The sequence below is a fragment of the Monodelphis domestica genome, chromosome 7, assembly GCF_027887165.1.
Source record: "Monodelphis domestica isolate mMonDom1 chromosome 7, mMonDom1.pri, whole genome shotgun sequence".
In the NCBI taxonomy this organism is placed as follows: domain Eukaryota; kingdom Metazoa; phylum Chordata; class Mammalia; order Didelphimorphia; family Didelphidae; genus Monodelphis; species Monodelphis domestica.
This window is the reverse complement of record NC_077233.1, coordinates 146,991,921-147,262,741: the sequence shown is the minus strand read 5'-3', so window position 1 is coordinate 147,262,741 and position 270,821 is coordinate 146,991,921. Positions and strand designations below refer to the sequence as shown.

Here is a 270,821-nt window from a genome sequence, read left to right as displayed (position 1 = left end):
TCATTCTTAGTATTACAGTTCTGAAAATTAGGAAAACAAAGGGAGAGGGAGGAGGCTAGGTGAGAGACAATAACAATAGTCTTGGGCAGTGGGAATGCTAAATAAGAAGGAAAATGTAGATGACAGGGTTGTGGACCATGAGGACTGAGCCATAGTGAAAAGTGTCACCACAAGCCTTTTCACTACATATGGGTCTTCTTGTGGATATACAGCTCATATATGTGGAACCAAGGAGGTAGCAAAAATGACTGTGTAAAGGTAACTACATAATATATAGCAGCTCCCTACAAAAAAGGGGGATTGCTGTGCCAATGTTCAAGTGGTAATTGTCACCTATGTCACACTATGTCAAATGAGAAATTTTATAAAAAGAGTAGGCAGGAAAGAAATGTAAAGAATAGTGAACATGACAGTGAAATGCCAAACTATCTTAGAGATAGAAGAACCTTCAAAGGTTTTCATTTATTCATACTGCCACTCCACTTCTCAAGCAAAAGGTCCGTGTTTTTCAGGCACATAAAAATGTTCAGGATTTTTTTTAGGATTCAGGAATTTTTAGGATTCTGGGATGTTTGTTACCTCCTATTATTTAGATGATATGTAAATTAGAAAGTAATGGTCTCTTAATTCAGTTCCTGTCCATCTTTCAGGAGGTGCTACAGCTTCCCTTAATCCCTTTAAGAATCTGGTCCTAAGTCTCTAAAAACACTTAAACAAGAGAAGACTGGAAAGAGTAAGCAGGGCTATGCGTAGATTGGTGACTATAGGTAGGAAAGATAATTCCTATAGATGGATCCTGTCTAGGGTTTGAAGAGAATAAGATAAATGCTACTGAAAATTTCCCTCCTTTAATTGAGCCTGAAGGCTTTTTCTGGTGTGCATATAACCATCCTTGTTGAAATTAGAACCCTACCCACACTCCTTCCATATGTTAGATTTAAAATGATTGAAGGCCTTAAACTGTAACAGTTAAAAGAGTGATATTGTAAACTGTAGTGAGTTAAAATGGTGGAAGATATAAATTGTGATAGATATAAGAGAGGGTGAGTAAATTTGACCGCAGAAAATATGTTTCACTACAGTATCTTGGTTTTTAAATCAAATATAAGGTGGTCGCCAGGGAAATATTCCCAATTATTCAAATACCCAAGTCAACTGGGTTTTATAGAGATTTAATTAATACAAATGTGGAATTAAAGAAAAGAGAGAAAAAGGAAATAAGTATGAAGGGCCTTAAGCCAACATGGCCTAGACCTGAGTCTTAGGAGAGAGAGAGATCAGTCAGTCAGTCTTTTAACACTCACCACAAGGTCTGTGTAAGCAAGGATTCTAGTGATACCAGGCCAGCTCCATCTCAGCTGACTTCACCAGAGAGAGTTCCAGCCAGAGTCCTCCTTAAAGAGCCTTCCAGCCAGAGACTGTTCCAAAGGGCCTCTCTCCAGAGCCTCCAGAGGGACAGAGTCCCCTCAGAGGAGCTCCAGCAAGACCTCCTTAAAGATTGTCCTCCAAGAGCTTCCCTTCTCCAGAGATTCTTCCCAAGCAATCCTCATTAGAGATCCTCCAAAAGGATTTTTTTCTCAAGAGATTCTGCTTTTTCTTATATAGGGGTTTTTCTCCTATGTCACCTCCCCTAAGTCCTTACATCTACCAATCACTGTAGATGCTTTCCAAAGGACTGCCCATCTGAATTCCTGCTAAGTCGACTAATCTCCTCAGTATGTCTGAACCAGAAAAAATGCTGCTGTGTCGACTAATCTCCTCAGTATATCTGAACCAGTGAAAACACAGCTGAGTCAACTAATCTCATTTAGAGAAAACTTGCCCAACCCTTTTAGGTACCTAGCATCTCATTGTATCAATTCTAAAAAACAGGCATGCCTCAAAGAACTCCTTGCCTTATTATAAGCATGGGTCCAAGTACTTTCATTGTTTAGCAAGGAGTTTTCTCCCCTAAAGCAGTCTTAAGTACGGGTGGAGTAGAGGTCCTCCCATTTCTGATCCTGGTGAGTTCTCCCATCAAAATGGGGAATGTTTCCCAGTAGGGAATTTGTTCCAATGGAGGATTCCTCAGTGTGGAAATTTTTAACATTCACAAGTCTGAGAAATTTCAAGATTTACACATACAAAAAGTTTTCCAGGGTAAACCTGATAGGGAATGACCAAATTGGAATTTTGGCCAAAGCTTTTCCCATACAAGAAATAGGTTAAAAAACAAAACCTGAGTGTGAATGCAGAGCAATACTCTCAAAGCTATGTTCCCAGAAGCTATTTAAGCAAAAATAGCCATTTTAGCCCACCACTGTGACTCCTTAAATGTTGAGACAAATGAGAGCTAGAACAGAAAATATTTCCACAATTCTCACAGTGATAGACTCTCTCTCCAGGCTAGAGAATCTCCAAAGGACAATGTGGTAAACATCACCACAATCAGGACTTAAGAACTTCCACTTCTGAGGCCTCTTGGGTATACTCAGCCCAGTTCCAAAGTTTTTTCCCCACACCCATTATGGTCATATGGCCTTTCCCCTATGTGTGTTATATGGAGTAATGGAGGAGAGACGAGTCCTTCAACAAATATTTTTTCTCCACACCCAAGAATCAGAGCGCTCTTCCTCCAATTTAAGTCTTGTGGTGGCTGATAAACTAGGCTCTCTAAAGACACATGGCCCAGGAGTCATTGTTGATAAGGTTTCTCACCTATATAGATAATAAGGCTAGAGTTCTGGCTGAAGCTTTTCCCAGACTTCGGATACACAGTTAAATCATATTAAACTTTTGTTAAGTAATGTGCCAGGCATGGTGCTAAGTGCTCAAGATGGAAAAAAAAAGAAAAAAAACAAACCCTAGTCCTTATTCTCAATGAGTTCCCAATCTATTGGGGGAGACAAAATGCAAATCACTACATAAAATATATGATAAATTGGAAATAATCAACAGAGGGGAAGGTATTAGCATTAATAAGAAGTGACATGGCCAGACATGGGGAATGAAATTCAGAGAGGAAATAGCAAGAAAGCTAGCCTCACTATAGCTGACTGCTCCTTCCCAGGCTCTGTTGCTGGATCTTTCACTTAGTAACCTCATTAGCTCCCATGGATTCAATTATAATCCCTGTTGATAATTCTCCAATCAAAAAAACGCAGCCCTAACTGTTCTACTGGCCTCCAGGCTCATATCTCCAATTACTAAACATCTTGAACCAGACATCTTAAACTCAACATTTCCAAAACTGAACTTATCTTCTTCCCCAAACATTCCACCTTTCCAGACTTTCCTATTACTCTCATGAGCACCATCTCATCCTCCCAGATATGCAGGGTCATGACCTACATGTCATCTTCAACTGCTTACTTCTCTCATCCCCCACAGTCGAACTGTTGTCAAGCCCAGTTGATTTTATTTTTGTAACATCTCTTCACATATGCCTCTTCCTCTCCTATGATTTTGCCATGATCCTAGAACAGCCCCTCATCACCTCATGCCTGGCCTATTGAAATAGCCAGCTGGTTGGTCTGCTTGTCAGGAGACCAACCTTTCACTCAGCTGTCAAAAGAATCTTCCAAAGGCATTTGTCTGGTCATGTCATTTCCATACTCAAAAAATTTCAATGGTTCTTTGTCATCAGCAGGATCAAGTATTAAACCTTCTTTTGACATTCAAAGCCCTCCATAACTTGCTCCCTCTACTTTTCAAGTCTAATTATACTCAACCATTCATTTCAGTGACACTGACCTCCTTGCTGTTCCTTGAATCAGACACTTCATCTCTCAACTCCAGTCATTTTCACTGACTAACCCCCAGGCATGAAATGTTCTCCTTTAATTCTGCCTACTGGTTTCCCTGGCTTCTTTCAAGAGCCAACTGGAATCCCATATTCTACAAGCCCTTCTCTTTAATTCCAGTGCTTCTGTTAATTATTTCCAATTTAACTTAGCTATAGCTTCATTGTACATACTTATTTCTATATTGTGTACCTTATTATATTGTGAAAATCCTGAGGGCAGGGGCTGTCTTTTGCCTTCTTTATGTCCCCAGCACTTAGTACAGTGCTTGGCACATAGAAGGTACTTAATAAATGTTTATTGATTGACTGGATCACAGAGTACAAGGAAGGATACAAGTAGGGTGGAAGAAAACTGGAAGTGTGGGAATAATTCAGGTTAGAAAGAGCCAAAGTCAAACAGAGAATCTTACATTTGATCTTAGAAAGAATAGGTACATATCACTGGAAGATAATGAAGAGAGGGAATCATATAGTGAGACCTATATTTTAGGAAGCATCAGTTTTATAGCTGATTAGAGGATGAACTTGAAGCAAAAAGACCAACCAGAAGGCTATTGCAGTCATCCAGATGTGAAGTGATAAAGCGGTATACCATAACTGTGGCAGTTTCAAAGGAGAGAAGAGGGTATAACAAAGAGATGTGACATAGGTAGAATTAGTAGGATTTGGATTTGGCAAAAGATTATGTAGGGATGTTGAGATAGAGGAGTCAAGGATAACACTTAGGTTGGGAGCCTGGTGTGACTTTTGACAATAACAGGGAAGTTAGGAAGTAGAAAGACTTTTGGGAAAAAAGATAATGAGTTCAGTTTGGAACATTTTGAGTTTTTGATATCTATAGGGCATTCAATCTAATCCAATCCATATTTATTGAGTTCCTAGAACTTGTCAGGCACCATGCCAAATGCTAGAGATACAATAAAAAGGAGAGTCCTTGCTTTCAATGAGCTTACAATCTAAAAGGAGACAGCATATAAAAGGAGGCAGGAAAGTGGAAGGGAGGGATGGGGGTACTCAGAATCTTATTTTGCCAAGTTGAAAACTGTTGGAACAGCAGATGCAAAGTGGAGTGGACATTCAATTCAGTAGGCAATTAGAGATGTGAGGATTGAGGTCAGGAGATAAATTAAAGCTAAATAAATATATTTGAGATCATCTGCATTGAAATGATCATTGAAACCATAGATGCTGACCAGATCACCAAGCAAAATAGATGGAGAAGAGGGATCTAGGATAGAACCTTGGGGGCCGTCCAGTTAGCAGATACAATCTGGATGAACATCCTGCAAAGGAAACTAAAGAGTGGTCAGATAAGAGAAGAATAAGGAGAAAGCAGTGCCATAAAAACCTAGAGAAAAGGATACTAAGAAGAGGTTTTCAACACTGTGAAAGGCTCCAGAGAAGTCAAAAAGGATGAGGATTGAGAAAGGTCATTTTATTTGGCAATTGAGAAGTCATTGGTAACGAGGGAGTAGTTTTAGTTGGATAATGATGTTAGAAGGCAGATTTGAGAGAGTATTTCTGGTGTGAATCTTAAAAATTCTCAGACCCTACTTCATAAGATTTGGTTAAGTCCATTCCCCATTTTAAACAATGAAGGAACTTAGATCAGGAATGTGAGACCTCTACTCCACCCCTACTTAAGCATGCTTTCGGGGAAGAAACTCCTTGCTGAACAATGAAAAATACTTAAAGCCATACTTATAGTAAGGCAAAAGTTCTTAAGCTGTGCCTATTTTTAGATCTAATACAAAAGGGTGCTAAATACCTATAAAGGTCAGGCAACTTGTGAATTTACAAGGAACAAAGAGGTTTTACTCAGAGGTTTTTTCAGGTGTGAACTTAATCAAAAGTTTAAGTCTACTCAGGTGTGAATTAAGAATGGTCTGTCCTTTGGAAAAAACTTCTACTGTGATTGGTAGATATGAGAACTTAGGGGAGGTGACATAGGAGAAAATTCCCTTTAAAAGGAGGTCAAAAAGGAGGTCTCGAGAGATTCAGCTGGGAAAAGCTAAATTGGAGGAGGCAGCTGGTGTCTCTCTGAACACTAGAATCTTGCTTGGACAAATCTTGTGGTGAGTGGATAAAAGACGGACTGATCTCTCTCTTAGGGTTTTCAGCCTAGCTCATGCTGGCCTAGGCTGGTCTAGCCCTTTTTCTCATTATTTCCTTTTTCTCTCTCTCTTTTATTAATTCCTCATTTGTATTAATTAAAATCTCTATAAAACCCAGCTGACTTGGGTATATTTAATATTTGGGAATTTTTCCCTGGCGAACACCTTATATTTTATTTAAAACAAGACACTGTCTTGAAACCATATTTTCTGCGGTCACAATTTAAGCCAACCACTCTTTTATCTGTAACAGTTTTATGACTCCCACTATTCGCCCTCGTCACCTCCCTGAATTATTACAATAGTCTGCAGGTGATTCAGTCTCTTCCCACTTCAATGCATCCTTCATTGAGTCACTAAAGTGATCTCTCTAAAGTTCAGGTCAACCCCCTACTCAATAAACTCCAGTGGCTTCCTATGGCTTCAAAAGGACAGTTGGTGAGTATTAGAATAATAATCAAAGTCTGGGGACAAAAGATAAAGAACAAGGTGCTGGAGTTAATCAAATAAGTTTTACACAGAACCAGTTATGCATTAAATCTTTTTTTTTTCAAACCCTTACCTTCCATCTTGGAGTCAATACTGTGTATTGGCTCCAAGGCAGAAGAGTGGTAAGGGCTAGGCAATGGGGGTCAAGTGACTTGCCCAGGGTCACACAGCTGGGAAGTGTCTGAGGCCAGATTTGAACCTAGGACCTCCCGTCCCTAGGGCTAGCTCTCAATCCACTGAGCTACCCAGCTGCCCCCATGCATTAAATCTTAAAATCTTGACACGGTATCTGAGTAATAGAAATCTTTTGTCAAAATATTCAGATAAAGACATCAAAACTATCAATAATCACATGAAAAAATATTCTAAATCACTCTTGATTAGAGAAATGAAAATTAAAATGCTGAGCTACTGCCTCACACCAATCTGATTGGCCAATATGGCAGTAAGGGAGAATAGTAAATGTTGAAAGGGATGTGTCAAAATTGGGACACTGATGCAATCTGAAACTATCCAAAGGGCAATAAAACGGTGCATACCTTTTGATCCTGTAATACCATTGCTAGATCTGTATCCCAGAGATCAGAAAAAAGGAAAAGGACCTATTTGCTATACTGTGCTATAGGAAATGATAAGCAAGATGATTTCAGGAAAAGTTGGAAAGAACTACATAAACTGATGCAGAGTAAAATAAGCAAAACCAGGAGAACATTGTACATAGGAACTGCAATACTGTATGATGAGCAACTGTGAAAGGACTTAGCTACTCTCAGCAATACAATGATCCAAGACAATTCTGAAGGACTTATGACAAAGAATGCTAGCCATATCCAGAGAAAGAACTGTTGGAGCAAGATACAGATCAAAGCATAGTATTTTTCACATTAGTTTATTTATAGTTTTATTTTGGGGGTTTTGATTTTATGAGTATGCTCTTACAGCAATGACCAATATAGAAGTATGTTGATAATACATGTATAATCCAGATCAAATTACTTACTATCTCTAAGAGAGGGGAAGAAATGGAGGAAGGGAGACAATTTGGATCTTATAATTTTGGAAAACATGTGGAAAATTGTTATTGCGTGTAATTAGGAAAATAAAATATCTTTGAATAAAAAAATAGTCTTTTGTCCTAAGTTACCTAACATTACATACTGCCTGGAAGACACTATTAAAATCCTAAAATAACATAAATGGAAGAAGTCTCTCAGTCTAGAACTTGTTCCTGAATATACCCATGAGATGATACATGAAATAGTTACTTAAACAAAGATAATTAATTGCATATCCCAGAATGCAGAGACATTGAGGCAGGGGAAGTTTGAGGCTTTCCTCCCCCAATCATTTGTTAATATCTTTTACTTGCAAACTATTTTCCCATACATTATCCTTTAAAGTAAACTTACTTTCTCTATGAACTAAGTATTCTCATTCTACAATCTCTTTTTTTAATACAGCTGCTTTTAATTTTGACTAAATCTAGATGTGTCCCAATTCTCTTGCCCAATCTTGAGCCCAGCCAGAATATTCTTTCTGTAATTATTATGATAATTCTTTAATTAAGTCCAAGGAATTCTCCTGCTAAATGAATGATTTTTGTAAGAGAATCAGGACATAGTCTTCAAGCATTTTTAGAGAAAAAGGGATTGTAAAGGGATTGTAAAATAAGTGACTTTAATTAAAAGCAAAAATACAGTATTTTGCTGAAGGGGATAGGGTGTAAGGAAGAAATTCACATACATATCACCACAACTCTGAGACCTTTGAGGTCGAGGTCGAGTCCATCCAATCCCCCAGTTTTACAGATAAAGACCAAAGAAGTTCAATGATTTGTCAAGAAGGTACATGACAGATTCTTGTTTTTTTAACTCAAGATCATCTGACTGTTAGATCTAGCAATCTTGAGCCTGTGGGAATGGTAAGAGGCTGAGGGGATTGAGTAATCCATCCCTACCATAAGAGAACAGTGAAGAGGTGGAAATTTCTATAATCTCTACAGAAGGAGCAACTGGGAGAATGGGAAAGCTGGCAGAAGGGAAGGTTGCAGACCAAGAAAATGGAAGAACATCCTACATCTCTGTCTATTAAGAGCATCCCTAGGGTGGGATGGTAGTCACTGCCTAAAGTATGTGAATCTTAAAATTTCTCAGACTCTACTTCAGAAGATTTGGTTAAGCTATTCCCCATTTTAAACAATATGGGTACTTGGTCAGGAATGTATTGAGAACTTTAACATTACTCCACCCATACTTAGGCATACCTTAGGGGAAGATAAAGTTGTAAAACTCCTTACTGAACAATGAAAAGTCCCTAACTCATAGTAAAGGTAAAACCTTAAGCTAGGTCTATTTTTAGATCTAATACAAAAAAGTGATAAGTACCTATAAAGGTTAAATTACTCACTAAAAGGTCAAGTAACTTACAAAAGGCAAACTTAACAAAAGGGTGTGAAGTTTTAGTCTACCCAGAGAAGGTGAGAACAAAAGAAGATGTGAACTAAGAATGGGCAGTCCTGGGAAAAGCGTCTACTGTGATTGGTAGATGTGAAAATTTACGGGAGGTGACACAAGAGAACATTTCTTTAAAAGGAAGGGACTTACTGAGTTTGGGGGAGTTGGAGTTTTGGAGTTAGTGTGGAAGAGCTGGCTCTCTGAACTTAGTTGGAGTTTTGCTTGGGACAAAATCTTGTGGTGAGTGGATAAAAGACTGACTAGTCTCAAGGCTTAGGCCTAGGCCATTTCCTACTATTTCTTCTTACTCTGTCTCTCTCCCTTCCCTTAATTCCTTCATCTGTATTAATTAAAATCTCCATAAAACCCAGCTGACTTGGGTATTTCATATTGGGGAATTTTTCCCATGGCAACCACTTATTTTTTTATAAAAATCAAGACACTAAAATTATCTTTACAGTTTTGGCAATTCACAGTCTTGAAAACCATATTTTTCGCGGTCATATGAAGAAGACAGGAACCTCCCAATATGTTCATTCCAACCTTTTCTAAAGAAGTGTTATACCACAATGGAGGGGACTTGCCTTAGGAAAAGGGGTATTAGAGCTTCTAGGAATAGCTGACAGAAGAGAGAAAGATAGAGGGGAAAGAAAAATAACAATTTAGCAAGTGATGAGGTAACACAGCATTATGGGGAAAAGAATATCTTAATGAGGCTAAGCTACACAATTTGGGTTACAGGACTACCATACAGTGCTCCTCCCATCCAATATTGCTACTCTCACTAATATTCCTACGAGTAAGGAACAATAGGAGAGAGAAATGAGAATGGAATAAAATATAAAGGCAATAAAAGAAATCTGAAGAAGGAGCAACTACATGGTACAGTCGATAGAGAACCAGGCTTAGAGTTGGGAGGATGTGGGTTCAAATCTAGCCTCAAACACATCCTAGCTATGTGACCCTGGACAAGTCATTCAACTCCAATTGCTTAACTCTGGCTCTTCTGTCTTAAAAGTTGTTACTAAGAAAGAAAAGAAAGGTTTAAAAAAAGAGAGAGAAGAAATTAGAAGAGTACTTCAGAAATTTTAACCCCATGAAGGGTATAGAGAAAGACTAAAGCAAATAAGAGTATATAAGTGCATGAATGAGAAAATAAAATTCAGAATATACTGGAAGGGAAGAAAAATGGAGGGAACAAAACATAGGAAAACTTTTCAGAAAAAAAAGCTCTGTAAAAAAAATAATAAAAACAAGAACTTGAATGGGAAAAATTATCTTTAATTGGATTAAAGATTTTATATACAACATTGCATTAACAATTTGTAATGTAAGGATTGGATGGGGTCAGGGAGAATGGAAGGAGAGAGGGAAATGGGAGAAAGGGTGAAGAGGTTCTTCTTCACCTCTTTCTCTAGGAAGGAGGTAGCCAAATCTTGTCCTCTTTATAGATGGAGGATATCTCCACAGAGGATAGTTCTGTGTGGTAGAGGACAAGAAGTGGAAGGGAAAGCCCTAGTAGGATGTCCCACTTTCCCCCACTGGTAACCTGATTTCTTCTTGAGAGGCTAGATGAAATCTTTTGCCTCTGGTCTCCTTAGGAACACTAACTGCCAGTTCTTTTCAAAACTCCTGGGTTTATACCCCCACCAAGGAGAGATGTTATTCCTTGGAATAGGCAGTTTGGATCACTGGGATCCAGAGGTTAACCCTCTATTTGGGAAGAGGTATGATCTCCCCCTAAACCTTCAGTCCTCTTTACTACTACTAGTAACTGACCCAGACCTAGCTCTAGAATAGCTGATAAATTTATTAGGGTCAACAAGGAAGGAGTGTGAAGGGTATCAATTAGGTAAGAGGGTAAGCAGGATGCCCTAACACTTGTCCCCTCTGGCAAATCTGCCACCAAGGTCTTGCGGTCCTCCAAGGCTGGAGAAAGCCTTGACCCCTCTTCCTGCTAGCCATCTGTGGCCCCTGCTCCTAGCTAGCTAGCTTGAATACAGGAGTCCAGGGACAGATTAGGGAGAATGAGATCTTGACAGGGGGTTTCTTTGGAGATGGCATCCTTTCAAAGTCTAGTCCATAATATCCCCTGATAACTCTGTGTTGTTGTTGAGAGCTGAGTAAGAGATATTCAGGGGTTCACAAGAAAACTGTTGATCTCCAGAGAGATCTAAGCTTCTTCCCAGCTTAAGAAATCTGTCTCTTTGCTCTGGCTCCCAGCTGAAGGAGTGATCTGTTGGGCCCTCCCAGCTTCTGTTCTCTGACTGGAATCTTGAGGTTTTTTTCCTTCTTGCACCAACCCTCCATTTTCTCTGTGCAGCTAATTTCTGTCAAAGATTTCTCTCTTACAAATTGTAAAGACATTTTTAGATCATGTTTTTCCCTATTTTTAAAATCTCTCTCTCTGATAATATTAAGAGAAAGGCTCATTTTAGAAGTCAAGCCATGATGGATCCTTTTTTTTCTGGGACTCTTCCTTCAGACTGTTGATGGCACTGTTCATCTCAGATACAGGGTTTGGGTAAAGATAGAAAGAAAGGGCAAGTAACATGTGAAAATTGAAATTCTTTGAAATTTCAAGTGAAGGATGGGTTGCCATTAATAGGATTAGATCCATAAGATCTGAACTGGTTTTTATCATATGAACTAATTACTGAAAGGCCAATCTGATAAGATTTTGTTGGTTTTACTAAATGGCACCAAGTCTTATTTAGCAGCATTACTAAAGAATCTCTATAGGTGGGCAAGAACTGGGAGATAGTCAAGGAAATACCTCCATAAACATGCCCAGATCCATTCACAGATGCTTCAGAAATATATGAGATGCTGAAGATAAGGAATGCTGCCAATAGACTTGCTGCCCTAAAACTACAGTTATATCAGATTTCATTATTTACCCTATGGTTATTTTGCTTTTTTTTTTTAGTTCTATGTATAAGGTATAATGTATGTTATAAGGTATATAATCCATAAGCAGCTATAAATTCTATGTGTGTTATCTATAAACTGCTTGGAATTTCTGCTTGGAGTGATACTGTCTTGGTAATTGTTAAAAACAAATTGTGAATCTCGGAGTAGGTAGCAACATAACTATTACTCCATTTTCTAACTGTGACTCCATTTTGTAAAGTCCTTCCATCTTGTCCCAGGTCCTCATCTATTTTAGCATCCTACCCTGTTTTATGGTCCCATGAATGTTCCAATAGCCAAAGCTATTACTAACAGATATGACAATTTCTCTCCTAAACCATGGAATGTTTTAATTATATGCCTTTCTGATAACCATGAGATAACATGGAGTCACTTGGAAAGTTACTCCCTTCTTCACCCTTATGATTGAAAATATATCTCCCCCAGTCCTGAACCCCAGGCAGACTGCCTATGTGCATGCATATTCTGGATGATTGCTATTTAATGGACCTCATAATAAAGCTGTTTTAATTTCCCTCCAACCCTGGAGTCTAATGAAATAGGGGGAATAGAGATTGATGAATTGAATATGAAGTTTTTTAATGAAATAATCAATAAACATAAAAGAGGACCTTTGGACATTTTAAAAAGTAATACAGAACTAATAAAAAGCTATTTCTTTCAAAAGGATTAGCAAAAGTCAACCAAACTTTAAGCTAACCTGATTAAAAGGATGGAAGAACATCATGTGGAAAAAATTTAAAAGAACAATGAAATTGGAATAAAAAAGGATTAAAAACTACCAGAAGTTATTGTAAATGGTAAAAAATTAAGAATATAAATAGGACTTTTTAAAAAGCGAATAACAAAAACAAACAGATCTTAAGTTACTCAATTTTGGAAAAGGAAATTGAACCAGTTATGAAAGAATTACTCATGAAAAATCTTGGTCCAATGGATTTATAGAAGAATTATGTCAAACTTTTAAAGAACAATGAATATCTATAACACACAAATTATTCTCCTCTTAAAAATTTGAAATGTATTTTGAAGACTATCATAGACCAATATCACTAGTGAATATTGATTCAGAAAATTAAATAGAATCCTGGCAACAGAAAAGACGATGATAACAATGTCTATCCAATTATTCACTAAGATCAAACTGGATTTGTACCAAGGATGCAAGGTTAGTTCAACATCAGGAAAATGTTAATTATATTGAAAACAAAAGCATTCCCAAACCACATGATTATAGCAATAGATATAGAAACATAGTAAAACATTCATTTATGCTAAAAACTCTTGAAAAAATAAACATAGAAAAAATTTTAAAAACAGGACAAAGAGCACACTATAAATAAAAATTTGTGTGAAATGGATCAAGTCTAGTCAATAAACATTTGTTTATTATGTGCTTATTATGTACTAGGAGTTGTGCTAAGCACAAGAAATACAAATATAAGCAGAAAGAAATACATTTCCTACCCTTATAGAGCTTCAAGATTCAATTCAATTCAATTCAAGATTCAAATGGAAAAAGACCCTTAAAAGGAAGCAGAAAGGAAAGGAAAAGGAGATCAGCCAGAAGACAAGCTCTAGAGAAAGAATGAAGATAAGGTGAGTTTGGACAGCCTCTTTAAAACAGAGGCTCTAGGGAGAACCAGTCAGTCAGAGGAAGGGGCCTCAGGGGTGCAGTGGAATTCCAGTGTGAGAAGTCCTGGGGTGGAGTGAATTTCCAAGGTGAGAAGGCTTCTATGGTATGGTAGAAAAACTCTAGAAGATTAACTGAATTTAGAAGTAAGGCAAGGATATCCCTTTTCCCCCATTTTTATCACTTTTTAAAAACCCTTACCTTCTTAAAATCAATACTAAGTATTGGCTCCAAAGGCAGATCAGTAATAAAATACCCAAGTCAGTCTGGAAATTTATGGTAATTTTAATTTATATAGAGGGAAGGATTTTAAGGAGAAAGAGGGAAGAGGGTATAGGACTTCTCCTGCCTGGCCTGTGCCAGGGGGTGTTCAAGATCTCCGCAGCTAAGTCTCTGAAGGAGATTAGAGGCTTCTAAGAGGATAAAGTTTGGAAAGTAAAGGAGGGAAAACTCAGCCAGAAACTCACCACTGAACTGGACAATAGCTGTAGCCACGCCAAGATGCAAGATGCCGAAAGGCCCAGCACGCTGCCACTAGCCACCTCTCCACTGCCAAAGGTGCCAGAGAGAGGAAGTGACACGAAATATACAGACGGTTTACTCTTGTGTCCCCTCCTCTAAATTTTCACGTCTACCAATCACATCAGAGGCTTTTCTCCAGGATTGCCCATTTTTTAGCTCTCATCTTCTTTGATTAGATTATATCTTTTGAGTTACTTAACACTTCTTTGTTAAGTTTACCTTTTGTTAGTTACTTAACATTTTTGTGATTAATTTACCCTTTATAGTTACTTAACACTTTTTTGTATTAAGATCTTAAAAAAGACTTAGCTTAAAGTTCTAGCTTCACTATAAAGTAAGAACTAAGTACCTTCATTGTTTAATCAGGAGATTACAATTTCATCTTCTCCATAAAGTAAGATCTAAGTAGGGTGGAGTAATCTAAATTTCACACCATATGGGTATTTGAATACTATCTACCTCAGAACACTATTAGGAAGTCACTTTGTAAATCTTAAAATGATACTGAAAAATAGGAAATGTTCCTAACTGACATATGGTCAAAGGATATGAACAAGTGTAGGATTTAAAAGAGTGGGAGCCATAAACTGTAAGAGTTAAAAATGGTTGAAGGTTATAAACTGTAGTGATTAAATAGTGGAAGATATAAATTGTGATAGATATAAAGAGTGGACCGCAGGAAATATGTTTTCACTACAGTGTTTTGTTTTTAAATCAAATATAAGGTGGTCACCAGGGAAACATTCCCAATTATTCAAATATACCCAAGTCAGCTGGGTTTTATAGAGATTTTAATTAATACAAATGAGAAATTAAAGAAAGAGAGAAAAAGAGGGAATAATGAGAAAGGGATAAGCCGGCCCTGGCCAGTCCTGGCCAACCCAGGCCTAAGCCCTAAGAGAAAAGATCAGTCAGTCCTTAATCACTCACCACAAGATTTGTCCAAGCAAGGATTCTAATGACACCAGGCCAGCTCCATCTCAGCTGCCTTCACCAGCTCAATCCTCAATCTGAAATGTCCCCGAGAGAGTCTCGCGAGAGACCCTTCAAGGCAGCCATTCCCAATTGACTGTCTAGAGAGAGCTTTTCATCTCCTTTTAAAGGGCATTTTCTCCTTTGTCACCTCCCCTAAATTCTTACATCTACCAATCACAGTAGACGTTTTTTAAAGGACAGACCATTCTTAGTTCACACCTAAGAAGGTGTGAACTTTTGAGTAATTCACACCAAGAAAGCTCTGAGTAAGTTTTCTCAGCTCTTTGTTCTTGTAAATTCACAAGTTGCTTGACCTTTATAGGTACTTAGCACCCCTTTGTATTAGTTCTAAAAATAGGCATGGCTTAAGTATGGGTTTAAGTACTTTTCATTGTTCAGCAAGGAGTTTTCTCCCCTAAAGCACGCTTAAGTACGGGTGGAGTAGAGGTCTCACATTTCTGATCTAAGTAGAGTTCACTGCCCAAATGGGGAATGGTCTTAATCCAATCTTATGAAGTAGGGTCTGGGAATTTTTAAGGTTCACACAAGCAATTTTCAGATAAAGAAATAAAAGCTATCTATAGTTATATAAAAAAGCTCTAAATCACTATTGATTCAAGAAATGAAAAACCAAACAACTCACACCTATCAGATTAGTTAATCTGACAGTAAAGGAAAATGATAGCTATTAGAGAGATTGGGACAAAATTGGGACACTAATACATTGTTAGTGGAGTTGTTCATTGATCCAATCATTCCAGAGGACAATTCTGAATATGCCCAAAGTGCTATAAAACTGGCCATACCCTTTGATTGAGTAATAATACCATTACTCTGTCTATATACCAAAACAAACAAACAAAAAAAAAAAACAGGGAAAAGGATTTACTTGTACAAAAATATTTATAAGCAGCCCTTTTTGTGGTGGCAAAGAATTGGAAACTGAGGGAATGTCCATCAATTGGGGAATGGTTGAACAAATTGTGGTATATGATTGTGATAGAATACTATTGCACTGTAAGAAATGATGGGCAAAACAATCTCAGAAAAAACCATTAAGACCTACATGAATTGATGCAGAATGAAGTAAGCAGACCCAGGAGAAAATCATATACAGTAACAACAATATTGAATGATAATCAACTGCGAAAGATTTAGCTATTCTGAGGAATATGATAATCCAAGACAATTCTGAGGGATTTATGACAAAGACTACTATTTACCTCCAGAGAAAGTACTCATGCAGTCTGAATGAAGAGTGAAGCATCTTATTTTGGTTTTATGTAAGTATCCTCTCGCAATATGACCAAGATGGAAATATGTTTTATGAAATCTTACCATCTCAAAGAGGCAAGAGGGAAGAGAAAGAAAAAGACAATTTGGATATTATAATTTTGGGAAACATATATAAAAGATTGTTATTACATGTAACTGGTGTGACCACAAAAATATGGTTTTCAAGACTTTGAATTGCCAAAACTGTAAACATAATTTTTGGTGACTTGATTTAAATCAAAAATAAGTGGTCGCCATGGGAAAAATTCCCAAATATGAAATACCCAAGTCAGCTGGGTTTTATGGAGATTTTAATTAATATAAATTAAGGAATTAAGGAAAGAGAAAGAGACAGAGTAAGAGGAAACAATAGGAAAAGGCTTTTTCTTTAATAAGAGAGAAACTGTCAGTCTTTAATCACTTACCACAAGATCTTTCCAAGCAAAACTCTAGTGTTCAGAGACCCAGCTACTCCAACTAGTCTGAGCTCCAACTCCTTCAGAGCCTCCTCTGACTCCTGACCTCCAATTCAGCTTCCAAGCTGAACTAACTCCAGAGGCTCCTGACCTCCTTTTAAAGAGAATTTTCTCCTATGTCACCTCCCCTAAAATTTCACATCTACCAATCACAGTAGACTATTCCCATAGGACTGACCATTCTTAATTCACATATGAGTAGAATAAAACTTCACACCTCTTTGCTAACCTTGCCCTTTGCTAAGTTGTTTGACCTTTTAGTGATTAATTTGACCTTCATAGGTACTTAGCATCCTTTTGTATTAGATCTAAAAACAGAGCTAGCTTAAGGGCTTTTGCTTCACTATAAGTATGGGTTAGGGACTTTTTCATGGTTCAGTAAGGAGTTTTACAACTTTATCTTCCCCTAAGGTATGCCTAAGTATGGGTGGAGTAATTTTAAAGTTCCCAATACATTTCTGATCAAGTACTTCCATTGTTTAAATGGGGAATAACCTTAACCATAACCTTAAGATAATGTTCCAAGGTAGAGTCTGAGAAATTTTAAGATTCACACCAGGAAAATAAAAAATATTTTTTTAATGTAGGAAATGACACTGTCACATTTGGTCTTTCTCTTGGTTTTATTTAAATTTTTTTTTTTCATCATAAGAGAGGGCTCAACATGGTATGGTACACTGGGAAATAAGTATGGTATTTTTAAAAAAGCATAAGCAAAACTAAGATTAAGTGTCATCAACAAGTAGAGACTCAATTTCCCAATGACGGCTCTACTACTTTTCTCTGGCATCTAGTTAGTTACCTGTGTGATCAAAAAAATCACAAATTCGAATTATAAAAATTTGATTCCCAGGAGTGCAGGCCCAGCGGCCAGCAGCCTGGGACAGGGTCAGTGGCAGGGTCAGCTGGTTTGCTGCAGCCCCACCAGGGGTCCTCCTTGCTCCTGGAGCTGAAGGCAGGCACAGAGATGAGAGAGGGGGCAGGGCAGCACTGAGCCGCCAAGGAGGTCTCTGACTGAGAACCAGCTGCTGTGAGCTGTTTTCCTATTAGATGCCAAAGAGCGGTTTATTATGCAATGGTGTTATGCACAATGTTTATTATGCAATTACTATGCACTCCGGCACAGTCAAAAGAAGTCCCTATACACAGACCCACACTAAGCAGTCATCAATATTCCCAGCTTGCAGTAAAGCAAGGTTCTGAAAAAATTCGAAAATGTAAGTTTTATCAAAATTTTCTTAAAAAGAAAAAAAGTAAAAATGTGGCATCACAAAGTAATTTTCCAAGTGGCTCATTTCTTAGATAAGCATGTTTACTAGAAGCAAGTTAATTAAATTGTGTTTTCCAGCACTGAAGAAATATGTCCAGACTAAATAAACTTCTTAAAGAATAGTAGTCTAGGTTCAATTAAAATCATAAGCTTAGATGGCTGAGTGGATTGAAAGCCAAGACCCAGAAACAGAAGATCCTGGGTTCAATTCTGCCCTCGGTCAATTTCTACCTATGTGACCCTGGGCAAGTCACTTCACCCCCATTGCCTAGCCCTTACCTCTCTTCTGCCTTAGAACCAATACATAGTATTTTTTCCAAAGAGGAAGGTTAAAAAGGTTAAAAAAAGCTTAAAAAAAATAAAATATAAGCTTGTGGATTTGATATCAGTATTTGGCAGTACCAATCTGTATGAAAAGATATTTTCAAAGATGAACATATAGAGGTATATAAAATATATTCAACATATAAATATCTAAAATACAGCATTAACAAATGAACACTTGTCATTGATTTTGATATTAGGAAAAACTAACTTTAAACCTCAATTAAATGAAATGTTCCTTTCCTAAAAGAATAGCATTCTTCTAATTAGTAGGCCAACATTATAAAAAAGTAGTACATTATCATTATATTTTGAATTTAGTAAAAAATGTGTAGAAATTTGTTTTCTCTCTTTTATTAAATTGCCAACATAACTGCCCAGATTTTCTCCTCTTTACCCACAAAGCCTAAAATATTTGCTATGTGGGTGGCCCTTTACAAAAGTTTGCCAGTGCCTGACCTAGAATCAAAACTCATTTGCAAAGAGAAGATTCTGAGCAGGAAGACCATATGAAATCTCTAGTAGACAAAAATAAACCGATAGAAAGCTTGGCAAGGGACCCATTTATATCTGATGATCTTTTTTTTTTTAACTCTTATCTTCCCTCTTAGAATACATATTAAGTATTCATTCCAAGGCAAAAGAATGGTAAAGGCTAGGCAATTGGGGTTACATGACTTGCCCAAGGTTACCCTGCTAGGAAATGTGACTATATTCTTACAGTCATATAGTCGGCAGAAAGGGACAGAAGATACAAGACCCCACTATATTCACTGTTTATTGACTATTAAAAAGCATTTAATTAGAGAGGATTAAAACAATTATTTACAGTTTTCTGGGCCACTAGATGTCACAGTGGATAGATTCAGGAAGATTCATCTTCCCAAGTTCAAATCTGGCTTCAAACATTTACCAGCTGATCCTGAATAAATTATTTAAGTCTGTTAGCCTCAGTTTCTTCATCTGTAAAATGAGCTGGAGAAGGAAATGTCAAATCACTTATAGATATATATACTTATACTACCTCCCACTTTGAATGTAAGCTCCTTGAGGGTAGAGGTTTTTTCTTTTCATACACAAGACCTAGGCTCTGGGCCTTACACATAATAAATGCAGATTGATCAACTAATTGATAAATAACAATATGATTACAATAGCCCTCAAAGGTCTCACTTCCCGTTTATTGACCCCTTTCCTGCCACTTTGAGGAATGTTGGCTCTTCTAGTTAATAAACTTGCTTCCATCTTAAATCTCCTTTCCAATTTCCTCAATCTTTTTTGCTCTGAGACCTGGCTCCTCCTCAATGGCAAGGCATCCCTGGTCACCCTTTCTAGTACTAATCCTTTAACTGAAACCCTCTGATTCACTGGTCATACTGGGAAAAATAAGAATATCCCTTGCACCTTATTGCCCTTTACCACCTCTTAAAAACCTCTTTGGAAGTTCATTTAATCTAAATTCACCCCCAAGATTCTGGTCAATTTTGCCTACCAATCCCCAACACATTCTCCTTCCTTCTTTAATGAGTTGAGTGGTTTACATACTCTCTAATCACCTCAATTCCTACCTTCATACTGGTGACTTTCAATATTAATACTTCCTCAAATGCTCTAACTTCTCAGTTTCCTGATATATTCAATTCTCATAACTTACTCCTTCACACATGCAGAGATGGTCATATCCTTCTCTTATCATTATTCACAAGCATTTCACTTTCATGTTCAAGAACTCTGAAATTCCTTTAAGTGATCGTAATTATTTTTATTATTCTAGCCTTCCCTTGCCTTTGGGCCCCTAGCTGTGTTCTTCATCCTTACCAGGACCTCTAATTCCTCTGCCCCTCAGTTCTTAACCAAGCTATCCCTACTGTACACTTACCTTCCTTCCCTATCTCAGGTCTTTGATCAACTAATTTATATCGAATGCTATTCTCTACATTTAAGTCCCTTCCCTCCATATCCTATCATTGAACAGTCTTTGTCCAGCCCAACCTTAGATTACGCCCATCATTCAATGCCTTCACTCCTATTCACATACTGCTGAAATTAAGCAAGAGAAAATCATGCAAATATGCTGAGTCCACTACAAATATATGCTATGTAATTCAACTGTGCCCTCAAATGTAGCATGGCAATCCTTTTATACTTCCCAAATCAAATTAATATCCCACCCCTTACCACAGTGGCTTTTCTAAGCTTTTTCATCTCTCTTGAAAGCTTCTATGGATCATTTCAGTGAAAAAAAAAAAATCAAAACCATTCATTAAGAACTCCACATGTCTTTAAACTCTCCTCATTCACTCCATCCTCCTTCTAGCCAACATGTCTACATGAACCCAAGATTCCATTCCATTCTGTCTCCTCTTCTATATCATCCCTTCTATCATCTCCATCCTCCCACTCATCCTCAAATTCTACCCAGTGGCTGCTTCACTGCTGCCTATAAACATGTATGTTTCCTGCATCCTTAAAAAATCCTCACTTCCAGCTCTCCCTGCATCTCTCCTCCTTGAAAAAGCTCTCTATATGGTGTCTCCCTTCCCTCACTCCTTTTACTCTCTTCTAAATGCTTTGCAGTCTGACTTCCAATCTAATCATTCAACTGAAATTACTCTTTCCAAAGTTACCGAAGAATTCTTAATTGCCAGATTTAATAGCCTTTTAAAAATTCTCTCATCTTTCATGACCTCTCTGTATTTACCCTTTTATTCTGGATACTCTCACCTCTCAAGGTTTTCGTGACACTCCTCTCTCCTGGTTCTTCTCCTCCCTATCTGACCTCTCCTCAGTCTACTTTGTGGAATCTTCATTCAAGTCATGATCAAAGATTTGCCCAGGATGCCTTTCTCTTCCCCTTCTATGTTCTCTCAATTAAGTAATCTCTTCAACTCTCATGGTTCAATGATCATCTCTATGCACATGATTCTCAGATCTATTTATTTGTTTTGAGAACCTTTAAAATCTGACCCCTTTCTACCTTTCCAAGCTTCTTATATCTTACTTCCTTTCACATACTCTTTGATCCAGTGAAGTCGTCATCCTCTTTTTTTATTCTTTAAGTATGGCTATCTCCCTATCCTGTATCTATTCACTGTGTGTGTCCTGTTCGTTTCGGAATGCTCTTCTTCCTCCTCTCTCTCTCCTGGATTCCTTTAAGATGAAGCTCAAATCCAGTTAAAGGGTTTCTTAGGATTACATCCTATTTTTAAACATCTATCTCCTTAAAACCGCACCAAACTTTGGTATTTAGGATGTTAACCCACATAAACTAACCATACAGAAGTATTATTATAGTTCTGAGCAATGTTAAAATATATGGAAAGCCATTTGAGAAACTGTCAATGGATATTTCAGTAGAATTTTTAATTTAATTTGAGCACAGGCCTTTTTTATTAAAAAATAAAATCAGATTTTTCAGAAAAAAAAAAAGATGAAGCTCAAATCTCACCTTTTATAAGTGGCCTTTCTGAGTCCTCTCTACCACTTGTGCCTTCCCTCTGCAATTAACTCTGTATGTATCTTCTATAGCGTGAGGCATTGTACTCTCAAATTATAGAAGTATTTTAGGCCAAACTGTAAGCAGGAAAATTCCTTTGCTTCCTTATATCCTTGTGACTACTAATGACATGGGCATTGTACCCCTAGAAACTCAGGCAAACTATACTATTATCAGGGAAACTCCCTTGCTCCCTTACATCCTCATGCCTCTGAGCCTAAAAACATCCAATGACCCCTCTAGGGTCCTGAGATGATTATCCTCCTTTGATCATCCTCTAGATTTAAGATGGATGGAAAGATGCACCTCCAGGCTACACCTCAATCCCATCAGCACATCTCAGACATCTATTTGTTCCCTAAGACTAAGAAATCTTTATGTCTCCAGGCAGATGATCACCCCACCTCGACAAATGCCTGGGTGACTAACACTCTCACTGATGTTGTCAGGGGGAACAGGCGTTCCATTCATGCTGTCCACCCAAGGGACTGCTCCCCATCTTGCCATTCCACCTTGCTATCCTCCTGGCCATTCTCAACATTACTCCCTAAATTAATAAATTTATCTTTTTGTTTTTAAGCTAAGTTTTAGAGTCTTGCATTCTTTTTTTTCTTTCACTTTAAACATTATTTTATTTGGTCATTTCCAAACATTATTCATTGGAAACAAAGATCATTTTCTTTTCCTCCCCCACTTCCCCCCACCTCTCCCATAGCCGACGCACCATTCCACTGGGTATCACATGTGTTCTTGGTTCAAACCCATTTCCATGTTGTTGGTATTTGCATTACAGTGTTCATTTAGAGTCTCTCCTCAGTCATATCCCCTTCCCCCCTGTAGTCAAGCAGTTGCTTTTCCTCACTGTTTTTACTCCCATAGTTTATCCTCTGCTTGTGGATAGTGGTTTTTACATCCCTGCAGATTGTTCAGGGACACTGCATTGACACTAATGGAGAAGTCCATTACCTTCTATTGTACCACAGTGTATCAGTCTCTGTGTACAATGTTCTCCTGGTTCTGTTCCTCTCGCTCTGCATCACTTCCTGGAGGTTGTTCCAGTTCCCATGGAATTCCTCCACTTTATTATTCCTTTTAGCACAATAGTATTCCATCACCAACAGATACCACAATTTGTTCAGCCATTCCCCAATTGAAGGGCATCCCCTCGTTTTCCAGTTTTTTGCCACCACAAAGAGTGCAGCTATGAATATTCTTGTACAAGTCTTTTTCCTTATTATTTCTTTGGGGTACAAACCCAGCAGTGCTATGGCTGGATCAAAGGGCAGACAGTCTTTTATCACACTTTGGGCATAGTTCCAAATTGCCCTCCAGAATGGTTGGATCAGTTCACAACTCCACCAGCAATGAATTAGTGTCCCGACTTTGCCACATCCCCCCCAGCATTCATTACTTTCCTTTGCTGTCATGTTAGCCAATCTGCTAGGTGTGAGGTGATACCTCAGAGTTGTTTTGATTTGCATCTCTCTGATTATAAGAGATGTAGAACACTTTTTCATGTGCTTATTAATAGTTTTGATTTCTTTGGCTGACAACTGCCTATTCATGTCCCTAGCCCATTTATCAATTGAAGAGTGGCTTGATTTTTTGTACAATTGATTTAGCTCTTTGTAAATTTGAGTAATTAAACCTTTGTCAGAGGTTTTTATGAAGATTGTTTCCCAATTTGTTGCTTCTCTTCTGATTTTAGTTACATTGGTTTTGTTTGTACAAAAACTTTTTAATTTGATGTATTCCAGATTATTTATTTTGCATTTTGTGACTCTTTCTAAGTCTTGCTTGGTTTTAAAGCCTCTCCCTTCCCAAAGGTCTGACATGTATACTATTCTGTGTTCGCCTAATTTTCTTAGTTTCTTTCTTTATGTTCAAGTCATTCACCCATTTTGAATTTATCTTGGTGTAGAGTGTGAGGTGTTGATCCAAACTTAATCTTTCCCACACTGTCCTCCAATTTTCCCAGCAGTTTTTTTGAAATAGTGGATTTTTGTCCCAAAAGCTGGGATCTTTGGGTTTGTCATATACTATCTTGCTGAGGTCACTTACCCTGAGTCTATTCCACTGATCCTCCTTTCTGTCTCTTAGCCAGTTCCAAATTGTTTTGATGACCGCTGCTTTATAATATAGTCTGAGATCTGGGACTGCAAGGCCCCCTTCCTTTGTATTTTTTTTTTCAGTATTTTCCTGGATATCCTTGATCCTTTGTTCTTCCAAATGAACTTTGTTATGTTTTTTTCTAGATCAGCAAAGAAATTTTTTGGAAGTTTCATGAGTATGGCACTAAATAGGTAGATGAGTTTGGGTAGGATGGTCATTTTTATTATATTGGCTAGTACTACCCATGAGCAGTTAATGTTTTTCCAATTGTTCAAGTCTAGTTTTAGTTGAGTCTTGCATTCTTGCAAAAGGTATCCTTCCCGAACCCTAGGGGTACACATCTGCACCCTATAACACTAACACCAAACATCTGATAAGACCCAGAGAGGATTAGTCCTTTAGGTTTTGAGAATGACAAAGAGATATACCTACAGGCTATGCCTTGATACCATTGGGTAGTATCTCAGACATCCATCCATGTGTCCCCTAAACTATAAGGGTCACCCCTATGTCTTTAGGCAGATGACCAACCAACACCCACCTCCACCCCCATGCCTGAGTGCATTTCCCCCTGAAGCCGGGTAAAGAGTTTAAAGACCCCAAATGGATGACCTCTGGGAGACAGCTTTCCATCTGTACTGTCTTCCCAGGAGGCAGCTTTCCATTTATGTTGTCCTCCCAGCCAAATTCAAGATGAATAACAAATGAATGAACTTCTTTTTTATTTCTAAGCTAAGTTATGGAGTCTTGCATTCTTGCAAAGGGTAACCTTCCTGAACCCAGGGGGCTCACCTCAAGTCCCCCACAACATTCTATGTACATGCTTTGATATACTCCATTAGAATGTGAGCTAGCACAGTAGTTAGCACAGTATCAGGTAATATAATCCTTTAATAATGCTTGTTGACCAACTTTATATATTAGGATCCTTCAGATGTTATTAGAAGTATTATCATTTGTAAAGTGAGAAGAGTTGCATTACCTCACAGAAATATTGTAAGGAAAGTGGTAAAACAATTAAAGTATGATATACATGTGTTAGTAGTATTATTCTACATTGAAATAACATCATGCCATGATGAATAGTGTACCAGCCTTGGAGTCAGAAGATCTGGGTTCAACTCTCACCTGATACGCTTTGGCCATGAGCAAGATAGAATATCTCTGAACCCGGATTGTCTCATCTGTAAAATAGGGATAATAATATCCATTTCACTCACTAGGTTATTGTGAGGCTCAAATGAGTTGAAATAAGAGCTTTAAAGTATTAAATAAATACCAGCTATTATTATTATTGTCAGAATCCAGCTTCCACATAGTTGTCTTCTCCAATAGTCTCAAACTTAAGCCCTTTAAATACAAAAGATCTCTATGGGAACTGGGTCTGGTTTCTTATATCACAATTTCATAAACTTTTAAGGTTTCATAACTAGCATCTCTTTCCTCTACTATTTAAATTAGTTTCTCTCATTTCCATAGTATTTTACCCATATTTTTGAGCCAATCACAATGGTCTTTTCAAGTTTCTTTCTAACTACTCTAATCTTTTGACTCAAATTCTCATCTTTCTTCCAAATACTTTAAGTTCAGTCACCCAAATGAGATTTGGTCTCCTCCAGACTTTAGATTTCTGCCCACAAAGGACTTCTTAATTGTCTGCATTTTCTCCATTGGTTTCTCTTGTTATGTTCAGTCCCAGTTAAACAAAGCTATTTCCTCAGGGGTTCAACTGCCAGATTTTCTCCTTCCAGTATTCCACAAGCTCCTTTTTCTTCCTTCCATTCCCATAGCAAGTCCCTCCCCCAGGCCCAAGCATTAGCTAAATAGATTCTCTCCCTTTAAAATAAACAAACAAACAAACCAAAAAAACAAAAACAAAAAAAAAACACCTTTTTTCTTATAGGCACATCACAAGTTTCAAAGACTCAAAACTGGAAGTGACTCCAGCACAAAGGATAAACAGGTCTCAGCAAATTACTCAGACGCAATATGAAAGCCATCACTTGGGAAATGTCAGAAACTTAGGATAGAGGATTGAAGAATTGAAGGAACTTCTGAGGTTCATCAAGCAAGGTAGTGAAAGGGATAACGGGAGATAATCTGAGTGCTGTACTGGTACCCATGAAATGTCAGATCTCTGGTAGCCTGGGAAGGCATGGAAAGGTTGTCATGCATAAGGAGGGAATACCTACCAACTAAATGTTGAGCTCACAGGTCCACTGCTGAAGTCTGTAAAGCTCTTTCATAATTAATTAATAAAACAACAAACACTCATTAAGTGTCCAGTGGATACAAAGAAAAGGCAAAAATGCTCTCAAGATGCTTCTATTCCAGAGCTGGTGACAACATGCACTTGTATGGTTACTTACAAGATAGTTCCTGGGTAGGAGAAGGTAATCTTAGAGGGGAAGTCTTGGATAGTTTAGGAGTTTGGGGTTGGAAGGAGTCAGAGAAAGGCCTCCTACAGAAAGTGATGTTGGAGATGAATCTTGCAGAATGTCAGGGACACTAAAAAGGCCCCGGGGAAATAAAGAACATGCGGTGCAGGGGATACCACCAGTTCCACAAACAAGGAGGAAAGGAAAGTATACAGGAAAACCGGAAAGAAAGGAAGGGGCTAGGTTGGGAAGACTTTTAAATGCTAAGAAGAGGAACTGATATTTGAACCTAGAGGTAACAGTTTGCTGAGGGAAGGAATGACAAATTGGGAATGTGCTATAGGAAAATCATTTTGTCACTGTGTGGTAGATAAGATTATTTTGAAAAGAGACTTAAAGGAAGGAGACCAATTAGGAATCCATTGAAATACTCTAGGTGAGAAATGATGATGGACCACACTGGAGTGGTAGTTAGGTGAGTGGAGAAAAAAAGATATGTGTGTGTGTGTGTGTGTGTGTGTGTGTGTGTGTGTGTGTATGAAAGATGTTATTAAAAAAAACCATAAGATTGAACAATTAAATGGATAAGTGGGGTGAGAGTTGAACAATCAATCACCTAAAGTTCAAATCCTGAAACTGAAGCTTAAATATTATGGCTACAAAACAAGAAGGCAACATTCACTGGAAAAGACTGAAGGCAAAAGAGAAAGGGGAAGACAGAAGACAAGATGGATAGATAGTATCATGGAAACAACAAACAACTCAGACAGACTTAGAGAGTGGAAGATAGAAGGGCCTGGCTAGCTCTGGTTGGTGGGGTCACAGAGTCAGACACAAATGAACTTACAATAACAATCAATCAACAAGTATTCATTATGTCCTAGGCACAATAACTACAAAGACAAAAGTGAATTATCTCTTACCTCAGAGTTTTCAGGCTAATTTAGGAAATAGTTTTATGACCTAGATAAAAAAGACCAAATGATAAACAAACTGGAGAAGAAAGAAATTACCTTTCAAATCTATGGATAGGGAAAGAGTTCAATAAAAAGTGAAAGGATTAAACAACATAAAATGTTCTATTTTGATTACATGAAATTTAAGAGTTTTTACATAAACAAATCTAATATAGTGAAAATCAGAAGGGAACCAAGGTACCACGGGGAAAAAACTAGACACCAAGTTTATTGGATAAAGGCCTCCAATCCAAAATATAAAATAATCAATTCATATTCCTAAGACTAAGAATCTTGTTGAATTGAGGGGAAAGAATAAAAGATTTTTCCCTCTAGATACTCAAGGCCTAGGACTGTTCAGATGCTTAATAAATGTGTGTTAATTGACTGAATTCCAAAAAGAAATTGCATACAGATTTCAAGAGACAGACCAGAACAGCAGTTAGCAAAGGAGGGAAGAGGGCCCAGAAAATTTAGAAAAACAAAAGAAACTGAACAATATGTTCCAGGAAATCTTTAAGAAAACATCCCAGAATTAGCAATACAAATAGAAAGAATGTGCAGAATCCAGACAAGGAAGGGCTCAAGATTGACACCTTCTAGTTCAACTATCACATTTCTAATAAAGATTTCATATGTAAAAATTATATTTTTAAATCAAGATTACAACCTTCTTTTCAAGAAAAAAGGGGAAATAAGAAAACCTGGAACAACATATGAAATTAATATACCTGACAAGAACCCAATATTATTTACCCATAAAAAAATAAGTATTCATTCTGAAGAAACAGACCTCAAAAGGGCATTTACTTTGCACTTCAAAGAAATCTTTGAACTTCAAGCACAACTTCCAAACAAAAAGTTTAAATTTTTTTTAAAAATTCACAGATCAATTCAATGCGAACTTTTATCATGCACCTATTATGTAAAAAGTGGGCAGGCATCTCTGCTCTGAAGGAACTTACATTTTTCTTTGGAAAGATTTGTGTAAATAAGTATAGAGTACATACAAAGCAAAACATTTTTTTAAACTCTTATCTTCATGTATTGGAATCAACACTATGTATTGGTTCCAAGGCCAAAGAGTAGTAAGGGCTAGACAATGGGGATTAAGTGACTTGCCTAGGGTCACACAAACAGGAAGTGCCTGAGACCATATTTGAACTCAGGACCAGGACCTCCCATCTCTAGGGTTGGCTCTAAATCCACAGAACCATCCAGCTGCCCCTACAAAGTAATTTCAAGAGAGAGTGCTAAGAGGGGAAATCAAGACACTTATTGGAAGTGGTACCTAAGCTCTATTTACCTGAAGGAAGCTATGAGACAGGTGAGATGACATTAAAATATTATATAAATATATAATAATATATAAAAATATTAAATTATAATACAGACCTATTTCAGCAAAATTCTCAACTGAATGGGATTTATAACTAATGCAAGAATGGCTTCATAATAATATATTACCATGAAAAACAAAGGCTACATAAATGAGCACATAACAATAGACACAGAGAAAGGCTTTGTTAAAATACATGTATTCATGTTAAGACTGTTTGGCATTTCAAGCTCCTCATAATCTGGCTCCTGCCCACATTTCTAGGCTTAATACACATTCCTCTCCTCCACATAGTCATATGTTCTGGCCAAAGTGGCCTCTCAGCTGTTTTCTGTTTTCCTGCTGTGACATCTCATCACCCAGCCTTAGGGGGTGCCTCGTACCCTTCTTTCCTCACCTCTCAGAAAGATATACTACAAAAAAAAAAAAGTTGTCCATTAAAAATGAATGGAAATAATAAATTACTTTTAAACATTATTAACATATGAGGGAATTCCCGTACACTTAATCAGAAATCAGTGAAAAATGACAAGAGAACAATCTTACAATAATGAAAAAATGCACAAAAACTGGGATTAGAACCCACCAATTTCAAGGTATAGCACAAAAGTCATTTTTAAAACTCTGATAATGTGTGTGTGTTGTGGGAAGAGGAAAGTGAAAGAAAGAGTCCAGGAATTTAATCCAGGACAAAAAATTAGGATTGGATAAATCTATACCTAAAAAGCAATGAGCAACAAAATCAGTCTTCAACAAAACCTATTGCTACTCCCCTGGTAGCCCAGCTCAAGCTCCGGACACCAGGCTCAAACTTCCAGACTGGAACTACTACAATAGATCCCTTTACCAGGGGCAAGTCACTTCAGTTGTAAAGTTGCTGGACTAGGCTCAGTAACCTCCAAAACCCCTCCAATACAAAAGCATCCTTCAATCATTTCTTTGTGATGTAAACTAACCTAATTAATCAACAAAGTCAAGAAATGTTTATAGATGTTGGAAAAATACAAACAAGTAGACAGAAGAAATAATTTACCCTTTTAAGAGCTTTTCCTGAAATTTTATAAAATTTTGAAAACTGAAAGAAAATAAAAACTAACCTTTCTTTTCCAATTCATGAATAAATAGGAAAGCTAAAATGAAATTAGCATTAAGTATCTAGCTTTTAAAGTTTCCTCATGCAGATCTGGACAAAGCATTTGTTTATTCACATTGGTAACTAGTGTGATTTCTTTCTTTAAATAACTGAGTTCATTACTGAATTTTTTTAGAGGAAAGGAGATATAATGGGAAAAAGTTAGCAGATTCGGGAGTCATAAGAACTGAATTCAATTTCTGGTTCTGTTGTTTACAAACCTTGTTACTGGGGAAGTCATTTCACTTCTGAATTTATTTCCTCATCCCATGAAGAAGAAAATGACTTTTAAACAGTAGAATGCTATAGAAATATGGCTAATTTCCCAAATGAAAATGGTGAGAAACCCCCATATCCAATCTGTTGCAGATTTTTGCAACCCTTGCAACATCTCCTAAATATATCCTTCTCTCCTCTGACACTATCACCATTTGGGTCCAAGCCCTTGTCACCTCACATCTGGATGGTTTCAAAAGCCTGCTGGTGGGTTTGCCTGCCTCCATCAGTCCCCACTCCAGCCCATTCTCCATTCAGTCACTAAAGTCATTTTCGATTTTCATAAAGTGCAGGTCTGATCAGTTCACCCACTGGAGCATCACTCCCCTCCCCACTACCTCAACTCAATAAACTCAGTGATTTCCATTGATCAAATACTAAACAGGATTCCATCCTATCTCTCCTTTCACTTATTTTCAGTCACTCCCTCTCTATAATTTAGTCCCATCTATCTTTCCAGTCTTCTTACACCTTATTTCCCCACACATATTCTTCAATCCAGTGATACTAGCCTCTTGGATATTCCATAAACTGCTGGGAGTCATCAGGCCACAAGCCTTGAAAAGGTCACTCATAACAGCTAAAGAATTCACAGAATGCCTGGCCCCTTGGCAAGATGTGATTGCCCACTCAGTCCCCTTTGTATGACCTCTCTCATCAACATCCTTTACCTATGGAATTGACATGATTGCTATTCTCCTCTAACCTCAGAAGGAATAATACAAGAGCAAAATACCTACACTCTATTTCCCAAAAAAATCACCAAAAGATCAGACCCTCAAACCCAATCACAAAAGACTATCATGGGTTAACTCTTACTTAGGTACATAATTCCCAGTAAAACCATAGCTACAAGCCAAGTCCAGAACTTTCCCACTTAGAAATTTATTCTCATGAAGCCAGCATACAAATCAATCATAAAGACCCATAAAAAACATACACCAAACTTCAACATGCCTCAGTGACTCCATTTCACAAACCAGTAACTCACCATTCAGAAACTCCCAAGAATCCTGAAAAATGATATGCCCAACAATTAATCTGAATTATATGCTACTCAGATCCTTCAAGCTCAGTACTGTGATTGTTGAATTGTCTTTAAGAATTTCTGATTATTTCCTTTTATTAAAAGCAATAAGTAAATTTCTTTGATTGTTTGTAAGCTTAGACTCCTCACAGGTTAATGAGAAAATTAAGCCATCTGTGATGAAATCATTTATCTTCTGTAGAACTGACATGGGCATTGTACCCCCAGAAACTCAGGCAAACTATTATCAGGGAAACTCCCTTGCTTCCTTACATCCTCCTGACTCTGAGCCTAAAAACATCCAATGATCCCTCTAGAGTCCTGAGATGATTGTCTTCCTTTGATGGATCCTATCAGGCTACATCCCAGATATCTGTTTGTTTCCTAAAACTAAGGAATTTTTATACCTCTAGGTAGATTCCAGTCAGATGACCAACTCATCCCACCAAATGCCTGAATGACTAGCACTCTAAGTCAAGACCACACCAAGACATAGCATCTGTTGTAAAGAGTATGAAATCACCAGAACTGATGTTGTCTGGAGGACAGCCTTTCCATCCATGTTGTCCTCCCAAGGGACTGCTCCCCATCTTGCTATTCCACCTTGCTATCCTCCTGGCTATTCTCAACATTACTTTCTAAATTAATAAATTTCTCTTTTTGTTTTTAAGCTAAGTTTTGGAGTCTTTCATTCTTGCAAAAGGTATCCTTCCCAAACCCCAGGGGTGTACCTCTGTACCCCCATAACAGAACCTTTGTACACTTTGTCAGATCAATAATTACAATATAGGAATATGGAATAATCTTAGAATGTTAATCAAGTGATTTGTTAAAAGTTACTGTATGACTTTTCCAATGATCTCTATTTAGACATGTGTTAGGTAATGGATCTCTGTGCCCCAAAAATGGGTACAAAAATAAACACCAGGCCTGGGGATGGCAGAGCAGCTAACAGATGCAGAGTACGCCCACAGCCAAATGATATACAGCTGTCTTCTGTTTGTTATTTTCTTGACTGACCCTTAGCCACCTGCTGCAGAACCCCTGGACTCTCTAGTGAGGCTGGACCTTGCCCGTGGCAATAAACAAAACGTATGTCTCTGCTCTGGGCATTTTTTTCTGGACTATCCCCCTTGGCCTGTAACAACATTCTCCTTCTTCCACTCTGACAACTGACCTCTGACTTCCTTTAAATCTTTCTTAATTCCAGTTCTTTCCTTCTCAATTTTATTTCCCATTTATCCAGTGTATGGCTTGTTTTGTATTTAATAGCTTGCTGGTTGCCTCCCCATTAGATTATAAACTCCATGAGGGCAGGGACTATTTTTCCCCTCAGGTACACTCAAAAGGCCATAGTAGAGTCATACCTGGCAGAATTTCAATAGCTGTGTTCCAGAGAATAGGTTTGGGGTACCTGAAAACAATTAAAATAATAACATCAAAGATCAATGATCAAAGATCACCATAGCAGACATAATAATACTGAAAAAAGTTTGAAATATTTCAAGAATTACTCAAATGTGACACAGAGACATGATGCGAGAACATGCTTTCAGAAAAATGGCCTCAATAGACTGGCTCAGTGTAGGGTTGCCACAAACCTTTGATTTGGTTTAAAAAAAAAATCCACAATATCTGAGAAGCACAATAAAATGAGGTATACTTGTATTGTTCTCCCTAACTTCCTTTAAGTCCCAACTAAAATCTTACCTTCTATAATATAGGATTAATGATAAGAATAATGGCCATGTAGGATCCTGATTTATTAACTCCTTGCTCTAATACCCACGAGCTATATGACTCTAAAAAAAGGATTCTATAGAAATGAATTATTACTATTTGGGGAAGAAAATTCTCAAAAAATAAATCAGTGCTTTAAAATGTATGGACTGACAGGATGGAAATTCTCATTTGCCTATGAGCTGTGAAGACTTATCAGGGTTATCACATAAAAAATACAGTAGGCAAAGAAGAAAAACATATTCCTATATGGTAGATTAAAAAGATTTGGACAAGACTATTTGTGACTACTTATTTGTCAACCAAGATTATAAAGGCTATGTCAGAAATGCTGAGCCTAGGAGATTCAGTATCTGCTTCTGAAAAAAAATGGCCAAATGTTAGTAATGGCTTCTAATGGGAAGGTTCTATTCCCCAACCCACAACCATCATAGTTCCACTCTACAAGTTCTTGTACACTTTTGCCTTCATGGATACTTCTTTCCTCAGGTAGTTCCTCTCCAGGGAAAGCAACTCACATACCTAACATAATTTTGATATCTGAACTCAACCCTTCCCGCTGCAAGTCTATTCTATTTTCTTCTACACACCTAATGTCCTAGCCATGGGGCCCTTAATTGCCAACGCTATCAACTGTGTCTTTAAAAAAAAAAAAGGCATTTTTTAAAACTTGTACTTGGCAAGATTTTTTTTTCCCACTGACATCAATCCTAAGATTTGGGTCTCACAAAGGGCTTATCCCTACAGCCCTTATCTAGTGAGAGTTAGTTTTTGTAGTTCTCCTGTATAACATCCCTGTAGAAGACCCCCATTCCTTTTAGGTGAGTATACAGCCACATCATCAAAAGCCACTGGCATAGACCTTGTTCCTGGCTTGGAAAAAGGTAGCAGGAAAGGAAGAGGAATAGGAAAGGGCGTGTATATTTGGGCAGTCTGGGCATTAAGTTTATACTTTTGGACAGGGGTCCTTTGCTTTCTTTGTATCTCCGGCCTCTTAGGCAGTCTGAAGAAATCTATGGATGAATTCTCAAAATAATGTTTTTCAATGCATAAAATACACGTGGTGGGGGCAGCTGGGTGGCTCAGTGTATTGAGAACCAGGCCTAAATCTGGTCTCAGACATTTCCTAGCTGTGTGACCCTGGGCAAGTCACTTAACCCCCATTGCCTAGCCCTTACCACATTTCTCCCTTAAAACCAATATACAGTATTGATTCTAAGATGGAAGGTAAGGATTTAAAATAATAACAAATAAACAAAAAATAAACTACATGTGGTTGGAAAGGAAACCAATTACATAAAAACTGATTATAAAATATACTGCTTTAAAAGGTTAAAGCCTGCATGGTAGAGGAAGTTTTGGTTTTGCTTTTTTTCACCAATGTTAGGTTTTGTCAAAGGGATTTTCTAAATGTATTGATATTCAAAAGGTGATTTTTTTTGCTTATATATTTTGTGATTTTTACCTAATTTTGATTCTGCCATAATATACTTAGCCATGATGACCTTTAAAAATACATTTCCTTATGTTTTGCTATTTAAAAAATAAAAATTATTGATTTAGTGGGTAGATCTTAAAAGTCCAATAGGCCAGAACACACCTAGAGCTGGTTACATGGACCCATTCTTCCCCTCCCTCATGTTTTCCACCTGTGCCTACCCCTCCACTATCCTATCCCCTCCTCCCCAACACATAAATCTCCAAAATCCCTACTCCCAACCCTTTTCCTCTCTTCCCCCTTTCCTTTTATCCCTATTCTCCCCTTATTCAGCCCTTTTCCTCTCCACCTAGGTCCCTTTCCATCCTTTCTCCCTCCCACATCACTTCCTACTTTTTTCCTGTCTTCTCCTCCCCACCCTTCCCATTCCTATCTCCTCTCTTCCATCTCTTTCTTCCCCCTCCTTCCCTTCCTATCCTTTCTCTTCCCTTACTCCTTTTCTCCATTCCCCCTCTTCTCTCCTCCCCCATCCTTATCTTCTCTGCTCTTCCCCTCCCCTATTTCCCTCTAAACATCCGGGCCCATCACATTCTATCCCCGCCCCCTTCTCCGTCGCGCGGCCGCTTCCTGGCTCCCGAGCTCAACTCAGGTGAGGCCCGAAGTCACAGGATCCCCGGGATGAAGGTGTCGCTATACTCCGGGCCCGCCCTCACCGCGCGGGGTTCAGATGCGGGGCAGCGGCCTGTGGCGCAGCTAGCCATAAGCAGGACCTTCCTGCAGTGGCCCCTCTCCATAAAAGGGGCTCCAATGTCCCACCTCCTAGGCCCTGGACCTCGCCAGGGGCGGCCCTGGAGCTCTCGTCTCCGCCCCCTTCCCCAGCCTTTTCCCGAGATGCTCCTCTGTGCACGTGAGGGGGCTAGAACCAGACCAGAGAAAAACCCTAAGGGGGAATGATTTCCAGGTGTGCCCTGCCCAACTCCAGCCCCACCCCGGGACCCCCAACTGGGTAGAGAGCTCACCTTTGATCCTTTGAAAGTTGCGTGCTGGGCCCCTTATAGATGGAGAAACCAAGGTTCCGAGTCACTGACCAAGGTTCCGAGTCACTTAATAGTGATTTTCCTAGAGCACTTAGCTAAAGTCTCATGTAAATTCATAGAGTCATAAATTTGGGGCCGGAAGAGACCCTAGAAGGTCATCCGGTAGGGGGAAAAAAAAACAACCTTAGATTTCTACAGATGAAGAAATGGAAGACTTGGAGAAGTTTGAGTGACTTCCCTAAAATCACATTGATCAGGAATGAGGAAACCACACTGGAAATATGAGATCTGGTCCTACCATCACACATCCAGTGTTTAGTATTGTACCTTCTAAGGTGGGGGGCAGGGAATTGGACTGGGACTTTTGATAAAGAGATATTTGAAAAGTCAGTGCCCTTAAATACTCCTGTGATTAACTGGGAGACCCTGGGAAAGTCAGAAAGGTCAGGGGTGCAGAGGCTTGGGAATTAGTTTAATGGTTGAGTGACACAGCTACACACCAAAGTATGGAAATCAACAAAAGGGTGTCATAGCTACCATTCCTCTTTCTTTTAATAAAAATCAAATCATTTCTCTTCCTAGCAAAATGAAGAGTTTTCCTTCTTCACTTCCCTAACCCCCATTTTGGTTTTTTTTCCTTTTCTTACCTGCTTTGTGATTGAGAACATCATTATTATAGATAAATAGCCTTAGCACTAGCTCTCTTATTTACTTTGTAGTAACCAGAAAGGAGACAACATCTTGCCTTCAATTAACTTACTATTTAGTTGGAGATGCTGGAACTAAGATAAATAGTAGAGAAGGAGGTGCAATGACAATAGATAATTAATCAAGGAGATAGTTGGATGAAGTAATAGATGTCAGAGGCAACATCACTTAGTAATTAATTCGTGATTAATTAGTAAATGAATGGTACAAACCAATGCGGACAACAGAGGGTAACAGGTGGAAGGGTTCAGAGGGACATCCATAAAAAACTCATGCATATCCAACCCTTGGGAATTAGTCTGCTCAGTGTGATACTATAGAAATCCCTTTTCTTCACTCTAGGCTCTTAGCCTAATAACTGGAACATTAAGGGTTAAAGCTCTGAAGACCCTCTAAGTACCTGGATGGGACTAGAGAAGGGAACTTCCTGTTCCAGTTCCCATGTGTTCTCCAGAACAGCCCCTGAGTGGAATTGGCAGGATCTTGGTCCTTGGAACCCCAAGGAAGAAAAATCCTACAGGGGAACACCCCATCTCTACCTCTCCTCCAACCCCCACCAAGTGCTGCCCCATAAAAAGGTGAGTCTGAGGGACTAAAGGTGTGGGTTTAACCTGAGATGTACCAAAGGTGTTTGGAAAGAAGGAAGGGAGAAGGGAATGAAATGGGGGTGGGAAGGAGAGGAGTTTGCCTCAAACTAGATTGGAAATGACTTTAAAAGAAAAGGAATGTGGATGTGAGGGAGTCACCATACTATAGTAACCCAGTTGCCTAGTGCCCTCCCTTTTGTAAGCTTGCTCTAGGACAACCTTGAGAAAGTGAGCATCTGAGCCCCTGAAACTTCTGTGAAATGGACTTAACAGCTTCTTGGATTCTTGATTGATTATCTTCTAATCCCCTGCCTAGCTCTATAACATTTATCCCCTAGAATGTTAGAAGAGAAGACTGTATATACCAAGTGAATTTCTCCTTTTTCATTACATTGCTTTCTACCTTCCTTTTTTCTCCCCCTCCCCGTTCAATACATGCATACCTCATCCCTGCTCTGAGGGACCATTTGGAACTCTTATTTTTCCTTGAGAAAGAAAGCTTATCACATTATTCTCTTTTTAGAGATCTGACCCAATTGCTGTCTTTGAGACCTATAATAAACAATATAAGATAAGTCCTGTGATTAACAATTAATGCTGAAGTGGCAAATATTCTGGATTTAAGAATCAGGAGACTTGGGTTCTAGTCCAGACTCTTTGCTTTCTCCCTGAATGACCTTGGCTAAATGTTTCCCTCTAGGTCTCACTATCTTCACCTATAAAATGAGAGAATTGGACTAAGATGGTCTTTAAGGGCCCTTCTTGTTCCAATTAGTCTGAACAGGGTAGGTTTTAGACAAAGTTGTGAAGCATGGAAAGTATTTTAGGATCCCTTCCTCCTGGATGCCTCTAATACAAAGCCCATATTCCCTGATCCAGAGATACTTCCCATGCTTCCCTCCTCTCCTCAAATAGTATTTTACTTTATGATTAACGACTCCCAAAGTTTCAGAGATGACTAGTTAATGAAATAAAGTAATCCTTGCTCATGTAAGAATACTGGAGAAGGGAGACTTCTCCCTGACCTTGCCACTAACTAATCTTGTAACCTTGAACTATTTGTCTTATTATTGGTATCAGTTTCCTTCTTTATAAAATGAGGGACCAGATGATACTCAAAAGCTCTTTTAGCTTTATGTTTCAGTGTGGAACAATATGAATTTTGTGCCTCTCATTACATTTTCATATCCTATCAGCATTGCCATCATTGTATTATTGATTCTCACATATACAGATATTCATAAAAGAATGCTATCAACATGAGGGCAAGGACCTCATGGTCCATAAAAAATGCTTTTTATTTTGTACATTTCTCTTGTAGCATTTAGCACATAGTAAGTAAGTACTTAATATGCTTCAAATTTGTCAACTTGGACAGAATTCCTCCTAATCATATGCTCTGCATGTTTTATTCCCTTGGTAGACAGAGAGCTCCTTGAAAGCAGGGACTAGGGCTTATCCAAATTTTAAACCACCCCTAGCTGAGACAGGCCTCTGCACACAATAAGCATTTAAAGTTTCGATTCAAGTGTAGTGTAAAGTAAACTCCTTGGATCACAAACTATTGTTTTCCTTTTTGTCTTTGTACCCCCAGAATCTAGCACAAAACTGGAACACTGTGTTTTACAAATACTTTTAAAAAATTAATTTTTTTGTGTAGTTTTTATGTTTTTTTTTTAGTTTTTTAAATGAACAAAACAAAACTGAGTCAAGTTAATAGATTTCAAAAATGCCTTTAAAAGTATAGATCTAGGAATGAATTATTTCAGGCAAAGACATAATTAGGGAAGAGTGATGAGCTTTTCCCAAGGTATACAACTTCAGAAGGGCATCTTTTCATGCTTTTATGATAAATGTATATTCAGAAAATATTCGGACAGACTTTGTGGAGAGAAAAGAATTAGTCATGTTAATGGCTGAGAACTGTAAATTATAATTCACACTTAATATGAGTGTTGGTTTTTTTCCCACACCACAGGAGAATGAGCATACAAATATCATCATTTTATACTGGGGTCAACTAGATGGCACAGTGGATAGAATGCTGGGTCTGGAGTCAGAAATTCATCTTCCTGAGTTCAAATGTGACCTCAAACACTAAATATAGCTGTGTGACCCTGGGCAATCATTTAACCTGTTTGCCTCAGTTTCCTTATTTATAAAATGAGCTAAAGAAGGAAATGACAAACCACTCCAGTGCCTTTGCCAAGAAAACTGGAGTCACTGAAAAACAACTGAACAACATTTTATACTTGAGGAAACTGAGGCCCAGAAAGGGAATTAGCCCATAGCCAGTTAGGAAGTATCAGAGTAGAGATATAAACCTGAATTTCCCTGCTGCTCCTATAAAGAAAATTAAACCAAAATGTAATTTGAACTGATCTAACCCATCCTCCTTCCCTCATGTTATAGAAAAGAAAAGCAGCTAACTATGGTCATATCATAGCTAGCTAGTAGCAGAACCAGGATGAGAATCTGATTCTCTCATTCCAGTGCCCATTCTACTACACTACTAATAATAGCCCATGTTTCTATAACATTTCACAGATTCCAAAACATTTTCCTCACAAAAACCCTGGGAGGTAGAACACACAAGTAATATTATCCTCATTTTGCATATGGGAAGAAATCAGAATCATGAAATAGATCTGGATTTGAATCTAGTTCTTCTGATCACATTGTTCAATGTTATTTCCACTACTACATTGGGACAGAATTAGGAGATACAGAGGATCTATCTGATACAAAGCCCTAAATGCATGGATGAGTGTTTCTGCCAAGGTAAACTGTCAACTATCTCTTTTAACTAAATAATGCACCTCTCTTCCCATCCCCTTGCTCTTTGTCTTCTAGGAGGCAAATGATGCTTACTAACATTTGTCAGGAATTTTGGAAGAGGCTGGGAAAAGGAGGCTTTGGAATTAGGCTGGCAGTAGAGGTGGGGAAAGTGGAAGGAAGAGAATTGGCAGGTAAAAGGCCTGCCCCATTCTGTGATCTATATAAGGAGGATCAAATGACTGTGGTAGGAACTTGAAGCATGGCAAAGACAGCAGTGCAGAGAACCTCCTCTCAATTAACTTCAAGAGGTGACCAGAACATCACTACTATTTCAGTGGCCTCCTTCCCCCACACACTATTTTGTGCCTTGCTGCAGCAAAGCTCAGGATGGTAGATGAGGCTTTAGAATTGTAAGGGAACTTAAAGATCATCTAACTCAAGCCCTTTACTGAGTCTTTGAGAGATTAGATGACTTGTTCAAAGTAACACAGTTGGTAATTAGCCCTTAGTATTTTGAACCCAGGTCTCTGACTCCAAATCCAGAACTCTTTAGAGTTAATTCAGTTAGTCACCTAACATTTATTAAATACCTACTGTGTGCTAGGCACTTGCTAAGAGCTGAGGATAAGACAAAGAAAGCAAAAATAGGAGTTCACAGTCTAATAAGAGATGCAACATCCAAACAATTGTACAAATGAGATACATACAGGAAAAATTAGAGATAATCTTAGATGGAAGGCACTGAGATTAGGGAGGACTGGGGAAGGTTTTCTTGAAGATAGAGATGAGCCCTTCCAAGGGGACAGCCTATTAAAACCTCATTATTCCATTCAGTTCAACTCAATTTAGAAAGACTGGGAGAATTCTCATATGTAGTAACTAGGTAATGACCTAGGGCTCTGGACTTTCATTCTAGCTAGGCTACAAAGGAAAAGAGAGTTGGTGTTGGAGTTGGGTAGGTAGAGATGAAGATGGTTTTGATACCATTTGGCCACCAGAGGGTGCTCTGTAATCAGCGAGTAGAAGGTCTCCCGATAATCTTAAAATGGCTCTTGAGCTGGAGATGACCAATATTATTCAAGTACCAGTGTGATGAAATGCTCAGGTCCTGAAAACACCCCAAAACTTAGGCTCTCTTTTACATCCTGACTGTCTCCTTATCTCCAATGCTTTTTTTAAGTTGCACTGATGACTTTGGTTTTAACATCACTGTTATTTTCAAATATGCTTATCTCCCACCATCTCTTCTCCCCCAGTGAGCCCTCCTATGTAACAAAGGGGAAAAAAATAAGCAAAACCAACACATAAACAGTTCTGGACAAGGATGCAACATTCCACACTGATAATCTCCCCCTTCTACAAAGATAGCACGTCTTTCTTTTAGAAGCAGCATACTAGATAGAAAACTGGACTTGAAATTAGGTCAGCCTGAAGTTCAGATACTGTCTCTGACACCAGAAGTCATTTATTTAATCTTTCTGAGCCTTGTTTGGGAGATTCTGGGATGGGGGAATGAAAGTAAGGGGGATGTTGGCCTTAAAGAAAACTGCCACTTATCTAAAACTCAATAGATAAACTTCCAGGAGGCCTTCAGATAGTAGGTGCTTTGCAAATGTTGGTTGAACTGAATTTAAAAAAAAACAATCACAGGGAATACAGTGATAAAAAATGTCAACAGTCCCTACCCTTATAAACTAAGATATTCTTCTCAAATATTAAGTAATTTAGGGGAGGGGAGCATTAAAGAATCAAGAAAGTCTTCATATAAAAGCTTTGAAAGAAACTAAGGATTTTTAAAAGTGGGTAGTTTTGCCTACCCTACCCAGATTGTACTCACCCAAAGCCTTTTTAATTCAGTTCCCTTGGAATTATATATTCCCCTCCTAATTTCACTTTTATTTAGGGTTAGAAATTGGCTTTTCCTGAGCTCCTCTCATTAAATTGATGGTAAGTAAGGCAGAATGGTATAATGGAAAGTCATTGACCTGGAAGCCTGCAAACTTGGGTTCTATTCCCAATCTTTCTACAAACCTGCTGTGTGACCTTGGATGATTTAATCACAATACTAATTTAGCATTTGCATAGCTGTTTTAAAATATCTCATTTGATTCTCACAACCCCCATAGATTATAAGTGATATTATTATCCCCGTTTTACAGCTGAGGAAACTGAAGCAGACAGCAGTTAAGTGACTTACCCAGGATCACACAGCTATAAGTACGTGAGGCTGGATTTGAACTTGGGTCTTCCAGGCTCCCCAGTCTACTCATTTCATCACCTAAGGCCTGGGAAGGGTGTTTCTTCCTGATTTCTGAAGTCTTATGCCCTACTCACATGCTGCCTCTAGCAGTTCGACTAGAACCATCTCTAAGATCTCTCTCCAGAGCCTTATTTATAGTAGTTGCTTTGTAAATGTTTTTAAATTGAACTGAATTCCAGTTTTGCCATTCTGATTTGGTATAGCTTTAATCACAAGGATCTGATAGCCGGACTTGACTGGGTTTGGATGGGCAGCCAATCTATCTGAGACTCCAGAGCTTTTATCTTCGTTTCCAGCTAACTTATCAATTGACAAACTCTTCTGGGTTGCAACCTGAATCCAGTTTTTTATAAAAAGCCCCAATCCCTCCAGGCTAACCATTGTGATAACCTCTACCCATTAACTCTTAACAATTACTCTGTTAGCATATTTAAACAGTCATTTAAAATAGATTACCCAGAAGCCTTGTGGCTGGGGGAGATTTTTCTCCTAATCTTCCTTCTGCATTTTTTCCTGACTGAAGTAGGCAGTCTACTTAGCCACCAGGCCAGGTAGAAACTTTTTTTTCCTCCCAGATATCCAGTAAAGGTGTGGAGAAGAGACTGTAGATTTCGAACTGCCCATTGAGTTCCCAAAGAATGATGTCCACAAGACCGAGTCTGGCTGCTACCCAAGTCCAAACTCCCCTGAAGCAAGAACTGCCCACAGTAAAACTTGAAGAGTTTTCCTGGGAACAGGAATCCATCCATGAAGGAGGTCTGCCCAGACATGAGGCCTGCAGGCAGCGGTTCAGGCACTTCTGCTACCAGGAGGCCGCTGGCCCAAAGGAAGCTCTTAGCAGGCTCCGTGAACTCTGCTGCCAGTGGCTTAGACCAGAGACTCACACCAAAAAACAGATCCTGGAGCTTCTAGTGCTGGAGCAGTTCCTCATTGTCCTCCCTGGAGACATTCAGGCCTGGGTACGGGGGAAGCATCCCAAGAATGGTGATGAAGTGGTGACCCTTATGGAGGATTTGCAGAGAGAGCCCAGCAAAGCAAGGCCAACGGTAAGAAGGAAAGTCGAGTTTGGTGCCATAAAGACTTTGTGGGAGAAGGTTAAGATTAGGTAGCGTTTGACTCTCCGGGAATCCATATGGAGTTTTCTTGGGAAAGCTTCCCAGTGGTTTGCCATTTCTTTCTCGTGCTAGTTTACCAAATTTGAGGAAACTGAGGCAAACAAGGTCTAGTGACTTGCTCAGGGTCACAAGGATAGTGTTTGGGGCCAGATGTGAACTCTGCTAGCCGAGTCCTCCTGACTCCAGGTTCAGCATTCTATTCACTGCGCCACCTAGCTGCCCAAGTAGTGAACCAACCAGAACCTTCCCCTCAGGCTAGAAAAAACCATTAAGATGGTATTTAATGGTGGGGAGGGGAAGAGTGAAAAAAAAGTCCTTTTGTTTGGATTGAGAAACAGCTATTGTACAGAACTGGACATCCCTTTAAGGACCCAAGAGATTTACTAGGCTGAATGGGTATGAAGTGGGGAACATAGTGGTGCCTCTAACCTCTGCCCTGGCCAGACTTCCTCTAAGGCATTGGGGAGCCTTTTTGTAGGCATGTCATTGACATTTAATAGGCTGTAAGTTGCTTGAGGCAGGAAACTTGCTCTCTCGCCGGTGCCTGAATATCAGGCTTAATCAATGTGGAAGGAAAGATTGGCTGAAAGTAGAACATCTGTCCAAGGTTCAATCAGGATGTGGAGGAAATCTGTCAGCACGGCTTGAGGACTTTTGAGGTTAGCCTGAAAGGAGAAAGATGAGGGGACTTAGAGAGAGAAAGCTGTGTCCCAGTATTTGAAAGAGTGATACCTGGAAAAGGGAATAGGCTCCTTTTACTTGGAACAATTAGTGAAAGATGGTGGCTCCTCTGCTGCCGGTGTGTGACTCAGACACAGCTGCCATCCTGCCAGAGTAGAGGGAATTTCCTCACATGGAAATATCCCCCGTACCATTGGAATCACCCTTGGGAAAGTAGGGAAAGAAACCTCTTAGGAAAGGTGTTTCCTTAGGAAAGGAAAGATTCAGCACTGAGTTCTATCCTCAAGAAGACACACAAAGCTAAAAAAAGTCAGGATCCTTCTAGGAATTTACAATCCAGGAGGGTTATATAAAATGGTTACCCAGATAAATAAATCACAGATTAGAATGTGGAGCAGTGGAAGAGACAGCTTGGGGGTCTGGAAAATCTGGGGTATCTCACCTGACACCTACTGGCTGTCAGTTAACCTCTTGGTGAGTGCCCCAGGAAACTAAAGCTTCACAGAAGGTGCCTCTGCATTAGCAGAGGAAATTCCTTCTTTGGAGCTTCCCACACTAACAAAATCACAGGTCTTATGAAGTGTTAGGTCATCAGATGATGCAGTGAAAGAGAAATCATTTTCAATTAGAAAAATTAAAAAAAAATTCATGGTGGGGGTAGCTTAAGAGCTGGGTCCTGGGGGATGAGTATTAAAAGGGCATTCCTGGCATCAGGTAGGAAAGTGGAAACTGACAGGGTTCAGGTCATGAAGAAATAGTGTGAGAGAAGGCAAGAAAGAGAAGTTAAGAGTCAGATTATGGAGATCTTTGAATATTATCCTAAGAAGTTTGATCTTGATTCATTGGGCAAAATCACTGAAATACTTGTATGATTTTTATTCTTGCAGTAATGGTGGCAGCCAGCTTCTTCTGGTTTTGTCTTCCATGATTGATGATACAATGTTAATCTCTTCCAACTTTTCTCCTCCCTCTAACCCTTGCTCTGTTCCTTGCTGACCTTAGGAATTCAATGAAATATTTGTTCCTTCTAATTCCTATCTTTCAAGAAGTGGCTTTATTTTAAGGGGATTAGAGTTCTGACTATCTGAGGAATGAATTCCCTCCCCCAGGGGCCCATCCTTATGGGCTGTTCCCAGGTCTTTGGCCATACACCCAGATGGATAATGCCCTCAGAGAAGTCATCATCCCTGATCCCTGCACAGGAGCCCCAGAAACTCCAGCCAGAACCAGCCAAGCCTTCAAAGGAGGGGAAGTGGAGTCTTCTGGCTAGGTCCAAGCAACAGCTAACTCCTGGCCCACAAGGTGAATTCCATCTCTATCAAGGAAGAGGTATGAGGTTAGACTTCTCTGGGGAAGGCCCAGAGTGGTCCAAGGTAAGAATAGGGGCCCAAACATGGCAGGGAAAGGGAGTAGAAAATGGAAGTGGTTAGTTTTTGCTGGATATAAGGAACAACTTTTGGAATGGACAGTCCCAGGATCACAAGAAAAAGTGAGTGTAATTTCATTGAAGGAGAACTGGCTACAACCTTAACAGCCAAGTTCCCAGGTAGAATCAACACCCTTAGACTCAGCTCTGGTTTGTAGAAAAGCTCTGTATATATTCTTATCCCTGCCTTCCTCTACTTCACTAATGGCCTGGGGACTATTTAGTCTGGAGGAGAGAGCAGGAAAGTTGCAGGGTAAAATTCTAAATCCTTTTACAGTACCTTTCTCCTCCCACAGGCTCAACTGTTCCTCAAGGCCCTTCCTCTTCCCAAGAGGAAAGATCCAGAGACCTGGAATTAGCAACTGTGCTGGTGAGCTGGGGACTTTGGTTGTCCTTAAGATTACAGAGTGGCTATCTTGTTGTATTCCCATGTCCAGGGAAGGGAGACGGTGGGACAAGGGACAACAGACCAGTTTCCCTAAAAATTAACATTTGGGAATTCAGAGAGAACCATAAACCTCTAAACTATTGGTGTAACTCAAACAAAGTGATGCCTGCCTGTACTTTTGACCTAGAAAGAAACATGTTACTATTATCATATGTTTTATTTTCTTTTGTTAAATAGTTCCCAAATGTATTTCAATCTGATACAGGCAGAGTGTTTTGACACCCTGCTCCCAACGATTACTGCCAGTGAATATTTTTAATGAGTCTCTCCAACTCTATGGCATACACTTTGTTCCTAATATTTCCAGTCCCCCTTTTGTTCTATCCATCCATACTGTAATTATTTCTGGAACAGCAGGTGGAGAGGGAGCAATTATCTCTTTATCTTTGTCTCTTTCTCTTCCTTGGGACTTAAAGGAATCTCTGACATTTGAGGATGTTGTAGTGGAGAAGGTTTGGCCTGCACCCCCTCTAGGTAAGATTCTTTCATCCTTGGGACTAGGACCTTTCAGCTGGGCCCCATGTTGGTGGGATGAAGGGGAGGTAAGCCCCTTGACATTCAAGAACCTTTGTACGGCCTCCCTCTACTAGAGAGGGCTCAGAGCCTAAGATATCCTCACTTGCACAAGACTTGAACATAGCTAGACTTCTGCGATTCCCTCTAATTTGGCTTTTCTAACAATTTATGCCCGCTTTATTGTTGTTGTTTTAAATTAAATCCTTACCTTCCATCTTGGAATCAATACTGTGTATTGGTTCCAAGGCAGAAGAAAAGTAAGGGCTAGGCCATGGGGGTTAAGTGACTTGCCCAGGGTCACACAGCTAGGAAGTGGCTGAAGTCAAATTTGAACCCAGGACCTCCCATCTCTAGGCCTGGCTCTCAATCCACTGAGCCACCCAGCTGCCCCCATGCTCTCTTTAAATGAGCATTCCAAGAGGAAACAGACAACTTATAATTCCATTTACCATTTTTTACTTAATTTTTTGGGTATTCTTATGTACATCATTTAGGGTGGAGAGATCCAAAGGAAAACACTTTCTTTAGACTGTTGGGTTTTCCTTGCTCTCTAACAGCCTAGACACTATCTTTTATTTTTCTTCTATTTTTTTAAACCCTTATTTTTTACATCTTAGCAACAACTTTTAAGACAGAAGAGCAAGAGCTAAGCTAGTGGGTTAAGTGACTTGCCTAGCAACACAAAACTAGGAAGTGCCTGAGTCACAGTTGAACCCAGGTCCTCCCAACTCCTGGCTAGGAGCTTTGTCCATTGCATCACTTACCTTCCCATATACACCAGACCTTTAAGGCAGTGGGCACCACCCTCCACTTGCTCACTCATAGCTCTTCTGTTGCCCCTGTACCACACCCATCCCAGAGAGCCTAAACCTGGAATGAGGAGTCAGCAACAGGAAGAGAATGCCTTTTATAAACTGTGGTGATCTAACCCAATTATCCAGTTCCAACTACACATACTGCTAAAATTTTATATATTTTGTGTGTGTGTGTGTGTGTACTGCTACTATAAATTATCTCTCTGGGCTTCAGCCTAACTGGGTTGGGGACAAATGAGAATCAATATTTTAAGTATGTAGGTTTTAAAAAGTAAAGACCTAATAAGTTTTGCAGACATGAAAAAAAGTGCAAAAGATCAGTAGTCGTGGCTTTATATTTCTTTTTGCATAATGTTCCTTTTCCTTTAACTCAGGGAGTTTTCTCTTTTTTTTCTTTATGCTCCCATTGCTCAGAAAAAAAATAAGAAGACCTCAAGTGCACTAGCACTAGCACATCCAAAGCAACTCTAGCTAAGGCACCACTATCCCAAAGGACTAGAAATTTATTTATACTCAATCAGTCTAATCAATGCAAATAGCCATAAACAGAACATTCTAACACAGGAGGTTTCAGGTTGCTGGAACCTTGAAAGTTTATTACAGAAAAAAATTTTTTTTGCAAAAGATGGGTGGGGAACCCAGCTTCTTTCTACTCTTGTGATGCTGTGGGCTTATTGGGAGACCATGACCTGGGCCTTATTTTCCTCCTGAAAAATGAGGAGTTTATGATAATTAGATATTATCTCTGGTAGCTTAAAAACTTTGATAACTCAAAAAGTGTGGAGTCTCTAGCAAGTGGAGGTTGTACTGTTTGTTTTTCCAGGTGAGAGCACTATTGGGAGCTAGAAGGATAGGAGCTTAAGTAGTAACTCTGCCACTGACCTCTTTGTCATGTCACATTGGAGCAGGTCACTCTACTTCTCACCGTCATAGACACTCTCTTAAGTTGCTGAATTTGGTGGAAGGAGTTTCTGTACACTTTGGTGAAGTTAAATGTGCTGATCCAAGCTTTCAAATGGTGTTTGGCCCTTAGTATCATTTGCTCCCTCATTCCTTTCCCTCCCTGAGGGATTACTGGAGCACAATCCCACCTCTGAAGTACAATGTTTGGTTGTCCTGCTGCTTTGTTTCCTGCCTTTTGCATTGTGGTTTTCTCCCTTCCCCCAGGTCATTGTCATCAAATATTCCTTTCTGCCAGATCTATTGCTTATATGTGTTTCTGTTCTTCCCCCCAGGGTTTGGAATTGGGGCACAGAATAGGGAAAAAATAAAGCAAGGAAATTCGGGGAAACCTGCAACAGTTCTAGGAAAGGTGGGCAAGGATATTTCCCTGGTGCCCAAAAAAGAGGATATACAAGAAACTAGGTATGGGACTGAAGGTCATTGGGGCCTGACTGCTTCAGGCAGTAGAGGAATATCCCCGTCTAGTAAAAGTGAAGTTTGGGAAATAAAAGTCTGTGATGTCCAAGAGAAGCCTGAGCCGGAATCCCAGGAGACACAGAAGACATTCCCCAAGTGTGGAATAAGCCTCCCCCAGGTGCCATGCCTCCAGGCACATAGAAGAACCCACGATTCCCTCAAGCCCTACCAGTGTCCGTGTTGTGAGAAGAACTTCGGCCGGGGCTCCATCCTCAAACTGCACCTGAGGACACACACAGATGAACGTCCCTACGCGTGTTCTGAGTGTGGGGAATGCTTCCGACAGAGTGGTCACCTGAGAAAACACCAGCAGACCCATTCTGCAGAGATGGCCTTTGTATGTGCTGACTGTGGGCAGGGTTTCCAGCGACGCTCCAGCCTCCTGCGACATTTACACGCCCATGCCAAAGAAACAGAGGAAGACACCAAACCAGCCTTCCTGTGTTCCATCTGTGGGCAGGGTTTTCAGCGGCACGCCAACTTCCAGCGCCACCTGAGTCTCCATGCCGAGGAAAAGCCCCTCCAAGGGGTTGAGTTTGGTACAAGCTTTCTTCAGGGGGCCAGCAACTCCCAGGAGCAGCAGGGCCCCAGTGAGCAGAAGCCTCATGTGTGCAATGAGTGTGGCAAAGCCTTCCAGAGGAGTGAGCATCTGGCCGCCCACCAGCGGGTTCACACAGGGGAAAAGCCCTTCTCTTGCCAGGACTGTGGACGGGCCTTTAGCCAGAGCTCCCAGTTAACCAGCCATCGCCGAGTGCACACTGGTGAGAAGCCCCATGCCTGTTCTGAGTGCGGGAAACACTTTGTGCGCCGGGCTGGTCTCGCACGCCACATGCTCATCCATGGAGGAGAGAGGCCCCATCACTGCAGCCAGTGCAACAAACGCTTTAGCCAGAGCCAGGACCTGAGCCGCCACCAGCGCAGCCACACTGGGGAACGGCCGTGCCGCTGTAATGAGTGTGGGGAGTGCTTCAGCCAGAGTGCCCACTTGGCACGTCACCAGCGCATCCACACAGGGGAGAAGCCTCACCCCTGTGACACATGTGGCCGGTGCTTCCGCAACAGCTCCAACCTGGTGCGGCACCGTCGAACTCATACCGGGGAGAGGCCCTATCACTGCCACACCTGTGGAAGGAGCTTCCGCCGCAATGCCCACCTGCAGCGCCATCTGGGGACCCACTCAGGGACTGATATTCCAGAAGCAAGCAAAGAGGCCAGGGAACTGGGGGGCGCCATCAAGGAGGCTCCCCAGCAGTGCCTGCAATGTGGGAAGAGCTTCAGCAGAGGCTGTAACCTGCTCAGACATCAAGCCATCCACACAGGTGCTAGGCCCTATACCTGTAGCCAATGTGGGCGGAGCTTCAGCCGCAATTCTCACCTGATGAGACACCTGAGGACCCATGCCAAGGAGACCCTGTATTAAGCATCCCTTAACACCTTTACTTGGCCAAGACCCCAATCCAACCCAACACTGAGCTACCCAGAGGGATGTCTGCTGGGTTTACATACTTTTGGGGTTACCAGGTACCTGAAAACAAACAGGACATGGAAAGGGACCTTATCAGACATCCATCTAGTTCCCCATTCTCATATACCTAACTTTTTCTTCAGCCTATCTTCGCCAAAATGAGTAAAGCAAATTAATTGTCTTTTGAAAGTTGTCTTGGACTTAGGCTCTCTTGGTTATCTCTCAGATACTTTTTGCTCCTTCAACCCAGGGGAATAAGTAAATATCTAATTCCTTTCTGGGAAAGGATGATCCTGAGTGTTTCTTGCCTTTGCAGAGCCAAAGATCTTAGCAGAAGAGTCTCATATATCTAAGAAACTCCTCTGCTTGGGACCTGGTTATTAATGGATCCCAGATCTGGACTCCACTACTGGAAAAGGGCTTAAAAACAGTCAAAATTAAATCCTGCACATTACACAAAACTTGATGAAAGGAGTCCCTTGTACTTTGCTTTGACTAATTATCCTGGATAATGCAAATTAAATGCAAATTTAAAAAAAAACAACTCCTACCTTAAACTACTCTAGGGAAAAGATGTCCTACAAACCCCCAGATATCTTATAGGAGAGATCTATATCTGTTCATTGAACATTTGTGCATGTGGGCAAGATTTGATTTTTTTCCTTTAGTTAAAGATTTTTAAATTCTGTTTTTTTATGTTGAGTTTACCCCCCCAAAAAAAGTTCTATATACACAATAGAACCAAAAAAGGAATACTTACATGACCTTTAAAATATATGTATAATAAATTTTTTTAACCCATACTTTCCATCTTGGAATCAATACTAAGTGTTAAAATCAAATAGATCTCTCCATGTTGTCTAAGACCCTCAAATACCTCTTTGGCAATGGAGAAAAACAGCAAGATAGATTGTTTCTGGGGCAGCTAGCTAGCTCAGTAGATAAGAGAGCCAGGCCTAGAGATGGGAAAAGGAAAGATGACTTGGAACAATGCCTAAAGGGGCTAGAAAACTGCATACCCTTTCATAATATCACTACTAGGTCTGACTCCTAGAGACCCCAAAAAAAAGGGCTAGTATCTATTTGTACAAAAATAATTACAGCAACTCTTGTTTTGATGGCAAATTGCAATTAGAAACTATGAAGGTGACCATCAATTGGAGAATGGTTGAACAAATTGTGGTATATGATTGCAAAGGAATATTATACCATAAGAAATGACAAATGGGATGAGTTTAGAAGAAAACCAGAAAGATTTACGTGAATTGGAACAAAGTGAACCAGGAGAGCATTGAACACAAACAGCAGTATTGTTATAATGGTCAACCATGAAATGAATGATCTAAGATGATTCCAAAGGACTCATGATGAAAAATGCTTTCCACCTCTAGAGAAAGAACTGCTGGAGTCTGAAGATAGACCCTAAGCATACCATTTTTCACTTATTTCCTTCAATGATTTTTTTTCTTGTATGTTTAATGTGTAATATTTGCAATATGTTGAATGTAGAAATATATATTGCATGATAGCACATTTTATAACATCAGATTGCTTATCTTCTCTGGGAGAGGGACAGTGTTTTGGTTGAAAAATGTCAGAAAATATGTTAAAAGTTGTTTCTACATATTACTAGAAGAAATACAATAAAACATTACTGAAGGGGGAAAAAAAAGATGGAGTAAAATTACAGGCCTTCCAAATGAAAGGAATGAAGGGCTTGGAATATGAATATGACTAAACATAAGGGCTCTTTTTTGTCCTGGAACTCTAAAGACCTGCATATGGGCAGTAGAATTGCCAGTCAATGCCAGCACAGGATCCCTTGTAATCTCTGACAACTTGTCTAGTCCCCTTACTGTCTCTGGGCTTAGTGCTCCCAAAGTTGCCACCATCACAGCCCCCTCCAAGGCTCATGGCTGGTGATTCTACCTCATGTCACAGCCCTCTCCTGCTGACTTCCTAAGTTGTGTGACAAGGAAATCACTTTAAAAGACTGATATATATTAATTTAAGGTCGCCAAGGAATTCAGCTATGTAATTCCTTAATGAAAACTCAAGTCAGCAGTCAACCTTTTATGGAGTTTAGTTACAAACAGGAGGAAGAAAGGTATTAGAAAGGGGAGAGAAGGGAATAGGGCTTAAATACCCCCTCTGTTTAGGCTGGGCCAAAAGGCCCAAGCCCTTAGATAGCTGAGGCAAAGAAGAAAGACCAGTCCCTATCACTCACGTGACCAAAATGGAGAAACAGTCTCAGGGGCCTCCTTCAGAACAAGCTTCTCAGAGCAAAAACCCTCCAACCCCCCCAGTCCTCAGACTCCTCTATCTTTAAGGAAACCATCCAAGTTCCCCCCCCCCCTCAGTTCTCACATCTACCAATCACTGTCCATGTCTTCCCTGTGCCAATGGTGGCTCTAGCTTAACCCAGGACCGCCCAGAGGTCTGTGGCTTTGCACATGTCTGTTGAAGGTCATATTCTCAATAATTAAATCTTGATCCTTTGCTGCAGCCCTTCCTAAATCCTGTTAGGACTGAGTGGGGTGGAAATTGTATTTTCCAAGACCTGGTTCTGTCATTCCAAGTATCTCTATTGTATCAATTCTAAAATCAATCATGACTCAAAGAAATTCCTGTTCTATGCTTAAGTACAGGTCAAAGCCCTTTCCATTGTTCAGCAAAAGGTTTCTGTCCTAAAGTAATCTTAAGGGAGGAGGAGGAACCTCCCATGCCAATGGGGTTCACATTCCAATAGAGTTCCCACTATCAGGAAATTTTTCAAGTATGAAATTTCCCAGTGGTGACATTTCCAACATTTATAAGTCTAAGAAATTTTAAGGTTTACAACATCACATGATTTCTTTTCAATAGGAAGAAAATGAAAAGTCTTAGTCCAACCCCCACTGTAGTCTCTCAGTCTGCTCTCTCCCCCAGCCTGACCATAACCTTATATAGCTTTTTTTTTTTTTAACATTTTATTTGGTCATTTACAAACATTATTCATTGGAAACAAAAATCATTTTCTCCCCCCCTCCCATAGTCGACGCACGATTCCACTGGGTATCACATGTGTTCTTGACTCAAACCCATTTCCGTGTTGTTGGTATTTGCATTAGAGTGTTCATTTAGAGTCTTTCTTCAGTCATATCCCCTCAACCCCTGTAGTCAAGCAGTTGCTTTTCGGTGTTTTTACTCTCACAGTTTATCCTCTGCTTGTGGATAGTGTTTTTTATATCCCTGCAGATTGTTCAGGGACATTGCATTGACACTAATGGAGAAGTCCATCACCTTCAATTGTACCACAGTGTTTCAGTCTGTGTATATAACGTTTTCCTGGTTCTGCTCCTTTCGCTCTGCATCACTTCCTAGAGGCTGTTCCAGACTCCATGGAACTCCTCCAGTTTATTATTCCTTTGATCACAATAGTATTCCATCACCAACATATACCACAATTTGTTCAGCCATTTCCCAATCGAAGGGCATCCCCTCATTTTCCAATTTTTGGCCACCACAAAGAGCACAGCTATGAATATTCTTGTACATGTCTTTTTCCTTACTATCTCTTTGGGGTACAAACCCAGCAGTGCTATGGCTGGATCAAAGGGCAGGCAGTCTTTTATCACCCTTTGGGCATAGTTCCAAATTGCCGTCCAGAATGGTTGGATCAATTCACAACTCCACCACCAGCAATGAATTAATGTCCCTACTTTGCTGCATCCCCTCCAGCATTCATTACTTTCCATAGCTGTCATGTTAGCCAATCTGCTACGTGTGAGGACCTTATACAGCTCTTAGAAGACACACACATCAACAAACAGAACATCCAGAGAATTGACTGACAAGGAATAAAGATCTAGGATGAGTCAGGATGTCTGAGTTCTCATCCAGGATACCCCATTACTGTGTGGCCTTGAACAAGTCATTTCCCTTCCTTAGCCTTGGTTTTCTCCTCTATAAATAGACATCTGATATGCATAGGTTGATGGACAAGGATAATACCTATTTAGCACAGCCATGCTTGACCCTCCAGGGGCATGGAATGAATCTGGGGGAATATGGCACCCAGATAATAGAATGGATCTTCAGTTTACCAAATGTATTTCTGCGAGATGAAGTTGTATCATCTCTCCTTGCATGTAATTGCATACTGAGTGTTGCTCTCCACAGGAGGGCACAGGTCACACTTCATAATTCTACAGTCGGTAAAGAGGACACTTACCCTTTCTTGTCCCCTGGCTAATTATTTGGTTATTCAAATTACCTCTGAACTAGACCATGCAATGACTATAAATCACATGATTTCCTCACAACAGGAAAATGAAAGGATAAAGTAAGTTTAGCCTTTCTGGCTCCTTTCTCCATCTGCCAGAGCAGTGGATAAGGAAGTGTGGGAAGCTACATCTATGTTTTTTCCTAGACCAAAAGTTGAGTAACTGTCAGAAGAAGAAAGGAGTTTAGTTTGATTTGACCCCTTCTTGATTAAGCAATATTGGCCTTTTGTGATTACCACATCATTTCCCACATATTCCCCAATTACTATCCTATTTTAAAAGATATCCTTTTATTTTTCAATGTACCAAAGTCAATCTTACTGTTGATAGTTTCTACACCAGTCTTTTAACAGAAACAGAATGAGAGAGTAAAAGAGAGAGATTGAGAAAGTAAGAGAGAGAGAGAGAGAGAGATGTCTAAGTCCCCATGGCTCCTCTTCCTTTCTTTGAGATCTTTCAAGGATCACTGACAAGTTCTTGATGTATTCCAACAGGTACAGACCTCCAAAGACTCCAGAATCAGTCCCCAAATGAAAGGCTAAGGAAAGCAGAACTCAAGTTCAGAAAAAAAGTAAATCACACAATCTCAGAATGTCAGAGCTGGAAGGGATCTTTAAAGAGGTCTTTCAAGCACTTCCATTGAAAAGCCTAGAGAATAATAATTTTTTAAAAAATGAGCTTGGAAACACAAGCAAAAGAAACTAGAGAAACCTAGGTGGCACAGTGGTACACCACCAGTCCTGGTCCAGGTAAAGGGAACCTGGGTTCAAATTTGTCCTCAGATAGTTCCTAGCTCTGTGACTTTGGGCAAGTCACTTAATCCCATTTACCTAGCTCTTGCTCTTTTTCTTACAATTGTTATTACCAAGACAGAAAGTAAGTGTTTAAAAAATAAAAACTAAATATATTTGAAGAACATGAAAGGGCTATTTGATGATGTAGAAAACATTTTTAACAGAGAAGAAAAAATAAGTGTCCCTTTAAATGTGTTCAAAGACTATTGAGAGACTTAAATAAGAAAAATAGGTCCTGGGGATGGAGTAGTTCTGTTGTGAGGCATTAAAGAAGGGAAAAAATCAGGAGGGTCAAAGGAAGATCCTAGTGCAGAATCAAGAAAAAAGAATCGCAATTATTTCTAATCATTAGAGGGGATGGGGGAAGTTGATACACTTTTTAGTGTAGAAATGGATCATACTTATTGTGGGATGATCAGCTGTGAGAGACTTCACTCTTATCCACCATACAAAGATCCAGGACAATTCTGAGGCACTTATGACAAAGAATGCTATCCATCTCCCAAGAAAGAACTGGGAGTCAGAATGCAGGTGGAAGCATACTGTTTTTCATTCGTTTACTTGGATATATGTTTGGGGGTTTTGGTTTTATAAGATCACTCACTTACAAAACTGAACAATTTGGAAATGTGTTTTGCATGATAATGCATTTCTTACCCAGATCCAACTGCCTGCCAGCCCAGGGAGGGAGTGGAAGGGAAAGAGATAAGTTTGATCATATAACTTAGGAAAAATTGTGTGGGAATTTGTTATTATGTATAATCGGTAAAAAATAATAACAACTTAATTTTTTAAAAAGAAAGCATATGATTTTTCAATTATCTATTTGGGTTTATGTTTTGGGGTTTATAAAATTATTCACTTACAAAAATTGAACAATAAAAAAATCAAATTCCCCTCCCCCCCAAAAAGAAATGGATCATATTTAATAGGGAAACAAGCAAGGATGGAGAATGGGGAGAGATGTAAAGAGAATGAATAATTCTAATCACCTGCACAATTCACATCCTGATTCTGGGGGTGTGAGGAAGGCCTCAGAAAGGATAAGAGGGAAAAAAGAACTAGAATCTAGTTGGACAATTGGCATATGCTTTGGATGACTGTGGGTATATAAATGCAAAGGAGGGGCAACTAGGTAACACAATGGACAAAGGGGGGAGGTGAATCAGGAAAATCTGACTTAAAATCTGGCCCCAGACAGTTTCTGGCTGTGTGACCCTGGGCAAGTCACTTAACCCCAATTGCTTTGCCTTTGCCAGATTCTGTCTCAGAATTGACACTAAGACAGAAGGTAAGGGTTATAAAGAAAGAAAGAGATAAAGAAATGCAATGGAATGGTATTATGACCAAAGACATTCCAGAGCATCCTACTTTCCTTAATCCAGAGCAAAAAGAAGACAGAACATCGGAAAGCACAAGATTTTTTAAGGACTCCAGATATCTGGATAAGTGACCAGTTGTGGATGAGGAAATTGGAGAAAACCTTCAACAGAGCCAAAGGAGTAAAGTTTGCAGAAGCTGTCAATCAAGGAACATTCCTGAGAATGTCACCCAAGGGAGACTGCTGAAGGGAAACATCCAAACAGTTGGAGTTGTCTCTTTCTCCTGAGACAGGAAGGAGTAAGGACTGAGAAGATCCTCTTCTTACTGAAGTTGTCTCTTCTGTATAAAAGTAATTCAAAGATCCTCTATCCTGTTAGCCATATTCCCTCATTCAAGACTCTACTATACTATTCTTTAATTTAGGATTATTTTAAGATCAGGGAAACCCTAAACCCTCTCTCCCATCCAATTCCCTTTCCCTTCCCCTTTCCTTAAATAAACCCCTTGTTAAATATATCAGGAAACTCATTCAGATCTGATTTCCAGTTGTCATCAACTGAAGAGACCAACTGACAGGGGTCAGAGAAGGGAGGAGGGAGTAAGGAGAAGGGAGAGAAGGGAAGAGGGTGGCAGATCTGATTCCACATCACCATAATCTGTAAAGATCAACCACCTAAAACACAGTGTAGGGAAAAATGATTTCTTACATTGTTCAGAAAAAATCTCACAATGGTATTTTGTTAACGTTATCCCCTTTTATTTCTTTGGATCAGGTGTAGAAACCATTTTTGACCATTTGTTCTCTGACATTTGACCATTCAGACTCTCTCCCTCTCCTTCCCTGAGACAGGACATAGTTTGATATAGGTTCTGCCAGGGCTTCCATGCAATACACATTTCCAGATTGCTCATTCCATGACAGAAGACATCTCACACACACAATTAAAAGCAACAACAACAAAAACTCACATCACACTGCTTCAGTCCAATGGTAGGTGATTAAAGATTGTCTACACCCAGAATGTCACCTGACCCCAGTTGGCTCCAAAGTCTTTTGGAATTCCCCAGATGTTAGATCCACCCAAAACATTCTTGTTTCAGCTTACCCTACCCAGGACTCCTGATGGCTCTGCCCAAGTGTGTGTAGTTCCTTCCCTATAACTGCTTCAATCTGCCTTGCTTTTAAGTTGCCCTCTCAGCAACTGTGCTACTGTGGGTGGCCACCCTTCTCTAGTCTCATTTTGAGCCCACTCTCCAGGAGGTTGCTCTGCTCTGCTCTGCTCTCACCTCTTCTAGACCTCTCCCAAAGTCTCCCTGGGAGCAGAGCATGGAGGGAGGAAAAACTCTGTCTCAGTTGATGACAAGGAAAGGAAGCTGGGGGAGCTCTAGTCAAACTGGCCAAGCTATTCTTCTGAGAAGGGCAGCTTGGCCTGTTGGGAGAGTCCTGGGCCTGCAGGCAGGAAGATCTGAGTTCACAATTGGCCTCCAACACTGGTCAGGCATGTAACTGAGCAAGTCATTTCACCTCTGTCTGCCTCAGTTTCTTCAACTGCCAAGTGGGAAAAATAATAGCAGCTGGTTCCCAGAGTTTGTGAGAAGACAAAATCTGAGAGTATTAGTAAAATGTTTGGCACAGGGTCTGGCACATCCCTCACCTCAATGAATGCTTGTTCCCTCCCTCCCCCATACACACACACACACACACACACACACACACACACACACACACACACAATTATTCCCTTGATAAGATGAGACAAAATCTGGATCTTCTAAGGCACAGAAGGAGGATTCTGTAGGTGATTCAGGTCAGGCTAGTTCCATAAATATAGATGAACTGAAAGTATCCTGGCAGCTGGGCAGCTTGCTCTCTCAGAGACTTAGCTGTGTGCCACTCTAGCAGCCCAAGGCCCTTAGCAGCCACATGTGTTCATGAAGAGCAGGTGCCCTTGGGGAAAGGAGGAATCCTGTCCTGTGTCCCCCTACACTGTGGTGCCCATAAAAGAACAGGCTGGGGCCTGGACAAGCAGCCCTAGTCTGACAGAAGGTCATCTGCTTTGTTTCTTTCTTCACAGAACAAGAGTTTAAATCAATGCACCTTCCCATGAGTCCAACTGGGGTTCTGCTAGGCTTTCCCTTCCTGCCTTCAAGGACCCTAGCAGCTAGTGCAGGCACCTCAAACACTGAGGGGGAGGCAAAGGCAACCCCAAAGCCAGCTCAAAAGAGGGAGAACACAGTGCAGAAGTGAGAGCTGGAGAAACTCAAAGGGACCTTGAATGTGGGTTCTGGCAAGCCAAGGAAGGCCTCCTGGAGAAGGTGACCACTGAAGGCCATGGAGCTCTTGGGCAGACAGAGGGAGAGGCCATCACAAATGTGGACCAGTTCAGGTCTTCAGACTACATGTGGCAGAGCCTGTTGCCCTGCAGCCTCTTCTGGAAAGCCTCTCAACACTGTTCCCAAGCCAGAGAGCCCCACTCACCTCACCTCTATGGCCATGATATTAAAATATTTGTAAAATTGATGTGGGTTGCCATGAAGACTGGTTGCTACAAGGATGTAGTCGAGGAAGTTCTACCACAAAGACCAATCCGCAGAGATAGTAAACTAGGGACTTTCCAAGTTGGGAGGGAGAGAGCAAACAAGTACAATTCTCTGAATTTGGGGAAGGAGGTCTGCCCCAAGGATTTGTTTTGTTTTGTTTTAAAAACCCTTGCCTTCCTTCTTAAAACTGATACTGTGTATTGGCTCCAAGGCAGAAAAGCGGTAAAGGCTAGGCAATAGGGGTCAAGTGACTTGCCCAGGGTCACATAGCTGGGAAGTGTCTGAGGTCAAATTTTAACCCAGGACCTCCTGTCTTTAGACCTGGCTCTCAATCCACTGAGCTACCCAGCTGCCCCCCATCCCCTCTCAAATAAGATGATGACACAGATAAAGCAGAGGACTTTACCAGAATTGGGCACCACAGGAATGGAGAATGATGGGTGATTAGGAAGTTTTGCAAAACCTAATCTTCCTGGGAGACCCTCTGGTAAAAATCCCTTGCTGGAGGAAGACCAATGGCAACTGAATCAGGTCTTTGCTTTATGCCTGATTCTCTTAGAGATCTTCCTATCAGACCAACCTCCACCCACAACCTTCTTTTCCTTGTTTAAGGATCTGACTGCTTCTGAATAAAGAAGCACTATTTATTTGGGATGGGATAATTATGATGGGGTTAGGGAGGAGGTCAAACTGGAGTTCCCGAAGCTAAAACACAGACTGATGATGGGTCCTTTTGCCTAGGCCTTCAGCCAAAAGGACCAGCCTGGAAACTTTCTCTGCCTTTTTTGAGTCCCCTGTGCTGGCTCTCCTAATCTAATGTTAAAGTAACAACAAATGTCTTTAAGAACAGCTGACACAGAGGGAGATGTTTCTGTCTTCAGGACTGACTCAGCCCACCTTCCACGGTAAACCCTCTTTGGTAACGGAATGTCCTGTCAGTCCACAGAGATCTTGAGATGTCAGAGATCAGGATCAATACACAGACAAAATGGGCATCAAGTTCACTTGGGAAATCCTTAGGACAACTGAGATCAGGGACAGAACTGCTTTCAATCCAAGGCTCAGAACCGAACCTCCTGCCTGTTGGCTATTTTCCCAGAAGCCCTCTCTCCAACATTCCGACTGCCCTGTTTGTCACTCTTGCTTCTCCATCATTCCATTTCATCTCTGTGTAAAATCCTTCTCTATCATTAGATATTTTCAAGATGTATGACCCTAACTTTGCTACTAGTGGCAATGTAGTAAGCAGGACACTCCTGAAGGACTTATGGGAAAGGATGCTATCCACATTGAGAGAAAGAACTATGGGAGTAGAAATGCAAAAGAAGAACATATAATATCACTTATCACATGTATATTTGGGTATGTGATTTGGAGTTTAGGCCTTTAAAAAATCCCTCTATAGCAAAAATGAATAATAAGGAAATGGGTATCAAGTGACAACATTTGTACAACCCAGTGGAATTGCTTGTCAGCTCTGGGAGGGGGTGAGATGAGAGGGGAGGGAGAGAAAATGAATCATGTAAACAAGGAAAAAGTAAAAATAAATTAATAAATAAAGATGTATGACCCTAGGCAATTCACTTAACCCCAATTGCCTCGCCTTTGCCAGACTGTCTCAGAATTGATATTAAGACAGAAGGTAAGGGTTATAAATAAATGGAATGGAATGGTAATCTGTCATAAGAAATGACCAAAGAAAGTCCAGGGCATCCTGCATAGTGTGAACTGATTCAATGAAGTGAGCAAAAACAGGACAGAACATCAGAAAGTACAAGATCTTTGAAGGTCTCCAGCCATCTGAACAATCCCGTGACCAGTATAGGAAAAAAATGATATCTTACATTGTTCAGAAAAATTCTCACAATGGTATTTTGTTCATGTTTTCCCCTTTGATTTCTTTGGGTCAGGTGTAGAAACCATTTTTGACCATTGTTCTCTGAGATTTCTTAAAATTTTATTTTGTCATGCAAAACACACTTCCATATCCGTCACTGTAAGAACAAACTCATGCAGAACCAAAACCTCAAAAGAAAACCATAAGTAGCAGGATGGGAAAGAAAGACAACGACTGTTCTCTGCCATTTTAACCTTTCAGATTCTCTCCCTCCCCCTTCCGGAGGCAGTAAATAGATTGCTATAGGTGATGGCAGTGCTTTCATGCGATAACATATGCAAAGGTTGCTGGGACTTTGCCTTCCTGCCTTCAAGCACCCTAGCAGCTAGTGCAGGCACCTCAAACACTGAGGGGGAGGCAAAGGCAACCCCAAAGCCAGCTCAAAAGAGAGGGAACACAGTGCAGAAGTGAGGGCTGGAGAAACTCAAAGAATGTGGGTTCTGGCAAGCCAAGGAAGGCCTCCTGGAGAAGGTGACCACTGAAGGCCATGGAGCTCTTGGGCAGACAGAAGGAGAGGCCACCACAAATGTGGACCAGTTCAGGTCTTCAGACTACATGTGGCAGAGCCTGCTGCCCTGCAGCCTCTTCTGGAAAGCCTCTCAACACTGTTCCCAAGCCAGAGAGCCCCACTCACCTCACCTCTATGGCCATGATATTAAAGGGCATGGAAAATTATATGCTGGGCAGCTAGATGGCACAGTTGATAGAGTGCCACGTCTCAAGTCAGGAAGACTCTTCTTCCTGAGTTCAAATCTGGTCTCAGCCACTTCCTAGCTGTAGACTCTGGGCAAGTCGCTTATAACCATTTTTCTCTGAAGTCTTCATGGCTAAAATGAGCTAGAGAAGGAATGGCAAACCACTGCAGTATCTTTACCAAGAAAACCCCAGATGGGCTCACGAGGAGTCAGACACAATTGAAAGACAACAATAAAGTTACACACAAAATTCTCACTGCTGACTTCTGGCTAAGATGGCTGCTACATGGGAGGCAGACTGCCCAGTTCCCATAGACTGGAATGACTCCATCCCTGGGGCAGATGCCTTTTCTGGATAACCCTTTGATTCTTCACCTGGAGGATTTCCCAATTTCTCCAAAACTGTTGCCTCAGTTATTTGGAGCTTAACTGGTAACTTTAGTTTGTTAAGCACACACACACACACACACACACACACACACACACACACACACACACACATCCCTGCTGCTAACATCAAGCCCTGATGGGCTACCATTTTGGGAGAGAGACAGCATTGCCCAGGAGGCCTCAAAGCTTGAACTTGGTGCAGCCCATCAGGATGCATCAGGACACTGTCTGGATGTAAGGTTTAGTGGGAAACATGGAAACTTGTTAAAAATGTGCAGAAGTCATAAAGAAGCACAGAACAGTCAAGAGAGATCTCAATGTGATGTATAGAATTTATTAATCATTGTTAAAAAGCAAATAGTATTGTTAAGATTCAAAGGATCTCAAGAGACTGGTTTTTCAGAGCAAGAATATACTTATTGATTATGTCAGGTTTATTGTTTATTTTATTTTTTCATTTTTATTATCATGCAAAACACACTTCCATACTGGCTCTTGTTGTCAGAGCAAACTCATACATAACCAAAACCCCAAAATAAAACCATAAATACACTGGTGTGAAAGACAACTCCCTTTCTCTGGAGGTGGATAGTTTCCCCATCAGAAGTCTCAGGATTGGGGGCAGCTGAGTAGCTCAATGGATTGAGAGCCAGACCTAGAGATGGGAGGTCCTAGGTTCAAATCTGGTCTCAGACACTTCCCAGCTGTGTGACCCTGGGCAAGTCATTTGACCCCCATTGCCTAGCCCTTCCCACTCTTCTGCCTCGGAACCAATGTACAGTATTGATTCCAAGATGGAAGGTAAGGGTTTAAAAAAAAAGTCTCAGGATTGTCCCAGAGCTTTGCACTGTATCTCATTGCTGAGAGGAACCAGGTTTTCACAGATAATCGTCATTATCAGGTGATAAAGGGATATAATTTTCCATGGCTCTCTCCTGACCAGGGATGACCTGAACTGGGTCAGGTAGTCCAATAAATAGTTCTTTAGGAGCTCATTGTTCAGCCTCTCCCTTGAACACCCCAAGGTGTTCTAATTGCATACATAGATAGCATTGTCTGTCCCCCAGACATCTTTAATTGGTGATAAGTGCTCCATCCACTGATCCACCCCCACAGGTGGACAGTCAAGTCCACAGGAAAAGAAGCCTTGCCTCCTTCATTTCTTAACCAAATTCTGTCCAAAGGGATGATGTTCTTTGGGATTTCCAAGAACAAAGAAAATGAAAAAGGCAGCCTGCTACATGATATCTCTGACCCAGGCCCCAGACGGGGGAACACAGGAATTCTCTCTAATTACAGCAATTCATACAGTATATGAAAAATAAATTCCCACACCATGAAATAGAAAGAAGGTTTACACACTTCTCTTGGCGTTCTGTTATGTGCATGGAAATTCAGCCTCTTCTATCTTTTGTAATGTTTTTATAATCTTTCAAATTAATATCACCCTAAATACAGAAATCTGACAAGATACCCATGATATTGGGCCCTCTTTATGGAAAGGGGGGGAATTAAATGGAGGGGATCAAAACAGGCCCTGTAACCACTCCCATACAGTCGTCACTGCATGCACTGCTCCCTCCCACAAGAAAATTGCTCCATCCTTAACTCCCTCCCACAAGAAAGTTGCTCCATCCTTAATTCCCTCCCACAAGAAAGTTGCCATTCTCTTCAGGGCAGAAAGCATCTCTTCTAACCAAGTAAGCAATTTTTTCCACCAATTCTTAATCTTTTTCAGCATGGCATCCCAAAAAGCCAAGGCCCTTTCTAGTAAAGAACCAGACTGTCTGGGAGCATCAGCAGGTTTGGAGTCCTCTTCATCATTCCTTATGAAGTTCACCAAGCCCAATTCCTGTGAGATGGAATAGGTAGCCTGGACCTAAGGGGAAGCCCAGAAAACTCAGGTTAACAGTCCTAATCACATACATAGAGAGCATTGTCTGTCCCCCAGTGTCCTCTCCCATTCCCAGGGCAGACTTTTCTTTCTTCTTTACCCTCCCTTCCATTGTCCCTTCCACCAAGACCTCTGTCAGACAGGTGGTTTTCATTCCATCTACTAGACAGAGGGGTCAGTAACAGAGAATAGAGGGCCAAGGGGTAAAAAGACCAGGACAAATAACAAAGGAAGAATGAATAACAGGGCCAAAAGTAGTTAAAAAAAAAAACAAAAAACAGTGGATTGGGAGTCAGGCCCAGAGATGGGAAGTCCTGGGTTCAAATTTGGCCTCAGAAACTTCCTAGCTGTGTGACCCTGGGCAAGTCACCTAACCCCCATTGCCTAGCTCTTACCACTCTTCTGCCTTGGAACCAATACACAGTATTGATTGTAAGATGGAAGGTAAGGGTTAAATTTTTTTTTAATTTAATTTAATTTTTTAAAAAAGGAGAGAAGTAAAGACGTCCATATGGCAATGATGCTGGAGGACAGAGGAAGGAACTAGAGCCTGGGACTCACCGGATTTCGTCTCCGAAAGTTGGCATCAACATTATCCAATAAGGATTGCTGGATTTTATCCTGGACAAGAGGTAGAGAGCAGCAGGTAAGAGATAGATGGACAGGCTCAGGCAGCCCCATGCCCACCCATGTTGGAAAGACAAGGAGCATCCAGAATGTATGAAGAAACAGATCAGAGTGAAAAGAGGGGGAGGTCGCTGAACAGAATCAAGAAGTCTTCACCTCAGTTCCCTTGAATGTTGGTGAGGAGGCATGGGAGAGGAGTCCCTGGAAGAAACCGGGGACAGGTAGCAGGGCTTCTGGCAGGAGGAAGGCCCCCTCCCAGAGCTCGGCTAATAGGAGGGGGCTGGGGAGACTATATCCAGGAGAGGCAGGAGAATGTATGGTGTGAGGGCCAGGTAAGGTGCCCGGGTTATACTGAGTGGTAGAATTCAGCCTGGCGGGGAACAGACCTCACTGAGAATGGAATGACTCATCCATTAATCCTCTCACATTCAAAGGTGAAGGTGAATATTTGTAGTAACTACTTTAAGTTTGGGCCTTTTCTTCCCCTGATTCTGGTCAGCAGATTCTGTTGATTTAGACACACTAGCATAGAGGGATGTGTTAGAATGTCTAATCTTGCCATATCTTCTCAGTAAATGTTCTTTTCTAAGAGCTAATTGATATGAACGACAAAAAGGATGCTGGCATGCTGTCCTTGAGGTGTTATCCATAATATAGGGAAGACATTAACCACAATTAGGGATGGGTGCTGGAAGAATGGGAGATTGACTATTTGACCTTAGAAAGAAACCCCCAGCCTCTCAGGGGTACACCTAGAATGGGGAGGCAGGGAGCAGTGCCTTTGTTTGCAGATCCTAAACAGCTAATGAGTATATAGGTTGGGAGAATAAATCCAGAGCCTCAGAAAAAGAGAGTGGGACATGAAAGATGGAAGAAGAAAGGACTGAACTGGGAAATCAAGGCTTACCTGATACTTAGAGGTCAAATTCTCAATATCTTCTGAGTCTGATGAATCCTCCTTCTATTGGGAGAAAATAACTTTGATCCTTACCTTCAGTCTCCTCATACCTTTCCTCTACCTAATAATGGGAAGTTCCCAGCCTCCTGGAACTGATAGCCAGGACACTAGATTCCTATTTCTGTCTCCAATTCAGGGAAATGAATTTCTGAGTTTCGGTTTCCCATCTAGCATGATGGAGGCAATAATCATCACTGCTGTGAAGCATTCATGACATTAAGAATGGAGACATGCTCAGAAAAGTTTCAAGGGATGTTTGAGAGCAAGATGTTGTTAATATGCCAGGTATGGCCTTTACCCCAAACATCCCAATACCACTAAGGAAAGCTAAAAGAATCTAAATATCTAACCCTTGGCCCAGGATTCAGGTCTAGAATTCAAAACCTACCTCTTCTTCCAAAACTCTAATACCATCACAGAATTCGTCTGTGCAAAGGTGCTGTGAAAAGTAAAGAGAGTATCGATGTTGGGAAGGCACAGGTGGATCCTGGACCTCCTCTCTGGCTAAATCCCAAATCTCCCTCCCTACCTGAAGGACTTGAGAGTAAGGTAAGGGAAAAGTGGAGGAAGAAGAAATTAGATCTCACCTAAACCCGCTAATAGATTTGCTTTGTTAAATTAGGCAAATTCCCTTTGCCCTCTTGGGCCTCAGTTGTTCTCCCTAGGAGATGGTAGAACTTGATGATTTCTCCTTCCACCTCTAAATTGATGACCTTAGGATGATCCCAGGTGATCTCTAAGGTCATCTCCACCCATGAGGTGCTTTGATTATTTATTCTGCTTTCCCAGTGACCAAGATATGGAAGCTCAAGAAAGGAATATACATGTTTGACTTACCAAATATTCCCTGAATTCCTCATATGATGAGACTGACATCTATGGAGGAAAGAGTCTGATTAAGTCCCTTTCCCAGACCCTCTCCCTAATAGAATGTAGTAAGGGAAACATAACCCCTCTGGCAGGAGGAAAGCCCCCTCCTATTCCCTCTATTCCCCACTCCTGTGGCCCTCCCCTGGAAGCTAGGAAAGGAGAGTCTATCTCCAGCATGTGAGCTTCATCCCTGGTAGGTGTACCCTCTGAGAGGAGTCACATGGTCTCTCTCCACCCAGAACCCCAAAGAGCAACTCTTATGGTCCCAGGCTACAATAATCATTTTTGTTGTTCACAACAATTAGAATGGTTCATATTTTTCTGGTGATTTCTTTCCTTCTTTTTTTTTAAACACTTACCTTCCATCTTGGAATCAATACTGTGTGTATCAATACTGTGTATTGGTTTCAAGACAGAAGAGTGGTAAGGGCTAGGCAGTGGAGGTTAAGTGACATGCCCAGGGTCACACAGCTAGGGAGGGTATGAGACCAGATTTGAACTCTCAATCCACTGGGTCACCCAGCTGCCCCCTCTACTGATTTCTCATTTCATAGACACTTTCGCAAATAATGAAACGTATATGAAATATTTGTTAACCAAATGAATGGCAAATAGGATTACCATTCATTTTATGCAACAAACATTCATAAGGTACCTACTCTCTCTCCTTTGGTGATCAGTCCTGCCTGAGTCCCACATCTCAGAACCCTACATGCTTTGGGGCAAGGGGAGAGGGTGTAAAACAAATGGGATATACAGCAATCCAGAGATAATCCCTCCCTCCTGCCCCTACTTTCAGCCTTCCCAAGTCTTATTTAGGTCCCTGGGCTTACTTACCTTTGAATAGCACATGTTAGACCTGCTTGTAAAGGACTGAGATGTCTGAGAGAACAAACAGGGTTTAGGAGAAGAGGAGATTGATCTGGGAGATCTGGAGAGGAGTTAGTGTTGATTTCTATTAAGGCAATTGTGGTACCTAAAGGAAAAAACTTAGAGACACGGTCAACAATTTTTTAACTTGGATCAGGGGAGATGACTGCAGACAAATCTATCTGGATACAACAGCTCAATTAGATTTTCCTTGAAGGCTTCTTTCATACATGAAAACAAGACCAAAGGAAATTCTTCCTTTATTCTGGCTGGCTACATTAACCAGCTCCTGGAATCTAGGCATGGGACTACAGGAAAACAAACTCACAGATAAGAATGGTCAGTTTGTTAAAACATAAACAACCTGTTCAGTCAATTAACTGCAGAAAAGAAATGGCTTTTGAAAAAGGGTAACCAAAAGGTACAGGAGCTTTTTTCAGATAGACCTTGTCACTCAGAACACTTACTTGTCAAGCTCTATACAGCAGCCCCATAATTCTTTGAAACCAAGACATATTCATGGAGGTTCAAAGTTTCTGAAACTCCATTTCATGCCCATGCCCAGTCTCCTGGGAAATGAGACTTCACAGGATTTGGGAGCATTATCTTCCACTTGCCATCCCCTTAGCCCATGCCTTAGCCCACCTCACCCTCCAGATCCTTTTTCCTCCCTTCTCCCCCCCCCCCAATGACAGCATTTAGGCTGATCTCTGTCCTGTGCCCCACAGATTCCCTATTCCTCTCAACCATCATCCTTAGCATTCTTTTAGCCCACTTTCCTGGAGTTTCCCTTGTCTCTGCTCTCACCTCTTCCAGCCTTGGGCTCCTGCTTCCTTCTGGCAGGACAGTATGCAGAGAGCAGAGTTTGCCTTGATATATATAAGGAGAAAGAACTGAGAGGAAGGGGTGGAGCTTTAGTTGCACTGTCAAAGTTTCTGTTTTTAAGGCAGCCAAGTGATATGGTGGATAGAGAGCTGAGCCTGGAGCCAGGAAAACCTGGGTCCAAAACTGACCTCACACATTTACTAACCTGAGCAAGTCACTGACCCTCTATTTGCCTCAGTTTCCTCAACTTCAAAATGGGGATAATAACCACATCTTGATCCCAGAGCTTGAAGTGCATGACAAAGAGCAGATGCTTTATAAATGCTAATTTATCATTATTATTATCATCATTAATATCATTATTATCTCCACCTAAAGTTAACTAATGTATAAGTGGAAATTTTATATCCTTTGGACTTCATCTCCCAGAATTCTTTCCTTGTCCCAAGAATCCTTTCCCCTTTCTATTTACCTGCATCCATTACATTATGGTTTTTAAGCTTTGGGTAACACCTCCCTTGTTCTCTTTTTCACTGGTGAGGCTGGTGAGCTCTCTCTGCTTCTCTAGCCTTTTTATTTTCCTTTGATTCAAGTTTATTATTAATAAATCTTATAAATATAATACTTGGAGTATTGGGTATTAATTTTTTAAATTTACATGATCTACTCTTTGCATCTTCTCTTTAATATTGCACATTATCTCTTGTTCTTAATTGGAGAGCTAGGAGAATTTTTATTTTTCTAATTTCTCTAGTACCACCATACCTTATTTCTTATGGCCAATTACTTAGATAAAAAAGATTTTGGAGGGGCAGCTGGGTGGCTCAGTGGATTGAGAACCAGATGCAGAGATGGAATAGTCCTGGCTTCAAATCTGACCTCAAACACTTCCTAGCTGTGTGACCCTGGGCAACTCCATTGCCTACCCCTTATTGCTCTTCTGCCTTGGAACCAATGTACAGTATTGATTCCAAGACAGAAGGTAAGGGTTTTATTAATTTAAAAAAAATTGGGGGGTGGGAGGTAAACCAAGCAATGCTTACACGTCACATGATTTCTTCTCAATAGGAGGAAAATGAAACTGCTTAGTCCAACCCCCTGTAGTCATTCAATCTGCTCCATCCCCCAATCTGATCATAACCTTATATAGCTCTTCCCAGACTCACAGAACCCCAAATACAACATCCAGAGGATTGACTGATCAGGAATAAACATCTGGGATGAGGCAGAATGTCTGAGATACCTCATTACTATGCGGCCTTGAACATGTCATTTCCCTTCCTTAGCCTCAGTTTCCTCTTCTATAAAAAGACACCTGATGTCCACAGGCCAATGGACAGGGATGATAGCTGTTTAGCACAGCCCAGCTTGACTGCAACAGGGCCATGGAACAAATCTGGGCATCCACACAAGAGAAGGTGTCTTCAGTCTACTAAATGTATCTCTACTAAATGAGGTTCCATTATCTCTTCTAACATGAAATTTTATTATGGACCTTTGCATACTGTGTGTTGTTCTCCACAGGAGGGCACAGGGCACAGAAGATAAGCATTTTCCCCTGGCCCCTGGCCAATTATCTGATTAAGTATTCAAATTGCCTCTGAACTAGACCAAGCAATGACTATAAACCATATGATTTCTTTCCAACAACAGGAAATTGAAAGGATACAGCAAGTGTAGCCATTCAGATTCCTTTCTCCCACAGCCAGAGCACTGAATAAGAAAGTGTGTGGATAGACTTTGCTCCCCAGGACTCTCTTACCCAATATCCCCTTTGCATGCTCATGCTCAGTGTGACCACTGCGTGAGTAGGTAGGTGCACAAGCTAGTTTTCCACCTCTCTCTCTCTTTCCCTGTATGCATTCTTTTAACATTCTTTTGGCGTAATACAAAATCGCCTTCCAGAATGGTTAGATCAATTAATAACTCCATTTGCAATGCAGTAGTCTCCCCATTTTGCCACATCCCCTCCAACATTTATTATTTTCCTTTATTGTCATATTGGCCAGTCCACTAGGTGATACCTCAGAGTTGTTTTGATTTGTATTTCTCTACTCTGGAGGGATTTAGAACACTTATTTGTGTAATTATTGATAGTTTTTATTTCTTTGTCTGAAAACTGCCTATTCATATCCCTTGACCTTTTGTCAATTGGGAAATGACTTGATTTCTTCTATATTTGACTTAATTCCTTATATATTTGATAAATTTCACCTTTGTCAGAGAATTTTGTTATAAAACCTTTTCCCAGTCTGTTGCTTCCCTTCTAATTTTGACTGCATTGGTTTTATTTAAACAAAATCTTTTTAATTTAATATAATCAGAATCATCCATTTTATATTTTGAAATGTTCTCTGTCTGTTGCTTGGTCTTAAATTCTTTCTTTTCCCATAGATCTAACAGGTATACTATTCTGTGTTCTCCTAATTTATTTAAGATTTTCCCCTTTTATATTTAAGTCATTTACCCATTTTGAATTTATTTTGGTATAGGGCATGAGATGTTGATTTAAAACTAATTTTTACCATATGATTTTCCAATTTTATGAACAGTTTTTGTCAAATAGCGGGTTTTTGTCCCAAAAGCCAGAATCTTTGAGTTTATCAAATTCAAATTACTGAAGTCATTTTTCCATTGATCCACCCTTCTATCTCTTAACCAGTACTATATTGTTTTGATGATCACTGCTTTATAGTACTGTTTAAGATCTGGTACTACTAGGTCTCCTTCCTTTATATATATATATTTTTTCATTAGTTTCCTTGATATTATTAATCTTGTGTTCTTTCAGAAGAACCACAATGGTATTTTGTTAACGTTATCCCCTTTTATTTCTTTGGATCAGGTGTAGAAACCATTTTTGACCATTGTTCTCTGACATTTGACCATTCAGACTCTCTCCCTCTCCTTCCCTGAGACAGGACATAGTTTGATATAGGTTCTGCCAGGGCTTCCATGCAATACACATTTCCAGATTGCTCATTCCATGACAGAAGACATCTCACACACACAATTAAAAGCAACAACAACAAAAACTCACATCACACTGCTTCAGTCCAATGGTAGGTGATTAAAGATTATCTACACCCAGAATGTCACCTGACCCCAGTTGGCTCCAAAGTCTTTTGGAATTCCCCAGATGTTAGATCCACCCAAAACATTCTTGTTTCAGCTTACCCTACCCAGGACTCCTGATGGCTCTGCCCAAGTGTGTGTAGTTCCTTCCTTATACCTGCTTCAATCTGCCTTGCTTTTAAGTTGCCCTCTCAGCAACTGTGCTACTGTGGGTGGCCACCCTTCTCTAGTCTCATTTTGAGCCCACTCTCCAGGAGGTTGCTCTGCTCTGCTCTCCCCTCTTCTAGACCTCTCCCAAAGTCTCCCTGGGAGCAGAGCATGGAGGGAGGAAAAACTCTGCCTCAGTTGATGACAAGGAAAGGAAGCTGGGGGAGCTCTAGTCAAACTGGCCAAGCTATTCTTCTGAGAAGGGCAGCTTGGCCTGTTGGGAGAGTCCTGGGCCTGGAGGCAGGAAGATCTGAGTTCACAATTGGCCTCCAACACTGGTCAGGCATGTAACTGATCAAGTCATTTCACCTCTGTCTGCCTCAGTTTCTTCAACTGCCAAGTGGGAAAAATAATAGCAGCTGGTTCCCAGAGTTTGTGAGAAGACAAAATCTGAGAGTATTAGTAAAATGTTTGGCACAGGGTCTGGCACATAGTAGTCCCTCACCTCAATGAATGCTTGTTCCCTCCCTCCCCCACACACACATACACATCCCTGCTGCTAACATCAAGCACCGATGGGCTGCCATTTTGGGAGAGAGACAGCATTGTCCAGAAGGCCTCAAAGCTTGAACTTGGTGCAGCCCATCAGGACACTGGATGTAAGGTTTAGAGGGAATCATCAGAAAAAGAAGGCCACAGAAACTTGTTTAAAATATGCAGAAGTCAGAAAGAAGCACAGAACAGTCAAGAGAGATCTCAATGTAATATATAGGATTTATTATTTTTTTTAAAGCAAATGGTATGGCATTCATTAAATCTGGCCTCAAATACTTTCAAGCTGTGGACCTTGGGCAAGTCACTTAACCTTGATTGCCTAGCCCTTGCAGCTCTTGGGTCTTAGAAGTGAGGTTAAGATAAGAGATTTTTGTTTGTTTGTTTTTTAAGTAAATTGTATTGGGGGGGGGTGGAGTAGATAGCTCACTGGATTGAGAGGGAGGTCTATAGATGGTAGTTCTTGGGTTCATATCTGGCTTTAAAGAGGTCTTAGATGTGTGACCCTGGTCTAGTCACTTAACCTAGCACTTACCACTCTTCTTCCTTGGAAATAATATATAGTATTAATTCTAAAATGCAAAGTAAAGGTTTTTAAAAAAAGAAGATGGCATGATATAGATATGTAGGTTTACATATAGAATTTTCTTTTGTTGGTCTGCTGTGTTCATGGAAATTCTCCCCTATCTTCTTCTTTTTTTATTTGTGAAATTTATAATTTGAAAAAAATTTTAAATTACCTTAAATCTAGAAGTCTTACAGGGTACCCATGACATGCAGCCCTTTCTGCTATGGAGAGAATTAAAACAGATCCTCAAACCATTCCACTATATTATTCATTGCCTGAATTACTCCCTCCCACAAGGAAATGGCAGCATCCTTTAGGGTAGTAAATATTTTCTTCAACCAGTTCAGCAATTGTTGCCACAAACTTTTAACCTCTTTCAGCATGAAATCCCAGATAGACAGAGCCATCTCCAGTGTTGAATCAAATGTTAGCTGAGAAACATAACTGGAGCGCTCTGATTTAATCTTTATTTGGGGCTCCAGCAGCATCCTGGGGCTGGAATGCCTAGCAAGGGCCTGAAAGGAAGCAAAGGAACTTTAGGTTAACAGTCTTAAGCCTGAGTTACATAGATATAGAACAGTATCTCCCAATGCCCATCTGCCTTTCCCATTTCCAGGGCAGATTTTTCTTTCTTCTTTACCTTCCCTTTACCCTTCCTTCCCATATTCAATGAATAGAGTACTTTCCTCCCTAGTCTGCATGCCAGGAGACTTTAGTTATATACCCCAGACTAGGGATAGGCAATAGAGATCAGAGGGCAAGGGAGTAAGAGGGGCTGAGGCAAGTAACAAAGGGAGAACGAATAAAATGGTCGTGGTGGGTAAAAGGCCATCACAGTAGGGAACAGTTGTGGCACTGATGCTGGGACAAAGGAGAAGGATAGAGGGAGAAACTAGAGCCTTTGGGACCCACCTGATCCTGACTCTGACGGTTGGGATCAACAGCATTCAACAAATGTTCATTGATGTCATCCTGGATAAGAGTTGGAGAACAGCAGGTAAGGGACAGATGTGAGTTCAACCCATGTTGAAAAGACAACAAACTCCCAGGGTGCCTGAGGAAACAGAGTGGGCTGAAGAGGGAGGGAAAGGTCACAGAGCAGGATCGGTAACTCCTAAATCTCAGTTCCCCTTAATTCCAGCGAGGAGGCCTGGATAGAGGAGTCCCAGGATGAAACTGGGTACAGTGTAACAGGGATTCTGGCCAATGGAAGCTCCATTCCCAGGGCATGCCCAGAAAAAGAGCTGTACCAGCTCATAGGGAAAAATCTGGGAAGGCTACATCTAGGAAAGACATGGCCGTATATAATGGAAAAGCCAGGTGAGGTGCCATCCCAGTGTGGGGGTGAGCAACTTGTCCATTAACTCAGCCACATTCAGAAGTAAAGGTGGTGGGGAAAATATTTATAGTAGCTACTTTTAAGCTTGAATCCACTCTTCCCTCCCTTGATTCCTACTAATAGATTTTGTATTTAGGAGAGAGTGTGTTAATACTTGTATTCTTCTGGGGGCAGCTGGGTGGCTCAGTGGATTGAGAGTCAGACCCAGAGATGGGAGGTCTTGGATTCAAGTCTGGTCTCAGACACTTCCTAGCTGTGTGATCCTGGGCCAGTCACTTAACCCCCATTACCTAACCCTTACTGCTTTTCTGCCTTAGAACCAATATACAGTATTGATTCTAAGACAAAAGGTAAGGATTTTTATTTTTTTTAATTTCTATTCTTGTGATATCTTCTAAGTAAATATCCTTTTATAAAAGCTAATTGATGTTCATTACAAAAAGGATACTGGCATGCTAATTATCAGAAGTTTTCAGTGATATAAGAGAGATATTAACCATAATCAGTGATGGATACCAGTGAGAACACACAAGAACTGGAGATCAACCTGCTGATATTTAAAAGGTATCCCTAACCCCTCAGGGGTACTCTTAGAATCTTAAAGGGGAACGGTACCCTTTGTTTGGCATCCTAACAAGCTGATGTATATATAGATTGGGAGAATAAATCCAGAGCTTCAGAAAAAAAAAACAACAACCAACATTGTAGGATACTCAATAAGGAGAAAGGATTGAGCCTAGAAATAAATTTAAGCTTACCTTATACTGAAAGGCTAGGTTACTAATATCTTCCAAGTCCGATGAATCAGTATTCTGTTTGGAGAAAATGCCATTAATCCTTAACTTCAGCTTCTTCACACCTTTCCTTACCCAGTATCTCCTCCAAGCCAACTTAATAGCCTGAAGCTCTCCGCCTCCTATAACCGATACCCAAGAGATCAAATTCCTACTCCTATCTTCACTTCAATGAAATGACTCAGGGAAAATCACTGCAGCCTGAGTTTCAATTTCCCATCTAGAAAGATAAAAATAATAATCATTACTGTGGTGAAGCACTGATGATATTAGGAATAGGGAAGTGCTCAGAAAAATTTCAAGCCAATCATAATCGCTGTCATTGTCATTATTATTATGCCTATCACTTTTACCCCAAATTCTAACCATCCCAATTGCTCTAGGAAAAATCTAAGGAATCCAGATATTTAACTATGAGCCCAAGATTCGGGGGATGACACTGAAACCTACCTGACATTCCATATGTTTAACTTCTTTTATGAATTGCCTTGTTTTCTGATACTGTGAAAAAGAAAAGAGAGTCCAGAAGTTGGGGAAAGGGTGCCACAGGAGGATCCTGGACCTTCTCTTGTTAATATCTCAGATTTACCTACCTACCTGGAGAACATGAGAGTAGGACCAGGGGAAAGTTGGGGAGGGAGGAATAAGATTTCACCTAGACCCTGTAATAGATTGACTTTGTCAAGTTAGGTATGAGGCCTCAGTTTCCCCATCTATAAGATGACCTGATGGGGGCAGCTAGGTGGCTCTGCAGATAGAGTGCCAGGCCTAGAGATATTCAGATACTTCCTAGCTGTGTGACCCCAGGCAAATCATTTAACCCTAATTGTCTAGCCCTTATTTCTCTTCTATCTCTGAACAGATATTCCTTATTGATTCTATGAAATAAGGTGAGGGTTTTAAATAAAAAAGGGAAAAAAAGATGAGAAGGTAGAAATGGATGATCTCTCCTTCCACCAGTATATTTTTTTCCTAATTTTCCCTTGATTCAGAAATGGGGGAACTTTAAGGGAATATACTAATTTGCTTTACCATTAATTTCTCAAAATCCTCAAGTGTTAAGATTGAGACCTGTAGAAGAAAGAGTCCAATTAAGTTCACTTCATAGCCTCCTTGCTTAATAAAATGTAGTGAGGGGGCAGCTGGGTAGGTCAGGGATTGAGAGCCAAGCTCAGAGATGGGAGGTCCTGTGTTCAAATTTGACCTCAGACACTTCTGAGCTGTGTGACTTTTGCCAAATCACTTAACCCCCATTGCCTAACCCTTACCACTCTTCTGCCTTGGAACCAATACACAGTACTGACTCTAAGACAGAAAGGAAGGGAGAAAAGAAGAAAGGAAGGAAGGAAGGAAGGAAGGAAGGAAGGAAGGAAGGAAGGAAGGAAGGAAGGAAGGAAGGAAGGAAGGAAGGAAGGAAGGAAGGAAGGAAGGAAGGAAGGAAGGAATGTAGTGAGGGCAACGCCTCCCTTTCCAGCCACTCTGCACCCCAAATCCCAGAACATGCTCAAAGTTGTGCTTTTGTTCCACATGTGAAAGTGGGGGTCCAGGGGCTCTTCTATATCCAACTCTGTATGACTGATTGCTTTGAGTCTTCCCCTGAGATGAGTACTACATGGGCTGAAGTAGACCCCCTCAAAGTGTCCACATGGTCCCTTCCCCCAAAAACTATGAATGACAATACTTTGATACTCCAAGAGGAGAGCTGGTCCCCTGCTACAATAATCATTTTTATTGTTCACAACAATAATAATGACTGAAACTTGTCTAGTGATTTCTTAATTCATAGACACTTTCTCAAATAATAAAATGTATATGAAAGACTACGAACCAAACAAATAACAGCTAGACTTATTCATTTTATCCAACAAATATTCATAAAGTTCCTCCCTTCTCCTTTGGTTCAGAGTCTCATCTTCCCTCTCAGAACCCCAAATGACAGGGCAGGAGTCCGATTGGCTATTGCTTTGAGGGAGGAGGAGAGGACACAAGACAAATAGGATACACAGCAACCCCTTCTCCCAACCAGAAGGATACCAGAGATCCCTCCCTCCTGCACTCTCATTTAGCCTTCCTGACTATTTGGGTCCCTGGGCTTACTCTTGAATAGCACATGTCAGGCATGCTTGTAAGGGACCAGGATGTAGGAGAGAAGAAGCCAGGTTTGTAGGAAGAGACTGATCTGGGGAATAAGGAAAGCAATTAGTGTTGATTTCTATTAGGGCTATTGTGGAAAAATAAAGGAAAAAACTCAGAGCCAGAGTTTCTAATCAACAGATTTTTAACTTGCAAAGCTGGGAAAACGGACACAGACAAATATATCTAAAACACAACTCAGTTAGCTTTTCCTAGAAGGCTTCTTTTATGTATGAATGCAACACAACCAAAGGAAATGCTCCCTTTAGTCTGGCTGGTTACGTTAACCAGGTAGGGAATCTAGGCATGGGAACACAGGAAAACAAACTCACAGGTCAGGAGCATCAGCTTATTATGACATATAGATAACACACAGTTCAGACAATTAACTGCACAAAAGAAATGGTTTTTGAAAAAGGGTAACCAAAAGGTACAGGAGCTTTCTTCAGATAGACCTTGCCAAACAAACACTGGGCTTATTCAGCTAGCTACAGTAGCCTCATAATTCCTTCAAACCAAGATACAGTTACTGAGGTTCAAAGTTTTTCAAAGACTGTCTCAAGCCCATGCCCAGATGCCTTCTGGGAGATAGGACTTCACCACATCAGGAGCATTACCACATCCATCTGCCCCCACCATGCCTTAACCCAATGTACACCTCAGCTCCTTTTTCCTCCCTCTTCCCCTGTCATGGCATCCAGGATGATTTCTGTCCCATGCATGCCCTGCAGACTCCCTGTTCTGTCTCCCTTAGGCACTTGGTTCTCTTCCTTCCTCTTCAACCATCGTCTTTAGTATTCTTTTAGCCCCACTCTCAGCAAGTTTCCCCAGTCTCTCCACCCACCTCTTGCAGCCTCAGGCTCCTGAGTCACAGAGAAGAAAATATATTGGGAGGAAAAATCACTGCCTTGGTATATAAAGGGAAAGGGCTGGGAGGAGTGGGTGGAGCTTCAAGTAGGCTCTCAGAGTTAGAATTCTTAGTACAGCGAATTGTTGCTGGTCTTGGAACCAGGAAAATTTGGATCCAACGCTGGCTTCAGACACTTAGTAGTTGTGTGATCCTGAGCAAGCCACTGAGCCTCTATTTGCCTCAGTTTCCCTCACCTTCAATCATAATTGTATCTACCTACCAGGATTATAATGGATGACCAAATGAGACTATATTTGTTAAGTATCTGACACATAGTAGACAGTATGTAAATTTGAATTTATCATTAATGTCATTACTATCTCCACCTACATGTAATTATCTACTATCTACATCTTTTATGTGCTCTTCTCAGTGGGAGAGCCAGAATTCTTAGTTCTATGGCTTTGGCTTCAAAGCTTTTTTTTTTTTATTTAAAAATATTTTTCCATGTTTACATGATTCATTTTCTTCCCCTCCTCTTTTCTTTCCCCCTCCCAGAGCTGACAAGCAAAAATGAATATATGGAAATATATGGAAATGAATATCAAGTGACAATATTTGTACAACCCAGTGGAATTGCTTGTCAGTTTCTTATCAGGTTTCTATAGGCACTAAATTATCCAATTTCCTTTGACCAATTACTTCTATAAATAGGCTCTGGCATCTACCACTCAGTATTTATAAATTACATGATTTCTTCTCAATAAAAAGAAAACAAAAGTACTAAGTTCAACTCCCAACTAAGTCTCTCAAGTCACTCCCTTCCTGAGCCAGACCCCAGGCTTTTGTGGTTGTTCAGTTGTGTCTGAGGCTTCCTGACCCCATCTGGGGTTTTCTTGGCATAGATTCTGAATTGGTTTGTCATTTCCTTCTCTGTTCATTTTATAGGTGAGGAAACTGAGACAAACTGAGGTTAAGTGACTTGCCCAGGACAGTCCAGCTAGTAGATATCTGAGGCCAGAGTTGAATTCAGGAAGATGAGTCTTCCTGACTCCAGGCTTTCTCTACCATGCCACCTAGCTTCCCCAGCAATCCAAATGCCTTTGCCCTTCTATGAAAGTTATTTACTCCTATCTCTAAAAAGCAAGAGGGAAATTGGAAAGAGAACTGACAGCACCTAACCATTCAGTTACCTTGGCATGCTCAATTAATTTCTTTTTGAGTTTGCCTTATTGATCAGAGGGAGATCCCAATGAAGACTTCTCTAAACATATCCACTTCATGGAATTACACATTGGCTATGGGAGAGGGGTGGGAAGAGAGGAGGGAAGGAACATGAATCATGGAACCATGGGAAAATTTTCTTAATTAATAAATGAAAAAAATAAAATATAAAAAGTATATATCCACTTTATTAACTGTTCCCAGTCTTGTTTTCCTCCTCTGTAAAAGATGCATGTTGCCCACAGGTTGATGGACAGGGATGATTGATACCTATTTAGGGTTGCCCAACTTGGCTGCATGGGACCATGGAATGAATATGGGAGAGTATGGCATCCAGGTAATAGTATGTATCTTCAGGCTACTAAATGTAACTCAACTAGATGATGTGGTCGCATCATCTATGTTTGCATGTAATTCTATTTGGGGCCATTCTATGCTGTGTTGTTGTTCTCCACTGGAGGGCAATGAGAGTTCCTAGTTCTACTGTGAAGACATTCAATCTGTTCTGTCCTTTGGCCAAATATTTGGCCAGTTACTCTACTCACCTCTGAACTGGATCAAGCCATAACTACAAATCACATGATGTCTTCCCAATGGCAGGAAAATAAAAGGATACAGCAAGTTCAGCCACACAGTCTCCATCTTCCCCCCAGCCAGAACACTGGAGGGAGAGTATAGGAAGCTGTATCTAAAGCAATTCCCCGGCGGAAATTTGAGTAACTCTTGTCAGAAGAAAGGAGTTTAGACTGATTTGATGTATTCTTTTTCTTCATTCACCATTTTTTATTGTCATGCAAAACACACTTCCATATTGGTCATTGTTGTAAGAGCAAAGTCATACATAACCAAAACCCAAAATAAAACCATAAGTCCGGTGATGTGAAAGATGACTCCCACAGTTCTTTCTCTGAAGGTGGGTAGCATTCCCTGTCATGAGTCTCTCAGGATTGCCCAGATCATTGCATTGCTGAGAATAGTCAAGTTTTCACAGATAATCGTCTTCCAATATTGCTGTTATTGTGTACGATGTTCTCCTACTTCTGCTTATTTCACTCTGCATCAGTTCCTGCAGATGTTTCCAGCATTTTCTGAAATCATCTTGCTTATGATTTTCTTATAGCATAACAGTATTCTATTACCAACATGTACCACAATTTGTTCAGCCATTCCCCAATTGATAGATATCCCCAATTTCCAATTCTTTGCCACCACAAAAAAGAGCAGCTATAAATATTTTTGCACAAGCAGGTCCTTTCCCCTTTTTTATTTTTTAAAGATCGTTTTAAATTTTCAATAATTCTTACCTTCCATCTTAGAATCACTACTGTGTATTGATTCTAAGGCAGAAGAGCAGTAAGGGCTGGGGAATGGGGGTTAAGTAACTTGCTCAGAGTCACACAGCTAGGAAGTATATGAGGTCAGATTTGAAACTAGGACCTCCTGTCTCTAGGCCAGTGTCTCAAACCACTGAGCCACCTAGCTGCTGCTCTTTCCCCTTTTTTATTATCTCTTTGGAATATAGATCCAGTAGTGGCATTACTGGCATGCACAGTTTTATAGCCCTTTGAGTATAGGTCCAAATTGTCCTCCAGAATGGTTATTGATCCATTCTTGATTTGGCTCTTTGTGCTCATCCTATTCTTTTCCAGATATTTCCCAATTACCCTCCCATTTTAAAAGATATTCTTTTATTTTTCTCAGTATCAAAGTGAAACTTAGAGATGAATAGTTTCTAAATCTACCTGTTTGCTTTTTTAAAAAGTTCAAAGAGCAAACCTCCATGTTCAGCCCTGACTGCTTTTTGGCACATCTTTAGGCATGCTAACAGGTACCCCTCTCCTCCATCATGGACTCCAGAATCAGCCCCTAAGTGAAAGGCTAAGGCAAGCAGTCCTCAAATTTAGAGAAAATGAGGTGTGGCATAAGGGGAATCACACAATCCTGGGATTTCAGAGTTGGACATGAGGATCCAGAAGCTACTCCACTTTGAGAACCATTGCATTTTGTTCACCTACATACATATAAGTGCATAAAGAGATTCTGCTATTATATGGTGCACATACTACAAGTAACCCCAAATGGGAACTGCCACAGTATCCTGTTGTACATCCTTTTCTGAGAAGCAGCCTAGCTCCACCCATCCTGTTATGTAAAACCCCCAAAGCTTAAAACTAGGTGAAAGGGTGATCATCCTGGAGCCCCAGCACATGGAACTTCTGCCTTCTTCCCTAACCTGTTATATAAACCCTGTGTAGTGTTCATCTAGCTAGTCTATGCCCTCTCCCCCTCCCCCAAGGCATTAGCCAATCCCATCCATGCCCTGTCATTTGGGGTTCAGAGAGGTTCTGGAAAGGGACTTGAGAGCAAAGAATATTGTGGCATGTCCTGGTTAGGGTTACTTGGAAGCACTAATGGGAGAGCCCAGATACATATATGCAAACAAAGTGCAGTGATTCTCAAAATGGAGTCTCCTGGGACCTACAACATAAAGGGAAATGGTAATATCTTTAGTGTTTAAGTTCAGAATATTTGTTTTTAAAGAGATAGCCTGAAAGCTAACATCAAATGGATATATAATGAAAAAGAAAATGAAAAAAAAGTTTAACCTATAGACTACAATTGGGAAACCCTGCGCAATCCTGAGAAAAGTCATGGCTGAGAATCATGCAAAATGAGAAGGTGCTGTGATAACACTGTTGGAAGGAGTTCTCATATCAATGGAAACATGGATCCATGAAAGTACATATATGTACATATATGTATGAGGGACCAGTCCATATGCTGGAGTAAGAAGAAAGGGAGAATCAGTTTCCTTCCCCAACAAGATTCCACAAGGCCTATGGGACCAAGTAATGATAAAGTCATTGAAGGAAAAACCACAGTAGTTATCTTTTCAGCCTACGATCATAAATGTCATCTACACAGAATAGGAACTGTGGAACAGGGTAGTCAGAGATCACAGACTCAGTATCCAGAGCTTAGAGCTAGACTAACTGCCCAGGGATGCCCCAGGGTCAGACCAGGGGCATGGGGTCTCCCAGAAACTCAGAACCCAGGACCCTGAGTCTGGGGTTGTCCTAGATAGATTCTCTCAGTAGCCGTTGGAAAGGAAATCAAATAAGATGGATGTGACCAGCAAGGTGGCTTAGTGGATAGAGAACCAGGCCTGAAGATGGGAGGTCCTAGGTTCAAATCTGGCCTCAGATACTTCCTAGCTGTGTGATCCTGGGCAAGTCACTTGACCCCCTTTGCCAACTCTTACCACTCTTCTGCCTTAGAACCAATACACAGTATTGTAAGGGTTTTGTTTTGTTTTTTAATTCTAAGACAGAAGATAACAGTCTTTAAAAATTAAAATAGATATGGCTTAAACCAGCCAACTCTTCATTTCTACCAGGTATACTCCCTGGATTGTACTCCACTATACTCTTGAGCGGGGTACCTTCTCCCCAACTCTTTTCAGCTTTCTTTTGTTTATTCTTTTTCCATTAGATTGTTAACTCTTTGAGAGTGAGTATCTTTCTCTTTCTTGTTTGAATCCCCAGTGCTACAATAGATATTCAATGAAGGTCTATTTACTGGCTCAATGAAAGGAGTGAAGTATGAGCCTCCTCATCAAACATTTTATACCAACTTTACCCGTCCTCCCTCGCAAGGTGAATCATCATTCTGTGAGTTCTGCAAAAATGCTACAGTCTTAAATCCTGCCTTACATCTGAAACTGGTTTGACTTCTTCAGCCTACAGGCACTCTTAAGCAGAGTAGTTGCATGCCATTGGCAATCTCTGTTGTATTTTGTTTCCTGATCATCAGAAGGCCATTTCTTTTTCCTGTCTGCTGATCTGAAGCGGTGCACTTCATAAAGCGAGTCCAGACACCCAGAAGTTCAATTAATGGAACAATATGACATACCTAACTGACCCTGGCAACCTTCCTAGTGAAAGTTGCCAGACTGATGTTACAATGGAGTTTTTATAGGTTGCAAGATATAAAGAAAAGAATGTTCAATGGAGCGAGCAGCCTTATCCTCTAGAATCTAAATGGTCAGTGGTGTGGGGTGCAAGTCATTCCATACATATCTCATCCCAGGCACTAAAGGAGTTATTTTCTTATGGATTCTAACTATTCTGAGCTGGCTGACCTTCACAGGAAAGTTCAGTTCTGATTTCTACTTTCCCAGGGGAAAAAGAAACTCTTCTGGTCAATGACTTAGTTTACCTCACTTCAGATCAACCAAAGGGAAAAGGGCAGAAAGTAAACTTTCAAGGTAAAAGTTTCATAGTTTTCAAAAGATATGGTCCTTTCTCTGATGTATGATTGTGACCAGTTAAGAAACAACAAGAAGGAAGGAGGCTCCCAACCTCCCTTTCTTCTCCTGTTGTGCAAATTTATAGCTTTGGAAGCCAAAGAAAAAAAGAATATTATATTGTGTTTCAGGTATGATCTTTTTTTATCTTACCATGTGAAATTTTAACAGCAATTTTTAAAGAGAGCAACATCCACACATTAAAATAGCAAACATTCACTTTCCTCTCAATAATTAGCTATGGTGCTATCAACATGGAAATCTAGAAGTCCCCAGTTTATTTGGGATTTTCTTGGCAAAGTCACTGGAGTGACTTTGACTTTGACAGATGAGAACACTGAGGCAAACAGGATTAAATGACTCACCCAGTGTCCTACAGCTACTAAGTATTTGCAGCCAAATTTGAACTCTGGTCCTCATGACTCTAGGCTCATCATTCCATCCACTGAGCCACCTAGCTGCTGCTTCTTTTACATTATGCTGTTTGTAATCAGAAAGTCCAGTTTTTCTATGACTGTGCTCATGTTCCTGTCCACATACCACGCCTTTTTAGCAGTCAATAAATTTCAGTGTTACTTTTCTCCTTGACGGAATTCCATCATCAGACAGGAGTGAACCTCAAGTGTGATCTTTGTAGAGATAGCAGCCAGAAAAACAGCGTGAGCCTAAAACTCATGCCTCTAGACTAGCAGTAATTAGCGGGGCAGACAGCTATAATTCTAAATCAATGCTCTCTCAGAGAAGAACAGAGCTGCCAGTCTTGTGGCTTCTCCTCCTGCTCCCTTTAAGGAAGGAATTGATCTCCCTTGGAGAGGGGTGGGCAGGATTCCAGAAATCTCCACCTAGACTTCCCCTTGAAATAGCCCATGTGGACACACACATCTTTCACGGGCAGCATACACTTTACACAGAGGTTCAGGGAAATCTTTTACTCAGCTTTAAGTTCCCTTTTCGAGGGGTTGGGGGACAGCCTGGGCTTACCTCCATTACTTCCTATTCAGGCAGAAAACGTCCCAGACTCTGATGCTGTCTTACACTGAGCTTAGACTTGATACAGAGAGTCTGACTCAGATCAGTGAGAGCAAATACTCCCAAGTTCTGCTCCTCCTACATAACCCCACCAAGGCCAGGACAAAAGTTGGGCTGGGAGGGCTGTGCACCTCTCACCAGTTGGGGTCCTGAACCTCCTGTGACAATTATTCCGTGTGTCTCAATGGAAACGTCAATGCTATTTCAAAAGGTCCAACAGAGTCAAAAACACAAAACCCAGGACATTTTCCTTGTCTGAACACAAGGGGAAATAGTGTCAAATTGTTCTCCAGGATATTGTACCATTTTTGTGGTTTCTGTGTTTGCATTCTCAAATCTGTTTCACATTCTAAAACATTTTGCCTCATAAGCATCTTTATGATTTCACAAGAATGGACTTGTGAATCTTTGACTTTCAATCAACAAGCTTGTTCCAGATAGAATCAGTTTTGTTCTTCCACTTCAGACCTCTTGCACCTACTGGTTCTATGACTCTTTGTAATTAATGGAAACTTTCAGTTCCACAGGCCATTCCCTAAAACAGAGTGGACAGGGTGGCACGATGGACAGAGTCCTAATACTAGAATCAAGACGACTTGAGTTCAAATTCAGTCTCAGATTCCTACTTCTCATGTCACCATGGGCAAGTCATTTAACCTCTCTCTGCCTCAGTTTCCCCATATCTGAAATGGGTATACCTTATACCTTTGGCCAATATGACAGTAAAGGAAAATGATAAATGTTGGAGGGGTTGTGGCAAAACTGGGACACTGATGTATTGCTGGTGGAGCTATGAATTGATCCAATCATTCTGGAGGCAATTTGGAATTAAGTCCAAAGGACTTTAAAAGAATGCCTGCCCTTTGACCCAGCAATACCACTACTAAGATTGTATCTAAAAGAGATTTTTTTTCAAATGGGGATGGATCTGTTTGTACAAAAATATTTATAGCTGCACATTTTGTGGTGGTAAAAATTGGAAACTGAGGGAATGTCTCAATTGGGAAATGACTTAACAAATTGGGGTACATAATGGTGATGAAATACTATTGTAATATAAAGAACAATGAACAGGATGATTTCTTAAAGAACTGGAAAATCTATGTGAACTGATGCAGAGTAAAATAAGCAGAACCAAGAGAACATTATACACAGTAACTGAAATATTCTGGAATGATCAAATGTAATATACTTTGTTACTAATAGCAATATAGTGATCCAGGACAATTCTGAGGGACTTATGAAAAGAACACTATCCCCATCTAGAGAAAGAACTGTGGGAGTAGAAATGCAGAAGAAAACATATGATCTATCATTTGTTTATATGAGTATATGATTTGGGGTTTTGGTTTTAAAAGATTACTTTATTACTATAAAATGGGTATAATAAAAATACCTATCTCTCCAAGTGTGGTAAGAATTCCAAGAGATAATATTTGTATATGTTCTATGTGAGTACTATGCTATATATTATTAAGTTGGAGAACAGTTGCCATTAGAATCAGTGAAAGGATTCTGGAAATGCTGGAAATTCCCTCTACCTGTGTCCAGTCAAAAACAATTTCTCTTGTATTCATCACATATGTAAAGGACTTCTGTGACACCATAAAATTCCATTATAGTCATATATCACAGTGTATTCAGTTAGGATAGTAGTGATCTCATCGGAAATAGGAAATAGGGATCTAAAGCAGGGTGGTGAGTTGAAGGAAAACTAATGAGTTCCATTTTGGACATACTTGGGTTGAAGGGTTTATGGCACTCCCAGGTGACATCCAGCAGGTCTTGGGTAAGACAGGATTACATCATCCAATACTTATCTGAAACCCCAAAGAGTACTATCTACAGGACTCCCCTGAAATCTCTCTACCTTGTCAAACAGGGAGAATTGAGATTACAGATGACCCATTCTGGATAAAAGTCATACTAGTAGAGCAGAATATTCTTAATGATGCCAATGCCTCTCTTGGTAGAAGTGCTGAGAGTGCAGAAGAAGAGGAAGAAAGAGGAAGTTCTGTATTAAGGCATGTAGACCAGGTCAGGTCACCGACTGATGACCCAGAAGTACAATAAATATCCCCTTGTACTCAGATGATTGTAGGCATCCCTCCCCCCCCCCCCCCCCCCCCCCCCGGCAAAGGGTAACTCTGGCTCCTAACACTCTCATCATCTGAGCAACTGGAAAAAATAACAGGAATGTTATCTGTTCTAGGAAATGGTCAGAGAGATTTCTGGTCCTTTTTGTTGACCTCATAAAGCATGTGTGATAACAGGAAGTCTTCCTTCTGAAATGCTAGAAAACATGGATGGCTGGGTTGGATTGAAGGGAATCTGTCGGGGTAGGGGCAGACCATGGTAAGAGATGCACAGGCCCTTCCGCCGTTTTCATATCGTGGGGCAATATTCAATTTCTTATATCCTAAAGGAAATTTTGAATCCTGGGAGCAGGAGCAGTGGAAGAAAAATCATCCAGTCAATAACTTGCAGGCGGGCATCCTCTTGTGAGCAGAGCCGGTATTGCAGCCAGCCCAAGCACAAGAACTAAGTTCTCCGAAACCTAGTGGTGGCCAAATGATGAACTGCCTGCCTTCTTAGCCGACTAATTAATTGATTAGTTAAGCGATTGTTTCCTTTATCAAAGGTTGTAGAAAACAGGGAAGTGGGTAAGTCTGGGTAGTTCTTGCTACTGTAGCATCACCGAGTGTAAACCCATCCACACTCTCTCTCACACACTATTCCCTGCTTCCCTTTCTAAATATTCCCAAACCATCTTTTTTTTTTTAAGCCCTTACTTTCCACCTTAAAATCAATACTGTGTATTTGGTTCCAAGACAGAAGAGCGGTAAGGGCTAGGTAATGGGGGTTAAGTGACTTCCCCAGGGTCACACAACTAAGCATCTGAAGTCATATTTGAACCCAACACCTCCCATCTCTGGGTTTGACTCTCAATTCACTGAACCACCCAGCTGGGACTCTAAAGCATCTTCTTTTATTTTTTAACCCTTACCTTGCTTTAGAATTGATACTGAGTATTGGTTCCAATACAGAAGAGTGGTATGGACTAGGCAATGGGGGTTAAGGGACTTGTCCAGGATCACACAGCTAGAAAATGTCTGAGGCTAGATTTGAATTTAGGACCTCCCATTTCTCCCTAAGCTCTCAATCAATCCACTGAGCCACCCAGCTGTCCCCAAGGCAATATAATTTCCCAGCATTCAGTTTTGATTATGTTTCCAACATGGCTTTAAAAAACTTTTGTGGTTATCCTTAGAACTAATTGTCAGCTTTGGCTCATTTGGACCTTTGGGGAATTCTCACACGACTGCCCACTGTTCCACAGTGACATGGAATCTAGAGACCTCCAAACTTGTAGCCCAGGGAGATAGAATGACTCCTCAGTTTAGTTAGCTTGAAGGTGAAAAGCCCCAAGTTTGACCCTGTCCCGGAGGGAAAGTCCAACTTCCCTCGTCTCAGACTAAAAATGGACCCTAAAGTAGTTCAACTGGAATAACCACTTTTTAACTAGGGGAAAGGAGGTGCGGGCATTATTAGGCCTCCTCACAGAGCCCCCAGACTAGGGCAGCCCTGGTCACCAAACTCCTGGGAGTGCCACAGGCTGGATGGCAACTCCACAGAGCCATTAAAGTGGAGAAGCTTACATACCTTTTCTGGGAACTGGGGACGGAGGAGTAGAGGGACAGTTGATGGGCTTTACAATGGTAACAAAGGAAATGAGGAGTCCCAGACAGGAATAACAGTGAGGGGCTGATGCTTCACAATGGACACAAAAGGGAAAGACCCAGTCTAGGACTGGGCTGCCCGGGTAAAGGACTCTGGCCTTAGGGGAGAAACCATTGGGACAAAAGAAATACTTAACACCTAGGGATCAGCCTTCCCCGCCTAAACTATACTTATTGTTAGTCGGAGACTCAGAGGTTGGACTTTCCCTCTGGGAGAGGCTCTCCGGTGACAGGGTCAAACTTGGGGCTTTTCACCTTTAAGCTAACTAAACCGGGGGTGGGGGTGGGGGTGGGGTCATCAGACCTCACTAGGCTACAAGTTTGGGGGTCTCTAGATTCCACGTTGACTAGACCATACTTGGTGTAACCTGATTTAAAGCTTGATGACCATCCCTGAGGTGTCATATTTTCAGCTAAGAACACTTATTGCTCTTGACCCTGTCTGGCCAATAAGTTCCTGTTTAAGATTATGGATGGCATTATATATGTCCACGGGGAATCAAGAAACCCCCAAACTTGTGGGGAGATCTAATGACACCCCCCAGGCTAGTTAGCTTGGAAGTGAAAACCCAAGTTTGACCTTGTCCCGGGAGTCTCTCCCTGAGGGAAAAGTCCAACCTCTGAGTCTCAGACTAACAATAGACCTTAAAGTAGTTTAGGTGGGGGAGGGCAGATCCCATCCGGTGTTGAGTATCTCTTTTGTCCCAGTGGTTTCTCCCCTTAGGGCAAAATCCTTTACCAAGATGGCTCAGCCCTAGGCTGGATCCTTCCCTGTAGTGTCCATTGTAAAGCATCAGCCCCTCACTGTTATTCCTGTCTGGGACTCCTCGTTTTCCTTTATTGCCATAGTAAAGCCAAACTACTATCCTCTCCCATCCTAGGCTCCCCAAGAGGTATATAGGTTTCCCAACTTTAGTGGCTCTTTGGAATTGTCATCTAGCAGGGTGGTGTTCCCGAGGCTCAGTGGCCAGAGCTGAGGACTGGTACAGCACTCAGCCCTTCTCGTTAATTAAAAAGTGTTTTTTTCTGACTATTTTATAGCTCTGTGTGCCCCCCCCTTTAACATCTGCACGGCTTCCTCATCCCCTGGGATCCTGCCTGCGTCTGGTTAATAACAATAGTCAAAAAGATGACCAACAAAATTCAACTATTGCCCCTATGTAGATGCCTCCCAGATCTACTCTCAGCCTTCTCAGCTCTGCCCAGCCCTACTCTCTTTCCTGAACTTCAGCCAGTTGGGTACCTGTTTATTGGGCATCCCCAATAGCATTGTCTAGTCATTTCAAACTGGATGTGTCCAAACCAGAAGTCATTGATTGTCTTTCCCTCAAAAAGCCTCAGGAAAACTTTCCCTCTCCCAATAATCACTTCTCTTACTTTTAAAGAAGCCCCTATGGTTGAGATGGAGAACATTCCTTTCAGCTGGATGACAATTGAAGCTACAGATGGCCAGAAGCCTCTGAAGATTTAAAGGTAAAGTGCCCGGTAGAAGCACAGCTCGGAGTGGTGGGTGGGTTTGCACAATGTAAAAATCATGCAATGATAATACATGTCCAACCCAGATCAAATCCCTTGCCAGGGGGGGGGGGGGAGGGGAGGGATAGAATTGAGGGAGGCAATTTGGATCATATAATTTTGGAAAACTTATTTGGAAATAGGTAATAAGTAAAAATAAAATGCCTTTATTAAAAATCATGCAAGATTTCATCCTGTGCCCACGTTGAGAGAGATTGCTAGTGCAGATACTATTGAAGTAGAAAATCTTTAAAGTAGCTGAAATTGGCCTATTTTATCAAAGAATGGCATCTTCAACCCTTATTTCTTTGGAGCAAAAAACTGAGTCAGAGCAGAAAGCTTTAAAAAAGAGTGACTCTCCGGCTTGGAGGAAGTGTCTCAGAGACTTGCAAATTAAAACCTATTCTTCTAGTTACTGGGAAAATCCTGGAGGGTTAAAGGAATCCTGAAGACAACACTACCAGCGCATTATTTTGCTAACTCTAAGGTGTGGATAACCCTTATCTCTGAATACTGGTTTATGCACTGCTTCCTTCCACTGGAGAAGTTTTGTAATGATAATAGTATTCCTTTTAAGATTCTACTTACTTTGGAAAAGACCCCTGGTCCTCCTCCCCACCTGGAGGATTTCAATGAAAATGTAAAAGTGGCCAGCCTTTTTCCCCAACACCTCCTAGTTCCAACCCTTTGACCCGGAAGTCATTGTGGATTTATTATTTCCACACTACATTTGCTCAGGCAAGTGTAGCTTTGGATATAGAGAAGGACCTGACATTGAGAGACTCCTGGAAAATACTATTGATCATGCAATCCAAATGTTGCTAAGGCTTAGGAGGATGTAACAGAAACATGAAGAGAACTTGGGAGAAAGTGTGCCCAGAGTTCATTCCTGATTTCTGTGAATTTGGCAAAGTCCAAACCGTGAAGAAGTAACAAAATTGTAAAAATAGCACAAGAAATGGACCTAGAGGCGGAAGAGAACGATGCAAAAGAGCTCATTAGTCTCATGGAGAAGAACTGGCAAATTAGAATCTGATTTGGCTGCTAGCTGCCAGTCAACGTGGAATCTAGAAGTCCCCAAACTTGTAGCTTAGAGGGATTTGGTGATCCCCAGTTTATTTAGTTTGGAGGTAGAAACCCAGGTTTGACCTTGTCACTTGAGAGTTCCTCCCTGGGGGGAAGTCCTACTTCACTGATCTCAGACTAACAATAGACTTTAAGATGTTAAGTATCTCTTTTATCCCAATGGTTTCTCCCCTTTAGGCTAAAGTCCTTTACCCAGGTGGTCCAGCCCTGGGCCGGGTCTTCCCCTTTTGTGTCCTTTGTAAAGCAGCCCCTCATAGTTATTCCTGTCTGGAACTCCTTCTTTTCCTTTCTTACCATTGTAAAGTCAATCAACTGTCCTTCTCATCCTCAGCCCCACTGTTTCAGCTAGAAAGGTATTTAAGCTCCCCAACTTTAATTGCTCCTAGGAAAAGTATGATTGACTTTCCCAGGGGTCAGTGTCCAGAGCAGCCAGAGTTTAGCGCACAGCTCTGTGTCCAGGCCTACTATTGCATTTAACTCTTTCCCCTTGATTAAAGAGTGATTTGGACTATTTAATAGTTCTGTGTTTCCACTAACATGCCAAAATTTCAGAAGAAAGGGAAGTTCAACAGCATTCACAACGAAACCGAAAAGAATTTCGTCATTTGAGTGAATTTTTTTCTTTCAATACAAAAAGATAGATCCAAATATTTCAAGATTTTTAAAAGTTCAAAGACTAGTTGAGAATAATATTGCTTACTCTTAGCAATCTTGCTTTATGAAACCCTTAAGCACCCACATCACACTAGAGAGGATTAGTAGGTTTGTTCTTTTTTTTTTAAACTCAAACTTAACCATACTGTGTATTGGTTCCAAGGCAGAAGAGTGGGAAGGGCTAGACAATGGGAGTCAAATGACTTGCCCAGGATTACATAGCTAGGAAGTTTCTGAGGGCAAATTTGAACCCAAGACCTCCCGTCTCTGGGTGTAGCTCTCAATCCACTGAGCCACCTAGCCGACCCTAAGAAGGTTTGTTCTAAGACTGAAAATAAACCTGAAACTACCCCTGGATCATCTAGATAAGATTAGCAGATATAATCAAATCTTAAGTACCATTTTTTGTCTTCTTAGTTTCCCTTATTGTACTTTGGCTGCTCCCAAGTAGTCTATCTCTGGCTATGGCATGGGTGTTGTGCCCCGTCCCCAAATTATAGAGGTGTTTCAGGCCAAACTGTAAACAGGAAAATTCCTTTGCTTCCTTTCATCCTTGTGACTTAAAACCCTACTACATCAAAGGGAAAGTCCCTTGAGAGGATTATCCTCCTTGGATCTCCTTTAGGTTTGAGTTGGACATGAAGATACACCTCCAGCCTATGTCTTGGACTTGGGCATTGTACCCCCAGAAACTCAGGCAAGCTATTATCAGGAAAATTCCTCTGCTCCCTAAAACCCTCTGCCTCCCAACCCAAAACACCTGACCTGGGAGATTATCCTCCTAAAATTGTCCCATTGAATTGAGATGGACCAGAGATACACTTCATTCATTATTCCTCCAAATCAGGAGACCCACCCTCATGCCCTTGGGCTAACCTCCCCCACCAACCCCTTGCTCCAGAGTCACATCCTCACAGCTGTAGAAGAATATAAAAACCCCAGAATGTGGGCATTCTGGGAGCAAATCTCTCTCTTTACTTTTAAACAAAATTTCTTGGTCCTACATTCTTGCTAAAGGTATCCTTCCTGAATCCCAGGGGTACACCTCTACACCCCACAACATCTTGATGCCATTAGGTTGCATCTAAGATACCTATCTGTCCCCTAAACTAGGAGGGTCACCCCCTAAATCTTCAGGCTGACTCCTGTCAGATGACCAAACCCTCTCTTGTGCCTGAGAATGTACCCTCGTCATGTCACATATCACCTGTTGTAAAGAGTATAAAGACCCCAGAAATGATGTCTTCTTGGAGGCAGCTTTCCATCTATGCTGTCCTTCTGGCCAGATTCAACATTATCCTCTAAATTAATGAATTTCTCTTTACTTTGAAGCTAAGTTTTGGAGTCTTTCATTCTTGCAAAGGGCACCCTTCCCAAACCCGGGGGTTCACCTCAAGCCTCCCACAACAGCTACATCCTCTTTCCATAGCCTCTTTGTAAGCCAAACAATTGTCCTTCCTTTTAGTATACTCTCTAAACATGTATAACATCCTGAGTCCTACAGTCCAATGAAAATCCCATTATTGGCATCTTTCCCAGAGACAGTGTTCTCAGAGTCCCAAAGCTTGGCTCTGTGGTAGCCATAAAAGCATCGTCTCCTTTGTCTTGATTAAAAACTTGCGCTTTTATAACCTCTTTGGTGGTTGATTTTTTCAGGTTGGCATTACTGTCAGATAAATGAGGGGGGAAAGAGAAACTCTCCAAACATCCCTGGATAGCTTCATAGGAAAGGGAAGCAGCAAACCCCCAGTGGAAAAAAAGGATGGGTGCCATGCGCAGGGAGGAGGCAACATATGGCACATCTGTGTTAACTTTACTGTGCATACTTTATCATCTTTACCTATAATTCTGTTTATTAGCATGGTACAGGGTTTAATATAACTACATTTTAGTACATTTTACAAATTGGATAAAGTTATTCTTTTGCCTGTGTCTTTGTAATATAGTCTCAGTGAAGTGGGTGGGTAGGGACAAATTGGCATTACATAAAAATTGCTTGGGAACCAACTACTTACTTGTCTACAGAAGGACCAAAGGCTCAAACTTGTGAGTAGCTGACTGGGGGCAAAGGAGGTAGTTCTCTAACTGGACTCCCACTGGAACCAGGAGCTTTAACCAGTGTAAACTTTTATTAAGCGCCCACCATATACAAGATTAAAATGACAATTCCTGCCCTCAAGAAGCTTACAATCTAATAGTAGGGATGGGATATATAAACACATAAATTAAAATTGGTGTTATTAAAGGAGGGAGTTATACAAAATGCTGTAAGAAATTTAAAGAAGGAGAAATGTTTTCACCCAGAAGGCGGTGAGGATTAGGAAAAAATTTAAATATAAAGTAGTATCTGAGTTGAGTTTTAAATTAAGGGAAAATCTCTGAAAGAACTATGAAAGCAAAGTGATACAGCAGAAAGAAGCCTTGATAGGTAGTCAAAGGCTTGGTCCTCCTACTTGCTAGCAAGGGACCTTGCTTGGGCAAATCAAGACCTCCAAGATCCCTTTCAACTCTAAACCAATGATCCAGTGAATAACCTTAGATGGGCAACAATGATAAGGGAGGAGAGTGTTAATTCTGTGTCTGGGCAAATACATGTGCAAATGCATGGGAGACAGGAGGATTGGAAAGCAACTAGTAGTCCAATTTGCCTGAAACACAATGAAAAGTAAAGGGAAATGACTAGAAAAGTAAATTGGAAAAAGAGCATGAATGAAACCTTTCTTTTTAAATGCACAGAAGAAAACAAAAAGAAGTATTGAAGGGAACACAAATAGAGCAATTTTGTTCCTACCCTCTTAAATTTAATATTATTTCCTTTTTAACTTTTTTTAGATAAATTAGAAAATTGGATAGCGATTATAGAGATCTTTGAATGACATGCCAAGTGGTTTGTATTTTATCTTGTAAGCAATGAGGAGCTAGCCAGGAAAGGTGATGGGATCTGATCAAAATTGTACATTAAGAATATATACCAGTCACCTCCTTAAAGAAATCCCTAGGGGGCAGTTGGGTAGCTCAGTGGATTGAAAGCCAGACAGACCTAGAGATGGGAGGTCCTAGGTTCAAATGTGGCCTCAGACACTTCCCAGCTGTGTGACCCTGGGCAAGTCACTTGACCCCCATTGCCTAGCCCTTACCACTCTTCTGCCTGGGAGCCAATTCACAGTATTGATTCCAAGATGGAAGGTGAGGGCCTAAAAATAAATAAATAAAATAAAATAAAGAAATCAGTTTGGACAAAATGATAGAAAAGAAAATTATAAATATTGGAGAGAATATGGTAAAATTGGTACACTAATGCACTTGTTGGTGGGGTTATGATCTGATCCAACCATTCTGGAAAGCAATTTGGAACTATGCCCAAATGGTCTTAAAACTGTGCATATTCTTTGACCAGCAATACCACTACTAGATCTGTATCCTAAAAAGAGGGGAAAAAAAGGAAAAAGAACCAATTTGTACAAAAATATTTATAGCAGCTCTCTTTGTAGCAGCAAAGACCAGGAAACTGAGGATATAACTGAGGAATGGCTGAACAAGTTGTGATACGTGATTGTAATGGAATACATTGTGCTAAAAGAAAGGATAAGCAGAATGATCTCAGAAAAACCTGGACTTACATGAACTAATGCAAAATTAAGTAAGCAGAACCAGAAAAACATGATATACATTAATAACAATATTGTTTGATGTATAACCACGAATGACCTGACTATACTGAGCAATACAGTGATTCCACAGAATCGAGATGAAAAATACCATCTGCTCCCAGAAAAAGAACTGATGGAGTCTGAATGCAGATCAAAACATACTATATTTTACTTTCTTTCTTCCGTCTTTTTATTAAGATTCTTCCACAAAATGACTAATATGGGGAAATGTTTTACAGGATTTCACATGTAAAATTTACATCAGATTGTTTACTGTCTCAGGGTAGTGGGGAGGGAAAGAAGAGTGAGAGAGAAAGAGAGAATTTGGAACTCAATTTTTTTAAGTGTTAAAAAAAAAAGTCTCCAAATGAATATGCCCAGGAATGTCACAGTTAAAATTCCAAGCTTAAAATCAAAGAAAAAAATATGAAAGCAGCCAAAAGAAACAGTTCAAATACTAAGGTGTCATAGTAAGGAATATACAAAACAGCTTCATGGAACAGGATATTTCAAAAGGCTTACAACTATTATCTATCCAACAAAAGGATTATAATCCTAGAGAGGGGATGGTTTTTTAATTAAATAGAGGATCTCCAAGCATTCCTAATGGGAGGTTAAAACTAAATAGATATTTTGAAATGGAAATGTAGGAGTCAAGAAAAAATAAAAAGGTACATTTGATCAATTGGAAGGGCCTATGTTAGGATGAATTGTTTACATGGTAAAAAGAAAGCAAAAAACAAATGTCATTTTGGAGCCATGATGTCTTCAAGGGTCACAGAACAAGAGAAATAAGCCAAACAAAAGACCTGGAGATAATTTGATAGTCTTAAGAGAAGATGGAAATAAAGGGGTTAGAGGAGCACATTGGAGGAGAAAAGGAGAAAGGGGAGAAAAATTACTATCTTATATAATAGTGGTTTGTTATATAAAAGGATTCAACCTAGGGAAAGAGGTGGGAATAACACAAATTTCATTAATCTTACTCTTATCTGAATTGGACAAAGGAAAACTGAACACATTCATACACACACAAAAAAAATATATATAAAAATGCATTAAACTCAATAGGGAGATATGAAGGAAAGATAGGATTGAGTATAGCTAAAGTACTTTTATTTTAAAATGTATTTCTCTAAGTGTATTAATTAACAAAAGAAGAAACAAACCAACTAATTAAATTTAAAAACTAGAATAACATTAAAAACCCCAACTAAACAATAAAGTATAAATTCTGAAAATAAAAGATTATCAAAGTTAAAAGAAAAAAATTTAATTGCTAAAGAAAAGTAGCCACTGTTTTCAAACTAAGAAAATAAAGTTAGATCATCTAATTTTTTTAAATACAGAGGAAAGTCAAACTGATCATATCAAAATTTTAAGAAAGAAAATTTCACAACAAAGAAGGAGGAAAGGAAGAAAATCATCAGAAACCATTCTGCCTAATTATGTGTCATCTGACGTTCCTCTTTTCACGCAACAGATTGGCAAAAATGTCAAAAAAAGGCGGTCTTCCCCGTGCCACACTCCAACAAGTACCTAAGTTTGGCTTTAAAGATCAATCTATAGCCAGGCCCTATTCCTCTACAGGAGAGGTCTAGATATTTGCAGTTGACAGCCCAGCCCTCCTCTCCTTTCACTCTTGCAGCTGGAGGCTCTGCAGAACCCAGGCCACTCTCTGAGTCAAGAAGTACTGGGACCAAAGCCTGGGAGAGGTGCAGGCTTGACTTGTACAGCCTCTCCTCAATATTCCTAACTCCCAGAGTTCCACCCAGCCACAGGAACCCACTTTGGTCGGCTGCAGGTAAGAATATCAAGTAGAGAGGGGGGAATCCGCCTGCCATAGCCTCAAAAAATCCCCTGAGATTCCCAGTCTATGGAGAGAAAGAGGGGAGACCTTCTGGGTTCTCAATCCAGTTACCTATGCCCAGAATCATAGGATGTGCAGGCAAGGGCCAGGGCCAGTGTGGGCAGGTGGTAGAAAATTAAACTAATAAACTAGGCATTGTTTACATTGAGAAAACCTAAAGACTCATTTACTGTGAGATCCAGGGGAGGCCAGAGTTCACTTACTCATGGGATCTTGGATTTAGAACCGGAAGGCATCTTAGAGGGCATTAAGTCCAATTCCTTTATTTTTTCAAATGGAGACCCAGATGGAGAAAGGGGGAAATGGCTTATCTAAATGAATTGCTAGGCATGTGGGGTCAGGGTGTGATAAAAGAGAGAGGTAAACCTGAGCCCTGTCCCTGGGGGAAGAGGAAGTGGGGGATGCAGCTATTTGTCCCAGTTCTTAGGACCAAAGGACTGTGCCCAGGAGGAGGGAGAGAAGGGAAGAGAAGAGGATGCCAGGAAGTCTTGGGCTTGAGCTCCCTGCCTGATTGATCTCACAGTGACACTCTGGGACTCGGGGAGACTTAGAAGGTCTTGGTGCTGGAGGATCTGGGGCAGAAGCAGGGCAATCCAGCCAGTCTGGTCCCATGTGGAAGGGAGAGCCAGGCTCTGCCACCACACTACCTGGAGCAAACCGCCAGTACTGGGTACCCTTGAAGAAGAAAGTGTCACCTGTAGAATGAGAATGAGCGAAGGGGTCAGTGCGCTTCTCAGAAGACCCTCAGCTCACTTCTCCCCAGATCCAGGCATACTTTCTTCACCAAAACGCCCAGTCACACTCACACACACACACACACACACACACACACACACACACACACACACACACACACACACCTTTGTTGCCAATAGTCACATCATCAGGTGCTGAGGGTGCTCCCTCCCACAGGTTCAGACTCTTAGGGTAGCCAGGGTCAGGGCTTTGGACAGCCTCATCATAACGCCAGTAGTGTTCTCCTCGGATCAGGTACGTCTTCCCATTCTGGGGCCAAGAGAAGACAGCATCCACAGTTTCTTTAGGGGGAAGGCCCAGTTCAGTCACCAGCTTTGGGGAACCAGCCTCCAGCTTCCGGTCCTGAAACACCCAGAACTGGTCTCCTGAGGACAGGGTGGAATAAAGTCAGTCAAATCCAAAGCTCCATCAAAGCTGTCCCTTCCCTTCCCTTCCCAGTGGTGAGGCACCAGGTGGGTCTCCTTGTCCAAGCTTCTCTAGCTCTCTCCTCCTCTGAAGCTCTCCTAACCTATCTCCAATTGGCTCTTCTTCCTCATCCCTATCCCAATCTAGTTTCCCAAGTCTCTTCCATCTCTGTATCTCTGTCCACAGCGCTCCCCCTTGTGATTCTTTTCTTTTCTCCCTTTGACGCTTCTGATTTTCCTATTTATCTTTCTTCCTCCCTCACCATCGAGCCCTCTATTCACCACTGAAAAGCAAGATTCGTCCATCGGAGGGCCGAGAATAGGCTGCATTCACAGTCACCACATGCTCAGGCAGTCCTTCCCAGAATCGGTGCAGCTTTGCAGGGCGGGAGGACACCAGCTGGCCTGAGGGCTGAAGGCGCCAGAACCAAGGTCCTAGGGTATATCAGGGTTATCAGCCCTAAAGTCACCCACCCCCAGGTTCCAGGGTAGATATTGGAGCCCTGGATTAGTTCTCTACCCTCTTCGGCTTTACTCCATCTGGCACAAGTGGTATGACCATGGCATTGGCATTGGCCTGGAGAACATAACGTAAGGGGTTAAAAGGGACACGGGTGGTTACTTTGGATGGCTTGATGGCCCAGGGGATGAGTAAGACATACCGTAGGGAGGTCAACATTCCAGGATAAAGCCAACAGGAGTTCACTCACCTTTAAAGAAGAAGACCTCACCACGGATGTTGGCAATAGCATCAAAGTGGCCAGAACACCGGTCAGGAACTGGGACTGAGGGGCTGGGAGGAAGGGCAGGAGTGGGAAAGGGAAAGAGAGATGGGATTGAAGCAGAGAACTGGGAAGATCATTAGGGATAAAGGGGATGCAACTCAGGATGGTGGGGAAGACAGGAGGGAGAAGGGGATGGGGGAGGAGATGGATCAGAAGACCAGGGGATACTTACCTCTCTGGGGGCTGCCCTGGGGCCTGGGGAGGGGGGACTAGAGGTTTCCGAGTTGGTTCTGGGTGTGGACGATTTGGACCCTTTCCTGGAGGGAGATAGAAGTAGAGGTAGGATAAAATAGAGAGGCTCAAAGGCAGCAAATTCTAGAAAGGATCCTCTCTGTTTTCTATCATCAAGATGGAGAATGGTAGAAAAGACAAGTAGACTGGGAGTTAGAAGTCCTGGGTTCCAGTTTTGATTCCACTACTTATTAGCTTCATAACTTTGGGTAAAACACTTCATTTTTGCACTTCAGTGTTCCTATCTGTAAAATGGGGATAATACTAACTGCTCTTATAGGATTGTAATGAAAATGAAATGTTGAGAAGCAACAGGGGGGAAAACAGAGAACTATAGGGACTTCTGTTTTTTGTACCTACAGCTCCTGGCCCATTTCGGGGAAAGGAAAAAATAGAGCTCACCATAAAGCTGCTGGATTCCTTCTCGGTCATCATGTGGGAGCTGGTACTTCGAGGGGTCCCCAGCTGGACCCTGGTAGAAAGGCCGCATGATGGAATCAGGTGCTGAGGAGTGGGCCAGGCCCAAAGCATGGCCAAACTCATGCACTGCCACAGCAAACAGGTCTGTCCCACTGCCATCTGTGGGTTGGAAGGAAGCAAGAATCAGATGATGAGAAAAGGGACCCTGGTCCAACTGATTCTCTACACAGCTGCCCAAGTGATTTTCTTGAAGTGAAAATCTAACCATGTCACTCTCCTACTATACAAACTTCAATGACTCCCTATGGCCTCTAAGAGAAAATCTGAACTCTTCTCTTTGGTTTTTAAAGTCCTTCACAACTTGACACAAACCTACATTTCTAGCCTTGTTTCACATTACTTCCCTTCCAAGTCTAGCCAAACTGGCCTTTCTGTTCCTTACTCATAGTATAGTACTAAAAAAAAAAAAAGTATAGTGTAGTATAGTTTGGGGGGGGGGGAATGGGGTAGCTAGGTGGCTCATTGAATAACAAGCTAGACCTGGAGTCAAGAGACCCTGGGTTCTAATCTAGTCTCAGTCATTTCCTAGCTATGTGACCCTGGGCAAGTCACTTAACCCCAAATACCTAGCCCTTACCTTCTTCTGCCTTGAAACTGATACTCAGTATCAATTATAAGACAGAAGTTAAGGGTTTAAAAAGAAAAAAACATATTGCATGGCTTTCCTGTTCTAAAATTTACTAGGGCTCCCTATTTCCTCTGATCTCAACTCTAAACTCCTCAGCCTGTCATTCAAGGCCTTCCCTAGTCTCCACCCAAACCAATTGCTTCAGTGATAGGCTTTACTTCCTCTAGCCATTTTGGCCTCCTTAATTTCCTCTTTTCTAGGACATCCTCCTCCTTCCTCTCATCTTCTCCATATCTACCTCATCCTTCAAGATTCAACTCAGTTTCCACCTCTTCTGGAAAGCCTTTCTGATTATCCCAGCCTAGGGAGGCATATCACAGACACAATACTTAGAATTCAGGCTCATAGACACAGCCTTTGCTCTTCTCTCATATTGTTTCCTTTGTAAACTATCTCTCCTCAACTTGACTAAACTCCTCCCAAGACCAGAGGCCTTTTCTTCTGCTTCCTTTGGCCTCCTTTCCTTCCTCATTAGCTTTCTATGCAGGATTGTAAACTCAGTAAACTTTTGTTAAATGTAGCAGAATGGGTCTTCAGGGAAGGGAAATGTCTGTGGGGAGGGCTTGGATTCTATGGAATAGGGGTTTTCTGAGGAACAAAGAGGGGGTGCTCAGGGGGACCATACCGCTTGCCCCAAAGGTCCAGACTTCCTCATCATCAAAGTGGGTATCCCCAGAGATGGGGTGGTCTCCAGGGAAGAAGGCATGGGCCAGCGTGCCCCCAGGCCCATCAAAGGGGTAGCTGTCCTTGTGATAGGCCCGAGCAAAGTCGATGAGGAGCTCGGGCTCCATTCCTGCCCTGGGTTCAGCCTCCTCGAATGTCATCCCCACTTCAGTCCCCCAGGCATTCAGGGCATAGTACATCAAGCTCCGAACAGTGTCTTGGCTGAGGGCAGAGCTCTGTGGGAAGGATTGAACCCTAGTGTGGGGAGAAGAGAGTACAGTGTTAAGAGGAGGAACATAGGGCAGCCAAGTAAAACAATGACTTGGAGGAGTGATAAAGCAACCCAGTCAGTCAGCCATTCAATAAACATTTATGAAGTAGCTTCTATGTGTCAGGGATTATACTAATCACAAGAGATACAAAAAAAGACAATACATGGGGGACAGCCAGTGAAAATGCCCAGAGTTGGGAGATAAAAGGTCTTATTTGAGGAACAAAGATATGGAAGAGTATATGGTTGGGTATAAAGCATAAAAAGATGGGATATGGTGAGGCAGGTGATGGAGGATTTTAAATATCAAACACAGAGGAGATAGGAAACCACTCGAGTTTTATGAGAATAACACCGTAATAGCTTGACTTTAGTCAATGATTGATGGACTGGAGTAGGGAGAAATTTATACCCTCAATTATAAGGACATATGGACAGGGAGAGGATTTAGGGTTAGAGATAATGAGTTTAGTAACGGATATGTTGAATTTAAGATGTCTACATAACTTCCAATTCAGTAGCATACCAGGCATGTTAGCATACTGGAAATATGATTGATGTATTGATATTATATCTTATATATTCATTTACCAGACCCATGGTCAGATCACTTAATGTTCATTGTATGGAAAGGGACAGTCCAAAGGACTAGCGGCCCAAAGGACTAGCAAATTCCTGGGCTGGGCATTGACAGCCACAGTGCCCTGGCTCTGACTACATTCATTTACAAAGCATGGGTTGGATTAATCTCCTCCTCTTTGATTCCTTCATTATCAATTCCACCAATGTAAAAACCTACATCATGTCACGTATTCATTAATCACCTCCCACTTGACATTCCTAAGGTCCCAATAAAGGCTGGGGAACATGTGCGAGCCTTCTCTTCTCTCTTCTCTCTTCTCTTACACCTCTTGCTCTCACAGCCCTTGCTCTTGCTCCTGCACCTCTTAATCTTGCTATGGCCCATAATGGCCTCCTCATGTCTGACTGAATGACGCCAGCGCAGCTGCCCCGCACATCTCCCATTCATCTCTTGGCCGTGTGGCTCATAGGGGATGTCCCAGAGTTCTCAGCCCCACGCATGTTCTCTTGTTTCTCATACTTATAATTTCTCTGATTGCTTTCTCTTTCTAGAGAGGTATTAAGGAGCTCGCTTCTCCCCACGTGTTTTAACTTGTGGTCTCTGAGTCTATTCCTGAGTCTCTTCCTCTGACTGTCTTATCTATTTTACATCCATATTCCTCTAGCCTCCAATTTCCTTCTCAGGTCACCCACCCACAGATAAATTATATAGGAATGGAAAATGGATCCTATAAATTCAAACTGTCTAACAGGCAATAGCGGATTCAAGACTGGAGATTAACATACAGGTTAGGCTTAGATAAATCTGAGAGTCATCAGCATCGAGATGATCCTTGAAACCATGGGAGCAGATGAGATCACCAAGTGGAACAGTATAGAAGAAAAAGAGAAGAGGGTCCAGGACTAGAATGGATCCCTGCATGAAATCTGTAGCTAGTAGGCACAACTTGGATGATTGATCCAGCAAAGGAACCTGAAGATTGGTCAGATAATTAGGAAGAGAAACAGGAAAGTGTAGTGTCCTAAAAACCTAGAGAGACGGGAGTGTCAAAGAGAAGAAAGTGATCAACAGTGTCAAAAGCCTCAACAGGTCAAAAAGAACCTTGAGTAAAGGACATTGAACTAGGCAATTAAAAGATCATTAATAACTTTGGAAAGAACACTTTCAGTTGAATGATCAGGTTGGAGCCAGGCAACAGAGTTAAAAGAGTGAGAAAAGAGGAAACGAAGGTATCTTTTGTAAATAACTTTCTCAAGGAGTTTAGCCACAAAAGGCAGGAGACATATGAGACAATAATTAGCAGGTATGGATGAATCAAATGATGGGTTTTTTTTTGGGGGGGGGGGGGATAGAGGAAATGCATGTTTGTAGGAATTAGGGAAGCAAACAGTAGATGAGGAAGAGTTGAAGATAAATGAGAGAGTGAAGGCAATAGAGGAGGCAAACTCCTGGAGAAGATGGATAGAATGGGATTACTTGTGCATATGGGGGGAGGAGCTAACCTTGGCAAAGAGAACATCAACTCTGCATATGAGACAAGAGTGAAGGAAGAGATAGTGGCTAAAGGCATTTGGGTGCTATGAGATGAGAAGGAAGGAAAGAGAGGGATTTCTCTGTCAAATGGCCTTAATTTTTTTCAGTGAAATGAAGCAAAGTTCTCAATTTCACAGCTAACTGGGTTGGGGAAAAGGAGCAAAGGGAGTTCTATGGAGAGATGAAAAAGTTTGGAAAAGATGTGGTGAGTGGGATTAATGAATTAATTTGGTAGGCATACAAGGATTGCCTTGCAGCAGTGAGGACCTATTTAAGATTATCTAACACAAATTGGTAGTGGACTCACCAAGGTTGTGTGTGTGTGTGTGTGTTTAACCTTTATTCAGTACCATGTGCATAGGAATAAGGACAGGAGAGACTGACATTTGGCAGGGCAAAAAAAGCAGTACAGTGAAGATAAGGGACTAGAGGAGAGAACAGTATATAGTGCTGAACTAGTTCACCATGGGGTAAAGATAGGGAAAGGATGAGAGGGTAGCTAATAATGCAGGAGCAATGATCTGGGAGAAGACTGAAGAATTGAAGGTCAGGATGTTGAAAAAACAGGGTTTAGTTTTGGAAGGCACAGAGATAGGTAGAATAGTCAGGATTGTGATCAAGTAAAGGAATTTCCGAGTTTGTGAACATAGAAGTGATGCATTTGTGGCTGATGTGACTAATGGTTGTGATCTGGTGGCAGGATTTGAGGTATGACTATCTGTGGGTAATATGAGGTAGAGAATAGTGTTCCGGGAAATGAGTCAGTTGAGGAATGGATAGGGAATATCAGTATGTATGCTGAAATGCTCTAGAATGAGGACAGGAGTTAGGGAAGAGAGAAAGATTTTGAACTTGGCACCGAACTCATTGAAATTAACAATAAGACCAGGGGGAGGAAGACAGGTGAGTAATATGCCAACTCACAGGAACTATAGACCCCTTCAGGGGACTGGTGACAGGCACAACTACCTAAACTAGAGAGAAATCAAAGAATAAAGTCTAGAACCAACCACCAGAACAGCTTCTTCTTCTTCCAGAAGCTGCCTGTAAGGGCATACCGCCTCCTTCTTACCAGCCCAGCTACTCCCAGAACATCAGGTAGGGAACATCTTGGTTTCTTCATGGTAGACAGGGTAGCCTCATCTGGAAAGGAGATGGGACAAGAAAGGTCAGAGGGACAATGGGCAGGTGCCTAACCCTATACCCAGGGATTGATCACAAGAGAGTATTGGGGGGGGGGAGCTAGATGACTCAGTAGATAGAGAACAGGCTTAGAGATGGGAGCTCCTGGGCTCAAATTGACTTCTGACACTTCCCAGCTGTGTGACCCTGGGCAAGTCACTTAACCCCCATGGCCCAGCCCTTACCACTCTTCTGCCTTGGAACCAATACACAGTATTGACTCCAAGACAGAAGGTAAGGGGGGCAGAGAGAAAGAGAGAGGGATGGAAAGAAGGAGACAGACAGGGAGAGACAAAGAGATAGATAAAGGGAGAAGGAAGCGGAAGGGAGGGAGAGAAAAGCAGGGAGGGGAGAAGTGAGGAGGGAGAGTGAAGCTCCTAGGATTATTGGGAATTCTAATATTATTATTGACCACTTTCTGGGAGCAGAAAGCCAGACAGTAGGAGGGACTGGCAGGTGGTATTGGAGCAAGACTAGCTAGATCAGTATTATTCTCATCACCACCACCATCTCCTAGTTTTGAAGGCTTTCCTTCTACCCCATTCTGCAGACCTCTAGACCAGCAATAACTCCATTTACCTAGTAAGAGCCACCTTTACTTTGCATTTTCCAGTCCCACCTCCACCCCCTGAGCCCCTGTAAGCCTTAGAACTTTGCTCCCAAGAGATGGTTGGAATGGGGCAAGGGGCGTTTGGGAGGAAGGGAATGATGGTTCTTTACCCATGAGGCCAGTCTCCTTCAACCCGGCAAACCTCTGCATGATCTTGATTGCGTCCCGGAGTTGTTCTGGGCTCTGCAGCTGGGCCTGAGCGGGGTGGGGCGGGGGCAGATAGCCATAGCGAGTGAGCCAGTCCTGGACCACGAAAAAGAAGAGGTTAACTGGGAGCGGAGGGCGGGGGAGGGGTCGGGAGAGGCGGTGCTTAGCGCACCCAGAGCCTCTCAGAGTCCAGCGGTAGCAAGCCAAAAGTTGGTGGACTTGTGATCTCCTGTTTCGCCATCCAGCTAGGATGGAATTGAGGGTAATCCCACATCTAAGTCTTAAGGCAGGATCAGACACCCCGGGGATCCTGCCAGGCGTCCCTGAGCTTCGTGCTGTTTGTCTCACGCTCCTCCGCGGCTGATCCTAGCCTTCTCTTCCCCGACCCTGTCCAGGTATTTCCTCCTCCCTCTCTGGTCTCCTGGCCTGTTGGGGCCACCTTACATACTCCCAGACTCCAGGACCCAGGAAGACTTGACTCCTCTTTTCCTTCCGTGACTCCGGCGGCCAGGGCTCCAGCTTCCTTCTCCTGTATCTTGGATCGAGATGTCCCTGGTCCCCAGCTTTCCCTTTCTCCCGCTTAGGTCCTAGCTTTTACATCTGCTCCCAGACCCCGAGGTCCTAGTCCCCAGCTCAGTTTTTGTTTTTGTTTTTTAGTCTTTACCTTCCGTCTTAGAATCAATACTATGCATTGATTTTGAGGCAGAAGAAGGGTAAGGACTAGGGAATGGGGGTTAAGTGACTTGTCCACGGTCACCCAGCTAGGAAGTTTCCCCATCAGTTCACTTTGAATATCCTCCTGAACACCAGGTCCCAGACCTCTCTCCCCGATCCCAGATCCTGGTGGCCAGAATCCCAGCTTCTCTCTCTTCCCTTTTCCCAAACCCAGGGGTCCTGTCTCTTGGTTCCTCTCTGCATTTCTAGACCCAGGATCCCAGCCCTGGCTCCCTTCTGTACCTTTCTGAACCCCAGCTCCCTCTAGAACTCTCCATTCAGAACTGTGGAGAGCACCTGTACTTTCCTGGATGCCCCCACCCCTGCCTGTCTCCTTGACTCGAATATCCAGGACCCCAGCTTCCATTTGCCCACATCTCAGGCCCCATCTTCCCTGGATCTGGTCCCCTTTTCCCCAGTCAACACTCACCACGCTCAGACTGACATCCTGGGCTGAGGGCTCCAGGGCTCGAGCTGGGACTGGGGACGGCAGCAGCAGGAGCAGAAGCAAGAACAGGGTAAGAACAGGACACTCTGGCAGCCACATGACCCTGACTCAGGCCAGGCTCTTATAGTTAAAGCAAGGGAAGGAGTGATGGAGAGGGGCAGCCCAGAAGCAGAGGAGTGGTCAGAGAGGGAGCCACCCTGCCCAGCCACGCCCTGCCCTTCAGGTGAGGCAGCTGAGACTGAACCGGCAGATTCCCGGGTACCAGATTAAATGATGTGTCTGGGCCACCAAAGGCTCCAGGCTGAGGGGTCCAAAAAGCCTCAGATACCTAGGAGATCCACGGACTGGGAGTGTACTAGCACTAGGCAGCAGAGAAGGGCAAGGCAGGTTACAGCATCCTTTAGGGGCGGAGTGTGGGGAAATGGCCCAATTTCCCCTGTTTAGTGGTAAGCTGCTACCTGGGAATTTCAAAGGCCAGCAGAATTTAAGATGAGGCTGAGAATGAACATGGTTGTGGGTTGGAGAGGAGAGGGAAATGAGAGTGAGGAGATGATAAATGATCCATATGATGAAGCTTGAATCCTTGGAGGGAGAGGCATGGCTGAAGAGGGAATAGGGCAGGGGACCAGAGCTAGAAAAGAGATCTGGGGTACTAGGGGCTAAGGTACCTGGGGGAAAACAGCTAGGGTGAGGGAAAGGCACTAGAAATCAAAAAGGCTGTCACAGAATCTTGGATTTGAGAGGAGGACCTTGTGGTAAGTGCTTGGGGAGAAGGGGAAAGACATGAGGAAATGAAGGGCTGGAAAAGCTAGGCTCCTGGAGCCCGGAGGAGGGGGGGGGGTGGTTAGCAGGGGGAAAAGTGTATGAAGATGTCAAGGATGGGGGCAGCCAGATGGTTCAGTGGATAGAGAACTTATCCTATATATATATCCTATATACATATACACAGACACATATATCAGAGAGCCCAGGAAGAGATAGAGCCTAGGAAATAGGCTCTATGGTCCTAAGAGGGAAGCAGCCCTAGTGCCATTATTGCCCCTCATACGCCCTCCCCCAAATGGGGAATATGGGAAAATGTGGAAGGGAACAGTCATCTCTTTTGCCCTCTCAGTTTCCCTGTCTTCCCCCCTTAAAGGAACCTCCTTCCAAGCATTCATTCTCCAAGATAAATCTTGAATTTCTCTGCCCCCACATAAGTTATGTCTATCTCTCTTGCTGCAATCTGACAGCATCAGTCTGAAGATGTAGAGAGTTGACAGAGGCAAACCCAAAGAAAGACGCAGAAAATGCACTTCCTGCTTGGATCCAACTATTGCTTCCTTCAAAGTCTACCTCTGGTGCTATCTCTACCAGGAAACCTCTGAATTACTCCCAGCCCCACACTCACCTGAAAGTACTCTCTTCCTCTTCTAATATCTTATAGCCCTTACAGATCTTTGCCTGGACTTCATTACATGCCACCGTATATCATAATTAGTCATATCAAGATGGCTCTTGGGTTTCTTGAATGGAATTGAGGAAGGAGTAATGGGGGAACAATAGTTAAAGAAACTGAAATTGAGAACAGAAATAATGAGAAGTGGAGAGAAGCAGGACACAGTGTGTCACGGGTGAGGTCCAGCCTCACTTGCAACTCCAGGGGTTCCTGACAGGTGGGGAAAGATTAGTCAAAAAAATAACAAAGGAAAGACAGCTTAATCATTATGGCCATGGGACGGCTTTGCATCTGATAGATACTCCACCATCCCCAGGCTTGGTTTTTATTTTTATATCCATTTTCTTGGCATACAGATACATTACCTAACATACAAGTTTAAGGAGAGATAATTGGAAAAGTGATACATTAATTTATAACAAATCACTTGATTAACATTCTATATTCTTGTATTGTGATTACTGACAGCATACAAGAGAAATGATTTCATCACAGGTGTCTTAATTTCCTCATTACCCAGTGAGAAGTTTTGAGCTTACAAACAATCAAGGAAAATTACTTATTGTTTTTAATAAAATGGAATAATTAATTAGAAGTTCTTAAAAGACAATTCAACAATCCTATCATTGAGGTTGAGGGGTACTGGGAACACAATTCAAATTTAGACTGATCTCAGGGTTTTTACTAGGGAGTTTCCCACTGGCAAGTTACTGGTTTGTGAAGTCAAGTCCCTGAGGCATATTGAAGCTTGATGTACTTGTACTTATTATATGGGCCTCTATGATTGATTTGTGTGCTGGCTTCATGAGAATAGGCTTCTGTGAGTGGAAAAGTTTTGGGCTTGGCCTGTAGCTGTGGTTTCACTGGGGATTATGTACCTAAGTAAAAGTTAACTCATAATAGTCTTTTGGGATAGGGTTTGAGGGTCTGCTCTTTTGGTGATATTTTGTGGAATTAGGGTACAGGTGTTTTGCTCTTGCATTATTTCTTTTGAGACTAGGGGGAATAATAATCATGTCAATTTCATAGGTAAAGGGTGTTGATGAGAGAGGTCATGCAGGGGGGATAGAGTGGGCAATCACATCTTGCCAAGGGCCACTCTGTGGCCTCCTTAGCTACCATGCGTGACTCTGTCAAGTCGTCATGGCCTGATGGCAAAGAGCAACAGTGGAGAGAGGGAGGAGGGTAGAGACAGTTAGAGGGTCAGGGGGAGAAAAAACTGAATGAAGAGGCCACTGAGATAAAGGTGACAGATAGACATCATATCTTTTTGGTCCAGAAATGGACTGAGAGGAGAGCTCTGTTCTTTCCACCCAGCCAGACCCCTCCCCCAGTTTCTCCCCTAGACACACTCATTCAACAAAGAGGAATTCTCTCTGTCAAGCCTCTGATAATATCTCTGTTCCCCAGTGGAGGGATAATTGTTGTTTGTGGCTACATTCAGTAGCCACATCCAGAGCATCCAGTGCTATAAAATTTGTAACCCCTGTCCCAAGGCACAGAGGGAGACCTGTACCAATGGGTGTTGAGACAGAGATTATGTAGTTGTACAAGAATATGTCCCCACCCCCACCCCCTACTTGATTGAGTTTTCTTAAGAAAGAAGCCAAGTCCTACTGGGTTCTGGCTGCCTCTCAGAACTCCCACAGGACCTCACATACACAAACATACCTACAGTCTCAGTAGATGTCTTGGATACTTAGGGAATTGTGAGAGCTAGATAGCCTCTTAAAGATCATCCGATCTGATCCATACCTCATCTCCCCCACTCCCATTTTACAGGAAAAAAGCAGATACAGATACAGATGTAGGTCCTCAAACTGAATAGAATTGAATTTGCTCATCTGGATGACTGTCTGACTACAGTTCTCATTCACTATGAGTACATACCATATGTAAACCATAAGAGTCTGAAAGCTTTTGTCTCATAACTGTCCTACAAGACAGGTAGGCTGGACACTGCTTATCCTCATTTTTATAAAAAGGAGAAATGACTCAGGGCTGATCACACAAAACAAGTAGCTGCTGAGCCTGGATTGCAAATATATATTCCGACTATTAGTCAAGTTGTTTTTTCTATTCTAGGCTCTACCCAACCTCCAACCAGTAGGAAGTCTAGTTCTGTTGCAGAAAACCTCAACAACTTAAATGATGATTTTCTGAGAGCTGGCTACCCCAAGCAGGACTCTGGGCGTGGCTCTGCCCTTCTTTCAGCAATCTCTTTACTCTCTTCTCTGTCCAGGGTCTCTTCAGTAGCTCTATGACCATCCCCTCCCCCATGGGCCCAAATTTCATGAGTCCTCATAGTTTCTATTCCTCAGTTCTCCTGCCCATGCTCTGTGAAAATCCCCATCCCAGGCCTCAATTCTGCTTTATAAGAACAGAGGAGAGCAGAAGAGATGGGGAGAAAGAAAGAAAAGAAGAGGAGGAGAGAGAGAAAGAAGAAAGAGATTTTGTCCTTAGTTCCTTCCCCCTCTCTTGCTTCCAATTCCCTCCAGGACCCCAGGCGTCACATTCCCATAGCTTTCCTCAAGAAATGGGTCTCTGGTTCCTCCTGCCAGTTGGCCATTCCAGATCAATACTGAAAAGCTGAGTGTTTCTGGGAAAGAGGTGGGGGAAGGGCCAAACCATAACCACTAATGGGAATGAGGTTTGTCAGGGAAGAAGTTAAAAGGAATGAAAGAGGGAAAAGCAGATAGGATGAATGTGCCTTACTCCCTTTAGCTGCCACCCTTCCCAGCCTTTCTTTTACTGACAAAATTCTAAGCTTGGTCTACACTTGCTGCCTGCACTTCACCACTCAGACTTCAGCTCCTTAATAAATTAAATACTCAGAATTAAATAAGTCATTAAGAATTTAAAATTAAGTACTATTTTAAAAAATAATTTAAATAGCTTTCCATTCCTTATAATTTGAGATTGAAATTTTTCTACAGAAAGTGATTATAGACACGTCAGGAGTCAGAAACTCACAAACTTTAACTAGATTTACCATTTTTCAGTGATCTAGAGTATCTCTTCCTGTTAATATTTCAGAGTATATTTACTACAGCAGTTCAGTTCGTGAGACTGAATGCTGGAAGGGGAAACCTGGGTTCAAGTCTGTTTCTGCTATTCTATGCCTGTGGCCAAATGACTTCCCCTCTAAAATGTCTCAGTTAACTCATTTTTCAAATAGGTTACTAATAAACCCTGCCCTGTCCCCTAGAATGAATAGGAATAATCAATACTAGAATGTTAGACCTAAAAAGGACTTTTAAAATATTAAGAGCTGGAAGGTGCCTTAGATATTTGACAAGCAGGAAGTCTACCCAAAAGGGAAGTAACTTGCCCAAGGCTGGCCTATAAACACAATGAGTTCATGGCAGTGCTAAGATCAGAACCAGAGTCTCTTCTTTCCAAAGAAGACCAAAAAAAAAGTCTGTATCCCAAACAAAAGGAATTATAGAATTGTGGGGTGCCTATTCCCTTCACAACTCGGGCAATGCATGTTTTGGCCACTTTTGCTCATTCTCCTGATCTCCTAGGTACAAAACACACCTTATAGTTCATTTATTTATTTTTAAATTTTTCTTTTCTTAATGGTGAGGAGATTCTAAGACCCCAAAACAAGAGGTTACAAAGCAAGACAGAGAGAAATATGGGGAAACGAGGAGAAAGGAAAAAAGAGAAAGATGAGAAAGAGAGAGACAGAGACTGGGAGACCCTGAGAAAGAGTCACTAAGGGCCAGAGGGTTCATTGTATCAGGAAGGGCTTTCTGGAGGAGATGAGGACTTAAATTAGGCCTGGAAGGAATATAGAATTTGGACAGGTTGAGAGGAAGCAACAGGAGGTTCTTCTAGGCAGGGAGTAGGGATGGAGTTAGATTTAAAGTAGCAGGAAATGGATGATGGTGGTGCTGAGGTGTGAAAAAACAATTGTGATATTCACCAATCTTCATGTGATCTGCTTAGACAGATCTGGATTCCCAGAAGCAGTCAGAAATGAGGCTGGAAAGGGAGATTGGCACTATACTATGAATAATCCTGAATGCCAGGCCAGAAGAGTTTGACTTTATTTGGTAGGCAATAGGGAACTATCTTAAAGTATTTTGAGCGGGGAGTAGCCTGTTTAAGGATAAGCATCAGGAAGATTACTGGCACAGAATACTGGCAAAGAGATTGGAAGGGGAAAAGACAGAGGTAAAGAGTTCAGTTAGGAGACTATCACTGTAGTCCAGTGGGCAAGAGAAGAGGTGTTGACCTAAGATAATAGAATAACCATTATGATGGTAGGGTTATAGATGAACTGGGAGTGACTTCCAGAGACAGCTAATACAATCATCTTGTTTTACAGACAAAGAAGCTGAGGTCCAAGTAAGTTCTGACATGTCTAAGATCATAGAGGTGGAATTTGAACCCAGGTCCTCTGACTTAAAAAATCTATGCTTTTTCTTCTTTTTAAATTTATTTATTTAAGTAATTAATTTAGGATATTTTTTCATGGTTACATGATTCATGTTCTTTCCCTCCCCTCTTCCCACCCCCCTCCATAGCCAATGCACAATTACTCAGGGTTTTATATGTATCATTGATCAAGACCTATTTCCATATTATTAATATTTGCAATAGAGTGATCATTTAGAGTCTAGATCCCCAATCATATCCCTGTTGAACCATGTGATCAAGCAGTTGTTTTTCTTCTGTGTTTCTGTTCCCACAGTTTTCCCTCTGAATGTGGATTCTTTCTCATAAGTACCTCAAAATTGTCCTGGATCACTGCATTGCCACTAATGGAGAAATCCATTACATTCGATTGTACCACAGTGTATCAGTCTCTGTGTATAATGTTCTCCTGGTTCTGCTCTTCTCACTCTGCATCACTTCCTGGAGGTTGTTCCAGTTCACATGGAATCCCTCCAGTTCATTATTCCTTTGAGCACAATAGTATTCCATCACCAATAGATACCACATTGTTCAGCCATTCCCCAATCAAAGGGCATCCCCTCATTTTCCAATTTTTTGCCACCACAAAGAGTGCAGCTCTGAATATTCTTGTACATGTCTTTTTCCTTATTATCTCTTTGAGGTACAAACCCAGCAGTGCTATGGCTGGATCAAAGGGCAGACAGTATTTTATCATCCTTTGGGCATAGTTCCAAATTGCCCTCCAGAATGGTTGGATCAATTCACAACTCCACCAGCAATGCATTAGTGTCCCAATTTTCCCACAGGCCCTCCAACATTCATTATTTTCCTTTGCTGTCATGTTAGCCAATCTGCTAGGTGTGAGGTGATACCTCAGAGTTGTTTTGATTTGCATCTCTCTGATTATAAGAGATTTAGAACACTTTTTCATGTGCTTATTGATAGTTTTGATTTCTTTGACTAAAAATTGCCTATTCATGTCCCTTGCCCATTTATCAATTGGATAATGGCTTGATTTTTTTTTTGTACAATTGGGACCTTTGTCAGAGGTTTTTGTTATAAAGATTTTTCAAGTTTGTGCTTTTTCAACTAACTACACTGCCTGGATTTAAGTTTATTTTTTCTTTTTTGGTAGGGGAAGGGAAAGGGAGAAGAGAGAAAAGAAGGGATGAGAAACAAAGAGTAAAAGACCTTTAATTCAAGCTCTAGTGACTAGGAAGGTGGCAATACCATCAGGTAGAAAAAGAACAGGTAGGGGAAAAGATTGGTCTAGGGGCAAAGTGTTAAGATGATGAATCTGGTTTAGGACATAATAAGTTTGAAGTGCTAGTGTGAATTCCAGCTACAGATAGCCAATCCACATATGAGTTTGTATAGAGGGAAAGGTTAGGGTTAGAGGTTCAAACTTGAACAGACTACCCAAACTGGCTAGATTTTTTAAAGTATGTTTGGTCACTAGGTGTTTAATCATTTACCCACTATTAAAATTTAATTATTTGAAAGAAGATGGGGGGCAGCTAGGTAGCCCAGTAGATAGAGAGCTAGCCCTGGAGATAAGAGGTTCTGGGTTCAAATTTGACTTTAGACACTTTCTAGCTGTGTGACCCTGGGCAAGTCATTTAACTCCTAATTGGCTAACTCTTGCTGCTCTTCTCTCTTAGAGCTGATGCTTAGTATATATTCTAAGATAGAAAGTAAGGAGTTTTTGTTTTTTAAAAGAAAGAAGATGGACACCCTCTCTCCCAAGACTAAGGATGAGCTTTTCTGTCTTCTGACTTCCAATTGGCAGGGCTGAGTATTTAGAGACATTAAAGATTAAATGTGGATCATCAGCCAAAGCCTCCCTCAGTCTATGGCCATGGCTTTGTCCAGCTGCATTGGAGTCCAGTGGACTGACTCTGAGTCTGGAGATGTCTGCATAGGACTGAACCCACCACAAGAGGGCCACCCAGTTCCTCCCAAGGCCACCACCCATTTCACCTGTGCTCCAGTTTACCTGGCCCCACCTCCGGAAGAGAAGTTGACAGCGCTCAGGAGAGAGAGAGAGAGGTCTGAGAATGGGAAGCCAGCTCCAATAGGGGGCCTCACACACCCCCAGCGATACAGGTGGGGCTTTGGATGGGGTTGTGGAACATGGGTCCTGTCTGTGGAGGGAGGCTGAGGTGAGGGACCAGACACTGTGTTCATGGAAGAGAAAAGCTCTGGGGGAAAGAGGCTAGAAAGGTCAGGACTCTTGGTTCCAGGGAGGGAACCTAAACCTGACAGCCAAGGCTTCAAGGTCTGAGAAAGGAGGGGGAATGGAACCTTGAATTCCAGGGAAAAGATTGACCCTCAGGTCCTAGACACCCAAGTTCTGGGAAGGGAGGAAGGCTGGAAGGGATGCTTTACCAGAAACTGGTTCTAGGTTGGGGGAGCACTTTGGAAGCAGGGTTTAGTTCTAGGGCTTGTGAAGTAAGAAAGTCAGGAGAAACTGGACTGCAATCTGGTTTCAGGATTAAAGAAGAAAAGGAATAAGGAATTTCTTTGGAGGTAAGGAAGGGTGGCATAGATGGTACTGGTCCTCCCTACTCCCTCCACTCCTTATTAAAGGGAAACAGGGAGCAAAGCCATAAAGAATATTGGAAGAAGGTGAGGGAAGAGGAGGCAGGATCTGGGAACTGGAAGCCAGGAACAGGTTTAAGGTATGGTCCCCAGGGGCGGGGCCCAGGAAGTAAACAGAAACCGAGAGCCATAGCCTAATATAACCAGTTAGCCTACCTAGGAGCTGGGCAAAGGGAGGAAACAGGGCTAGCACCTCAGATCCCTAGAACTCGAGAGGTATAAGAGAGAAGGAAGACAAGTAGCAAAGACAATTGGATGCTGGAATGGGAAAGTGGTCTAGGGGGACTAGGAAACCTGCATCTTGGGAGAGGGCTACGGAGCAGAATGTTTGGTTCTTGGGAGGCAAAGGGGGGCAGGTAGAACACTTGGATCTTGGGACAAAGCAGGACTAGAGAGATTAGAATATTTAAGTCCAAAGAGGAGAAAGAGGGCTGGGGGATATTCAGAGTCTCAAACAAAGCTGGGCTAGAACAATGACATTTAGGTAAAGAGGAGGAAGAAGGAGCTGTAAGTCTGGGTCCTAAGAACTGGGACAGAAGGCACACTGCTTAGGCTCTAGGAAGTGTTGACAGTAATAGATGTTATTTGATTCCCTCTATGCCTCAGTTACCCTTAGGATCAGTAACGGGAGTGGGGCAAACATACATATCATTAACCTTTTATAGCATGAAGATTGTTTGACTCCAGGGTTAGAAAGGAAGGAAAAAGTGAAGTCTGAGATGGAAAGTTTCCACTCTGCTGAGGATGGTTCTGAGGTTCAGCCTTGGGATAACTTGAGGGTTCAGAGAAAAGAGTGAAGAAAGGATGCTAGGAGTCAAGAAGCAGGTGGATTGGGAGCTGAGGAGCCAAGAATGCCTGAATGGAAAGAAAGCTAGGAATTAGAATAACTGGGACCAAGGTGAGGCAAGACAATTAGGAGCTAGGACACTTATTGTAGATTTGATCTAGACATTGCTGGGGGTAGGGGGAAGTGGGGACCAGGATACCTGTATTTTAAATAGGACAATAATCTGGGGACCTGGATGCCTAGATTCTTCGGTAGTATGTTAAAGCCTGGAAAGGTTCCCATTGCTCTCTGTTTCTAGCTGGCCTCTCCTTTCCTCCTTGTAGATGCTTGGGGAAACATGAATTCCCCCAGTAGTCCCCAGTTCCCTTCGGGGATGCTCTCAGGAGGCACCTCCCCAAGTGGAGATGATGGCTTTTTCCCTTTTGTTCTGGAGAGGCGAGATTCCTTCCTGGGGGGGCCAGGGCCTGGGGAAGAGAAGCCAGAGGATGAACCTGAGGACTTGGCTGTACTGCTTCAGCGAAAAGAGAAGGATTTACTACTAGCAGCTGAGCTGGGCAAGATGCTATTAGAACGGAATGAGGAGCTGAGCCGAAGTCTGGAAATTCTCAAGGCCCAACATGCTGAACGGGAGGAAGTAAGTCCAATTGATGCTCAAGCCCCCAACAGTCCATCCCAATAGGAAGGCACTCTCAGGTAGGAAATGGATGGCTTGGCAGCTAGGCCTGGCCCTGCTTCTAAATTACCCGGGTAAAGTCACTGTCCTTCACTGAAGATCAGCTCTCTCATTTGTAAAATGAAGAAAGGGATTGGACTAAATGTTTTCTAAGGTTCCTTCCTGTTTTAATGCTCAATATTCTATCATTCTAAACTTCCTGATATGTGGGATCAGACCATTAAGGTTCTCACCCCTCCAAAACCATACACCATCCTTCCTGCTTCTTGAACACTGTCCCTCCTCTATTTCTGCCTCCTGACTTCCCTCAAGTTCCAGTTAAAATCTCACCTTCTACAGGAAACTTTCCCTAATCCCTCTTAAATCCTGTTGTACCTTTTCTTTGTTGGTCACTTCCAACTTATCCTGTATATAGTTTGTTGTTTCCCCTTTTAGATTGTGGGTTCCTCAAAGACAAGGACTGTCTTTTACATTTCTATATATCCCTAGCACTTAGCCCAGTGCCTGGCTGTCACCTCAAAAATAGTTATTCACTCCCCTTTGCCCCCACCCCACACACATACCAAAGAGAATGGCGTAGTGGAGCATTGACCTGGAAATCAGAATATCTGGCTTCTAAGAACCAGCTCTGCCCCCTAACTGGCTGTGGAAACTTTTGTGGGCCTCAGTAGCTGTAGCTATCAAATGAGGGACCTGTGGCAGGATTATATGTTCCTTAAGGTCCCTTCTAACCAAGGGTATGCTGTAGCCTGTTCCTAGGCACTAGAAGGACCTGATTGTTAAATTTTCAATGTGAGCAATTATAGCTGAGATATTGGCAAAATGCTATAGATCAGGACTTGATTTATTGTTTTGTTGACTACCTAGGTTTAAATGATAGAGAAAATGTTAATAATGCAAATTAAACTTTAAAATGTGTTGTACATATATTTTCCTCCCAGAGATCCAGTTGTTACCTCTAAGATTTTGGATGATATGAGTCCAGTAGGAAAGGATAATTTTCTTCTCTCTTCCCAACTCATATCTGAGCTCTTCCTGCACAGAATTTATTTAGTCAGACCAGATTTTGATCCTGGTCTTATATTGGTCTTTAAATTTAGGGTTAAAGGGGAAGAGAAGATCAAAAGATCAATATTCTTCAAGAACAGGTGAGGGGGACAACTAGATGGCATAGTAGATAGAGTACCAGGCCTAGAGTCAGGGAGACCTGGGTTCAAGTCAGGCCTCAAGACATTTCCTATTTGTGTGACCCTGGGCAAGCCATCACTCTATTTGCTTAGCCCTTGTCTTTCTGTCCTAAAGTTGATACTAGGACAGAAGGTAAGGATTTTTTAAAATAATAAATTAAAAAAACAATAATAAAATATTTCAAAAAGAAAGACTCGTTTTCAAATATAAGACTTAGCAGGCTGTGATCAAGTTGGGGAGGGCAGGAGATTGGGAGGTAGCTCTATCCTGCTACTAACTTGTTATAGTGGGTGAGTCAATTGCGTTCTAAGTCTGTTTCCCCCTCTGTAAAATGGGGGGTTGAACTTGATCTTCAAGGTCCTGTCCAGTTCTAAAGAGTCATGACTAATAACTAGGAAGATCAGACTAGGCAGATGGGCAGTGACCAGGCAGCCCACGGCTCCACCTTCCCTCCTCCAAACAGCACCGCAGAGGGGCGCAAAGGTCCCAGGTCAGCCCACAGGAGTCTGGGTGGGGCAGAGAGCGTCCCCCCACCAGTCAGACAGGTTTGGAGGAGAGACTGAGGCGTGGGGGATAGGGTGGGGCGGGGGCAAAGGAGTAATTAGAGGGAGCCACAGGAGCTGAGAGAGGGGAACCTAAGACCAAGGGAGACTAGACGAGAGCAGGACAGGGACTAGAGCAGAGGAGGAAAGTGTGCAATGGGCAGGGGTCTAAGCTCAGGAGGGCTGAGGCGTCGTAGGAGGAGGCTCCGATCCAAAACCAAGAGGCCCAAGCAGAAGCAGCAGGTGAATCCTATTATCCAGAAGCTCCTTGACCCTTTCCCCCTTCCCATCCCTCCACAAAGTTCCTAGGCTCCTGAGGCCTCGGCCATCCCATCTCTCTATCTCTGTGTCTCCTCGTTTTTACCTTTTCTCTCTGCTTTGATGTCTCAGAGGCTACAGCAGCAGAACCACGAGCTTCGGCAGGGGCTGGTGGCCCGTGGAGCCGAGTGGGAGGCTCGGGCTGGGGAGCTGGAAGTTGATGTAGCTGCACTTCGAGCTGAACTCGGGGAGCGGCGTTCTGAGCAGCAGAACAGTGGGCGCCAACGAGCCCAAGCCCTTGGGGAACTCAGCGAGCAGAACCTCAGGCTCAGTGAGCAGCTTGCACAGGTCAGTCTAGGGGGCCCAAGACGAGCAGATTGGTCCTGGGAGGGGAACAGCAGCCGGAATGATAAAGCTCAAGGTTGTGGAGGGCCAGATTCCTGGGTAACAAAGAGAGGAGGCTGGTGGCCTAGATGCTAATGAATTCATCTTCTTATCCCTGCCTCTTCCCCCGATCTTCACCACACACATGGACCAGGCCTCCCAGACAGAGCAAGAACTGCAAAAAGAACTGAGCACCCTTCGGGGAGAGTTCCAGGCCCAGCTGCTGGTGGAGACTGAAATGAGGGCCAGACTAGAAAGCCTTCAGGGAGAGGTAAGAGGCCAGGCCTGACCGTGGAGCTGGGGAAGAAGGTGTCCTGAAGGGATCCCCTCCCCATCTCTGCACTACCTCTTTGGCTCCTTCCTAGAATCAGATGCTACAGAGTCGGAGACAGGACCTGGAAGGGCAGATCAAGAGCCTGCAGGAGGAGGTGGATCAGGGTCAGAGCAGGGTACAAGCCCTGCATGAAGAGTTGCTGCTGCTCAGAAGGGAGAGACGGGAACACAGCCTCGAGGTGATGGGTCAGAGTTGGCTCTGCGGTTGGGCTTAGAACAAGAACACTTGTTACTATTGCCAATAAGACAAATTATAGTGTCATTAAAGGGTTTTAGATTTTCCATATGAAGAAACAAAGGCCCAGAAAGATTTCCTATGGACACTCAAGCCAAGAACCAGGTCAGAAAATCAGATTTGGCATTATTTCCATTGTTCCTTCCTTTGTACTTGCACCCGTCCAAGTGAAAAGGGGAAAGAAGGAATCTAAGACAGAGCAGAGTGCCAGTGTAACTCAATGTCTGGATACAAGCTAAGTTTAGGATGCTTCTTCAAATGGCTTTCTTTGGAGATTTGCCCACAGTGCTTTTGGTGCCATCTACTGGACTATATCACCATTTCTGGACACAACCAGAAGGAAAAGATGGGAAGGGGCCAAATGTATTTGTTTAATCATTCAACAACCTACTCTGTGTAGTCGAGACTTATTAAGTGCCTTTTATATATGGTAGGCACTAATACTAAGTGCTGGAGATGCAAAGAGAGGTAAAAGCTCCTCAAGGAGCTCTTAGTCCAATGGAAAGAATTCTCTATAAACAGCTATGTTCAAACAAGAAACAGGATGAATGAGAGATAACTGAGGAAAGGTACTAGTGTTAAGGGGGATTGGGAAAGGCTTCTCATACAAAGTGAGGTTTTTCACTGTACATAGTAACAGTGATATTGTAGAAAGATCAAATGTGATAGACTTTGCTAACAGCAATACAGTCCAGGACAACTCTGAGTGTTCTATGAAAAAAAGAATGCTATCTACCTCCAGAGAAAGAACTGTTGGAGTAGGAATGCAAATGAAAACATATGATTTGTCACTCATTTATTTGGCTTTATGTTTTGGGGCTTTGGTTTTATAAGATTATTCACTTATAAAAATGAATAATATGGAAATATTCCACATGTTAATATATGTATGGCCCAGATTGAATTGCTTTCCAGTTCCAGAAGAGGGGAGGGAAGGAAGGGAGCCAATTTAGATCATATAACTTCGGAAAACCTATGTGGAAATTTGTTATTAAAAATAAAATAGAAAATGAGGTTTTAGCTGAGACTTTAAAAAGTCAGGAAAGTTGGGAGGTACAAAGAGAGAATTCTAGGCATGAAGACCTGCTGAAAATGGATGGAGTATCTTGTGAATGAATAACAAGGAGACCAGTGTCATCAGATAAGAAAGTACATGAAATGGAGTGCAAGAATCCTAGAAAAGTTGGAAGGGGTCAGGTTAGGAAGGGTTTTTGTTTTTTTTAATTAAAAAATTTTTTTCCCAGTTACATGATTCTTTTCATCTCCCTCCACTCTCCTGGAGTTGGCAAACAATTTCCCTGGGTTATACTTATATTACCATTTAAATCTTATTTCCATATTATTAATTTCTGTAATAGAGTAATCTTTTAAAACCAAAACCCCAATCATATACCCATACAAACAAGTGATAAATCATATGTTTTTCTTCTGTTTCTACTCCCACAGTTCTTCCTCTAAATGTGGATAGCTTCTTTCTCATAAGTCCCTCAGAATTGTCCTAGATCATCACATTGCTTTTAGTAGCAAAATCTATTTACATTTGATCATCCCACAATGTTTCAGTTACTGTGTATAACGTTCTCCTGGTTCTGCTCATTTCCCTCAGCATCAGTTCATGTAGATCTTTCCAGTTCTTATGGAAGTACTCCATCACCATCATATACCACAATTTGTTCAGCCATTCCCCAGTTGATGGATATCCCTTCATTTTCCAATTTTTGCCACCACAAAAAGTGCAGCTATAAATATTTTTGTACAAATAGATCCTTTCCCAATTAAAAAAAATATCTTTGGGATACAAACCCAGTAGTGGTATTGCTGCATCAAAGAACATGCATTCTTTTAAAGCCAAATAGAGGATTTAAATTTCATCTTGCAGGTGATAGGGGGTTCTTGGAGTTTTAATGTATGACAAGGTGTGTATCATGACATGCATGGTCACACCTGTGCTTTAGAAAGATCACTTTTAGGGGCATCTAGGTGAATCATGGCACAGAGACAGGCCTGCAGTCGGGAGGTCCTGGGTTCAAATACAGCCTCGGATATTGCCTAGCCATGTCACCCTGGACAAGTCACTTTACTCCACTTGCCTAGCCTTTGTCAATCTTCTGACTTGAAACTGATACTATCAATTCTAAGACAGAAAGGATTTAAAAAGAAAGAAAAAAGATCATTTTAATACCTAAGTAGCAGATGGACTAGAGTAGCGAAGAAACCTGAGGCAGGAACACCAATTAGCAAACTGTTGCAGTTGTCAGGCATGAGTTGAAGAGGGCCTGCACCAGGATTGTAGCAGAGAGACATTTTGATTTGCAATAGATTGAATAAGAGGGTAAGAAAGGGCAAGTCGAAGATGTATATCTACATTGTGAGCCTGTGTGACTAGGAGGATGATGGTGCCTTCAGCAATAAAAGTTCAGAAGAGGGGCAGAATTAAGGAGGAAAGATTGAGTTTTAGATTTTTTAAGCTCTTATCTTTTGTCTTAGAATTGATAATAAGTAACAATTCCAAGGTAGAAGGGCAGTAATGCCTAGGCAATTGGGTTAAGTGACTTGCTCAGGGTCACTCAACTAGGAAGTATCTCTGGCCAGATTTTAATATGTTGAGTTTAATATGACTATAGGAAATTTAGTTCCGTATCCAATGGAGAATTGAAGCTACAAGATGGGAGGTGAAAAGAGATGTTAGGGATGGATAGAGAGATAAAGAAATCTGAGAAGCATATGAATAGATACGATAATTGAATCTATAGAAGCCAATATCACCAAGCAAAATAGTATAGAGGGAGAAGAAAAGAGGATGTAGCACAGAGCTTTGGGGGTTGCTCATAATTAGTAGACAACTGATTGTAGATCCAGCAAAGAGAAACAGTCAAACAGCTAGGAGGAGAAGCTGGAGAGAATATCAAAGAGAAGAGTGGCTGAGAATATTAAAAGCTGTAGCCATCAAGAAGGCTATGGATTGAAAAAAATGGCTCTTATTTATGGCAACTAAGTGATAATTAGCAACTTTGGAAAGAGCATTGTCAGTTGAATGATGAGACCAAAAGCTAGACTACAGAATTAAAAATGAAAAAAAGGAAGTTATTTTGTTAATTAAAAATAAAAAGTTACCCAGCTCATTTATTTCTTGGATTTTGGAGACTCGCTATAGCTACTTTGATGCCAATTTGTCAAAAGTTCAAACCACGGCAATAGACCAGAAATGATACACAACTTTTGCTACAGTTTTTTTGCTACAGTTCTGCTAGTTTTTGCTACAGTTTTTGCTACAGTTCTGACAAACATTGTAGACATAAAAAAAATATTAACTGTTAATATTAAATTCTTTAAAAAATGAATGGAAATGTAAAACTTTTTTTTCCCCTCAACAATAAATGTTTAGAGAAAAAAAAACTGTATATAGACTTCTCAAGGAGTTTTGCCATAAAAGGGAAGAGAAACATAGGATAATAGAGATGATGGGACAGAGCAAGTGAGGGTTTTTTAAGGATGAATACATGGTCTTGTTTGCTGTCAATAGGGAAGCTGCCAGTAGACAAGAGATTGAATAATAGCCAACATTTATGTAGTGCTATATGCCAAGTACTCTGCTAAGCTCTTTACAATGATCACAGTTCATCCTCACAACCCTAAATGTAGATGTTCTGAAACCGAGGTAAGCAGAGGTTAAGTGGCTTGCTCAGGAACAAATAGCTATTAATCTGAAGGCCAAATCTGAACTCTAGTCTTCCTGATTCCAGGCCCAATGGTCTATCTGTGTCAACTAGCTGCCTCACTGAAGACTAGTGAGAGACAGAAGATGATGGAGGGGACAATCTGTTGGGAAAGAGAGGATGGAATGATCATTTGTACAGGTAGAGAGCTAGAAGGGCTACCTCTTTGGATGAGAGAGGGGAGATAATAGCAGAAGGTGGTGATAAGGGAAGATGCTCTTGTCAAATGGCCTCAGCAATTTTCATTGAAATACAAGACAAAGTTCTCAGTTGAAGGGCATGAAGGGGGTGTCAAAAAGGCTTGGAAAACTGCTACAATGAATGGTCTAGTGAAATCAGTCAGGCAAATATAAAAGGATTATGTAGGATTCTATGCTAGGATTTGGGAGAAATGCTAAGACAAGACTTGGTTGCTGATGGAATTGTCCCTTTGCACTGTCATTAGCTAGAACGGGCCCACTCAGAGGCCAGGGAAGCACTAGTATCCCTCAGACGTCTCCAGCACCGAGTCTCTGAGCTTGAGGAGGAATCCCGGCTCCAGGATTCAGAGGTCTCTGGGGCCTCCCTGCAATCAGAGATTGCCCACAGCCTAGATGAGGAAGGAGACTCTCAACTTCCAGGGGAACCCCAGGTAAGCTCTGATCAAAACTTGCCTTTCTGAGGATTCCTCAGGTCACAAGTTAGGAACAGGTAATACTCAACAAAAATTAATACCCCTAAACTGGTTTGGGGCAGGATCTTACTGAACTGTATACACTAGGTTCTCACTTTATGCCTAGTCTCCTGAAACTATAGGCTTCATTCAGATAGAACTTATATTCTCTCTAGAATCAGTTGCCTCTTTGAGTAGCCATGCTACTTTTGTGGTTCCATCAAGATTTTCATCCATAATACAAATTGAAAGTGAAGATTTTGGGGGCAAAATTTTATGGCAGGTTTATTGACAAGGGCACGTTAGTCAAGGGTCCTACCCTGATAAAGAAAATTAATCTCTTCCTTATTGAGGTTCTGGTCAATAGACTAACAAAAAACCAACTAGCCAAAAAGAATGAAAAATCATGATCCTAGAGGCTGAACAAGTTGCCTTTTCTATCCTTTTCCCTTGGTTATTTTTTATTTTATTTCCCCACCTTGGTTCTTAGGAGATCCACAACCCCAATCTCCTCCAGAACTCATCAGAACCCCAATCTTCACCAGAATCCCAATCTCCTCCAGAAGAGGGCTTGGAGCCCCCTAAGAAGCGGCCCCCCATGAGTCCTAGAGAAATGCTGGAAGAGAAGGAGGTGGAAATGGAACGACTACAAAATGAGGTAAGCTTAGGGCTCAGAGGGGCTGGGGAGTATGAAGCATTAAGTAGATCAGGCAATCTTTGAAGATCAAGATGAGAGTCACCTAGATCTTAGCACAGAATCAACTATGGGTTATAGAACACCAAATGTCTCTCCTGCCTCCCCCCTTCTCCCCCAGTTATCTTTGCAGGGGGAAGAGTTGCAGTCCCTTCGGGAAGAACTCCAGAGACAAAAGGAACTAAGGGAAGAGAAAGACCCCGAGTCTGCACTGAATAGGGCATTCTCTGATCGGGATGAAGCTGTGAACAAGTAAGTCCATATTTATCTTTTGCAAGGACCCAGATGTCCCTATGTCCCTACTCTCTGTATAGTTTGATATGTTAGAAAGGCCCCAAATTTCATCAGAAACCTTAGGTTCTAGTCCTAGATGTCAATAGACTGACCCCCCAAAATCTTCTGCAAAAGAATACTATGTGATTCTCCATCTATTTCCCAAATAGGTCTATGGCCCTCTCTCTGGAACTGACCCGGGTTTCCCTGGAACGGGACTCTCTTTCTCGGGAATTACTCAGAACCATTCGACAGAAGGTAGCATTATCTCAGGAGCTAGAAGCTTGGCAGGTAAGAGGAACAAGCCCTGTTGGGTGGAAGGATGGGGAAGGGTGGTGGAAGCCAATAGTTTTTCCCACCCTGACTCCTTTCCTGCTTTCCTTTATCCAGGATGATATGCAGGTGGTGATTGGACAACAGCTTCGTTCTCAGCGACAAAAGGAGCTTAATTCCCAGGCGGCAACCCCCCACCATGGCACCACAAGATTTTCCTTGGGAAGAGGGACAGGGGCTGGTAGCTTCTTCACCAATCTTTTCAGAAGGACCTGAGGGGGGGTGGCTCTTGAGCTGCATGCATCAATGGTGGTCTGGAGGTGACTTTTCTGGAAAGGGTTTAGGGGATATGGGCTGGCAGAAGGTTGTTTATACTCCCAATTCCTGGAGCACTGTAGAGGTGGGGACAGATAAAGCTTCCAAATCAAGACAGGGCTTGGAGGAGGCCAAACCTGCCTCTCTCTAAAAGAGTTCACAGAAGTGTCTATTTTGCATATTCATAGGCTTATCTTTTCTAAACCATAATAAACTTCCCCTAGCCAGTGGCTGGGGGAAACTATAGAGGGTATTTATGTAACAAAGTGTAACAGAGTAATATATAAATGGATATGACATCTTGGGCTTTCATTTCTGAGAGACTAGCTGACAGGGAAGTTCACCAAACTGGATGAAATGGCTTCCATTTTTTTTTTATTAACAAAGTAGAATCTAACAAGTGGGGAAGGGTAATTCTGGAGAAGAGGGTCAAGAGAAGGAGAGGGAGAAAGCTCGGTATCCAAGGTTAGTGAAGACATCAACCCTACAGCTATTTCCTGCAGCTGTCAGAACCTGGGGGAGAGGAAGGCAGATAATGAGGACCAGAAACCTGAAGTTCCCCCATGACCTCCCAGATCCCTCCTCCTTCCAGACCTAGGGATCTTACCTTGCACTCTGGTGCAGCAGGCTGCTGGTTGAGGCTAAGACTAAGTAGGCTGGGTGAGGAGCCAGGTACCTGGGCTTTTAGCTCCCCACTCAGCTGCCACTGGTTCACACAGGGTCCCTGTCCTGCTGAAAGGATCTAGGGAAAAAATGATGAGAAGTCCAAAGTTAGCAGACAAAAAGTCTGAAGAAAAGGGGACCAACTGCCAGCTGGGAAAGAAAAAGGCAAAAAGCTCACCAGGTCTTGATAAAAGGTTACATGTTTCTGTGGAGCCCTAAGTGGAAACACTGTTGTGGGTGTGGCAGACCGAAGGTGCCAAAGGGTAAGAGCAGGGCCTCCTCCACATACCTAGAAAGAATAGTATTCATTGTCATCTAACCCTAAATTAATAAACTACTTGCTTATCTCCCACCCTGCACAGAACTTATTAAATAAGTACAAACTCCTTTCCCAGAGCCCTAGATGCTCACCATCCAGTCTGAGTCAGTTGCTAAACATCCAATCCATTTCCCATTCTGGGGTCTGGCACACTCCTGGGAAGAAAGAAAAGGGAAAGTCAGGGAGGGGAAAGGAATTAACATTTATTAAACACTTACTATGTGCCAGGCACAGATGCCACACAATTTGCAAATATCTAATTTGATCCTTGCAACAACCCTGGAGAAAAGGTTAAGTGACTTACCCAGGGTTACATGGTTAGTTAATGTGAGGCCAAATTTTAACTTGGGTCTTCCTACCTTCATCATATTGCTCTATCTACTTCATATCCTTCACCTAGCTAATCTAGCTAACATACCTGGCTTACGGAAAATTGGAGGAGTAGAGGAAATAAGAAAGAACAGTGAAAGCCTTACCTCATGTCTGTAAACTTCAATGGTCTGAACTTCCTCACCTGTACGAAGATCTGAGAAAAAAGACAGTGAGAATCTCAGGATGTCTTATTTTTTTATCCTTTGTTTCTCCTGACCCCAGCCCTCCCTCAGCTTCATATGCCTCCTTAACAATTTTTTATGTCTGTAATCATGACCTTCCAGGCAAATGCTCCCTTACCCCAAAGACGAACAGTGCCATCTTCACCCCCAGACAGCACTTCAGGACTTCTTTCCCGAAGAGCCAGACAATGAATGTAATCAGTGTGACCTCGAAGTGCACGCTAAGGGAAGATAGTCAAGCAAAGATTAATCAGCAAGGACCCTAAAAGCTGCCTCTTCCCACCTATGAGAACAGATACATTTTAGAAGGCAAGTGTATATTTGTCAAGATACCTGAAAAACATGGAAAGTGGGAGAAAAGTGATAAAAAGACAAGACAGGGCATAATTATAACATCATGAGTCCACGACCTTACAGATTTTTTCCCCCCTAGATATTTGCCCATGCAGGAATAGGGAGGTTTATCCACTCATTTGCCTTGTCTACAACTTTGTCCCTTATACCTGACTACATACCATAGGCCCATGTTGGCACCCATGAAGAGCTGACACTTGGGGAGCTGCTCTGTTCCCCCTTTTCCCAGCAAGCAGATATTTTTGCATGCCCCACCTCTTGGTCAAAACTGCCCAAAGCAAGCACTTTCTCCTTCAACTCCCTTTGGTAATCCAGGGACTCACAGATAGCCTGAATTTGCCTTTTGGGCACTCCAACTCATTAAAGATTCACCAATACTGCCCTAAGCCCAACAAAGATTCACCAATACTGCCCTAAGCCCAACTTACTGTGAATGACCCTGTCTCCAGATCCATAGTATGAAGTTGGCAATCACCTCCTGCCAAGAGGAGGGAATTCTCCTAGGAGGGAAGGGAAGCAAAGAAGAAATCAGATAGTACATGTTGCTAGAAGGGATTGAAATCAAATCAGGAGCAGGGCTTAGACATAAGGACAAAGGTATAGGAACAGTGGTATAGGGCCCCAGGTAGAAGGCTGGCTTAAAGAGAATCATACCTTAGGGTTAAGCAGCAAAGCATTGATTTCAGGAACTTCTAGGCTGCTCCTGTTTGGAAGGGCAAATGGGGTCAGCCTAAGAGGAGGAAATGGCACTAGCAGGGCCCCAACCCAACAAGCCTGCTCACCTGTATGGGGGGTGGCGACTCCATACTTCTTTACAGCCCTTGGGGGAGAGAGCACAAAAAAAGATCCATAGACTCTCTTCTTTGCTCTGTAGCATCTTGCTGCTCAGACTTCCCAAGATGCATTCTTTTCACCATATATATTCCCTACTCTTACCTTCTTTATGATCTCTCCCCAAAGCCAGGCCTTCACTTCACCATCCCCTGCACTGAGCAAATGTCGGTCTGTTGAGACCAGGCTGTACACAGGTCCATCATGGGCTAAACGTAAAATTGTGAACTCAGATGAATACATTTCAAGTAGAGGGTCCCCCTGCCTCTGATTCCTGCAATCTACCCCTCCCAAGACTTCCTTATGTCACCCTAACTCCTACCCCCAAATTCAGATTATCTGATGACCTCACCCACCTACAAAGGTCACCAATGGCTTCTTACTTTCCTCTTTGGCCTCTGAGCTCAAAGCAGCTGATAAACTGAAGGGGGAGAGAAATTATTAAGCAGAGCTGAGGAGTTGGGGAGGGGTATCAAGGTTATGAAAGTGAAAAAAAGCCTTCTGAGGAATGGGAAATTTAAGTTAAGGATGGGTGAGTTATCAGAATGGACCACCCCACTTCATTCTGGGAAGGGATTTCAGATTGAGGTTTTCCCATACCTGAAGATGGCAATCTGCCCGTAGTTGTTTCCTGCTGCTAAGAACTTGCCACAGGGGGAAACACTCTGGGAGAAAATTGTCATGTGCAGCCGCTCCAAAGCCCTTTGTACCTCCATCTGGGGAGGAGCAGACACTGGTGTCATATATAGTCCCCTGACAAACTAGAATGGTCATCGGAGGGCAGGGCCCCTTCCTAGCCCTAAGTCTGGAATCAGGCCAACTCCTGCGCCGCCCCTCCCCCCCCTCAGGTGAACTCTTGCCCGGAGTCTCCACAGGGCCCTCCGCCCAGCCCCCCCCCCCCAAGAGAGCAAAGTGGGGACGCAGGAAGCAGCGTTCTGGGGGAGGCAGATTTTTGATTTACACTACAACTCATATCCCTCCGAGTCAGGAAGTTTTTCCTGACATCTAATCTCCTTCCCTCTGGCTGCCATTTTTGTTTGGCCTGTTTCCTTGGCCTTGATGCCGGCCCACACCCCACCATGCCAGCGAGACCCCCTCCCACAGGATGACGTGTAGAGAGAATGGCGCCACACCCCTCCGTAAGAGACTACAGCTCCCAGAAGGGCCTTAGACGCCGACGAGTGACGTGAATCCAAAGGCGCGCGGCACAGCTCCGCCCTCACATCTGCCCCCGCCCCCTACGACGGGCGTGAATGGAGCCCCGATTTCTCTAAGACCCCACGAGCACCCAGTCTGCTGAACTGAGTGCTGCCAAGGCTCGCAGCAAGCTTCGCAACGTCCCAACCCCAACTCCTCGCCCTGCACGCGCACGACTGGCCCCTCTCGCCCGCCGGGCTCGGACCCACCGTCCCGCCGCGCGCCGCTCCCCGCGCCTGCGCGAAGTCTCCGCTCGGCGCGCGCCTTGGCTGGGCGGCACTATGCGCTTGCGTAGTAGCGACCGCCTAACCACCGGTCTCCTGTGAGGCCCGCCCTCTTCCGCTCAGTGGCCCCTCCCCACCGAAGTGGAGACACGCCTGCTGGTGGCCTTGCCGCGGGAGTCTGGAGACTCCCTGTCCCTCAGCTCCCGGGCAGCGGGCTCCGAGTCTTTCTTGCCAGCAGGTCCTCGGAACTCCATGATCCTTCAGCCGCCCATGGATCTGGGTCGCCCGGCCGGGGCCCAGAAAGACCCCAGGGAAGCACAGGGGCCAGACAGGACCCTGGATGCCTGGTGTGTGGCCCAGAGGGCAGTGGGCAGGCGGGACCCTGGGTATCCCGAATATCCCGGATACCTGGGTTATGGGGTACAGAGTTGGGAACTGGGGGCTTAGAAACCAGGGTTATAGGACACCTAGAGCTGTAAATCCGGACTGGGGCTGCTTGCAGTACACACAACTCAGCAGGAGATTGTAGGACAGAATGGGTACTGGAATGGTCAGGAACACCTTGCTTCCTGGCCACAGAGCTGATGACTAGGAGCCATGATGCCAGAATTATAAACCATAGAGATGAAGAATCAGGGGCCAGGATACATAGGTTTCAGGACATAGAACTGAGAACTGAAGGCCAGTATACAGAAGTTAATTTTGGCATGGGTTATAGGATATCCAAGTGTGCCCCCGGGGCCCCTAATCCAGGATCTTTGTATTACAGAACACAAGAAGTAGAGGCTGAGCATCGGGATCCCTATATTATATAATCCACAAAGCTGAAAACCGAGGCCTTGGATGTCTGGGTCCTATGTTAGAACAGTAGTGTCAAACTCAAAATTGAAAGGGGGCCACTTTTCTGTTAATTTTTAAAATACAACATTATCTGTGTTTCATTATATTTTTATATAATTAAATATTTCCCAATTATATTTTGATCTAGGTCAGGCTGCCCTCAGGTTTGAGACTTTTATATTAGAGAACTCAGAACTGGAGCCCTCTGGTTATTTGATCAAATTTGGGAATGAAAGACTTTTATGCCTGGGTTATACCTGAGAATAGGGAGTAGGATGCCTAGATTATATATACATATGAGCCTATATATGATCCCGATTTGAGTTTGAAGGGGCTTAACTCCCCAGGTTAGATGGTACAGAGCTGAAGATGTACTTGTATAACTAGGATGCCTAGGTTATTGGGAATAAGATTGGAAGGCTAGGGCCAGGGTACCTGGAATATGTGGTACAAATCTAAAGAGGAATACATGAATCCCTGGGTTATGTGATGCAGAGCTAGTGAAAGGAAAAGGAGGGGATGTGGCCTAGATTAGAGAGCACAGTCCTTAAGTCTGGATGTCTGTTATCACAGGACAAAAGTCTTAGGGCCCAGGAACCCTAATATTTTGGTTCTTGAGAAGAGAAAAAAGAACTTAGGCTTTAACTTTATCTCTTCCACAGCTCCCTTCCCCAAGGAATTCAGCCCCAGAGCACCAGTCAATTGCTGGAGGAGGATCAGTGAGTTTAAGGGAAGGGGAAGGGGTTCCCTCTTCCTCCTCCTTTCCCTATCCCACCATTTACCAAAATTCCCATCTTCAGGAACCAATTCCCTCTTCCCCTGGGTTCTTCTCCTTAGGTCCTGTCTTTTAGTACTCCCTTATTTCCCAGACCTAAGAAAAAGATAACATGGTACAGCGAAAGGTGCTAGATTTGGACCTAGACATTTAACCTCTGTGGATCCTCCTCTACAAAAGTAACTAGATGACATCTGCAGTGCCTTCTAGCACTAAATTTGTGATCTTTCCCAAAAGTCTTCTGTCCTAGGCAATTTCCTGATCTTTTTTTCCAGGGACTCTCTTCAGAAGCATTTCTTGTCTGAGGAGAACATGATCTCCCATTTTTCCCATCTCAGCCTAGACAATGATCACCCCTGCTGTGGACCATCCGTAGCTTTCTCCATGGGCACTCCAGCCCCACCAGTGATCAGGTAACAACACTGGACAGCTTAAAATATTCAGTGGCTTCTCATTACCACCAAATAAAGTTCATATTCCTTAGCTAAGCATTTAGAGCTTAGTAGATGGTACCTTCTTCCCTTTCCAAACTTATTTAATGTTACTTCTCATTGTGGTCAAGTCAAAATTACCCCCTCTCCACATTTGGCCTGTGTGTCTTCATTCAAGCTCTACCTATCCTACTAAGTCCAGTATAAATATCTCATCTATGAACTCTGATCTCAACTAGAAGGGATTTCCTGCCATCTTCCAGCACATATACTTACCAAATTCTGTGTCTTATCTCCCCCACTAGAATGAAGACATTCATTTTTGTGTATCCTCAATTTCTAGTACAAGACCATGAGCACATTGAATCCTCAGTGTTCACATGATTAGGCCTACTCTACTGGGCTTGAGTTCTAAGTGCAAGATTTTGGGATTCTGCTCCAAATCAAGAGCTGCCTTCGCTTTAGCTGCTCCCACCCCCCTCAGAACCAATTACATCACTTTTATGTCACTTGTTATATTTAGCTGACTTTTTGAATTTTTTCCCTCCTCTACAGGCCTTTGGAAGACTCTCTTCACTCAACTGGGGATCTTGGGGTCCTCTGCCCCAGCCTCCTGCTGGCCCTGTAAGTGTTAGAAAAGGGGAAGAGGGAAAGGACTAAGACTTATAACAGGACCAAGTTCCCCTGACTTCAATTTTTGCTTCTAGGAATCCCCACTCGGAGCTGCTCCTTTGGCAATATCCAGGAAATCAAATCCCAGAAACCCTTCGTCTGCTGAGATTGGGGGGCTCCCAGGTATACCAAAATCACAACCCCCATAGTGGGGAGGCAATGGAGCTCTGAGCCTCAAGCAACTGCCCCTGTCCCTCAGGAACTCTGGCCTATCAGTGACCCTAACTCCAACTCCATGAGTTGGAGATGGACAGAATCTGGCTGTCTCTGGAAGCCACAGACACAAAGACCAAAGATGTGGAAGAGGGTCTAGACACCCATATATTGTACACAGAAATAGATAATTGTACTCTCTAGTTTGAGATAGGTCTTTTACCTACATACAAATTCAAGAGATGGTCAAGGAAATAGAACCATAGACTTTCAAGAGGATAAGGAACATCTTTGGGGATGGGGTCTTTGTGAAATCAAAATAAAGATTTCTGGGTGATAAAAGATCAGTAGCTTTATTGGAGGAGAGGAGCAGTCTGGGGAGTTGGGGCCCCAGGGAACGGATGCCATGGTTCCTTTCAGTCTTCCCTGGAAAGCGAGTCAGGGCTAGACCCGCCCAGACATTGAGAATGTGTGAGTCAGGGCCCCGCCTCCACCCCCGGCTGACTCACATAAACTCTTCCTTGCTCCAGCAAGAGAAACTGTTGGGGACCAAGCCAAAAAGGGGGATGGAGATGCTTAGCTCTATTAAGAGGAGACTTAGACCTCTGAGTTCAGCCAACCATGTACTGAGGGGGAGAGATTGGTGTCTGTCTCCATTCAAATGAAGTTCAGAATCAAATTTGAAATCAAAATAACTTTATTTATACATGTTCTATGCCCGCCCTCCCTCCCTCCTTGTTCCCCCAAATAAATATCTCCCCTATCCTTATAGGCTGGCCAAAGGGGGAAGAACCCAGGACCAGCTCCCCTAGAGGACCAGCCCCTATCCTAGGGGGATAGAGCACTGTACCCTGCCCCCCAACAAGATACAGCTGCCTTGTCCCAGCACATTTGAGAGGACTTGAAATCAAAGTCCTGAGTGTTATATCTGTCCTCCTTTACTTAAGGGGTGAATCTCTTGGCTCAGAGCCCCTAGTGTTGCCAGGGGAAGGGGGTGGCAGTGTACTTGTTGGGGAGAGAGGGAACCCCCACACCCCTATTGTGCAAATACTGCATTCTTCAGCCTGTGAGCAGTTCTAGGATAAGACCCCAGGTTTGAGTCCCTACTTCTCTCCTGGGTATGAAGAGAAATATAGAGTCCAAGAAGTATGTGTGTGAGGGGTATCTCATTGGAGAACAAACGCCAAGAAGGTAAGATCCTCTCAATTCTAGACAAAGTTGCGAACATGTCAAATCTGTCATAAAGAGAGAACAATTTTAAGCTATTTGAGGGCAGGGTTATTTCTGTGCAACCATCTTTCCCTCCCACCTCTACTCTGAGTGAATTAATAAATGCTAAGTGAGTGGTGGATGAGTGAATGAATGAGGATTAAAAAGGCACAAAGGAGAATAGAGTAAGGTTCTATTCTTGTTCTCTCCCCTCCCTTACTCCCCCCCCCCATCTAAGACCCAGAAAAGGAAATGGTCTAGTCTAGGGTAGTATGAAAGTAAGTAACTATGCTGAATTTAGGAGATACCAAGGTTGGTAGAGGTAAAGGAGGGACTCACCATTACTGGATCAAGGCTGTGCCTGGACATCCTTCACCTCCTGTCTCTTCAATGGGGGCTATAAGTCAGGTAGATGGGATCATTAATGCCCTCACAGGTAATGTTAAAGCTAAAGGAGCCAAGGAAGGTTGAATACTTACTGGTGAACTTCTCTTTCCTTCGGCACTGTCTCCAGACCAGAAGGCCAGAAAGGAGCCCTATAATGAGCATCAGACCTAGTGTACCCCCCAAGACTGGCCACAGCAGAGGAAAAGCAGCTGGAGGTGCTGTGGAGCCTGGGGGAAAGAGAGAAGAAAGTCAATGAAGGTCCCAAACTACAACTGCTACTAGCTTCCCAAATTTCCACCTGTTCCCCCAAAAAATAACTGCTCTAGCTTTCTAGTTTACTTCCTCCAAAAGTCTGATTTACAAACTATAAAAGATAGTGCCTTTCTGGCAGACCTTGTCCTGGTCTATTCCTCTAAATGTCAATCTTCATCCCTCCTTCCAAAAAAATCCCTGGTCTCCCTCCAGTCCCCCTTTCCACTCACAGCCAGGGCAGAAGTCACTATATGGTCGGGCTGGACATGAGGAACAATCCATGCACTTGTCCAGATCTGGGCTCCAAGAACTGCCCTGGGGACACGGAGAGGGTGCTGGGAAGAAAGGGGGAAAAAGTTGGGGGAAGGAGCCTCCCATACTATCTTCCCCAGGATGGGTTGGGGTGGGGGGAGGTAAGGAGAGAGAGGTCAGGGCTATTCCGGGGGTTGAGGTCAGGGCTGGATCTCTAGTTTCTGGTGAGTCAGAAAAGCCAGACATCAGAGCCCCCAAGGCCCCCCTCCCGACATTCCAGACAGGTGACCGCAGGGCTAGGGGGCAGGACTGGGTTCTGAAAGGGCTAGATTTGGAAGGGCTGAAAAGGCAGGATGCCTGGTTCGTAAAGCTCGGTGGAACGACTTCGGCGGAGACACTATAGTTGGGGGAGAGGTGGAGACCACAGGACAGAGGAAGGAGATTGGGGGGGGGCGTTAAAGGAGACGTCCAACTCTTTCCCCCCCTTCACTTCGCAGTCTGTGTGACTCAGTCCCGGGAGCTCGGCCGACAACCCCCCCCCTTCCCCCCTCCCCCTCACATTACTGAGGCGTGAAGTCATTATGAGGCGGGGTGTTCACCGGTCCCGAGCCTGGGATGCCCACGTGTATGAAGTGGAGTGCCCCCCTTCACTCCATCCTCACTCAAGTAGGGCAGAGATTGGGGGGAATCTCCTTTTGCCTCCAGCACCCCAGCTTCGTAAGTGCGCCGGGGGAGGCGTGCCCCAAAGCCATCCTCTCCCGCCCTGACCCACTTCATCCACAGCGAACTGTCTGGAGTACCTTCCACCCCTGGACACTTTCTAGACAGGAGTCAGCGTGTCCTGGTCTGCCAACCCCATTACCTGAGGCCGGCTCCCCCCACGTCAATCTCAGCACTGTCAGCGCCAGTAGTACCGCTAGCGGTCCAAGAGCCATGGTTTTCCTCCCGAGGCCGGTCCCGTTCTGAGCCGGGACAGCGATTCAGGGAGGCACGCCCGCCGCCCACCCTATCCGGGGCGGTCCTAGTCCGGACCCCGCCTCCAGCGTGGCGGACAGTCCCCCCAGTCCACGGTGCTCCAGCTCTCGACCCCCCCCCCCCAGATGAACCCAGGTGTCTCGGGTGCCGTGTCCCAGCTTCTTCTACTCGAGACTTAGTCCCGTAGCTCGGCCTTTCCAATTGCTTGATGCCCCTTTCTCCCAAAGCTTCGACTTCTCTGCCAAACACTTTAATCTCCCAGAATTTAGGCATCCGGGTCCACACAGTTACTGGTTGCATCCTTTTTCAATTTCCCATTCGTAGCCTAAGTTAAGCGAGTCTTCACGCAAAGGAGGGCGAAATTCTGGTCTCCCGTCAGGACCTCTCTGGAAGCCCTGATGCATGGGTCCGGGGCAGGGGTCTCTGCCCCTCCCTGGGGGAGGCGGGTCTCCAGTGACGTCACGGGGGCATTCGCGGCCTCTTTAAGACCCCCGCCTCCGCCCCCTTTTTCCTTACTCTGCCCCGGCTCTCTGGCTGCGCTCACTTCTTTCCAAGTCAGGTGAGTTTGGAATTCTGCCCCTCTTCCCAGCAGGGCTGTAACCCCTAAGACTAGGAGTTGTGCAACAAGGGTTCCGCAATAGGGCAGCCACTTTATTTGGATCCAGTGAGGGAGCCCCCAAATTTAGAGTCCAAGACTTGGTCCTAGGTAGGAATAGTCATATGTTTGGCTTTGGAGTGCGGGTCCTAGAGGAATCAGTTTTTCGGGTCTTTAGGGCAAGGTCATGAGTTGCCCCCATCTAATGAAGAACTAGAAAATTCATATTGCCGGGGTCCGAAGAGACAGAAGCAAGACCGGAGGTTCTGGGTGCCTTGGTTTCCCATAAAATCAACCTTCCCCTCCCCCTCCTTTGGAACAAAAGGCCTGAACCCATCTCCACCACCCCTCCCTCACCCTCTACCCTTCGGACTGGGCCACTCTTCCCACTGGAGGCGAAGATCCTTGTTCTCTGGTCTGGGGCCCGCCCCTTCCGACCCCTGTAGAGTGGGAAGGTCCACTAGCTTCCCTTGGTCTTACCTGGGCCCCTTCCCACACCTGACCCCGTAAAACCACCTGATGGCTTCTCCCCTGTTTAACTCCTTCAGTCGGAAGGAAGCCTCACTTGGGAGTAGAAGCCTCTAGGGGCAACCCCAGGACCTGGGCCATGCGTGGGTGTGTTTGGAATAAGCCTGAAGCAGGACTTTAGTATCCTGGAATCGGCGTTTGTCCAACCAGTGACAATCTAGTACAATTGTCTTATTTTACAAATAAGGAAACTGGAGGTCCAGAGTTGTCCCAAAGCATTGGATCTAGGTAGGGAATCACCAAGGTTGAAAATGAATCAGGAATTTTTAAGCTTATTCTAAGCATCTGGTCTGTGTGCCTTCTGGGAGTTTTTTTAGCTCAATCAGTGCATACTGCATAAATGCCAGGGCATTTTGGAGAGACTAGCAACTGGGAGAATCACAAACCTTCAAGATTTCAGTATTTGAAAGAACCTAAGGGGCTAAATCTTTCATTTCCAGTTTGAGATCACTCGGTGTATTGTGGAAAGAACTTTAGTCCTGGAATCAAGAGGACATCTATTTAAATTCTACCTCTGACCCTTATTATTAGGGTTGGTGAACCTTTTCCCAGTGCTCAGAGGGCAGATTCTGTGAGTCCCTGGATTATCTGAGAGAGCAGAGGGAGAAAGTGCTTGCTGGCCTGAAGGGTGGGGCATTCCAAAAAGTCCTTGGGCCCTGGAAGAGGGGGACCGCAGCCGCTCCCCAAGTGCCTGCTATGCACTGGGGTGCCATGGCTTCCTGCTTCGTCAACAAGGACTTTAAGCCATTTTGGGCAAGTCTTCCAGACTCCCTGAATCTCCTTTCCCGATAAAAGTAAAAATAGGGGATCAAATTAAATGGCATTTGGCCTCTGTGATATCTTCCACCTCTGGATCTATGATCCCATTGAACTATAGCAGTAAGAACCGTACCTAGATTTAGAGTTGGAAATCCTTGATGGGGCTATCCACTTCCACAGAAAGTAATTTCACTATAAAAATTGGGGATGAGAGAGCAAGCATACTACCTACCTCAGGATCAACTGAGTCACTGTACAAATCTGAGTTATATTTAAAGGGCCATAACTCCAGGTCTGGATGAGTTGGGAGGGAAAAGAGAAAGAATGTTCAACAAATCCTACAACATGCAAGGTGGCATTACAGGTGCTGTGAATAATTAAAAGAGAAAAGGATCAATGATTTCATCTAAGCTCTGAACTGCTTTTTTTTTTTTAGTCCCTTCTTTTAAAGGTCTGGATATTCACTAGGGAAATTCAACTGGTACATAAGTAAATGCTAAATGATTTGAGAGAGCACTAATAATTAAGAGGAATCCGAACTTCCCCTTAGAGGTTCCTCCTGTGCAGTTTACTATCCTTTAAGGAAGCTAAAGATTCTGAGAAATGGAGAAGAAAGTGCATTCCCAGCATGGGAGCTAGTCAGTCAGTGCAAAAGCACTTAGTGAGGAAATAGACTTTTAATGCCAGACTCGTTTGTGGCAATCCTGAAAGCCATAGGGAGCCATTGAAGATTTTGAAAGAAGGAAGTGATGATAAAATCAGACATTGCTTTGGCAAGATTTGTTGTAGAAGAAAGAGTCCAGAAAAAGACCCAAATCATTGCACAGGACAAGATAGCATGAAGTATATGACTTCATGAAGAATAGTTTCAGAAGGAAAGACTGATTTTGGGGGACCAAGAATGACTTCATGGGGAAAGTTAACACCTTAAGGGACCTCATAATATCCTGAGATCTCTAGCTAGAGGGGAGCTTAGAGCTCCATCCAGTGCCCTTATTTTTTCTGGAGACTTGAAGGGGTCAGAAAATGTCTAAAAGGAACTTGTTGAGGTCATTTGACTCAAAATCTGGTTTTTTGTTTCCTTCTACCATATTACAGTTCCTCTACAGGTAGAATGGGGGGAGGGGCTGGGGAACAACACATTCCTGGCTTTGGGAATCATGTGGAGGTGGAGTAGATTTAAAATTCCCTGGAGGGTTTCCACCAAGTATTTAATCTCTGTATGTCCCCTGCCTAGCTCTGGAGATTTGGCACGTAGTAGGGACTTGGTAAATGAATGAATGAATGGGGCTGTGGGGAGGGGGAGGAGGGGGTTAGGTTGATCTTGGTGGCCCTTGGGTTTGGGAATCTAAGGCTGCGGCATTTGAGCTTTATCCTGGAGGCTGTAGGGAGCCTTTGAAGTTATTGAGTAGAGAAGTGACTTGATCCGAAACTTCTTTAGGATTGGGGTGGGGGAGGAGGCACTTGTGTGTGGAAGGAGAAACTTGGTGGGGGAGGGAGACTTTGAGGGAGGTCTCTCTTAGATAAAAGTCAATTAAGCTGCGGACCTGGGAGTGTCCCAAATCCTGCCCTGGGGTGGGGGTAGTGGAAGATTCTGAGAATGTTGTTTTGGTACCTGCCCTAAGCCTAGTTCAAAAGTAAAAGAATTTGTACTCCTATTAGAGGGCCTGAAAATGCTGAGGACCAATGATAACACAACTGGGAAGGAAAAGGGATGCCACCTACAGCCAAGGTCCACATTTTAAAAGATGAAACTTTCTTTTAAAGTTGAACATTTAAAAGGGTAAATGTTAAGTCCTGAGTTTAAAATAAAACTCTGTACTGTATGAGATTGGGCTAGTGAACTAACAGCCTTGTGATTTAGCAATAGTGGAGATACCCACAAAGAAGCTGGCTGACTGTCAGGGCAATTGTGGAGGGGATTCCAGCATGGGGTTGGGGGTTGAACAAGATGACCTCTGAGGTCCTTTCCAACTGTGAGAATCTATTTTGGGAAGGGATATGGAGAACAATAGGTGGAATTTGGTTTTTCCTTTTCCACTGGCCATCCCTATCTTAGATTTAGTTAGGCACAGAAAAAAAATCTTAGTAAAACAAATTCTGAGTCTTGGGAGGAAAGGGAATGGTGGAGACCATCTCTAGGAGTTAGGGAGTTCCAACTGAAGTAAATATTTGAGCATAGCTCTTCAAAATCAGAGGACATCTTAGGGATTTAACCACCTCATTTTTCAGAAGAGAAAACCAACTAGCTCAAGGATAAAACTGAGACTAAAACCCAGGTTTTTCTGCCTCACTCCAGGACTCTTCACAATGGAAACAAGGGAAAGAACTACTTAATTTGATCAGCAGTCTTGGGATTCTGCAATGAGAATGATGTTATATTCCTTGTTTATAGTCAAATTTGAGAGAGGTTTGAAGCTAAAGTGAGGAAAATTCATTGATGTTACTTTGTTAGAAAAACTAAGGAATAGACCTGCCTTAGTCATTCTTCTGTCTTCATGCTGAATTTCCAAGGTTTTAAGCTTCAAATTTGAAAAGCTACAACAAATTCTTCATTACTCTACCCAACTTCTCAGTTAATTCATAGATCTAGTATTAAAATCCAGTTGTCCTTAATATCCAGTCTTATGCTCCTTGCTTGCACCAACCATACTCTTCATAGGTTTCTGCTATTATACTATATAATAGAAGGCTATATCCTGTAATAGGATTACCTATTAAGGGCTCCTTTCTAATGAAGAAAGTCACTGACTAGGTGAGATATGTTAGCTTAAATGTGAACTGGTTCAGAATTAGGCCAAACAGGATGAGGCTACCAGTCCAAAATCTGTTTCTGACTCTTGTCTTTCAGGTCCTCTCTAAGCTTCCATCCATGGCTTCTGCCGGCCTCCAGGTTGTGGGCATGGTCCTTTCATTGCTGGGCTGGATAGCAACCCTCGTGTCCTGTGCCATGCCCATGTGGAAAATCTCAGCCTTCATTGGCAGTAGCATCGTGGTGGCCCAGGTGATATGGGAAGGCCTGTGGATGTCCTGCGTGGTGCAGAGCACTGGCCAGATGCAGTGCAAGGTGTATGATTCCATGCTGGCCCTGCCTTCTGACACACAAGCAGCTAGAGCTCTCACAGTTGTCTCTCTGCTTCTGGGCCTGGTGGGCCTGCTGGTCTACCTTGCTGGAGCCAAGTGTACCACATGTGTAGAAGATGAGGATGCCAAAGATCGTCTTGTACTGACTTCAGGGATCATTTTCCTCCTCTCAGGAATCCTGATCCTGATCCCTGTATGCTGGACTGCTCATGCAATCATCAGAAACTTCTACAACCCCCTGGTGATGGAGTCTCAGAAACGGGAATTGGGGCCCAGCCTGTATGTCGGGTGGGCAGCCGCAGCTTTTTTTCTGCTAGGTGGGGGGTTACTGTGCTGCACTTGTCCCAAAGGTAGCTCAAGGGGCACAGGTCATTATGTGGCTCGATATTCTGCTTCTGCCCCTCCTCCAGGGGGCTCCCGAGGTCCTTCTGAGTACCAGGCCAAGAATTATGTATAAATCTGGAAGGAGGAGGGGCTTGGAGAACAAAGAACCCCCTGAGGTAAGGGAGGTCCTCCTACCCGTTTTCTTTTCAAGTCTTGAAATTTTTGGGTTTTGTTTTGCTTTTTTAAAAACCCCTTGGATGATTGAGCCAAGAGGATAACTCCACATCTCTTTCTGGTTTTTGTTGGTGCTGCTGCTGATACAAATAACATCTTCTAGACATTCTTGGATAAGGAACTACAGAGATGCTGCTCAAGACATCCAGCATCCTTTCCTGGATAATGGCACCACAGTGGATCTATGTTAATTTCTCTGGGACTGCTAGAACTAACCTTCTTTGGTTATGAGAATGAATTTTAATCTGTCAAATGCAAAGTTCTCCAGTGTGCCTAGTCCTTACCATCTCCAATTCCCAGGAAAATGGGACCACCAAGATTCAAATCCTTAGCCTTTCTTAGTCTCCATGGGAGTTATCATAGCTATTATCATTCCCCTTGGACTCCTCAAACTCATGCCAGCTTTTGTTATCCTGCTCTAACATACTTAATCCAGAAACCAACAAACAATAACCCCATCCTGCTGATGTTTTCCCTCCCTCTCTTTGTGGAGTTACCCTGTTTGGATATTTTTAGAGAATAAAGTGTGTCTTATTAAATGGTGATGGCAGCTATTTGTGGGAGACTGTTTGCTTGGCTTTGGAGTGGCTAAAGGGACATGGACACCTTAGTCTTATGATGGTAGGAGAAGATTGAAAAGAACTCAACAAGGTCCAAAGGCCAGTCTCCTGCTATTGGAAATGAAGCAGAGCTTGCCCTTAAACAGAATTCTAGGGCTGGGATATGAGGTCTCAACAGATCTGCCTGTGCAACCATATGTTCTGTCCCCTACCCTCCCACCAAAATCCCACATAAATCAGATGGAGACCAGTTACAAAACACTTCCTTTATTCCTCTTTGTAGGTAGAGTTGGTTTGTAGGTAGAGTTGGAGGCTGATACTACTGGATTCAGATAACTAGGTGACCAGAGAGCTGGGCTCCCAGCTCTGGCAGGGAGATTGAAGTCCTAGTGCAAAGATCTTATTCTTTGCCTAAAAGGTGGATCTGGAAGGTAGAAGTGGGAACCAGGGTTATGGGGCTGGGGAGCTAGTGAGAGAATCACTATTAAACCTGACTCCAAAGAGTGGGGTAGGAGTAAAATTGGTGGACCAAAAGAAGGCAGAAGATTTGGAAATCCCAGCCTAGGTGGCATCTAGTAGTAAGTCACTTAACCCCTCTGGGTTTGTTTTCTCAATAAAAACAGGGAAATAATACTTGCAGTAACTATCTCAAGATGTTGTGGGGATCACAAATTTGAAGTCACAAAAAGTTCCAAAGGATCATAAAGGGGCAGGTAATTGAAACAAGCAGAAGGGAAAGCTAGGTAGCTCAGGAAATTGAGAACCAAGCTTATAGACAGTGGTCTTGGATTCAAATATGACCTTACTTCCTGTGTGACCCTGGATAAGTCACTTAGTCCCCATTGCATAGTTCTTACTATTCTTAGAACCAAAAAATACATAGTATTGTTTCTAAGACAGGTATGATTTTTTTTTAAAGAAAGGCAGGACTAAGTCCAATCAATCATGGGTTTGGGGCTTACTTTAGAATGTCTAATGAGGTTTGGAGTGAAAAGGCAAGGGTTTAGGAACATTTGGATAACATTTCATTAGTTCCTGTTGATTTCTGGGAAGGAGGGCAGTCTTGGAGGTGGGGAGTAGATCTGAACCTAATGGGCTAAGGAAACAAAGAAGTCTTTGTTAGGCCCATTCCCAGGTAGATGGCACCCAAACATCTGAGATGGCTGATCTTTTGAATTTGCTAGTGTGACGGAGGGTTTGCACATAAGAAAATACCAGATGAAAAACCAACATTGGAAGAAATACAATGATATTACAGTGAAGCAGGGTAGATTTACAAATAGGGTATGAATATATATATATATATATATAAAGACATGAGATTTCTTTAGGGTGAATGAAATGTGAGGGAAATGTTTTTAAGATTGGAAATGGCCAATTGGCTTAGGTTTAGAGCTAAAGTTAGGATAAGCCAAGTCCAACCCTGGAACCAATTCTGGCCAATGAATAGGGTTAGATGCCCTGGAGTGACTCGAGAATCCTGGCTGGGATTGCAATCAAGACTATTGGTAGTCATTCTTTCTCACACATAATCCCGTTTGTCCAGGCCAGAGGCCCCTGACCTGGATGCAGCAGAGTATCCCAGCTGGGGTCCTCTGGGCCGGTCAGGCTGAGGTGGCGGACAGGTGCAGCATAGCAGTCCTCCCCCTAGCATCAGAAGGGCAGCAGCTGCCCAGCCCAGGTAAAGTGAAGCCCCCAACTCCCGCTTCAAAGCTTCAGCCACCAGAGGATTGTAGAAGTCCTGGATGATGGCATGGGCTGTCCAGCACACAGGGATCAGGACCAGGATCCCAGAGATGAGGAAGATGATGCCTGAGGTCAGCACAATCCTTGCCTTGGCCACCTCATCTTCCACACATGTGGTACACTGGGCTCCAGTGATAGCCACCAGCAGACCCAGCAAAGCAAGCATGAGAGCAATGACAGAGAGGGCCCGAGCTGCCTGTAGGTCCTGGGGCAAGGCCAAGAGGGAGTCATACACTTTGCATTGCATCTGGCCGGTGCTCTGGACCACACAGGACATCCACAGGCCTTCCCACACCACCTGAGCCACCACGATGCTGTTGCCAATGAAGGCTGTGACCTTCCACAGGGGCAGGGCACAGGATACTAGGGTCCCCAGCCAGCCCAACACCACTAGAGTCAGGCCCAGGAGTTCCAGCCCAGCTGAAGCCATCTTCCCTCAGGGTCTTCTCAATCTTTATGGCCCTTGGTTGAAGGGATCAGAAAGCTTCCAGTGCAATCTAGGCTCTTAGTACCCAATAGGAAAAGGATAGAGGGCTCACTTACATCAATGATCCCCTTGTCCGAGACTGCGCTACTTCCTTCCCCACTGACAGACCTTGGTCCGATCCCTTCTCAGTTTTTGCTGCTCTTTTTCTTCTAGAGTTTAAGTAACATTTCCATTTGGCCTGGATTCTTCACACTTGATTGCTGGTCCCTGTATCTGGCCAACCACCTTTTCTCCCCTACCTGGAGGATCCTGGTCACCCCCTCTAAAAAGGTCCAATATAAAAAGGTCTTTATAATTGCTGCTGCTCCTCTTCTCTTTCCAGGAAGCTGTCCAACCCGTTGGTTTTAGCTTCTGAGCTTGGTCTTAGCTCTCTCAATTAGTCTATGTTTCTGTTCTGGATGTGTCTTGGGATATTTCTGACACTCGTCCTCTGTAGTGTTTGGGAGTAAGGGTGGGGATCAGATAAATCTCCCCTTGGGTCTGCTCCCAATCGAGGGTGCTCCTTGGTTAGGTGACTTTCTCCCCAGAATTTCACTGGAGCTAGAAGGGCAAGGGCAGGGGGTGGTTATAGGACTAGAGCTAGGGGAGGAGTGAAGTGGGAGTCTGGGAGCTGGTGATTGGGGGAACCACAGCAACAAGGAGGAGGCGGGTGGCAGGGTGGAGCTGGGGGTGCCCAGAGGTCTGTTGTGTGGGTGCTAGGGCTATCTGAGGAGTGGGGGAATTGGAGGGGTGGGATTCAGTGCCAGTATAGGAAAGAAAAGGAGTAGTAAGCGGACTACCAAGAGGCAAAGCTATATAGAAAAAGATTGATGGAAGAACAAATGGTCAGGGACACTGATTTTAGCCTGGGATCCCTTGATTTAGGGAGGGGGCACATAAATAACTTTAATCCCAAATCTAAACTCTGACCCGTAAATTTCCCCTACTTTGATTCTCTTGTCAACCTGAAACTCGGATTCCTCTCCATTCCTCTTCACTCTGCGGGCCTCCTCCCCTCCTACCTTCTGCAATTGTCCCTCCATGTCATAGCAGCTCTGCTCCCCTCTCCCCAGTTTCAGTCTCCTCTGCCCCTTCACCCTTCCCTCCCCCTCCTAGTTTCTGTTTCCCTCCACCCCCAGAACCTAGGGAATCTGATCTGTCTCAGTCTCAGCTCAAGGGCTCTTGCATCTCCCCCGGGAGGGGCCCTGCCTGCTCCGTTCCCCAGGCAACAGGTGTGTGGCGCCAGGCTCAGATGGCATTACCAGGGCAACGGCCTAGAAAGCCTGCCCCCACACACCTGCAGCTCAGGTGTGCCCCCCCCCCTTGATTTGGAACTGGGGAGCTGCATTGTGGGAAGCTACTCATCCAGGGTCTCTGGCACCCCAACCCTCCCCCTCCCAGGGGAGACAAAGAGTCTGTTGTAGAGATAGGGGAAGGAGGGGCCTAGGACAAAGGGGCCTGTGAAGAAGCCCATGGGGGGTAGGGCAGTTCTGTGATGGAGAAAGGGATGCCATGGGGGAAGGGTCTCCATCTCTGTGTGGCCCAAGCCAACATGGGGTCTCAAGAAGCAGGTCTGTCCACAGAGTATATCTGGGTCCCCTAAGGGATGTAAGCTCCTCCAGTTGCTGCTCCTGTTTTCCCCAGGTGGCCTCAAATAAACTTATTTTGTTGCAAAGGCCCTCCAAGCTGTCAGGCTTAGAGAAAAGACCCAAATAGAGAAGGAAACTGAGGTACTGGGAGGATGCACTAAAAACCATCAGTTCAATTGGAATGTCTCAGAGACGGGCAATTCTAGTACAGACCATAAAGGCCTAGGGGAAGCTTGTGACTATTGCACTCTCATGCATTCTCAACCATATCTTTTAGAGATATCAAGATCTAAGTTCAAATCTCACCTCTAATTCTTAATGGTTGTATGAGCACAGATGAATCACCTAATCTCTTAGCCCTATTTATTTGCCTAAAATGATGATGAACATTAAAATAAAATGATGAGGATGAATATAAAAATAAAATAAAATTATGATGATACTACCTCATAGGGTTTTATGAAAGTCAAAAGGGATAATACAAACTTTAAAGTGCTTTGTGGTTTGTTAATCCTCTTTTCCTTTGCTCTAATTCAGCCCTTCTTCCTTTCTCCTCCCTGGCTCCCTACAGCCCTGTGTAGACTTTCCCTGGTACCTCTTGGACCCTTTTTCTTCAAGCCTTCTTCTGGAGAAGACCTCTAAGGAGGAGGATGCACATCCTCAAAGGATTTGGAACTGGAAAGGAAGCTCCTTATTGGCAGAGATGACTTCTGAGGGCCCTTCCTTTTCTGAGTTTGTGATACTGGGGAGGTCCAGAGAGGTCACTGATTCCCTTAAGATAACAGGTAGTGAGTAACAGAGATGGAATTTCTAGACAGGTTCTCTGGCTCAAAGCCTCAGCATTCTCTATTATACTGTGATGTCTCCTCCCAAGAGTCAGCCATCTGTGACCTGGCTGAAAGGGCTTTCTGATAAGTCACAAAAGGGTTGGTGGAAAGAGCTTAAAGGAAAAAAAAAAGTTTATTGGGAGGGGTAAAGCTAAAGAAGACAAAAGAGAAGACTGGAGTCTGGACAGTTTGCCAGAGAAAGCACTTAACTGAGTCAGGAAAGTGGCATCAAGGTGGCTGGTGTTGAGAGCCAGGCTTCAAGACAATCGGTCCTGTGTTCAAATTTTACCTCAGATACTTCCTAGTTGAATGACCCTAGGCAATTCACTTAACCCCAATTACCTACCCCTCACCACTCTTCTGCCTTTGAAGGGTACTTAGTATCCATTCTAAATCAGAAGGTAAGGATTTTTTTTTTCCAAGTTGACAGACCTGGGTCTAGTCCCAACTTTGCCACTGACAAGATGTGGATTAGTTGAGAATTCATGGGAATACTCTTAAATTTTTCATCTACATAAAGGAATTAGAATATAAAGCTCAGAGGGACCTTAAAATGGGGACTCTGTATTCTATCTTCCTTCATAAACCTGGAGCTATAAAGACACCTTGAGATCATCTAGTCTAACTTCATTTTAATAGTTGAGGAAAGGAAGGTTAGAGAACTGAAGTAACTTGCTTGGAGTCTCTAAGTTCAGGGCTCTTTCCATTACACTACAAGGCCTCTGTCATAGATGTCAGAGCTGGAGATAAAATAGAAAGTTTTAACTTGGATAGGACCCTGGAACATAGAGCAAAGGATGTCAGATCATCTAATCCAAATGTCTCAATTTATAGTCAGTTAGAAGTAGAAGAAACCAAGTCCTTGTCTTTCCCCTTATACTGCCTTCTTTATACTTTATACTCTTGTACTGCCTTCCATGATAATTCCTTTATTTTATGCCTGACAGAAATAGAATAAGTAACCTGGAACATCATTCTGAGGCTGCATTGTAAGTACAGATTTACTTCTCTGTTTTCACTAACAAGCCTGAGAGCTAGAGTTCAGTTCTAACAAAAATGAAAGGAAGCAGATTTGAGGTATCACTTGTGGTATCCTACAAGGGATGTCTACACAATAGAGTATTAAGAGAAGGTTGTAAAGTCTTCAGGATCTCTGGAGATAGATTCTACCTCTGGGATGAACAGTCTTCATCTAACTTTGCCGATTGAGGGGCCTGGAGACAAGATAGTGAAGATGACCTTTGGAGAGGCGGGCAATGGAATTCTCTAGCTTACTCCAAGGGGAATCAGGAATCTTGTCCCACAGGTTTGTGTAACTCTAGGTAAAAGGCTCCAATGCCTGGTTGCCCTAGGAGACAGTTTAGTGACCCCTGTAAAATACTCCCCATGCCTTCCCCCACCCTGCTCAGGGCCTATAGCCAATTAGATTCAACCAACTTGTTTCTCTTCCACTGGATGCTTGCTGGGGTGTTACTGCCATGGCAAGGGGTCAGCGTCTTCTATTTCTGAGATATGGCCTCAGAAAACTGTCTCATCTGCTCAATGTACTATCAAAATATTTTTACCAACTAACGAGTAGGGAAGAAATCTGTCTGGTGAGAGAAACTTGAGATAGGATTGAATTTGCCTAATGGTTTCTGTGTTGGGAACTCAGTGCCTCCATGGTCCTCTGATAAGCATCTGTGACATAGCACCTACTGGATTCTTACTTCTCTGTATGCTGGTCCCTACGTCCCAAGGGGCCTTCCACTTCCCTTCACAGGATCATAGTTCTATTATAAGGGATCTCTTGGGTCATCTAATTTAACTCTTCATCTACAATTGTGAAAACTAAGTCCCAGAGGGGTTGCGAGATTTGTCCAAGGTCATACAGGCAGCAAGCAGGTCAATCAGAATTTGACCCAGGACTTCTAACTTCTAAAATACCTTTCTTTAATTATCAGGGGCAAAGCTGAGGTGGCAGCTTAGTAGCATTGAAAGCCTAAACTGCTCTGGCAATCCTTCCAAACCAATCTTTTAAAACTGCCTCAAAATGACAGAAATCTAAATGATATCTTAAGAATGGATCCTGACATCATAGGATTTAAGGGAGTAGAATAAGTTTTGGACAGAGATTAATATATTAAAAATTAAAATGCAGTATCTCACTAAAGTTTATTCATTGAGGGTCCTATGGAAGAAGTGGCCCTTTATTTTTTCAAAGATTATATATATACCAGGGGCTACTGAGTGGATTGAGAGCCAGGCCTAGAAATAGGAGGTCTTGGGTTCAAATGTGACCTCAGATACTTCCTAGCTGTGTGACCCTAGGCAAGTCACTTAACTCTCATTGCCTAGCTCTTAATATTCTTCTGCCTTAGAATCAATACAATACACAGTAATGGTTCTAAGATGGAAGGAGTCAACATGGAATCTAGAAATCCCCAGTTTATTTAGTTGGGAGGTAGAAACCCCAGGTTTTGACCATGTCACAGGAGAGTCTTCCCCCTAAGGGAAGGTCCTACTTCACCTGGTCTCAGGCTAACAATACACAATTCACTTCAGGTGGGAGCTAAGCCCAAGCTGGGGACTCTTCCGTCTCCAGAAGCCTTTTCCAGTATATCACACCCTCCTTCAGAGGATCAAGATCGAACTCAGGACCTTCAGTTTTCAACTGTCATGCCATTGAGATTTTGGATTGGGTTTAGCTCCCACCTGAAGTGGATGTCTATTGTCTGGTGAAGTAGGACCTTCCCTCAGGGAGAAAACTCCTGTGACAAGGTCAGAACCTGGGGTTTCTACCTCCCAACTAAATAAACTGGGGACTTCTAGATTTCCACGTTGACAAAGGTAAGTTTTTAAAAAATTAAATTAAAAAAGAAAGTATTAAAGTATATTAAAATGTAGACCACAATGGATATACCACACTATGAGGTCAGGGGATCTTTACTTTTCCTTCAAGATGGTCTTTCATTGAAAGTTAAGTTCCCCTCCACTCATATTTCAGTTTCCTTCTTTCTTCTCCCTTTGGGTAAGACATCCCTTTCAGTCCAAAGGCCCTATAGAGAGAAAGGAGGGAGTAAGGGAAGTGGGCAGAGGAGAATAGGATCTGACATTTATAGAGCACTTTATGGTTATAGAGCACTCTGAATACATTACCTCATCTGATTATTACAACCTGATGAGTTAGGGAGTACCAGTGTCCCCTTCCCACTTTTAAGCAACTAAGAAAACTGAAGCCTGGAGGTCACCAAACTAAATAGAGGAATAGAGAATAGGAACTAAGAATTTGTATAGTGCCTACAAAGTGCCAAGCACTGTGTGAGTGTGTGACTATCTATCTATCTATCTATACACACACACCTAATTTTCACAACAACCCTACAAGGTAGGTGTTATTGTTCCTATTTTACTATTGAGAATTCTGTGGCAAACATATTAAGTGATTTAATGAAGGTCATAGAGCTAGTAATTTAGTGTCTAAGGCTCCATTTGATCTCTGGTCCTCCTGACTAGACTCAGAGTTCTGTCCACTGAGCCTCAGAAAACTGGGCCCTAGATTCCGCAAACTCCAAAGTATTCTGCAAACTCCACAATATTCTCACTAAACCTTGTGGAGGGAGAGAAGAGCTAAGAAATTGGAAATATGGAGATTAGACCATTTGGATTGGTGAGGTAGGAAACAAGATTTGTGATCCACATTTACCTACCGGAAACCTGCAGATAGGCTCAAAGGGAAGAATGGATTAGTAATATAAGGCAATCTAGGACAGAATGGCCTAGGTTTTTTCTGCCCCACCCTACCTCCCATACCATACCTTAATAGGAAGGAAAATACTAAGGCCTGGGGGTGAGCAGAAATATTTCAGTATTTTCTTTCTACAAAGCAAATCACTGGACAAGGCTTTGGGTATGAAAGGGTTAAGCCAGAAACTGGAGTCTGGGGACTGAGGAATGGGACTGAGACAAAGGAGAAGGCTAGGGGATGGAATGCAATTGATATGGTGGGGGTGGAAGCCACCCTCAGACCAGTTACCATTTCAATGGCTCATTAACACTTATGCAAAGGATTGTGAAGATCCCCAACCCCCTATCCGGTCTCTGACTCACCAAAGAATTGGGGGAAGGGACCCTTTTGTTTAATAAAGTTACTTAGGGGAAGAAACTGAGGCACATGACAGGCTACCCCGAGTTCTGCTCTGCTTTAGGGCAACCAGTTCCCCTATACCAGTGATGGCAAACCTTTTAGAAACAGAGTGCCAGGCCTCACCCCCACTCTACCCACCAGACTGAGTGCCATATCTGCCCCACCACCACCAAATGCTGTGTCCCTCCCCCCATCCAGTGCAGGGGAGTGCCCTGCCCCCCTCCTTACTACACAACATGGGAGAGAGGAAATACTCCATGGACTGCTGGGCAGAGGGTGGGGAATGTGAAAAAATGTCAGGCAAGGTAGAGAGGGGGAGGGAAGCAGCTCCACTGGAGGCAGAGAGTGCTCTGCCTGCCATCTTTGGCACCTGTGCCATAGGTTTGCCATCACTGCCCTACACTGAGCTTCTTTGCTCTTCTTAGACATAGATTCATTCCTGTGGGACTGCTCCAATCTGGAGTACTACTAGAAGATTGAGGGAGGCAAGAAGCATTCCAGCTGGACTTGGATTCCTAGTTTTATGGAGGAAAAAAGATAGGAAAGAGCCATAGGAAGGAGTCATTGACAAACAAGAATGAAAACCTAGGATTCCCAGGTCCCAAAGTAGGATGAAACTTGTTTCAACCTCAAGTCATTACTTCCGATGAGATATATATGAAAGAGTGGATAGGCCCCTCCAGGGAAAACAGGGCTGTTGTATGCCACTCTCACCTACAACAAAGACCTACCTTCGTTCAAAACATTGCAGATCAGTGCTTCCAAAAAATCTTTCTCTAAGTGATTCTGATTCAAAGTATGCCTGTATCCTTCTCATCTCCTGTTGTGGTGGCTGAACAATTTTTGACCCCCCCAGCTTCCTAACTTACCAAGCCTAGAACAAATAATGTTTGATTAAGAAACAGAGCTGGACCTAGGGGACAACAAGCTTTGTAGGAGGTGGGGAGCAAATAAACATTTTATTATTTTTCATTGACAGAAAACCTTGATTGCTATGGACTATCATGTTTTACTAAGTTGTATGAGTTACAATAAATTAAATTTAAACATGTTTTAAATGCTTCTTTTGTGCCGTTTCTGATTGGACAATATAATACTCTTTAAATCTTACCTGGGACACAAAGGTGTGGTTCCAACTCTGCCTATTGTTTTCACTTCTAAATAATCTAAAGGAAAGGCTGCCCATAGACAAAACCAAAAAATAACTTTATTCGGTTATAAATTTCCAACATTAAAACCAGAAATTTTTTATAATTTGGGTTGCTCCAAGATGGAAAGGGAAATAGATATGACCAGGGGTAGGGGACACATTTTCAGATTATAAACTCTTCACAGGCAAAACCATGCCCTATAATACTGTGGGCTTTAATAATGACTGTTTAACCTTTAACTCTAAACCTGTATAGAACACTGAGATTCCTAGGCAGATCAGTCTTATCAGTTTACAGTCCAATCAGTTTTTGAAGGGCTAAAGGAGACTGTGATCTAATTATCCAGTTTATAGATAGCTGATTTATTTCATCAACACTTGCCTGGTCTAGGGAGATTCAGAAATGAATAGACTGATTCCTTCAAATTCTTCTTACAACATGCTTTTCTTTTCCCAGTTTTCAGTGGGTCTGACCTTTGACCTCACTCCTCCATTCCCAGTCTCACCTCTTCACCCAGCTTCTGGGTAAATTAGTAAACTCCCTCTCCAGATTATGCAAACTCTTCCAACTCTGTTTTGTTTCTAGAGCCAGGAACTCTGAGGGTGATTTCACATTTGTCTGAATGTCTGTCAGTTCTGTGACACTTGGAGCAGGAAATCAGACCCAGCTCCAGCTTGTGAGGTAAACACAGAGACAAAGAATGAATAAGACAACACAAGCAGAACTCTTCCCAACTTGGATCTATGCTACTCAGAATTTCTGGCTCAAGGTAGGGTATAAAGCTTCAATAAGGTCAGAGATCTGAGGAAAAAGTCACAGGCAGGAGATGAGGAAGCAGAGGATTTGGAATCTAACAAATAACTCAGAACCACCAGGAAAAAGGAAAGCTACCATTCCCAATCAGGGTATGGTATCCAGGGATGCTGAACTTCTTTTGACTAAATCTTCTGGCTCAGTCACACCAGAGGTAGAATCTTTTTCTCCCAGAGAAAGCCAAACTCCTGACTGGTCACTTGGTCTGGATTCATCTGAGGAATAAGGAGAATGTGTTTATAATACTTTGGAGAGAAATCAGAAGGGAGAAAAGGAGAGAACTCTTCTAGACTCACCTTTTGGGACATTAGGCCTCTAGTAGTCAGCTGCAGCCACACAGTAGAAAGATATCACTGCTCTTACATATGCTACTCCTATAAATATAAAGTTGTATCATGCATCCTTTAACATTGAAATAGGTCACACTCTCTAGGTCATTAGGACTCCTAAACCTTTTTCACCCAAAATCCGAATTCAAGAATACTGCAATAGATCATAAAACTTTCTTTAAAAAATCTTAGTGGCATTAAAATGTCATTTGGAAATAATTCTATAGTCTTCCTACTGCTTCCTCAAAGTATATGCTACAAGTCCCAAGACCTAGGTTCTATCCATTGACTAGTTTGATTTCATGTGGTGACAATGACATTTATTAACATGACTATGTAATCCACAAAGTGGTTTATGATTTTAAAAAATGAAACATTATAGTAAAAATATCTATTTCAAATCATAGAATTCAAAGTCAGAAGGGACCTCAGAGTAATCCAATGTGAATAATAATAATCCTCTAAACAAACTTGTCATCCAGATGAAAATGTGGCACTCCAAACAATCTAACACTCTAAAGGTTGTCTGATCAGAGAAGAATACTGTGGGACCGGCACCTTCTTAGACCTGGATAGGACACCTCTTAAAACAACAAAAGATCAGTTGCTGTTTTCCATTCTATAGCAGGTGTCAATCCACCCAAAATCACTAGATCTTTTTAACTATCCCTTTAAATTTTATTATCTTAGACTTGGCCTAATGTTGTTTCAGTTGGTAATTTTTAAAATGGGAATTCAGATATGCAATGTGTTACTTGTGTCAAGTACAAGTTTGCTAAACAAAACATCTATGCTTTGTAATATGTTTATGAATAACAGAATAGTGCCAGGTAGTTTGACCATGCTTGTCATTAGAGAACTCTCTGGGCAAACTGACTTTTCTGGGTGAAATCTTTCAACAATTCTGAATATGCTACACTGAGCAGTATAGCTCAGTGGGTGTTAAATTCAAATGGAAATTAATCCCTGGGGCCACATAATGACATAAAAGCCACAAATTATCATTATTTATGTTTTATTATATTTTTATTTATTAGACATTTCTCAATTACATTTTTTAAATCAACACTTTCTGTCTTAGAATCTATACTAAGCATTGGTTCCAAGGCAGAAAAGTAAGGACTAGGCAACTGGAGTTAAGTGACTTGCCCTAGGTCACAAGGGCTAGGAAGAGTCTGATACCAGATTTGAACCTAGGACCTCCCAACTCAAGGCTTGGCTTTCTATCTATTGATCCCCTCCCAATTACATTTTAATCTGTTTCAGGACCCACTTGGGAGTTCTGCTGGACATAAATTGAATCCTTCTGGTCCACTATTAGTCTATTAACACTACTGAGCCATATTGGCTCTTTGTGAAATTTGTGCTTTTCTAGACTACTCACTAACCACCCCTTTCTAAAGTTTTTATCAGGAAAAAAAAGGTCACATTTTCTAGGTTTCCCAGTATAGTTTTCAGCCTCCCCTCTCTGCCTTGTCTAATACTCCACCCCACCTAGACATTTTACCAAATGCAGAATCAAAGAATCTAAATTCAGAGTTACCTCAGAGACACCTGATTCAATTTATATTTACTGCTTTATTTCATATTACTCCCTCCCTCTTACATAAGATCCTGGATGTCAGGAACTTATTTTGTTTTGTCTTCACATGACCAGAGTCTACTGAATAGTAGGGGCTAGGTAAATAATGGATGAACTGAATCAATCCCTTCTAGAAAATAACAAGCAGTAGCTTACTGCCCTTTCCAGTTTTGGTCAGTACTAACAGTTTCTCAGGTACTAACATGAATTCTAATTCTGCCCTGAGGAGCTATGTTAACAATTCTGTTCCCTATTCCACAAAAAAACCATTCAAGATACTTGAAGTCAGCGATCATCACCCTACAACAACTGAACTGACTTTAAGCTAGGCATTTTGTTTCTTAAGCAATCCTTATATGGAATGGTTTTGAGTCTCACCATGCTGGTTGCCCTCTTCTGGACACACTCCAACTTGTCACCATCCCTCTTAAAATGTGCTACCCAAAACCGAACACAATACTCTAGGTGTAGGGTAATTAGGGCAGAAAACATTGAGACCCAAACAGTTCACATTCGTATAGCAGTGAATTGTAGTCCTTAAACTGCTACACGATCATTTTACAGATGAGAAAACTGAAGCTTGGAAAGGTTAAAGTCCTTGTTCAGGGTCATACATAGCTAATAAAGGGTCAAAACCAATATTTAAACCCAGGTCTTCTTAACTCATAGAGAACAAATATTTCTTTTGGGTAACCTATTTTCCAAATTAGTCTCAGTGACTTCTTTAATTTTCTGGACACTGATTCTATAATGCGTTATTCTATTGTATGCTGCATTATTTCCTCTAGGTGACAATCACAGGATTGAATCATATTGAGCTTTTGATAGGCTAAAATTCTTTTCTTTCTCACATGAATTATCTAATCACACCTCCTCCAGGGTTGTCTTTGCTTTTACTTAAAATTCCACTTTATTAGATTTGGCCCACATGCTGGATAATTTTTGGATTCTAATTCTATCAGGGATGTGTCAGTTAATCATCCAGGCTTCTTGTCATTAGGTCACTAATAAAAATGTTCAAAAGAACAGGGTCTAGAATAGAACCATTGGGTACTCCACTTTGATACCTCTCTCCAGGCTGATCTCAGATATCACAAGGTGGATTTAGAAGAAAGGAATTCAGAGGCCATCTAGATTTTCATTTAAAAATGATATTTCAATATCTTTTTGAGTGCAGCTCCCTTAATTCTGACTTCATCTAATTGTAGTCATCCTCTCCACAGTATTCTACCCTTTCTCCAGGGATATAGTAACTATCAAAAACCTTGCTGAAATATGGATATGCTCTTTCTATCAATTTCCCCTATCTACTAATCTGCTCAACTGTATCAAAAAGAGGAATGTGAATCTAGCAAGATTACAGTATTTTGATTAACTTGTGCTAGATCACCACTTCCCTAAATGCTCAGAAAAGCATCCTTTTAATAACATTTTGTCAACCAACTAAGAGGTTCTGAAAAGTGTTCCAAATAGTAAGGGTCTTAAAGTATCATCAAATCCAACCCCCCTCATTTTACTTACAAAGTAGAAAGGGAAAGCACAGAGTGGGCAAAGATTTGCTGTGAGGGTCATTCACAGCAATAGAGTGGCAGGAACAGAAACTAGAACCTAGGATTACTCATGGACAACTCAGTGTCATTTCAAATTCCAGGATGCCACAACTTTTCTCAATTAGAAGGCAGACCCTGGCAAGAAGCAAAGCGGAGAGACAAAGACCAAAAGGTAAACTCACCCACCTGCTGTGTCTCTTCCCCAGAAGACGGGGTCTACCCCTTTGGGAGACACAGAGGTCATAGGCAGAGGCCAGCGAGAGGTGGCTGGAGGCACAGGAGCACAGTCTGCAACACAGGGCTGAAGGGCAGATCTTTTGAAGCCATCAAAGGGCTACTTAGTGCGTACCACCCGTCGAGGGTGTCTGCAAGACAGGGACAATGGTACCCTGGGCTCAGCTTGGGAGAGGAAGGGCAGAAATTTTAGGTGCTCAGGGGCTATTTTTCTGTAAAGCAACCCGCTCGCTGGGCCAGGAGCTGGGCGAGGTAACGAAAAAGTGGGGCGATGGGAGGGATGGAGTGGGGGAGCTAGGGAAAGCGGGCAGCGGATGGTGCTCCTGGGGATGGGCCGCCACGGGGAAAGGCTCCTGAGGTAGGCGCGGAAGCGCCGGGCAGGTGGCGGGCGGCGGGGCGAGAAGACGCAGGAAGGTGGGGCGGGTGGGCAGCGGTGGCAGCAGCTGTGCTGGGGGACCGGCCAGGGGCCCCGGCCGCGGGGGGCGCGCCACCAGCCGGGGCCCTTCGGAGGCCAGAGGAAGCGGCGGCAGCGGCAGGTGGGCGGGAGCAGCTAGGGGCCCGCGGGGCAGGCGAGGCAGATCGGATAGGGCAGGCGGCGGGGGTAAGGGAAGCGCGGATGCCTCCGTAGGCAGCGGGGGTAGCGCCACGTAGGCGCCAGGAGGGCCGCGGGGAGAAAGCGGTGACGGCCGCACTGGCAGCTCCGGTAGTAGCGGACGCTCGGCTAGAGACGGGGCCGGCGGTGGCCCCGGGGATAAACCTGGGGGTAGGCCCGGCAGTGGCAGGTGCGGATGTGGCAGCGGCGACTGCTGGGAAGCCTCGGCAAGGGGTAGGGAGAGACGGGTCCGGGACAGCCGCGGGTGGGAGTGGGGGTGGGAGTGGGAGCGGGAGCGGGAGCGAGGTAGCAACGCCGCCAGGGTCTCCGTGCCCGAGGCCAGGCGAGGAGGGGAGCAAACCCAAGCGGAGGGACGCCGAGAGCGCACCTAGCACACAGCCACGGACACGTCCCGCGGCTTCCTCCCCCTTGGAGCCGCGACCAATCGGGGCGCAAATCTCCCCAAGCCACGTGTTCCGGGGCCAATGACGGAAAGGCTGCCAAGGACGCCCAGCGGCCACGGAATCGAAGTCATGGCAACTACCCAAGCCGGCCCAAACCGCAGCATCCCGTAAAAAGTAGGGCGTGCAAATAGCTCCTCCTACTTTCCAACCTGCCCCGCCCCCTGAATAATTTATAGTCTTCTGCTTTAGGGCTTGAATGGGCCTTAGACTTGGACCAGAGAGGTTAAGGGAATGCTAAGTTTTCTTTCCAGCGGCCCACCGAATCCTTCTTGGTCTTCATTGCAGAATCAACGTTTAAGGCTTTACTGCCCTTTTATGCGAGGGTCGGGCCCTATCTTGCATCCAGTCAGTTGTCAAGTCAGGTGGAAGAGACCACCTATTCTACTCATACCATCACCATCTTTCTCCAGACCACCATCAAGTCTCTCCTGGACTAGAAGAGCCCTTATAAATGCCTCAGTAAATGTCTGTTGATTGGTTGCCCAGGGTTACACAATTATAGCGGGATTTGAATCTAGGTCCTCGGATTCTACTTTATTAATCATTTGTTATTCACTCCAGTAAACTATACTTAAGGCCTTGTACTTCTGGGCATTTGAAAAGAAGGAGGTGGATATAATGATGAAATAACTTTCTATATGTGAAATAACAGTTATAACTTCATAGACATTAGCTAGGTGACTCAGTGAATGGAGTGCTGAGCATGGAACCAGAAAGATCTGAGTTAAAATTCTGCCTCTGACACTTAACTAGCTAGCTGTTTGATCTTGGGCAAGTTATTTAGCTTGTTTGCCTTAATCCACTGGAGAAGTAAATAGCAGACCACTCCCATGTCTATCAAGAAAAACTCATGGACAGTATTCTATGGGTCCAGGAGGCCCCAAAGAGTTAGACAGAACTGAAAAACAACAAGGAAACAGCTCATCTAGCCCAATTTCCTTATTGGTACAGATGAGGAAACTGAGACTTAACCAGTAAATGTGTCTTCCCAGGGAAATATGAGCTCTTTGATTTCTCTTTGAATGACTTTTTCATTTTTTCTTTGGCTGCCCTAGGCATAACAGGCCAAGCATTTAATTAGGTGCTTGGAGGGAAATGAAGTGACCTCCTTACTCTCAAGGTTCTTGCTATCTGATAATGGGGACAAAAAAACTGATTGTGGAGTTAACTTACCTCATAGCTATGGAACATGAGAAAGTATAAAGTTAAATGAGGCCACCAACAAAAGGCAATGAGATATTACATGAAAAGAGATCACTCAAATTGGGGGTACCAAAGAAACCTTGAGCCTTAATTATGTCATCAAAAAAGGCCTGGATTTGGAGTTAAAAGACTAAATTCTGCCTCTGCCATTGGGGAAGCTAACAAATTTCTCTGAATTTCTTACCTCGTCTGTAAAATGAGGGTATTAGATATGATCCCTATGGTTGCTTTAAAGGTCTACTCCAAGAGCTGTTTGGATTCAAAAGGAGAGGCCAATTTTCATCATTGTTGGGATCTAGGAAGATTCCTAGTAAGAGGCACAGAAACTGTAGTGTGTCTGTGGAGGGAGGGAGAGAGAGAGACAGAGAGAGAGAGAGACAGAGACAGAGACAGAGACAGAGACACACACAGAGAGAGAGAGAGAGAGAGAGAGAGAGAGAGAGAGAGAGAGAGAGAGAGAAACAGGGATTTTGATCTTCATTTCACAGATGAAGTCCAGAGAGGGTAGAATGACTTGGTCTTTATAAGTCAGTACAGCCTATTATAATTCCAGCTAATAGAATTAATTTATTGGAAAACCAGGAGTAGAATTGAGTTCTTGTGTTTCTCTGACTAGTAGAGCTATCTCAATCACTTGCTGTTATCCAGTCCTTAGATCAACACATGATGCCAGAGTCAAACTTGTGAATTGAATCCTTTTATTAACAGACCCAGGATTTCCTCCTACTCTCTACCTTGAGGGGCCCTTTATAAGGCTGGGTTTAAGAGACCAAAGAAGGACCCTCCTGGGGCAGAGGGGAGACTCCCTTCCCAAAGAGCCTGTTTCTTTCCAAAAAGCCTGATTGCAAGAAAGGTGGCCAGGGAGTCTTGGGCTCCAAGCTCCCCTGAAGATCTTCAGATTGGGGATATTGGAGGGACATCTTTAGGCTCAACATTTCCCTGGAGGACATCGACCTGCAAATGTGGAGAAGGGTTAGGGTAGTATTGGTCCTTAATTTAGCAATATATAACCTCACAGGATGAATGGTGGAATTCCAGGTAGGGTATGGAGGCTCTTTGGCGTGGAAGACACTTTCCACAGCTACTTTATGTAACTGGTGGCCTGGCCCTGGTCAGTGGTGCTAAAAGTTTGGGAGCCATTTCTCCCTGAAGAAGTCTCACCTCCATAGCCATTTCCTAGGAAGCCATTGAAGTTGTGCTTCACATCTGGTCCACCTAAATTGGAAACAGACAACCTCTAGTCAATAGGGAATCCCCACAGATTTCTTCTCATCCAGATACTCTTCCTTCTTATTTTTCAAATTATCAACCCCACTTTAAGATCCCAAAGGAAGATATGGATCCAGAGAACTTTTCTTACAAGGGGTCAACAGAAGGTCACTGATAGATTATTCCTTGGCCTTTTTGGATGGCTTGAGGAAAGGCACCCAAAGAGTGTCTTACTTTCTCTGGGCCTCCTCCACACATCAGTATAGTTTTCATCAAAGCTTATTAGAATACTGAATTGTTAGGAAATTTTTTATTCCAACCCCCTTGAAACTGAGACTTATAGAGGGGAAGGAACTTGTATGGGGTTATGTATCCTGATAATTAGCAGAAGAATTAGTAATCTTCTCTAGTGCCTCGTTCAATGTTCTCTCTCACTTACCATAAGTCCCAGGGACTGACTCTGGTCTTAACTGACCATAGAGACCTGAAAGGGAGGAAGAGAGAAAAAAAAAAGGGAGGAAGATGGGGAGAGGAATATGCTAGATGAGAAAGGTGCCCTTTCTGCCCCGTATCCAGTCTGGCATTCAGCTGTACTATGAGGGGGAACAGAAAGAGAGGATTGTGTGCTTCCTGCTTTTAGGAACTTACTGCTTAGTTGGGGAGATGAGATGGACACACAGAAGACAACATATATAAGTATTATGTAATATGGAACAGATGGTAAGCACCACAGGAGGCAGCTAGGTAGTATAGTGGATAAAGTCCTGAAATTGGAATTGGGAAGACAGTCCAAATTCTGTCTCAGCCCTTTACTGTGTAACTTTGAATAAATCATTTAATCTCTTAGCCTGTTTTCTCAACTAGAAAATGAAGGTAATAGTAAAACCTATCTCAGAGGATTTGTTGTGAGGATCAAATGATATAATATATTATATCATTTATATTTATGTTATATCACATAAAGCGCTTTACAAACAGTGTTATATAAATGCTAGCTATTAGTAGTAGTAGTGCTGAGTAGGGAGAGATTAATGTGGGTTAAGGTGTGATGGGAGAAAATGAGGCTTGAGCTGAGAGTTAAAGGACACAGAAGCATTAGGGAGGAAACTGGGGAGTAAATTCTGAGTAGGAGGAATGGTATTAGCTTAGCACAGTGCCTGACACTTAATACATGCTTGTTTAAGGCAGGAAGCTTGATGTTGTGTTTGGGGACTATGAGAAGATCAGCAACAAATGCTGAGTTGAGTCATACAGTAGTACAATACTCTTATTTTGCAGCTGGATAATTTAAGATCCAGAGATGGGAATGAACTTACTGAAAGAGGTCAGTGGCAGAAAGCAGGGAGTAGAACCCAAGTACCTTGTCTTATTAATTTTTTTAAACTAGAAGGAATTCTGAAATGTAATCCAAACTATTTCCATGGCTTCAGGCAGGAATGTTATCACCATTATATGAAAATCTATTCTTTTTTAATAACATATTTCTTTTTTTCCCCCTCTATTCTGTCTTATAGAGCTGGAAGGAACCAGATCTTCCCGTTCAAAGGCCCAGAGAAGTGATATGACTTGGTCACTCGCTGGAAAGTGGCAGAAATAAGACTTCGATGCCAAAGGACTCCATGTCCAATGTTCCTGCTATATCACAATTCTATCACAATTCTTATTATATACCCCCACACTGGAGCGTTCCGTACCATTGTCTCCCTCTAGTGGGAGCTAAAGGTAAAGCTCTCCTCTGGAGCTAGCTGATGAATTTAAATTTGAAGCTTTGGCTTCTTTCATTTGCCGGGGAGTCCAGAAACCATAGAGTGGTCCTTCCAAAAGGGACCTTGAGATGTAGTGCTGGGTTGGAGGGAGTGGAAGCTGGTAGCGCGTGTAGGATCGGTTAAAGAGGGTAGAGAATGAATCCTATTTGCATTCTCTATGACTAGACACCCAGGGTCTAGCTAGCCTTATCGGAGACAGAGATGGGCATGGAGGGAAGAGAGAGAGGAAGACAGAAAAACAGAAGGAAGAAAGAGAAGGGGGATGTCTTCATATTTCTATGGGGTGGGGAGTGGGTCCATCCATCCCTGGACCAGCAGAATCGCTAAACGAAGCATTCAATGAGCTTTGTGAAGAACTGGAAGGACAGATTTCAGGCGTGACCCCCAGAGGTATATCTGGGGACAATCTGGGAATCCTCTTTTCTAGTTTTGACACCTCTGGAGAACTCAGACATTTATGTTTTTGCTCTTAGTTGTCAACCAGCATGGGACAGGGAAAAGGGTCACAAGAGTGTAAACTTCCCAGTGGACAGGGTGGCCTTTTGCCTCTTTAAGCTCAGTATCTGGCACATATCTTGTACTCAGTAAATGTTGACTGACTGACTGACTGACTGACTGACTGACAGACAGGGCTTGGAGACAGAGGACCTGAGATAGAATCTAGACTCTGCCTCCTATTACCTCTGTGATCTTGAGTAAGCCCCTTCAACATTTTGGGGTTTGGTTTTCCTCTCTGTGTAAGGAGAGGGTGGCCTGTGAGGTCCTTCACAATGCTAACATAGACATGTTAAATCTGCAAACCTTCCCAGAAGCAATCCAGCCCAACAGCGGTATTACCTGGTGGGCTTCCATCTGCAGGGTAGGAAGCTGCGCCCACCCCATTTCCATAATCATGTTTAACAGCCTTGGCTCCAGAGTCTGAACCTCCAGGGAGAAAGGGGACCGCTTGAGGACCAAAGGAGCTAGCCCCACCTGTAGAGGAGAAAAGGGCTCTGTGAATATCCCCGTCCTGCTGCCCCCAGGATTTCCTGCTGTACACTGCTAGACCTGGACGCTTGCTCTAACTTGCTGTGTGACATGGGGAGCTGCTCTACCTAGGACTCCCTTTCCTCATGCTTATAGGGCTATTTTCCAATCTAGATCTAATGAGGGAATGGATCGGAAAAGTATTGCAAAAATGCTATATGTAAGAATTGGAAATAATATTTCTACCCAGATATAGATTTCATAGTTTATTGGAAGGGTAGACAATCGTTCCTATACGTAACCTGACCTCGGGGTTCCTAGCCTGCCAGTCTCTTTCCTCCTTCCCTCCACCTGCCTGCTTTGCATCCTGACTTCTTCCTCCTTCGTTCTCTTCTCGGTTCTCCCCCAATTCCCCCTCGATTCTCCCTAAGCCTTGACTTTTATTGACATACAATACATAGAGGGATGCAGAACTGGTGCAACTGTGTTATCTCAGGGATGTTTGATAGCTCCTCAGGAGGGGGAGGGGATAAACTTCCAGGACACATATACAAGTGCATGCATCTCTCTTGGTCCACCTGTCTTGCTGGGGCTGCCTCCCTGGGCCCCTGTTTCTTACCATTTTCATAAAGGGAAGATTTAGGGTATCCAGCTTCTCCAGCTCCATATCCTGTGAGAGACTAGTATTAACTTCCCCCACTTTATTACACAGGGAATCCTTTTGCTTTTTCCACCCCTGTTGTTCCCTGGGAAATATAGGAATTTGATCCTCTAATCTGGCATCACCACTCCAACCCTTCCAAGAATGATCTCTATTGCATTCCCATTCTTAGCAAGAATTACCATTGCTGTAGCCATTGGCTGGATAACTTCCAGCCCCTGGGAAACCTAGGGAGGAAACGGGAAGGTGGGGAGTAGTTAAGGGTAGAATTCTAGAATTCAGCACCTAGCCTGCCCCCACCTCCAACTCCTCTTTCCCTTTCCTCACCTGTGTACTGGGCCCTGGCCCCAGGAAAGGTTCCAGCTCCTAGTCCATTGCTATAAACTATGGGAAGAAAAGTTTGAGGAGAAATAGAGCTGTTCCTCATATGTGAATAATTCACCCCTTGTTAAGAAGAGGGAGATAGCAAGATAAGGTAGAGCTAAAGAGGAAAGTCAGAGATTGAGGCAGCAACTGAGAGAAATTAGGAATCAGATCTCAGAGAGAACCTCACCTGCTTTATGAGGCTTCACACCACCCAGGCCTGAGAGAGAGACAGAAGAACTCAGAATTCTAAGCTCTTCAATTCTTCTAAGAGACCAAATGTCCCAGTTCCCATCCCTATTCCCACCTCACCTGCTCCAAAACCATTTGGGGTTCCACTCCCTGAAGGGAAAGAACAGATTAGGTTACTGAACCAACAAGCATTTAGTAAGTACCTGCTCTGTGCCAGGCACTGGGGATATAAACACAAAAAATGAAATAATCGCTGCTCTCCAGGATCACAAGAGACATGTACATGTATGGGTATATTCAGAATAATATAAAGGAATTAAGAGGCAACTAGATAGCACAGTGGATAACAAGTCAGGCCTAGAGATAGGAGATCCTTAGTTCAAATGTGGCCTCAGATACTTCCTAGCTGTTTGGCCCTGGGCAAGTCACTCAATCCCAAATGCCTAGCCCATACTGCTCTTCTGCCTTGGAAATATTACTTATCAATTTTAAGACAGAAGATAAGGGTTTTGTTATTTTTTTTTAAGTTAGGGAGGAAAAACACTAGCATTCAGGAAGATCAGAAGATTTCAGAGAAATAAATGCCTTTGAGAAGGGATTGGACAAAGGGCTAAGAGGAATGAGATTAGGTTTGCGGAGATGATAAATGGCATAATGAGGCCTGTTAACACATCCTTTATCTACTCCATCACCTGTCTTCATATAAAGAAAGATCCATAGACCTTAACTTTACAAGAGAACTTAGAGATGATTCATCTATTCCCTCCTCATTTTACAGATGAAGGAAGCAAGAAGAGCTTGCCCATGACTACAACTAGACAATGGCAGAGCTGGGACTAGTCCCCCAATTTTCTAGTCTAGGCTCTCCTCTACTATAGCCACCTTTTAGAGGTTAAAAAAAAAAAAGGATTAGGATCCCTGCTCTGAACCTTGATTTTTATTGGGCTCCATTACCTTTCAGAACTCTATCTCCACCTAGTCCCATTTCTACCCCACCCCAGGGCTACTCCCTAGGTGGATTCACATATCTGGAACCTGGCCCTACCAATCTACTCTCCTTACCTGGCTGCAGTCCAGCCTCTGGGAAAGCTCCTGCTCCCAATCCATTTCCATAGCCTGAGAAGACAGATTTGTTGGTAGAAGGGTAGGGAAGCTCTGGGAATCCAGGCTTTCCTTTCACACTCCTCCCTTCCTGGAGGCAGGGTAACCAAGAGATGGAGGAGTGGGGAGTGGAGAGTCATCAAGAGAGGTCTCACCTGTTTTCTCTGGTTTGGCTCCTCCTCTGAGACCTAGGAGAAGGGAGAAAAAGATGGAGAAGAGAATGAATAGGATTTGGACTCTGGTCTCTCTCAGAAGTTAGGCATCCCTCCCTCCAGTCCCCTCACCTGCTCCATAGCCATACATGCCACCATAGCCTGTAACAGAAGAAGTAAGGGAGTCAAGGATGGGTGGAAATGTGCCCTAGGAAAGGGATGAATGGAACTACTGGGGCTGTGTGTGAAGGAGGACATGCTATGGTTTGACTATGCTACTAGAGTGAATGGATACTTGTTTTCATCTTCAAGGCCCAGGTCCTACCCAAATGTTCATCCAGCCTTCACTTAAAGATACTTTTGAGTGGGAATTGAGAAGACTTTGAGATAGCTCTAGTTGTTTGAGAGGTTCTTCTCAAAGGTAGTAGCTACCTCTCTACCACTTTTCTCCTCTAGTGCTAAACTGAACAGGCCCCTCTCCCCCAAGGGGAAGGCAGCACAGAACCACTGGAAGAACATTGCCATTGGAGATGGAGGACCTGGGTTTAGATCCCACATTTGATACATACTATCTGGAGGACCCTAGACAAGTTCCTTCACCTCCCTGGGCCTCAGTTTCCTCCTCTATAAAAGGAGGTTTAGCTCTGAGGTCCCTTTTAGATCTAGACATCAAGGCAAGTTCTCTCTGTGTGATCTCAAGTAAATCACTTCCCATTTTGGGGTTTCAATTTTCTCCCCTGAAAAAAGGGTTGAACTAGATGATGTCTCTAGGCCTTTCTGGCACTAACATTGTATGTTCCAACATGCTGTGTTTTCAGATTTTCTTTAGACTCTGGCATTATATGTTCTAAGGTCCTTTTCAGCTCTAACCTTCTATTTCCCAAGGTCCTTTCCATGAGGCTAATCGAGGAAGAAGGAACCAACTCATATCAGGTCCTTTTCCTCCCAGGCCCAATAGGACTTCTCTTCTAGATTTCAGAGATCTCACTTTCAAAACTTGCTTTCCATATGAAAGTTTGATCTCTTCCCCAAACCCCAATATATTCTTCTTCTCTCTAATCCAGGGGTCCTTCTAGCTTTCCACTAACAACAACCACAAAAGAGAGACAGGAATGGGGGGGGGCCTGGGAAATACTATCACATTGGAAGAAAATTGGGAAAGTTAGAGCACTGACTCTTTTCTTCCTCCACCCAAGACCCATGATATTTCCCCAGTGCCTTTCCTTAGCCCCCATCTTTTCCCCTAGTTCCCCTCACCTGGCATATTCCTAGCCCCTGGAAAGGGTCCAGCTCCAAAACCATTTCTGAGTCCTGAGGGGAGACAGTTTGGTGAGATTAAAACATAGAAAAGCCATATCTTGGTGAAGAATGGGGAATTCCTGGAGAGGGAAGAAGAGGGAAAGAAGAAAGGAAGGAGAGGCAAGTTGGGAGAAACAGAAGTAAAGAAAATATTACCTGTTTTTTGAGTCTTTAATCCATCTTCAAGGCCTGAGGGAGAAACTAGGAAAGAAGAAAGCCAAGTGAGTGAGGTCCAACTGCCCATCTTAAACAAGTGTAAGAATGCAGAGCTGAGGGTATGTCAGCCACAAGAAGCTGCCTCTGGACCGCAACCATATCTTCTTGGCCATCCTTCATTCAAGCAGTATCCAGCCTTCCCCTACCAGAAAGCCAGCTGATATCTCCAAACCCCTGATATCACCTTACCTATTTTCCTTTCTACCCTTACCTGGTCCATAGCCATTCTGAGCCCTCAATCCTATTGGGGGAGAACAAATTCAAACATACTGTGATAAGACAAGGGAACCCAAGGGGAAGAACAGACAGAAGACAGGGAAAAGATCATAACTCATGAGGGATAGGATGGGAAAGGGAAGTAGAATCAGAGAACCTAAAATAGAATGTTACATGGCTAATACAGAAATATGTTTTGCATGATTTCACATGTTTAATCAATACCACATTGTCTACTCAAGGGGTAAGGGAGGAGTGGGAGGGAGAGAATTTGAAACTCAACAAATGTTTAAATGAATGTTAAAAAATTCTCACATGTAATTGGGAAAGATTTAATGAAATAGATAAGTAGCAAAAAGGACTGTCAAAACATAGACTGTTCGTCCTTAGGTCAAATAACCCAGCGTATCGGAGATGGAAGGGACCTTAGATTATAAAACATAACCTTCTGATCACAAAACTGACAAGAAATGACAGAGTTGGAGGGGATCATAGAACATATTAGATGTGAAAAGAGTCTAGAGATCATCTAGTCTAGCTTCCTTGTTTTATAGAGGAGAAGAGAAGCAACTTGTCCAAAGTCATACAATGAATTAGGAGAAGGACTAGAATTTCAGTCTCCTGGCTCCTAGCCCAGCTATTTGGGGAATGTGCCTTGGGGGATGACGGAGGAGATGAAGGTATGTGACACTGAGGATTGATGTAGATATAGATGATGAGGTAAAGCTGATGAAAGGGAGAAAACATGATTCCTTTTCACTCTTCAGATTCCATACCCACCTCCTTTTTCTGAGGGACTCCCAGTTGCAGGCCCTACTCCATTGGGAGGCCTAGGAGGAAGAGCTGGAATGGAGCTTCCACTACAAGGACCTGGAGAAGAAGGGAAAAAACAGAAACAAGGCTAATTTCTGTCTCATAGCCACCATAAGCACCTCAATTTCAGCTTTGTACTAACCTGGAAGCACAGAATCTAACTTCATAGGTTCAAGTCCTTTTACTCCATCTCATCACAACCTGACTAAAACCCAGTGATACATTCCTTAATAACCTGCTCTTGAGGGGGTAGCTGGGTAGCTGGGTAGCTCAGTGGATTGAGAGCCAGGCCTAGAGATAGGAGGTCCTGGGTTCAAATCTGGCCTCAGACACTTCCCAGCTGTGGGACCCTGGGCAAGTCACTTAACCTCCATTGTCTAGCCCTTACCACTTTTCTGTCTTGGAACCAATACATAGGATTGATTCCAAGATGGAAGGTAAGAGTTTTAATTAATATAATAATAAAAACCTGCTTTTGCCCAAAGCAAGAAAAAGCCCATAAACTTTGGATTTTTTCTTTCCTTTTCATGGGTATGGATAAGAAATTAAAAATGAGAGGTAACCAGGTAACATTGTGGATAGAACACCAAACCTGGAGGTAGGAGGACCTGGGTTCAAACCTGGCCTCAGACACTGCCTAGCTGTGTGACCCTGGACAAGCCACTAGCCCTTCTCCTTCTGTCTTTGAGCTGTTACTAGGATAGACAGTAAGGATTAAAAAAAAAAGATGTTAAAAATGAGTGAGTAATGTTCTGCCTAATAGGAATATGACTGAGATCTGAGTTGAAATTAAGATTAAGATAAAGGTTGGGCCTGGGATGGAAAGAGCATTAGCTCTGGGGTTAGCATCCAGATGAGAAATACAGCTAACTTGGGGTTTAATATTGAGATAGTGGTCGAGATCTAAGATGAGATTGAGATCAGTTAGAATCCAGTTGAATCAAGAGTAAGGATGGAGTATCATGATAGATTAGGATTAGAGCTGGAATTGAGATGGGCTAGGTGAAACTGGGTTTAGGACATGGACTTTTTGAAAGCCTCCAGGGTTAGGCAAGGGAGTAGCATGGTGCTGGGTCACAGTAGGGACTGGAGTTCAGGACTCTAAATTTTCATTATATCTCTTCTCTCCTCTTCTCTTCTCTTCTCTTCTCTTCTCTTCTCTTCTCTTCTCTTCTCTTCTCTTCTCTTCTCTTCTCTTCTCTTCTCTTCTCTTCTCTTCTCTTCTCTTCTCTCCTCTCCTCTCCTCTCCTCTCCTCTCCTCTCCTCTCCTCTCCTCTCCTCTCCTCTCCTCTCCTCTCCTCTCCTCTCCTCTCCTCTCCTCTCCTCTCCTCTCCTCTCCTCTCCTCTCCTCTCCTCTCCTCTCCTCTCCTCTCCTCTCCTCTTCTCTCCTCTCCTCTTCTCTTCTCTTCTCTTCTCTTCTCTTCTCTTCTCTTCTCTTCTCTTCTCTTCTCTTCTCTTCTCTTCTCTTCTCTTCTCTTCTCCTCAGAACTATGGACTTTAGGCCTTTCTCCTATGGTGACCCCTGAAGAAAACTTAAGACTGTTTGGCAGAGCCCAGGGAAGCCACCAGTTCTCTCATGCTCTCCTCTTACCATCATCTTGGTCCAGGCTTCTGTCCCTGACCTCTACTCTCTTCTGCTGTATTCAGGACATTATTTTTGGGTTTCCTAACCTCAGAATTCCCCTTTCCAGAATCCAGGTGTTTGGCACCCAGATCCTCTTACCTGGCTGAGCTCTAGCTCCTGGGAAGGCTCCAACTTCTAGCCCATTTCCATTTCCTGAAGAGACAGAGGTGGGCAGTTAAATGGAGGAAGAAGCATCAGGAGTAGAGGGTTGGGAGAAGTGTAGGTAGAAATAAAGACACACAGAGACTTGCTAAAACTGGGAAGTCCCACCTGCTCTTTGAATTTTGGTTCCTGTTCCAAAGCCTAGGGGAAAGATAGATATAGGATAGAGATGAGGGTGGTTCATCTGACAGACAACTCGCTCATCTTTTCTGCTTCCTCAGTTCACACACCATATCCTTGGATTACCCTACTCTTCTTTTTCTTTACCTGGGCCCTAGCCAGTTCAAGGCCCATAACCTAGAAGGAAGGGAAGAAATGGGGACAGCTACTCAACTCTGGAGCAAAGAAATTATGGAGCTGGGGTAAGAGGAATGTGGGGAGTGGGTTATAGAATAAAGTGTTTTGAGAGATTCTACTAGACCTAGCTTTCTGAGCTGAGCTCCAAGAAGCTTTATTTTACCTAAACTTAAGCTCTCCTCCAAATCTAGGACAGTGCTCCAAATATAGTAGGAGCTTGATAAATATTTGTTGAATGAGTAAACATATAGTGAATGGAGGGGCTCCAAGATGGGAAGAGTTAGGGAGAAGGGTTTTGGAGAAAAGAGAGCCTGGAGATCAATTTTGGGAGAAGAAATTTTAGAAGGGAAAAGAATTAGAGACATAAAGATAGACTGGCAGAGGAGAGAGTGTAAATAGGTAGAGACAGAGTCCCTGACATTGGAGAGAGAGGATAGCTGTAATCTCAAGTGTCCTTTCACTTTCTTCCCAGTCACAGGGCCAACATCCTAGTTCAGACCCTCATCACCTCTCCTGAGGACAGTTGCAAGGGCCAATTCACCTTCTTCCAATCTCCTCTAATCCAGCATCAGTGAACCTTTAACAAATTCGAACTCTCTGGGAGCCCCCACATTACTGGAGAGAGCTGAGGGAGTGAGTGCTTGCTTTGGGCAGCTGGACAGAGAGGTGGGGTATGCAAAAAATGTTCTCAGGTGCTGGGAAGAGGGGGAATGGAACAGCTCCTCAAGTGCTGGCTCAGCATGTGTGCCACTTCACCAATGAGGATAATCCATCCTCTCTACAGATGCTGAAATATAGATCTGATCATGACACTTCTCTGCTCAAGAAATCTCAGTGGTTATCATTTCCTTGTTCATTAAAACCTGATTTCAAATTACCTTTCCAGGCTTGCTATACATTACTTTGCTTCAAAAGTCTTCAATCTATCCATACTGACTTTCAGGTTGTGCCCCACACAAGATATTTCAACCCCATTTTCCATTTACAGGCTGTCTTCCTTTGTCTGGAATGCCCTCCCTCCTCATCTCTACTTCTATGTATGTGTTTTTCTCTCCCTCTGTCTCTCTCTGTCTCTCTCTGTCTCTCTCTCTCTCTCTCTCTCTCTCTCTCTCTCTCTCTCTCTCTCTCTCTCTCTGTCTGTCTCATTTTCTCACTCTCCCTCTCCCCCTCCCTGTTTCTCTCTGTCTCTGTCTCCATCTCTCTCTGACTCTTTCTGTTGCCCCCTAAGACAATACAATCTCCTTAAGGGAAGGGACTCTCATATTTGTCTTAAATTCTCAGAATTTAGTCCAGTATCAGGAACAAAGAAGGCAATTAAATGTTTGGCTGATGAATAGATAGAAGACAAAGACAAAAGCATCAGAAAGAGACATGGAGAGGTTATAGAGACAGGAGAAAAAGAGGGAAACACAAAGGGAGATACCCAGAGCTGGGGAGAGAGCTCTTACCTGCTTTCTGAGGCTTGGTTCCTGCTCCAAATCCTGGGATAGACCAGAGAGAGGATGAATAGGAGCCAACCCCAATTCTTGACTGCTTAAACCCAGTCTTCCCTGCTACCATTAGCATTCCTCTCTAATTCTTCCCCAAGTTCCCCCTCTCCAAACACAATCTCAACCATTTTTCTCCCTCTCATTCCATCTCTTATTCTCCCTTTATTCTGATAGTCTAACCCTACCAGAACCTAAGTATCTCCTTCCTAGTTCCATCCGGGCCCCTTAGCTATGTGGTTCATAACCATTCTGAATCTTAAATCCTTCAGTGGGAAAAAAGGAACAAAGCCACATTGTGGCAGAGGCAGCCTAAGGGACCTGAAGGTCAGTTTTTCAACTGAGTCTGGAGACCCAATTTGGGGTGGGGGAAGAGAATCAGAAAATGGATAGAGTTTGGTGCTAGAATTAAGACATAGGTCTCTTTCTTGTGGGAAAGGGGGGGGGATGAGGTTAAAGAATAATATCCTAATGATTTGTCACCTTCATCCCCCAAACCAGTAAAATAAAAACTTCTTTATGCAAAGACTTTTTCATTTTGTCTTTGTATGCCTAGCACCTAGTACTTTTTAGTGCTGGATAACTGTTTATTGAATGAGCACAGATAGATGATCAAACACACATAGAGACATTAACTCATTTTTATGGAATTGCCCTTTTCTTCTTTTTTAAACCCTTACCTTCCTTCTAGGAATCAATACTAAATAGCAATTCCAAGACAGAAGAGTAGTAAGGCTAGACAATTGGAATTAAGTGACTTGCCCAGGGTCACACAGTTAGGAAGTGTCTGAGGTCAGATTTGAAACCAGAATCCCTGTCTCCAGGTCTTGCTCTTATCTTCTGAGCTACATAGCTGATCCCATTGCCCTTCTCTTGACAAACCCAAGTTTCCTATTCCTCTCCCTACACTCTCCACCTACCTGACCAACCTTCACTCCAAACACAACCAACTTACATACCAGACATCACAGCTTGCCCCCTCCCTTTTATCCCATTGGCCTCTGAGAAACTGGGATCCCAAACAATAGTTCATATCACCTGGCTGGGCTTCAGCCCTGGGAAAGCCCCCAGTTCCCAGTCCATTTCCATAACCTGGAGAGACAGAGGAAAAGGATCAGCTTTGGACACCCATGAACAGAGGGATTGAAACCTGGAATTGTTGGAGGGGGAATTGGACTCATTGGAAGAATTGTCCAGGATAGAGAGGGGGAAGAGGCTCTATGACCAGCGCCCCAGTGTCCTTCTCTACTTCCTGAAATAGCCCTGGTCTTGACATCATAGGAGGATGACATAGCCAACTTGTTTGAGTATAAACTTGTTTGAGTATATCCCACAAGAAGGCACTGGAAAAAATGTCATACTATAGTCTAGGGACTGAGGACGAGGAAAGGAAAGGAGGGAGCCATGGTGATGGGGTAGGAAAGAGAAAGCACTACAAACAGAAATAGAGATAGTCAGAATGAGGAAAGCTGGTCATAGGACAAGGAAAAAAGGTCTCACCTGCTTTCTGAGGCTTCATTCCCCCTGCTATCCCTAGGGGTTGGAAGGTGGGAGTTGGTGAGAAGAAGACAAGGAGTTGGAAAAGTGACTGACATTACCCCTTTACCCACCTGTCCAGAAAGGATCCTTCCCCAACCCTTGCTGCTCCACTGAACCCAACTATCTTGTTCTGCAATCCCTAGATTTCTCCTACCAATCTCCTGCTACTCTCTGAGAACTTAATTATTATAACCCTCAGTTTTCCTTACCTGGCTGGGCTCCAACCGCAGGGAACCCCCCATTTCCCAGCCCATTTCCATATCCTAGAGAGACAAGAAAATAATGGAGTTTAGGGAAAGAAATGTTGAAAAGAAAAGGGAGAAACAAATGGAGAGAGGAAAGGAAGAGAGAGAGAGGGAAAAAAGGAAAAGATGCAATGAGACTATCAGAGATAGAGAAGGATAGAAACAGGAGACTCTAGGCCAGGGATTTGCTGAAGTAGAGGATACAGAGGAAGATAGCTAAAAGAAACTGAGACAAAGAGATACTAAGAAAGGCCTGACCTGGTTTCTGAGATTTGGTTCCAGCTCCAAGACCTAGGGAGAAAAATGGTAAGCAAAGCTGAGAGGAATCTGTCCTTCCTATGGTTTCTCCTCCAGGAACCCAGGCATCCATCCCCCTATGCCATTCTGTTCCTCCCTACCTGTTTCAAAAACATTCTGAATTTCCTACTCTATGGAAAAGGGAAAAGGTAGGAAGTGGGAAGATAATAGGGGTTCACACTGGCACTAAAGTTTGAGACAGATTAGGTATTATTGACTGAGTCCAGACTAAGCCTTTCCTAAGGGGTTCCTGAAGCCCCAGCCCAGTCAATAACTTTAGAGGAAGAGAGAGATGCCAGACTATCTATGGTGGGGAGGGGACCCAGATAAATCCACTCTCTGTTTTTCTCTACTCTTCTGCCCCACACTTCCTAGAGATCCCAGCCAACCCATTAATGGAATATCGATTTAATTCTGAATCATGTCATGACTACTTTCTAGTTGTGTGGCCTCAGGCAAGCCCTCTTTGGGCCTCAGCATCCCCAAGTATTCAATGGGGATGAATCATCTGTGTATTATGGAATTCCTAAGTTCAGAATCTGCTCCAGAAGGAATTCTAAGGATAATGACCACTGACTCAGAAAAGAAAGAGGAAGGGAGAAAAGTTTAGAGTTCAGGCTTAACTACTTAGAAAAAACATCCCTTCTTAAATATTAATTTTTATGCCCCCTCATTTCTAGTTTTACTCCCTAGATTCTCCACAATAACTCCCAACAAGCAACTTGACTCTGAGTCCTAAATCTTTTTTTTTTAACCCTTACCTTCCATTTTGAAATCAATACTGTGTATTGGTTCCAAGACAGAAGTTGTAAGGGCTAGGCAATGGGGGTTAAGTGATTTGCCCAGGGTCACACAGCTGGGAAGTATCTCATGTCAGATTTGAACCCAGGACCTCCCATCTCTAGACCTGACTGTCAATCCACTGAGCCACCCAGCTGCCCCCTGAGTCCTAAATCTTATCACTTCCTCCCACCAGCCTTCAAAAACCCAGGTAATCCCAGGCTCCAGACCCAAATCTCCTCACCTGGCTGGGCTCCAGCTCCTGGAAAGGCTCCATTACCTAGTCCATTCCTATATGCTGGGGAGGCAAAAGGAAGAGGTTATGTAATGGGACTTTCAGGGAGCAGAAAGGTTTCAAGCTGGAGGTTGATCATGAACAAAGCCAAGGTGCAGGGAGATGGAGAATAGAACCCTGGGAAAGAGGTGAACAAGAGCTACCCTCCAGAGCCCAGGACAATAGAGATCTGCTTGGCTAAGCCCAGCATGGGGAGGTTAGAAAAAAGGGTAGGAGTGGGGAGTGGGCAGATGTTGGAAGAGTGGTGTTAACCTGTGGGAAAAGAGACAGAAAGAGAAAGACAGGACAAAAAAAAAGAGAAAGAGGCTATAGATCTCACCTGCTTTTTGAGGTTTCATCCCCCCTCCAAGGCCTGGGGAAAGACAAGGGAGAGGCTGAGAAGTGGCTCTCATCTTCCTCTCCTAGAACTCAGGATCCAGTCCCCAAACCCCTGGTCCTTCCCACTGGAACCCAGCAGATATCCTCCATTTCTCATCCCTAACCACTACCCTCTAGCTCTCTGAAAACCTAAGCATGCAAGGTATCAGCTCCTCACACCTGGCTGGGCTCCAGCTCCAGGGAAGGCTGCTGCTCCTGGTCCATTCCTGTATCCTAGAAAAATAGAATTGTTTAACAAAAAGGAAGGAAATACTGAGATGTAGAGGGAACCTCTGAAGAGATAAAAACAGGGAGTGACAGAAATAAAAAAGGTTCTCTCACTGGTTTCTGAGTTTTCATTCTCACCCTTTCCACCGCCCCATCCCAGAAACAGCTAGTAGGGACATAGGCATTTCATGCATCTTTTTTTCATCCATTTCATCCTTTGTCCACACCCCTAGAATGCAAATGTCTCCTTCCTACACCAGCACCCTCCAGGTACCATTCTGCCCTCTCTCTTTCTCATCCTGGCCTCTTACCAACTGCACAGCTATTCTGAACCCTAGTTCCTGAAGGGGGAGGGACAAGTGAGGCCAGACTGGGGATGGGGCTGTGGGGCAGAATTTAAGGAAAGGGGGGGTTAAGAAGGGGTGAAGGTGAATGCTAGAAGCTGGACTGGAGAAGTCGTGATGGACAGAGGATTTAGTCTTGGCAGAAGCTATGGCCCTTGCCTTTGTGGAGATGAGACTGGAAGTGTTGGTTACTCCACATGACCTTAGACTCCCCAACAACAAGGATACAGGCAGACACATACACAAAAGCAATCATACATATCCAGAACATCCATGCAAGTACACAGAGGCACGCAGAAACAGACACACTTACCAGCTTTCCCTGTGGGGCTTTGGAATCCAGCCCCTGCACCATTGGGAGCTCCTGAGCAAGAGATGAAGTTGGGTCCTGTCAGATGCAGGGCTCAGAAGAACTACTACCCTAATGGTTCTCTTCTAGAAAACACCAGATATTCCATGTTCTCATCCCCTTTAAGTCTTCCTGCCCTCCTCCGTTTCCCCATTGAAGGCAAAGTACCCTTTCATCTCTTTTTCTAACCTGGTATTCTTTGGGGGGTAGAAGCACACTAAGCCTTGGTTTGGGGGTAAGTTTGGTTGGGAAAGGCTAGGGATGAGTTGGGGGCCTTGGGTCCTGGAAGCAAGGCTGGTCTGAGAAGGAATTATACAAACATTTAGCAAATAAATGCCCATACTGTTTACCAGTCCCTATAGTGGGCAATTTATATACAAATAATAAAATTAAATAATCATCACAGCCGACATTTTTAGTTTTGTAAAACACTTTGCCTACTGTCTCATTTAAACTTCATAACCTCCCTATAAGGTTGGTATCACTGATATGACTATTCTATTTACAGAAAAGTAAATTGAGGTTTAGAGAAATTCAATGACTTGTCCATGGTCACACAGAAACTGTTCAAAGCTGAAAAATTTGTGAGTGGGGAATGAAATGAATAGAACTGTGCAGGAGAATTACTCAGACACCCAAGTATTGAGGTTAGGAGTAAAGGGGTTGTTTGAGGAGGGGAAGTGGGGGTGGTAATCATGGATTTCCATAGTAATAGGGTCATAGAATTAGAAAATAGAATTAAAGAATATCAGAACTGTGAGCACCTTAGAGATCATCCCTACTGTAGAGAATAAGTAATTTAGCCAAGGTCACACAGCCAGTAAGTGGCAAAGTCAGAATTAGAACCCAAGTCTTCTGACTGCCAGTCCTGGGGCCATTTATACAGTATGTAGCTGGATCCATTGGGGATAGACAGAAGGGATAGATTTGTCCTTACATGGGGGTGAGGGTAGGAGAGAAAGTTTGGGAGACCTGGAGGAACTTAGGTTGAGATGGAGAGAAAACATACCTTGGCTAGAAAATATAAATTGTGCATTCTCAACTCCAAACTTCTGCTCATATATGCCATCTCCTACTTTTTCATCCTAATCCTTTTCTTTTCTTTTTTAATCTTTTGTCTTAGAATCCATACTAAATATCCATTCTAAGGCAGACTGGGGTTAAGTGACTTGATCAGGATTTGAACCCAGGTCCTCTCCCATCATAATCCTTTTTATCCTTCAGGGTCTATCTTGAGCCCCATCTTTTATTCATTCAATTCATTCAATACAGAATAGATATTTTAGGTGAGTTAATTTTTCTAGGAAGCCTTCCCCTCCCTTCCTTCTTCTTCCCACTCCCTATTATTGTTTGGACAAGTCATTCAGTGTAAACCATGCACTATATCTCTTCCAATGGAGTCATCTCCTCCATTCATATAGAAAGGGACATTCACCTCCTTCAGTACCCAGAAGTAGGGCCAGACACATAATAGGTATCAAGTAAACCTAGGCTGGGCATGTTGAGCAAATATGATCTATCTAACATGGAGCCTGCTGCAATCACCACTATGTAGTAGGGGACACAGTGGATTGCATTCTAAACAAACTAGATGTCCTCAAAACATGCCCAGCTTGGATTGTACAAGTAAAAACTTCTTTTGATGGCTGAATTCATCAGAATAAAGAAATGAATGAAGGGGCATGGTGGGGGAAGGAGGAGGGTGAATAAGAATTCTTTGTAAAGGAGATGTGACATCCTGGATCAGAGGGACTCAAGGCTGGGACTCTTTGTTTTTAGTTTTTAGCTCTTACCTTCTGTCTTGGTATTGATTCCAAGGCAGAAGAGTGGTAAGGGCTAGGCAATGGGGGTTAAGTGACTTGCCCAAGGTCACATAGCTAGGAAGTATCTGAGGTTAGATTTGAACCCAGGACCTCCCATCTCTAGGCCTGGCTCTCAACCCACTGAGCAACCCAGCTGCTACCTTAGAGCTTTTCTATAACCCAGCTCCAAGACTCAACTTCCTCTTGTTGCTCACCTCTCTGTCTCTGAACCTAGGCCCCCACCATTTCTCCCTTTTGAAATGATTCCTCTTTCTCCTTACAACTAGAACCTAGGAACTCTGTTATTCATTTCCTTCCACATATTATCTTACCTGCTCCATAGCCATTAGGCAGTGCGCCATAACCTGTGGAAAGAGAGGGCCAGGATGGGATGTATGGCTAGAAAAAGTTCTGGGAATGAGGCAAAGGAGAATTAGGATTCTCTAAGGCAGATGATTGGCAGGGAAATTGGCCCTGCTAGAGGGAGAACTAGGATTGTTGGAAGTTTTGAGTTACGTACCAAAAGGAACAGGATTAGAATTTAGGCTGAGTCTTTTCTAGATGGCTATTGGACATGGGGGAATATGAAGTACTTGTGCATTTTCTGGGAGAGGACCCTGACTAGGGAAGAGGGGTGAAGGGGTAGGGAAGGTGTGGGGGGAGAAACCCTGGCCTTGAGCTACATAAGGAATCTTCCCTCAGAGACTCTAGTCTTATAGGGGCTATATCCATCCACATGGATGGAAGGGGAAATGGTTTTGGGCCCAAAAGTCCGATAGATGTAATCATCCTTCCAAATCCCTTCCCTTTTACTCCTCCTCTTACCTGCCTTTCCTGGTGGGCTTCCAGCCCCAGCTGCAGCCCCTGCTCCTGGGGGAACCCCTGAGGACAAAAGCTTTGTCAATGTTGGAGTGAGAGACTCCGTGTTCCCTTGTTAGTTGGAGACCTATTTGTTATTGCCTGTTCCCCAACTCTGGTCTTTCTCTCCTGGGGGGTTTTCTTTGCTCTTCTAGCCAGTGACTTTCCAAGTCCTTCCTGTAGCCTTCCAAGAAGAGAAGACATGTTAGGGTAACTGGGCTGGGAGCTAAGCCCAGCAACTGGCAGCTAGCACTTCCAGTCTATCCCTAAAAATGTGATCCTTGGTTAGTCTCTTCCCCCTCTAAAGATCTCAGTTCCCTCATCTGTCAGACGTGAATGATAATCAGCATAGTACAATAGAGAAAGCACTGACTCTGGACCTGGGTTATCTCTTGTATGACCTTAGAGGTTGGACTAAATGCTCTCCGAGGTCCCTTCCAGATCCATAGAGATCTAGAATCCTATGAATCCTTGCCTTGCCATTTTTCTTTTAAGGGAATGTTATGAGGATCAGGCAAAATAATGGATGGAAGAGCAAATGATATCCAAAAGTTTCCTTTAAACCTATAATTTCCCACATTTCTCCATGCTTTCCTCATATCACACCCCACCATGGCCTTGTACTCCAATTAGCCTCCTCTTCTCACTGGCCTTCCTTTTGCTAGAGCCATTTCTGCCTCCTCACTTTTGTCCATAAAGTTTGTCTTCTCTGGAAGATCTCAATGTATTCTCCTACCCATCTTTGGGGATCCCAAACTCAGGTTCCCACCTTCAGGAAGCTTTCTCTGACCAGACCAATCCAAGAAACATTTATTAAGCCTTATCATATGCAAGAAACAAGTAGTGCTGGATCTAGGGATACAAAGACTGACTTTAAAATCACTTCTGTCCTCAAAGAGTTTATTTTCTATTTAATCCACACTAACCTCCTTATCAAATTATCTAAGTAGTTACAGTCTGTCACATGCCATAATTACGATCTGTTCATTATTATTTTTTAATTATTTAGCATGTGAATTGTCTCCCAAGGAGACTAAACTCTTCAGGGAAGAACAAGATGCCTACCTTCTAATTTCTCAGACATTTCCCACCTGGCCTCTACAATGTGGCTAGCCAGCAGGTAGTAGAAAGTAGTGATGGTCCACAGACCCCAAGGAGTCTGGGAGGATTTCAGGGGGTCTGTGACTGTGTTTTTTTAATATCTCCATAACTTTGTTTCACTATATTTGCTTTCCTTTGTAATGCTAGATGTTTTATTTTTTTGCCTTTAAAAATACCCTGATGAGTCCATAGGTTTTGCTAGATTACCTAAGAAGGGAGGATAAAAAGGTTAAGAACCCTGAGACTAGATGAGGTTTAGGCTTAATTTTATCTCTAAGGCCAGTAACTGGCTGAGCTAAGACTTCCAGGGTCTAAAAGTGTGGTCCTTGGGGTAGCTAGGTGGTTCAGTGGATAGAGAACCAGTCCTTGAGATGGGAGATTTTCTGGGTTCAAATTTGACCTCAGACACTTTCTAGCTGTGTGATTCTAGGTAAGTCATTTAACCCTCAATTGCCTCAGCCCTCACCACTCTTCTGCCTCAAAACAGATGCTTAATATCAATTCTAAGGTATAAGTTAAGGGTTTCTTTTTTGTTTGTTTGTTTGTTCCTTCGTTAGTCTCTTTCCCCTTTAGGGGTCTCTTCCAGCTCTAATTCTGACAAATTAAATAAACATTTGTTAAGGACCAAATCTAAGGTGCAAGACCCTGCTTCCATTCTATGTTCTAAGGTTCCCTCTACTTTTTACTTTTGTCTTTGTTCTGGTTCCATAGGTCATCAATGTCTAATGGATAGGAAGGCCCCAGGAAGAGGAAAAGTGAAGGATGTATGCCCCCTGTCCCCTTCTCATCTTTTTGGGCAGCCCCCCCCCCCCATCTAGAAGTTCTCCTAGGAGGTGAGAGTTATGGTGGGGTGGAGGTGGGAGACAATAAAAGGCAATATGGTGTAGTGAAGAGGGACTCTGAGTCAGGACAGACCTGGGTTTGAATCCGGGTCTTTGACATTTAGTACCTGTGGGATCTAATCTCTCTGAGGATCAGTTTCCTCACCATAAAGTGAGGACAATAACTCTTCTAGTACTTACCGTATAGGATTGTTGGAAAGATTCAACGAGCTAGGTCAGGAGAACCTCAGAGTACTCTACAGTGCATCCCAAACATTTACACTAAGATTTTTGGGATACCCTGTATAAGTGTTAGCTAGTTTTGTACTTAAGAGCAGTTCTGCTTTCCTTCCACATAGCTTAGGGACAGGATTTTTCTATTTATCTATTGAGGGGAAGGAGTGATCTCTCCTAAGAAATAAAGGACCTGACCACCTGCCCCCCCCCTCATTTTCCCAAACCACCAACATCCAATTCTCTGCCACTGGGTGCTGGGTGAGTCACTCACCTTTCATATGGGCTGAGGAAAGGAACCAGCCCAGGATGCCGTTCCCCTGAGGGGCCAACCCTAGAGGAGAGAGGAATCTGATGATTCAGGGAATAAGGGAGCAGGACCTAGGCAACTGGCCTCTCAGTTTAAGTCTTCCTCTTTGAGATCCCCAATTCCTTCCCAAGACCCAGGTGTCCTGCCCAGTCCCATCCCCTCACCGCCTTGCTGGCTTCCCTGGATCAGACAGAGCAGGAGCATCGAAGTGGGGAAGACCCAGGAGCCCATCATGCTGGCAAGAGATTGAAAGGGACATGGAGGCTCTCAGCCCTTTAAATAGCCTTTGAGGGCTGTGTCCACACAAAGTCACATCCTCAGGTCCAGGGACTTTTTAGTTCAGATCACCTCCCCCACCCCATTCCCTTTGGCTGCGACTTTCACGCACAGTGTTTCTCCCCATGGAAGCCAGGCTTTCCACCACAACCTCTCCCTTCTCTACACACAATCCTCAGGCACAGTTCCACTCCTACATGCTGGCTACAGGCCCTGGCCTGCCCCTAATCCATCAAGGATGTTGACAGCTGGGACAACCTCTCCCTCCCCCACGGCTTCACTACCCCCTGTCAGTCCTGGCCCAGGGCTCCAGTTCTAACTGGCTAGGACCCAGGAGGGCTCAAATGTCCCCCCCACCCAGGATCAGGGAAAGGAGCTGGAGGGGAGCCCCAGAGTCGAGTACAAACTCAATGGAGAGACAAGACTTGTCTCCTGCTTAGAGACAAACATTAGAGAGAGGTGTAGGGGGTGCTAGTGAACCCCACAGAAAGGCAGACAAACAAAAGAGCTTCAGACTCAGACAATGAAGGAAAGGGACAGAAAGTATTGCAAAGAGGCAAAAAAAAAAAAAGCCCAAGATAGACAGTAAGATAGGCAGGTAGAGACAGGAGAAGAGAGTTACAGTCAGGAAGAGAGAAACAAAAAGATACAGACAGATTTACAGACAATAAGCCAGAGACAGTGTTACAGAAGGAGAAACACTGATACAAAAACAAAAAGTGTTCGAAGAGACACAAAGAGGAATAGAGACTGAGACAGACAGAGACATAGTAAGAGAAAAAAGAGACAGAGATGGAGAGATGGAGAATCTGAGCTCTTTAAAAAATTAAATTAAATTTTAAAAATATTTTTCCATGGTTCCATAGTTCATGTTCTCTCCCTCCCCCCTTCCCAGAGCTGACAAGCAATTCTACTGGGTTATATGTGTATTATCTCCCTTAACCTATTTTCATATTAGAATCTGAGCATTTAGAACAGACAAACCAGAGAAAACAAAGACAGACAGACAGACAGACAGAGAGAGAGAGAGAGAGAGAGAGAGAGAGAGAGAGAGAGAGAGAGAGAGAGAGAGAGAGAGAGAGAGAGAGAGAGATGGAAACAGAAATAGACATCACATTAGACATCACAGAGCTAAATAAACAGGGGAAAGGACAGAGACCAAAGCAAAGAGACAAACAGCAACATGTGAGGGCACATCTTCATTCTCTCTTTGAACTCACACCTGGAGAGAGATAAGGACAGAGACTACCTAATGGGAGGTAACAGCTGGAAAGGAGAGCTACATTGAATACCTACTCAGAGAGAGAAACAGTGTTTAACTAAGGCAAGCCAGGAGACCTAGATCCTAGTTCCTGACTTTGCCATTTGTTTTTGTTGTTGTTTTTTTGACTTTGCTATTTGTAAATTGTATGACTTTGGGAAAGTGACTTTTCCCTTTTGGGTCGATGAAAGAAGGGGATTAGACTACATACTCTCTGAGGTCCCTCTCAACTCTAATGTTCCATATTCTATTTTTTAAGCTCCCTTCCAGTTCTGATTTCCTATGTCCCCTAACATTCTATTAGTCAGTCCATCATCACGCATTTATTAGAGCCTACTATGTTTTGAGGTCCCGGCCCACTCAAAATGTCTATAGATTGAGGGCTCTACTGTCTATGATTCAATGTCGACGATGAGTTTTGTAACGCAGACTTGAAGTTCTTGGAAAAATATATGGACATTGTTAAAGAGGGAAAGTCTGAAAAAATTTATTCCAAGGTTTTATAACTGGTTAATTGGGAATAGGGGCATCTAGGTGTACAGTGGATAAAGAACTGGGTCTAGAGTCAGGAAGATCCGAGTTCAAATGTGATGTCAGACATGCTAGCTGTGTGACTCTGGGCCAAGTCACCCTATTTACAGCTCCTCATCTGTAAAATAAGCTAAAGAAGGAATGGCAAACCACTCCATTATCTCTGCCAAGAAAACCTTAAATGAGGTCCCAAAGAGATTTACTCAAAGAGAGAGATACAAATGAAATGACTGAACAACAACAAAAAAAATTTGCTTTAACTGAAGGACAAAGGGTCATAGGGATTGAACTCAATTGGATAAAAATTAAATTGGCTTTAGGTTCAACTAACATAATGGGTCATGGAATTGGCTTTTCATTCCCCTTTGTTTACAAATACCAGACAATATGGAGCTTTTGAAGTCTCCTGAGGAATTCCTTTTGGAGAAGAAAACACATAAAAAGTAAGCTTTCTGTTAACCTTTGCTGTTTTTAGTACTTGAACAATGGAATTATAACCTTTATTTCCTTATGCAAAACATCTTGAAAAAGAACAGTTTTGATGCATTTTATAAAAGTAAACTGTCTGAAGATTTGAAGGCTTTAAAAAAAATTATAAACTCATCTTTATTTTACTCTTTTATAAATATATGATTTCATGAGAAAGATGGCGTACAGAATAAGGCATTAGATTTGGGTTCAGAAAGCCCTGGTTTCAAATCCTTCCTAAACACTTACTAGTTGTATTTCACTCGATAAATTACATAGCTCATCTGTGACTCAGTTTCCCCATCTATAAAATAAAGGAGGTAGACCTTAATAGACACTAAGAGCTCTTCTGGCTCTAACTCTATTATCCCATGATTAGTGTGATTATTCCCTCTAGTGATGAAAGAGTTCTTCCTGAGGATGTCGATAATTCTTAATCATTTCATGTGAACTCCCTCCTAGGCATGTTACATTCCAACCAAATATGTTTACTTGCTGTGACTCTGATGTGACTTTTTCCTTATCTTTGAACAGGCTGCCCCCTAAACCCATGCCTGGAATGTTCACTCCTCATGTTCATCTTTTCAGGTGAAGAGTTTCCTTCAGGTGTCACATGTTACATGAAGCCTTTCTGCACATTCTCAGTTGTTAGTACAACTCCATTAAAATTGCATTTTTTAATTTTGTAATAAAAACATTTTTTTTTGCTTTAGCCTCTCTACTAAGTTGTAAGTTTTCTGTGAACAGGGGTCATGCTTCACTTTATCTTTGTATCTCCAGGACCTAGTATAGAACACCGAATAGTAAATGTTGATTAAATTAAATTTAATTCATTAGAAATATAAGCAGAAATTCTTGCAATATTTGTTTTATGAATTTCATTCATTTTATTCAAGAAACATATGAAATGTCTGGCCTCAGGCTCTTCCTAGTTGTGTGACCCTGGGCAGGTCATTTAACCTCCATTGCCTAGCCCTTACCACTCTTCTGCCTTGGAACCAATATTTAGTATTGATTCTAAAACAGAAGGTAAGGGTTTAAAAAAAAAGAAACATGAAATGCCTACTATATATATGTTATAGTTATACTTGGTGCTAGGCAGTATGGTACAGTACTCTGGATCTGGATTCAGAAAGACTTGAGTTCAAATCTAGCCTTAGACACTAACTGTGTGACCTGGGTATGATACTTAACGGCTATCTGCCTCAGTTTCCTCATCTGTAAAATTGAGATGATAACAATATCTACCTCCCAGGGTTGTTTGTGAGGTATCAAATGAGATGCTTGTAAAGCACTTTGTAAACCTTAACATGCTATATAACTGCTAGCTATAGAGGAGATACAAATTTCAGATTAGTCCTGTATCCTTACCTTTATGAAGCTTACAGTCTAGGAGGTACTTATTACCCAATGCCTTGGATTGTACTTTCTTATTTGTTCTATATGTATCTTGTCTCCCAAACCAGACTATTACTCTTTGAGGAAAGCCAGGAACCAGACATCCTCTCCTCTCTCTCTCCAATGCCCATCATGGAACTGGGCACACGGGGACAACGAACCATATTAGGGGATCCATTGATTGAGGAGCAGGAGGCCTGGGTCTGGAGAGAGACCTAGTGATAAATAAATTGAAGTTCTGGAAAGGAAATGGGGCTGGACACTGGCATCTACCCTCTCTTCACCCCACTGAGCTGGCTCTCTGCAACCCCACTGGGGAGGTGGTGACTCAACTCCCCCAGCCCTTGGCCCCAATCCTGGGATGCCCCACACCCGTTTGCGGTTTCCATCCCCTACCCCCTACTACTCTCTTTCAGGCTCCTCTTGTTACCATTGGCTGGAGAATCCAGACGGGCCGGCCCCAGGCCAGCCCTGGGAGGGGAGACACCGGGGTCCTCATAGGCAAGAGGAGTTAGAGTAGATGATACCATGGTTCTAAGAGGGAGGGAACCTGGATTCTGAGAAGGAATTGAGCACCCCAGAAGGGAGAAAGAATTAGGAAGTTGACAAACTCTCTGTGGGCAAAGGACATCATTTGGTTCTGATAAAGAGAAAAAGGGAAAAGGATGGAAAATAGAGCAAGAGTTTTTTTGGGTTTTTTTTTTTTAGTCAGGTAAGAACATTATTCCTTGGTTACAAGAATCATATTCTATTCCTCCCTCCTCTCCCCCCACCTTTCCCGTAGCCCACAGGCAATTCCATTGGGTTTTACATGTATCCTTGATCAGAACCCATTTCCATGTTGTTTACACTAGGATGTTCATTTAGAGCCTACATCCCCAATCATATCCCCTCGTCCCATTTTCTTCTGTGTTTCTGTTCCCACAGTTTTCCCTCTGAATGTGGATAGCATTCTTTCTCATAAGTCCCTCAGAATTGTCCTGGATCACTGCAATGCCACTAATGAAGAAGTTCATTGCATTCGATTGTACCACAGTGTATCGGTTCAGAGCAAGGGTTCTTAACCTTTGTTTTTTGTCCTGGACCCTTTCTCTGTCTGATGAAGCTTCTAGATCCTTTTTTAGAATAACATTTTAAAATACAAATGCAAAATATAAAATAGATAGGATTACAAAGGAAACCAATTATTTTGAAATACAAACAAGATTTAAAAATACCAGAATGCATTTGCTGAGTGCCTCTAATACTATCTCCATTCATCAAAGTATTTTTTTTTAAGTTTTTGGGCCCCAGAAGAAGAACCCCTGGAGGATTCCTGACTTTTGAGAAGAAAGGAAGGTATGGGGACAGAAGATACCTCAGTTCCCAGGATTCAAGATCCTAAATGAGTGTATTCTAGCACAATCCACTGGAAGTATAAGGAGCAGCAGGGCCCTCATCCTGAAGAAGAGAGGCCACTGATAAGAGAAGCTAGCTTAAGCTAGAAAAGAAATGGGACCACAGTTGATGAGGGGCTTCTGAAAGGCAGTGAATAACTTGGAGCTGGCTCCCTTTCAGAGATCAAGTTATCCTGGGAGGAGATGGAGAGAGAAGACTTGGATCACAAAATGGTAGAAAATAAATGTTAAAAATTGTTTTTATGTATCATTGGGAAAAAGCTAGAGGAAAAAAGGGATCAGACTTTCCTGTGTGCTAGGCCCCAGTACACCTCCCTCTTCTTAGAAGTCAGCCTCAATTAGTCTTCCCAAATTCTCTCTCCCTCTCTAGAATATAAACAATAAAGCATCCAGACTTCAAGACTCCAACTCATCCTTGTTCCTTCATGTGAAGGTACACAAACAGATAGGCCTTTTGGATGATGGTGTGACCAGAATGAATTCTGCAGACTGTGTAGTCCAGTCATTTAACCTCAGTCCACTCATACCCAAGGCCAGCTGATGTGGCAGAAATTAATTTTCAAATTCTTACTAGCTATGTAACCATGGGCAAGTCATTACACCATACTCTCACTTAAACTTTGTCTTTATTATTTATGTATTTAAAACCCTTACCTTCCGTCTTGGAATCAATGATATGTATTGGTTCCAAGGCAGAAGAGTGGTAAGGGCTAGGCAATGGGGGTTAAGTGACTTGCCCAGGGTCACACAGCTAGGAAGTGTCTGAGGTCAGATTTGAACCTAGGACCTCCCATCTCTAGACCTCGAACTCTATCCACTGAGCTACCCAGCTGCCCCCTAAACTTTGTCTTTACAATGAGGCCAATATGGGACAACATATCTTCAAATATACACAATTTCTATTACTACAGATAGTCCACTAAAAAAAGAAAAAAGAAAAAAGTTCAGAATTTCTTTGGTATGGAAGGCCAAACAATTTTACACAGATCTTCCAGATCTTGGGGTATGGAGGCACCATGCCCTTCGATATGGAAGGGATCACTGTATTATTTATCTTTCCAGTTCATTTTTTATGCTACCTTCTTACAGACTTCTCTAACCTTCCCCAAATCCTGCTTGAAGTAATCTCTTCTTTCACTAAATTCTTAAAGTGCTTTGTTTTTACCTCTTGCATGCATAGTTATAGTTATTTCTATATACATCTTTTTTGTACAAAAGGGAGTCAGAAGACAAGTTCAGGCCCTGTAACTTTGAGTGTGATACTTATCCCCATGAGCCTCATTTTTCTCCTCTGTAAAATGGAAAGATTAATATGTAATACATGGTTTCCTAAAAGGATTCCTATGATCTCACAGCTGGAAAAATGCTTTGTAAGTTCTAGAGTATCATCTAGGTATAAACTTCCTAGTCTATGAGCTCCTTGAGAGTGGAGACCTCTCTTTGATCTATCTTCTCAGCATTCATCTCAAAACTGCACACACACAGTAGGTGTTCAACAAATTAAAAATGATAATAGTAACTTTAATTTGTGTGGCATTTTAGGATTTTTAAAAAAAGACTTTTAAGAGTTTTCTTATTTTATCATTAGGATAATTCAGTGAGGGAAATAATGCAAATATCACTTCCATTCTATGGTTGAGGAATCTGATGATTAATGATTGGATATTCCTTTTTAGAAATAGCAATGAAATGGAAAGGTTCAAGGAGACATTTGTTTAATTTAGGCCCAGGAGGCAGCTTCTAAGTATCCCTCCCCTAAAAAACAAAACAAAACAGAAACAAAAAACTATGTGTATTGGTGCTCTGGGAGAGATATGGATCCTGAGGCCGTCACAAAATATTCAGCCGCCAGGTGGCACTGATGTGACTGACCCTTATTCCAGACATGATAAACTGAAGGAAGGATCACGGGTTCTGGGGATTTAGAACTTGGAGAAACCTTCGGGGTCCTCTCTTGCTATCTCTTCATTTTTCAGATGAGGAAGGATTAGCTGCAGAGGGCCTGATATGGAAACGATGCTTAAGAAATGCTTGTCGATGTACTGAAAATAGCAGAACTACAGATGAGCCCTTGTTCCAAATCCAAGGTTGTTTTCAAGTCAGGTGCCCTGGGAAGTGAATAGAATCCTGAGGGATTCCAGATCAGAGAGGAAACCTCCAAGGACCTAAACCTCCGTGGGGCTTGGGACGGTCACCGACCACGAGGACTCCATGACAAATGGAGCATCGTTCTCCAAAGTGGGATGTCGGCAGGAGCCCAAGAGGAGTATGATTAGTCATCCAGAGAGTAGGGAGATGAGTCACATCCTACCCTTCAGAAGATACACAGTCATGGGGCTTTTATCCAACACACCCATACCTACCCATTACAGTCCAATCCCACCCTCCTCCATCTTCTCCTCCAGATCTTCATGTTCTCAATAATCTCTCCCCAAGCTGAGCATCAACCACCCAGAGCAATTAAAATCTAATGGCTTCCATGGCCACTGCATGGGTACTGTTTGGAAAATCAATCTCCCCTCACCCCAGCATAACCACCACCAAGTTTTGGGGTTTTTTATTGATAGGGATGTGTGATCAAAAAAGTTGGGAGACAATTGATATAGGGGATTCTCCAATTTTCAAATGGCCTTTCCAGCATCTCTATACCCCAGAACACCCCAACCTTATTTTCCCATATATATATAAAGAGAGGGGAGAAAGAGAGAGGGGGAGAGAGAGAAATAGAGACAGAGAGAGAGAGAGAGAGAGAGAGAGACAGAGAGAGAGACAGAGACAGAGAGAGAGAGAGAGAGAGAGAGACAGAGAGACAGAGAGAGAGAGAGAGAGACAGAGAGAGAGAGAGTGTGAATTTTAAAAGTCTCCATCTTGGTCTAGCACCCAAAAATTGTGCACACCCACCTACACGGGCATGCGCTAGTCAATGACAAATCAGAAATAATTAACTGCCCACCTGGGCTGTCCTAAGCCAAGCTAGAGCCAACCATTGGATTTGTGAGACACAGGAAGTGAGGTAGGGAACAGCCTCTGGGATTCGCGGAACTTCCTGTGGAGAGAGCTAGGGGGAGGTTGGTGTTAGGAGCTTGGAGAGAGAGGACGCCCGCAGACAGCTTTCCTTCAGATCGGTCACGTGAGTTAAGGACTGATTCTTTCCACCTGGGCCTTTAGGCCTAAACTCCCTCTGCCTTGGTCAGAGGTTGAGCAGCCCCTTTCCCTTTTCTCTTCTCTCCTTCTCTCCCTCTCTTTCCCTACTCCCGTTGTGATTAAACCTCCATAAACTCCATTCTGACTTGAGTGTTCATTTTAGGAATTTCATAAGTAAATTCCTTGGCGGCCATTGTTCAATATTACATAAATCCTGTAGCCATATTTTAGCCATTACAATATTATAACCCTCTCCCAGAGGCCTAAATTTCCCCATTACAAGAGACAGAGAGAGAGAGAGAGAGAGAGAGAGGAAGTATCTTATATAGTGAAAAGATGCCTTAGGAGACAAAGGACTGTGGGTCCTAGTCTTTCCTTTGTTATTTATTAGTTATGTGATTTGGGATAAATTACTTTCCCTCTCCAGTTCTATTTCTCTATTGATAAAATAAAAGGATTGGATTAGATCTGTGGTTCTTAATTTGTGTGTGTGTGTGTGTGTGTGCCATGGACTCTTAGTCTGGTGAAGCTCTTCTCAAAAAAAAGTTTTTATTTTATTTTTAATTTTTTAAATATTTATTTATTTTTTATTATCTTCCCATGATTCATGTTCTCCCCCAACCCCTCTTCCCTCCCACCTCCTAGAATTGCAAGCACTTCCACTGGGTAATACATGTAAAAATAATATTTTAAATGCATAAAATACACAGGTTTACAAAGGAAATAAATTATATTGAAATACATTTCTCAAAATATATAGTCTTTTAAATCAAGCTCCTGGCTAAGAATCCCTAGACTATAGTCTTTCTAATTCTAATAATTCCATGAATTATCATCAGATATATCCCCTTTTTACCTATTCTTTACAACTTCCTAGCAGTGCTCTGGCCTATATTTTCTACTAATCTCCACCCCAAACACGTATGAGCACATACGCGCGCGCGCACACACACACACACACACACAGATATACACAGACATACATTTGTACCCCCAACACTCACATATACTCATACACTTAAATTAATATCTATACAGTCATATATATATATGTGTGTGTGTATACATACAAACCTACATACCCACAAATTCACACATATACACATACATGCACACAAAGAGATATACTCAGGAAACTAGGAATCTCCAGAAGTTTCCAGGCAAACCAGTGTCTCCTCTCTGTCTCAGGCAGCCAGGCAGGAGGGGACCTTGGAATGGGTGAGGGGAGTAGAGTGTACAGAGGTCAGAGTGGGCCTCTCCTCAGGGCTTTGCACTGGGTGCTGCCAGAGCAAGGAGTGGTCCAGATTGGCCAAAGAAGGAGGGAAATGCCAGTATCCTTGTCAGCCTTCCCAGGACTGAGCAGATAGAGCTAGGACAGATTGATGGAAAATTCCAGTGAGTTGGCTGACCATGGGGCCTTCTCTCTTTCCCCTAGGCTAGGCCAACCATCCTGATCCGATGTCAGGACTGAATGGCGTCACTTTCCAAGGTGGGGGGTTTTGAGGGATTCAGTTGAGGTTCAGACCTTCCAGCTGTGCTGTGCCAGCCTAACTTCAAGGGAGTTTGGTGCCAGGCCTATAATTGTTCTCCTCTGGTCTAGAGCTCCCATTCAGCCTGTCTTTCTCTATGCAACAAACTCAAGAAATGAGAATAGTATTCTACACTTGCTGAAAGGTAGGTTCACCAAGCACCCCAGAAATGATGGATTGGAGTGAAGGGAGATGGATGTGATGAAGCTACCATAGCCCAATAAACTCCATTCTAAAAAATTTCCAATCAAAAAACCCCCAGGACACTTCATTTTAAATATTGGCATAATTTGTCTAGGATGGAAGGGAGATATTCCCAAAGTCTGCTTTCCTAGTTGTTCTTTATTCCAGATTCTCAACAAGCCTCCTGATTTCTCCCATGAGATTCATCTCAAAGGGTTAATATCTGAAGGTAGCTTCTTCCTCTACTTCAATTTCATAAAATTACCTATCTCTGGATCTCCCTGGAGGTCTCTTGAATTTTGTACGTTGCCTATCCTTATGCCTATGTTAGATTGTTTTCTCTGATAGTATTTTAAGCAAGTCCCTTAGCCTCCTTGGCTGCAGTTTTCTCATTTGTAAAATTAAAGAATTGGAGTAGATGGACTCTGAGGATCCTACTAATCTCTGATTCTATGCCTAGATTTGGGGCAATATGCTTTTTTAGTAAAGCTTCATAGTGCCAAGGCAGAATCAAGTGGGAGTCAGGAGATCTGGATTTAAGTTCTTATCATTTATTGGTCCTAAGACTGCTACAAGGCAATAGCTTCTCTAAACTTCAGTTTTCTCATCTGTAAAATGGATTTTCTTTGGCTTCAAGTATTGTCATGATGCAACATTGAGTCTGCTAATGAAGCTTCCTCGAACCTGCGAGAAGCCTCAAGATAGGAAGATAGAGGAAGGATAGAAGTTCTATATGCCTTGAGGGGGATGACGGAGCCTAGTTAGAGATATGAGGTGGCAGGAATGAGTCAGAAATCCAGGCCTTTAGCTGTGTGACCCTGGGCAAGTCACTTGACCCCCATTGCCTAGCCCTTACCACTCTTCTGCCTTGGAGCCAATACACAGTATTGACTCCAAGACGGAAGGTAAGGGTTTAAAAAAAAAAAAGAAATCCAGGCCTTATTAATTATCAAGGAGCCACAGCAAAAACTCTGATCAATGGACTACTCAGAAGGCTTGTACCTGTCCATTGATCCAAATTTAATACCACACAGGTCGGAGACATGATAGAGAAAAGAGAGTGCCTGGCCAAAGGCCAGGTCCCAGGTGGGAGAGGTAGATCAGGAAAGGAATTAAAGAAGGACAGGCATCAGTGAGAGCTGAGATCCAAGTGAGGAAGAGAGAGAAGAGAGGGCGGAGCCTGCTGTGGCTGGTATTTAATCTCTTTGATGTGACACAATACACAGGGATGATTATCATTGGTTAATGACAAGATATAGGTGTGGTTTCTCTTAGCCAGGTGAGCACAAAGAAACCTGTTTTCCTGCCTAACCTGGTGGAAGCTGGGGTCAAGGGTCAGAGGCTTTCCTAGCCATGCACAAGACTGAGCATGCTCAAGACTGAGCATGCTCTCTTCTAAGCCACTCTGTACGCACTGTTTCCCTTGCCCATAGCTATGGGTGGACTGCTACAGCTAAGAACCACTCTAGTTTAAAACAGAGAGAATTATTAATCATCAGTTAGCCACAAAGGTATGAATCCTTTGACCATGGCAGCCCCTAGAACAAAGAAAACTTTTAAAATAGTCATCAAGTCTATGTGGCCCCCTTTTGCTCTCCCAGTAACAGTGGTAGAAGGGTAGAAAAGGGGGATACAGAAGGAAAAGGGGAAGTGAGGAGACTGGACAAGAAAATGGGATTGGGAGTATGGACTTCCTTGGGCAATGCTACAGGGAAGGAGTGAGAAAGCAAGAAGGTCTATGGATCTGGGGCATCACAAGGTCTTATGTTCTAGCCTTTTCTACTTTCTCTTTCTCTGGCCAGTCCCAGGCCCTCTGCACCTCTTTTATGCCTAGTCAACATCTTCCTTCTGGTCCCACTCTTTTGTCCCCTACCTCGATGTCTGTGGCTGTCAGACAAGGGATGACCACTGGCCATTACTCTGCTCCCTTCTCTATTGGCCAATATTAAATCTCAGAACAATGCTCCAATTGACTTCTTCTCCTATATCTCTGTCAAGGCCAGTGCTATGTAAATCTCAAAATTTCTCAGACTTATGAATGTTAGGGGTTTCCCCCATTGGGGAATCTTCTACTTAAAAAAATTCCCTAGCAGATGGTGAGAACTCTACTTGAGTGTGGGGGCTCCTTGCCTTGGGAATATCTCTACTCCACCCTACTTAGGACTGCTTTAGGACAGAGAGCTCCTTGAGAACAATGAAAAGTGCTTTGATCCATGCTTATGGAAGGGACAGGAAGTTCTTTGAGTCATGACTATTTTAGAATTGATACAATGGGATACTAAGTACCTATAAAGGTGGGGCAACTTGTAAACTACTTAAACCTAAAAGGGTGATAACTTATTCAGAGGTTTTTTCTTAATGAAATTTGTCACCACAGCAGCATTTTTTTCTGACTTACTAAAGAGATTAAAACTACTCAGCTGTGAATTCAAAATGGGTGGTCCTTTAGAAACATCTACAGTGATTGGTAGATGTAAGGACTTAGGGGAGATGACATAGAAGATTTTGCCCTTAAAAATAAGAGCTCAGAGAAGAGCTGGATCTGATTCTGAGGGAGCTCATTTTGAGAAGACTCATTCTGAGGATCACAATTTCTGACTCATTCTGAAGGAGAGCTCCTTGAGGAGCTCCTCTGAGGGGCTCTGTCCCTCTGGGGTAGGAGCTCTGGAGGCTCTTGAGAGAGGCCCTTTGAAACAATCTCTGGCTGGAAGACTCTTTGAGGAAGGATGCTGGCCTGGTGTTACTAGAATCCTTGTTTAGTCAGACCTTGTGGTGAGTGTTAAAAAACTGATTCTTTTCTTACTCTCTCTCTCCTTCTTTGATTACTCATTGTATTGTTAATTAAAAATCTCTATAAAACCCAATTGACTTGGGTATTTGAATAATTGGGAATATTTCCTTGGCGACCACCCTATATTTGATTTAAAAACCCAAGACACTGTAGTGAAACATATTTCTGCCATCAAATTTGCTCACCCTCTCTTATATCTATCACAATTTATATCTTCCACTATTTTAATCACTACAGTTTAAGACCTCAACCATTTTAAATCTCACAGCTAACCAGAAGGATCTATAGTTTTTCTGGTGTAACCTAAGGACCTCTAGCCTCTGGTCCTTCTAACTCTTATTAATGTTTCTGAAAGAGGGATACAGTGGTGTACTGGAGTGACATTTGAGAGCTGATTATTAAATTTTCAGTATGAGCATTTATACCTCAGAAATTGGCACAGGCTACAAGTCAGAGTCTGATTTATGATTTTGTTAAATATCTAGAGTTAAGAAAGTGAGGGAGAAGATGTTTCTAATTTAGATAAGCTTAAATCTATGTCTTCTATACTATTTTTTTTCCAGAGAACTAGTTGTTAAAACATTTACCAGCACTCTTGGTAAAATGATTATTATGTTCAAAATGTGGTTGAGAGGGGGAAAAAAGAGATTATCCTTCTACCTGAGAGGGAAAGGGAAGAGATTAGGAGTAGCCCAAGAAAGCAGGGGCATAACAACTGGGTCCTCTCTTGGGGGCTTTGGAGAATGGATTTCTATTTGAGTGGAAGCATTAGTCAGGGTTAAGAAGCCCACTGTTCTTCACTTGGTGAAAGAGGGTTATCAGGAATAAGCAGCTGAGACCCCAAAGAGAGAAATCAAATGAGGCTTAAATAGAGAGACTCAAGCCCAGAGATGGGCTCAGAGCTTGGTCTATTTCTAGAGAATATATATATGGAGTAGGAGGTGGGTGTGGGGTTAATCAGGGAATGAATAGCAGTTAAGAAAATGTTATTAAATTATTTAATTTTTTTGGCCTTGAGTTGTGGATTAATCAATGTATGGGAATTTCCCTGTGAGAAAATTCACTCTCCCAATGCAGGTCTGCAACTGTTCTTTCTGCAATTTGAAACGTAGACAATCTGCCAGGGGCATTGAGAAGTTATTAATAATAATATTTGGGTTTTTTTACATGTAAATAAACTTGTTTTTAGCATTCATTAAATTTTTTTTTGTTTGAAATTCTTTTCTCCTTCCAATCCTCACTCCACCCATTGAGAGGGCAAGCAATATGATACTCATTAGACATGTTATATCATGTAAAATATATTTCCACATTAGCCATGTAGAAAAGATAAGAAAGAAGGAAAAAAAATATGCTTCAGTCTACACTCAGAGTTCATCAGTTCTCTCTGGAGATAGATAGCATTTTTCAATATAAGTCTTTTGGAATTGTCTGGGATCATCCTATTGATCAGAGTAACTGTTTTTCACAATTGCTCATCCTTATAATATTACTGTTACAGTGTATAATATTCTCCTGGTTCTACTTACTTCACTTCACATCAGTTCATACAAGTCTTCTTAGGTTTTTCTGAAACCATTTCCCCTTGTCATTTCTTAAAGCACAATCGATCGTATTCTCTCACCAACATATACCACAACTTGTTCAGTCATTCCCAAATTGATGGGCACCTCTTGAATTTCCAATTCTTTACCATTAACCATAATAATATTTGAAAAGAATTTTACAAATATTTCATTTTACAACAATCTTGGAAGGAAGGTATTATTATCATTTCCATTTTTTTTTCAGATGAGGAAACTAAGGTCCAAGAGAGGTTAAGCGCTTTATCCATTTATACACTGGGGTCTTCCTGACTTGCTCTATTCATTCAGCTGCCCAGTTTAAATGACTTGCCAGACCCACCCAGCTTCAGAGGAGATATTTGAAACCAGATTGTCTCTAAGGCCTATCTCTCCTCCAAGTTGACTCACCAGAAATAGACTCACTGAATTGAGGGTGGGGATGGAATTATTTCTGTTATTTCCTGATAGTCAGACACCAGCCTTATTAGGTTCCTGTGAGAACAGGAGAGAAATATGAGGTCCAGGGATGGGGTAAGAGCTGGTGCTCAGCCTAGACTATGACGCAAGCGAAATAGAGCAGGGGCATTATATGACTTCACTCTTTCTTCCATCAACACATTCAAAGACTTGACACCCTCTCCTAGGTGTCTTATTCCCACTCTCTCCCCTTCCTAAAACTGGTTGCCACCATCTAGCTTTGATTGTAGGAGACGCAGAGGCCTGTTACTTCTCTCTCTTTCCTAGTGATCCTGCCTCGAGATATTTGAGATATTTTTAAGTGCTTTGTGACCAGGCACTTCAGATGGTGTAAGGTTATTTTTAATTTAATTTAATTATTTTAATAATGAATTTACACGTAAGTTTTCCAAAGTTATATGACTCATATTGTCTCCCTCCCTTTTTCCTTCCCCCCCCCTCCCTGAGTTGACAAGTCATTCAATCTGGGTTATCCATGTATTAACACTCAAAATCCATTTCCATATTATTCATTTTTCTAAGTGAATCATTTTAAACCAAAACCCCAAATCATATACCCAAATAAACAAGTGATAAATCCTATTTTTTCTTCTGCATTTCTACTCCCACAGCTCTTTCTCTAGATGTGGATAGCATTCTTTCTCATAAGTCCTCAGAATTGTTCTGGATCACTTTATTGCTGTTAGTAGCAGAGTCTATCACATTTGAGCATCCCACAGTATTTCTGCTTGTTTCATTCTACACCAGTTCATGTAGGTCTTTCCACCTCTTTCTGAAATTATCCTGATCATCATTCCTGATAGCACAATAGTATTCCATCACTCAGATGGTGTAAGGTTTGAGGAAGATCAAGCTTCCCTATAGAGAAACGGAGGTTGCTAGAACCAGGCAGTTAAAATGAAATAAGACCAAATTCCAAACCCTTACTGGAGCTTAGAGTTCCTTCAATTTAGTTGTACATTCATTATTGCTGACTCTCCAGCTCACCAGTTATCTCCCTGCTTCTGCCACCAGATCTCAACTTTTGTGCAAATGTGACAGAGCTGACTCTGTGGGAGACGGAGACGGTGGACAAGCAGAGCAAAGGTAGTTTTGTCAGAGTAGAAAGAGAATTGGATTTGGAGAGAGAACTGCTGCATTGAAATCTGGACTCTGCCATTTATTCGCTGGGTGATTTTGAGCAAGTTGTTTCCCTTCTCTCATCCTTGGTTTCCTTGTCTGTAAAATGGGTCCAAAAATATCTGTGTTGTCATAGGTATGCACAAAATATTTCTTTAGGATGTAGTCCCAAGGATTTTTATTTACTAATTAAAAAAAAAAACACAACAAAACCCTTACCTTCCATCTTAGAATCAAGACTGTGCTTTGGTTCCATTTCAAGGTGGAGAGGCATAGGCGATGGGAGTTAAGTAACTCGCTTTAGAGTCACACCACTAAGAAGTGTCTGAAGACAAATTTGAACTTGGGACCTCTCATCTCTAGGCCTGACTTTCAATCCACTAAGCTACCCAGCACCCCTGCATTTATTGGCTATTAAAATGAGTATCAGTTATAAAGTATTTTTATGCAAATAAACTAAAACTAAAACTTTTTTAAAAGCCTATGGCCAATGCCCATCAATTGGGGAATGGCTGAACAAACTGTGGTATATGTTGGTGATGGAGTACTATTGTGCTAAAAGGAATAATAAAGTGGAGAAGTTCCATGGAGACTGGAACAACCTCCAGGAAGTGATGCAGAGCGAGAGGAGCAGAACCAGGAGAACATTGTACACAGAGACTAATACACTGTGGTATAATCGAATGTAATGGACTTCTCCATTGGTGGTGGTGTAATGTCCCTGAACAACTTGCAGGGACCCAGGAGAAAAAAACACCATTCATAAGCAAAGGATAAACTATGGGAGTGGAAACACCGAGAAAAAGCAACTGCCTGAATACAGAGGTTGAGGGGACATGACAGAGGATAGACTCTAAATGAACACTCTAATGCAAATACTATCAACAAAGCAATGGGTTCAAATCAAGAAAACATCTAATGCCCAGTGGACTTACGCGTCGGCTATGGGGGGTGGCGGGGGGAGGAAAAGAAAATGATCTATGTCTTTAACGAATAATTCTTGGAAATGATCAAATAAAATATATTTAAAAAAATAATAATAAAAAAAAAGCCTATGGCCAAAACAAATACCAAAGAAAATGAGCAAAGCAGAATTAAAAAAGATGGCATGTGAGATCATGAATCACCTCGTCTCTCCTTCCAAGCACATCTGATATAAAGTAAACTAAAACATAACTAAGCTTAACTTTAAAAAAATTAACAATTAAACTTTAAATTAAAAAATGAGAAAAAATACAAAATTCTCTGTAAGGCATTAGGGTATGCATGGGTGCACCTAATACACCTATGTACACATTTATGTTTGTTAGGAAAGTATTCTGCAACTCATTAAATATGGTAAATTTTTGAATTATTATGACCAAATTGATGTCCATGGTTGCTTGACAAGAGACTGTCCAGTCATTGTCTGACTCTGATCTCATTCCTTTCTTTCTTTCTGTAGCCTGTTTAGGAGGCCTGAACCAGCCTTATCCTTAACAGTCACTGAGTTCACTCCTCATTATGCTCTGTGACTGGCTTGCAGAATATCTATCTATCTATCTATCTATCTATCTATCTATCTATCTATCCTTCTCTCCATCTGTCTGTCTGTCCATCTAACTGTCCATCCATTCATCCATCCATCCATCCATCCATCCATCCATCCATCCATCCATCTAGCTATCCATCTATCCATCCATCTCTCTCTCTCTCTCTCTCTCTCTCTCTCTCTCTCTCTCTCTCTCTCTCTCTGTGTCTGTCTGTCTGTCCATCTAACTGTCCATCCATTCATCCATCCATCCATCCATCCATCCATCCATCCATCCATCCAGCTATCCATCCATCCATCCATCCAGCTATCCATCTATCCATCTATCTATCTATCTATCTATCTATCTATCTATCTATCTATCTCTCTCTCTCTCTCTCTGTCTATCTGTCTGTCTATCTATCTATCTATCTCTGTGTCTGTCTGTCTGTCTATCTATCTATCTATCTCTTCTTCTATCTGTCTATCCATCTATCTCTAGCTCAGTGTTCCTGGAGAAGTTTCTAGTTATTGGATTGGTTTAGATCACATAAACCACACTTTTCTCCTAACTCTGACTCATATAGGTGAGGCAGGATTAATTAGAGGAGTTCACTAATGTTTGCTACATGCTACTCCCCTCAACATTTTGACCTATTGGATGTTCTTCACACTTAATAGCTACTACTAGCTGTCCTCCGTGTCTATAATGGTTTTTTTCTTCACATTTGCCTCTTAGAATTTCTTCTAGACAGCTCACAAGCAGGAGGCTTTATCTGATCATCCCTCCACTCCACCTCAACCCAGTTGCTAGTGCCTTTCTCTATAAGGTTTCTTCCATTTATTCTGTTTTTATTTTGTTCAGTTGTATCTGACTCTTCATGATCCCATTGAGATTTTCTTGGCAAAACTACTGGAGTGGTTTGCCATTTCCTTCTCCAGCTCATTTTACAGATGAGGAAACTGAGGCAAGCAGGATTAAGTGATTTGTCCAGAGTTGCATAGTTAGTGTCTGAGGCCTGATTTGCACTCAGGAAGATGAGCTTTCCTGACTCCAGGCCCAGCACTCTATCCACTGTGCCACCTAGCTGCCCCTTGTATCTGGTACCTATTTATTTACCTGCCATCTAGCCCAGTAACATGTAAGATCCTTAAAGGGATGGACTGTTTCTGTTTTTCTTTGTATCACCAGTGTTTAACATAGTGCCTGACACATAATAAACATTCAATAAATATTTATTGATTAATAATTAATTTCAAGGACTTACTAAGATTTGAGTCTTAAAACTTATTTCTCCCAATAGGTATAGACATGTTGATTGACTCCTAACAAAGGACAAAAGACACCTCTAGACTCAGCTTCAGTCCCTGGGGCTACCCTGAGATGAATTGATTGGTGTGGAACTGCTTATTGGTTCCTCTCAGGGGTCTGTTCCAGCAATTTTGGGGTTGCCCCCAAGGGGACTTGGTTAGTTAGGACTCTTGAGGGCATGGACTCTCACACTTTTATCCATGCTCTCAGTGTTGGCCTAGAAAAGATTTCTAGGCTTCCATTTTTAGGATTTGCTTTCTACTCTTCTAGAAATTTAAGGTAGTTCTGATATAGGAACTAACTAATCAACATCACTGTATTTTTTTATTATTTTATTATTTATTTTTATCTTTAAAGTTTTGTTGATCGCTTTTAAAATTATATCACATTCATTTCTGAATATATCTCCACTTCCCCTTATCTCACCTCTTCAGTAAGCTTTTTCTATTGGTATTAGAATGGGAGCTCCTTGGGCATAGGGAGCTGATGTTTTAGTTTTTCCTTTTTGTCCTCAGCACTTAGCATGGGTGCATAATAAACACCAGAAATGTATGTTGATTTCTCCCTCAAACATAAAATTGGCACAGTTGACAGAAAAATAAATGACAAATGTTGGACTGGCTGGAGAAAAACAGGTAACAGTAATATGCTGCTGATGGAGCTGTGAATTGATCCAGCCATTCTGGACAGCAATTTAAAATTATGTCCAAAAGTTACTAAACTGGGCATATCCATTGCCCCCAAACATATGCAGCTGTTTTTGTGGTGGCAAAGAGCTGGCAACTAAGAGAGTGTCCTCCTATTGGGGGATAGCTAAAGCAATTATAGTATATAAGTACAATGGAATACTCTTTTTAAAAAATTTTGTATTTAATTAATTTAGAATATTTTCCCATGGTTACAAGATTCATGTTCTTTCCCTCCCCCCACCCCATAGCTGACACACAATACCACTGGGTTTTACATGTGCCATTGATCAAGACCTATTTCCATATTATTGATATTTACATTAGGGTGATCATTTAGAGTCTACATCCCCAATCACATCCCCATCCACCCATGTGATCAAGTGGTTGTTTTTCTTCAGTTTCTATTCCTATAGTTATTTCTCTGGATATTAATAGTGTTCTTTCTAATAAGTTCCTCAGAATTGTCCTGGATCATTGTATTGCTGCTAGTAGAGAAGTCCATTACATTTGTTTGTGCCACAGTGTATCTATCAGTTTCTGTGTATAAGATTCTCCTGGTTCTGCTCCTTTCACTCTGCATCAATTCCTGGAGGTCATTTCAGTTTGCATGCAATTCCTCCAGTTCATTATGGAATACCATTTTTAAAAAAAATTATTTGTTTAATTAATTAATTTAGAATATTTTTCCATGATTACAAGATTCATGTTCTTTCCTACCCTTCCTTGCTCCCCTCTCCCATAGCCAATGAGCATTCCACTGGGTTTTATATGTATCATTGATCAAGACCTATTTCCATATTATTAATATTGGCAATAGAGTGATCATTTAGAGTCTACATCCAATGGAATGCTCTTATTCCAGAAATGATAGGGATGGTTTCAGAGAGAAATGGAAAGACCTTTATGAATGGATATAGAGTGAAACAAGAATAATCTATAAAATACCAACATTGTAAGGACAGTAAACTTTTTAAAACCCAAATTCCATCTATATTTTTTTTAGAATTTATGTATATATATTTTTTCCTTTCAAAGAGATCTCTTTAAGGTGGGTGATCTATAGTTGGACCAATGTTATTTCTAGAACTACTGAATTTTCTGAACCTCCATCCTTGCAAATCTTTCTTTTTTTTTTTAAATTTTATAGTATTTTATTTGATCATTTCCATGCATTTTTCATTAAAGACAAAGATCATTTTCTTTTCCTCCCTCCCACCCCCCGTGGCCGACACGTGATTCCACTGGTATCATATGTGTTCTTGACTTGAACCCATTGCCATGTTGTTAGTATTTGCATCAGAGTGTTCGCTCCGAGTCTTTCCTCTGTCATGTCCCCTCAGCCATTGTAGTCAGGCAGTTGCTTTTCCTCGGTGTTTCTATTCCCTCAGTTTGTCCTCTGCTTTTGGATAGTGTTTTTTTCTCCTTGATCCCTGCAGATTGTGCAGGGACATTACACCACCACTAATGGAGTAGTCCATTATATTCGATTATACCACAGTGTGTTTGTCTCTGTGTACAATGTTCTCCTGGTTCTGCTCCTCTCGCTCTGCATCACTTCCTGGAGGTTGTTCCAGTTCACATGGAAATCCTCCACTTTATTATTCCTTTGAGCACAATAGTATTCCATCACCAACATATACCACAATTTGTTCAGCCATTCCCCAATTGATGGGCATCCCCTCATTTTCCAATTTTTGGCCACCACAAAGAGGGCAGCTATGAATATTTTTGTACAAGTCTTTTTGTCCATTATCTCTTTGGGGTACCAACCCAGCAGTGCTATGGCTGGATCAAAGGGTAGACATTCTTTTATCGCCCTTTGCCTTGCAAATCTTTCACACCTGACTTATTTCGCAAATACTTTCTAATGCTTGGGTGAAGAATTGCTTTTTCTCCCCTTCTTAATTTATTTTCTATAGACCTTCAAATCAAATACCTGTTGCCTTCAATTGATGATAATAGTGATAATTAATTTTGGTTTTGTGTACATGTGGAACAAAGATATCTCTCAGTGCAATTATTATTTTGTATTTGTATTGTGGTTCATAAGTTTCCAAAATACATCTAGTTTGCAATATGTTTTTACATACATAAGTCCTTGTGACACATAGGAAAGGTAATGTCGTTAGTATGATTTGAAGCAGTGGTTTTATTCAAACTGCATTATTTCCTTTGGGCTAGACCCAATGACTGTATTTTACAAAATTATAACTCTAAATACTGAGAATTCAGACACATGCAACCTCATCAAGGGATTTATTATTCATTCTTGCTGACAAGGATCTGGCAATGCTATTTTCCCTCTTTGACAGAGAAGGAAAGTAAGGTCTAAAGTTGTAAAAAAAAAGTTTAACCCTTACTTTCTTTCTGCCTTCTAAGGCAGAAGAGAGGTAAGGGCTGGGCACTTTGGGGTAAGTGACTTACCCAGGGTCACACAGCTAGGAAGTCTTTGTAGCCGAATTTGAACCCAGGGTATCCTATCTCCAGGTCTGGTCTCTATTTATTGTGGTAGCAGGCTAGTTGCCTCTGAAGATGTGAAATTTAAATTAGTTCATACATCTTGGAGCTAGGACTTCAGAGGTCATCTAGTTCAACCTGTTCTTTTTACAGATAAAGAGATGAGACCAAAAGAGAATAAATGACTTATTCAAGGTTACACAGCTGATAAGAGGAAAAGCCAAGACTTAAAACTTGTCCTTGAAGCCACATCACTGCTATGTCCATTATAAATAAAGCTGCATTTTTTTTATTTTATAAAGATATTGTATTTTTTTGTCAATTACATGTAATAACAAATTTCCACATAAGTTTTCCAAAGTGATATGATCCAAATTGTCTCCCTTCCTCCCTTTGCTACCCTCTCCTGGAGCTGCAAACAATTTTATCTGGGTTATACATCTATTATCATTTTTTTAAAAGCTTTGTTTTTTAAAAAACAAATTAATAAAAAATATCAGAATTAGTTGAATTTTTTAAAAGAGAGGAAACTGAAGGTACAAAAAATTAGAATGGATAAAGAGATGAGAAGGATTAAAAACAATGTACCATTTGGGTAATACATTTATACTCTTGTTTCTCTTTCCCCTTTTTCCTTTCCCTATCTCCACCCATATAAACAAAGCCCTGGGAAGACATTTCCAAAAACTCCTTGATTTGGAAGAACCCTCACAGATAACTAGACTGATTATCACCTAAAACATTATAATTTTATACCCTTTCACAACATATCCAACAAATAATCATTTAGCCTTTCGTCAATGTCCTCTAGTGATGAACTGATTATCTTACCAATCCATAACTGGACATTGTTTTCCCTCATAGCAGAGCCAAAATCTGCCTCTCTATAGCTTCCCCCTACTGGGCCTAGTTCTGCTTGCATGGGATTTTTTTTCCAAAAAAAACACAAATAATCTCTATGTTACACAAATTGTTTCTAAACATAGGAAAAGATGGAGTACTGCCTGACTTTTTTTAAGAGGAAAATGTGGTCTTGATTCCAAAACCTGACAAAGACACTACTGAAAAAGAAAATTAGAGGGCAGTCTTTCTTTATGAATATAGATGCAAAAATGGTAAATAAAATTAGAGCAAATAAAGTACAAGGATGCCTCAAAAGACTTATTCATCACGATCAAGTAAAGTTTTGTCTCAGGGACACAAGAAAAGTTCTTGAGAAGAAAAATGTAACATTTTAAAATATTAACAAAAATAAGAATTATAGCATGTTCAATGAAAATTATATATATACATATATATTAGAAACCCTTACCTTCCATCTTAGAAACAATACTATATATTGGTTCTAAGGCAAAAGAGTGGCAAGGGTTAGGCAATGGAGGTTGTGATTTGCCCAAGGTCAACCAGAAATGTCTGAGGCCAAATTTGAACCCAGGACCTCCTTTCTCCACTTAACCACCTAGCTTCCCCCCCATACACATATTTTTAAAATGCATGATTCTATGAATCATAAAATTAAGACTTTCAGAGTTGGAAGGACCTCAGGTTCCAACCCCCTACCTGAATAGCACTTCCCTCTATAACATCAGAGATGAGTGGTCATCCAAAGTCTGGTTGAAGACCACTAATAACAGGATTACTGGTACCACTTTTGGACTGCTGTCATTGTTAAAATTTTCCAAATACTGAACACAACTCCGACTCTTCTGTTCATTGTCCCTAACCCTCATCTCTGGAGTGAATTATATCAATATCAGTAGGTAATTGGGTTAACCCTAACCCTCTCTGAGGTACAGGTTGAGAGATGTCTTTGCCAGTCTACCCTGTTCTTTTGCAAGGTCAGTTCAGGAATCATGATCCATTAGAGATCAAATTAAGTACGCCATTGTTCCTGGATGGTGTGTGTTTGTCAGTTCTAAGGATGGCCATACCCAGCTTCCCCAAACTTTCTAGGCCAGTATATACCTCCCTAGCCACCCCTGCCTTAGGTGGGTCAGTCTTACCATTAAAATTTAAACTCTTTCAAAGTGCTATTTCCTTTGCTTTTGTATTTGTATCCTCTGCCTTCCCACAATGCAAGATTAATGAATGCTTTTTCATTCATTTGTTGATGGATGGACATTGATTGATTCATTCATTCATTCGTTTATGTCCTTGATCCCTTCCTATTTTCCAAAGTGTTAGAAATGCCATCAATTGTAATTAATCTTTTTTTAAAATGTATTTAATTTAGAATATTTTTCCATGTTTACAAGATTCATGTTCTTTCCCTCCCCTCCTCCCACCTCTCTCCCATAGCCAATGAGCAGTTCCATTGGGTTTTACATGTGTCAAGACCTATTTCCATATTATTGACATTTGCACTAGGGTGATTGTTTAGAGTCTACATCACCAATCATATCCACATTGAACCATGTAATCAAGTAATTATCTTTTAAAATAAGAATTATTTTGTTTTTATATATTTCTTAGTATAACTCTATCCCTTTTACCATTCAGGAACTGAACCCTCCCTTGAAACAAAGAAAAGAATTAAATGAAAACAGATTGTGACTTTGTCTAAATAACATATGCAACATTCTGTTACTTTTGTACTTTGTGTCTGTGGGGAAGAGATCTGTATGCTTCATTATCTGCTCCATGGGACTGATTGGCTATTACATTTGCTCAGAATTTAGCTTCATTTTAGTGTTTTTTTTCATTTAATGTGTTGTGTGTGTATAGATATATCTATTTTTCTTTTGGTTTCTTCTCTTTGTTTCAGTTCATTTAAATAATCCCATGTTTCTCTGAAATATTTGTTGTTTCTTACTAATAATTACATTGGAAAACATTCAAGTATTACTATCTGCAGGCTACATGTTGCCATAACTAGAAAATCCAAGGACTTGATTCAACAGAAATATTCATTAATCACATTCCTACATATATGGATACACCACCCTGCTTCATTGATTGGTTCCTGCGAAGCAGGCTATTAAGCAAAACAATATGTTACCAGGAAATGGAGTTCAAGGGACTTTCCTTGATCAGTTTGAGCTGCTGAGTTTATAAGGCAACAGATCTTTGTTTGGAACTTTGGAAGTCACTTCTTTTGGGGCTTTATGGAGACGATTTATGAGAGTTGAAAACTTGTGTTTGTCTCAGTGACTGCGTTTGCCTCCAATCTGAATTGATTAGAGGACAGAACCTTTCTGGAGAATGGATCTCTTTATCACAGCCTGTGAAAGGAAGCTGACACTCATTTGGGCCTTTTTCCTTCCAAAGCAACAGGGTGGGGTGGGGGTGGGATGTGTGTGTGTGTGGAGGGTGTTTGTATGTGGGCATGCTTGCACACACTTGAAAAGAAGGTTAGTTCCACAGATATAATGTTTATGAGATTTAGTAAAGCATATTGGAAAGGAAACTGGACAGATTTGAAATAAGCAAGATTGTATTCAAATCCCAGTTATGTGACTCAGAGCATGTGATTTAACCTTTCCTCCATCTATAAAATGGGGATAATGATATGTATGCAATGTGAGATGTTATTATTTATATGTGATATCTGTGTCAGCAACCCTACCAAAAATATACAGTGGCAATACCCAGTCTTCCTTGGAATGGATGGACAAAGGATCTTGAGTAACAATTCTCAAAAGAAGAAACATCTAAAAAATATTTATCTGGAGTGTAAGTAAAGAATTGCTAATATATTAGTGATATATTATAGTGACTGGATAGAGATTAGAGGTCCTTTGTTTAAATCAGCCTCAGATACCTCCTTGCTGTGTGTGTGGCATCCCAGGTATATTCTAATCTTGAAAGAATTATTGATGTATTAATATTGTAACCTATATGCTCATGTACCAGACTCATGGGCATATTATTTCTTGATCATTGTATTTAATCGGTACTCTATTTATTCAGACCACTCTCCAAACCTACAATTCAAAGGTCAGGAGAATTCCTAGGAAGGACATTAGCTGCCCCAAGGTCTTAGCTCCTGTGGGGACAGACCAGATTTCCTACCAGGTCACAGGTTTGATTAACCTCCTCCTCTTTGATCTTGTAGTTTCAATTGAGCCAATGTCAAATCCTATGCCATGTCACATGTTCATTAACTACCTCCCATCACCCATTCCTTGATTCTCCAATAAAAGATCGGGGACACATGTAGTTCTCTCCACCATCAGAGGAGCATGCAAACTGGAGCCCATGTTGTTCAACTCTTTGTCTTTGAGTCTTTCTTCCTTTATTATGTTCCCTCTCTCTCTCTATCCCCTTCACCCATTTTCCCTCAGTTTCTAACTTTCCTCCCTAAGTGTCCACCCACGAATATATTAATTTGTGGCTGCAGGCAGTTACACTGTGACCCTGTGCAAGTCACTGGACTCTCATCACCTAGCCTTTACCATTCTTCTGCCTTGGAACCAATGCACAGGATTAATTCTAAGAAGGAAGGTAAGGGTTTAAAAGACAAACAAACAAAACCAACTGAAGTTCTCACTCTCTCACCTCCATTAATGAGGTAAAAATGAATTTAAAAAAGCAAAACCAGATTATGGTTGACATTGTGGAGAAATAAGTATACCCATTGCTGCTGGTAAAATTGCAGATTCAAGAGCCATGTTTTTGATTTGAGCAGGGTGTAGTAGAAAGAAAGTTGGCCTGTAGGTTAGGAAAACTGTTCCAAATCTGGCTCTGCCACTGATGCAAGGCACACCTTTTGGCAAGTCACTTCATCTTGTTAGAACTTCAATTTCCCCATGTGTAAAATGAGTAGATTTAACTAGATGCTCTTTAAAGTATCTTCCAGACATCTTCAGGTTCTATCTGAAGAAAACAATTAAAAAATGAACAAAACCTATTTGTACAGGTATATATTAGAAGAGTGGGCCTTCCCAAGGTTGAGTAGCTGATCTTCAGGAGTTGTCCCTATGTCAAAAGAAATTCATCACTAGTCCTCCCTCCCTCCAGGGATGCTGATTCGCCCCTCCCTACTTAGCTAGACTCTTCTTCCTTGGAGGATAGCTGCTGAGTGGAGACCAGAACTCTTTCCAGCTTGGCAGTACCTGCCCCAACTTGTTCTCCACTTGTAAAATCTTTGAAAATCCAGAGTCACTTCTATACCATGATGAGGCATTGGACAAGGATGTCAGTACAAATAGCTGTGCTATATATAATACCCCAAAATAGAAACAACCCAAGGGCCCCGGGGTTGAGGAATAGCTAAGTGAAACTGTTATACTCTAATGCTGTGGAAATTCTTATCACCATTTTAAGGAAGATAAATAGATTAAGCAATTGGAAGCTTCTGAGTTCATCCTCTTCATTTTAGCAATTATACTGAAGCCTAGAGAGGTTAAGGGACTTGCTCAATATCACAAAGGTAGTAAATAGCAGAGCTAGGATATGAATCAGATCTGATTCTCAATTACTTTTTAATTTAATTTTTTTAACAATTACATGTAACAACAAATTTCTACATAAGTTTTTGGAAGTTACATGATCCAAATTGTTTCCCTCCTTCCTCCCCCCTCCCAGAGCTGACAAGCACTCGATCTGGATTATACATGTATTATCATGCAAAGCACTTTCATATTATTCATTTTTAAGTGAATAATCTTATAAAACTAAAACCCCAAATAAACAAGTAAAAAATTTTTTTGCAGGTTTTCATCTGCATTTCTTGTCCAATAGTTTTTTCTCTGGAGATAGAAAGCATTCTTTTCTATAAATCCCTCAGAATTGTCCTCAATCGTTGGATAGTTCCACAGTATTGCTTTTACTGTGCACAATGTTCTCCTGGTTCTGTTTATTTCACTCTGTATCAGTCCATGAAGGTCTTTCCAGATCTTTCTGAAACCATGCTGGCCATCATTCCTTACAGCACAATAGTATTCCATCACCATCACATGCCATAATTTGCTCAGCCATTTTCCAAATGATGGCTATCCCCTCAATTTCCAATTCTTTGCCATCACAAAAAAAAAAAAACTGTTATAAATATTTTTGTACAAATAGGCCATTCCCCCCCCCCCCCCTTTTTTTAACATTATTTTATTTGGTCGTTTTCATACATTATTCACTGGAAAAAAAAAAAAAACATTTTCTTTTCCTCCCCCCCACCTTTCCCTCTCCCATAGCCTACGCACGATTCCACTGGTTATCACATGTGTTCTTGACTCGAACCCATTTCCCTGTTGTTGGAATTTGCATTATAGTGTTCATTTAGAGTCTCTCCTCAGTCTTATCTCCTCCAACCCTGTAGTCAAGCAGTTGCTTTTCATCGGTGTTTTTACTCCCACAGTTTATCCTCTGCTTGTGGGTAGTATTTTTTTTAGATCCCTGCAGATTGTTCAGGGAAATTGCATTGATACTAATGGAGAAGTCCATCACCTTCGATTGTACCACAGTGTATCAGTCTCTGTGTATAATGTTTTCCTGGTTCTGCTCCTTTCACTCTGCATCACTTCCTGGAGGTTGTTCCAGTCTCCATGGAATTCCTCCACTTTATTATTCCTTTTAGCACAATAGTATTCCATCACCAACATATACCACAATTTGTCCCCCCTTTTTTTAATATCTGGAATACAGTGGCACGGGCGGGGTCCAGCCTCACTCAGGACTCCAGGGGTTCCTGACTGGTGGTGAATGATCAGTCAAAATAAATAACAAATGGAAGACAGCTTAATCATTAGGACATGGGATTGCTTTGCATCTGATAGCTGCTCTGCCATTCTCAGGCTTGGGATTTATTTTTATATCCATTCTCTTGGCATGCAGATTGTATTACCTAACACACATGTTCAAAGAGAGATAATTAGAAAAGTGATACATTAACTTTTAACAAATCACTTGATTAACATTCTATATTCTTATATTGTGATTACAGACAGCATACAAGATAAATGATTTCATCACAGGTGGCTTAATTTTCTCATTACCCTGTGAGAAGTTTTGAGCTTACAAACAATCAAGGAAAATTACTTATTGCTTTTAATAAAATGGAATAATTAATCAGAAGTTCTTAAAAGACAATTCAACAATTATATCATTAAAGTTGAGGGATACTGGGAACATAATTCAAATTTAGACTGGTCATTTCTCAGGATTCTTACTAGAGAGTTTCCCACTGGCAAGTTACTGGTTTGTGAAGTTGAGTCACTGAGGCATATTGAAGCTTGATGTACTTGTACTTATTGTATGAGCCTCTATGATTGATTTGTGTGCTGGCTTCATGAGAAAGTTTTGGGCTTGGCCTGTAACTGTAATTTTGCTGGGAATTATGTACCTAAGTAAGAGTTAACCCATGATAGTCTTTTGGGATTGGGTTTGAGGGTCTGATGTTTTGGTGATGTTTTGGGGAATAAGGGTATGTGTGTTTTGCTCTTGCATTATTTCTTTTGAGACTAGGGGGAATAATAATCATGTCAATTCATAGCTAAAGGGCATTGATGAAAGAGGTCATGTAAAAGGGGATAGAGTGGGCAGTCACATCTTGCCAAGGACCACTCTGTGGTCTCCCCAGCTACCATGTGTGACTCTGTCAAGGAGTCATGGTCTGATGGCCCCCAGCAATACAGGCCTAGTAGTGGGATTACTGGATCAAATGGTATGCATTGTTTTATAGCCCTTTGGGCATAATTCCAAATTGTCCTCTAGAATGGTTGGATAAATTCACAATTCCACCAGAAATACATCAATGTCCCAATTTTGCCATATCCCCTCCAACATTTATTGTTTTCCTTTACTATCTTTATTGGCCAATCTGATAGGTGTGCAGTGGTAACTCAGAGTTGTTTTAATTTCTCAATGACTTCAAATCCAATACAGAAGGTATAGAATCATAAAACTGTAGAGCTGGAGGAAACCTTGGAATACAGAATTGAGTTAGAAGAGTTAGCAGAACATAAAATAGAACATAGAATCACAGGGTCAGAACTAAAAAGGAAATATAGAGACCAACTAGTCCAAGTGCCTCTTTATAGGTGATACCTCAACTCTCTGGTCATCCAGTGGGAGGACAGTAAAGAGAGACAAACACTGGAGCAAGAGCCAGAGTACCTGGATTTGAATCTTGGCTCTGTTTCAATATTCTCTGTATGACCTTCAATGAGTCACTCACATCATTTTTTGGTCACAGATTTCTCATCTATAAATTAAAGGGGTTGAACTAGTACATTGTTTCTCAAAATGTGATCTAAGGACCCTGGGGGTAGTCACTGTGAGGTCAAATTGCTTTTATAAGAGTATAAAGATGTTTTCATTTAGAATCCAATAAATATCTATAGATATAACACACAAAATAAAAGTTCTTTGGAGGGTCCTTAATTATTTTAAAAATATAAAGAAGTTCTGAGGCCAAAAAGTTTGAGAATCATAGGACAAGATGATTCTTATGGTCTTTTTCACGTTATCATCAGTTAGCTTATCTGCAAAATGGGCATAACTATGTTTGTGAACTCAGGACTATTATGAGAAAAGTGTAGTATAAGTAACAAAGCATTCTAAAAATTTTAGCTAATATGATTCTCTCTTTTTTTAAACCTTTACCTTCTGTTTTAGAATCAATCCTAAGTACTGGCTTCAAGGCAGAAGAGTAGTTAGGGCTAGGCTACTGGGGTTAAGTGACTTGCCTAGGGTCACATAGCTAGGAGTCTCTGAGGTCAAATTTGAACCCAGGACTTTCTGTCTCTAGCCTTGGCTCCTATCCACTAAAGTCCCCTAGCTGCCCCTGAGGTGATTCTCTTTGATCCTTATTCTTCCAACTACATCTCTCACTGTATCCAAATAAAATAGTCTCCAGTTACCCAGCCATGTCTCTTATCAGAACCTTCTGAACATTCTATTCATCCCTTTGGGGATCAGCCTCTCTTCTAAGTAGATAGAGTGCCAAACTTGGAGTCTAGAAGATTCCTCTTCCTGAGTTCAAATCTGACCTCAGAAACTTACTAGCTGGGTGACCCTGGGCAAGTCACAACCCTATTGGCCTCAGTTTCCTCATCTATAAAAGGACCTGGAAGAGGAAATGCAAAATGGCTCCAGGATCTTTGTCCAAAAAACTCCAAATGGGGTCACAGAGTCAGACAAGACTGAATAACAAAATCAAGACTAACAAACAATAGCCCTAGACTAGAAATTCAATCTGACCCTAAAAGTAATTATGGCAAAACAAAACAAACAACTTGTTCTGGATTATTTAGATTTTAAGATTAAATTTTATATCATGTATTTACATATTTACTGCAGGTGGGAGACCCTGGGATGTGCTTAGGAAAGGGAAAATCATCTACCTGGCTGGAACATAACATACATGAGGATCCATGATATGAGAGAAGGCTAAAAGGGTAGATTGGAAGCAGCTTGTAGAGAGCCATCTAAGACCTTTCATCCATGTTTATATTCTTCCACCTTTCCTGGATGTTTGACAAAACTCTGTCAGCCCTCTCTAATTAAAGCTGTTCAGTGAACGATATTGGTCTTTGGTCTGTCTTGGAGCTCTTTAACACTCCACTCTCCCTATTCTTTCTCCCTTTGGAGTCTTAAGTAGAGATATCCCACCCAGCCTTTGCTGCTTCTAGTCTGCTCTTACTAGGCTTGAAAAACCCTGCTTAATCTCATCTCTACTTGGTGAAATCACACTCATTTTCAAAAGTTACCTCCTCCTTGGAGTCTTCCATGATCCGATTTCATCCTTTAAATCTCCCTCCCCTCTCTTCCCCAATCTCCTCAGGACTTTGCCTTTACCTTTCTCATGACCCTGATTTGTTCAGTCTTCTATTCTTTGATACTCTGTGAGCCACTTATCTTATCTCTGTATCCCAAAAAAAGCTTAGTGCAGAATTGGGAACATAATAGGGACATAAAAATAAGGACATAAGCAATTTCTTCTCAATTATGATCATGCAGGTATTTTTACTGCAAACTGCAGCAGCTACTTACCTATGCCCCATATAAAACAGCGATTAAACAAGCATGGTCTCTGCCCTGTGGACTTTGCAATCAAAAGAAGAACATTGATACACAGAGACAGAAAGCTCCCTCACACACTGGAAGTGAACCAAGAGGAAACTCAACAATCCCTCACTGTGCAAATGAAATAAAGGGCCCCTGTCCAGCCAGAGGGATGAGGGGAAGGGTGTGTGCTGTTTGGGCAGGGTGGATACCAAGGGAATTTATTCACTCTGTTAGGGAGGGCTTCATGGAGGGCACAGGATGGGCTTTCTATTAACCCCTACAGGACAGGGATGACTTCTAGATTTGTCCTGATTGCTCTAAGCATATCCTCTCCCACTTTTTCTGTTATTTTTTCCAATCCCTTCATCATCCAGAATTTCCAAATCTGGGATCCATGCACTCCCAAGGGACACTGGGAAATTGGATGGGAAAAATTGCATCCTTCTTTTCACTTACCTCTACTTGAAATGAACATTTTCTTTCATTATGAATATAAAAAATGAACACTCTTAAGAAAGGTGCAATAAGTTTCACCAGATTGGCAAAGGGGTCCATAATTCAAAAAAAGGTGAGGAAGGGTCCTTGATCTAGAACATTGAATAGAGAATGTTAGAGACAAAAGATATCTTAGTGTATAGAGCATAGACTATTAAAGCTACAGTGGACCTTAGAAATTATATAATCAGTTCATCCCTCCTATATTGCAGATGGGGAAATAGGCCTAGAGGGAGTTAAAGGGACTTGAGGAAAGTTATACAACTTGTTAGTAGCAGAGCACAGAGCAAGACCCAAGGTCCTTCTTTAAGGCTCTTTCCTGGCATCTAGGTAGTATGGGAGATAAAATACTGGACCTGGAGTCAGGAAGAACTGAGTTCAAATTTGATCTCAGTCACTTACTAACCTGGTGGCCTTGGGCAAATCACTTACTTCTGTCTGCCTCAATTTCCTCAACTGTAAAATGGGGAGCAAAATAGCATCTACTTCTCAGGGTTGGTGTGAGGATCAATTGAGATATTTGTACTTTGCCCAGTGCCTGGACTATAGCTGTTCTTTTCCTGCTTTCAACCCTCTTTCTGCTACTTCCCCTAAAACACCCCCTCTAAATTCACAATTCCTCTTGTTGCTGCTGGACCAGGACACATTCCTATTGCTGAGTTTCACCCACAAAGGAGAAGTGTTCATAAGGGGCAGGCAGCGTTATCCCAGGGATATTAGGAAAGTGGAGCAAGCTCTAGGCCTTGTTCCAAGATCTAGGCAAGGAGCAAAGAGTGATCGGTTAGCTGATAAAACAAACCAAAAACCTGCCATTCACATATATATAATCAGCATCCCTCCGAAAGATGGCCGGAAAGATGACTGTCAGTCATCCTTTCCCTCACATTGCCCCTTCTGAGAGTTCAGGTTGTTTTTATGACTTCACTCATCAAGTGTCCTTGTGTTTCACTAGGCCAGGATGTTCAGGTGACCCAGGGCATGTGGTGAGGGGGTAGAACCTTCACACTATAGACCAATGAGCTTGGCTGATTCCTAGGAGAATCTTAGAACATGGTTTGTGATCATTTAGATAGGCAGGTAGCGATCACTAAGAACAAACATGTCTTCATCAAGGTTGAGTTATGTCAAACTTAAATTTTATTTCCTTTTTGTGATGGGATTCCTAGAGAGTTTTGGTATACCAAGAGATCTTGGACCTTATAAGTGTGGGTTCTCCCAGCAGATCAAGTTCCATTCCTGGTCTCTTATCTTTGAGGACTTTTATCTATGTCTTCCCTATAAATCCCTAAAGGGACCTGTTCTAATTCCTCTTGGTAGGACAGAGATGACCAAAGACAATGCCAGTAGAGCTCAAGGTTGGGAAGGATCTAGCCTGCTGAAAAAGCTTCAGGAATGAGCCCAGAAACAGACTTATTATCTAAAGGATCAATCTAGATAAAGACAGAAAGGTTCATCACCAACAGACTGACTCAAACAATGATAATGATAATAATAATAACTTGTTATACTATATTATGGTATCTGACTCTTTATAACCCCAGTTGGAGTCTTCTTGGCAAAGATACTGGAGTAGTTTGCCATTTCCTTCTCTAGTTCATTTTATAGATGAAGAAACAGGCTAAGAGGGTTGTGACTCGCCTAGGGTCACCCAGCTAGTAATGTAGGTAATGAATTCTTTGGCCATGGTGGATACATGAAACCTCACTCTCCACCATATACACTCTGATCCAGGGACACTGACTTCCTTGCTCTTCTGTAAACCAGACACTCCATCTCTTGGATCTGGGCATTTCCTCTGGCTATTCTACAAATCTAGAATGCTATTCCTCCTTCCCTATGTATTCTGGCTTCCCTGGTTTCCTTTAAATCCCAACTAAATTTTCACCTTCTACAGGAAACTTTCCCCAATCCCTTTTGTGTTTGCTCTGTTAATACTTACATAATTATCCTATATGTAACATGTTTGTATATATTTGCTGTCTCCCCCCTTATATTGTGAGCTTCTTAAGGGCAAGGGTTCTTTTTCCTCTTTTTGTATCTCTTAGCACCATGCTGCCTTATTGTAGGTCCTTAATAAATATTTTCTAACTGACTGATTGAATGGAATATATTTTAATCTCAACAAAATATTTGACAAAATCCTTCCCTTTTGCTGTCTTTGTGGAAGATAAATATTATAAGGTGTCATTTCAGAAGATAATACAGTAAGGTGGATACAGAACTAATTGAATCATTGGACGGAAAGGATAGTCATTAGTCTGCAAGTTTGGAGGAGAGCCCTCTAGTGGAGTGTCCCTGGAATCAGTCCTTAGCCTTATGCAATCTTAACGGTTTTGTCAAATGATTCAGAAGAAGGAATAAATAGAATGCTTATTAAATTTGCAAATGACATGGAACTGACAGGAACTGCTAACACACTAGATGACAGAGTCAGGATCCAAAAAGGTCTCAACAAGCTAAAATGTCGGACTGATGGCATTTAGTATGGATAATATATAAGTTTTATACCTGAACTCAGGAAGTCAGGTCCACAAGGACAGAATGGAAGAGGTATAGACAGAAATGAATTTGTGATCTGAGAGTTTTTGAGGACTAAAAGCTAAATATAATGATAAATGATAATAAAAATGACAACTTTTTTGTTGTTGTTCAGTAGTGCCTGATTCTTTTATGGCCCAATTTAGAGTTTTCTTGACAAAGATTCTGGAGCAATCTGCCATTTCCTTCTCCAGCATTTTATAGATGAAGAAGCTGAGGCTAACAGGGCTAGCCCAGGGTAACCAAATTAATGAGTGTCTGAGGTTAAATTTGAACTCAAGAAGAGCAATGTTCCTGACTTCAGGCCTATCCTCTAACCACTGCACCACCTCATTATTGTTGGTCCTTTGTTTTTGAGGCTCCCCAAACCTGCGAGATGCCTCAAGGTAGGAAGATAGAAAAAGGATAGAAGTTTTGGATACCCCGAGGGGCATGGTGGAGCCAAGTTATAGATATGAGGTGGCAGAAATGAGTCAGAAACCAGGCCTTATTGACTATAATAGGACCACAGCATAACCCCAATCTTTAGGATGTCGAAGAGGCATGATCCATCCTGAGATCCACAATTAATACCACACAGGTCGGAAACATGATAGAGAAAAGAGAGTGAGAAAGTGCCTGGCCAAAAAGCCAGGTCCCAGGTGGGAGAGGTAGATGAAAGAAACCTGTTTTCCAGCCTAACCTGGGGGAAGCTGGGGTCAAGGGTCAGAGGCTTTCCTAGCCATGCACAAGACTGAGCATGCTCTCTTCTAAGCCACTCTGTACATACTGTTTCCCTTGTCCCTAGATAGGGGTGGACTGCTACAGTTTTGAAAGAGGACCAATGATATCACTAATGGGTGATATCTTGACTTGAAAGAGGATTGGATTTAAGAGAGACAGAGTTGCAAAATATTGTCAGCCTCATTCTGTTTCAGAGTCATCAAAGTCCAGGCAAGACAAAAGTCAGGACAACTGGTGATGGCTGGGGATGCAGCAGATGGCCTTGGCATTTTCCATGTCTAACAAAGCTCTAGACACCATGATACCTGTTTCAGTTGCCTTCATGGCCATTGGAACAAATTGTTCTCATCAATTCATTCTGCTAGGGCAAGTCTTCACATACTTGGGGTAGACATTCTCTCTAGTCATTGATGGGTTTGAGGCCTACTGGTTATCCTCAACCTGAGTTAGTCTGTCTGCCTAGAAGGTTTTAGTTGGGAAATGACCATTGCTCAATGCTACAGCTTCTTGGAGCCACAAGAAAGCTTGGTAGATGAGCAGCCTGAAAAAGGCTGGGCAAGCCTTCTCACCAGAGGTGCTAGTCCTCTCTGAATATCCCATACACCCCACTGCACCACCTAGAAAAGTTTGCAAAGTCCTTTATGTTTGTTATCTTATTTAATCCTCATAACAACCCTTAGAGTTAGGTATTATTACTATATCTATTTTATAGATGAGCAAACTAATTCTGAGAGAGATTTAGGGACATGTGACATAACTGGTAAGTTTCTTTGGCAGGACTTAAACTCAGGTCTTCCCAACTCCAAGACCAGCACTCTATGCTTTATGCCAAAGATGTAATGCAATTCTAAACTCATTGAGAGCTATAATGCTCAGAACTAGGGAGAGGATAGTTTCTTTGTACTTTACATTGATCAGACTGTGAAATACCATGTTCAGTACTGGGTATCACATCTTACTGAAATGGGGGGGTTTGATTCCACTGTGTAAAGGTAAGTAGGGTACAGAGTATCCATGTATAAAGGAGATGCTGCAAAATGTCTAGTCTTCATGTGTGCCAAGTCTAGGAGGCTTCTTCCTTGTATAATACAGAAATGCATGCCCTTCAACATTGATCTAGATTCCTTTCAGTTTGGTTGAGGTTTTAAAAATGCAAAATTATCTGAATATAATGTTTCAAAAATCTATTTCAGAATTTCAGCTTATATTTCATCCCTAATCAGATGTTTAAGATTTGGGAAAAACCTCCAAATATAGCTCATGCCTTGTTTCCCATTACTAATTTTATCTCTATCCCACTTCATGTGACCTAAAGATAAAAGACATTTAGTACATTATAGTTTTGGTATATTTACTGAAATAGAAAGAGGCTAAAAAATACAGTAGCGAGACTTCCCAGATGGCTGCTTCACTTCCCCAGAAAAGAGGACACCATCTCTTCAGGAACTCCTGTGCAGTGACCCATTAATGGTTTGAGTTTACCTTGCCCACAGCCAAAATCTCAAGGAGATGAATAAAACCACTTTAGTAAAATCTCCTTCAGCTTCCATCACTAGGGATTTACAAGCTCATGATGCAGGCACTGGTCATGCCACCAGAAGATGTTTCCTACAAAGTCCTGACTGCTTGGTCCAAGGTGGCTGGCTCTCTTTACTTATCTGGCTGGGCTCTAGCAGATCTCTGTCCAAAGTTCTTGGAGTCTGCTACTGTACAAGATATGTCCCTCTGGTGCTGTTTCGAGGCACTTCAGCATGACTGTCTTCCTACTTCTTTATGGCTCTCTTAACCAAGCAATTTGTCTTTTTAAAGTAGCCTGTTTCAGATGACAAGTCACTATACTCTGCTTCCTGAGTACATAGTTCTGAAGGTAAGAATGCTGAGGTCAGGAAAGGGAGTAACTAGGTTAGTGGGAGAAAAAGATCCAACCTTATTAACACTGATTACATTCCACAGGGCAATTGACAAGCTGGAGGTGACAGGAATGATGAGAAGAGAAACCATTGCCAGTGAAGATTAGTTGGAAGATAGGCTTGATTGGGTTATTTTGTAGAGGAAACTTGTTTGAGTACAAGTTGGACTAATTGATTCCTGGGATTCCTTTCAATTCTAAATGATAATGAAAAATAGCTGTATTAAAAGGACAGTGGTGGATGAAAAATTAGGCATTCTCTGCTTGGCTCCAGAGGGTTGAAACCCAAGCAATGGGGGTGGAAGCTGAGAGGAAGATTTAGGTTTGGGATTAGGTAAAAGTTTAACAGACTTTGTTGTTGTTCAGTCTTTTTGACCCCTCTTAAAATTAGAGCCACTCAAAAAGTAGAGTGAGCTACCCTGGGGGGGGGGGGGGGGAGGAGTAATGGATTCCCCTTCTCAGTAAGTCTTCAAGGAGAATCTGGATAATATTAAAAATATCACAAACTGTTAAAGTTTTTGTAACTTTAAACTGTACAAAGACTCTTAGGGACACCCTTTAGAGTATTTTGGGGGCAGCTAGGTGGCACAATAGATAGATTGCTGGACCTGGAGACAGGATGACTCCTCTTACATTCAGATCTGGCTTCAGACACTTCCTAGCTCTATGACCCTGGGTAAGTAGCTTAACTGTTAGCCTCACCTATAAAGTGAGCTGGTGAAGGAAATGGCAAACCATTTCAGTATCTTTACCAAGTAAACCCCAAATGGGGTTCAAGAGAGTCAGCCTATCGTCACACAACTAGGAAGTGTCTTGAGGCTGAATTTGAATTTAGCTCTTCCTGACTCCAGGCCCAGCACTACTACATCCACTTTGATACCTTTGCCTCTGACTAGGAAGGTAAGGTAGGCCTCGGAACAATGGAGTGGAAGGTGAGAGCAACAATTTTAGCTTTGATGTCGGGTCAAACTTCCTAAGGATTAGAGCTGTCCCAAAGTGCAAAGAACTGCCCCGGGATAGAGTCGGTTCCTCTTCATTTTAGGTCTTCAGGCGGAGACTAGATAACCTCTAGTCTACTACCGTGGGGATTCCGCGTGGCCGGCACTAGACAGGGAGCTTTCAGATTCCGGGACTTTCGGACTTTCCAGAGTTCTCACGTGGCTAGCTGAGGACAGCGGAGGTAGCAGCACGTGCTACGCCCAGGACGAGACCTGCAGGGCTTCTTCCAGGACGCACAGTAGGTGGGGCTTCACAGCTGCCAGGTCCACCCCGCGGCTTCGCTGACGTCGTCCAAGGGAGCGGGTGGGCGGAATCTAAGGCAACACCAGCCTATGTGGGCGGGGCGAAATAGGGAACAGGGTTAGAAGCGACGCCTCTCATTGGTGAATTCATCATACGGAGGCTGGGCTGGAGGCATTCCAGGGCGGGGCTCACGAGGTTCATTTGGAATTTTTGGCGCGAGAAGGCGCCGCGCGCATATGGGCCCCTCCCAATTCTACCTACCCCTCGCGCGCTCCAGTTTGGGACCAGCCAGCCGACGTCCGGACCCTCCCCCTATCCTTTCTCCCCTCCCTCCTCCGCTGCGCGCGACCCTGAAGGCTGGCCCCGTGCCGAACCGGCTCATCCGGGGCTACCGGAGCAGGAGCCCGAGCCCCACCTGGTGGCGAGCGTCTGACCCTTGACCCTGAGGAGACCCCTGACCTTCGGTAACAGCCCCAGCCCTGGCCTCCCGAGCCCCAGGTACTGCGAATTCGCTCCTCCCAGTGCCTGCCATACGCAACTCCTCCGCAGTCCCTTCCTCTCCCTGACAGCTCTTCCTCCCCGGGACTGTCTTCCCTCTACCCCGCCCCCGAAGCCCCATCCCCTTCTTGACAGCTCCTCATTCCCCATCTCCTGGCCTGGCCCCTCCTCTCCCTGGCTGCTCTTCCTTCCTCGGCCCCTCCTCTTCCCTTCCCTCGTTTTAACAATTTTCCTTCAGGACCCCAGCCCTTCCCCTGCTAGTCATCCCTTCTTCCCTCAACTCCTCCTTTGCCCTTCCCTCCTTGACCAAACATCATTTCCTGCTTACTTTCTTGATAGCTCTTCCCCCAAACCTCCGTGGCTCTGCTCCCCTTCCCCATTACCTTGCTTCCTTTCTCCCCCCACCGCTCTGCTCCCCTCCCCCTCCAGCCCTTCCCCACTTCCTCCTCTGGAAGCCCTTACTTACTTTCCAAAAGGACACTTCCTTGACCTCCGAGACATAGTCCCTTTTTTCCCTATCTTGGAGGACCCGAAGCCTGTCCCTTCCTCATTCCTTACTTCTCCCTGGCTGGCAGGCCTTCTCCCTACATAAGACTCGCACACTAAATCAACGACAGCTTATCAGACGACAGAACTTCTTCCCAGTAAATAACTCTGTACTCTCTCTATTTTACCCGCACCTAAATGACAGACTTTACGTCCTCCAGGAATAGTAGTCCCTTGCACCAAAATCCCCTTCGTTTTGTGAACTATTATTTTAATTGTAGAACTTTACCTTCTAAGGAACGTGTCACCTTTTAACCATCTACCTTTATAGCATTTGGTTTGTCAAGATTTCAAAGACCTAGAAGACAGGTAGGAATATGGTGGAATTTGTCTCCTTTGATGGAGAGGAGGGAAGGACTGGTTTTGAAGCGGTTTATCAGGCTTTACTTGGTCTGAGCCCAGTTTTGTAACCTGATTGCAGAAAGCACCCGTGATGGAATAATCATCACTAGAAGCTATTTGGACTTATTTTGCTCACTGTGTCTGTCTATGTGTTTATGTGTTGGTAGGATCTTTTTCTTCAGTCTGCCCTGTGCTGTGATCTAGGCTTATTACTTTCTTTCTTAAAAAAAGAACCCTTGCCTTCCATCTTAAGAATCAATACCGTGTGTCCTTTTTGAAGGAGAGGTAAGGGCTAGGCAATGGGGATCAGGTGATTGCCCAGAGTCACACTAGGTAGGAAGTGTTCCAGTCTAGATTTGAACCCAGAACCTCTTGTCCCTAGGCCTGGCTCTCAATCCACTGAGCTATCTAGCTGCCCCATTATTACTTCATTTTAGCAAAACATTTACTCTTAAGTAGTTACAATTTCAAGAATCTGTGCTTGTTACTGGGGATACAAAAAAGCATCACTGACATATTTCTAGTCCCTCCAGTCTAGTAGAAGAAAAGACACATACATGGATATCTATAAATTGGAATGTGATTGAGTGGAAATGAGGGGTCAGATACAGTGACTTTAGACATTTAGGGTTGGGTAGGTGGGAATCATTTTTAGCTGGGAGAGTGGGGAAAATTTCATGAAGGGCCCCTTGAGTTGGGTTTTGAAAGAGGGTTAAGAATTTCCACATGCAGAGATGTGGAGAGGTTGCATTCTAGAGATAATAGGGGTAGTATCAGCAAATGCATGAAGGTTGGAAGAATGATGAATAGTATGAGTTATTTGAAATATAGAAAACCAGAAGTGTAGTATCATGAGAAATGACTGGAAATGTAAACTGGTGTCAGATTTTGGGAAGTCTTGAATGCTGAAATAATTTCATCTTAGACCGTGGGGAAACTGAAGATTTTGTGATTTGTAAGCTATTTTTCATGATAATTTAACCTACTTTTAGTAGTTTTTAACATGTTTTCTTTGTTTTCTAGGGTCAGCTGTGCTGGTCATGCCAGTTCCAACAGAAGGGGCCCCTCCACCCCTGAGTGGTACTCCTGTGCCTGTTCCTGCATACTTTCGTCATGCTGAGCCTGGCTTCTCACTTAAGAGGCCTGGGGGCCTGAATCGAAGCCTCCCCCCAAGGCCCCCTGCCAAGGGGAGTGGTTCTGTCAGTCGTTTCTTTCCCCCTCGTACCCCAGGCTGGAGCCAACCCCGACCCAGAGGAGTTTCATTCCGGGGTGGGCCCCCAGGAGCATTGCAGAGCCGTGGCTATGATCCAGACCGGCCTGAGTCTTTCTTCCAGCAGAGTTTCCAGAGGCTTGGGAGATTGGGACGGGGTTCCTTTGGGGAGGTCTTCAAGGTAAGTGGGAGGATAGGAATTCCTGGGTCCCATAATTGAACTCCATTCTTTTCTTTTTAATAACTCTTAAAACCTTTGACCCCTACTTTTTTGTTCATACTTTGAGTCCCTAAATTGCAGATCTTAAAAGTCAGCTGCTTGGGACTAGTTTTTTCAAATGAAACTTGATAAAGGTTCTTTTCACAGTTCTTGACTTTCTATCCAGGGCTTTTTCCTTTCACAATGTTAAAAAAATTTCCTAATGATCCAACTCCCGAAACTTAGACTCTGAGTTCCTGGATCTTCTTAATCCCTTCTCTTGTTTAGCTCCTAGAGTTTAGAAATCTACTATCTACATATAATCCCTAAATAACTACTCCACTTTTCCTGATGATGCTAACACATCTTGGTGCCCATTTCTGACTCACACTTTTTTTCCCTTCTATCTCATGTCTCGACATATACCAAAACAAAAAATCACATTTTTTAGGATTTTTTTCAGAGGCAAAAGTGAACATATAAATTCAGGGATAACATACTCAGAAATGTGTGGAATTCACTTCATTTTATGCACATATTATATATAAGGTAATATGCTAGGTACTGAGAATTTAAAGATATAAAACAAACAGTTCTTGCCCATTCTAGGATGGTATGACAGGTACACAGAAAAGTAGAATATGAGGTAGGGAATGAAGGGGCAAAGGAGAAATGAGACAAAATACTCTAGGAATATTTAAAGAGGGAGAGTATCTAGTAACTAATAACTGGTAGGATTAAGGAAGTAGTTAGCCCCTGAGCTAAAAGAAACCTACTTTGTCCTAGATTTGTAACATCTAGCTTCCTAAATTGTTCTATCTGTATTCCTTCCTAACATGGTCACAATATTCTCTCCTGGTGTAGTTGCTTCTTTATAGTCCCCAGATGGGGATAATATTTTCAATTCCCCCCAAATCCACAAAATTGATTTTCAAGGTTACTTATCTTGGCTGAGAGAATGGAACATACTGGTCTATTCCTCAATGCCAGGTTTATTCTTAGCTAATTAGAAAGCCTCCTGATGGGGGCATCTAGGTGAATTGAGAGTCAGGCCTAAAGATGGGATTCATATCTGGCCTCAGATGCTTCTTAATTGTGTGACCCTGGGCAAGTTACTTAACCCCCATTGTCTAGCCCTTACTGCTCTTCTGCCTTGGAACCAATACACAATATTGACTCTAACACAGAAGATAAGGATTTAAAGAAAGAAAAGAAAGTCTCCTGATGGCAAGAGTAACTTGTGTTCTTCATAATACTAGGCAATCATTTAGTTAACTTCTATTCCCCTGGTCTGAGGAACAAATAAATACATTATTAAATTTAAATGTTAAAAAATTACAATATTCCCATGCCCTAAAAAAAATTAATATTTGATCTAGCATAATTTGTCATCCCCCAAGTTGATAACAAAAGATCCATTTTCATAAACACACTGTTTCACTATTAAATCTTTCCCTACCTGAGAACATTCATATCATAGGGTTTAGCTGGTTCCTTTCCTACCCTCAATATTTTTCTTAGATTCTTTTACATAATTTTCTGACCCAGCCATGTCTAATTTATTTTTCCCTAAGCTTGTAATACACTAGTATTATACTGATGTTATTTCCTTCTTCCCTGAAGTTAGTCATGTCTTCCCGTAGTTGATGGGTATTAGGCTCAATTGTAAACTCTTCCCTCTCCGGAGTTGGCAATATCTTAAGTGTCCTACCTGCCACCTTCTTTCTAGGTTCGCTCCAAGGAAGATGGCCGTCTCTATGCTGTGAAACGTTCAGTCTCCCCATTCCGGGGTCCTCAGGACCGGGCCCTCAAGTTGGCAGAAGTTGGGGGTCATGAAAAAGTGGGGCGGCATCCCCGTTGTGTACGTCTGGAGAGAGCTTGGGAAGAGGGTGGGCTCCTGTATTTGCAGACAGAGCTGTGTGGGCCCAATCTACAACAACACTGTGAGGCTCGGGGGTCTGGCCTACCTGAGGCCCAGGTTTGGGGTTATCTTCGGGACACATTACTGGCCTTGGCACACCTACACAGCCATGGACTGGCACACTTGGACGTCAAGCCAGCTAACATCTTCTTGGGGCCTCGAGGCCGCTGCAAGTTGGGAGACTTTGGACTGTTGGTGGAGCTGGGGACTGCTGGGCCTGGTGAGGCCCAAGAGGGTGATCCCCGTTATATGGCTCCTGAGCTGCTACAAGGTTGCTATGGGACAGCTGCAGACGTGTTCAGGTAAGGAGGAGGATAAGAATCAACTTTAGGAATTGGGATAGGGAAGAGGTGGGGAGAGGAGTTGTGTGGAGACTAGTAGGAGTAGTTCATAGACATTTTAACCTATCTTGGGGAACAGGCTAGGGTTCTCAAAGAAAACAGATGATATTTATTCCTAGGAGAAGTTTTGGAAGGGATTTCTGACTCAAGATGATTGATCTCTAGATGAATGTTATCCCTAAGAAATCTGGATAGGGTTACCCAAATCATGCAGAAGAACACAGGTTCATGTTTCTGGAGCCTGAAGTAAATTTTACTACAGATAAGTAAGAATCTTAGTGAAAAATTAAAATGTCTATGGATAAAGGAATAATAAAACTGACTTGGGAATGGCCGGAAGGAATAATATCACTTTGTGGAGGTCCCTAAAAGTAGACTCCTGATCAGTGTGGAGTTTCTCTCTCTTCAGGTCACCATTAGGTACAGCATATATCTGAAGGCAGAATTTCCTCCTCCATTCTGTTTGAGGACTTTACAGGCTGTTAAAAAGCAACAAGCTGCCCTGAAAGACCCTTTAGAATTCTGGAGGAGTCAGTTGCCTTTGATTCCAGGCTATGTTAAGAAATGGCATGTCTAGATTTCTATATGTCAAGCCCTCTAGAGAAAAGGTCCAAGGAGTAACCATTCCCAGGAACTTCAGTAATCCCACCCTATCCCCTGCCCTACTAATAATTTTTTAGGCTTTTACAAAATGAAAAGTTTTTCAATACAAATGCTGAAACCTTCTGTTGCTTTATGCAGCATATGTGTGTGTGTGTGTATGTATATATAGTATAGTATTATAGAAACTGCCATTCCCCCCTTGTGCTTTTGGGGATAAATGGAGATACTTCATCCTAGGCTATAATACAAGGAAGTTAATTTCTTTGGATCAATTCTCTTTTTCCCAGCTTGGGCCTTACCATTCTGGAAGTCGCCTGCAACATGGAGCTGCCCCGTGGTGGGGAGGGCTGGCAGCAACTCCGGAGAGGCTATCTGCCCCCTGAATTCACTGCTGGTGAGTAGGGGTAGAAGAGGAAGAATGGCAAGAGGCACTGAGCCAGCAAGATATCCTTTTAGAGTTCTGAAAAAGGGGTTTAACTTGAATTCCAGGGTAGATAGAGAGGTTATATCTAGGTTCTTTGCTATCAGGAAGGCTGGGGGAATAAAAAAATACCAACCATTTATATCAGTGCTGCAAAAGTGGAGCACGGAGTAATTGAGTTCTAGTTCTGGGAGCAAGTTGTGTTAGGTGTTAAAGGAAAGTCCATCTTGGGTACTTGGAAGAATCATACTTGAGGTCTGGGAGAAGGAGCTTTTGAGAAGCAGGCAAGTTTATCCCTAATTTCATTCATAGGCCTGTCCTCCGAGCTGCGCTCTGTCCTTATCATGATGCTAGAACCAGACCCCAAGAAGCGTGCCACAGCTGAATCCCTGCTGGCCCTGGAGGTCATAAGGAAGCTGAGGCACTGGGGGCCCCTGGAAGGCATGGTCAATGAGGTCCTGAGTCGAGGTCGAGCCTTGTGGCAAGTACGTCCCATAAACTGCACCTTCTACCAACGTTTCTGAGTACCATTCCTTGAAAAGTTCTGCTTTAGGGTTTTCACCTTCATGATTTCACCTTTTCCTATAGAGTTTCCTTTCTCTGCTATGCTGGCTATGGCACACCTTGGCTCACCCGGCCAGCTGGCTCCGCCCCTTGGGCCCTCCAGCCACGCCCCCCAGCTCCCCACTCTCCAGCCTCCTTCTAGACAGCAGCATCTCCAGTGACTGGGAGGATGACAGCTTGGGGTAAGGCATCTCAGACTCGGGGGTGGGGCCTTAAAACTTCCTGGGAAATCCATCTAAATCTGGACTTTGGGCCTTCCTATCCAGAGCCTGGCAAGTAGTAGGCATTTAACAAATGCTTATTGACTAGACTATGTCAGGTTGTAGTTGATATTTCTGACATTCCACTCTCACTGGGAAGCTTCCATCACATGCCTTGTAGGGCATAAGCAGTGATAGCAGTACCCCATTCCAAACTATAGGTTAGGATCAGGGTTTTACAATGTTGTACTAAATCTTATGTAAAATTCCTGTTTGTTTCACACTTCTCTCTTGTTCAATATATAGAAACAGATGTGATCAAGTAGAGGACTGATTTGTTTTACCTAATCTTATAGAACTAAGTTTAAAATATTTTCACACTGAAAATAGTATGTTTATCCTACACATACTATTATTATCTAATATATTTGATAGCATCTGATATGGTACAGCTGTTTTGTTTTTTTTAACCCTTACCTTCCATCTTAAAATCAATACTGTGTATTGGTTTCAAGGCAGAAGAGTTGTTAAAAGCTAGGCAACAAGGGTGGGTGTGGTTGGGTTAAGTGACTTGCCCAGGGTCACACGGCTAGGAAGTATCTGAGGCCAGATTTGAACCTAGGACCTCCCATCTCTAGGCCTGACTCTCAATCTACTGAACCACCTAGCTGCCCCTCCCCCTCACAGCTAATCTTAAAACATTCTAAATATCTAGACAAAAGAAGCAAACATTTGTCCAAGCACTTTCTGGAGCTGAAGACTCCAGAATAAAAAATAAGCTAATATTGACTAGTAGCAGATGGAATAAGGGGGAGGTATCTATTGGTTAGAAAATAACACAAGAGTAAACTGTTAAAGGAAGACAATTCCCAGCATGTACAATCTACAAGTATATGCCTGTTCACCTGGAGTAAGGACTATATTAACCCCTTTTCTCATCAATTTAAAATTTTTTTCTATATGAATTTTTTTCTATATGAACATATTGCTGATTTTATTAGTGGTTAAACAGATTAAATTTACAAAGTTCACTTAACCTGAGGTTTATGAGCTTGTTTTAAAAAATATTTTGATAAATGTACTTAAATGTATTTGAAATCCATTGCAATACTGTGTATTTTATGAATGTAATAACATTATTTTGATAAAGGGTCCATATACTTCACAAGATAACTAAAGGAGTCCATGACACAAAAAAGTTAAGAACTGCTATAGAACTAGCCTTGTGCTTCTCTTCTAGAATCTGATGTCTTTCAAGGAAATGTTCTCTATTGTACTCTTCAGACCCCCTTTCCTATTTTGTTCATCTGTTCCCAACAGCCCCCCACTGTCTCCAGCAATGATCCTAGCCCGCTCCCCTGGGGGTACTTCTACCCCTCGAAATGGTTCCCCTGATGTCAGAGGTGGACGGAGAATAAGGTGAGGAGTACTGGAGTCTGAATAGGGGGAAGGGAGGATCCAACCTGGGAGAGAGTTAGACTGGGAGATGAGAGTAGTCAAAAGAAAAGAAGTGAATCCTTAGATTCTGGGTAAGGCATCCTTGATGCAAGGTGAGACAGTGGGACTAGTTGGTGGAATGAATTTTGGCCTTCACTCTTTTCTTCATCTTCTTGCCTACAGGGACCCCCTGGACTTAAGTGGCATCAGCCCGGAGCTGCCCCAGGGTCCTTCCTTTGAGCCCCGAAACCTCCTCAGCCTCTTTGAGGACTCACTTGACCCCAACTGAGCCCCAACCAAACCCTAGTCTGTTTTTAATCTTTTTATCCTTATTCCTTACTCCAGGGCTCTCTTTACTTTTGGGGGCACTTCTGTATATAGGTCTATGCTTTCCAAAGTTTGGGGAGGGGGGCAGTTTTCTCTTCTAGGATCCCTTCTGTAAATTTTGGAAATGGCATAGTCAAATAAAAACTATTTGAATCTTGGGGGGCTCTTAGATATTCTTGTAATATGATCTTTAAGGAGTGACACCTCCTACCCCAAAACAATTTCCTGATCAGCTCATCTTGTTCCATTTATTGACTTTATCCTTGGCTCTACCAACCCTAAAGATAGAGGCTAGGGTGGGAGACACTCCTGTTCCAAAAGGCTGAAGTCCTCATACAAGAAGACTGGTGATTAGAATTGCATCTTCATGTCAGGAATGGAGAGGTTTCCAAGTCTTAAAGGTCCAACAGTCAAAGAGCACCATCCTTAGGCAAAAAGTGCAGGAGTTTAGACCTGGGCAGTTCAGTCCACAGGTGAGGCTTAAAGTTTGCTTGGGCATTTAAAAACCCTCTGGATCCATCTTATGCAGAGTAGAAAAGCCTGAATTCTTGGACCAGAGAACTAGTCTTTTGCCGTAGTTTGGGAGTGGTTTTTATAGTCTTTGTGTGAGCTGAATTTTCTTCTGCAGGGACCACTCTAGCTCAATCCTTGTGCAAAGAGGCCTTGTGCAAGAAGCAGACATCTTGATGTTTGGTATCCTTAAATCCATGGTTGTGGGGGGAGGGTGGAGAAAGGGGGCAGTTTTAAGGGGATAGGGGAAGAGAAGAATCTCAGAGGTGTAGTTTGTACAAAGTTAAATATAATGGGCTAGCATGCCAGGGAAGGAGACTTTAGTTAGTTGTGCAAATTTCTCAGGGGTGCTGCTTAAGGCTACCCAAATACTGGAGAAGCTTAGGGTCTCCCTCAATTCTCCCTATCCAATTTAGCAAAGAGAAAAGGACTTCAGATAATAGGCAAGGTTACTATTGGCTTGGAGGAGAGGTGGCTTAACTTCTAGAGTTGGAAACCTAGATGAAATTTCAGTTTCAGAATTGTAAAACTTAAATAACTTGACCCTCATTTTACAGATGAGGGACCCAAGGCCTTAAGACTTGTCTAAGGTACAGAAAAATGGGGTGGTTAAAGACTATAACCCATTGTTTTCTGATGCTGTCAGTCATTCACTCACATCATACCACCTCTCTCAGAGTAAGCCCTTGCCAGAGAAATAGTGTTGGAAAATGACAAAGAGAACTTATTCTGGAGTAGATGAAAAAAAAAAAAAGGAATTCTATAGAGCTGGTCAGCCCTCTACAGTCCTGAGAAAGGAAAAGAGTACAAATTTAGGGAACTCAATTGAAGCCTTTGGTACTCTAGAGCTCATGCTTAGGCAACATGAGAAAGCTCTATAGACTTGAAAAGGAAGACCTAGGGAAAAACAAGGCTATAGATTTTGAGAGGCCTTGAAGGAAAAAAGGAACCTTCTATAGCTTCAAGGAGTAGGGGCAATTTTTTGCAGATTAAAAAAATAGCTCAGTCCTTAGGACACGCATGGCGGGCAGCCCAGAGCAGATCAGGTACAACACCAGCATGCAGTTGTAAAATGGAGCCAACACTGAGCAGATGCATAATTTGATGGGAATTACCCCAGTAGTCAAAGCGACCAGGCCCCCAGCGTTCAGGCAGCCGAGCCACATTCACTAGCCCCCCCAGCAACGCTAATGCATCCATTCGAAGATAGCAGGGCAGAGATCCTGGGGCTCCTGCTCCCAGCCCCATCCCTCGAGCCCCAAACACCAGTAGTCGTGCTCCTGCCTGCCAGCCAAAGGCCCGAAGCCGGGCACTAGTTGAGGGGGCAGTGAGGGCCCGCCAGCCTGCCAACCCAGATAAGAGAGTATAGCCCACCAGGGCTGCTGGGCGCAGCCAAGGTCTACACGCCAGGGTACAATGGATGATGGGCAGGGCCCCTAGAAGGAGAAACAGAACACAAGTGAGAAGTTTTCCATCTTGAGCCCTTCCCAAGCCCCACAAAAGAAATCTGGTAAGGCTAATGCATCCATTTATAGGTAGCTATTTCTTCCCTCCCGTCTCCCTTTTGTCTACTGCCTTAATTCATCAAAAGGAGGGATGAGGTCAACCCCAACCCAGCACCCACATTACCCCTTTTCCCTGCTCACCGAGGGTGTTGACGAGGCAGACCCCACACATGTCCAGGGCAAGGAGACGGGCGTAGACAGGGCTACCCCCACGGTGGCACATGAAGAGGTGGTAGAGCACAGAGCCTGCAGGGGGCGCCAGGCAGGCCACACAGTGGGTTCCCCCCAGCCAGCCGCCCCCTCCCAGCTGTCCCCAGGGCATGGTCAGGGGCAGCAGCACCAGGAAACCCAGGAGGGCCAAGCCTGTTGGGGTGGGAGGGAAGGGGAAGGTAGAGAGATGTAGGGACAGTATCAGCCAGATTGTTGTGTTATCCAGCTCTTCCCATAATTTCTTCCCAAGTAGAGTCTGGGGAAATAAAAAATGGGGGGCCTTTCCATTGATTTTCATAAAAGACTAAGGAAACTAAGCTAAGGATGGAAGGAGAGACCTAGTTCTGTTTCTAGTCCCCCTGTGGCTTCCTCTTTTTTTTTTAAACCCTTACCTTCCATCTTAAAATCAATATTCTGTATTGGTTCCAAGGCAGAAGAGCAGTAAGGGCTAGGTAATGGGGGTTGAATGACTTGCCCAGGGTCTCACAGCTAGAAAGTGTCAAGCCATATTTGAACCCAGGACCTCCCATCTCTAGGTCTGACTCTCAATCCACTGAGCCACTCAGCTGGCCCCTTCTCTCCCTTTTCTAATTACTCAGCTCCATAAAAATGTTCTGCTACTGAAATACATGCAACCTGGATATGGTTCAATTAGGCTTTGACTTTGTCCCTCCCAATTTCCAATACACCCCCCACCCACCCACACACATACCCTGGTATTTCATAGTTAAGAAAAAAGACAGAAATGGATCAACTGTGGTATATAGTGGAAACCTGAATTTGAATTTTCGCAAAGCTAGTTCCTTGCTGTGTGACCTTAAGCAACAGAACTCAAATTTCATTGACATTTTTAGGTTTCAAAGTGGTTTCCTCACAACTCTGTGTACTATCTCCATTTTACAGATGGAAATTGGCTAAATTGGGAGTAGAGTGTAAATGACTTGCCCAAGGTTAGGGAGCCTCAACTGATATAAGCACACTACCCAAGCCTCAGTTTCCCCACTTGAAAAATGTGGAAATGATCAATCCTGAAAGACATCTCCTACATCAGTTAAGTGGCATATGAAATATAAAGTCCCATATTAATATGAGCTCTTAATATTATTTCTGCACCGTATCTAACTGGCACTTGGCCTGACCTCCAGGAGCCTGAGAAGCAAGAGGCCTGGGGCAGCATTCTTGGTCTAAGAGTCCATAGGAACTCAGACCAGGGTTACCTCAAGGGAACTCTTTTTTTCTCTCCCTGGAACAGCTCAAGGACAAGCCTAGTGAGCTCAGCAGCTGTGTCAGCAGAGCTCAGCCCTAAGCAAGGTGGAGGGGCCAGAAGAGGGCAACTAGGCAGTAATAGGCAGCTTGGACCACCAGGAGGAGCTGTGAGACAGAGAAACATCTCCAGGCAGGCAACTGGCTCTGGGGTTAGGAAGGGACACGGGGAGTATTTAACGGAGAAAGGACGGCCAGTTAGAGCTCCCATCGACTCCTTCCCTTACCCCCTACTTCGCCACACTCCCCACCGCCAAATCTTCAGAAAAGAAGTGACTCTAGAATGAACAGTAACTGGGTAAAACTGGCTGTTATGCCTCCTGGGCTGGCTTGTGGGACCCCCCACACACAAGGGATTATGGGATTGATAAAGAACCAGGCTAATTCCCCCCAGGCTCAAGTTAGATTAGCCTGGGATCACCACCCCACTCAGATATAGCTCCACCCCTGCCAAGGACGCAGGGAGCTCATGCCCCCCCCCCAACACTTGAAGTCCTTTGGGGGGGGCAGAAACTGGCCGAGCCTGGGGTCACAAACAATGGGAGCTTTGTCACACCAGTCCACTGTGCCAAAGTGAATGTCTTCCAGAATCTGGTGTCCCGCCCCTCTTCCCTTTCTCCCTCCGTATCAATCTCCATCCCCAGATCCCGGCATGTCTTCCTAATGGCATTTCCCTAAAAGACCCGACTTCCTTTCCCTATCCTCTATTCCCTACCCCATCCTAATCCTCTCCCTGCTTTCTGAATTCCCTGCCCAAGGATAATCCCGATTTATAACTCGGGAGCAGCCGAATGGAGGGACAACTGCAGTTGGGCTAACGGGATTAACCCTTCATCTCCCGGTCTTTCCTTCCCACCGGCTTTTACCAGCTGGGGACAAGATGGCAGGAAGCCTAAGCTCTGAGAGGCCCCTGGCTTTTCCATACTCTCCCTGGGCTCCACTTGTCCCCTTGGTCCCTCCTTCTGCAGGCAAACCAGGGGATGGCAGTAGGTTCAAAGAATGAAGGGGCCCGCGCAGGACAGAACTGGTGGCGGGCTGTGACCGCTTGACGCGCTGCAGGGGCGATGGGGACAATAGGCGAAGTCGAGTGATGCGTGCCAAGAGAAGGGGCTTCTTCAGCGTTGGAAACGGGAGAAAACCGCCGCGCGGGGATGGGGGAGGCGGTAATACGCGAGTTGGGCTCAGGACGTGGGGAAGGAAAGTGTCAGGAAAACGGAATGCAGGTAATGAAGAGCAGGCTGGGATAAGGACGCTGAGTGGGGGTAGTGCACCCCGCAAGGAGGGACAGAGCAGGGGAGCCGGGTGGGCGGGTGGGGCCTGCCCCACCCGGGGGACGCGCTCACCGTGGGTGTAGATGTTGCCTAACTCGTTATGCAGGTAGAAGAGGCTGCGCAGGCAGCCCGAGCCGCTGCTGGCCGGCCGGTAGCCCGTCAGGACGAACTTGTTGAATTGCAGGTGTGGGGGCGAGCTGGCCCAGTCCAGGAGGCGCGGGCCCGATAGGAACGTCATGGCCCAGTCTGACCCGGTCCGGGCGCCGGGGTTAGTACGGAGGCTCGTACGGAGGCGGGGCAGGGGGGCGCGCTCTCAGTGGCACCCGGCCCCCCCACCCAGCAGCTCGCCCCCCCTCCCCCAGCCCCTCGGTCTGCGCACGCGTCCCGCCCCCAGGCCTGGGGTCTCGGACTCTTGCCCACTCCCTTCTTGTGCTGCGCACGCGCGGCTTCCCTCTCGCGAAGAGTCCGGGGGGCGTCTCCGCCGCAGCGGCGACGAGCACGAAGCTGAGGAAAGAGAGGATACCGAAGGCTAGGGTGCAATGAACTGGAGCGCGGCAAAGGGTCCTGGAATATGGAAGGGCCCTCTTGAGTCTCCTTTGACCCTTCTGCCAGGCTGCCAGTCCCCGCGGTCGTCTGTGCCACTACCGCTGCAGCGGGTGAGGAAAGGAAGCGAGGCCCCGCCCTCATTTTTCTCACCCCCTCAATCCCTCCGCGGTTTCGCGCGCTGGGCTCTCGACGTCACCACCCTCATGGCCAATCAGTGTTCTTACCCTCTCCGGTTGTCGAAGCCGGGAGGGGGGCCTGCCTGACTCCCTACCGTCTGCCCGGGAACTGCTGCTCCCTGCAAAATCTCGGTGGCGGCTCTGGGTGTCCTTATTAGCATAATTTAGGCACGCCAGTCCATGAGGGTGGGTTTGCTTTCCCAAACACGTGCTTAGTCAAAACTCTTGGTTTATTAACGTAATCCACATGCTCCTTTGAGAGGGGTTTGGACCCCGGGTCCCCTCCACCTCTCTTACCCCACCCTCACCTAACCTACCGTGGGCCCAGTCTGGACTTTGAACTTGTAGTTTCTCTTTTTTACCATCTCTAGGCGGGGCCCAGGGTGCAGCTGTCCCCACTAGGAACAGTGCAGGTGCTCAAGACCTTGGTCCTGATTGGTTACTGGGCTTGCCGCCTTCTGCAAAGACACCCAGGACACCCCTCACTTCCAGTACCGGACAGCCAGGCTGGGGACCCCTAGCAGAGAACACCCTTTCCGGTTGTTTGGCCCCTCTTTCTGCACAAGTTCTCCCTCATCCCCTTGTGCCTTGGGGTAGGGCTGAGGGTGAGAAAGGGCAAAAAGAGGAAGCTAGGACTTTCAGCTACCGGAGGGTTAGGGGAGGAAGAAAAAGAGGAAGAAGACCTTGTTCCCCGGCTTCCAAGCTCATCCTGATAGGGGAGGTGGGGCCACACCCATATCCCAGCAGAAGCCAAACTATCCTGGGCTCAGGGGCACATGTGGGTCTCTACCCATTTTTGCTATACTGGTGACTCGGGGTTCGTGCCCAACATGCCCTGCCATGTGGCAGACTGCCCCTGGACCACCGTCACAGAGCCGGCTCCCGTCCTGGTGGTAGCCCTCTCCTAGACTCCCTCTCTTTTCAATCCTGCCCCGCTCCTGGGGTGCAGGCTGAAATAGCTGAAGGATAGTTACTGCTCCGGCGGTTGGGCGGCTCCACATGCTGCTGCCTCCACCCTGCTTCCCTGACCGAACTTGCCCCGGTTTAAGAATTCTCTAATATACTTCTGAGCAAAGCCTGTCAACAGTGTTCTCAAGGGTCCTGAAGGAGATGGGGGGACTTGAAAAACGGGCAGGGTAGAACATACGGAGAGGAGGTGGGAAAACTCCCTAGGCAGAAGAGGGGATGGCAGGAGTAAGCAGTTCAAGTCTACCGTCGGGCCCTGGTTAAGGCTCTCTATTGGGTGCTGTGTGAGAGGCAGAGATGAGTCAGACTTGTTTGTGGAGAAGAATTTATTGATATGGGTTCAGTTATTTAATTCAGAGTAGGTCTTCATAATGGAAAAAAACTCATGCCCCCCCCCCCAAACTGAGATATTAAGGATGCTCTCAGACTTTGGTTAAACTAAATGTAGGTGTAGGAAGCACAAGGATGAGTATCCTCCTTATACAGAGAAGGTTCACAGGAGGAAATGATTAGCCCAAGATTATACAAACGCATTAGTATTATTAGCCCTGAGTGTAAAAATTAACTGTGGGAATGGATAGAGCCAAGCTTGGGTAGCAGTGTGACCCTGGGCAAGTCACTTCACCTTTCTGTATTTCAGTTTCCTCCTCCAAAAAATTAGGGGAATTGGATTCTGTGATCTCCAAAGTCTCTTCTAGTTTTAAATCTAAGATCCTATGAAGTTTCTCCTCCTAGATCCCATCACATTTGTCAGGTTCCTGGGACCTCAGGGACTGGAATGAACTGATTTTCAGCCCTGGTCAGTTCTTTGGGTTAATGCTCCCTCTGTTTAAATCACTTTTGGCTCTCCTGCCCTCCTGACTTCCTGCACCAGCAGAGACTCTTGATTTCATTTTATTTTATTTCAGCAGCATTAAATGCCTACTTAATAACAAAACACAGAGCTTACTTTGACACACTAAATGCCGGAGTCCTTCTGCCCTCCTAGCTCCAGCATCATTTAATTTCTGGTCCTCCTTTCTTATCCCTTCCTTCTTTGACTCCTCCCTTTCCACCCCTTATCCTGATCTCCCTTCAAAAGCTCTCACACAATAGTTCTGTACTCTGAATCAATTACCCTTTTTGGAAAGGAGGGCCAGCAAGCTTCATCATCAGTCCTCTGGCATCATGGTCACTGTGTTGACCAGAGTTCTTACGTTAGTTTTTTTTTTAACCCTTATCTTCCATTTTAGAATCAAATATTGTGTATTGATTCTCAGGCAGAAGAGTAGTAAGGGCTAAGTAATGAGAGATAAGTGACTTGCCCAGGATACATAGCTAGGAAGTATCTGAGGCCATATTTGACCCAAGATCTCCTGTCTCTGGGCCTGGTTCTCAATCTACTGAGCCACCCAGCTGCCTTGAGTTCTTAAATTTTTCAAAGTTGTTTTTTGTTACAATGTTATTGCATAAATTGTTCTCCTGTTTTACTTCTCTGTGTATTAGTTCACTGAATTCTTCCCAGATTTCTCTGAAATCATCCTTTTTCATTATTTCTTGCAACACAATTGTATTCATCACACAGGCATACATGTATTTACACATACCATAATTTATTCAGCCATTTTCCAAGAGGAGGGCAACCTTTTAGTTGCCAGTTCTTTGCTACCATAAAAAGAGCTGCTATATTTTTATTCATATAGGATTTTTTCCTTCTTTTATTGCTCTCCTTGGGGTATAAGCCTAATAGTGATATTACTGGATAAAAGAATATAGAAATTTAGTAACAGTGAGGCCATAATTCCAAATCATTTTCCAGAATTATTGGCACAATCAAAGATCTACCAAAAATGCTATCGTGTGGCTATTTTCTCTCAGCCATCTAACGTTTGTCATTTTTATTTTTTTGTCAACTTTGTCAATCTGATGGGTATGAGAGTTGTTTTAATTTATTACTATTCCTTTATTATAATTTTACCTCATATGTAAATGTATAATTATAATATTTATTAATATATCTGATTATTTGTGTATATCATCCTTTCCAGCCACACTAGACTACTAACTATTCCTCAGATTTGATGTGATGCTTTTTATCTCCATCCATTGCTTTTCCTGGGATGTTCTCATCTTGACCTTTTATAATCTTTATCTTCCTTCAAGGTTAAATTCAGGTGCTACTTCCTTAGGGAAGCCTTTCCAAACCCTTGAGGGGAAAGCTTTCTCTTAATTCAAAATGTCAACAAAGTATTTATTTAGCACTTACCACATATAAGGTAGGCAGCTAGGTGGTTTGGGGGATAGAGTGCCAGGCCTGGAGTTAGGAGGACTTGAGTTCAAGTCCAACCCTACCTGTGGGATCCTGGCCAAGTCATTTAACTCTCTTGGCCTCAGTTTCCTCATCTATCAAATGAGCTGGAAAAAGAAGTGATAAACCACTCTGTTATCTTTGCCAAGAAAACTGCATATGGAGTCATAAAAAGTTGGACACAACTACAACAACTGAACAAAACACATAGAAGGCACTATTCTAGGCACCAAGAAGACAAAGACAAATCCCAAGAGTTTACATTTTACTAAAGCCATTCCCCAATTGACAAATGGTCAAGGGACATGAATAGGCACTTTTCAGATGAAGAAATCAAAATGATCAATAATCACATGACAAAGTATTCTAAATCCCTCCTAATTAGAGAAATGCAAATCAAAACAACTCTGAGAGTACCACCTCACACCTAGCAGATTGGCCAAATATGACAGTAAAGGAAAATAATAAATGTTGGAGGGGATGCAGCAAAATTGGGACACTAATTCATTGCTGGTGGAGTTGTGAACTGATCCAACCATTCTGGAGGGCAATTTGGAACTACGCCCAAAGGTCGATAAAAGACTGTCTGCCCTTTGATCCAGTCATGGCACTGCTGGGTTTATACCCCAAAGAGATAATAAGGAAAAAGACTTGTACAAGAATATTCATAGCTATGCTCTTTGTGGTGGCCAAAAATTGGAAAATGAGGGGATGCCCTTCGATTGGGGAATGGCTGAACAAATTGTGGTATAGGTTGGTGATGGAATACTATTGTGCTGAAAGGAATAATGAACTGGACAAATTCCATGTGAACTGGAATGACCTCCAGGAAGTAATGCAGAGTGAATGAGCAGAACCAGGAGAACACTGTACACAGAAAGTGAAACATTATGGAACTATCCAATATAACAGACTTTACTACTAGTAGCAATGCAATAATCCAGGACATTCCTGAGGGATTTATGAGAAAGATGCTATCCACATCAAGAGAAAGAACTGTAGGAGTAGAAATGCAAAAGAAAAACATATGACTTATCACTTATCACATGTATATATGGGTATGTGATTTGGGATTTGGGCTTTAAAAAATTGCTCTATAGCAAAAATGAATAATATGGAAATAGGTATCAAATGATAATACTTTTACAACCCAGTGGAATTGCTTGTCAGCTTGGGGGGGGGAATGAATCATGTAACCATGGAAAAATATTTTTAATTGAAAAATTTTATTAATTAATTTAGAATATTTTTCCATGGTTACATGATTCATGTTCTTCCCTCCCCACCCCACCCCTGTAGCTTATGTGCAATTCCACTGGGTTTTACTTGTGTCATTCATCAAGACCTATTTCCATATTATTGATAATTGCACTGGGGTGATCGTTTAAAGCCTATATCCCCAATCATGTACCCATTGATCCATGTAATCAAGAAGTTGTTTTTCTTCTGTGTTTCTGTTCCCACAGTTCTTTCTCTGGATGTGGAGAATGTTCTTTCTCATAAGTCCCTCAGAATTGTCCTGGGTCATTGCATTGCTGCTAGTAGAGAAGTCCACTACATTCTATTGTACCACAGTATATCAGTCTCTGTGTATAATGTTCTTGTTCTGCTCCTTTCACTCTGCATCAATTCCTGGAAGTCATTCCAGTTCACATGGAATTCCTTCAGTTCATTATTCCTTTGAGCAGAAAAATAATTTTAAAATAAACAAAAAAAATTTTAAAGAGTTTACATTCTACCAGGAGGGCAGGATATATATCATGTTTGCATTTAAATAAATACAGACTAATTTGGGGAAAGAGAGAACACGAATAACTGGAAGGCTTTATTTAGGAAGGGACACCTGAACTGGGCCCTGTCCGGAAAGACAATGTGGTATAATAGAAAGGTCTTGGACTTGAAGTCAGGCTGGGTTCATGTTTTGTCTCAAGGCTCACTAGCTCTCTGACCCTGGGAAAGCTGTTTAACCTTTCAAAGTTGTTTCTTTGAACTATTAAAGGATCTTTGCAATTTGTTCGAAGCAACTTAGCCCTCTTTCCTCTTCCTGTTTAATTTTGGGACCAAGACATTGTCTATGTGTGTCTCTAAGATAATATATACTAAAAATATATGTCATCCATTCAATTGTATGTCAGAACCTGGATAATGGTCATTCTCATCCACTTGGTTGTTCCTGTGTAAATTATTAGGTCATACTCTTTTAAAGGATTATAGATTTATTCCAGGAGAGCCTTCAGTGTTATCAGGCTTGTTGCAATCAACCGTCTTCAGTATATAGAAACATCTGGGAATAAACCATTTGGATTTCTTTCTTGACAGTGGTGTACCCTATCTATCTATCTGTCTATCTGTCTGTCTATCTATCTATCTATCTATCTATCTATCTATCTATCTATCCATCTGCTTGTCTGCCTATCTGTCTGTCTGTCTAAAACCTGGACTCCCTAATTTGGAAGATTAGGTTCCTAGTCTCACATTCTTTGGCTCATTAAATTCCTAACTCCTATGACAATTGACTCATGGCTCAGATCTAGGGCTTCCCAAAAGAAAGGAGATTAAAAGAGATACTCAATGTAGAATTAAAAAAAAAATCAATCCTTGCCTTCCATATTAGAATAGATAGTATTAGTTAGTATTAGGCAAAAGAATGATAAGGACTAGGCAATGGGGTTTAAATGACTTGTTCATGGCACACAGCTAGAAAGTGTCCGAGGGCAGATTTGAACATAGGACCTCCCCTCTCTAGAGCCACCTTGCTGCTCCAACAGGGTGTAATATTGACCAAATATGGACAGGGACTTTATTTCTACTAAACATGGACAAATCACATTTTGTATTAATAGAATTAAAAGAGGTCAGCAATTCAACTTGTAATTATGTTTAGTATAAGTAGGAAGTCAGTATTTAAGCCTCATCATTTTATAGTCCCTAATCTTCTTCATCTTCCCTATAACTTTCATTCTCAACAGCACTCAATTCTTTCCTAAACCTGAACTGGTAGAATCTTCTCCCTCTTTTCTGTCAACTTGCTGGTAAATCAATGCAATTCTACACTGTCCTCCACTTTATAACACCTTGCCACCTTGTCTTGTTGATCATACCCAACCAAGTACCAACCCTGGGTCATGCCCAACGTCTGCCTCATTTGGTCCTATTCAGCTACTGAACAAGGTTGAAGATCATATCACTGATTGAGTACCCTACAAATGTATGTAATATCATCTCACCTGGGACCTCATTGTAAAAAAGCAAACATTCTATTCTTTCCTAAGTGATTCCCTCTCCCACTTACCATAGTGGCTGTTCCAATCCTTCTTATCTTGCTTCAAGCCTCCCATGATACTCCCTCCCTTTCCCCTCTAACACTGAAGACCTCAATTTTTCACATCGAAAACTGAGGCCATTTGCTCAAGCTCCTTCCTTCTTTTCCCTCCTCACATCATTCAGATATTTCCCCACTCTCTCTTCCCTCATTATGGTCATAGATAAAGAAGTGACTTTTTACCAGTCAACTTCTTTACATACACCTTTATCCCATACCCTCCCTTTTCCCCCAGTTTATTGTCCTTACTATCATCACCACATTCTCTTTTATCTTCAGTTTCTATCTACTGGTTTCTTCATTGTTTGCTAAAATGCCAATACCATCCTCATTCTTTTTAAAAATCTCCCTTGCTTTGACTGTTCCCGATAGCTATTGTCTTATAGCTCTCCTCCTCTTTGTGGCTACACTTTAAAAAAAATTGTTCGTTACATTAAAACTTCCAGGTATCTCTCCTCTCATTCCCTGCACTAGGACATCATTTGACAAAAAACACAACATATATATATGTATATATATATATGTATATATATATATATGTATACAACTATGTCTTGCTTTCTGTTTATTAATTCTTTCTCTGGAGGTAGACATACACAAAATTTTTCCACTTCCTTTCCTCTCACTCTCTTTTAAATCCTCTATTGTCTGGCTTCTAACTCCATTGTCCAACTGAAATTGCCCTCTTTTCTAGATCTAGTTTTTAGATCTAATGGCCTTTTCTCAATCCTAAACCTTCTGGACTTCTCTGCAACATTTGATATTGTTGGTCACTTCCTTCTTGAACCCCTTCTCATTTGTTTTTTGTGACACATTTTTCTCTTTGTTTTCCTTCTTTCAGACTATCCTTTCTCAATATTCTTTTCTGGTTCTCCATCCATGCTTTGCCCATTAATGGTGGGTAAACCCCCAAACTCTTTCCTGACCCCTCTTCTGTCTATACTCTAGAATCTATAGTATCTCACTTGTTGGTGACCTCAACAGCTCCAATGGCTTCAATTATCATCTCTTATGCATATAATTTCCAGAACTATATCCAGTTCTGGTTTCTATCCTGAGTTCTAGTTCTCATCACCAGTTGCCTTTTGGACATCCAGAATTGGATGTCCCATAGGTTTTTTTGGTCTCATAGGGTTTTGAAATCCACTATGTGCATCCTCATCTTTTCCACCAAGCCCTCATCTACTCTAAAATTCCTTATGAAGGGAACTATCATCCTCCCATTCACCCAGAGCCTAAAATCCTCATCGACACATTAATTAACTGGATACCTAATCCTGGCACACCTTGTCTCTTCTCCCTTTGCTACATCTCTCTTCTATGTCCTCCTCTCCATTCAAACATTCATAATTCTACTTTGGGCCCTCATCACCTCTCAGCTAGTCAACTGCATTAGCCTTCTGACTGGTAATTCCTGTCAGAAGTCCTTTCCCTATTCATATCTATCTTTGATTCAGATGGCAATGTGAGTTTTCTAATGTGTAGATCAGACTACATCAGCCTTTACTTAGAATTCCATGGACATGATCCTTCCATCTCCAGTCTTTGTGCCTTTGCATTAGATGTCTCCTGTGCCTGGAATTCTTTCCTTCCTCATCACTACCTCTTCGTTTCCCTGGCTTCCTTCAAGATTCAGCTCAACTTCTCCTTTCCCAGATCCCTCAGTGCTAAAGCACCATCTCAGAGTGTTTTCCATTTATTCTGTATATATTTTATTATCTATCCAATTGTTTACTTGGTTAGCCATTAGGATGTAAGTTCCTCGAGTTCAGAGATTGTCTTTTTGCTTTTCTTTGATTCCTTAGGCTTAGCATAGTCTAAGCACATATTAATTGCTTAAACAACTTGACTTCACTCATTGGAATAAAAAACAGTTTTAAAATCTGGCTGATTATTTTACATTTCACCTGGGCTTAGTACTGCCTGATCACTTATAGCACTTGCTGGTAACATGGGCCAGGCTTGGGCCAATCTTCTTATCCTCTCTAATAATAATTCCTCTGCCATCAGTTACTGTTGTTACTCAGGTATGTGTCCTCTGCTCACTTTCATCTCCAGCCTCTGATGGGTCCTTCAAGACTTCTAAATTCACAAGATGTTTCAGACATTTCCCTCTAGGATTACAGTTCTTACCCTGGGGTCCAAGAACTTGTGGGGGGGGGGCAGTGTTAGTTTGTTTTTGGAGCCTGAATCCTTTATCTTGCCCAGGCTGGAAGTTCAATGGTTACTTAACCCAATACATTTTTCCAGCCTGGGTTGGTTTACATTAGCAGATTGGAGGCCCCCCCGCTCCTGAAGGCTCTCCATTTTGGTGCCAGACTTAGTCTAGACACATCATAGGCTTTTAGCTTCAGCTCAGAATTCCCAAATTCAATCTGCTAGTCTCAGCCTCCTCCAGAAGTAGAGATTAGAGGTCTGAGGCCCCACACCTGGTTCTATGAACTTGTTTTTATTTTTTAATTAATTAGCTAATTAATTAATTAATTTCTTTTAAACTCTTACCTTCTGTCTTTGGTTCCAAGGCAGAAGAATGGTAGGGGCTAGGCAATGGATAGTAAGTGACTTGCCCAGGGTCACACAGTTAGGAAGTGTTTAAGGTCAAATTTGAACCCAGGACCTCCCATCTCTAGGCCTGGCTCTCAATCCACTGAGCCACCCAGCTGCCCCCTTGAACTTGCTTTTAAAAAAGATTTTGGTAACTAGATTTCAATATAATTGTTCTTCTTTGTAATCCTACATATTTTGGTTTTTGCATTTAAAAATATTCTGAGAAGAGAGCCCCTATGCATTACTATGCTGACTAATGTGAGTGTGAAACCCCCTTCTCCTTTTATGATTATAATAGTATTAGCTTTTGTAATTTTTTAAAATAACACAATCATTAGTTTTTTGAGTTAATAGTCAAACAATATGGCTTGCTTCATATGAATTATCTAAGAAAAATACAGTTTTGGGTGGTATCAAATCTTGTTTACATCTTGACCTTAAGCCTATAACCCAAGAGTTTCCACTTAGCTCACCATACCCTTTTTTTGGTATAATAAGATAGTTAGACAGGCACCCAACTGCTGACTCCTAGTATTTCATAATAATTTTCATCAGAAAAACAACTAGCCCTGAATCCCTTATTGCAGAGGCCTTGGAAAGGTCATCTATAATAATAAACATAAATAACCACCCATAGTGATTTTTAAAATAATTTCTAGTTTAATCAGCACTTGCATCACTACTGTAGTGATTGTATTTTCTGTCACTGTGCCATCAGATCTTTTTGGCATAAAAAAGACTATCTCCTAAGGCTTGGGGTCTCTGGTTCTGATCTTGACCAGGGTCCGACTTTATTGGCAGTTTGACTTCCTCTCAATAAACCTATTTAGCTTGGAGTTTCTGTATTGGTGTGATAAATTTTCGCCACACTAAGGGGTTCAAAACATAAAAAAGACCTGCTCTAGGATACTCATTAAAGTCAAGAAAGAATAAACAGAAAAAGCATAGATAAACAGGCTGTTGGGGTGGGGGACACAACACACCGCTCAGGCTCTATCATGTTACATTAAAATGCCAAGTCTTACAGGTCACCGCGTGGGCAGAAGCAACCTCAAAGCTCCCACTCTTTGGATGCTTAAACCAGGCCAAGCATATCTGCCTACACACACAGAGTTATTGTTATTATAAGGATTCTGAGAGGCAGAGATGCAAAAATGGTGAAATTCCAAGCTTGGTGGATGCTGGCTTATGCACACAGGTCAAAGATGGAATGTTGAAGCTGGGACCATAGTCTACCTGGTCTGAAATGTACAGTGGGTGAAAAGGAGAAATGTGAGATAAAGTTTGAAAGGCAAGTTGGAAGCAAGTTGTAAAGGCCTTTAAATGGCAGGCTAAAGCATTCCTATTTTATTCTAGAGTCAGTAGAGCGATCCTGAAGGTTTGTTTGGTTTCTTTTGAAGGGAAGTGACGTGGTCAGACCTGTGTCCTTAGAAGGGTTATATTGTCAGCTGTATGGAGGATGCATTGAAGAGGGGAGAGACTGGATTCAGGGAGAGCAATTAGGAGGCTGTTCCAATAGCCCAATCAAGAGGTGACAATGGTCTAAACTAGGATGCCCTGTAGGGCATGATGGAATGGTGCCCTGTAGAAAGGGAAGAAAACGCACTGATCATTTGAAGTTAAGAAACAAGTTTGAAACTTCCCAATTGAGAGGAAAGTTGGATACTTTGTAAAGGAAGCATCAGACTTTTTCAGGGGATGGTGATGTAGATTCTCAGATATTATCAAATAGGAAATGATTTAAGAAGGGCTAGAAGAAAAATAAAGACGGCAGAGCGGTTTAAATCTCAATTTACTTCTGTCTTATTTATCAAGAAGCACCATCTTTGAACTGGAAAGGACAGAACAAATATGGCTAATAGGTTATCAATACCCAAGATAGATAAGGAAACAGTAAAAGAGCACCTAACAGTGCTTCTTGATAAAGTCACCAAGCAGATGAACTACAACCTTAGAGAACTGAAAGAACTAAGTGAGATGGCTGAGTCACTGTTAGCAATCCCAGAAAAATGGTGGAAAATGGAAGACTGATCACAGAACTGAAGAAGGCCAAATGTTACTTTTTTCAAAATAGAGAAGAGGTTCCAGAAAATTTCAGATGACTGAGATTTATTTTTATTCCTGGCAAAATCCTAGAAAGTATTGTTAATCAGGATCTAGGAGAGGAAGTGGTGATGACAAAGACAGACCAAGTCATATCAGAATAAACATGCAAGATAGGAGAGTGCTGCAGATGTGGTTTACCCAGATTTTATTGAAGCTTTTGACAAAGTCTCTCCTGCTCTTTCCTATAGGAAAATGGGGAAATAATGGACTAGATCAGTGATGGTGAACCTTTTAGAAACCTGTGTTATTCCCCCTCCATATCGTGTAGTGTCCCACCCCCCTGCATGGGAGTGGGGGGCTTCCCACCCACTTGAGCTTGGGGAAGCTGACTCCTGAGACCATAGGGGCCTGTCCCTACACTCAGCTGCTCTGGGGGCTGGCCAACTGAAGAGGCTATTGCCAGGCTTCCATGGGCTAGGAAGGTGGGGCCAGACTAGAGGGTAGTCAGCTCAGAGACCCAGTGCCCACCATTTTGTATTTGGGGGCAGGGCCGGCTCCCAGCCAGCTGGTGTCCAGGGAAGCTGCCTTTTGTGGCCACAGGACCTGCCCCTGCATCCGAATCCACTTGCCTGTTGGGCTGCAACCCATGTGGGGGTAGGAGCAGGAGGTAGAGAGAGCACAGTTAGCCTTTTGGGGGCAGGGTCACCCTCTAGACTGGCAGCTGGCAGGGAAGGAAAGAAAAAAGTGGAGATCTTTTAAGGGATGTGGCCAGGCTGGTGGCAGGAGAGGAGACTACTCCCTACACACACACACACACACACACACACACACACACACACACACACACACACAGAGCCCCTTGTCCCAGACAAGGGTGGGAGAAAGGGAAGGGCATGGCTTAAATGCTCTGCTCATGGGAGGGAGTAAGTGAAGAGGGATAGGGAGGCATGGTGGAGAGGGGGAAAGGAGCAACTATGCAGGGGACGGCCTGGCATGCTCACAGAGAGGTCTCTGCATGTTGTCTTTGGCACACATGTCATAGGTTTGCCATCATGGGACTAGATGATAGTGCAGTTAGGTAGATTCAGAACTGGTTAAATGGCTAAACCCAAATAGAAGTCATGAAGTGTGATGACAATTTGGGAGGTCTTTAGTGGGGTTCCCCAAGGATGCTTGAACCCTGCTATTTGATATTCTAACTGATGATTTGAAAAAAGGCATAAGTAACAAGCTTATGAGATTTGAAGACAACACAAATCTGATAGATAATGGCTAACACGTTGGACAGAATCAGGATACAAAATGATCTTACTAGGCCAGACTTTGGAGCTGAATTTAACATAATGAGATTTAGCATATATAAATATTATATCTTATATTTGAATTAAAAAATGTTACAAATAAAAAATATAGTCAGTTGTAGGCTGTTATTTCCAGGAAGGCAAATGTGATCTTGTTGTTCAGTCTGACTCTTCATGACTCCATGGACAATAGCATGCCAATACGGCCCACAAGGTTTTCAGAGCAAAGAGTTAAGTGACTTGCCTAGGGTCATATAACTAGTAAGAGCCTGAAGCCAGATTGAGCTCAGGTGTGCTCTATCCACTGAGTTATTAACAACGCTGATATGATCTTAGATTGTATTAAAAGAGGCATAGTGTTCTGAATAAAGAAGTGATAGTCCTAATTTACTCTGCCCTGGTCAAACCATGTTTGAAATACTGTGTTCAGTTTTGGATGCCATACTTTAGGAAAGATTTTACCAAGCTGGGGAATATCTAGAAGAGGCTAACTAGTGGGTGAACTCAATTACTTACATAGAAGTCACTGAATCCATAAGAATGACTCAAAACAAGCTGAAAATATAGAGAAAACAAAAGAATTCAGGACAGAAAATGGTTGATGAACCAGCAAAGAAGGGTGAAAATAATAGACAGAAAGGTAGGAGAAAATCAATCATAAAGAAATGTTATAGAAGCCAAGAGAGGATCCTGCATTCGAATGTGACCTCAGACAATTCCTAGTTGTGTGACCCTGGGCAAATCACTTAACCTCTATTGACTAGCCCTTACCTCTCTCTTCTGCTTTGTATCCATTCTAAGACAGAAAGTAAGGGAAGAAAAAGGAAGACAAGGAGAAGGAGAACAAAGAGAAGACAAGGAGAAGGAGAACAGGAAGAAGAGGAGGAGGAGGAAGAGGAAAGAAAGGAAGAAAGTAAAAGAAAGGAAGGAAGGAAGAAAGAGAGAAAGAAAGAGAAGAAAGGAAGGAAGGAACAAGAGGAAGCTGCTAAGGGAAGAGAGAGTATCCAGGAGAGGGAGTGTTGAACAGAACCAAAAGTTGTACAGGAGTCAAGGAGGATGAGAATTTAACAAGACTGAACTGGGCAGTTGAGAGACCACTGATCTCCCACTACTAATTGTGGCGAGAGTACTTTCAATGGAGCACTAGGATCAGAAGCCTGAATGTAAAACTGAGAAGTGAATGGGTGGTGGATGCAGCAAGAGCAGGCAACTCTTTTCAAGAATGGCTTGCCTAAAAAATAAAGAAATAAAAAAAATATAAAAAGTAAAAAAAAAAGAATGTCTTACCACTGGAAACCAATTTCAGCATTAAATACCATGGGAACAAGAATGATGAGGAACAATGATGCAGAGAGGAATTGCCAGGAAGGGAGTGGCAGTAAGATAAGGAGGAAAGGATTTCCAGGGTGTATCAAAGTGGACTTAACAGCTTATAGGTGAACCAGTCAACCATAGGATCAAACTGTGAAGAGAGGAAAGTGAGGCCAGAAGCAGAGATGAGAATAGGGGTGAGAACAGCCTGTGAGAACAAGGAGGGACAGGAGAATGGATGCAGAAAGGCCAAAGAATAGGTTTAGGAGGAATGAGGCAGGTAGAGAGAAGGAGTTTATGATTAAAAATTTTAGAATTTGAAGTGTGGAAGTAGTACAATTTTGGTTATGATGAGATCTAAGCAATATTTAACCCTTTGATGTCCAATGTGAAGTGGAGGTATAGAAAGAACTCTTTCTGACCAAAACTATGTGTCCTTTCATTTTCTCTCTTTTATTTCACTTCTCCTAAATTTATTTTTTGTCTTTAACTCTTGGTTAACTTCACCACCCATGTTCTCTAAACCTACATATATGTTGTTGAATGATGCTAAAGGAAGTCTTAGAACAATTAGAAACCTTTTCAGGAAAGACCTACATGAACTGATGCAGAGTGAAATAAGTATAACCTGGAGAACACTGTACACAATAACAGCAATATTGTGGGATGAACAAACAACTGTGAAAGGCTTAGTTACTACTCTCAGCAATACAATGATCAAGGACAATTCTGAAGGACGTATGACAAAGAATGCTATCCACCTCCAGAGAAAGAACTGTCAAGTTTGGAGGGCATAACAGAACATATTTTTATTTGGGGGGTTTGGTTTTATATAAGTATTTCTTACAACAATGAAAGTTAAAAAATTAAAACGCGTTTTACTCTCAACCCTCCTACATTGCTATTCTCTATTTTCTCTCAATAGAGTACATCACCTTATACTTTACAGAGAAAATAGAGGTCACCAGTCATGAACCCTCTCCATTTCCCCCTTTTATACACCTCTGGACACCTCAACATCACACTGTTTCAATTTCTTCTAGGCTTATTCCCTTATTCTACTCTCTAATGAAAAAGTGACCCTTCTCAACAAACTAACTTCTTTCTATCTCTGTTTTTTATCCCATATGTGGTGGGAGCAATAGTCTAAGACCCTGCCCCGAAAAGTATAGACTAGTTTTTCCTTAAAAGGTATTGAAATTGTTCTTGAGATTGAATTGCCCCATGAGACTAAAGCTGGAACCACTGAAGTAGACTCCTGGTGTCCTAAGTAGAAAAGTCAGAATAGGATCTGGGAACAGGTAAGACTGTGAGAACAAGAAGGGACAGATGAATGGATGAAAAATCTGGACTCAGTGGTTCCTCCCTCAGGCTTTTGAAAGTGAACCAGCAAGATCAAGGGAATATATGCCTTCTCTATATAGCAGCTAGATAGTGCAATGGATAAACTGCTGGACCTGGAGTCAGAAAACTTGAGTTCAAATCCAGTCTCAGATACTAGCTGTGTAACCCCAGGCAAGTCATTTATTCATTTATTTTTAAGTATTTTTCCATGATTCCATGATTCATGTTCTCTCCCCCCGCCCCATCCTGGAGCTGACAAGCAATTCTATTGGGTTATACATGTATTATCACTCAATATCTATTTCCAAATTATTCATTTTTGTAATAGTCTTTTAAAACCCAAACCCCAAATCCTATACTCATATAAAGAAGTGATAAATCATATGTTTTTCTTCATCTGAATATAGGCTTTCTAGTGGTGACCAGATTGGAAGAACACTGAATAACCCATGAAGGCGCTGAGTGGCAGCATTCCAGAAACAACTGAATAGAGGAGGCTAATAAATTGGTCTGAGATAAAAGACTGAATTTCATTCTTTACCTTTAAGAACAAAAGGCTTTGGGGAGGGGGTAGAGTCATCTTCAATATGTGGTCTTTGGGTATCCCTGGGGAAAATCTGGAACAGAAGTCCAGGTGCAGAGCTTTAAGACTTTAGATTTTGCTCACGAGCTGCTCTGCTGCCTCGAAGTCTAACCCTGTACTTAGTCATTTTGGTTCTTTAATAAATGAATTCTGATCTTCAGATGAGTTAGTCATTAGTTTAGGGCCATTCAAATTGAGAGATTAGAATCTAAATGGGATAAGGGTGAAGCAATGAGAGATTTATGAGTTTTTGTTTGAGTTATTGTATCCCTAGATAAAGAACCTGGAAAAGCACTAGGAAGACTGGCATTTCCTGTGCACTCAGAGCAAGGTTGTAGAGGGTAAGCTCTGAGAGCTTCCTGGTGACTTCATCATATAGCACAATGATGGCAAACCTTTTAGAGATGGAGTGCTAGACCCTGCCCTCACCCCAATCTCAGACTTAGTGCCATGCCCCTCCCCTCTATGAGTGCCAGGTGCACTCTGCCCCTCCACCTCATTAGCCCACACAGGGGAGGAAAGAAGCACTCCCATTGGGCTGCTGGGTAGAGGGATGGGTAAAGTGAAAAATGTCCTCAGCAATTGTAGAGGGGGAGGAGAGTAGCCTAAATGCTCTGCTCCCCTCCAGCTCTGCCATGTGTAAGCCTCCCACCTCACCCTTTGTGCACTCCCATTAGGCAGCTGGGCAGGGGAACAGAGAATGGGAAAACATGTCATCAGGCATAGTGGAGAGGGGGAGGGGAGCAGTTCTTCCCCAGTCCCTCTGCCTTTCTAGTAATGAACACTGGAAGGGGAGTGAGGGTGGAGTGGCCATGTACCCCCAGAGAGTACTCTGTGTGCCATCTTTGTCACCTGTGCCGTAGGTTTGCCATCACTGATATAGAGCAACCCATCAGTATGGTTATGTCCTTCCCACATGCCAAGGATGTACTGAGGCAGCTCTGCCCTTAGAGAGCCACCTGCTGGCCTTTAGAGCAGAACACTCTGAGTAGCCCCCTACCACCATGCCCCTAGGACAGAGTGATGTGAATCTTTTAGAGACAGAGTGCCCAAACTGCACCCTCATGTGGCATGTGAGCCACCCCCTTACCCCAGACAGAGGAAGGAGGAAGTACTCCCATTGGGCTGCTGGCCAGGGGGAGGGGGATGTGAGAAATATCCTCAGCCTGGGTGGAGAAGGGGAGGGGAGCAGTTCCTCCAGCACACGTGTCATAGGTTCACCCAGATGGGTCCAAAGGCAGTGATGGCAAACCTTTTAGAGATGTGATCTTCCCTTCCTCTTCCTCAAATATTCAAATATATGTAACCAAAGTTTTGTTGTACCCACAGAGGTTATGACCAATCAGGGAGACTCCCCAGAACTCCTTCCTAGCCATCATTCTGATGACCTTATTTATGAGGCAATGGCAAAAGGTGGATTACTCAGACACTTCTCTGTTTGCATGATACCCTTATTCCCGCAGTATAATGTCATCAAGAGCATTTCATCTTAATATCCCCACTGCTTTGCACATTGGAAGCACTTAATGTTTATTGGATTGGACTGGATTATATTTTGGAAGGGTAAGGCTGATATGGAAAGGAGGAGAGGACAAAAGCAGGTAGCAGAAGGAGAGGCTTTTTACCTCATCAGAGCAAGTTAAGGAGAGAGATGAAGGCACAAATTGAAGGCAGGATGTTTATCCGTCATAGTATAAAAGAAGAATGAGTTATCAGGCCCCCCTCTTGCAGGGTCCTATGATGATCCAGTGACACAGTCCTTCTTTCTACTTCCTTTCCCAACTCCATGTCCTTTCTCTTTTTATTTTTTAAATTAAAACCCTTACCTTCTGCCTCAGAATCAATACTAAGTATTGGTTCCAAGGCAGAAGAGCAGTAAAGGCTAGGAAATTAGAGTTAAGTGACTTGCCCAGAGCCATACAGCTGGGAAATATCTGAGGTCACATTTGAACCCAGAGTTGGTTCTCTAACCAGTGAGCAACCTATCTGTTCCTCATGCCCCACCCCCTTTTAAATTCTTACCTTCTGTCTTATAATCAATACTAAGTATTAGTTCCAAGGCAAGAGTGGTAAGGGTTAGGCAATGGGGATTAAGTGACTTGCCCAGGGTCACATAGCTAGGAAGTATCTGAGGTCACATTTGAACCCAGGACCTCCTGTCTCCAGGTCTGGCATGCTATCACTGAGCTACCTACTGCCCTTCCATGTTCTTTCAATAGCTGTCCCCTCCAATGCGCCTTAGTTTTTCCCAACACTGAATCTCACTTTCTGCAAGAGGCCTTTTTTAGTTCACCTGTCCAGTTCACCTGTCCCATCCCCATGCCTTTCCTCTGGGATTTCTTTCATCATCATCATCATCATCATCATCATCATCATCATCATCATCATCATCATCACCAATATTTATATAGTACTTTCTATGTGCCAGGCATATTTTAATAAATAAATATTTTACAATTATATTTCACTCGAGTCTCACAACCACCTTAAGAGGTAGGTACTATTATCATCCTCATTTCACAGATGAGGAAACTGAGGCAAAGTTAAGTGACTTGCCCAGGGTCACACAGCTAGTAAGTGTCTGAGACGTGGAACTGGATCTCCTTGACTGCAGGCCCAGTGCTCTAATCACCCGGCTGACTCCATATACCTAACGGATACTTACATAGTTATTTGCATGCTGTTTCCCCTTTGGAATGTGACTTCCTTGGGGGAAAGAACCTTGTTTTTACTTTCTTTGTTGTCCAACCTTCCATCCCTTGCTTAGCATAGTGCCTGGCACATAATAATGATTTAATAAATGCTCGTTGATTGAACACTGAAATTGGCAGTGGAATCAGCTTCTATGATCTGTCATTCCAGTGACTGGGGAACTGGAGGTTGTAGGCCAAACGTGAAGGGGATAGAGCAGCCTGTCCAAGCATCTGACGTAGTCAGTTCATGGTGATTACATCCCCAGGGCCAGACTGGACTCGGACTCATCGCCAGCCCTGAGGCCTCAACGCAAGCCAGCAGGGAATGAGGTACACCCAGATGATAGTCAGCATTTTGAACAGGGACTTGGGCTCTCAATCTCTGAGCTCCCTGAAGCATCAGCCCTCCAGAACCTTTGGTTCCTCATTACTGACGGATATTAGACTTTCTTGGGACTCTCTGTTCAAATTTTCTTAGAGCTCTTTGCCTACATAGTACCTTTGTCTCCATCACTCTATCTTGCATTATGCTAATCTGTGTACCCCTTCTTGTTCACCCTGGTAGAACGCAGCACTCCTGGAAGACAGGGCCTCCAATTTGGGTTTCTTGCTTTTACATTCTTTTTATTCCTCATGACAACCCTGCGAGCTTGGTATTGCATGTGTAGTAGTATCTGTTTTACAGTTGAAGAAACAGAGGCTAAGAGAGTTTAAGTGATTTGTCTAAGGATATTCAACTAAGTGTTACTTTTCTCTCTCTCTTTTTTTTTAATCCTTATAACCTTAGCATTTAATGTCAGTGCCTGGCAGATAGTACATCATGTAAATATTTATTGAACTGAATCTCTACCCTCTGTTATAACTCTTGGGACAGATTTTTTTTTCTTTATTGCCCAAACAATTCCAATGCATGTTCTCATCTCTTATTCTGAACAATAAACGCCAGTCCCTTCCCACCCCAACTGACTCTCATACCCCAGTCTCCACTATTATAGCACCAGACTCCAATGTCCTTTGACAGAAGGACTTTTTTTTATAGCAAACAAAACCCTAAACTATTCTCTATATTGATATTAAAGTGAAGACCTCCTATCCTAGGGCCCAGGGTAACAGAAAGATGCTTGCAGGGTTGGATCAGGAGACCTGTGTTCTAGTGCCAAGTTCTATCAGACTTTTTGTGAGACTTGGAAAAAGTCATTTCCCTGCTCTGGACCTCAGTCTGAAAAATGAAGGCATTAGATTGTAGCATCTTTATGACCTCTTCCACCTTTATGGCACCCTAACATTCTGGCCTATTAGCCATCTAGCTACTCCTGTGGTCAAGTCAAACCAGTGATGCCTCCTTTTCCCCTCTTCCAGATCTTCCCCCAATCTTTCTTTTTATCTCTCTCTCTCTCCCTCCTTACCTTCCCTCTTCCAACTCTGTTCTCTCACCTTCTCAATCCTCTCTCTTGCTCTCTTCCTGTCTCTGTTTCATCTATCTGTATCTCCTCTCATCCCCAACCTCTAGATCACTTTCCTAGACCATGGTATCTAATCCATACCTGTGCAAGAATCACTTCTACAATACGAAGTGCCAAGGGATCATCCAGTCTTTTTGTTTGCAAATTTCCAATGAAATAAGCATCATTCCCTCCCAAGGTAGCTCAGTTCACTTTTTGATTGCTCTAATGGCAAACCTAAATCTGCCCCTGCAGTTTCCACCCTATTACTCCTGGTTCTGCCTTTTGGGGCTAGATGGAACAAATCGAGTCCCTCTTCCGAGCGACAATTCTCAGAATTCTGAAAATATTTGTAGATAGTGTAAATCTTTAAAATAGTCACCCTAAATCCCTTTCATATAGATACAACAAGCTTTCTCCAGGCTAAACATCCCCATACCTTCAACTAGAGTTTCCAAAGAATAGTCCAAAGACCTCTGAAGGTCTCGAAGATTCTTTCAGGGGATCCATGAGGTCCAAGCTATTTTCATAATACCAAACTCATTATTTGCCTATTAAAATACTTGTCCTTTTCCAACTACAAATCTGTGCAATAATGGATTTTTCATGCATTTCAACCAAAATAACAGATCTCAACAGATTGAAGGTAGAAGCAGATCTGAGAATCCAACTGTCTTCTATTAAACCATTGATTAAAGAGATTTGCAAAAATCTGTAAAGCAATGCCACACCTCTCATTACATCTTTTATTTTCAGAAATAGTTATTTTTCATGTAAATGGTTTTATTATGACTATTAAATGAAAAAATACTTCAAAATGTTTTCACTTTTAATTTCTAAGATGGTAAATGACAAAATCCACATAACCAAAAGCTCTTTGAGGTCATCAATAATTTTTTTTTCCCTTAAAACCCTTATCTTCTTTCTTAGTATCAGTTCTAAGACAGAAGAGTGGTAAGCGCTAAACAATCAGGGTTAAATAACTTGCCTAGTCATATAGCTAGGGAGTATTTGAGGCCAGATTTTGACCCAGGTCCTCCTGACCCCAGACCCATCAATAATTTTTAAGAGTAGAAAGAGGTGGGGGGCAGCTGGGTAGCTCAGTGGATTTAGAGCCAGGCCTAGAGATGGGAGGTCTTAGGTTCAAATCTGGCCTCAAACACTTCCCAGCTGTGTGACCCTGGGCAAGTCACTTGACCCCCATTGCCTAGCCCTTACTACTCTTCTGCCTTGGAGCCAATACACAGTATTGACTCCAAGACGGAAGGTAAAAAAAAGAGTGGAAAGAGGTCCTAAAAACAACTTTGTGGGGGCAGCTGGGTAGTTCAGTGGATTGAGAGCCAGGCCTAGAGATGGGGGGTCCTAGGTTCAAATCTGGCCCCAGACACTTCCCAGCTGTGTGACCCTGGGCAAGTCACCTAACCCCCATTGCCTAGCCCTTACCACTCTTCTGCCTTGGAACTAATATTCCAAGATGGAAGGTAAGGGTTTTATTTAAAAAAAAAATAAAAAAGAACAACTTTGAGAACCTCTGCCTTAGACTGATCCTCACATGGCATGGACTTTAGGTCCTTCATTATCACAGTTTCATACCTCTGGACAGTTTCCATCTTTTAAATATGCTTCCTAAGAAGTAGTTTCTGGGACATAATACTCCAATTGTGATCTAAGTAGTTCAGTAGATTAGAGCACTAAGACTAGAATCAAGAAGACCCAAGTTTAAATCTAGCCTCAGCCATAACTCTGTAGCTGTGATCATTGACAAGTCACTTAACCTCTGCTTACCTCAGTTTCCTCAACTGTAAAATGGAGATAATAATAGTACCTACCTTCCAGAATTGGTGTGAGGATCAAATGAGATATTTGTAATATTACACATCATAGGTGCTACGTAAATGCTCTTTTTCTTATTATATTCCTAGACATGATACATTTATTGTGCAGTTTAAGACTGAATCGCCTTTTTGGGGTGCTTTTTTATATTTTTCATTCAAAGACCTGGTGGTGGTCCTTTGTTTTTTCAAAGAGGACCAATGACATCACAGGATAATGTTTTGATTTGTTTGTGATTTGGATTTACGTGAGGCAGCATTGTCCAAAGTCATGAGCCTTCCTCACTCTGCCAGAGTCATTGAAGTCTAATGGCAAGAAAAGTCAGGATGACTGGTGATAGCCTGGGAAGAAATGAATGACTGTGGTATCTTCCATATCCAAGCTCTAAAGTACTCCAACGTCACCTATTTTAGGCACCTCTTGGCCATTAGAACAAACTGTTCTCCTTCACCTATTCCACCAGAGAAAGTTTTCACATGCTTAGAGTAAACAAACTTCTGACTCATTGATGGGTTTGAGGACTGTCAGTTACCCTCAACTTGGTTTAGCCTATCTAAACAGGCTTACAAGTGAAGATCCCCCCATATTCACTGCTTCTATCTATATTAAAAGATTAAATGCCATTTTATTGAATCTTGCCCAATGGCCTGATCTGCTGAAATATTTTTAGAGCCTAACAATGTTATCCATTTTGTTAGTTGTTTCTTCTAGCTTTGTGATGTCTATAAATGTTATATACATTCCATTTTGGTAAATTCGTAAAAAATGCCATCCTAGAGAGGTAGCATATCAAACTGGCTAGAGTCCTAGACTTGGAATCAAGAAGACCCACGCTCTTGGTTCTAGATACCATTTTTGAGACTATTTAGAAGATTGTGAGTAAGTCATTTGACCTCTGTAGTGACACATACCCTATAAGATCACCACACAGAGTTGTTGATAGGTTCTGAGAGAAAAGATGTAAGTTGTTTAAAAATATTAAAAGTATATTTAAGTGTAAATTATTATTATATTTTTATTTAAGTCATTGACTCACTAGAGACTTCCTAACTTTGAGCAATGAATGACTGTCTAAAGGTCTAGCCATTCAGTTACTTGTGAATCCAACTAACTTTATTGTCATCTTGCTCCACCCTTTCCATCTATAAAATGCTTTGAAAATTTGGAGGTTTACACAAAAGTTAGGGGTTCTGCAGCAGTTAGGTGGTATAATGGATAGAATTCTAGACTTCAAAGGGCTGCTGGGTAGCTCAGTGGATTGAGAGTCAGACCCAGAGACAGGAGGTCCTGGGTTAAAATATGACCTCAGACACTTCCTAGCTGTGTGACCTTGGGCAAGTCACTTAACCCCCATTGCCTAGCCCTTACCACTCTTCTGCCTTAGAACAAATACCCAGTATTAATTCTAAGATGGAAGGTAAGGTTAAAAAGGTTTAAAAAAAATTCTAGACTTCTAGTCAGGAAAACCCAAGTTCAAATCCTGCCTCAGACACACTAGCTATACCTACTCTAGGTAACCTATTTCACCTCTCTTTTCATCTGTAAAATGAGGATAATAATAGTACTACCTCATAGGGCTTCAGTGAGAATCTAATGAGTACATATATAAATATTATTAGAAAGGAGATAAAGGAGGGAAAATGTAAGAAATGAGAAAGAAGGAGAAGAGAGTATAGAGAAAAGGGAGGGGGGGAAGAGTCAAAGAAGAATAGTAATGATAGTGTCAGCTGTAGGAAAGTTTCTAACACCAAATCTTGTTAAGATTCCCAGCCTGTCAGGAAGGAGTTCAATCCGTGAAGGTCATGGAGTCCCTTCCCTTTCTGTCTTATTGAAACCCTGCCTTGCCTCCTATATTCCTTTCCTTTCATTCTTATGCATCATTTCTAACAATATCCTTTGTTTGCATGATTTCTGCATGCCCCAGCCCCATACTTCATATACTCTTAAACTCCTTTCCCCTCTTTTAATAATAATTCCAGACCTATGTCCAACAATTCTTCCATGTCTGTCCCTCTTGGAATATTCCCTTCCCCTCTTGTGCATAACTTCTTCAACACATCTCCTCTCTTTCCCAAGGAAGTGGACTACTCCAGGGTCAGTACAAAAATATGTCCCTTTATTCAAAATCTATAGGTCAGGTCCTTGTCCACTTGTTCTTGACCTGTGACTTCTTCATCAGGTTTATGGAGATTCCTGAAGGGGGAACCATTTTCCAGGAATCTCAGACCTACCCCCAAGTTTAGTACATATCCTGGATCTTGTCACATTAAGGGATTGCCCCTTACTTCTGGACCTATCATCTGTCAGCTGCTGTTATATAGTCCTACAGGAGCTGAGTAGAGGGTCCACAGTTCTGTATTTCTCATTACTGTCAGACTTTAATCATCCTGAGCTCCACCAACAAGGCCAATGGTTTGACCACTTCCTATTTGATCTCCCTGCCCCCCCATTTCCCACTCACAAGTGGGGCTGCAGATGTCCAAGGTTACTATCTCCTTGTTGAGATGTCTCCATTTTAGGCAGTCAGTGGAAGGAATAGGAGATAGGGCCAGTGAGAAAACCTGGGTTGGTCTGAAATGAGCAGATTTCAGAGTATGTGTGGCATTTTGCCCACAGAAGCTAAGGTTCTGGGGGCAAGAATGGGGTTGCCAGTCTGGGTCAGAGCGCAGAGATGAGGGATCGTAGGGAGCTCTGACTGGAGGCACTGAGGGGCCGGTAGCCCAGAGCTGGACCCTCAGGTGTAGGGTCTCCAGTGGTACAGGGGACAGCTACCCCACGGGGACGGCGATACCAGACGACCCAGCTTCTCCCAGCTCCCCTGACAGGCCCCAGCACCAGTAGTCGCCCCATCAGCCCCTTCCCTGGTGCCAGCATACAGCTCCTGAGAGGGAGGGATGAGATCAACAGGGTCCTGCCTCCTCTCCCAATCTCCAGATCTCCATCCTATCCCCTCCCAAAGCCCCGGTGATCTGCATTATTCCCCTCCCACAAAGCCCCTATTCTCCTGGACCCAGCCCCCACGGACCCTGCAGCCTAGCCCCCAGCCCTCCTCAGGGTTTCCCCTAGACTCTGATCCAGACCCTCCCCTCCCCCTGGGGCTGGCCTGGGTCTCTCCTGAGTCTCAGAGGGTCCAGTCACACACCGTTTCCGCAGCAGACGATAGAAGGAGAAGAGGACCAGAAGCAAAACAGACACCACCGTCACCCCGTAGAAGACCCCAGCTGTAGGAGGATGGAAGAATCACAGTGAGAATGAAGGACGGTTTATAGAGACACCACAGAGCAACGACCAACCCAAGGGCAGCTCTGACCCTCTGGAAGCTTAATCAGATTCCCTCAGGGCACACAGACTTCTCATCCCCCAGGCCTCTTACCCCGTATTCCAGGGTCCGGATCCCCAGGCCCAGTGCTGCAGTTAGCTCCATCCATGGGGACTGGCAAGGTCTGGGCCAAGCTTTGAGGGGATCCCATGTCCTCAAGAGGATCCCAAAGCCCTGAGGAAAGAAGATCCAGACTTGGAATGGAATTCTGGGCAAGACCGAGGTGAGTGATCTGGTCTGTGGAAGCTGAGGGCTAGAATGTACTGGAAGGTGGCACATAGGCTGGGATGAAGGTTGTGTCTCCTCACCTCGGTAGGTGAGGGCGAAGCCCTGGGCATGGCCTCGGGGGTCGCTGTGGAAGGTAACCAGGAGGGCAGCTGTAGGAAGGCGCAGGGGCCCAGGGGGAGGTGGCCTTGTCCCATCAAAGTCCCTCAGTAGCTGGCCCGAACTAGCATCCCGAAACTCCAGCCGATCTCTGGAGTCAGCCAGCTCAAAGAGGCGGAAGGTGAGCTCCAGAGCAGATCCTGGTGGACCCAGAATCCAGCTGCAGTTGCGGTCTGGACCGTACTCATCAGGAAAATCCGGGGAGTAGATGACACCCTGGGGGGCAGTCCAATTTCCCTGGCAGGAGCCCACGGACACTGCCGGCAGCGGAGGAACGAGGTCCGGTCATCACACAGTTTATGCCCATCCCCTGAGCCCCAGAGTAGTCCCGCCCAGGAGAAAAAATCCAGGTCACACTTGTCTAGGGAGATTCCCCAGGCGGCTCCCCCCAGGGTTATGTTATTCCTTTGACCCCCTTCTATCCCCTGCCCCTCCCCCATCCATCAAACCCCCAAACTCCTCCCTCTCCTTAAAAGTCCCGGCCCCTTGGCCCCTTAGCCCCCTACACCGGGCCTCTACCTTACAGCTCTTTAACCGAGCAGCTCGCTGGTCATTCTCACCTTCATAGATGCCCAGCCTCCCGTCTCCACCGCACAGTTGTCCTGGGTGGCCGAAGCAGATCTGGTCACAATCTGTGGCTGGGGCCGGGCGTCCCCGAGCCAGGTCCCCCTCCGAGCCACAGAAACAAGCGTAGCCGGCCTCCACCCCAGCCAGCTGCAGGAGAGAGGTCAGTCACCTCCGGGGCTCTCCCTAGGCCTCCTGGTCCTGTTTCAGGGCTGGGGCAGGAGGGTAGGGAGTAAAGGAGAGGAGGGAACCAGGCCAGGTCGGCGTTACCTGGTATCCCTTCATGCGACAGAAGCGCAGGCAGACCTGTACTGTGAGTTTGGTGGAGGTACCGCTGGGGCCACTCAAAGCTGGGGGAGCCCCGGAATCCACAAAGCAGCCCAAGTAGCCCGGCACTGGAGAAGGAAGGCAAAGGAGAATGGAAACGGGATCAAACCCCTACTCTGACTCCCCTGAGTTCCACTACCCCCTTCCTATTCTCCCAGCGTGGGGCCTGGGGACTCTGATCTCTGAGTCCCTGACCCCCGGGGTCCCAAGTGTTCAGACTGAGCCGTCACACTTTTAAGTCCCCCAAGCATCATATTGTTTCATCCCAACTCTGAACCTAGTATCCCATCGGCTCAGGACCTTTCCCTGCTCCTCCTTCAAGCTATCTTATTCCCTCTAAAGATCAGGTGCTGGCCTGTCTCCCCAGACCGGGGCTCACTGTGGCATGTGGGGATGTCGCAGTATCGCCAGTATATCCCCTCCTCTGTTTCCGCGACATAACACCAAGGCTGTACATCTCCATCTGGATTCCTAATGGGGATTGGGGTGTCTATCAGGCCTCAAGTCTTTCCCGCGTCTTCCCCATCTTGCCTCCCCGCCGCCCAAGCCCTGGTAAAGTTCTCCATCCCCAGAGTCTTCCACAGCAACCAAAAGTGCGCCCTGCTGCAATCCCGCTGCCGCCCCTGCCCCGCTCCAGCCCGAGTCCGCTCGCACCGGCAGAAGTTGTGTGCGCCGAGTCCCCAGCGGCCCTGGGGATCCTTGCTGCTGCTGTAGCTGTGCTGTTGTGTTTGGTCCCAGAAGAGGCAGGGCCGGCCACTGCCGCGGGGCCCCGTGCGGTTCTGGCGGCCTCGGTAGTCCGCCCCATTCACCTGGTAGCACTCGGACGGCGCTGATTGCGAGGTCGGAGTTAGGGGTGTCTTGGACCCCCGCTCTCTAGCAGAAAGCCTTACTCCATCTTCAACCCTCCTCCCAGGGGTCCAAACCACGCCCCTACCGCCAGGCCCGAGGGCAGGCAAGCTGACAAGTCAGACCGACAGACATAAACCGGAAAGAGGATCTGGGGGTGGGGACGGTCAGCTAACTGGAGCATAGTGGGTCAGGAGGTCCTAGGAAGGGAGGGCTGGGGAGATTGGACACCTGGACTCCAGGACGGAAGGAAGCTGCAGTTCTGGATGTCTGGAGGGAAGGGGGAAGGGGAACTGGAAAGGTCTGGGGGACTATCTTGGATGTTTCATCCTCCAGACTAGAGGAAGCAGGGGACTGAACCCCTAGATATTGGGAAGGGAGCGTACGGTAAGATTACAGAAGGGGAGCAGATCGGAACCCTAGAGATGGGAATCCCAGAAAGGGAAGAAAATACCGAGGTGCTCCAAGAAAGGAGAGAGGCAATGGGGCCAGACTCTGGCGCCAATGGTCCTAGCCAACTAGAGGTTGGGGAATGGACAGCTCAGTCCCAGGAAAGGACCCTGAGAAACTAAAGGCTTGGTTCCCAGAAGAGATATTGCTTATGTTGTTTCTGAACACTCACCTGGGTTGTGCAGGTTCCCCCCGAGGGGCAGGGGCAGGTTAGGGGGTAGCAACAGCAACAACAGCAGGAGGCTCCAGAGATCCAAAGGTCCCATGACCCCCTTTATGGGGAGACCCTCAACACCAGAGACATGGGGCCCTCTAACTTGTGATCTCTTCCCCAACTGCTTCCAGTCCTGGCTCGATTATCCTTCACCCACCTCCCCTCCCTTTCCCAAGGCCCGGCACCTGCTTTTCTCAATTCCCCCCAAAGCTCTCCTCACTCTCTCATCTCTTCCCCCTTCACCAAGCCTTTTAAACCCGAGTTTCTTTGGGATTGAGTGCTGCCCCCATCTCTGAGTCTTGCTAATTTTATCTACTGGTTTCTATCTGAAGCTCTTCTTTCTCACTACCTCAGACTCTTCCCGGTTATCTAAACCTACCTTTCCATAATCTGAGTCACAGAATCTGCCTTCCTCTATCTTTTGTGTCTCTTCTGAGTCCCTCTCTTAGCTTTCCTGGTCTGTCCTGGGTGCCTCCGCCTCAGTCTTTGCCTGGCTCCAGGGCCTCCCTCTCATTCTCTGTCTCTTAATTCCCTCCCTCTCCAGCTCCCCACCTGGGATCTCCCTCCCTCCCTGGGTGGGTCTCTCTCTCGCCCTGGGGGGGAGCCTGGGAAGCCCCGCCTGAGAGGGTGAAGGACAGGCCCAGACACCTCCCCCTCTTTTCCACTCCTTTGCCTTCTCTTTCCCTCCCCCTAGCTTAGAGTTGCAACCTACACACACACACATACACCCCCCCACCCCCGCTTGAACCTAGGTATCCCTTCTCAGTCTTAGCCTGCCGCTCTGAGATCCAAGAGTCCTGTCCCCTCCCTGCATTTCAGGGCCAGGGGGAGGGGGGATGGTACTGAGGCATCTGGAGCTGTCTGAGCAGGTTCAAGCCCAGGGGGGATTGGGGGGGATTGGGGAGAGGGAACAGACTCAGAGACTAGTGGAGACCCAGAGATATAAACACTAAGACATGCGAAGACATAGACACGGTATGGAGTGGGAACATTCACAGACATGCTGATGCTCCCACAGGCACCATCACTGACTTGGAAACTCACAGACAGAGGCTTGGGCTAGCTTAAAACAGGGTCACCCTTTCACTCTTAGGTTCATCCTCCCAGATGGGCTCCCGTGCTCCCAGACATGGACCCATTGCCTGAGAAATCAGCTCTCCAGATCTCAGATCTAAGGATGAGGATTTTAGGATCCCAAGATTTCTGGGAGAGCTTTTCCTCCCTGAGACTCAGTTCCCCCTGCCCTGTTCCCCCTGTACATGGACCTTAAGAAAGAAGCCTGCCCTGGTTCTGACAGAAGGAAACAGCTGTGTCCCAAAGTCTCAAACCCTGAACCTCTTCAGGCATCAAGGCATTATGACTCCACTTTCTTTGTGGGATCCAGGTCTCCTGACCTCTAGTCCTTGCATCTTGATACCTAGCCCTCATCTTTGCTGGGGATGTAGGCATCTGGCCCCCAGGCCCATTCTAGGCCCAAATGTGGAATTCCCCAGTGCCCCCCACTGGGTAGTATAGGGGGAAGGGGAGTTCAGGCCCAGACAGGTGTGGGGGGAAATTCCCAGCCCCCTCCTCAGCCTTCCCCCAAGAGGCCCAACTCTTCTGATCTTTGAGGCCCTCCTCACAGCTCCTCCCTGCTCAGCTCAGCTGCCCCTAGGGCTTGGGGCGAGGCCAATGCAGGTGTGTGGAGATGGGAGGAGAGCTGTGTTTAGAGAAGGCTGGGGTCAAGTCACCTGAGTCCTTGGGGAGAGTCAGGCTTGGGGTTAGGATGACTAGATTCTAGGACAACGTGGGGCATAGCTGGGGGGAATAGACCTAGGAAGGATGGGGACTGGGACTCTGGATACCTAGAAAGACTGGAAGATGGCAGATTTCAGGTAGAGCCTAGCTGAGGTGATAGAGAAGGGAAAAAAGCCTCCAACTCTTTAGCCTTTTTTTCTTCCTTAAACTTGAACTTCCCCCAGGACAACAGACTGAGGCCCAAACTCAATTTCTCCTGAACACCAAAGCTTTTCCTAGTCCTACACCAAACCCGGACCTACCAGAACTTTAAATTATTCCTCATGCCCTTATCTTGCCCAGCCTCAGAAATGAGAACCCTAATCTATAGTCTGGGTGCCCATGACATTCCAGTGTGGGGAGGTGGGAGTCCTGGACTTTCTTGTACTCAGTTTCCTATGTCCTACAAACTCTTCTTACCCCAGCTAGCCTCCTCCTCTCCTGCCTCTTGCAGCTTCCCCACACAAGAGCTGCTGGAACATTGGTTGAGTTTCAGTGGGCAAAAGCCCAAAGCTAATGACCAGAAAATTGAACTTTCCCTATCTTCATTTGAAGCCTCATTTGCTTTTCTTTTTTTAAACCCATATCTATTGATTTAATAGAATCAATACTAAGTAAGGGGTAGGCAAGTGACTTGCCCAGGGTCACTCAGCTAATAAGTGGCTGAGGCTAAATTTGAACCCAGGACCTTCTGTCTCTAAGTTTGGCTCTCCACCCACTGAACCACCTAGCTGCCAGCACTTGCTCACTTTTGACATTAAACCAACTACCCTTCCCCCAACTTTCTCACTGATCCCAACTCAGAATCACAGATCCTGGAATCTCTGAATGTCAGAGTAGGAAAAGATCTCAGTGGTGATCTGAACAAGAATATCCTCTCTTCTATTCCTGACAGATAAAGGCTGTTCAGCCTCTGTTCCAAGAGATGTGCTTACTTCTGCATTCAGTTCTGTGCATCTCAGGTTAAGAAGGACATTGAATGTGTCCAGAGCTCATCCAAGCTAGAGATCATGCTATCTGAATATTGGCTAGAGGAACTGGAGTTATTTAGCCTAAAGAAGAGAAGACGAGAGACAGATGATAGCATTCTTCAAAATTTTCAGACTGTTACATGGAAGAGGGATAAAATGCTGGTCTCAGGCTGTCAGTCTGAGGACAGAACTAGGAAAAATGAATGAGTGAAAGATGAGGCAGATTTTAGATCAACAAAAGGAACAGCCTCCTACTAGAATCCACTTACCTTGAACTGGCCAGAAGTAAGACCATTACTAGGGGTCTTCCAGCATCAGTGAGGGATGGGGAGTTGGGTAATGTCAAAAATGAGCAAGTGAGGCTTTGGATGAAGACAGCTCAATTTTCCCATCATTAACTTTGGGCTTTTGCCCACTGAAATTCAACCAATGTTCCTGACATTTTTGTATGGGGACACTGTGGCCAAGGTGAGTTACCACACTGGAAACCAAGTACGGGAGGTGGACTGCCATCTCCCACCTCAGACCCTTGTGGGAGCCCAGATTTTAGATTTAACAGTTCTGAGGCTGGCCAAGATGGGCAACACAGGGTCAGGAGGAACAAGCCAAGACTATAGCAGGTTTGGGTTGGTGAAGGTTTAGCACTCAGCACAAAGTGAGTTTAGGTGCTACTCTAATATCTGGGGGAAATTGAAGTGTAGGGAAGAAAATAAAGAGCTTAAGAGGGTGACCAGGGCAGAGTACAATGGAATGATCACTTCTCCTCAATGTAGAAATTATTCTTTTATTAATGCAGTTCTATGAACTTTTTTTCAGCTGCCATGTCATACTATTAGCTCGTCAGCTTGTGGAACACTAAAACTCCAGTTTTTTTCATAAGCATTATTATCTAACTATCCTCCCTCTGCTATACTTGTACAATTGATTTTTTTTAACCCTTACCTTCTGTCTTAGAATTGATACTAAGTATTGGTTCCAAATTGGTAGAGCAGTAAAGGCTCGGCAGTTGGGTTTAAGTGGTTTGCTCAAGGTCATATAGCTAGGAAGTATCTAAGATCATATTTGAACCCAAAATCTCCCATCTCTAGGGCTGGCTCTATTTACTGAACTACCTCAATGCCCCACAATAAGTTTCTTGAACTCAAGTGTAGGACTCTTAACTGAATAGGGATAAATGCAGTTTTATTTGGTTTAGCCATAATTTTAGCTTTCTCCTAGCACAGTGCAATTGGGAAAAGAACTGGATCTGGAATCTGGGAGACCTGGGTTTTCAATTCATACTGCACACTTACTAACCATATGACCTTGGGCAGGTCTCTTATCTTTAGCTTCTCACCAAAAAAAAAAAAATCAAAATAATGATACTGGTAGTACCTATCTCATAGGATTGCTGTGAAGCTAAAATGAGATAATGTATACAAAATTTAAAGTAGCATATAAATGTCAGCTATTCTCATTAGCCCATCAAAATAATTTGGGATCTTTATTCTCTTGTTCTGACATGTTAGGTATCTCTCCTACCTTCACACCATTAGCAGATTTGACAAGCAACTAAGCTTTTAATTTAGTAATTGATTTTTTAAAAAGTCATGAGCAGGACCAAGGACAGATCCTTGAGACTTTCCACTGGTGACCCCCATCCAGTTGATACTGATCTTTTATTGATTATCCTTTGGTTAGAGATTCTGACCTTTATTAAATCTCCGTAACTATACTATTATCTAGTCCACACTCTTCCATCTTGTTAATAAGATTTAATGAGAGATTTTCTTCCTGAAAATCCAGGTATGCTATATTGATTTAATTCTCCTACCAATCTAGTAGAAGTGGTGTTTGCATTTTGTTTTGTTTTAAGAGAAGAAGTTTATAGGGGAATTAAGTGATTTATAGACAAGAAAAAACTGATCTAGAACCAACTTATTCATCATCTTCTTTATCATCATAATTTTCATCATCTCATTTTCCTCATCTTCTCCATCTTCTGCTTTTTTCTTGTTCTTCTCAGCTTTGACAATCAGATTTTCCATTAATTAGGGACACAGAAAGACCAAGACACTCCCCTTTAATTTTTGGATACTTAAACAGGATAAGAAAAAAGTGGTTTCTTAGATGTATTAGAATCATTAAAATTCTATTTTATTTCTCCATTAAGTGGTAGATGGGTTTTCATTTGTTTTTTATGATGAACTTTACTGACTTTTGCCATATCCTCAAATTTTTCTTTTTTCTCTAGAAGACATTATCTTTCGCCTTTCTTTTTTATTTATTTCTTTTTAAGCCTTTACTCTCCACCTTAAAATCAATACTATGTATTGGTTCTAAGGCAGAAGAGTAGTAAGGGTTAAGCAATGGAGGTTAAATGATTTGTCCAGGGTCACACAGCTAGGCAGTGTCTGAGGTCAGATTTGAACATAGGACCTCCCATCCCTAGGTCTGGCTCTCAATCCACTGAACTACCCAGCTGACCCAATCTTCCACCTTTCTGAGTCATTTTAAGAAAACTCTGAGAAGTTCACAGAAATATGTGGGTATTTCTTCTTGTGTTCCCCTCAGCAGATTCACACAGAGAAGGCATACAAAGACATTTTACCTTTTAGCTTCTTTGTCCAGTTTTGATTACTTTCCCTTCATGCCACAAAGAATAGTACAGTGCCAATCTGTGTTGTCTATATGGAGTTCAATGTACTTCAATGACTATGAGAGTACAAGCCAGACAGACCTAAAAGTATTGCTGAAAATGGGAATAAAGTTAGTCCTTAATGAAATCATCTAACAAGGGATCACCATTTCCTTTTCTAAGTTCTCATAAACCACCTAAATATACATTCTTTAATTTTGCCTGGGATCAAAATCAGGCACATTGGCTTATAATTTGAAGAATTTACTCTCTTCTCTTTTGGGGGGCCAAGAAAACATTTGCCCCTCCCCAGTTCTGAAGCAGCTCTTCAGTTCTCCATTTGCCTTAAAAAAAAAAAACAAACAACTACATCCACTGGCTCAGGAATCACAAAGATCTTTCTGTACCTGGGGTATAGTTTATTCAGGCCTGGTGTCTTGGACTCATTGAAAAGAGTTAGGTATTCTTATATCACCTTTCATTTATCTTGAGTTTAAATTCTTAGTTAACCATTTTAATTCTACTCGGTAGGGAAAGCTGGAAACATCAAAATAAGAGTTGGGTAGTTCATCCCTCTCTGTTTTCTGTCATTATCATTCCATCTATCTGAGCAGCAACAGCCAATCCATTCTCTGATCTTCCATTTATGTGCAATAAGGACTGAATGGTCTTTGCTATTCATCACTAGCTTCCATTCATTTTTAGATTTAACACTCCTGAACATATTCTTACAAGACAATGCCATTTTTCTTGCATGTATTTTCAGTTCCCTTCCCTTCCTTCCATCCTTTATACATATGCCCTAAAAAGCCAAGTCTGTCCAGTTGTTTCCTGTGTATCCATTTTGGTCTTTTTAGATAAATTCCCCCTTTCCAACCCAGAAGAATCTTGTAGATGTATAACCAAATTTTATCTCCTTTTATATCAACATTCTCCATAGAACTTTAGTATATAGGATCCTATCAATCCTTTCTCTGATCTCTTTCAAATCTATTCTCTCCTTATCTAGGAAGAACATCAAGCTATGTCCAAGTTTTCCCTCATTATCACAAATTGTAAGATGAGAGGGTCATTTAACGCCTTAGTTTCCCATTATTTTCAATTCCTTTCCTGAAGAATGAATTTATTATGAAGACAACTCAAGGATTTATCATCTGAGGGCAGTTAGGTAACACAGTGTGATAAAGAGCCAGGCCTGGAGTTTGGAGGAACTGGGTTCAAATGTGACCTCAGATACTTCCTACAGGTGTGATCCTGGGCAAGTCTCTTAACCTCAATTGCCTAGCCCTTGCCACTCCTGCTTTGGAACTGTTATTTAGTATCAATTCTAAGACAGAAGGTAAGGTTGTTTTGTTTTGTTTCTTAAAAATAAAGAGTTATTTTAAAGAATTAGCCTGCTTTTGTCAGAGAGAAGGCTCCAACAGATATCTGGACAGTTGTAGTTCCTCATTATTTTTGCCCTGACAATGGCTTCAACTCCCTCTCTCATTTCTCCATCCTTCACCCTGATCCATCTCTCCCCATCCCAGTTGCCCTGGTTTCCCAAAACCAGATACCGACCTCCCCTTCCCTGTCTACTGAATTCCACCTGGAAGACCCTCTAACCTTCCGAAATTTCCATCCACTTTCCTCATTCTCTCAAGCTGGTAACTAATTACCTTTCCCTCTTCAGACCTTCCACTGCACTTTGCTTGCAGTCCTCTAATGCCCACATCACACATTGTTTACATGATAGTTCACTGCCTTTGTGTCATCTCTCTCTACCCAGGCGGTAAAGCTTCTTGAAATCAGGAGCAGCATCTTCCCTCAAGGTCTGCGCAGAGTAAATGAATGGCAAATGCGCTGAACTGCAGTATGGTTCCGACCCAGAGATAGCTCTCTGCTTCCACCTGGTGGACAGGACCGGAAATGCAGCGTTAGTGCCCGAAGACGAAGCTTGGTTGTGGCTCTCCCATTTTCCTCTCCTTCTCCTTTAACAAGCTCCTAGTCTCGCCGCCCCCCCCCCCCCCCCCCCCCCGCCTCCGACTCTGCCTCCTGGCTACAGATTGGCGTGGGAATTATCGGGCAAGGAATATAAAGGGTGAAGAAAAGGAGTGTTTAGGGATCTACTGCCTCCGCGCGTTTATCCTGGTGCTTGGCTAGCCTTTCTTTAATCCGACTTCCAGCAGGTGCTAGTCATATGGCTCTGTCTAGGATACCCACTTACTCAGACCTCCAGTCACTTCCCATCACCTCTAAAACAAAGGACGGTTCAACTCCTTAGCCCGATAGTCGAGGCTCCAATCTGCTTTTCCAGTTTGATTTGAGCATCGCTCCCTTTCCAAGACAAAATTCCAAGGCAGGATCAGATGGGCTCTAGCAGTTCCTCTTATCCTCTTATATCTCTCATGCTCTCATGCATTCAAGCAATCTGGCTCCCTGGCTTGGAACAGATTTCGCATCCCTTTTCCTTCCTCTCCCCTCTAGTTGGGATTGGACTCTTTTAAGCCTCTCTGATCACTCCTTTGCATTCATCAGCATCAATTCCATTTCAGTTATTTGTGTAGCTATTGGGTGGGCTCCCTCTCCCTTGCACTGCCTTGTACATAACTTCCACCTCCCTCTTCCTCTCTCAGGTGTGAGACACTCTGGGATCCACAGCCACTCCCAAAAGCCAAGCTTACCAGCCTTCACTGGTTGGCCAGGAGACCCACTTAGTTTCAGTCAAAGACACATAATGAAACAGCATAGTCAAAATGTAGCCAGAGCCTGTTTCTTTATTTTATTTTATTTTTATTGTCATGTAATACACACTTCCTTCAATATCGGTCATTGACATAACCGAACCCCAAGAATAAAACCAGAAATACACTGATGCGAAAGATGACTCCCACAGTTCTTTCTCTGGAGGTGGGCAGCAGTCCTAGTCACAAATCTTTCAGGATCGTCCCAGATCATCACCTTGCTGAGAGCGGCCAAGTTTTCACAGTTGATCATCATCCAATATTGCTGTTACTGAGTATAATGTTGTCTGAGTTCTGTTTATTTCACTATTCATCAATTCCTGCAGATCTGTCCAGCTTTTTCAGAAATCATCTTGTTTATCATTTCTTATAGCACAATAGTATTACATCACCATCATATACCACAATTTATTCAGTCATTCCCCAAGTAATGGACATCCCTCAATTTCCAATTCTTTGCCACTATAAAAAAAAAAGCTGCTATAAATATTTTTGTACAAATAGGTCTTTTCTGGGGACAGCTAGGTGGCTCAGTGGATTAAGAGTCAGACCCAGAGACAGGAGGTCCTGGGTTCAAATTTGACCTCAGATACTTCCTACCTGTGTGACCTGGGGCAAGTCACTTAACCCCCATTGCCTAGCCCTTACCACTCTTCAATAGTATTCAATAGTACATAGTATTGATTCCAAGGCAGATGGTAAGATTTAAAAACAAACAAGGTCTTTTCTGCTTTTTTATTATCTCTCTGGGATATATACCCCCATGGTGGTATTAACAGATCAAAGGATATGCAGAGTTTTATAGCCATTTGGGCATAGTTCCAAATTTCCCTCCAGAATGGTTGGATTAGTTTGCAACTCCACCAATAATGCACAATAGCATTTTTCTCCCATAAACCTGAAGCACACTTTCCCACAACTACACATACTATCAGTGTGAAGAGTAGGCACATTTAGGGAACATCATGGAGGGCACATATATAGGAAACGTGCAACTAGGGTACTGCAAAGCTACTGATTTCTTCTAGTGGTGCCTTTCCATTCCTTATGAAATTGTTGGTCTGGTTCCTGGTGGTCTGATGTAGGTGTAGTTATTGCCCTGACATTGGTCCCAATTCCCCCCTCCCCCATTATCCCTCTATCCCTGACACTAACTGTCCTGATCTCCCAAAGCCAGCCACAGACCCCCTTCCTCATCTATTTTGGGAAGAATGTCATGGAGATGTGAACATGAAGTGTGTAAGGTCTGCCAAGTATTGTTCCCTCCTGGTCTCTCCTGGCTGCTCTTGCCAGTCCTCTGCTGGCCAATTGGTCAGGGCAGAGTGTGGTGTTATGTTCTCTCAGGCAATCAACTGTTCCCAGCTTCTGCCTTCAGCTGGAGTCCTCAATAGGGGTAGAACTTTTTCTTCATAAGAGAAAGAAAAGCAGGCTCTGCCATATCTTCTTGAACTTAGAGACAAGAGGCTTTGAGTATCAGCTGTTTTAGAAAAGCAGGGACTTCCTACACCCTTAGCTGCTTCCCTTGTCATAGAAGAGTTTGTTGGTCCCAAGAGCTTTGGCTCTGCTGAGCTTTTCCTTTCTAATGGGAGAGCCTTGCCTTCAGGAGCCCAGTTTTTTTTTTTAGAGCACAGGCTAACCATTCCTTTATGAAGTGCCCAGAGGCCATAAGACTATTCTTTTAAAAACTTCAACCAGTCTCTACCTGACTTGAAGCTTGTTAACTCCTTGTTAACTTCTGCCAAACTACCATTCAGAATAATTTTTAGAACTGCCTTTTCTGTTTTTAAAATTGATTTGCTTCTCTTTTGCTTAATTTAATTTTTTACAAGCATTTATTTTCTTTCCTTCTAATTATCCCTCTCAACTAAACATATTTTTAAAGAAGAAAAAGAAAACCTTTATAACAAATATGCATAGTCCAGCAAAACAAATTTTCCCACATTGGCAATGTCCTCAAATGTCTGTCTCATTCTGCATTTTAAATCCATCACCTCTTTGGCAGGAGACAAATAACATGCTTCATCCTCAGTCTCCTGGAATTGTGGTTTATTATCGCATTGATCAGCATTACCAAGTCTTTTGAAGTTGTTTTTTCCCTATAATGTTGTTGGCATTGTATAAATTGTTCTCTTGATTCTGCTGACTTCATTCTGTATCAGTTCATAGTGGTCTTCTCAGGTTCCTCTGAAACTAGAACTGCCCATTCAACAAAATGCCAGGGGCTATTATAGTCTGAGGTCCCCCAGTTTCCTCGATCCCCAAGTTCTTTTTGATTTCTCAAGTAGAGAAAGGAATCCAGGAGCAATGAAGCAAAAGGAACAAAATTCAGTTCCTACCTTCACCTTCACCTTCACCTTAGATTAGCAGCTCTTCGAATGGAGGATCTGTGCCTTTTTTCATCTTTGAATTTGTCCCCAAGATACTGCCTTGAAAACAGTATGCACTTATTGATGTTGGTTGAATTTAATTTTGGTGGTAAGCACAGAAAATCCTAATATATCATATTTCTCTAATGCTTCTGTCACAACACCCTATGAGATGAATAATGCCAGTATTATTACCTTAATTTTACAGATGGAGAAATTGGGGCCTAGAGAATGGGCCTAGGGAATGACTTGTTTAAGGTCATATTTGTGTTGGATCCAAGTCCTAGTTCAAGTGAAAAAATAAATAAATTTGAAAACAGAAGACCTAGATCTGAATCCTGGCTCTGCTCCCAGCTGCCTGACCTTAGAAAAGTCACTTCATTACTCTCGGGTTCAGTGTCCTTATCTGATTTTATTTTTAATTTTTTTCCCCATGGTTCCATGATTCATGATGTCTCCCTTCCTCCTCCCAGAGTTGACAAGCAATTTCACTGGGTTATACATATATTATCACTCAAATTCTATCAGCGTC

At 42.6% G+C, this 270,821-nt stretch overlaps 14 protein-coding genes and 1 long non-coding RNA gene across 33 annotated transcripts; 5 read left to right on the top strand and 10 right to left on the bottom strand.

Moving 5' to 3' along the window:
* The first annotated feature begins 36,234 nt into the window (after nucleotides 1-36,234).
* ZSCAN10 (zinc finger and SCAN domain containing 10) lies at nucleotides 36,235-51,070 on the top strand. The gene is made up of 6 exons (XM_016424114.2): nucleotides 36,235-36,466; nucleotides 42,089-42,559; nucleotides 44,419-44,611; nucleotides 45,032-45,105; nucleotides 45,600-45,657; nucleotides 47,750-51,070. The coding sequence occupies exons 2-6, from the start codon at nucleotides 42,152-42,154 to the stop codon at nucleotides 49,351-49,353; spliced, it is 2,337 nt and encodes a 778-aa protein (XP_016279600.1). The 5' UTR covers nucleotides 36,235-36,466; nucleotides 42,089-42,151; the 3' UTR covers nucleotides 49,354-51,070.
* A 10,547-nt stretch (nucleotides 51,071-61,617) lies between these two features.
* IL32 (interleukin 32) lies at nucleotides 61,618-67,406 on the bottom strand. 3 transcript variants are annotated; one of them, XM_016424124.2, is made up of 7 exons: nucleotides 67,330-67,406; nucleotides 66,490-66,641; nucleotides 65,620-65,658; nucleotides 65,171-65,221; nucleotides 64,732-64,785; nucleotides 63,759-63,818; nucleotides 61,618-63,182 (listed from the first exon to the last, which is right to left on the bottom strand). In XM_016424124.2, exons 2-7 carry the CDS (start codon nucleotides 66,502-66,504, stop codon nucleotides 62,829-62,831), a joined length of 573 nt encoding a protein of 190 aa, XP_016279610.1. In that variant the 5' UTR covers nucleotides 66,505-66,641; nucleotides 67,330-67,406; the 3' UTR covers nucleotides 61,618-62,828. The 3 variants fall into 3 exon arrangements, with proteins under 3 accessions (XP_016279610.1, XP_016279611.1, XP_056661771.1); XM_016424125.2 differs by having other exon boundaries at nucleotides 66,490-66,628; nucleotides 67,330-67,375; XM_056805793.1 differs by lacking the exon at nucleotides 67,330-67,406 and adding an exon at nucleotides 66,312-66,367 and having other exon boundaries at nucleotides 66,490-67,310.
* Nucleotides 67,407-92,478: 25,072 nt separating this feature from the next.
* MMP25 (matrix metallopeptidase 25) lies at nucleotides 92,479-111,230 on the bottom strand. Its single transcript, XM_007499125.2, has 10 exons — nucleotides 105,297-111,230; nucleotides 104,116-104,248; nucleotides 103,224-103,356; nucleotides 99,789-100,081; nucleotides 98,458-98,634; nucleotides 97,997-98,081; nucleotides 97,750-97,832; nucleotides 97,322-97,474; nucleotides 96,740-97,000; nucleotides 92,479-96,574 (listed from the first exon to the last, which is right to left on the bottom strand). Exons 1-10 carry the CDS (start codon nucleotides 105,411-105,413, stop codon nucleotides 96,303-96,305), a joined length of 1,707 nt encoding a protein of 568 aa, XP_007499187.1. The 5' UTR covers nucleotides 105,414-111,230; the 3' UTR covers nucleotides 92,479-96,302.
* A 1,888-nt stretch (nucleotides 111,231-113,118) lies between these two features.
* BICDL2 (BICD family like cargo adaptor 2) lies at nucleotides 113,119-124,196 on the top strand. 2 transcript variants are annotated; one of them, XM_007499127.3, is made up of 10 exons: nucleotides 113,119-113,265; nucleotides 114,871-115,181; nucleotides 117,341-117,556; nucleotides 117,747-117,863; nucleotides 117,958-118,104; nucleotides 122,322-122,507; nucleotides 123,019-123,186; nucleotides 123,344-123,474; nucleotides 123,666-123,786; nucleotides 123,886-124,196. In XM_007499127.3, exons 2-10 carry the CDS (start codon nucleotides 114,885-114,887, stop codon nucleotides 124,042-124,044), a joined length of 1,542 nt encoding a protein of 513 aa, XP_007499189.1. In that variant the 5' UTR covers nucleotides 113,119-113,265; nucleotides 114,871-114,884; the 3' UTR covers nucleotides 124,045-124,196. The 2 variants fall into 2 exon arrangements, with proteins under 2 accessions (XP_007499189.1, XP_007499190.1); XM_007499128.3 differs by lacking the exons at nucleotides 113,119-113,265; nucleotides 114,871-115,181 and adding an exon at nucleotides 117,027-117,193.
* Nucleotides 124,197-124,441: 245 nt separating this feature from the next.
* On the bottom strand, nucleotides 124,442-128,348 carry THOC6 (THO complex subunit 6). 6 transcript variants are annotated; one of them, XM_007499130.3, is made up of 13 exons: nucleotides 128,211-128,348; nucleotides 127,405-127,520; nucleotides 127,161-127,225; nucleotides 126,910-127,013; nucleotides 126,756-126,793; nucleotides 126,628-126,703; nucleotides 126,402-126,473; nucleotides 125,738-125,840; nucleotides 125,542-125,591; nucleotides 125,158-125,220; nucleotides 124,925-125,035; nucleotides 124,691-124,825; nucleotides 124,442-124,596 (listed from the first exon to the last, which is right to left on the bottom strand). In XM_007499130.3, the coding sequence occupies exons 2-13, from the start codon at nucleotides 127,518-127,520 to the stop codon at nucleotides 124,513-124,515; spliced, it is 1,017 nt and encodes a 338-aa protein (XP_007499192.1). In that variant the 5' UTR covers nucleotides 128,211-128,348; the 3' UTR covers nucleotides 124,442-124,512. The 6 variants fall into 6 exon arrangements, with proteins under 6 accessions (XP_007499192.1, XP_056661768.1, XP_007499193.1 ...); XM_056805790.1 differs by having other exon boundaries at nucleotides 126,628-126,676; XM_007499131.3 differs by lacking the exon at nucleotides 128,211-128,348 and adding an exon at nucleotides 127,938-128,070.
* A 92-nt stretch (nucleotides 128,349-128,440) lies between these two features.
* HCFC1R1 (host cell factor C1 regulator 1) lies at nucleotides 128,441-131,438 on the top strand. 2 transcript variants are annotated; one of them, XM_007499134.3, is made up of 5 exons: nucleotides 128,441-128,572; nucleotides 129,728-129,784; nucleotides 130,179-130,253; nucleotides 130,827-130,895; nucleotides 130,979-131,438. In XM_007499134.3, exons 1-5 carry the CDS (start codon nucleotides 128,478-128,480, stop codon nucleotides 131,112-131,114), a joined length of 432 nt encoding a protein of 143 aa, XP_007499196.1. In that variant the 5' UTR covers nucleotides 128,441-128,477; the 3' UTR covers nucleotides 131,115-131,438. The 2 variants fall into 2 exon arrangements, with proteins under 2 accessions (XP_007499196.1, XP_007499194.1); XM_007499132.3 differs by having other exon boundaries at nucleotides 130,116-130,253.
* Nucleotides 131,439-131,775: 337 nt separating this feature from the next.
* On the bottom strand, nucleotides 131,776-134,226 carry TNFRSF12A (TNF receptor superfamily member 12A). The gene is made up of 5 exons (XM_007499135.3): nucleotides 134,059-134,226; nucleotides 133,175-133,279; nucleotides 132,785-132,919; nucleotides 132,645-132,702; nucleotides 131,776-132,331 (listed from the first exon to the last, which is right to left on the bottom strand). Exons 1-4 carry the CDS (start codon nucleotides 134,129-134,131, stop codon nucleotides 132,647-132,649), a joined length of 369 nt encoding a protein of 122 aa, XP_007499197.1. The 5' UTR covers nucleotides 134,132-134,226; the 3' UTR covers nucleotides 131,776-132,331; nucleotides 132,645-132,646.
* Nucleotides 134,227-134,624: 398 nt separating this feature from the next.
* On the top strand, nucleotides 134,625-140,234 carry LOC100014960 (claudin-6). Its single transcript, XM_007499137.3, has 2 exons — nucleotides 134,625-134,730; nucleotides 138,905-140,234. The coding sequence occupies exon 2, from the start codon at nucleotides 138,926-138,928 to the stop codon at nucleotides 139,592-139,594; it is 669 nt and encodes a 222-aa protein (XP_007499199.1). The 5' UTR covers nucleotides 134,625-134,730; nucleotides 138,905-138,925; the 3' UTR covers nucleotides 139,595-140,234.
* A 275-nt stretch (nucleotides 140,235-140,509) lies between these two features.
* CLDN9 (claudin 9) lies at nucleotides 140,510-143,701 on the bottom strand. The gene has a single exon (XM_056805792.1). The coding sequence runs from the start codon at nucleotides 142,429-142,431 to the stop codon at nucleotides 141,778-141,780; it is 654 nt and encodes a 217-aa protein (XP_056661770.1). The 5' UTR covers nucleotides 142,432-143,701; the 3' UTR covers nucleotides 140,510-141,777.
* A 6,493-nt stretch (nucleotides 143,702-150,194) lies between these two features.
* On the bottom strand, nucleotides 150,195-156,124 carry LOC107649623 (translation initiation factor IF-2-like). The gene is made up of 4 exons (XM_056806287.1): nucleotides 156,116-156,124; nucleotides 154,621-155,958; nucleotides 151,270-151,347; nucleotides 150,195-151,188 (listed from the first exon to the last, which is right to left on the bottom strand). The coding sequence occupies exons 1-2, from the start codon at nucleotides 156,122-156,124 to the stop codon at nucleotides 154,963-154,965; spliced, it is 1,005 nt and encodes a 334-aa protein (XP_056662265.1). The 3' UTR covers nucleotides 150,195-151,188; nucleotides 151,270-151,347; nucleotides 154,621-154,962.
* A 1,484-nt stretch (nucleotides 156,125-157,608) lies between these two features.
* On the bottom strand, nucleotides 157,609-180,001 carry GREP1 (glycine rich extracellular protein 1). Of its 8 annotated transcripts, none has more exons than XM_056805788.1 (31): nucleotides 179,400-180,001; nucleotides 178,976-179,035; nucleotides 176,513-176,569; nucleotides 176,020-176,052; nucleotides 173,850-173,900; nucleotides 173,145-173,198; nucleotides 172,927-172,959; nucleotides 172,557-172,610; nucleotides 171,494-171,526; nucleotides 171,200-171,253; nucleotides 170,952-170,984; nucleotides 170,490-170,543; nucleotides 169,413-169,445; nucleotides 167,776-167,808; nucleotides 167,605-167,658; nucleotides 165,849-165,938; nucleotides 165,064-165,093; nucleotides 164,793-164,837; nucleotides 164,595-164,648; nucleotides 163,470-163,499; nucleotides 163,341-163,373; nucleotides 163,147-163,200; nucleotides 162,205-162,234; nucleotides 162,083-162,112; nucleotides 161,857-161,913; nucleotides 161,712-161,756; nucleotides 161,488-161,538; nucleotides 160,740-160,874; nucleotides 158,576-158,620; nucleotides 158,089-158,142; nucleotides 157,609-157,881 (listed from the first exon to the last, which is right to left on the bottom strand). In XM_056805788.1, the coding sequence occupies exons 2-31, from the start codon at nucleotides 178,980-178,982 to the stop codon at nucleotides 157,856-157,858; spliced, it is 1,392 nt and encodes a 463-aa protein (XP_056661766.1). In that variant the 5' UTR covers nucleotides 178,983-179,035; nucleotides 179,400-180,001; the 3' UTR covers nucleotides 157,609-157,855. The 8 variants fall into 8 exon arrangements, with proteins under 8 accessions (XP_056661766.1, XP_056661760.1, XP_056661763.1 ...); XM_056805782.1 differs by lacking the exon at nucleotides 179,400-180,001 and adding an exon at nucleotides 179,176-179,393; XM_056805785.1 differs by lacking the exons at nucleotides 158,576-158,620; nucleotides 179,400-180,001 and adding an exon at nucleotides 179,176-179,393.
* A 26,510-nt stretch (nucleotides 180,002-206,511) lies between these two features.
* Nucleotides 206,512-218,050, bottom strand: LOC130455532 (uncharacterized). Its single transcript, XR_008913560.1, has 2 exons — nucleotides 211,046-218,050; nucleotides 206,512-207,896 (listed from the first exon to the last, which is right to left on the bottom strand). It is a non-coding gene; the product is annotated as an uncharacterized LOC130455532 (long non-coding RNA).
* Nucleotides 218,051-218,145: 95 nt separating this feature from the next.
* On the top strand, nucleotides 218,146-226,733 carry PKMYT1 (protein kinase, membrane associated tyrosine/threonine 1). 2 transcript variants are annotated; one of them, XM_007499145.3, is made up of 8 exons: nucleotides 218,146-218,465; nucleotides 220,377-220,744; nucleotides 222,492-222,985; nucleotides 223,915-224,021; nucleotides 224,361-224,533; nucleotides 224,637-224,794; nucleotides 226,133-226,231; nucleotides 226,433-226,733. In XM_007499145.3, exons 2-8 carry the CDS (start codon nucleotides 220,394-220,396, stop codon nucleotides 226,536-226,538), a joined length of 1,488 nt encoding a protein of 495 aa, XP_007499207.1. In that variant the 5' UTR covers nucleotides 218,146-218,465; nucleotides 220,377-220,393; the 3' UTR covers nucleotides 226,539-226,733. The 2 variants fall into 2 exon arrangements, with proteins under 2 accessions (XP_007499207.1, XP_003341737.1); XM_003341689.4 differs by lacking the exon at nucleotides 218,146-218,465 and adding an exon at nucleotides 218,500-219,320.
* A 72-nt stretch (nucleotides 226,734-226,805) lies between these two features.
* Nucleotides 226,806-232,085, bottom strand: PAQR4 (progestin and adipoQ receptor family member 4). Its single transcript, XM_001371295.4, has 3 exons — nucleotides 231,408-232,085; nucleotides 228,733-228,954; nucleotides 226,806-228,522 (listed from the first exon to the last, which is right to left on the bottom strand). The coding sequence occupies exons 1-3, from the start codon at nucleotides 231,571-231,573 to the stop codon at nucleotides 228,089-228,091; spliced, it is 822 nt and encodes a 273-aa protein (XP_001371332.1). The 5' UTR covers nucleotides 231,574-232,085; the 3' UTR covers nucleotides 226,806-228,088.
* Nucleotides 232,086-253,398: 21,313 nt separating this feature from the next.
* KREMEN2 (kringle containing transmembrane protein 2) lies at nucleotides 253,399-260,415 on the bottom strand. Of its 2 annotated transcripts, XM_001371351.4 has the most exons (9): nucleotides 259,795-260,415; nucleotides 258,981-259,155; nucleotides 258,706-258,797; nucleotides 258,270-258,394; nucleotides 257,996-258,149; nucleotides 257,360-257,692; nucleotides 257,106-257,225; nucleotides 256,875-256,953; nucleotides 253,399-256,613 (listed from the first exon to the last, which is right to left on the bottom strand). In XM_001371351.4, the coding sequence occupies exons 1-9, from the start codon at nucleotides 259,886-259,888 to the stop codon at nucleotides 256,391-256,393; spliced, it is 1,395 nt and encodes a 464-aa protein (XP_001371388.1). In that variant the 5' UTR covers nucleotides 259,889-260,415; the 3' UTR covers nucleotides 253,399-256,390. The 2 variants fall into 2 exon arrangements, with proteins under 2 accessions (XP_001371388.1, XP_016279613.1); XM_016424127.2 differs by lacking the exon at nucleotides 258,706-258,797 and having other exon boundaries at nucleotides 259,795-259,904.
* Between the last annotated feature and the right edge of the window lie 10,406 nt (nucleotides 260,416-270,821).

What these genes read in the sequence shown, in the direction of transcription:
- PKMYT1 (XM_007499145.3), top strand. Translation starts at nt 220,394, where the DNA reads ATGCCAGTTCCAACAGAAGGGGCCCCTCCACCCCTGAGTGGTACTCCT. An exon ending in CCTTTGGGGAGGTCTTCAAG is followed by an intron (nt 220,745 to 222,491) that starts GTAAGTGGGAGG and finishes CCTTCTTTCTAG; the next exon opens with GTTCGCTCCAAGGAAGATGG. An exon ending in GCCCCCTGAATTCACTGCTG is followed by an intron (nt 224,022 to 224,360) that starts GTGAGTAGGGGT and finishes TTTCATTCATAG; the next exon opens with GCCTGTCCTCCGAGCTGCGC.
- IL32 (XM_016424124.2), bottom strand. An exon ending in TTAGAGTTTTGGAAGAAGAG is followed by an intron (nt 64,786 to 65,170) that starts GTAGGTTTTGAA and finishes TTCTCCCAATAG; the next exon opens with AAGGAGGATTCATCAGACTC. An exon ending in ACTTTCGGAGACGAAATCCG is followed by an intron (nt 63,183 to 63,758) that starts GTGAGTCCCAGG and finishes GCTTCCCCTTAG; the next exon opens with GTCCAGGCTACCTATTCCAT.
- KREMEN2 (XM_001371351.4), bottom strand. Translation starts at nt 259,888, where the DNA reads ATGGGACCTTTGGATCTCTGGAGCCTCCTGCTGTTGTTGCTGTTGCTA. An exon ending in CGACATCCCCACATGCCACA is followed by an intron (nt 258,395 to 258,705) that starts GTGAGCCCCGGT and finishes TTCCTTCTCCAG; the next exon opens with TGCCGGGCTACTTGGGCTGC. An exon ending in GTCGCATGAAGGGATACCAG is followed by an intron (nt 258,150 to 258,269) that starts GTAACGCCGACC and finishes TCTCTCCTGCAG; the next exon opens with CTGGCTGGGGTGGAGGCCGG.
- BICDL2 (XM_007499127.3), top strand. Translation starts at nt 114,885, where the DNA reads ATGAATTCCCCCAGTAGTCCCCAGTTCCCTTCGGGGATGCTCTCAGGA. An exon ending in TCAGTGAGCAGCTTGCACAG is followed by an intron (nt 117,557 to 117,746) that starts GTCAGTCTAGGG and finishes CACATGGACCAG; the next exon opens with GCCTCCCAGACAGAGCAAGA. An exon ending in AACTTCCAGGGGAACCCCAG is followed by an intron (nt 122,508 to 123,018) that starts GTAAGCTCTGAT and finishes CTTGGTTCTTAG; the next exon opens with GAGATCCACAACCCCAATCT.
- HCFC1R1 (XM_007499132.3), top strand. Translation starts at nt 128,478, where the DNA reads ATGATCCTTCAGCCGCCCATGGATCTGGGTCGCCCGGCCGGGGCCCAG. An exon ending in GACAGGACCCTGGATGCCTG is followed by an intron (nt 128,573 to 129,727) that starts GTGTGTGGCCCA and finishes TCTCTTCCACAG; the next exon opens with CTCCCTTCCCCAAGGAATTC. An exon ending in CAATTGCTGGAGGAGGATCA is followed by an intron (nt 129,785 to 130,115) that starts GTGAGTTTAAGG and finishes CTTTTTTTCCAG; the next exon opens with GGACTCTCTTCAGAAGCATT.
- ZSCAN10 (XM_016424114.2), top strand. Translation starts at nt 42,152, where the DNA reads ATGATGTCCACAAGACCGAGTCTGGCTGCTACCCAAGTCCAAACTCCC. An exon ending in GCTAACTCCTGGCCCACAAG is followed by an intron (nt 44,612 to 45,031) that starts GTGAATTCCATC and finishes CTCCTCCCACAG; the next exon opens with GCTCAACTGTTCCTCAAGGC. An exon ending in TTGGCCTGCACCCCCTCTAG is followed by an intron (nt 45,658 to 47,749) that starts GTAAGATTCTTT and finishes TCTTCCCCCCAG; the next exon opens with GGTTTGGAATTGGGGCACAG.
- MMP25 (XM_007499125.2), bottom strand. Translation starts at nt 105,413, where the DNA reads ATGTGGCTGCCAGAGTGTCCTGTTCTTACCCTGTTCTTGCTTCTGCTC. An exon ending in AAGAAGAAGCTGTTCTGGTG is followed by an intron (nt 100,082 to 103,223) that starts GTTGGTTCTAGA and finishes TCCCCACACTAG; the next exon opens with GGTTCAATCCTTCCCACAGA. An exon ending in TGAGGTCTTCTTCTTTAAAG is followed by an intron (nt 97,475 to 97,749) that starts GTGAGTGAACTC and finishes GATATACCCTAG; the next exon opens with GACCTTGGTTCTGGCGCCTT.
- CLDN9 (XM_056805792.1), bottom strand. Translation starts at nt 142,431, where the DNA reads ATGGCTTCAGCTGGGCTGGAACTCCTGGGCCTGACTCTAGTGGTGTTG.
- LOC100014960 (XM_007499137.3), top strand. Translation starts at nt 138,926, where the DNA reads ATGGCTTCTGCCGGCCTCCAGGTTGTGGGCATGGTCCTTTCATTGCTG.
- PAQR4 (XM_001371295.4), bottom strand. Translation starts at nt 231,573, where the DNA reads ATGACGTTCCTATCGGGCCCGCGCCTCCTGGACTGGGCCAGCTCGCCC. An exon ending in AGGCAACATCTACACCCACG is followed by an intron (nt 228,955 to 231,407) that starts GTGAGCGCGTCC and finishes CCACCCCAACAG; the next exon opens with GCTTGGCCCTCCTGGGTTTC. An exon ending in CTGCCTCGTCAACACCCTCG is followed by an intron (nt 228,523 to 228,732) that starts GTGAGCAGGGAA and finishes TTCTCCTTCTAG; the next exon opens with GGGCCCTGCCCATCATCCAT.
- TNFRSF12A (XM_007499135.3), bottom strand. Translation starts at nt 134,131, where the DNA reads ATGGCTCTTGGACCGCTAGCGGTACTACTGGCGCTGACAGTGCTGAGA. An exon ending in GTGGGGGGAGCCGGCCTCAG is followed by an intron (nt 133,280 to 134,058) that starts GTAATGGGGTTG and finishes CTTTCTTCCCAG; the next exon opens with CACCCTCTCCGTGTCCCCAG. An exon ending in TAGTGACTTCTGCCCTGGCT is followed by an intron (nt 132,920 to 133,174) that starts GTGAGTGGAAAG and finishes TCTTTCCCCCAG; the next exon opens with GCTCCACAGCACCTCCAGCT.
- GREP1 (XM_056805782.1), bottom strand. Translation starts at nt 179,245, where the DNA reads ATGATGGGCTCCTGGGTCTTCCCCACTTCGATGCTCCTGCTCTGTCTG. An exon ending in TGTGAAGCCTCATAAAGCAG is followed by an intron (nt 161,914 to 162,082) that starts GTGAGGTTCTCT and finishes TTCTTCCCATAG; the next exon opens with TTTATAGCAATGGACTAGGA. An exon ending in GGCCAGGGCCCAGTACACAG is followed by an intron (nt 161,757 to 161,856) that starts GTGAGGAAAGGG and finishes TTTCCTCCCTAG; the next exon opens with GTTTCCCAGGGGCTGGAAGT.
- THOC6 (XM_007499129.3), bottom strand. Translation starts at nt 127,885, where the DNA reads ATGGTGGGGTGTGGGCCGGCATCAAGGCCAAGGAAACAGGCCAAACAA. An exon ending in TGGAGACAGGGTCATTCACA is followed by an intron (nt 125,841 to 126,401) that starts GTAAGTTGGGCT and finishes ATCTTCCCTTAG; the next exon opens with CGTGCACTTCGAGGTCACAC. An exon ending in CAACTGACTCAGACTGGATG is followed by an intron (nt 125,036 to 125,157) that starts GTGAGCATCTAG and finishes TATTCTTTCTAG; the next exon opens with GTATGTGGAGGAGGCCCTGC.